The sequence below is a fragment of the Mustela erminea genome, chromosome 1 (assembly GCF_009829155.1).
Source record: "Mustela erminea isolate mMusErm1 chromosome 1, mMusErm1.Pri, whole genome shotgun sequence".
Taxonomy (NCBI): Eukaryota; Metazoa; Chordata; class Mammalia; order Carnivora; family Mustelidae; genus Mustela; species Mustela erminea.
In genome coordinates, this window is record NC_045614.1 from 15,483,441 (window position 1) to 15,750,521 (window position 267,081).

Here is a 267,081-nt window from a genome sequence, read left to right on the forward strand (position 1 = left end):
TAAAAAAATAAATAATAAAAATAACCAAAATCCATCAGGGAAATGCTTTGCTGTTTAGCAGAAACTTCTGCAGGGCCAAAAAGCCTTAGCCATCCAATCTGCAAATCAGGGTTCTATGCTACCAGAGACTGGGAGGCTGGAACTGCCTTCAGGCTTGGGGATGAGCCTCTCAGGAATGCTGGGAATTCAAGGAGGGCCTGTCCAAGGAAGGTAGGTTCATCCAGCTGGTAAAAATGGTACTACTATGTGTTTTAGTCTTTGAAGACTTAAAAATAATAATTTAGGGTCGCCTGGGTGGCTCAGTGGGTTAAGCCTCTGCCTTCGGCTGGGGTCATGATCCCAGGGTACTGGGATCAAGCCCCACATCGGGCTCTCTGCTTGACGGGGACTCTGCTTCTCCTTCTCTCTCTGCCTGCTGCTCTGTCTACTTGTGATCTGTGTCTGTGTGTGTGTGTGTCAAATAAATAAAATCTTTAAAAAAAATAATACATTTAATTTCTTGGGGCACCTGGGTGCTCAGTGGGTTAAAGCCTCTGCCTTCGACTCAGGTCATGATCTCAGGGTCCCGGGATCGAGCCCCGCATAGGGCCTTCTGCTCAGCAGGGAACCTGCTTCCTCCTCTCTCTCTGCCTGACTCTGCCTACTTGTGATCTCTGTCTGTCAAATAAATAAATAAAGTTTTAAAAATAATACATTTAATTTCCTGAAATTTCTGAAGAGTTTATAATACATATGCATGGCACACCAACTCCCCTCTTTGCCCAGGACCTCCTCCCCTTCGTATTAGCCACTGTGTTTGGTTTCCTGGGTACCCTTCCAGAATGTTGTATGTATATGCAAGCAGGTATGATATATTTTCTATATCATATATATGTGCGTGTATACATATACACATATATACACACATGTATATTTTAAGATATATTAGTCTGTAGTTTTTTTTAAAATTTTATTTACTTACTTAACAGATCACAAGTAGGGAGAGAGGCAGGCAGAGAGATGGGAGAGGGAAGCAGGCTCCCTGCTGAGCAGAGAGTCCAATGTGGGACTTGATCCCAGGACTCTGAGATCATGACCTGAGCCGAAGTCAGAGGCTTAACCCACTGAGCCACCTAGGCGCCCCTATATACATATATTTTTATATATTATATATTATATCTCTCTATATATATGTCCTTCACCCCCTCCCATTTAAAGGTACAAATGGTAGTATACTAGGCACAGTTTTTTAAAATCTTGCTTCTATTCATTTGATAATATCTTGTAAATCATTCTTTCAGCACATAGTTTCTTTATCATTTTCTAAGGCTGCATGGCAGCCCACTGAATACATTTACTATAATTCATTTAGCAGCTCACATTGGAATAAACACTCATACTCAATAGCCTTTTGATATTACAAACAATGCTGCAAGGTATAACCTTGGATTATATTATTCCACTGCTGGCAAATCTTTTTTTTTTTAATGATTTTATTTAATAACTTTTTTTCACAAAATCTTTTTTTTTTTTTTTTTTACAAATTTTATTTATTTACTTGAGAGAGAGAGAGAGACGGCGTGAGCATGAGCAGGAGGGGAGGGACCAAGGGAGAGGGAGAAGCAGACTCCCTGCTGAGCAAGGAGCCCGATGTGGGGCTTGATCCCAGAGCCCCAGGATCATGCCCTGAGCTGAAGGCAGATGCTTAACTGACAGCCACCCAAGTGCCCCTTAAAAATTGCTTTTAAATTTTTACATTTATTTAACTAATCTCTACACCCAACATGGGGTTTAAACTCATCACCCCGAAATGAAGACTCACACTCTTCAGACTGAGCCAGCTAGCCACCCCTCTATATGAAAAAGTTCTAAAAGATTTGTAACTTGGGGTATTTCTAAATAAACGAGTAGTTGATATTACCAGTAAGATATGCTGATCCTGGCCAGATAACTTCTTGAACCTAGGATAATAGATCATAGATTATTCTGGCCCATTGAACCTGTGTACCCAGGAGTGGGGGGGATCCACAGGGGAGTTTGAAGTAGCTGGTGGAGGTGGAGAGGGAGAGAAGTATGCTTTTATCCATGATGGCCATTCAGACAAAGATGATACAGAGCCCAGATGTGAAGGCTGCAGAAATCAGGGTTGGAAGATAAGTATTTGGGGGTTGGGGCCTAGAGATAATGGTTGAATTGAAAGGTAGGACCTTCACGGGTGCTAATACTTTTCTGTCCTCTAGAATGTTCTGATTCTAGGTCAATCACAACTCCTACACCCATTCCGTGTATAACATTTGGCCTGAAGCCTGATCTCCAGGAACCCATTTCTTCATCCGGGAAGTGTGAAAACTCTACCCATCTTATGAGGTCTCCAAGGACTTAGTGTCAATGTACCATCATCATTGTTATCGCCCTTTCCTCTCCATGTGGAGCAGAGGAGAAAACTCAGCACATTTCTTTCCTCCCTTGAGCCTCATCTCCACTCTGTGAGGTCTGGTCAATGGACATTATCTATTTTCCATATGAAGAGACAGAGGCCCCAACAGGGGCAGTCTTGTTCAGGGGCCCAAAGTGCAGAGGCCACTTGCCCCTCCCTGCCAGAGACCATGCCCCAGATACCTTCACCCTATCCCCAGCCCTACCACGGATGACAGTCCTGTTGATTGAGCTCTTTATGTGTGTCCTGAGCCAAGCTGTGGATGGAGTGAGATGGGGTGTCTTGGCAGGCTGGTTGAGTGGCACCTGCTTACCCCATCCCCACTGGAGTCTCTGGCCCCCAGACTGGAACTGAGGCTATGTCAAAGTCTTCACTTCCCTGGAGAACCCCTTAAGCCATGCTCTGCCCTGTGGAGTGCCTCAATTCACTCCAGAAAATTTCCAGATGAGTAGGTCTCTCTCTGTAAAAGAACCAGAGTGGATGGGGAAGAAATTCTTGAAGATTTGGCACTCCTGAGTTTGGGAAGAGAATGAGCTGTGTGCTGGGGAGCTGGAGCCTTATTTGTCCTAGCTTCAGTCCCCCTCAATTTAAATCATCTCTCCTGGATGCCCAGGGAGTCCCAGAAGGGCCTATTCAGGACCCAAAGAATAACACTCTCAGGCAGAAGGATTTATCTCATGCCAAGGAAGGAGTCAAGTAGGAAGTGACCATCCCACTGCTGGGACATGCGAAGTCAAGATCAGGATGTCCCTGGAAGGAAGAGCCTAGAAACAGTGCAGGGGCTTAGACAAGAAGCTTAAATCTCAAGAGCTAATAAAGGAGAAGGGGGAAATTCCCAAGCCAACTGAAAGCAACTTGGCTAGGTCTTCCGTAACATACCCTGGTCACCTTTATCCAGTGCTCCATTGCCTTGGCGCTACCCTTGCTTGGGTTGCCAAGGCAATTGGCCACACTGTTGAACTGAACTATGGGTTCCAGGTGTTCATTGCCAGGCTTATTCTTCTGGGATCAGATGGGGCCCAGGCACTGATGTGGGCACCACCTAGAACAGAACCTGGGGAACAAGGGGAATGTCACTCAGCTCTGCCACACCCCAGGGTAGTGTTCCAGGCAGGGGTCACAGGTCAAAGCTGGAACTCAGGAAGCTGAAGATGTAGCCTGGCCTTTTGGGAGTGTCTGGGTTTAGCTGTCTTTTCACGGTAAGCACCCACTACAGGACAATCCAGGACCCATTGCTGGCAAGGAAGGAAGAAAGAAATTCGTATCCTGGCCATCCTACTTTTTTTTTTATTAAGATTTTATTTGTTTATTTGACAGACAGAGATCACAAGTAGACAGAGAGGCAGGCAGAGAGAGAGAGAAGGAAGCAGGCTCCCTGCTGAGCAGAGAGCCCGATGCGGGACTCGATCCCAGGACCCTGAGACCGTGACCGGAGCCGAAGGCAGAGGCTTAACCCACTGAGACACCCAGGTGCCCATCTGGCCATCCTCACTAACCCCAAGCTCCAGAAGGTGGTTTCAAGTCAACTCTTCCCAAAGGGGCATCTCCCATTCCTCCTGATCACCTCTCTGGTCCTACCCCCCATTCAGATGCATATTCCAGGGTGGCTGCTACAATCCTGTTTTTTTTTTTTTTTTAAGGTCTTCTTGTAGTTAGGTACACATCAGATGCCTAATAAGTACTAAGGCTGTTGAGCAGGCAGATGCATGGGTGACCCTATGGATCTGGCCGGGCGCAGTGAGTTCCCCTCCCCCACCCAGCTTTCTATTTGTTCTTCCTCATTAAATCTGCACAGCCACTCTGTACAGTAGATTCTATGAGTGTCCATCTCTCCTGTCTGCAGGCAGACAGTAAAGGCTTCAGGGTTAAGAATGTTGCCCAGGTCACAAGTGGTGGAGCTGAGATTTGGACCCAGATCATAAGAGTCTAGATCAGGGAGAGACAGGTCTGGGTCAGCTTATAGCAGAAGGAAATCCTGCCCCAGCCCCTTCCTGAGAGCCCAGCTGCTCACTGCATCCATCAAGTCGACTACTCTGTCAACAGATTGGGAGGGAAATCCATGAGGTCAGAATTCCCTTTTAGCTGGTTCTACCTGGCAACAAGCCCAGGGCAGGGAGGCCCTGGGGCTGCAGCTGGCTCTGTCTCTATTTTTGGAGCTAGAGATGGAATTCTCACTACAGCTGATATTTGAGCTGACTCCATCTCAGGACCTGACACGTACGTGCCGAAGAAGATGTTAGCACTTGCCCCAGTTCTAGAGAGCCTGATGGAGTTGACACTAGCCTGACACTTGGGAGTTATGGTAGAAACAGGTCTTGAGCTGCTTCTGGCTCTACAGTAAGCCCTGTTTCTCGCTCTACATCTGGAAGGAGCCCCAGACCTAGTGCTGGAGAAGAATAAAGAGAAAAGTTTAGGGGCGCCTGGGTGGCTCAGTGGGTTAAGCTGCTGCCTTCGGCTCAGGTCATGATCTCAGGGTCCTGGGATTGAGTCCCGCATTGGGCTCTCTGCTCAGCAGGGAGCCTGCTTCCTCCTCTCTCTCTCTCTCTGCCTGCCGCTCTGCCTACTTGTGATCTCTCTCTGTCAAATGGATGAATAAAATCTTTAAAAAAAAAGAGGGAGAGAAAAGTTTACCTACATAACTGACTTTCTATGTGCCTTTCCCTAAACAGGAATGATCCTACTCCCTTGAAAGGAATACCCACCCCGTGAACCCCACCCCAGGTGGCCTCTCCAGTTCACAATTCTCTTTACCCTGTGACTCTGCCTCAGTGGGCTCTAGAGGTTCCGTAAAAGGAGAATGGTTCTTCAGGTCTTAGTTACACAAATTGATATGCACAGGGGCCACCTTTTGCTTGAAACATGGATGGTGCAGGGACTGCTAGATATCCTGCAAATTCTGGTCAGGCCAGGTACTCAAGATGGGAGTGAAAGGCACTGAAGAGAGTCATGTGTAGGGCAGAGTCAGAGGTCTGGCCTGGCCCTCCTCACTAGGCTCTTTTAGCACATTTTTATCAGTATGGGTCCCCGAGGACAGAGTCAGCACACTTCCAACCCCTCTGAGGCTGTCCTTGTGATGGAAGTCTTGGTCATTCATCAGACCTGACAGAGAACCTGTGGACATCTGGTCTTCCCTGTGACATTCTTCTCCCCATGGCCATGGAAGAACCTGCCCATTCTCCATGCAAGCAGACAACAAGACAAAGGTTTGAGGCAGTTTTGTGAGCAGATCACTCACCATACCTCTGTTCTGGGCCCCAGTTGTGGAGGCTAGGTGATGGAGAGAGGCAGCCAGAGCAAGATGGAACTATGGAAGGGATGGGTCTCTCAGGAACCAATTCATCCCACCCTGCACTGTGCTTCCTGGGGTGGGGAGTTGGAACTACATTCATAGCTCCTTTTTTTTTTAAGATTTTATTTATTTATTTGACAGAGAGAGAAATCACAAGTAGATGGAGAGGCAGGCGGGGGGGGGGGAAGCAGGCTCCCTGCCGAGCAGAGAGCCCGATGCGGGACTCGATCCCAGGACCCTGAGATCATGACCTGAGCCGAAGGCAGCAGCTTAGCCCACTGAGCCACCCAGGCGCCCCTCATAGCTCCTTTTAATTCATTTCCTCATGCAGGGAAAGGCCCCAGACTTCAGCCCTCCCATGGAAATCAATGAGATTTGATCCATGATATCCAAGGTTCTGCCAGTTCCTCCCCAACTAGAACCCCTATACTCTCCCATCCTTCTCTGTGGAGACAGGGGGTCCCCTCTTGTTTTATTTTGTCCTGTCATCCATCACTGTGGTCAGAATATGAAAGAATTCACCCATATCTAACGAAGCCTCAAGGGGGTCACATCTAATGTATTGCAGACATGACTACTTATAATGCCCAGAGTAATTGTCTGACTCAGACTTTAACTGAGCCCCAGAGATTGTGTTGAATTATCTGTGTCTAGGAAAGTGTCTTCATGTATTAAGTGCTGATTGCCACCTTTGTATGAAAAATTAACACGTGATGCTATAGTGATTATGTTGTGCATTATATCCCCAGTACTGCTTTAACTTACAACTGGAAATTTGTACCTTTTGACTATCTTCCTCCAATTCCTCCTCCCCTAGGTGTGGTTATTACTTTTTAATTGTGTGTTGAGTTTGGGGATATCTCACCATATCTTTTAATACTTAGTGCCTCAGAAGATCTAAAATCTAGCACTGACTATATTCTGTGTTGTTCTCTTGGGAAGAAGACCTGAGTTACTAGCATGGGTATCTCACTTAGATTTTACATATATGTATATAGTGTGTTGTTCATATTACTTGCTTTGATGATAACCAAAAACAACCCCCACCGAGTTTTGAGTCATTGTATCCTACAGAGAAATTCCTCTCTGTGGGCTATATGCTTCCTGTATCCTGGCTGGGTTGAAAAGCTCAATTACAAGTAGTTTCATCTTTTCTAGAGAAAAAACTTTTAGGTGAACAGACCATAACTTTTTATATATTCTCCTTGTGGAAGTGAATCAGTTGGGAAAGTATTTGGTGGTATATAAAGAAAAGTCAACTAGGGCAGATGGTCTAAAATAGGTTAATTTTTTATCACTCAGTAGGGTGTCCAGGAGAGGCAGTCTGTGGCTGGTGTAGTAATTAAAAGACCATGCTCTTCCTTTCCTTCAGTCAGCCCATTCTTAAAATGCGATTAACATCTTCATATTTGCATATCATGGTTACAAGATGGTTGCTGCGTCATCAGCCTCAAAACTGTGTCCCAAGAAGGGAAAAGTGAAGGAAAAACAATTTCCAACTCAGTCTGTTCTTTTTAATTAGGAAAACAGTGGGGGCGCCTGGGTGGCTCAGTGGGTTGGGGCCTCTGTCTTCGGCTCTGGTCATGATCCCAGGATGCTGGGATCAAGCCCCACATCGGGCTCTCTGCTCTGCAGGGAGCCTGCTTCCTCCTCTCTCTCTCTCTCTGCCTCTCTGCCTACTTGTGATATCTGTCTGGTCTGTCAAATAAATAAATAAAATCTTAAAAAAAAATAGGAAAACAGTGGTGTTCTGGAAGCTCCACCCATAAGCCCATATATTTATCTCTTAGGCCAGAACTTTGTCATATGGCCAGCTCTAGCTGAGAAGAAACTTGAAAAATTTGGGCACAGTGCTACTCTGAATAAAAATTTGGGTTGGTTAGTAAGGAGCATTATGAGAACGGATACTTTATGAGCAACATGTAGTGTTTGCCATGGTATCCTTGCTAAAATGGTGATCATTGGATCTAAAATTTTTGTACATAGTTCTGGCCCCTTTAGAGATGGTATAAGGAAAAAGGAGAAGATCTAGACAAGGACAACTTAAATCATGGAAAGGGAAAGGGAATTGTCTGCTGTAACCTGCAAAGGGCATTGGATTTGGAGTTAGAAGTTCTAACCTTCTGATCTTATTCTTTAACTTAAATCTGTGTGATATTGGTTGCATCCACCTCTCTTAGCCTTTTTTCCTTGATGGTAAATTGGGCAGAGTGTTAGAGAGAGAGAAATAGATATTGGGTAAGCAACTGTGAATGTTACTGGTGGTTGCATCTTGCATAGAAAAACAAGATTTATCTTCATGGCATATTCTTCATGTAATCTCTTTTGAAGGGTGGTTAAATATGATTTACCAGGAGTTTCTATTTCCCAAAGGGGAGTGACATTCAACTATTTAGAGTATGTGCCTTAGGCAATATGGGGGAAGAAAGATGATATTTCCAGCAGTTTTCTCTCCCATGTACAAGAAATACTACTTCATGTAACTTGTTAGAACATAGACTGTAATCAGCTATCATATCTCCTATGAATCTGGTAATGATGCATTTGAAACTCTTTCTCATGTATTGTTGGTGTTCCTAAAAAATTTCATGATTTTAGTGACCTACTTATGTTTAGGGATGAAACTCTAGATGGATCAATATCAGTAATGGGATTGTAATTCCTCAGCTCAAGGACAAATTCTAATTTTGGTGGTTTAGTCAGTCATTCACGAAATATCTACTGAGCGCCTACTATATGTCAGCCACTGTTCTAGATGTGGTCATTGTGAATAAGAGAAAGAAGGTCCCCACCTTCATAAAGCTTATATTGTACTGAAGGATACAGCAGATGTATAAACAGGTGAGCTAGATGGCCCTTCCTTTTGGATGTTCAGAAACTTGTTTCCTGGATGGTATTAATGACATATTTTTCAATTTCTCAAAAATGCAAATATCTGAACTTTACTTTTGTATTAATCTGATTAACAGATTCAACACTTTGCCCGACACTGCTAAACCTGGGATATGTATCTGCTTAGAGTTGTATAGAGATAAATTGGGTCCTTTACAGTCACCCTTGGGTGGAATATTACACGTATTGCTCTCTAATAATGTTTGAAAGTGGACAAGTGTGTGTATTTAGGAGACCAGCTAGAGCTGGAATTACTTGTAGGGGTGACAGTGAGAGTAAACACTAGCGAAGGTCAAGTAAAGATTGGCCCTGGGTCTTGAAGAACCAGTATGACCTGAATGGCCAGCGTGGCAGACAGTAGGTAGAAGGGAGGGAGAATATTCCAGAAGGGCAAATCCTGGAAAGAAGATCCAGTGTCAAGAACAAACAAGAGATTTCAGGGGACCAATGGGAATTCACTTAGGATGGAATGTGAGTAATAGCAGAATAAGAGCTATTGCCCGGTAAGGTCAGTGTGTGGGGCCCTAGAACGGGAATTTGCCCATTATTCCCACTAAATAGTGGATCCCTCAAGATTCTTAATCAGCGGCTATCCTTTAGCAGATGGAATACACTAGTGCCTTGATGAGAGCCGATTCCGACTCCTACTCAGCAGTCTCTCCAACCCTAACGCCCACCCCAACTACAGTTTTCCTTAGGGATGAGGTGGTCACCGAGTTCCGAGCCAAGGTAGTGTTTAATGGGCCCTCAGGCCCTTGGCTGGGTGGGTTTGGAGGGAAACCAGGTCCCCCGGCATCGACCTTCCTTGAGGACCCCAACGAGACTCTCCACCCGCTTCCTAGAGAAGCGGCGGAAGGATGCGCGAGACGAGAGGCGAGGAGCCGCTGGTGACGCACTACCGGCCGCGCCACTGCTTTTCCGGCGTGGGGGGAGGGTAAGCCCGTGCCCTGGGCCTGCGCGCACCTGTGGGACCATAGTCGCCACCCCGCGGGGAGCCCCCGGACCTCACGGTGAGCGGGCGGGGCCTCAGGGAGGGGAAAGGAGTGGCTCCGGGCGCCTTCGGCTGGGACGGCTGGCGGGAGGCTTCTGTAGGAAGCCTGCCCCGGCCCCGCGCTCCCTCGGAGTGCTGTCTGCGCGTGCGGCCCAGAACTCCCAGCGGCTGCCGCATAGGGCCCGGCACAGAGCTGGCCTTTAAGAAGATGGTGGCGGGAATGAACGAATGAGTGATGACTGAGTGATGGATAGATGACCAAGAGCCAGGACCCGTGTTCGGAAACGAAGTCTCGGGGCTCAGAGTTCTCGGTTTGGATACCACCTGCTCCCCCGCCATTAGTCCTGCTGCTCAAAAACTTTTTTAGGGACCGTCGTACTAGGACCCGGCAGTAGTGTAGAGCGCACTAGGCGGCGAGTCTCGAGTCTCTTGAGTTATAGAATTCCTGAGGACACAGAGGCTGTTGCTTCATTTCTAAAGTTGGACTGTCTAGTCCTGCCTTTCTTTACAAAGTTCAGTTGACAGCATGTCTGGGATAGCACGTACGGAAACGTGATTGTTTTGCAACGGAATTTTACTATGCGAAACTTGCCAAAGAGTACTCAGAGCTCGGGGGCGGGGCTACAGAATGAATGACGTTGGAGCCTGCCAAATGGGAAGATGCGTCCAGTGTAGCAATGGAAGAAGATAGATATGTATGTAAGAAGATTTTTGTGATAATTTAAACTTAGTGCAAAAGAGCCCTGTTCGAAGCAGTTGGGCTCATCTATTTAACCCGCACCACTATTATCTGTAGTTTTTAATGAGGATATTGAGGTACGGAGAGAATGGATGACTGTCTAAGGAGGCATGGCCACTTAGTGACCCAAGGCTGCAGAAGAGGGAGATCTAGTGCGCTGCTGCGGCCTGGATGAGTATGTACTTTTGGCCAACCCACAAACCCAAGAAGGGCTTCAGAGAAGTGCACGTTTGAGGGTGGTCTTATTGAAGGAATTGTGTTATCACATTGTGAAATATCCCACGTGGCTTGTCTACAATTCTTTAGCTCATTATCGAGAGGTGAGGAGGTGGCAGGGAGGAGAAAGCGTTTACAAGGTAAGAGGACAGAGCTAGGTCCCTGTTAATCTTAACAGGATTAAGCTATTAAAAAGTTTCGTTTTTTCCTTTTACCCTTCACCATAATACCTATCTCTCTCCTAAACCTGGATTCGGACAGATCCTTTTATCATCTTAAAATCACTGACAATCAGATTATTCTACACTAGGCATTGGTGGAAAAACCTTCCTCTATGCCTTTCTCTTTGGGGAATTTATAGACTAAGAGTCAGTACACTATGGTCCACAGGCCAAATTTGGTCTGTCACCTGTTTTTGTTTAAAAAAAAAAAAGTCTTAATAAAACGCAGCCAAGTTCATTTGTGTACGTATTGTCTAGTTGTTTTCAAACTACAAAGGCAAAGTTGAATTGTTGTGACAGAGACCATGAAGCCTAAATTATTTATTTTTTAGCCCATTACAGAAAAAGTTTCCAGTTTGACATAAACTGCTAACAGCTCAGATAATTCACAGTTGGAGGAGAGGGTTGTCACCAATATGTCTTTTCTTCTCCATAGATTTTAGTATCAAACATAATAATGCCTGACCCTGTGGAATTCCTGCCACGGGACAGATATCTTTATAAATGCTTTACATGAATTAACTCATTAGTTAAGGAGTCAACAGAATGTTAAAGCTGAAAGGACTCATGGATACTCTCTCCACCCCAATTAGGATATTTTTAAATTTGTCAGCTTTTTGAGCCAGATAGCTAGTCATGTACATGGTCCATTCACATGGGCTGTGGCAGAGCAGTTTCCTGACTCCCATTTTAGTCCACTTTAATCTTACTTGAATAAGCTCTTACTTAATTAAGATCCATGTCCATTTGATCTAGCGTATTTTGTTGTATTTGTTTTTGTTTCTTTTTTTTTGTTGTTGTTGTTGTTGCTGAAACTCATGAGCAAGGACTGTCATTTTTTACATGTTTATGTCTTTAATTATAAAAGTAATGTTTATTTTTAGGGAAAGTGAAATATATAGACAAGTATAAAGGACAAAGGAAAGTAACCCATTAAATGTTCTAGTCATCCATATGTTAGCATTTTGGTGGATTTCTTCTGTTCTTTGTGTCTTGTATATATCCATGTATTTTTTTTTCAAAGATTTTATTTATTTGGCAGACAGAGATCACAAGTAGGCAGAGAGGCAGGCAGAGAGAGAGGAGGAACAGGCTCCCTGTGCAGCAGAGAGCCCTATGTGGGGCTTGATCCCAGACCCTGGGATCATGACATGAGCTGAAGGCAGAGGCTTTAACCCATTGAACCTCCCAGGCACCCCAATATATCCATGTATTAATAATAGTTCCTGTTTATTGAATGTTTGCTTAGTGCTGATGTGTGTATGCATATTTTTTATTTTAGTGTTTTATATTCTGTTTTAACATCCTGTATTTTCTCATCGATATTCTTTGAAAGCATTTTTTTTTTTTTAAAGCTACGGAACTCTAAGAGAAGGAAAAGGTGTAATTCATTCATTAAAAGGATGTTTAAAGAAGCAAATCCTCCCACAAAACTACCTCTTGTATTAAGGATGTAAAAGATCCCAAGATATACATTCATCCTCTTGCCTTACACTGCAAGGCTGAGGGTTAATTGTGCAGCTCACCAAAATGATCTTTTTAAGGTCTGTTTTTCCAGAGTATAGCTCTTATATTAACAACCATTACATCTACATATTAAGACATATTGTTCCAGTTAGTTAGTGAGGTCCAAGTTGTTTTTTTTTTTTTTAAAGATTTTATTTATTTATTTGACAGACAAAGATCACAAGTAGGCAGAGAGGCAGGCAGAGAGAGGAGGAAGCAGGCTCCCGGAGGAGCAGAGAGCCCGATGGGCTCGATCCCAGGACCCTGGGATCATGACCTGAGCTGAAGGCAGAGGCTTTAACCCACTGAGCCACCCAGGCGCCCCAAGGTCCAAGTTTTTGAGGGCTCTTAATATGCACGTGAGCCATCACTGTAGCAGAGTTAAAAGGTGTGCCTTTGGGAACTTTAGATTATTAGTTTCATTCACAAACTAAGGCAGAAGCCCTGAGAATTACGTGCTTCCTTTCTCTGCACATTCATTGACTAGAAGGTCTTCCAGTGCCCATACACAAAAGTTTTGTGAAAATTCCAGATTTTCCTCTCTGCTCCAGCCTCATCCCGTCCCAGAGCAGTAATCATTAAGAATCAGTCTTCCTCTGTAAGCATTGAGAACCAGACATTTTGATAGCATTGGAAATTTTGCAAACAAGACGTACAGGAGACCAGGAGAGTGAGTCTCAACCAGAATTTACATCAAAACCAAGCAGGCATTTAAATAAATTTTCCAATATCAAATTTACATAATTTTCACTTGTTCCTTTTTATTTATGATTCTGGTATTAGCATTCAGTATTATATTCGTTTCAGGTGTACGATATAGTGATTCAGCAATTCTCTGCATGACTCAGTGATCATCGCAAGTGTACACTATAATTCCCCTCACCTCTTTTACCCATTCCCCCCCATCCCCTCCCCTCTGGTAACCATCAGTTCTCTGTAGTTAAGAGTCTGTTTCTTGCTTTAGCGCTCTCTCTCTCTCTCTCTTTTTTTGCTTGTTCCTTTTTTCTTAATCCCACATTGATTTCTTAAATCCCACATCTGAGTGAAATCATATGGTGTTTGTCTTTCCCTGACTTATTTCACTTAACATTATACTTTCTAGCTCCATCCGTGTTTTTACAAATGGTAAGGTTTCATTCATTTTTATGGCTGAATAATATTTCATTGTGTGTGTATATCACATCTACTTTATCCATTCATCTGTTGATGGACACAGGCTGTTTCCACAATTTGGTTATTGTAAATAATGCTGTAGTAAACGGGTGCATGTATCCCTTTGAATCAGTGTTTTTGTGTTTTTTGGGTAAATACACAGTAATGTGATTATCAGGTGGTAAGGTAGTTCTATTTTTAACATTTTGAGGAACCTCCACACTGTTTCTACAGTGACTGCATCAGTTGGCATTCCCATCAACAGTGCACAAGTGTTCCTTTTCCTCCACATAGTCTTCAACATTTGTGTCTTGTGTTTTTGATTTTTGATTTTGTATTCTCCTGCTTTAACATACTGTATTTTCTAATGAATATTTTCTGAAAACATGATTTTTAATAGTTATAAAAGCTATCATATTTCTGTGCTATCAATATTTATTTGCTTATTTTACAATTATAGTAACAGTGTGATCTTTGTACATACATTTCTGTGTTCATCTCTGATCATATTTTTTCACTTTTTAAAAAAAAATCTGATTACAGAAGCTGTTTATTCCTACAGGAAAACTTTGAAACATTACACAAAGATAGGCCCTAACATAAAAGTTTGCCATAATCCTTTTCTTCAGAGATGGTCATGGTCAACAATTTGATACATATTCTTGAGATTAGAGTTAGTTTTTAAAAAAGAAAGCATGCTTTAACAAACATATATATGATGTACTTGAAGTCCTTCATTTTCTTTTCATTTACATAGAGATAAGTATTTTTCCAAATGATCACCTATTTTCATTTTTAGTTATCTTAATGCCTGTATAATTTCCACCAAGAGGAAGTACCATAATTTCCTAAGCCTCAGTGTCCGCTGGTAGGAAGATTGTGTTTTCCAGCAACATGCAGGGTAATTTTTTTTACAGGTAACAAAGGAGTTCAGCTTTTTTCTTCTGTGGGAAATGACTTCTTCTTTTCTTTCTTTTTTTTTTTTAAGTAGACTCCACAGTCAGCATGGAGCCCAGTCTGTGGTTTGTACTCAGGGCCTTGAGATCAAGATTCAAGCTGAGATCAAAAGTCAGACACTTAACTGACTGAGCCACCCAGATACCCTGGGAAGTTGCTTCTTTATGAAAAAGTTCTAATAGTAGAATTACTAGATCAAAGAATATAGGCATTTTATAGGCATCCTGATGATTTTGAGAATCTTCTGAGATACATCTAGGTGTTGTATATACTTAGTATTCTTTTCTGAGTTCCTATACTTACAAAATGATGATCCCAGGATTCCAACTACAACTCAACCTATAATTTTAAAACCTGATGTATATTGCCAAATTATCTCTAGAAGGATGGTACTAGTTTACATTCCCACTGCTTGTGTATGAGAAGCTCTCTTTCCCCATACCTTTGTCAGTGTTGACTTTTAACACTTAAAAGAAAATTTCTAATTTGATATAAAAATAGATTCTTTATTCTTTTGGTTTCCATTTCTTTGATTACCACCAAGATGGAACTTTGTTTTTATGTTTATTGGCCTTTTGTAATTTTGCTGTATACATTGTATGTCTCATTCTTTTATGAGTTTTTCTTTTTTCCTTACTCTTCATTTTATTTTTCAAAGATTTTATTTATTTATTTATTTGAGAGAGAGAGTGAGTGAGTACACAAGCAGGTGGAGCAGCAGGCAGAGAAAGAGGGAGAAGCAGACTCCCCACTGAGCAGGGAGCCTGACGTGGGGCTCCATCCCAGGACTCTGGCATCATGACCTGAGCCAAAGGCAGACAGTTAACTGATTAAGCCACCCAGGTGCCCCTTTCCTTACTCTTTAATAAGAAGTCTTTTATCCATTAGGTGCATCTACTTACTCCTTGATGTATAAATCAAAAATACTTTTCCTAGATTGTATGTCATTTAATTTTATTTGTATTTTGGATAGAGAGATTGTTGTCTTTCTGTGACCAGATTTATCCAGTTTTGTCCTTTGTGGTTTGTGTTTTTTTATATGTTGCTTAGAAAAGCCTATCCTATCCCTAAAGTCAATTATTTATTAGTATTTTATTTTGTGATTTCATTTTTTATATTTAAACCTTTAACTAGTTTAGATTTATTTTGGTATGTGGTGTGAGGTAGGACTCTCACTAAGTGTTTTTTCCAGGTAGTTAAGCAACAGTTCCAACATAATTTATAAATACTTAATATTTTATAACTAGGGATGCCAATTTTATCACATATTAAATTCTTTTATTTCTCTCAGGGGATTAGGAATCTCTAAAATCAAAAGCCAGAATTAAATTTCCTTTTAATATCTAAAGTTGTTGTTGAGGTTTTCCTAGCCACACTCCTTTGATGTTTTTATCTGTTCCTTCCAGATGGTAGTTACTCTCTTCATGACACTTCTGTCTTCTATTCCAGATGTGTATGCCTACTTTCTCTTTGGATATTTGAAAACTAAATGTATCTTCTTTCTCCCTCAACCAGTGTTCCCATTCTCTCTAAAGGTTGCTGTCATCACTCAAGCCCCAAACCAGCAAATTATCTTGACTTCTCCCATTCCCTCACACCTCTACCCAATATTCATCCAATCCTGTGGATTCTGTCTCTTAGTTGGTCCAGTCTGCTTACTGCACTGCTGAAACAACCTCCCAGCGAGGCCTTCTAGCCTTCACCTTGCCTCCCCACCTTCCACTGTTCATACACAGTTTCCCTCTTTGCTATGGGCAGAAGGATGTGTTTTTTTGTTAACAGCAGATGCGCTCATGTCTCTTTTTCTCCCAAACCTTTTCATATTCCTTTTGTGGCTTTCTACTCACTTAAAATAGTTCACAGGTTGTATTTGATCTGGCTTTTGCTTGCTTCAGTCTCCATGTCTTATTTTTGGTGCTTAATACTTTGTCTAACTGGATCTTTTTCATTTTTCCAAAGTACTGAGCTTGTTTTCTTTTGTATATTGTTTCGTATCTCTGCTCTATTCTTTTCTATCTTCACCTGTTTCCTATTTACCTTTTTTTCCAGGAAGGCTTTTTTGCTGAGACTACATTAGGTCCCCTTTTCTTTACAGTCCCGCATCCCATATTTCCACTTTTATAATTTCCATAATTGTAACTACACTTTAATGTCATTGTCCAACTGTAATGTAAGTTCTAGGCAGGTGGGGGCGTGTCTGACTTTGTCCGCTAACTCTGATTATACTGAAACCCTACTCTACTAAATGGTTTTCTGTAGGATTGTGTGATGGGTTCTTTTTATGCTTAGAGGTGGGGGAGGGGCAAAGGGAGACAGAGACAGAGGATTTTTTTTTTCTAAGATTTTATTTATTTATTTGACAGAGATCACAAGTAGGCAGAGAGGCAGACAGAGAGAGGAAGGGAAGCAGGCTCCCCGCTGAGCAAATAGCCGGATGTGGGGCTCGATCCCGGGACCCTAGGATCATGACCTGAGCCAAAGGCAGAGGCTTTAATCCACCGAGCCACCCAGGCGCCCCAGAGACAGAGGATCTTAAGCAGCCTCCACTTGGGGCTGGATGCGGGACTCCATCCCACACCCCTGAGATCATGATCTGAATTGAAATGGAGTTGGATGCTTAACCCATTCAGCCACCCGGGAGCCTCCCAGATAGGATCCTCCTAAACCTTTAAAACTCAACACAGAGGTGCAGACTTTGATGAGAAGCCCATAGTAACAGCCTTATTACGTATGTACTTCAGCAGACTCATGCCATTCTAACTGCCTTCTGAGCTCTTAATTTTGGTAAAATCATCTTTCTGTCTTCCTTTTTCCTTGAAATAATGCTGCTGATTCTGCTTCTCAATTCAGGGTTATATGGAGAGACATTTTTGGATGAACAGTTGTGATTTCACATTCCAAACTTCAGAAACTCTGTACTATTTTTTGTAACTTTCTTGTAAGTCAAAAATTACTTCACAGTATAAGTGTTTTTTTTTTGTTTTGTTTTTAAAGGAGGTTCCACACCTAGCATGGAGCCCAATGTGGGGCTTGAACTCATGACCCTGAGATCAAGACCTGAGCTGAGATCAGGATTCGGATGCTTAACTGCCTGGACCACCCGGGCACCTCCTTTTTCTTTTTTAAACTGCAGCCTACACTTTTAATGTTGAGCTGTGCTTGAAGAAAAATTGTTTAGTTGATCTGACATCTAGAAGAATGGGCAGTCAGTGTATCTCTAAGTTGTACAAATAGAGTTCCCTAACTACTGTCCAGCTCCTTGGCAGATAGTGAAGATGGGTGGACCAAACTTACTGCATTAGCCTTGCTATGAGTCCACTTCCCCATGCAACTTCTTTTTTTTTTTTTTTAAGATTTTATTTATTTGAGAGAGAGAGAGAGTAAAAATGGGAGGGGCAGAGGGAGAGGGAGACGCAGATTCCATGCTTAGCAGGGAGCCTGATGCAGGGCTTGATCCCAGGACCCAAGGACCATGACCTGAGCCAAAACCAAGAGGCGGATGCTTAACCAACTGAGCCACCCATATATCCCTACCAATGCAACTTTTGATTATGTTCATTGGCCTTTCATACTGATTGTTGTATAAAGACATGAATACTGGGTGCCTGGGTGGCTCAGCGGGTTAAAGCCTCTGCCTTCGGCTCAGGTCATGGTCCCAGGGTCCTGGGATCAGGCCCCACATCGGGCTCTCTGCTCATCAGGGAGCCTGCTTCCTCCTCCCTCTCTCTCTGCCTGCCTCTCTGCCTACTTGTGATCTTTGTCTGTTAAATAAATAAATAAAATCTTAAAAAAAAAAAAAGACATGAATACTTCTGTCTACTTGATAGGTAGCTTTATCTTTATAAATAGCATTCTGATTTATCCATCCAGCACTTGAGTGTTTGCTGATGTATCACTCTGGCTATCACTTTTTACACAGCTGACAAATGGAATTTGTGAAGCTAGAAGGCTGGAAGCCAACCGTGTGGTCACACTGCTATCTGAACAGATTTTGTGTGAATTATTAGATAGTATCCCTAGGCAACAATTCTTTGTCCTTTTCCTGTTTACTGGGACAGTGATATCCCCTTCCCCACCTTTTTTCCCCCCTATGAGCAGGGCTCCCAGTTTTCCAACTCTGAAGTGTTTTCCAGTCAAAACAAAGAGAAGGTTTGTGGATGTTGAATATGCAAGGAGCTGAAGAGAGAGCAGTTGGAAGAGAGGTTTGTCCAGGTGAGTGAGTAAGGAAAAACCAGTGGGAGAAATAGCAGGGCTTTGGAAATTTTATAAGAGAAACTGATTGAAACTCAGGAAATAGAATTATTCTCCTTTTAGGGATGTTGGAGGGCATATGTGGGTGAGCATCTCTGGGGGCCAACTTTTCCCCAATATTCATTTTGTCTCATTTCCAAAATTTGCTTTTACATTCATTCTCCCACTGTCCACTCTGAATACAAACAACCCATGTTTCTTCTTTTGACCTAATCCTAGCTTTCTGCTGTTTGTTATTTTCCCTTTATTTGTATTGTCTCTGGTTCTGTGGCTTCCTAAATGTCTGTAAGTGCCCATTCCATGGGGTTTCTTATTAATGGAGAACTCCACCCTGATACAGATCTCTTCTAGCACTTGTAATTGAGTTATGTGCTCTGCTTACTTTTATTGGGCCTTGTTTATATGCCAGTATTGACATATGTTAGAGTTAGGCCCCTGCAACCTCAGGGGCTTCCATTCTGTCCTATTTAATAAATACCCACTCTGATGTTTTCTTTCAGGTTTGATGGAAAAATCTGTTCAAGAGGAGGATGTCTCTGAAATTGATTCATCAGGGAGAGCAGCAAAGAGATTACCAGAGGATGCAAACCAGGATTCTGTATTTGAAAAAAAATACACATGCGAAAGCATGAAGGAAAGCACTTCTGGAGAGGTTCCCAGACCATGCCTTTTCCAGGAAGGAGGTTTTGGGGAAATAACTTTCATCCACAAGGAAGCATCTCCTGAAACAATTAGCCAAGAATATGATTTTGAGAGAAGCTTGCTCTTGACCTCCAGCTTTGTTACACATCTCAGGGTTTCTACAGAAGAGAGCCTACATCAGTGGGAGACAAGTAGTATACACACTGATGAGATTTCAGACCAAAGTAAATGCCCAGCTCTCTCTACCCAGAAAAAGTCTTGGGAATGTAATGAATGTGGAAAAACTTTTACTCAGAGCTCATCCCTTACCCAGCATCAGAGGACTCATACTGGAGAGAGACCCTATGCATGTGAGGAATGTGGGAAAGCCTTTAGTCGCAGTTCCTTCCTCGTTCAGCATCAAAGAATTCACACCGGAGTAAAACCATATGGGTGTGAGCAGTGTGGGAAAACATTTCGATGTCGATCATTTCTTACTCAGCATCAGAGAATCCATACTGGAGAGAAACCTTATAAATGTAACGAATGTGGGAATTCCTTCCGCAATCATTCACATCTCACTGAACATCAGAGAATTCACACTGGAGAGAAACCGTACAAATGTAATAGATGTGGGAAGGCATTCAATCAGAACACACACCTCATTCATCATCAGAGGATTCACACTGGTGAGAAACCTTATTTATGCAATGAATGTGGCTCTTCTTTTCGCAAACATTCAAATCTCACACAACATCAGAGAATTCACACTGGGGAAAAACCCCATAAATGTGATGAATGTGGGAAAACTTTCCAAACAAAGGCAAACCTCTCTCAGCATCAGAGAATTCATACTGGAGAGAAACCTTATAAATGTAAGGAGTGTGGCAAAGCCTTTTGTCAGAGCCCATCCCTTATCAAACACCAGAGAATTCATACTGGAGAAAAACCCTATAAATGTAAGGAATGTGGCAAAGCTTTTACTCAGAGTACCCCACTCACTAAGCATCAGAGAATTCATACAGGGGAGAGACCCTACAAATGCAGTGAATGTGGTAAGGCCTTCATTCAGAGCATTTGCCTTATTCGGCATCAGAGAAGTCACACTGGAGAAAAACCCTATAAATGCAATGAATGTGGGAAGGGCTTTAATCAGAATACCTGCCTCACTCAGCATATGAGAATTCATACTGGAGAGAAACCCTATAAATGTAAAGAATGTGGGAAGGCCTTTGCCCATAGTTCATCTCTTACCGAACATCACAGAACTCACACTGGTGAGAAGCTCTATAAATGTAGTGAATGTGAGAAAACTTTCCGCAAGTATGCACACCTTAGTGAACATTACAGGATTCATACTGGTGAGAAGCCTTACGAATGCATTGAATGTGGAAAATTCTTCAGACATAGTTCAGTCCTTTTCAGACACCAGAAACTTCACAATGGTGAATAACCCTGGCATTCAGGTTGTGAGAGCTTCTCTAGAAAGAGTCACTGGGAATCTGGCTGGGGGCAGTGGGGCAGGCAGAGTTCCTGGAGGGAAGGATGAAGGAACACCGACTGTTACACTCGGAAGAGTATTTCCACTTATGGAGGCAGGAGCTTGGAGAATGCAGAGCCTACTCCAGCTGGGCATCTGGGAATATAGGGTAGAAAGGAAGTTCTTGCTTTTTGGATAAATCCTGGCTACCTACCACTCCTCCTTCCCCTTGTGACTCTCATTACTTTAGGGGCCATTTGTTAAGTTAGCAACTGTGTTTCCCTTACTGCATTCCTGCCTCACCCTCCCAACTTGTGACCTGTGTTCTCTGACCAGTAGGCTGAGGTGCTTTTCCAAATATTTAGTGTGCATGTGGAAGCAATTCAGAGGTAGTGCTAAGTAGCCTTCTGATATCTGAGAACATGCCATCTCTTAGAAGCAGTCTCATGAAGGGGCATTGGAAATAAGGGAAAATGAAGAATCCTTATTCATTCAACAAATAAGGAGATATGTGGCAGAACTGGGCTGATGTCTACAGATAGTTCATGAAGAAGGCTTTTTATCAGGGTAAGAGAGATCTTTCCTGATCCTTTCAAGCTGGAAGGCAATTTGGGGCTAAAAAGGAAGTAGGAGGTCAAGAGAAACTTAACCTTAAATGATGCCAGTTTGTGGGAAGAGAGTCAGATCTGCTCAGAGGGCCAGGAAGAGGAAGGGCCAACCTTTGTCCCAGATGAACACTTACCCATGAAGAAAATGGTTTGCGCTAGACTGCTGGTGCCGAGGCTCAGAGCAGGAAGTCTGTGTTTGAGCAGGTTACCTACATATCCCAGCCCTGGACTAAGGTGTACACCTGTCTCATAAGTTTGCCTGGGCCACTGGTTTGTAGGGTCCAGGGGAGAGAGACCCACCAGGGTTAACTATGTCCAAACAACTGTTAATTGATGTTTAGGGAGGAGAAACCATTAGTGAAGAGAGCAATCCGCTTTTTATGTTGGATGGAGTTGAGGCTGCTGTACTAGTCTCTAAGAGAGTGTTGGTCATTGTAGCAGAGAGGGCTAGGTTTCATGTAATTATGCCATTGGAGGCTATTAAACAGATTTGTTAGATTTCAGATATTCCTGTTTTTATTGGAACTATCTTACTCTTGTATATTTACCCTTTCCTGAAGGTTAGGAGTATCTAGGGAAAGACTTTCATGGAATAGATTTGGAAAGTATTCTACCTCTTTTTCAAGTCCCTGAGTATTGAGCTAGTACAGTTTGCCACTATGATGGTGTTTTATTCTTTTAAGAAAAAGGACATGGTTTTCCCCTTATTTCCTTACTCCCTTTCATGTTCTTTACTGCTACCCAAAGTTTGAGCTCTGAGAGATTAGGTGAGGATTACCTTTCACTGCTATTTGGAATAGTTTCTATGCCCTGAAACTTATATCATTTTTAAAATAATGACTGTTAAAAAAACAAAGTCAGTTGATTCTGGAATGGTTGGTTATTTAGAACTCAGCATTAATTTTTTTCCAGAACAGCTATCTTGTAAGCAGTGGTTTGAGCTATTAATTACTGTTAATAGGAACATGGCTGAAACAGCACTCTCTCCCTCTGCAGCTGTGAAGATTCTATTCCCAAAACCGGCCACAGGGCAGTTCATAACTGAGTAAATTAATACCTATGGACAAAGATAACCCTGTTAGAATTTTATTTTCGTGAAAAAATTATAATACTCAAAGGAGATACTGATGTATTTGTACTTTCTTTTTTTTTTTTTTAAAGATTTTATTTATTTATTTGAGAGAGAACATGAGAAGGGAGAGGGTCAGAGGGAGAAGCAGACTCCCTGCCAAGCAGGGAGCCCGATGCGGGACTCAATCCCGGAACTCCAGGATCATGACCTGAGCCGAAGGCAGTCGCTTAACCAACTGAGCCACCCAAGCACCCATATTTGTACTTTCTAAATGAAAATGACACTAGAGAATTCATTGCTGGCACACAGGAAATATTCAGTAGATATTTGTTGAATTAATATATTTTAATCAACCTGTGCCCACCAGAAACTTTAGCAACTTCCTGATATGTAGGTATTTAGTGTAATAATTATACAGTACTGTCTTTAGAGTTCTTGATTTGAGATTAGAGAGAGTTGGGAGAGTTTTCTTAAGGAAGAAATGGGACCTCTACGGATGAACGATATCTCCAAGGTCTTTTTAGGAGATTTTCTAAAAATCCAAAAATGTTTTAATCCTCAGGTTAAGAGTCTGATACCATTTTTACTTCCTGGGAAAACAGGAAGGAAGAGAATTTGTCATCTTGCTACTGTCCTCATCCCGTAGTCTCACACTGACAAATATTTGTTCTCAGTTTTCTCTCAGTTACTGGACAGCCAAGTGCCCAGTCACTCTGGTGCCAAATCTTGGAATTGTTCTTGGTCAGTCTTTTACACAGTCCTCGTATCCAAGCAACCACTGTATCCTGCTTATATCTCCCAAGTCTGGAAGCCATGTCCACCACTGTTGCTTTAGTCCACATCCTAGTTTATTTCCTAGACCATTTTCCTACTTTCCCAGTCTTCCATTTGCCTGCCCCATGAGGCCATCTTCCACCTTTCTTCTGGATGGTCTTTGCAAAGAACAACTGGCAGCTCTGTTATCTCAGAATATCTGAGCCCCTTAGAAGGCATCTAAAGCTCCTCCACATGCACAAAAAATAAAAATAAATAAATAAATAGAGCTCTTCCAGGGCCCATACCTACATCATCCCTCTCAGCTGCCTTCCCTGCGTTGCACACTTCCATAGTGTTAATTCCTGTGACTCTGTATCATTGCTGACCTCAATTTTGGTGACTTTTGCACAGCCTCTTCCTGTGGCCTCGATTGCCTGCCTGCCTTCTGCTTGCCCGGAAAGCTCCCATGAGTCGCTTAGGAATATGTTCATGCAACACCTGCTTTGAAGCTGTCTCTGACCTCACATGTTTTTTATTTCAGTATTTTGACACCTTCATTTTACTTATGTTCCATTGTAGTGGCTAGTTTCCAAATCTTTCTCTTCCCACTGAACTGTCAGCTCTGTCAAAGCAGGGGCCCTGTGATATTTATTCATTGTTCTATCCACAGTCCCTAGCACTTCAAATTTGCTCAGTAAATATTTGTTGAGCTCAACTAAAATACCCAAGTCAGACACTTCTCCATGCCTGCTTGCAGGTTGTGACTTTAGGTCCACAGTTGCCAGCAGAAGGGAGGTATGGAGAGGATATGAGTGTGTCCATGAAGTGTTTGCCAGGTACAAGCATTCCGAATCTTTCCTCAAGATACAGATTGTGTGGTTATATTAAGCAGAGGGTTCCTTAGGAAAAAGTAATACTTTGTACAAAACAAAACCCTTGTGTTAAAAATGAGCTGTTGAAATGTTGCATCACAGTTTAACAAAGTGCTTTCAGATATGTTGATGTCCACATCACCAGGAGGAGGAAAATGCTTGCATCTGTAGAAGCAGAACCATGTCAACTGGAATATCTCTGAAATAAGGAAAGCAGAAGCTGAATACGGATGCTGGTGTAGCAGGAGAGCTTTTGAGTTTAGCAGTCCCAGTGTGGAAGCACTACCTGAGCTCACAGCTTTCCTTGGCTCCAGATGATAAAGAACTGGAATGTGGTGCTCATTCTCAGTGTGCTGAAACTTAACTTGTGATTTCACAAGGACATGGCATGAGGCCAAATCAGATCCTCAGAACAACAGTAGAGAAAACAAGTGGTTGTACTTGCCCAAAGTCACGCTGCTAGGAAGTGACATGTGAAATTTAAATTCCCATGTCCTTTCTCACTTTTCCTTCAGATTTCTCTTTATCGGTCATACCTCTGCTCCATGATTCCTCTTTAGTTGTGTTTATTATATAGATTTGACTGCATAGGGCTGCAATCTTGCCCGGCTTGTGAGGATGGGAGGAGCTCATTTTAAGATTTTATTTTTAAGTAATTTCTACACTCAACATGAGGCTTGAACTCAAAACCCTTAAATCAAGAGTCCTGTGCTGTACCAACTGAGCCAGCCAGGCAAGCCTGGGAGCTCATTTTAAATCAAAGAGCTTTTTTGCCCTCAGACTTTCCAGTGTTGAGTGTGAAAAATAAGTTGGTTTCACATTTTCATTTCACCTTTCTGCCTACTTAATGCAGAAGTCTAGCTTTGACTCCAGGTGGCTTCAGTTTCACTCCCCTTTAGCTACTGGCCACTGCAGGGCTAAGGTCACTTTAGTTTTGTGGAATGTTTTTGGTGTCCACTCTTCCCCTGCCTGTCTCCCCACCCATTTCCCACCTCAGTGATAGAAGCTCAGCCCAAATTGTGTTAAGTCCCAGACTAATGTTTCTAGTAAATTGCTCTACTTAGGGTACCCCACTCTAGAGTTAGTTCCTACACAGAAGAGCCTGCTGATTTGGATTCTTTGAAGCTTAAAAGTTAGGTAAAAAATGATTAGGCCTAGGCTCTTTGGCCTGTGAGATGTTAGGGCTTGGTGGGGGTGGGGTGCATTGGACAGGACGAACTTGCTATCTGACTCCAAAGAAGTGCTGAGAATGTGACTCTTGGTAAAAAGCAAGGTGAGCTCAACATTACTGTTTCTTGTCATGTCAGCTGACAGTTCTACGAAGGGTCCTCTTTTAGCTGAACAGGGTTAATAATGGCCTTAGTCTGGAGCATCTACACTCCTAATTTCAGCCTCCTAAAGGGACTTCATTGTGTTAACCAGCCAGTCTGGAAGTTTAAGCAGATAACTTCTCTGCTGCATCTCATTCATTTTTTTTTTTAAGGGCTTGCTGAGGGCTCCTTATGAATTGTACAGTAGGGATATGGTAAGCAGACCACCGTATTTCCTACAGCGTGCACATCCATAAGAATGCCTGGAAGTGGATCAGGTACCCTGCTACCCATGCTTTCATCCCAGGAACACACTGTCAAAAGGAGCCTGTATGTGCAAGTATTCCCTGTGCGAGTCTCAGCAAGATCTGAAGTTTTGCAGCAGTGGGGACGAGGGCCTTGAGGGCTGGCAAGGTCCCTTGAAGCCAATGCAGAGGACTGGAGCTGGAATTTGCGGAGCGTGACAGAACAAACATTTACTGAACTTTTTTAAAGATGTTGGAACGTCTTAGTAATTACACACATTAAGCCCATTAATCTTTATGATAACCTTTGAAATTCGGTACCATTATTTATTTATGTTCTCTAAATCAGGAAACAGGCACAGAGAAATTACTTGCCCAAGTTTACACGCTGATAATCTGGGACTTAAGCTGAAAACAGAGCTCTTCTGTTCTCAGGGGCAGTTGTCGAACAAAACCTAAAGCAGAGGGTGTTGAGGTTCCTGTGAAGAAACCAGCTTTCTGGCACGTGAGAATGTAAGGAAGGTTAAGCCAGCTTTGTGAAACCTTTGGGAAGACCTCCAAAAGGCAGTGACGTGGAAGAGTTTTTAGAAAGATCAGTGTGGCCAGGTTGCAGAATGAGTAGTGAGAGCGACTTGTAGTCTGCCAGGAGTCTCCAGTTCGGTTTCCTTACTCTGGGAAGGAGCGCGGTGAGGTGGGTTTGCGGGCTGTTTCTGCAGCAGCGTCTGCGGCGTCGGGCTGAACCCCCAGCTCTGGGCGGGGAAGGAAGCACCGAGATGAAGCCGCTCCCGCCTTCCTAGAGAGGAGACCATAGTGTTCCGCCCGCGGCGCGAGCTGCTGACGTCACGCCGGCTCGGCGGGGACTGGCTCCGAGCAGCCCGGGGTCTCCGACGCCCGAGTGCCGCTCTGTGTGGCGGAAGGCCTGCGGGCAGCGCTCTGTGTGTCGAGGCGCCGTGCTAGAGTGCGACAGTCTGGTCTCGCAGCCCGGTTTGGTCTCGGAGCCCGGGCTGGCCTGCGGCTGCTCCTCTTCCCGGCGCGCGAGAATCTTTGGAGCGAGGGGTCGGAGCCACCTGGCCCTGAAGAGGGAAGGGAGAAGCTTGTTGGAGAACCCTGTTCTGGGAGTCGGGAGACCTGGGTTCCGTTTGTATGTACTTAAGGGAGGAAGTGAACTTCTGATTGCTTCAGTTGTCAGATTTCCAGAAGCCAATGCTATTCCTTGCTTTGCCACTTGACAAAGTTGCGCGGGTTGAATGACTATATGTGACAGTTATCAACTTCCTTTAAGCTCTTGTCTAATAGCAACAGAACAGGTAATGTATGAAGACGTAGACTCAGTACTGTAATAACAGATACTATTTATTGACGGCATTTTTCTAAATACTTCCCATGTATTATTTATGCATCATCACACCCGTATGAAATAGTTATTATCTACTCCATATAATATTTGAAAAAGAGCCTCAGGAAGGTTAGGTAACTTACCCAAGATCACTTGGAAAATAAATCTAGAACAGCGATTCAAACCCAGGGAGTTCTGGTCCCAGAGCCCATGCCATACTTTAAGTTTACCGGAGGAAGACATGTAATCAGAGCATCAAAACAATGGGAAGGATGGAACTGGAGGGTTTTACGCTGAGCGAAATAAATCAATTAGAGAAAGACAATTATCATACAATCTCTCTGATATGAGGAATTTGAAAGGTAGGGCGGGGGTCGTTTAGGGGGCAAGGAAGGAAAAAATGGAACAAGATGGGATCGGGAGGGAGATAAACCCTAAGAGACAATCTCACAAAACAAACTGAGGGTTGCTGGGGGGTGGGGGGGTAGGGATAGGGTGGTTGGGTTATGGACATAGGGAAGGGTGAGTGCTGTGTAATGTGTAAGCCTGATGATTCACAGATCTGTATCCTGAGGCAAATAATACAATATATGTTAATTTTAAAAAATGGGAAGTGCTATGGTAGAGCCACGTAAAATTCTTTGAGACTACGGAGGAGAAAGGGCCTTGGAAGTGAAGAATTATCCACCTATAAGATGTGTAGTGGTTCACATTTGAGCTGAATATTAAAGTTGAGTATAAGTTTGAAAAGAAGTAGTTTTTTCAGTGAAAAACAGAGGGATGCTAGTGGATTGGGATGCATTAGACTGGTTACCAGCCTTTTACTAGTGTTCAGAGGGAGTTCTTAAAAGCTTTCCTCCTGGGAGGGGTCCTTAACATCTTCCAAAATATTCCCTCATCCTTTCTTGGAGATTCTGCTTCACATAGATGTGGTCTTATTTTCCTGAAATTCCTCTACCTCTGGTTGTGGTAAGATTACTGTAGGGGAGTTTCCTTGATGTTGATTCAACCTATTATCAGAAGAGCTAACTAACCTTGTTTGACACATAGTACCTGACCAGTTAGTATTTTTAAAATAAATGAATAACCATCCTCAATCAAAGATGAACTGAAGTTTTTGCTCTTTTCCCATTTTTTTTTTAAAGATTTCATTTATTTGACAGAGATCACAAGTAGGCAGAGAGGCAGGTGGGGTGCGGGGTGGGGGAAGAAGGCTCCCTGCTGACCAGAGAGCCCGATGTGGGGCTCGATCCCAGGACCCTGGGATCATGACCTGATCTGAAGGCAGAGGCTTTCACCCACTGAGCCACCCAGGTACCCCTCCCATGTGTTTTTAGAATCAAAGGATCACAGAATGTTGGTACTAGTTTTCCACTTTCATTTCACAGATACGAAAACAAATCACAGATAAGACCAAGTGACTAGCTTTACGTCACTGAACACATTCAGAGCCCAGACTCAAACCTAGACTTCTTGACTCAGGCCAATTCTTGTTCTAATGCCCTCTACCATAACCCCGGTTTTTGACTTTTGAAGTCAATGGCTTTTCCAGTAGTTTTTTTTGGGGGGGGGGGCTTTGTCTCCAACTTTCTCTCTTGTGGAGGATATTTTACCCCAGGATAGTCCTTAGGAGCACCTGCCCCTTTTCTTTGTGCATTGTCAGGTCTCTTGGAAGACAACCCACTTACTGACTTTTGTCATTGGTGATACTTTTTTTTTTTCTTTCAGATTTACTTATTTGGAGAGTGCCTGTTGGGGGGGGGAAAGGGAGAGGGATTGAGAATCTTAAGCAGATGCCACACTGAGCTTGGAGGCCAGTGCAGGGCCTCACCACCCTGAAATCACAACCTGAGCTGAAACCCAAGTCGACCACTCACCTGACTGTGCCACCTAGGCACCCCATGGGTGATAGTCTTTTAAGAGAATAATGATATTCTTCACTCAGACTTAAAATAGTTATTTCGTTAGGGATTGGCTATTCCTGAGTTCCTCTGAATTCAGATTAGGAAGGAAGTAGGCTGACAATTTATGGGTGCTTTTTTCTCCTCCCTCCGTGCCTCAGATTTCTGCCCTTCCTCAAAAGAAGGCCCCAGGAGACAAACTAGTGTCGCTTGTGTTCCTCACAGCTTATCTCTGGGTAAGTGAAATCTAACTAGAGAGCCCAGGATGGGTTGTTACAGGGGTGCTCATTCCAAAGTGGTGGCAGACCTGTAGTGGGACCCACCAGTGGCCACTACACCTAAACCCTGCAGACTGAAAATGCAGAACCGCTGGAAATGCCCCCCCCTTATTAAAATCAGAGTGAGTGTGGCCCATTGTGGAAGCAGGCAATGGAGTAATTGGTTATAGGACAGATCAGAGAATGTACTAATTTTATATCACATGTACTTAAATTGTAGCAAGAATAGCTCCCCCTGTGCAGTTACCTGGTAGCTACTCACTGAACTGCTAAGGGTATGCTTTAATGGGGTAGCAGTAAGACGTGGGAAACCTGGTAGTAAATTACTATAAGACTTATAGCAAAGGTGATTTAAATATTTCCTCAGAGAATATGAATGGGCTCCTGGCTCTGTTTGGAATAAAAGCCTAAGTATTAGCAACTTACTGGAGATCAGAAGGCAACATGGAGCCTGTGGATCTGTCTAATTCAGTAAGAATAGTACTTTATGAACTGGATTCTTAGGCTATGGGAATTCTATGAATAGATTGTGACTATTTGTGACCTGAAGAATTCAGTCTAGTTTAATATGTACGCATAATATATGTACATATGTGTCTGTGAATGTGTATATGCACTGGGAGATGCTTAGAAGAAAAGATTGTCACAAAACTAACTGTATTTTCATGCGGTGGTAGGATTTTAAGTAATCTCCGTTGTGGACTGTTTTTTAGAATGAGTATGCATTTTTTCTATGGCAATAAAACCCCAAACATACCAAAAAACAATTTTGAGACACTAAAAATAAAGGAAATAAAAGCATGGTTAGATTTTTGGTTTTATGTTTAGCTATTTAAACCACCTGGCATTAACTTTTGCATATACTGTATCTACACTGGAAGTTTATACAGAAGATAAAGATAGATACGTTCTGGAAAAATACTCAATATATTTAACAATCAGTGCAGTACAGTACTGCCTAATCAGATTGGTCTCTGACTGTAAACAATTTGTGCAGAAATACCAATATGTACCAACTAAGTCTTAGCCAGGGTAGATCAGTATGTACCAACAAGAAATCATCTTGAGGCGCCTGGGTGGCTCAGTGGGTTAAGCCGCTGCCTTCAGCTCGGGTCATGATCTCAGGATCCTGGGATCGAGTCCCGCATCGGGCTCTCTGCTCAGCGGAGAGCCTGCTTCCTCCTCTCTCTCTCTCTCTGCCTGCCTCTCTGCCTACTTGTGATCTCTGTCTGTCAAATAAATAAATAAAATCTTAAAAAAAAAAAAAAAAAGAAATCATCTTGAAGGCACATTCTTTAGTTGGGGGAAATAAAAGCAAGTAGCACAGAAGAACCTATAGAATAATTTTATTTATGTAGAGAGAATCAAATGGTGTGTGTATAAAAATATGTAGAAAGATGAAAAAGGGGCATCGGGGTGGCTCTGCCTTTGGCTCAGGTCATGATCCCAGGGTCCTGGGATCGAGCCCCACATCGGGCTTTCTGCTCATCGGTGAGCCTGCTTCCCCCTCTCTGCCTACTTGTGATCTCTCTCTGTCAAATAAATAAATAAAATCTTAAAAAAAATAAAAAAAAAGAGGGACGCCTGGGTGGCTCAGTTGGTTAAGCAGCTGCCTTAGGCTCAGGTCATGATCCCAGCGTCCTGGGATCGAGTCCCGCATCGGGCTCCTTGCTCGGCAGGGAGCCTGCTTCTCCCTCTGCCTCTGCCTGCCATTCTGTCTGCCTGTGCTTGCTCTCTCGCCCTCTCTCTCTGATAAATAAAATCTTTAAAAAAAAAAAAAAAGAAAGAAAAGAAAAAAGACTGAATGAATATACTCTAAACTTAATGATAACCTCTGGGAGGGAAATGGGCTTTGTTTTGTTGGGGTGGGATGGTGATAAAAAATGACTAAATTTATCCTATATCCTCTGTAGTATCTATTATAAAGTGAGGTTATATTTATGCATAACTTATATTAAAAAACTAAAATTAAAAGGGGCCTCAGAGAATCAGAATGTGTCAGTGTCTCTAGCACCATCCAAGGAAGACGTTGGTGATGTTTGGCACCTGAATATCTGTTCTCAGATTGTGTGCCCTTTCTCAGAGCATCAGGGTTTCAAAGTCTGATGCCATTAAGATCATCTAAGTATTTCTCTTTCTCAAGTTCTAAGGAGTATCCTGATGACAGTGATTTGGTTCCTAATAGTTTTTTTTTTTTTTTTTTTTTTTTTTGTAGTGGAGAGAGTGTGTCAAGGAGCTGGACCTTGAGCATATAAATTTTTCATCGTAGATCAGTAAAGTAACTGTTTTCTACATCATTTTGAGAATTTGATTAGTGTGTATCAGATTCTGAAGCATTTCATTAATATCAAAGGTGAGGGCCAGATTCTGGGAATCTCTTCCTCAAGGACCAACCCAATCCTACTTTTCCTGTAAATAAAACAATGATATCTTACTTTCTTTCAGTAAGCAGGGCTCTAGTTTTCAAACCTAAAGATCTTCCAGTTGGACATAGCGGGAGAGCTACAGATGCGGTATGTTTTGGAGAGAGAGGTCCAAAGAGACACCTATCAAGGCGAGTGAATAGGAAGGACTGGTGTGATGGACCTAGTACAAGTTACAGCCTGAATAGCCTTTAAAATTTTTTATTTATTTTTAGAGAGAGGAGAGGGGAAAGGGGCAGAGGGAAAGAGGATCTGAAGCAGATTCCCCACTGAGTGCAGAGCCCGATCCCAGGACCCTGAGCCAAAACCAAGAGTCAGACACTTAATCGACTGAGCCTCCCAAGTGCCCCACCTTTGAAATCTTAAAGAGAAACTTTAATTGTCACTAGACAATGATGTAAATCTGTACTTTCTCAAAAAGCATGAGCAAGATACTGCTTACAGGCAACCTAAGGAAATGTAATTACTTTTCACCTATTCTTTGAATAGACTGTAGATAGGTAGTATTTTCCCATTAAAACTAATTTACCCAAGATTAGTGTACTTATCTTTTTTTTTAAAAAAAAAATTTATTTATTTATTTGACAGAGATCACAACTAGGCAGAGAGGCAGTCAGAGAGGAGGAAGTAGGGTCCCTGCTGAGCAGAGAGGCTGATGCAGGGCTCAATCCCAGGACCCTGGGACCACGACCTGTGCCAAAGGCAGAGGCTTTAACCCACTGAGCCACCCAGGTGCCCCAGTATACTTACCCCTTTCACATTCTACTATTTATCACTCTGGATGATCCTAAATTACCTGGATCCGTTTTTAGTACTTAAGTATTCCAGAATCAATCATAATAGGGAATTTTATAGATTTCCCAACATTTGTCACTACTTAAATCTCTTCTCTCTATTATCTATTTTTTTCTCCAGGTCACTGTGATCTATCTCAATTATTGAGAAGAGGATAAAGTAAAGATTCCACAATGCAGGTCCCCCGTTTTGCACAGAGGACATTTTCCTTCGTGATATTTTTTTCAAACAAGAAGATGAAGTCTGATGCAAGTGTTAAGTGACTTTTGGAAGACATGCAGGGTCAGAAAACCTGGTTGTCCAGGGTTTGTATTTGGAGAAGGAAACATCCTGAAGAAGGAAGAGAGGTATCCTGTAGGAATGCCTGAAGGGACAATACATGCACACATAAACACCCAGAGCTTTCCCAGGACAGTGTTACTGTAACCATAGCCATCTTTGAGAAAGTTCCTTGTGTCATGAATTTGAGAGACAGTTTCCTCTAAACCTGCACCTACTGGACAGACATCCCTTGTGTCACAAGCAGCATGAGTTCTAGCCAGATTTCACTGCAAATGAACCCTCAGAGACTTAACATGCAGAAGAAACTTTCAAAGTGTAGTGAATGTGGAAAATTCTTTACTCAGAGATCATCTCTTACCCAGCATCAGAGGATTCACACGGGAGAGAAGCCCTATGTGTGTAGTGAATGTGGAACTTGTTTCCGTAAACAGTCAAATCTCACTCAACATTTGAGGATTCACACAGGAGAGAAACCGTATAAATGTAATGAATGTGAGAAAGCCTTTCAAACGAAAGCAATCCTTGTCCAGCATCTGAGAATTCATACTGGAGAGAAACCCTATAAATGCACAGAATGTGGCAAAGCCTTTTGTCAGAGTCCATCCCTTATCAAACACCTGCGAATTCATACTGGAGAGAAACCCTATAAATGCACCGAATGTGGCAAAGCCTTTAGTCAAAGCATTTGCCTTACCCGTCACCAGAGAAGTCACTCTGGAGATAAACCTTATAAGTGTAATGAATGTGGGAAAGCCTTTAACCAGAGTGCATGCCTCATGCAGCATCAGAGAATTCATTCAGGAGAGAAGCCTTATGCATGCGCGGAATGCGGTAAAGCCTTCACTCAGAACTCCTCCCTTGTTGAACATGAGAGAACTCACACTGGAGAGAAACTTTACAAGTGTAGCGAGTGTGAAAAAACTTTCCGCAAACAGGCACACCTTAGTGAACATTACAGAATTCATACCGGAGAAAAACCTTACGAATGTGCTGAATGTGGGAAATCCTTCAGGCACAGCTCGGCGCTTGTTCGACATCAGAGGCTTCATGCTGGAGAATAAAACCTGGCGTATAACCAGTGCGGAAAGAGTCTATGAAAATGCCATTCCTACCCGCCCCCAAATTCTTAGGACTTTAAGGCTCAGTCTTCAGCGAGGATGAACGTTCTGTACGTTGAACAAGACACAAGCTGTCCTGAAAGTTAAGAAAGTAGACTCAGAACTAGACAGTCTTGAGTTTGATGACTTCTTTGCCACTTAATGGGTGTAAGACTGGATCCTTCTGAGCCTGTTTTTCCCATCCTCCTCAGAAGAATAATGAGGATACTTACTAGGGTTGTCTTGAGAATAAAATGAGTTGTATGTAATAAATAACTACCATTCATTGGTTTTGAGCCATAGATGTTCCCAAGGTATATAAATCTGGCTACTGAAAACAAGCAAAGTACAGCATTAGTTTTTGGTTCTTAATGTGTTTATTAAGAACTTTTTTTTTTTTTTAAAGATTTTATTTATTTGACAGAGAGACACACAGTGAGAGAGGGAACACAAGCAGGGGGAGTGGGAGAAGGAGAAGAAGGCCTCCCGCAGAGCAAGGAGCCCAATGTGGGGCTCGATCCCAGGACTCTGGGATCATGACCTTAGTCAAAGGCAGACACTTAACGACTGAGCTACCCAGGCGCCCCAAAACTTTTCTTTTTTAAGAACATTCTTGAAATTGGGCTAGGACTTCATGCTTACTCTACAGAAAGTTATTTAAACTATGTTGATTTAAATAGAATACAATTTAAGACCAGTTTATCCTCAAGAAAATGAAGATTTAATCAGAGAAAAAAAATTATTGGAATTTGATTGGACACTGAAGTGTACTTTTGGGTACCCAGAAGAGCTTGCTAAGATTTGGATACCTCTGCTGTTGGATCTTAGTTCACGTCAAGCTCTAGACCTCTCTTTCCCATGAACAGGGAAGGCTTGATGACACTAACTAAATAAAAACTTGCGTTGTAGGACTTTTGTGTGTTTGTGGTGGAGGCAGGGAGAGTTGGTAAGGAGAAGTCATATGTGAATAAAGGGGTGGAAATGGAAGAAAACATAAGCATGTTGATTACTATGTGGCTGTATTTGTTTCGAATATGTGAAACTTTTTTTTTTAATTTTTTTTTATTTTTATTTTATTTTATTTTTATTTATTTATTTATTTATTTTTAAAGATTTTATTTATTCGACAGAGAGAAATCACAAGTAGGCAGAGAGGCAGAGAGAGAGAGAGAGAGAGAGATAGAGAGAGGAGGAAGCAGGCTCCCCGCAGAGCAGAGAACCCGACATGGGGCTCGATCCCAGGACCCTGGGATCATGACCCGAGCGGAAGGCAGAGGCTTTAACCCACTGAGCCACCCAGGCGCCCCTGAATATGTGAAACTAAATAAAGAAAATGTCACTTAAAATCGAGCTGGGAGGCCAGAAGGGGGAGCTTACACATATCATACCTTGCAGCCCTTTGCAGAACTAACAGAAAGAGCCACACCTTGCATTCCTAACAAGAAGCCTACTTTACTAACCCCAAGCAGGAAGAAGGAAGATTATCTCCTTGCCTGACAATAGCCTAGCCAATGAGACGGCCACAGCTCAGCCAATGAAAAGCCATTACGTTTCAAACCCCCAGTGTACTCCAAAGGACATTTTGTCTGTAACAACTCCTCCAATTCCCCCTTCCCTCTATAAAAGAGCAGTTCCCTCCTTTGTTTTTCTGACTTGCCTACAGTTTTGTTGTAGCCTGTATGTCCTGAATTGCAATCATCCACTATTCTCAAATAAGCCCATAATGCTGGTAAAATAATTGGCTTTTATTTTTGAGGCTGACAGATTCTTGGAGCACAACACTAAAGGGGGCCTCTTAAGGGAATAGGAGGGCAGGAGACATTGAATTCTCAGGTGTCAGCAAGCAATATTACTGACTACAGTTTTTCATTTATTCTCATGTATAAAGTCCTGAGGTTGGCAGTCCATGGATGGTGCAGTAGCTCCTTGAAACATGCTATCAGGATCCAAGTGCCTTGAGTCTTTCCACTAAACCAGCCACAGAAAGGATCTGCCTTCCTTAGGCCAAAAAAAATGGCTCCAGTACTCCTAGGTTTCATGTATGTGCTCCTGGATGTAGCAGGATGTAGAGAGAAGGACAAAGGTTCAAGCTTGCCAGATCTGCTTTCTTGTATCAAACACTTTGTAGCTTTATAAAGCCGACTTCTACTTGTATCTCTCTTTTCTACAGTGTATTAACTACAGTCTCCATGTTATACATTAGATTCTCTCTTCTGTCAAGATCACTTGTGTTAGAAGCTCACTTGTACAAGATCCATTTTTATTTCTCAAATTGCCAGAGCTGTGATATAGCTACCTTTAGCAGGAGCTGGGGAGGTATTCTTTTTTTTTTTTTTTTTTAAGACTTCACTTATTTATTTGACAGAGAGAGATCACAAGTAGGCAGAGAGAGAGGAAGGGAAGCAGGCCCCCTGCTAAGCAGAGAGCCCGATGTAGGACTCGATCCCAGGACCCTGAGATCATGACCCGAGCCGAAGGCAGCGGCTTAACCCACTGAGCCACCCAGGCGCCCCTGGGGAGGTATTCTTAACTAGGCATATTATCATCTTCCTCGAAAGTGGGCTTCTGCTAATGAAGATGCAATAGGTGCTCTGTTCAATGACAAAATCCTCTATAGCAATTAAGTTTCTGAATTTTACCGGTCTGGAAAAATGCTCAGAATATAATGTCATGTGAGAAGCAGGACAGAAAACATACACAAAATAATCTCAATTTTGTTTAAAAAATATAATTTACATACATACATACCCCACATGTGGGAGTTCCAAAATGTTAATAATAGTTAATATCTACAGAGTTAGCCTCATGTCAAAGGGGTATTGATAGACAAAATTTTTATCATACTCATTTTTTTCTGAATTTTCTTTTCTTTTTTTTTAAAGATTTTATTTATTTACTTGACAGACAGAGATCACAAGTAGGCAGAGAGGCAGGCAGAGAGAGAGGAGGAAGCAGGCTCCGATGCGGGGCTCAATCCCAGGACCCCGGGATCACGACCCGAGCCGAAAGCAGAGGCTTCAACCCACTGCGCCACCCAGGTGCCCCTGTGAATTTTCTATAATGAATTTGTGTCATCTTTAAATAGAAATAAAAAAGTGTCACTTTAGAAAACACCCTATATACTCTTAAGGAAGACTAAGTCCAAAATATTTACACTTATTGAGTTTCATCCTCATTGTCAAAAGAAAGGAGACAACTGTTTTTGACTTGCTTTTGTGAGTTCTTTTTAACTGAGTCCTGCTTATTTATTTCATCTTCATTTGCCTTCTTCTTTTTCGAGCTTGCTGTTAGACCTGAATATTTTTCATCCGAGGAACGCTTGACCGGTTTTCGATACATAATTCTTCCATCGACTACAGCCGGTTCTTCATCTGCAGCAAAAACAAAGTTAAGGAACTTTCTTCTCTCATTATTTTGTCTTTATTAGAGACTCCAATGGCAAGAAGATCTCAGATGGCATATTAAGGGATGTTCTGAGTCAGTTCAGTCCAGTCTTCTCCACTGTTTCTAGTTTCTAGCTACACCCACAAGACATGCAGTCCCTTAATAAAAATTCATTTCCTAAAGTAGTCCATCATATTGCCAGTCCCCAATGAATGACAATCAGGCTGTATTTTTATGTATTATGAAAAATGATTGTTTGGAACTCCAGCATTTTTCCTTAAAGCAATGTAATAAGTATTTAGGAAACATGAAAACTATACCATATAGCATAGTTCACCTCAGGCACTTATTAAATACACCTCTGTTGACTAATGTGTAAACCTAACCATCTATTTTTTTTTTTAAGAAAACAGGATATTTAAATTTAAATTTGCACTTAATCCTCATAACAACCCAGTAAGATAGGTACCATTGTAAGTCCCCATTTTACTGATGAGGTACCTGAGGTTGGGAAGCGAAATAACTCGTTGAGGATCACACACCTGGTGTGAGTTAAAGCCAAAGTTTGAACCTAGGACTCTCTCCTTCGAACATACCATACTATTACATATGACAATTTCATATTCCAGGCTCTCTACAATGTTAGAAAAACCAGATTACTTTCGGACATACCTGCTTTGGCAGCCTTTATTTCTGCTTTAATCTTCATGACTTCTTCAACTGACAGGTCTCCCTTTTTTAAAACCACCACTTGGGGCTGTTCATCTTCTTTGTCACTGTGATCACCATCTTCCTCTGGGAGCTGAGGCTGGATTCTCTAGGAGAAAACACAAACAGAAATATGGAGGCTGCTGACCTTGAACCGAATACAACTGTTATCTCCGTGACACACTGTGATGATTAACTGACAAGGGTAACTTGAATCAATAAATATATTTGGCAAAGAATTTTCAAGTAACTCTTAAGGGCCTAACCTTGCCACTCTCGGAAAGAGGTCTACTGGCCAGTTACCCTGCAGTGCCTGCCCAAAGGGATTAATTTCCTTCTCAGCAGGACCCCAGCACGCAGTTCCCAGCGGCAGGAGCCTTGGTTTCATGGACTGCCAGCATTCCCAGCCTCCTCAGGGCCTGCTGAACCACAACTGTTCTCTCTGCTCTCATCAACTGCTTTCACTTCCATCTCTTCTCAAAGCCTGACAAAAAAAAAATAACCTCAAAGTAGAGAAAGCAGCAAGTAAAAGGTTGTCTCTCCCCCACCTCTGATGATCTCTCTTCCCTTCCAAGGGCTTCAGTTTGGTGGGCATCCTATCAGCTGTTTTCTAAGTGTATAAAGAATGAGAAAGTATAGAAAACATTCTGTATACAAACAGAACACTGTACATAGTACTATGTGACTTGCTTTCTTTTCTTTATGAAATTTCCCCAACATAAAAAAGCACAGAGAATACCAATAGAAACCATGTATTCAGTATATATATGTAACAAGGGTTAACTTTTGGCCAGTTGATTCAGAATTTCGAAAAATGACAGATACCATAAAAGGCCCCTCCAACTTTTTTACTCAAAAATATTTGTATAATGCCTAGGAATTATCTATTAACATGGAATTACCTATTTTAAATACTTTTTAAAAAGATTTTATTTATCTGTCAGAGGGCGAGCGAGCGAGTGTACAAGCAGGGGGAGCGGCAGGCAGAGGGAGCAGCAAGCTTCCTGTTGAGCAAGGAGTTCGACGCAGGGCTTGATCCCAGGTCCTGGGATCATGACCTGAGCCAAAGGCAGATCTTAACCGACTGAGCCACCCAGGAACCCCTAAAAATAGAATCTTTAAAAAAAAAAATTCTCGGGCGCCTGGGTGGCTCAGTGGGTTAAGCCGCTGCCTTCGGCTCAGGTCATGATCTCAGGTCCTGGGATCGAGTCCCACATCGGGCTCTCTGCTCAGCAGGGAACCTGCTTCCTCCTCTCTCTCTGCCTGCCTCTCTGCCTCCTTGTGATCTCTCTCTCTGTCAAATAAATAAATAAAAATAAAATCTTAAAAAAAAAAAAATTCTCGGGTTCATTAGCTTGAGAATCACTAATTCTGCTCCTCTCTTTTTGTTTCTATGACTGGCCAGAAAATAAGAGAAATGGTCAAAGAAACAGTGACTGTTCAAAGCCACTCTTGAATTAACGCTCAAGAACATGAATAAGGACATTTAATTCAATTATATAATCATTTCCCATGAAACTCTTCTTTTTGTTAGCACATCACTAGAACGCTGGTTTCTCAAACACAGAAACAGGGTTTAACCATCTATGCAAAAGTCTCTTAATTAAGTCAGTCAGTCTAAATCACTGATATGAATTGGAAAGTGCCCCCACCCCAAGTTCTTCTAAAATAGCATTCCAAGCTAGAATCTTCAGGGTGTTAACTATGTACACATGATCATCACAAGGACCTCAAGCAAACGATAAAAAGGTCTCATATTCTCCTCATTGCTAAATCCATGTCTCTTTCCTCAAACCTCATCCTCTTAGTCATTCTCACTGTTTTGGGGCCTGAGGAATCAGTTACTCCCTGATCATGTTATCTCTACCCAAAAATGGCTCCTTGTCGGCTACTGAATAGGCCATGTGGTCTCCCCCTCCAACAGTTCCTCAATCACCTCTATACACAGTCCAAGACTGACCATCATTTTTTCTTTTTAAGATTTTAGTTTTAAGCAATCTCTAACACCCAATGTATGGCTCCAACCTACAACCCTGAGATCAAGAGTCACATGCTCCACTGACTGAGCCAGCCAGGTACCCCACGGACTCACTATCTCTACACTTTCATCCATCCTTCCTCCCATCTCTACCTGCTGTCTTACCCATTCTCAAAAGTCAATCTAAGTAGCCCTTCCTCCGTGAGGTCTTGCCTGATAAGCACAGTCAATACAAATGGTCACCTACTACCTGGTGCCAGGCACTGTGCCAGGTGCTGGGAAAATACAGAAAGATTAAGATACTAACTTCGAGAGTTAAGTTTAGTGTTGGAGATACCCAGGAAAGCAAGTAGTTGCACTGCAAAATGATGAATACCCCAGATATGGGCAAAGTGAAGAGAAACACAGAGGAAAAGTAACCGTTTGGAGGGGTTTTGAAGAGGTTCACAGAAGTGTAACCTGTGAAGGCAGAGAGGAGGCAGGAAGGAAGGTTTTAAAAGAATACAGTATTTTGGAGATCAATCTCTTTGTCCTTTCAGAGCTCGGCACAAAGTCCGGATTTAGCACATACTCACTGGCTTGAGTAATTTCACCCAAGTCCATCTTGTTTCCTTTACTAAGCTCTAAGTGACTTGGGGAGTGGGTATTAGTGAAAGTACTAGACACAGAGTGCTAAATAATTCTTTATTTAGCCACACAATCCCTAAGCCTAACAGTCTCTTCCCATTAAAAGAAGTAGGGCAGGTTTTGGTGTGAACCAGTTGGACCCTGGGAGGGCTCGGAAGTTGATTTCCACGGATCCTCATCCCTAAACTGTCCAGGTGTTGCTCTTTCCTGAAGCTCCTATTCTTAGATCCAGGATATTCTTTTTTTTTTTTTTTTTTTTTAAAGATTTTATTTGACAGAGAGAGAGATCACAAGTAGGCGGGGAGAGAGAGAGAGAGAGAGAGAGAGAGATGCAGGCTCCCTGCTGAGCAGAAGGACCCCAGGACTCTGAGATCATGATCGGAGCCAAAGGCAGTAGCTTAACCCACTGAGCCACCCAGGCGCCCCTAGATCCAGGAATTCTTGAATATGCTTTTTTTTTGGGGGGGGGGCGGTAAAAAGCAAAGCATAAAAATGGATCCAAGGCACTCTCCCAAAGATGCTTAGGACATCAGATCATTTGATCGAGTGGCCTCTGTTTCTTTATCTGGAACACAGGACTAAGTTACCACTCACCCTGCTAACTATAGGTTTTGGGGTTAGCAAATAATACGAGAGAGAAAAGTGATCCTTTAATCATCTCCCAGGGACAAAGCGCTCTATCGGGGTGAAGTCATTTCCAAGAACACAACAGCACTAAGATAAACGACAAACATCTTCCTGGGCATACCAAACTATAGCTGTTTGAAGACCAGCCTGGGGACTGAGGCCCATCCGGATTCAGGGCTGGGCACAGGTTGAGAGGAGGGATCCCTCACTGCCCGGCCTCCAAGTCAAGACAGAAGCCGGAAGTGGAAGGGCGTTTCTGAGATAACGCGACTGGCCTGGACTCACCTTGGTTTCCACGGTAGGGCCCTCCCTGTAGCCGACCCGTTCCTTGAAGCGAGCCAGGAACGCCGGTTCGGCTGGCCGCACGTACGAAACCTGGTTCCGCTTGCTCATAGCGGCTCGGGGGAAAACAGGTTCCCGGAGCCACCTGGTGACGGTACATTGGCGACGGCGCCTACTCGTGACGTCACGTCATCCACGCCCCCTGGCCAGAGGCCGGGCAACATGGCGGCCTCCTTTCTGGCGTCAACGTTCGACCCGAGCGCCAAATTCAAATTTGCGGCCATCTTGAGCGGGCGAAATCTCGGCGCCTCGCGCGGTTGGAAGTGAGGGTATCCGGTGCGCTGGTCTCGGGATTCACGGGTAAGGGCGCCATGGCGCCCGGCTGCAAAAGTAAGTAAAGACCCCCGGGCTTCATGACCCCGTCTCGGACCCTAGATAGAGCAGTGAAGGGCGGCCCTCCCCGCCCAGGGTTCCCGGCTGGGCGTGAAGGGCAGGAGCGGACTGAGCGGCGCAGGGCGTTTGGGATCTCTGTGTCCCCCAGACAGTGTTTGGCTGGAACACTTGTCCTCCCTTCCATCTGTGTATTGGGCCCGTGTCACGAGCCAGGCACAGTGGTAGACGCTTGGGCTGAGCGGTGAACCAGAGAGCCCTCCTGCAGGAGCTTGCGCCCGGGACCTGCAGGTTTCTTCCTTCCCGTTCTCGGTTCTGCTCTTTCGTCGCTGCCCTATTCCGGTGTCCCGAGTGGGGCTGCCTGTACTTACCCCTGCCTGAGGTTCTCCGCTCCTTCTGGCTCTCACCACCTTCTTCGTATTTCCACACTATTGACTATCCTGAAGGGGAGAACTTACTCCTGTTCCAAGCACATCTTTCTTCTGGAGGGCTTGCTGTCGAATCTCTTTAGATAAGCCCAGGGTTATCACAAATCCCTATTTTCTTTTCAAGGGGACCCGTCGGTTTCTTCCTGTTTTCTTGGAGGGGAGCACTGCCAGTTTTCGCTTTTGATAAAGCCTCACTAAATTTAAACCCTTAATTTTCACTAAAATCTTAGTCTTTTGCCGTTCTTGTTTACGTGGTCCGTCTCTTACGTTTCCTAATCCTTTAAGGAATCTTGCTTTTTAAAGCCGATTTTGAGCTAATTCGGTGGATCTCGGTGAATGGTAATATTTGGTAATGAGGAGAGGCCTATGTTAGGTTGGAGAAACTGAATTTGGGGGTTCTAAGGAGACTTTCGACAATGTTAATGCTTCAAGCAGTCATTTGTAATTGTGTTCCGATGTCTTTGTTGTTTCATTAACTGTCTAGGTCATCACACTACTCACTGCCTACTCACCGTGCTCTCTTTTTCCGCCTAAAATGTTTCTCTTGTCGTCATTTTCAGTATGCAGGGAATAGTAGCACAAAAATTTTTAAGTTTTTGGACTGAAATGTGCACCGGGGTTCCTGCACAACCACAGTATTTGTTCTGCAAATCTGGACTCAAACAAGAGAATTTGATATCTGTGATATAATTAGAGCATCTGCTTACATAATGGAAAGTGATGTTTGTATGTCACTGTCTATTAAAGAACTCTGTCTGGCCTGTGTACATCACTTTCTGGGAAGTGATGAGAACAAGGGTATTGATAACTCCCATGTGTGAAAATGATCGTTTCCATGGGGGAACTCTTCTGTTCTTGCAGTCTATAAGCAATGTTGAGGTTGATGACATCCCATCGTGCTGCGAATGTTGCGTGAATGTTCGTGCGTGAATGTTTGTGCTGCGTGCTTTCCCAGCAGTCCAGAGATCTGGAGCCTGCATTGGGGAGCTCAGCTGGTGCTGTCCACAACTTTTACTTTTGTGCCGGTGACGCCATTGGCACCATGGGTGGCTGACTGTGAAATCAGAGAAATGAGAATGTGAAGTACAATCCTAATGAAATTAAGTTTAAGGTTCTGTTTCTGAACTTAATCATATTTGGTCAAATGTTCCATAGGTATTTATCTAGACTGCAGAGTAGAACATTATGGTTTTTTTTTTTTTTTTTTAACAGCAGGAAGACTTTAAAAAAAAAATGCTTTTTGAGGATTAATATACATACAGCAAAGGACACAAATCGTAAGAATACCATGTGATAAATTTTTTTTTAAGGTTTTTTTTTTTAATTTGTCAGAGAGAGAGAGCGCGCACAAGCAGGGGGAGGAACAGGCAGAGGGAGAAGTATCCTCCTGCTGAGAAAGCGGTTCCATCCCAGGACCCTGGGATCCTGACCTGAGCAGAAGGCAGCCGCTTAACTGAGCCACCCAGATGTCCTATGCGATGAATTTTACATATGAATACACACTCTTGTCACTGCCACCAAGAATAAGAAATAGAATGATCTCTGTGGGGCACCTGGTGGCTCAATAGGTTAAAGCCTTCTGCTCAGGTCATGATCCCAGGGTCCTGGGATCGAGCCCTGTAACGGGCTCTGCTTGGTGGGGAATGTGCTTCCCTTCCTCTCTCTCTGTCTGCCTCTCTGCCTACCTGTGATCTCTGTCAAATAAATAAATAAATAAAATCTTAAAAAAAAAATGATTTCTGTGCCCAGAAAGTTCCTGGGATCCTTCCTAGTTAGCAACTATACTGATTTCCATCACTGTTGACTAGTTTTGCCTATCATGTAAATGGTACAGTATTTATCTTTTTGTTTTGGCTTTCTACTGAAGCTTACATCTGAGCACTGCTTATATGTCATCTGCAGCAGGTAATTCTTTTACATTGCTGCTGAGTGTTCCATCCTGGTAATATGCCACAATTTGTTTATTCTTTGGTGTACTTTTGGGTTTCTAGATGGATGATTATGAATAAAGCTGCTGTAAATATTCCTCAACATATTTTAAGGTAGTTGCATTGAAGACCTCAGAGCTAAAAGAATTTTACAATGAAGGACCCTTTTGTCAACCTTTGGCAGCAGCCACATGATGAATTTTTATATTCTGTTTATCCTTTGCTTAAGATACAGCATACTGAGGGGGTTAAAAGTATGAGCTCTGGGGGCGCCTGTGTGGCTCAGTGGGTTAAGCCTCTGCCTTTGGCTCAGGTCATGGTCTCAGGGTCATGGGATCGAGCCCCCTATCAGGCTCTTTGCTCAGCAGGGAGTCTGCTTCCCCCACCCTTTCTGCCTGCCTCTCTGCCTACTTGTGATCTCTCTCTCTCTCTCTGTCAAATAAATACATAAATAAATCTTAAAAAAAAAAAAAGAGTATGAGCTCTGGATCCTGAATGCCTGGGGTGCAAACGGCAGCATTTCTCGGTGACAGCATTGCCTCAGAACTCAATTAGGCTTAATGCTAGAACTATCTACCTCTGTGTAATTTTGGTTTCATTTTATCTCACTATTGGCTTACTAACTTGGCTTTTTTCTTTTCTTTAGTAAACATTTCATTTTGGAGTAATTTAGGTTTACAGAAAAGTTGTAACACATGTTCATCCGGTATCTTCTCGACTTGACTAGACCACCATGTGCTGTACGGACTCCTTTCCCTCCACTTCAGACTGGAATCTCTAGGCAGTTGAGCTGGGGCAACTGGAAGGGCTCACTGCCTTTGTTTCCCACTCTCAGGGCCACTTTACTGTGCTGTCTGTTGTCCAGTGTCTGAAACTTACTGTGTGTTTTTTCCCAGTTTCCTAGTTACTTAAGACAGGGCAGTCAATCCAGTCTGTTACTCCATCATGGCCTTAAGCAGAAGTCTGGGTCTCAGTGGGTTTTATTTATTTATTTGACAGACAGAGATCACAATTAGGCAGAGAGGCAGGCAGAGAGAGAGGAGGAAGCAGGCTCCCCAGTGAGCGGAGAGCCCGATGCAGGGCTTGATCCCAGGACTCTGGGATCATGACCTGAGCCGAAGGCAGAGGCTTTAACCCACGGAGCCACCCAGGCGCCCCATAAACTGGTGGCTTTTAAACAGTGGACATTTATTTCTCACAGTTCTGGAGTCTGGGAAGTCTCAGATCATGGTGTCTGCGTATTTGGTGCCTAGTGAGGGCTTACTTCCTTACCGATGCTCTCTTTTTCGTATAATCTCACATGGTGGAAGGGAGGAGCTACCTAGAGTGTCAATCATGAGGGCCTTGACTTCAAGACCTAATCACTTTCCAGGGGTCCCCACCTCCTAATACCACAACCTGGGGTTTAGGCTATCACCATATGAATTTTGGGGAGATACATTTATACCACAGCAGTGATAAAGAGATGACTTATTCATCATTTGTATAGAATTAAAGGTTGACTGCTTTTAGGGTGGTACAATGCCTTTATTTTTCTTTAATATTTAAAGATCTTTCATTTATTATAGAGCGAGCATGAGCTGGGGAAAAGGGCAGAGGCAGAGGGAGAAGCAGACTCCACGCTGAGCAGGGAGCCCAATTCAGGGCTCGATCCCAGGACCCTGAGATCATGATCTGAGCCAAAGGAAGACGCTTAGCCAACTGAACTACCCAGGTGCCCCATAGCGTGGTACACTGCCTTTAGATAGCTGAGGTGTAGAAGTGTGTTTTGAACTTCTTCCCCCTACAACCTTTGGAACTATGTGAATACTTGTCTGACTCAAGCCTTTGTATTTTTTGCTTACCTTTTCTGCTGTCAGGATATGTGACCCCTGCTCACATCATCTGTTCTAATCTGTTTTCCTCTTTCCCCAACTCTTCATAAGGATCAGACTTAAGCTTTCCTAACACGAAAGCCTTCCTTTCGTATTCTGGCATTCTTATTTGTTTTTATTTTTGCTAAAAGTACAGAGGGACTGTTTCTTTGCTGCCAACTCTTGTAGACACTCTGAAGGGCAGGTGGGGAATTGGACAATCTGATCTATTTCACTTCACAGACGTTCATTTGCTTGAGGGTATAGCTGCAAAGGGTGGTTTTCAGAGCAGTTGTTCAGTGGCGAAAATTTACTTTGAGGCTCTCTGCTATGAAATGAAGAATAGAAATAAACAATAGAAAGAATAGAAATTAAGGGTTTTTTTCTGATCTCTTAGTATTCATTCATTCAAAGATTTACTGACTGTTCACTGTGTGTCAGGCACTGCTCTAGACAATGCTTTACAGTTAATTTGGAAGAGAAAGAGAGTAGACTAATATATATTATGGTGGCAGTCAGTCCTTTGAGGGAAAATAGGGCCAGGGAAAGGAGTTAGGGTGATAGGTGGGTGGGTGGGTAGGGAGATAAGCTGGTGTTTCCCATAATGCAAGGTCATGGAATGCCCTATTGAGAAGACAATACTTAAGTAAATGGCGGAGGAAGTGTTCCAGGCAGAAGCGTGCGTGGATGCCTTTATGGCATGCATGAAGGTCCCAAAGTGTGACTTGTTCTAGAAACAACAAGAAATCTAGTTTGGTTGAAGTGCAACAAGGAGTGTAATAGGAAATTACTCTACACTCCAAGGAGTTGTGGAGGTGGTCATAGGGGAGGCAGGTGCACTAGATCATGTAGGCTCCTTTAGGCGGTTCTAAGAACTTTGCCTTTTGGGGCACCTGAGTGGGTTAAGCCTCTGCCTTTGGCTCAGGTCATGATCTCAGAGTCCTGGGATCGAGCCCCACATTGGGCTTTCTGCTCAGTGGGGAGCCTGCTTCCCCTCTCTCTCTGCCTGCCTCTCTGCCTACTTGTGATCTCACTCTGTCAAATAAATAAATAAAATCTTAAAAAAAAAAAAAAAAGAACTTTGCCTTTTAACTCTGATTGAGATGGACAACCTCTGTGGAGTTTTGAACAGAGGACTAACTTGTTATGATATGTACATATCCTTATTTATTTTAATAGCTTTTCATTTTGCTATAATTTAAAGTTACAGAAAAATTGTGAGAGTAGTACAAAGAATCAATGCATAATACTGTTTACCCATATTAACCATTTTGTATTTTGCCACATCCGCTTTATCATTCTCTCTCCCTCCTCCCTCACCCTCCCTCTATACATAATTTTTATTAGCAATTTGAGAGTAAAATGGATACCTTTACCACAAAATACTTCAGTGAGTAATTTCTGTGAATAGGAGTATCCTGTTGGCTAATCACATTACAGTGATCAAGATCAAGAAATTTTACATTGGAGGGGTGCCTGGGTGGCTCAGGGGGTTAAGCCTCTGCCTTTAGCTCAGGTCATGATCTCAGGGTCCTGGGATCGATCCCCACCATCGATCTCTCTGCTCAGCAGGGAGCCTGCTTCCCTCTCTGTCTCTGCCTTCCTCTCTGCCTACTTGTGATCTTTCTCTCTCTGTCAAATAAATAAATAAATAATTAAAATCTTTAAAAAAAAAAAAAGAAAAGAAATTTTACATTGGAGTGCTTGGGTGGCTCATTGGGTTAAACCTCTGCCTTCAGCTTAGGTCATGATCTCGGGATTGATTCCCCTCATCAGGCTCTCTGCTCAGCAGGGAGCCTGCTTCCCACCGCCCCACCCACCACCCACCACCCACCCCCTGCTTGCCTCTCTGCCTACTTGTGATCTCTCTCTCTCTCTGTTAAGTAAATAAATAAAATCTTTAAAAAAAAAAAAAGAAATTTTTACATTGATATATACTGTTATCTAACAGTTATCCACAGTCCATATTTTACTTTTATGCAGGGTCCCAATAATCTATTTTATATCTATTTTATAGTTGTTTCTCTCCAGAATCAGATCTGTCATTGTATTCAGTTTTTTTTTTTTTTTTAAAGATTTTATTTATTTATTTGTCAGAGAGAGAGAGCAAGCAAGAGCGAGCACAGGCAGACAGAGTGGAAGGCAGAGTCAGGAAGAAGCAGGTTGCCTGTGGAGCAAGGAGCCCGATGTGGGACTCGATCCCAGGACGCTGGGATCATGACCTGAGCCGAAGGCAGCTGCTTAACCAACTGAGCCACCCAGGTGTCCCTGTATTCAGTTTTTTAACAGCTTGGTTGAGATGTAAGTCAGATACCATGTAATTCACCCACATAAAATGTAAAATGGTTTTTAGTATATTCACAGATATGTGCAACTATCAACATAGTCCATTAGAACATTTTCTTCACCTCAAAAGAAATGTTATACCTTCAGTCCTCTTTCTTCCCACCTCTCTACTCCCCACCAGCCCCAAGTAACAACTCCTCTCTTCATTATTCAGAGTGGCATAGTAAAGTCTCTGGCTGTTATTGTTCAATTGTCTATTTCTCCCTAATTTTCTGTCCATTTTTTCTTTGTGTATTTTGGTGAACTGGTATTGGGTGAGTATATGTTTACATCTGAATTACCATCCTGAAGGATTGCCTTTGTATCTTTATAAAATGTTCTTTTTTATCTCCTTATCAACATTTTTTTGTGGTTTTTGAAAATTTGTTTTGTCTAATACCAGTGTAGCTACTCCAGCTTTCTTGTGGTTGCCTTTTGAGTGAGATATCTTTTTTTCATTGTTTACTTCTAGTGTATTTTTATCTTTGAGTCTAAAGTGTGTTTCCTGTAGGTAGTGTATAGTTGGAACATGTTTTGTCAAGTAGTCGAGCAGTCTCTGCCTTTTAATTGGGCTATATAATCCATTCACATGTTACTGGTATAGTTAGATTTTCATGTGTCATTTTACTTTTTGTTTTCTATGTGTCTCACATCATTTATATTCCTCTATTCCTCCTTTACTGCTTTCTTTGAGATTTTTTTTATTATTATATTAATGGTTGCTCTAGGGTTTAACATGCTTGTCCTATCAAAATTAGCTTCAGATTTATTTTAGCTTAATTCCAGTGACATAAACATTACTTCTATATAGTTCTATTCCTTCTCACCCCATTTTTGATATATTGTTAAACATATTACATTTAAACATTATAAACCCAACAGTGTATTGCTATAATCATTATTTTGCCAACTTTAGTTCCTTCTTCTGGCCACCGCTTTGCTCTTACCCACCTTGTATGTATATTACATTCCCATATATTGTAGACCCAACAATATGTTATGTACATTTTATTTTATTTGTTTTCTGTAAAGATTTTATTTTTTTATTTTTTTTAAAGATTTTATTTATTTATTTGACAGATAGAGATCACAAGAAGGCAGAGAGGCAGGCAGAGAGAGAGGGAGAGGAGGAAGCAGGCTCCCTGCTGAGCAGAGAACCTGATATGGGGCTCAATCCCAGGACCCTGGGATCATGACCTGAGCCAAAGGCAGAGGCTTTAACCCACTGAGCTACCCAGCGCCCCTAAAGATTTTATTTTTTTAAGTAATCTCTACAACCAGCTTGGGGCTCAGACTCACAATTCTGAGATCATGAGTCACGTGCTGCATCGACTGAGCCAGCCGGGCATCCCCATTGTGTACATTTCAAAGCAACAATACATTATATACATTCTAAAACTTTAAAAATCAATTAAGAGAAGAAAGGAGGAAAAAATAGGCATTTGTACTGTCTTATGGGCTATTATATCTTTGAAATGTTTTCTGCTGTTTATCTTTTTTCTCCTTCTGGAGCTCCCCATTACATGTGTATTGGTGTGTTTGATGGTGTCCCACATTTTCTCTGAGGTTTGCTTTACTTCCCTTCATCCTTTTTTCTGTCTGTTCTTTGGCTTGTATAGTCTCTGTTCCTCTGTCTTTGTGTTTGCTCATTTTTTCTTCTACTGGTTTATGTATGCTTTTGAGTCCTTCTAGTGAATTTTTATTTCAGTTATTGTACTGTTTGAACTGCAGAGTTGCAATTTTTCAAAATAATGTCTATCTTTATTCTCTATTTGATGGGACATTGTCATTATACCTTCCTTTAATGCTTTAATTTAATATGATTTCCTTCAGTTCTGTGAACATGTTTATAATGGTTGCTTTGAAGTCTCCCAACATCTGGATGCTATGACAGGCAGTTTCTTTCTTTCTTTTTTTTTTTTTGACAGGCAGTTTCTGTTGCTAGCTTCTTTTCTTCTTTTCCTGCTTCATGGCTCGTACTTTCCAGTTTCTTTGAATGCCTTGCCTTTTTTTGTTGTTGTTATTGGATACTTGACATCTTAGATAATATACTGTAGCAACTTTGAATACGGGTCTCTCTGTCCTCTGGGGGGTTGTTATTTGCTTGTTTGTTTAATGACTGACTGGCTCATTTTAGTAGCATCTCTTTTCCTCTCAAAATGTTAAGCCTTTGATGTTGCTCCTCAGAGAAGCCCAGCTTCAGGTATGCCTACAGTAACCCTGACGACACTGGTTTTGGTGGGGATTTATTTCCCTCTTTCCCTGACCACATGTAGTTCTTAAACTTCAGGAATACCAGCTGATTGCCCTGTTTTGAACAATGCCCGGAACACTGCCCTACAAATTTGTCTAATTAGAGTCTTTGCCATCCCCCTTTTTTGAGGGGGAGGGAAAGGGGAGAAAAGGGAATTTTTTTTTAAATTTTTATTTATTTATTTGAGAGAGAGAGAGAAAGAAAGCACAAGCAGGGAGGCAGCAAGCGGAGGGAGAAACAGGCTCCAGGCTGAGCAAGGAGCCTGATGCAGGACTCAATCCCGGGACCCTGGGACCATGATCTGAGCGGATGGCAGATGCTTAACTGACTGAGCCACCCAGTCGTCCGGAAAAAGGAGAATCTTAAGCAGGGTCCATATTCAGCCAGGGCTTGATCTTATGGCCCTGAGATCATGACCTGAACCAAAACCAAGAATCAGACAGTTAACCAACTGAGCCACGCAAGTACCCCTGATTCTTGCCCCTTTGAAGGGAAAGTTCGTGAGGTCTGTCATGCTTGTTTTGATCCCAGTAAAGCTGCTCCCAGCTGTCTGATGCCCCAGTTCTCTCCTGTAAATTAATAGGACTGCGGTTTTGTTTGTACCTCCTAATGGCCTCTCACCACAACCTTCACTGTTCTTGAGTATGTGATGAGACTTGAACTTCTCCATGCTCTGTTGGAAATGAGGTCAGCTCCTTTGGAGCTATCTGGTTTATGATCTGTTTCTCCCCTGAGGCAAAATCTCTGAACCTAGATTCTGGAGCTAGGGGTAGGGAGAAGATAGCCTTCTTTCAGAGTGACACGTCTGCTCTAGTTGCTGAGTATTTGATGGGGAGGGGAGTGTGTGTGTGTGTGTGTGTGTGTGTGTGTGTGGCAGCTGGGGTCCCTTTGACTTGCCTTTCCTAGTGTAGAACCACTGCCTTGTGAGCCAGACCGAGGGTGATCAGGGTCCCAATGTTCTCAGTACACTATGTCCAAGGTACAGCCTCATTCCATGAGTGGAGGCTGAGTGGGAGAAGGGAACCCCCATCTCTCAACCATATTTATCTGGGATTTAGCTTCAGCAGTAGGCAGCTGGCTAGAGGCAGGATGAGGTTATCAAACCTACCTGCTCCGGGAAGAAAGCCCTGCAAATGGAAGCTGAAGGGAGGGGAGGAGGATCCTTGTGTTCTTGGCTGTGCAGTCTGGAGTAGAGCCGCCAGCGTGCTGGGCTGGAAGGGAGGGACCTTGGTTGAACTGCCATAGATTCTCACCTTCATTGTGGAATATTCGTTGATCTGCTTGGCTCAATGTTTTTTCATTTGTCTCTTTGCCTTTATGGCTGTATCTAGAGACCGTAAATGTTTTTTTGTTTTGTTTTCTGTCTTTTATTTTACCAGTTTTACTGGGCAGTGGGTCAGTGGAGTTCCTCATGCAGCCATGCTGAAAGTTGATCTCTGGGTTCTTTTTTAGCATTCATTCTGCCCTCTGGGTTGAGAATAGGTGGGAGTCTGGGGATAAGGGAATGAGGAAGAGAAGCAGGGAAACTATTGTAATAATTCAAATGAGGGATGTTGCTGGCTTGATTCCATAGCAGTATTTGACCAGAAGTTATAGGATTCTGGATGTATTTTGATGGTAGAGCCAAAGATTGGCTAACAGGTTAGATATGAAGTATGAGAAAGAAAGGGGTCAGGAATGACTCCAAGGCTTTTGGCCTGAGCAACTAGAAGGATGGAGTTTTTGGGGTGCCTGGGGTGCACAGTCAGTTAAGCATCCAGCTCTTGGTCTCAGCTCAGGTTGTGATCTCAGGGTCCTGTGATTGGACCCTATGTTGGGCTCTGTGCTCAGCGAGAAATCTGTTTAAGACTTTGTCTCCCTCTCCCTAGGTCCCTCCCCCCCGCATGCTCTTTCTTTCTCTCTTGCTCTCTCAATAAAAAAAGAAAGAAAGAAAGAAAGAAAGATGGAGTTGTCATTGAGATGAAGAGGCATGTTTGGGATGGGTGTAGGGTGATCAGGAGTTCAGTTTTGGATAAATTAAATTTGAGACATTGCCCATTGGGCATCCACCTGGAGACGTCAAGCAGGCAATTAGATGTGAGAGTCTGCTGCTTAGGAAAGTGGTCTAGAGTTGGTAATCATCAACATATACTTAGCACTTAATTTTTTTTTTTTATTAAAGATTTTTATTTATTTGTTAGAGAGAGAGAGAGAGAGATACAGAGCGCAAGCACAGGCAGACAGAGTGGCAGGCTAGAGGCAGAGGGAGAAGCAGGCTCCCTGCCGAGCAAGGAGCCCGATGTGGGACTCGATCCCAGGACGCTGGGATCATGACCTGAGCCGAAGGCAGCCGCTTAACCAACTGAGCCACCCAGGTGTCCCATACTTAGCACTTAAAACCATGACCTTGGGTGTCATCACCAATAGAGTGGATGCAGATAGAATAGAAGGAAGATCAGTCTTGGGCCCTGGAAGACCTGTTGTCAGGAAGTCGGGAAGCTGAGGAGACAGGGGAGTGTCAGCAACAGAAGACTGGGCTCAATAAGAATGAGATTTTTTTAATAGTACAATTTTAGATGCCTGTAATAACTTCTTGTCTTTTTTTCCTAGCTGAGTTACGCAATGTGGCAAATTGTCAGTCTAGCCAACCAAGGTAAGGAAAAAAATCTCGTTGATGAGACCAAAAGAATTAGGGATATAGTGTTCCTAAAACAACCATTTAGCATAGGTAGGGGTACTTGCTTCAGAATTAAGCTTGGACCTCAGCCACCTAGAAATCTGGAAACATCACACTTCCTCCCCAACCCACCCCCCTTATCCTCTCAACCTTCTGGCTAAAAGATGGAATCAGTAACATAATTCTCTCTTGGGGTGACTTATTTTATTACTGCTACTAAGAGGGAAAACAGAGACAAGCAGTGCTTGGAGCTCCATAGAATCAACTCTCTTTGAGTTGATTTCAAATAAAAGCTTATGAAGATGAGTATCGTATCATGAAACAAATCAGTGAAGGGTGTGAGTCACGTGAGACTCTTTTAGAAGAGGTAAATGTATGGGTAGATTGGGGCTTTGTTGGGGAAACTCAGTATGGAAACATTAGAGGCAATGTGAGACTCAGATCCTTTTTTAGTTTTCCCAGCAAACTTAGGCTGGTACCTTTCTTGTCTTCAGTAATGAAGGTGATGCCATCAAAGTTTTTGTGCGAATTCGTCCACCTACAGAAGGTTCTGGATCAGCTGATGGAGAGCAAAACTTATGCTTATCTGTGCTCTCCTCTACCACTCTCCGGCTTCACTCCAACCCTGAGCCCAAGACCTTCACATTTGATCATGTTGCAGACATGCACACCACTCAGGTAATGATAGTTTTGGAAACTTAACTTTCCATTTGGATAAGATTCTGTTAGTGAAGTTTTCGTTTCTGGTCTCTTTAGTTTGATAGATTTCAGATAAGGACACTCAAAGATGTAAATATTTTAGATTTAGTATATTTTAAAATATTTTAAATTTAATTATTATTTTTCTTCTTTCATCAAACTTTGTACCAGAGTGACAGGCCTGCTTTACTTTCACTCACCATCCCGTGATGGAGGTTAGTGGAGGTGTATTTTTCAGGGCCACGTGGATGGTTGATACGTCTAGTTGAACTTCCTAGTTTAGGGAGAGGATCTTAATTGTAATATCAAAAATGGGGTGGCTTAATCAGCAAACGTTAATTTCTCACTGTTCTGGAGGTTGGGAATTCTAAGATCCAGGCCAGGAGATCCAGTGTTTGGTAAGGGCATGCTTCCTGGCTTATAGACAGCTGCCTTCTCCCTGTGCAGAGAGAGAGAAAGCAAATTCTCTAGTGTCTCCTAGAAGGGCAGTCCTCCCATCACAAGTTCTCTACCCTCATGACTTAATTATCTTCCAAAAGCCCCGTCTCCAAATACCATCCCACTGGGGATTAGGGTTTCGCATAGGAATTTTGGGGGGGACACAAACATTCAGTCCATGGTAGAGAGTAACAGGACTAGGATTACTATGATGTTAGTAACTTTTTCTAATTAAGGACAATTTAGTTAAGATCTAGTCAGTACTCTCCATTAGAACTTTCTGTAACAAGACAAATGTTCTAGATCTGTGCTGTCCATTACAGTAGCCTCTATCTGCATATAGCTATTTAAGTTTGAACTTGTTAAGATTGAATAAAATCTCTCAAGTTTAGTTTCTCAGATATACTAACTGCATATGACAATGGAGCCCCTGAAATGTAGCTAGTACATCTAAGGACCGGACTTTTTTACATTTTATTTAATTTTTATTAATTTGAATTTAAATAGCCACATATAGTTAATGGCTACTGTATTGGATATCACAGATCTTGATTATTCCCTTACACACATGGATGTTTTTGGTGAGACATTCAGATATTTAGATCTTTTTTTATCTAGGACATGGCTGATCAGTGGAAATAGAAAGTTAGTCCTATATATAATTTAAAATTTTCTAGTAGCCATGTTGACAAAAAGTAAAAAAGAAACAGGTTAACTTAATTTTAATCCTATATTTTATTTAATCCAGTGTATCCAAAATATCACTTCCACATGTAATTGATATAAAGCAAATTATTAATGAAATATTTTCCATTCTTTTTATTCCTGTTCAGTCTTCCAAATCTGGTATATATTTTACACTTAAAATACATCTCAAGTTGGGCCACGTTTCCGGTGCTCAGTAGCCACATGTGGTTCATGGCTATGGTGTTTGACAAGGCAAGCTTAGCAATTCTTGCAGTATTGATAAGATTGCATCTATTTATGTACAAAAATGAAAATAAAAAGTCACATATTGATTAGTTAGTATAAGCTGGTAAGAAAAGTATCAAAGAACATATAGGGCCATGTATTTGATGCTAATAGCAGTATAATATTTGCATGCAACTTGCTGAACAAAATTCTGTATCAGTTGTAGATGTAAGCTTTAAATCTATAATTGTATATAAGGTTAATAGACATACTTGTCTAATATTTTATCATTTTAGGTGTTGTAGCCTTTTTTCTATAGCGATTGCAATTTTCATGTTTTCACAAGCATTGAAAAATCTAAACATTATTTTTATTCTGTTCTCAGATATAGTGTAGGAAAAATGTTTTCATTTCTATGAAATGTTAAAATGTTTGGTGCTTACATTTGTAGGAGTCTGTGTTCTCAGCTGTGGCCAAGGGCATTGTGGAATCTTGCATGAGCGGTTACAACGGAACCATCTTTGCCTAGTAAGTTCCTGGCTCTGTCCTTATACAAGGGTACAGCAATACGTACTTCTTACTATAGCTGCTGAAATCAATTATCACAAACTTTAGTGGCTTGAAACAATACACATTTATTATCTTTCAGTTCTGTAAGTCCAAAATCTCACTGAGCTACAATAAAAGTGTTGGCAGGACTGTGTTCCTTTCTGGAGGCTCTAGAGGACGATTCCATTTCTTTGCCTTTTCCAGCTTTTAGAGGCCACTCAAACTGCTTGGGCACAATCCCCTTTCTCTATCTTTGAAGCCAAGAACATGCAACTCTCCCACTCTTCTTCCTCAGTTACATCTCCCTCTGGCTATGACTGGGACAGTTTCCCTGCTTTTACAGATTTATGTGGTTGGATTGGCCCCACCAGGATAATCAAGGTGGAGGGGATTAAACTCCACCTCCGGGAGAGGAGAATATCTACTTAAATTATTTGGAATTCTTCTTCCTCTACTTATATTATTTGGAATTATTCTTCTTCTTCCTTTTTTTTTTTCTTTTTAAGATTTTTATTTATTTATTTATTTGACAGACAGACTTCACAAGTAGGCAGAGAGAGAGGAGGAAGCAGGCTCCCCGCTGAGCAGAGAGCCCGATGCGGGTCTCGATCCCAGGACTCTGGGGTCATGACCTGAGCTGAAGGCAAAGGCTTTAGCCCACTGAGCCACCTACATTCCTCTGGAATTCTTCTTTGAGGAATATTTGTCCCCCCCCCCCCATTTATTTAATTCTACTTGAAGTTATAATTCAATATATTGTTTTTATCTTACTGCTCATATCTTCCTAGCTTTGCCATTGGGAGCTATTTGAGGTTGGTTTCCGTGTCCCTTTGACATGTCTCATCCTTTTGCTTGAGCACTTCCTTACTTTATGATACTACAGGTTGTTCCTGGCTTATCTGTATATTCCCTGTCCTAGGCCTAGACTCAGCCATTTCACCAAGGATCCCTGGTTCCTTTTATTGGAGAATGGTATTTAGAAACCAAGATGTGGGGCACTGGGTGTGTTTGTTGCTACTGGAGTATCATTGCTTCTAGGTCTTCTCAGCAGACAACTAGGTAATAAATGTATATGTACTAAGTCACGTATATAGGCCTATCTATAATTGTTTGTTTATATCCATTTGTATATACGTTAAGCTAAACATGTCATGCTATGTCTGTAATCCAAGGGTTTAGAATCCACATGGGTTCCTTCTAACTTTTCTTTTTTGTGTATCTATAACTCCCCTTGCTGGCAGCGAGAACCGTGGCACCCACCTTCCACCATCCCTTTACTTCTTTGTTCATCCCCAGTATACACATAAAACACTTTATGAATTGTTATCCTGTCTCCCTGTGAGAAACAAATTTATTGAGTATAGTTTTGAGGTACAGTTTTTTTTTTTTTTTTAAGCCTTACAATTTCTAGTCAAAACCTCCTTTTCTAAGGTTTCTTAGGTCAGCTCCTTTACTATCCCCTCACTCCAGTGCAGGTACGTCATGCATTCGTCGTGCATTCCATCCTGGGACCACAGGCATGCGGGTTGATGTGTTTTGCTTGTTTTTTTAGTTTGCCTGCCTTAAAGTTCACCCTTCGTGATAAACAGAGGTAGAGAGTCATGTATTTACCACCCCAGTACTGAAGAGGACAGTTGTTCACCTTAAAGGTTTCCCGTTTGTCCCCCTTGTAGTTAGCCACTCCCCCTTCTCCTATCCGCTGACACCCAGGCTACACTAACATATTTTCCATTCCTAAAGTTCTGCCTTTTCCAGAGTGCCATGTGAATGGAATCATATAATATGTAATCTTTTGGATCTGGCCTCTTCCTCTTAGTAAAAATGCATTTAGATTTGCGTGTGTTGTTGCATGCATCAATAACTTACTCCTTGGGGCACCTGGTTGGCTCAGTCGGTTGAGACCTCTGCCTTCGGCTTGGGTCATGATCCCAGGGTCCTGGGATCGAGCACCGAATCGGGCTCTCTGCTCAGTGGGGAGCCTGCTTCCTCCTCTCTCTGCCTGCCTCTCTGCCTACTTGTGATCTCTGTCTGTCTAATAAATAAAATCTTTAAAAAAAATTTAAAAAAAAACTCCTTTTTTTTGTCAATAGTATTTTATTATATGGATGAATCACGATTTGTTTACCTATTTCCTTATGAAGGGATAGCTTAGTTGCTTCTAGTTTTTAGTGATTATGAATAAATTGCTACAAATATTTGAATATTGATTTTTGTGTGAACATAAGTTTTCAAATCGTTTGAGTAAATCCCTAGGAATGCAATTGCCGGACCATATGGTAAGTCTATGATTAACCTTATGAGAAACTGCCAAATTGTTTTCCAAATGTATGTTTCAAGTGATTCATGATCCTGAATTTCTAAATGTTGGCAGACTTAAAATATCGCTGTAGATTTAATTGGAATGTAAGATGGCGGTCCAGAAAACATTGTGACCTTGGCAATTATACAAGATGAATTTTAGTATCATTTCAGATTTATTTCATAAATAGGAATATAACTTGTAATCTTTTTTCTTAGCAGTAGACTTTTAAATTTATTTAGAAGTAGAGCTTTTTAACACCGTGGTGATTTATATGAGACATTTGAGCAGCTGCTGCTTTGTGTGCATGTGACCTTGTTCGTCTGTAATTGGTTCAATGCACAAGAAAATAGAAAGCACATTAAAAAGTATAAGTTTTAGGGGCACCTGGGTGGCTCAGTGGTTTAAGCCTCTGCCTTCAGCTCGGGTCATGATCTCAGGATCCTGGGATCGAGCCCCGCATCGGGCTCTCTGCTCAGCAGGGATCCTGCTTTCCCCTCTCTCTCTGCCTGCCTCTCTGCCTACTTGTGATCTCTGTCTGTCTATCAAATAAATAAATAAAAATCTTAAAAAAAAAAAAAGTATAAGTTTTAGACTCATATTGCATATACTTCATTGAAAATTCAGCTTTGCTTTTCATGCTTACTTTTCAGTTGTGTTCAGGAAAACTGAATATTGTCTCATTAGCAGTGAGACAGATACTTATTTTCTCATCTGTCTTCCCAAGAGAAAAAATATTTTTTTTTCATAGAATATCTTGAGTGGTAAAGTTCAAGAATGAATTTGAAAGAAGAGTCACAGTTGCAGAGATTTTATTATATATAGAACTGTTATTTCTTATGACCTTGTAGGCATACTAATTATGTTTAATTTGTAACGTATTAATAACTTAATGAAAATTGCTTTTGCTATAAGGTAGAAATGGAAACAGTTGGATAGAATTGAATGTTTGATTTATTGGTTGGGGAGCGTACTTTTTGGTTTACCTATGACAGTCCCAATTCTAGGGTAGTTACTATTTTTTCTTTAAAGATTTTTATTTATTTGAGAGAGATCACAAGTAGGCAGAGAGGCAGGCAGAGATCGAGAGAGACGGGGAAGCAGGCTCCCTGGTGAGCAGAGAACCTGATGTGGGACTCGATCCCAGGACTCTGGGATCCTGACCTGAGCTGAAGGCAGAGGCTTTAACCCACTGAGCCACCCAGGAGCCCGTCTTTTGGGGCATTTAAACAAAAAATGAATTTAAAAAAATTTTTTTGAAAGATTTTTATTTATTCACTTGACAGAGAGAGAGTGTGTACAAGTTGGGGGAGGGGTAGAGGGAGAAGAAGAAGCAGACTCCTGGCTGAGCAGGGAGCCCGATGCGGGGCTCAATCCGAGGACCGTGGGATCATGACCTGAGCTGAAGGCAGATGCTTAACATACTGAGGTACCCAGGGGCACCTCAAATTTTTTTAATATTTGTGCAGTGAATCCAAGCTAAAGACAGTTGACATCTATCTTTAACATAAGCATTTTTAGTTTTAGTTTTTGTTACTCTTGTTTTTTGGGGTAATGGAGAAAATAAGACACTACATACAAAAGAAGGCCTATAATATAAGGAATTTTAAAATTGCTATATTTTTAAAAGAAGACATTTTAACATCTTTAAAGGCAGAATTTAGGAAAGGAATTGCTATCTTAGAATAGAAAAAGTTGGAAACAGAAGTCCAGTATCTGGTTAAATCAATTATATATGCATAGAATATACAATGTAGCTATTAAAAATAATGAGGTAGGTTGCTATTTACTGGCTTAGAAACATCTGAGATAAAATTAAAAGACAAAATATTACAGAGCAGTATGCGGAGCATTTCAGTTTTGTAAATAAAAATTTACTGAAAATTCTGATGTCTGTGTTTGTATAATCCTGAAGCATTACCAGATAATGAACAGTGTATTTCCTAGTGGTAGAATAGGAAAGAAAGAAAATGAATCATTCACTTGTCAACTAGTATATATATATTTTGTATTAAAGATTTTATCTGGGGCACCTGGGTGGCTCAGTGGGTTAAAGCCTCTGCCTTCGACTCAGGTCATGATCCCAGAGTTCTGGGATCGAGCCCTGCGTGGGGCTCTCTGCTCAGCGGGGAGCCTGCTTCCTGCTCACTCTCTCTCTCTCTCTCTCTCTGCCTGCCTCTCCGCCTACTTGTAATCTCTGTCAAATAAATAAATAAAATCTTAAAAAAAAAAAAAGATTTTATCTATTTGGGAGAGACAGAGCAAGAGCAAGAGAAGGGGCAGAGGGGAGAGTGAGAGGCAGACTCCTCACTGAGCATGGAACCTGACATGAGGCTCAATCCCAGAACCCTGAGACCATGACCCGAGCCAAAGTCCAGTACTTAACCGATTGAGCCACCCAGGTGGCCCCAATTTTTTTAAAAAAATTTTTTATAGTTTTTTTTTTTAATTTTATTTATTTATTTGACAGATATCACAAGTAGGCAGAGAGGCAGGCAGAGAGAGAGGGAGGAAGCAGGCTCCCTGCTGAGCAGAGAGCCTGATGCGGGGCTCGATCCTAGGACCCTGGAATCATGACCTGAGCCGAAGGCAGAGGCTTTAACCCACTGAGCCACTTAGGCGCCCCCTTTTTTAAAAAATTTTTAAGATTTTATTTATTTATTTGTCAGAGAGAGAGAGTGCACACAAGGAGGGGGGAGCAGCAGGCAGAGGGAGAAGCAGGCTTCTGAAGGAGCAGCAAGCCCAATGTGGGACTTGATCCCAGGAGCCTGGGATCATGACCTGGGCTGAAGATGGGCGCTTAACTGGCTGAGCCACCCAGCCGTCCCCCCAGTTTATTATTATTATTTTTTTTAAGTAAGGTCTGTGCTCAACGTGGACCTTGAACTCACAACACCAAGATCAAGAGTTGCATGATCTACCAACAGCCTGGCAGGCTCCTCTACCTAATATACTTTTAAAAAAGAAATAAAATAAGTTTTTGTGGGAAAAATGTATAAACTAGTAGACCATATTAAAGTAGGAGGGTAGTCTTTTAAGTTTCATGTGTAAAAATAATATGTAAAACATTTATTTTTACAGTGGACAGACGGGCTCAGGAAAAACATTTACGATGATGGGTAAGTGAGTTAAGATGATCATTTCCTGACTTAATCCACACGTTCTCCGATGACAGCACCGAAGCACCTAGTACATTCTGGGGGAAGGCATACTTTCTATATACGATGTTGATCTCATAAAGGTAGGGCTGTTTCCCAGGCTTCTGTCAGATTGTGATAGCAAAGTCTGTGTTTGCAGCTCTGTTCCTGGTCAATGCTCAGCGCAGAGTAGGTGCTCCATGGACAGTTTTTGAATTGGGTTTGCTTTTGATTTTTATTTTTTAAGATTTTATTTATTTATTTGAGAGAGAGAGAATGAGCGAGAGAGCCTGGGAAGGGTCAGAGGGAGAAGTAGACTCCCTGCTGAGCAGGGAGCCCTTAATCCCAGGGGGCCAGGATCATGCCCTGAGCCGAATGCAATCATTGAACCAACTGAGCCACCCAGGTGCCCCGAACTGGGTTTAGTGACTTTATATATTTATAAATCTATGCAATCACCACCCAGATCAAGATTCCCAATCAGTAACTACCTCACTCCTTCCCCTGAAATATGTATTATGCCGACTTCTCTGTCACCATCAGTTTTGCTTGTTTTTAAGCTTCTACAGATGAAATTTTACTATGTGTCCTCTTATGTCTGGCTTCTTCGCAGCATTAAGTTTCTAAGATTCACCCATGTTGTTGGCTATCCTAGTAGTTTATTCCATTGCTCTGTAGTGTATCATTGCACGGGTATGCCACCTTTTCCATTCTAGTGCTGATGGACGTTTGGATTATTTCCAACTTTAGACTATATGTATAATGTGGCCGTGACTGCTTTTTCCTATATGTGTTTTTTATTTTTATTTTTAAGATCTTATTTATTTGACAGAGATCACAAGTAGGCAGAGAGGCAGGCAGAGGGGTGGGGGGCAGCAGGCTCCCTGCTGAGCAGAGAGCCCGATGCCAGGTTCGATCCCAGGACTTCAGGACCATGACCTGAGCCAAAGGCAGAGGCTTTAACACATTGAGCCACCCAAGCACCCTTGTATGTGTTTTTTAAGGTTCATTTCTAGGAGTGGAATTGCTGGGTCATAGTTACATGTTTATCAGCTCCAGTAGATATGGTCATGATAGATATGAAAGTTCTAGGAACTCCATATCCTTGTCTATATGTGGTATTGTCAGTTTTTTAAATTTTAGCCATTCTAGAGTATGCATAGTGTTATCTCATTGTGTTTTTGCTTACGGTTCCCTGGTGTCTGTAAACAGCTAAATACCTTTCACGTGTTTATTGGACATTTGAACAGCCTCTCTGTAAAATGCCCATTTAAGCTTTTTTCCCATTTAAAAAATCAGCTTGTCTTTTTCCTCTCATTTGTGGGGATTTTTGTAAAAAAAGGTTAGTCCTTTGTCTACAATATAGGTAGCAGATTTTCTCTAGGTTTCTCATTTGTTTTTGCAGTTAAGGTTTTTTCCTTTGGTCAAGTTTTTTATTTTCTTGTGGTTGAATTTTGGTTGTGGGTTTTGTTGTTGTTGGTTTTTTTTTTTTTTTAATGGTTTCTGAACTGTGAGTTGTAGTAAGAAAGAGAATTACTGAGTGAAATGAAAAGGAACCATGAGACCTCTGGGAGAAGCACCTTTCAGACATTAGCCTCTGAGTTGGAAGCATGTTCAAAAGTGTTCATAGAGGGCACCTGGGTGGTTCAGGGGGTTAAAGCCTCTGCCTTCAGCTCAGGTCATGATCTCAGGGTCCTGGGATCAAGCCCTGCATCAGGCTCCTTGCTCAGCATGGAGACTGCTTCCCCTTCTCTCTGCCTGCCTCTCTGCCTGCTTGTGATCTCTGTCAAATAAATAAACAAAATCTTTAAAAAAAAAAAAAAAAGTGTTCATAGAACAGCTGGAAGACCTATGGGGCTAGAGAGGGAGTTTTCCAGAATAAGGGGCTAGCAGGGATGGAAGTTGGAGTTGTACCCTGAGGCCAGGTCATGTAGGACATGGCGATGATTTAGGATTTTGCTGAGTGGGATGTGAAGTCATTGGAAGGTTTTTTTAAAAAGAACTACGTGATCTGATGTATAATTAAAAAGATTTCTGAGGCAGATGAATGGACTAGACTAGGAGGGGCTAGAGTGGAAGCTAAGGAGCTGAGGCATAGAAGAGGCAGGTGGTGATGAGGGTAACTAAAGAATATAAATATATATATATATATTTTTAAAGATTTTATTTATTTATTTGACAGAGAGAAAGATCACAAGTAGGCAGAGAGGCAGGCAGAGAGAAAGAGGGGGAAGCAGGCTCCCCGCTGAGCAGAGAGCCCGATGCGAGGCTCGATCCCAGGACCCTGAGATCATGACCTGAGCCAAAGGCAGCGGCTTAACCCACTGAGCCACCTAGGTGCCCCACTAAAGAATATATTGATTATCTTTGTTTATTATTTAACAGGAAAGGGTTATAAAATTATCTGCGCACATATTATTTGTCCTTTTTGATTACTTACTTGCACTTTTCTACCTCCTATATGTTTGTGTGTATATATACACATACACACATACACGGTACAGTTTACAAGGGCCATTTATTTTTTGAAAGCTTTTATTTATTTTAGAGAGAGTGCAGGGGTGAGGGGTTTGGGCAGAGGGAGAGAATCTCGAGCAGCCTCACCACTGAGTGGCTGGGCTCCGTCTCAAGAGCCTGAGATCATGACCTGAGCTGAAACCAAGTGTTGGATGCTTACGTGACTGCATCACCAGGTGCCCCTACAAGGGCCATTTAAAATACCCCAGGTTAGGAGCGCCCACGTGGCTCAGTGGGTTAAGCCTCTGCCTTCAGCTCAGTCATGATCTCAGGGTCCTGGGATTGAATGCTGCATCGGGTTCTCCGCTCGGTGGGGAGCCTGCTTCCCCCTTTCTCTCTGCCTGCCTCTCTGCCTACTTGTGATCTCCCTCTCTCTATCAAATAAAGAAATAAAATCTTTTAAAAAAATATTCTGGGTTATAGCAACCAAGACAGTGTTAGTGGCTATCATGGGCCCTTCCTTCAGGCCCATTAATGGGCAAGTACTATTCAGTCTCTCAAACTAAAATTTAACTTGTGTGGGGCACAAAGAAGGAACTGATTATACAGTGTGTCATCTTATTTCTGTATAAATTTCCTTTCAGTATTGTCATTTTGAAGGACTACTGTAGAATTAAGATGAATAGCTACTTAAGGTTTTTTTTACATTTCTTTAGGACCATCTGAATCTGATCATTTTTCTCATAACCTGAGAGGAGTAATCCCACGAAGTTTCGAATATTTGTTTTCCTTAATTGATCGTGAAAAAGAGAAGGTAAAACTTGTAAAAATAAAGTGGTTCTATGAAATTCTGGTTTCAAGCAGTTAGCTACTAATAATTAGCTCATAACACATGGAAGGTCATAGGTGGTACTCTACAATGTGGATAAGCTAGTGTGGCATAGAAAAACCTCTCAGTTCTTAAGAAAAAATGAAGGATTCTGAGTTTTTAATTTTTTAAAAATTTTTGGTTTTTAAGCCATGCGTCCTCCGTGAACTCAGGATAAACGAAAGAAAAATGTACTGCTTCTTAGGCTCTCAGGTTTTTGCAAGAGCGAAAGTGTAAAGAAAATCTTAACTGAGGAAAACAGATTTATTAAGCCCCATCACTTCCCTGCACATAGGCTCACAGTTGAATGCAGGTATCTCTAGACCCTCAGTATGCCCTGGAGCGATGGGCCCATCCTTGCCTCCTTTGTGGCACCTTCTGCCACCTGATCATAATTTAGTTTTCATATGTGGTGTGACTCCATCATCCTGGCGAAGTGAGCTTCTTTCTTCCGCTGGCTCTCAGGGTGGGCATTTCTCGTGATTGTGCTTCATTAGCTTGATGAATTCCATGTTTAGGAGCCCTTAGTGGAACATTTTCTATCACATGCATACCAAGGAGGCGGATGCACAACATTGGCTTACCATTTGTTCCTTTGCAGAAATGATCCCTAACCTTTACAGTTAGCCCTGTACCTTGGGTGCCAGTGAAAGAACTTCAGCACTCCACATTCCTGTGGTTAAAAATCCTAGAGAGAGGCTTTTGAGATCAATTATTTTCAGTCTTTTCAAGAATGTAACACTTGATGGAAGTAAAACTTTCTGAGTAAGTCCAGTATATGACAGATAAGAAAGGACTTGCTCTTTCTCATCACAAGGAAAAAAATTTGTAACTGTACAGTGATAGATTTAACTAGATTCGCTGTGGTGATTTTTTCTCAACAGATATAAATTCTGAATTAATATGTTGCACCCCTGAAGCTAACATGTTGTTTATGTCAGTGATCCCTCAGTTTAAGAAGGTGGAATTGCCCATCTGGACTGCTCAAGTCCTACCTCCCTGTCTTGCTTCTGAGTCACTTCCGGAGACCTAGGCCTCCTGGGATCACAGTTTGATGCTGCCTAAAGTTGTCACGATATGTTAAAACTAGTTACCTAGATTTGTAACTGACTTTTATATACCTTGTATTGTGTAAAGGATAGCATGGAAGGAAATGTAGGCCTTGCGACGCATGAAAGGCGGTGATGCTCATGAAGGATAGGGATGAACTCGTGAGAAGAAAATGTCTAAACGAGGCTTCACTTTCCAGGCTGGAGCTGGGAAGAGTTTCCTCTGTAAGTGCTCCTTTATTGAAATCTACAACGAGCAGATCTACGACCTACTGGACTCTGCCTCAGCCGGACTGTACTTAAGGGAGCACATCAAGAAGGGAGTCTTCGTTGTTGGTGCCGTGGAACAGGTGGTGACCTCGGCTGCTGAAGCCTATCAGGTACCCGACACCTTGAGCACTTTGATCCTTAGGCAATATCGCATGCTGTGAAAAGCACTTTCATCTCAAAAAAAGCAAGAATTGAGCTACTAAAAATAATTCCGTAAAGGCGTGACACAGAATGTTCATGAGAAGAAAAAAAAATATGACTGTTACAGATCTCCCCTTAGTTCGAATAGGACTTTGAAAGCCTCTTGATTTTGCATGATTTTAGCGCTGTTTGTTCCAGTCAGGGACCCTGCAGGGCCCACAGGGACAGTTTGTTAGTGTCGTATTTCTCCAGTGATTCTCCCTGGGAGCTGCCCCTCTGAGGAGCTTCTGGGATTGCTGCTTTTTAAACCAATGGGCTGTTCTCTTCCCTTTATTTTCTACCCTTGTTTACTTATTAGGTAAACAAGTTAGCACTTGGCTCAGGGCAAATAAACCTTTTTTATTTTAAGATTTTATTTATTTATTTGACAGAGATCACAAGTAGGCAGAGAGGCAGGCAGAGAGAGAGGAGGAAGCAGGCTCCCTGCTGAGCAGATTATAACCTGAGCGGAAGGCAGAGGCTTTAACCCACTGAGCCACCCAGGTGCCCAGGGCAAATAAACCTCTTGACAGGAATTTACAAAATACGGCATTTTTATGCCATCTGATCTGGCCAGTTGATTTTAAATGGTTTTTTATCATGTGATATTTGACACATATGAAATACTACCACATGCATAGAAGTTACTAGCTCAATGTTAAAATGAACGCAGAGGACCTTAAGAGTTCAAGACCCAGATATCATCAATACTATCATGTCAACCTGTGTGCCCTTCCCTACCTCATGTCCCTGGCTCCTTCCTAAAAATCAACACTGTGCTGAATGTCACGATCATTTCCTTCCACTTTTTTTTTTTTTTTAAGATTTTATTTATTTATTTGAGAGAGAGAGAGAGACAGTGAGAGGGAGCACGAGAGGGGAGGAGGTCAGATGGAGAAGCAGACTCCCTGCTGAACAGGGAGCCCAATGCAGGATGTGGGACTCAATCCCTGGACTCTGAGATCATGACCCGAGCCAAAGGCAGTGGCCCAACCAACTCAGCCACCCAGACGCCCTCCTTCCACTTTTCAATCACCTACATATGTATTTCTGAAAATGTTGGTTTTGCCTGTTTTTGAGTTTTAATAAATCATGTGTATGTAGCTTTCTATAACTTTTTAAAACTCAACGTTTATGAAATTTATCCATGTCGTATATCACTTATCTTCACTGCTGTGTAGTTCATTGTACGAATATTTGTGTGTCTGTGTTGTCTGTGTGTGTGTGTATGTATCACAGTTCAGTAATTTATTCTTCGATCTTCAAACTTTTTAAACTGTGACTCTCATAGGAAGCAATAGGTTTTACCTGTGACCCAGTGTGTGTGTGTGTTTTTGTGTATATATACATACCAAAAAAAATTATGTTGAGATTTTGGTTGGAATTCCATTGCAGTTTTGGCTAAAATCAACAGTAAAAATTCTGTATTAGAGCCATGCAGGCATTTTACAAACTCTTCTTGGGTCAGAAGTTTTGGGAAGTTTTTTGTTTCTAGAAAATTTCAGTTTCCTCTCAGTTTTCAAATATATTGACATAAAGCTGTTCTCAGTATTCTAATTTTTAAAATACTTCGCTGTATTTCATTTTCTTTTTTTACATAGTTGATATTATTTACGTGGCTTTGCTCTTTTAATGTTTTCTTTGTTTTTCCTTGGGTTCATCCCGCTGTCCTTGTTTCAACTAATTAAGCTGGGTGCTTAGGTTAGTAGGACCTTTCTTTTGTGGTGGAAGTGTTTAATGCTATTAAATGTTAAATGTTACTACTTATTATTGCTTAAACCTCACACAAGTTTTATAAAGCTTCTTTTTTTTAGTTTTATTTACTTATTTGAGAGAGAGAGAGAGATCACAAGTAGGCAGAGAGACAGGCAGAGAGAGAGGGGGAAGCAGGCTCCCTGCTGAGCAGAGGGCCCAATGTGAGGCTCGATCCCAGGACCCTGAGATCATGACCCGAGGCAAAGGCAGAGTCTTAACCCACTGAGCCACCCAGGTGTCCCCACACAATTTTTTAATATCTTAATTGTCTTATAGATCTAAGTATTTTTCCACTATAATTTTATTTTTTGACCCATGAATCACTTAGAAATGTGACTTGAAATTCCAGATTTATGGTAATTTAAAATTTATTTATCATATTGACTCTTAATTGTCACGGGATCAGAGAATATGGTCTTATGTGATGCTTTGAAATTTATTGAGAAATGATTTATGAATTAATACAGTGGCCAGTTTTGTTAGTTTGTGCATGAGAAGAATATATATCCTTGGGTACGGGGTTTTACACTTTTACTAATATTTTTGTCTGTATACTCTGTCAGTATGAAAATGGCTGTTGTGTCACTTATAAGTTGTAGCAATTTTCCCTTTTGCATAGGTGCTGTCTGGAGGATGGAGAAACAGACGTGTGGCTTCGACGTCAATGAATAGAGAATCTTCTCGGTCTCATGCTGTCTTTACCATTACAATAGAGTCGATGGAGAAAAGCAATGAGACTGTGAATATACGGACCTCCCTACTCAATCTGGTGGACTTAGCAGGATCTGAAAGGCAAAAAGACACCCATGCAGAAGGGATGAGGTTAAAGGTAATAGTGGAATTATGATCTTCAACTTGTGTGTGAATTAATTACTGGAAGTCAGTACCAGTGTGAGTGTGTGGAGGTTACAAAGGAATCAGAATGTGCTCTCATTCTAAAGATGGGGAAATTTTTGTTGTGGGGTAGGGACATTAAACATACGTGGGCTAGAACAAGTCTGTCGGTAGCCAGAGTATTTGAATTCATGCCAGAAAGGATGGCAGTACAAATATCAGCCAGGGCCAGAGGAAGAAGGGACAGGATTGCTTGGGGGAAGCATAGAAAAGGAGGAGTTCTTGAGTTGGGCTCTCCAAGGGGGCAGGATTTCGATTGCGAGAGAACAGGGAATACATGCCCAGCATGGGGGACACCTCAAGGGTCATTATGAATGCAGAGGGAGTATGGCATTCGGCATTTCAGCGCGGATCAATGAATGGGTTGGGTCCTAGGTGCAAGCAGGCCCAGATCACCCAGAATACTGAGGACCAGGAGGGCCAGACCAGGTTTGCATTCAGTTCTCTGAATGCTGGGAAACACTGAAAAGTTTTGAGTGATTTCATGCAAAATTCCGTTTTATAGAAGCTTAGCCATCTGGCCAATCACTACCAGACTCATGAGAGGAGGGTCTGGAGAGAAAGGAGGGCAGCTAAGGTGGTTAATATTTCAGGGGGAGAGCAAGGACCCAGTCCTAGGCTGAGGGATTGGCAGTGGGACCTGAAGTTCTCCGGATACATTTTACTGCTCTGTAAATGTGTGTGGTCTGTTTTGTCAGTAAAGGGTGTGGGATGCTGTAGGTGAAGGTGTATGAGGGCTGGGGGGTAGTGTCAGAAAGGGCTGGGGGGTAGTGTCAGAAATGGTGAAGGACCATCTACTATTTACATTGAAAGTGAGGATCTGGGACGCCTGGGTGGCTCAGTGGGTTAAGCTGCTGCCTTCGGCTCAGGTCGTGATCCCAGGGTCCTGGATTGAGTCCCGCATCGGTCTCCTCGCTCAGCAGGGAGCCTGCCTCTCTCTCCACCTCTGCCTGCCTCTCTGTGCTTTCTCTCTCTCTCTTTCTTACAAATAAATAAAATCTTTAAAAAAAAAAAAAAAGAAAAAGAAAAAGAAAAGAAAGTGAGGATCTGAGCTTCCTAAGCTCTCAGGCAGTTTCAGGTGAACTTAGGCTCATGTTTCTATGGAGACACGAAGCAGAGAGAAATAGCCAGTTTTTACAATAGGACATATGCTGGTTTTGTTTCAAGTGCTTCATGTGTATTAACTTATTTAATCTTCCCAGCATCTCTGGGAAGTAGGTACTGTGATCCTTTCAGTTTTGGAGAAAAAGGAGTGAAATTGTCCGGGGGCTCACAGCTAGGAGTAGATCGGAATTCAAGCAGAAGTAGCCCAGCTCACAGACAGTGCTGTCAACACCTTTCTGATTTACTGACTGCTAAAACAGCTGCACTTGAACTCCAAGCATCTTTTTTTTTTTTTTTTTTAAGATTTTATTTATTTATTTGACAGAGAGAAATCACAAGTAGATGGAGAGGCAGGCAGAGAGAGAGAGAGAGGGAAGCAGGCTCTCCGCCGAGCAGAGAGCCCGATGCGGGACTCGATCCCAGGACTCTGAGATCATGACCTGAGCCGAAGGCAGCGGCCTAACCCACTGAGCCACCCAGGCGCCCCGAACTCCAAGCATCTTGCTTGAGAATACGCACATTCTCTCTTCTGTACTCCGACCACTGCAGACCCAGTTATTGAAGTATGATAACTACAATAAAAATCCAGTGTAGCATATTCAACCCCAACATTTTGCCCTCCCCAAACCACTTTTTTTTTTTTTTTAAGATTTTATTTATTTATTTGACAGAGATCACAAGTAGAGAGAGGGGGGTAGCAGTCTCCCTGCTGAGCAGAGAGCCCAATTCGGGGTTTGATCCCAGGACCCTGGGATCATGACCTGAGCTGAAGGCAGAGGCTTTAACCCACTGAGCCACCCAGGCGTCCCACAAACCACTTTTTAAAAGGGTCTTATTACACTTTACAGAATTAGACTGAATAATCTCTTCTGATAAGTTCATCAGTGACTTTGTGGGTTGTGGAATGAATGGGTTATTATTCACACTCTTTTAATGTAGCAAACATTTTAACATAAAAGGATTGAAAAATACGCCTTACTAATGCACTGCTGTCGCCTTTTTTCTCTGTTCTTTCCCAGCTTTTATCCCTACCTATAGGTCAATTTAAAACTCTTAGAATTATGAGGTGGCTTTTTGTTTTCTTTACATAATTTCTGTGTTTGTCTTTGAATATGAAAATTGCAGAGTGGGTCAAATAGGAAAAGGTTAGGGAGTAGTTGAGGACATCTGGTGGAAAGTCAGTTATCCTTAGTAATATTGTCTGTGACCGGAAATAAAAAAGGTAATATTGTCCATGACTTGATGTTCCATTCAAAATTCACTGCTAGGCATATTTTAATTCAAAATACTAAAATGAAACCAGTGCATCTCGATTTTTATTCTTTTTCCCCTTAGGAGGCAGGTAATATAAACCGGTCATTAAGCTGCCTGGGCCAAGTGATTACTGCGCTTGTCGACGTAGGTAATGGAAAACAGAGGCACGTTTGCTACAGAGACTCCAAACTTACCTTCTTACTTCGGGTAAAGTAGACCATTGGCTTCCTGGGCCCTTTTTTGGGTTATGCTCACTGTGGTTGACAGTCATGTACTCTCTCAGCCTTAGTGGTAAGAATATCCATTTTCTTTGCTTAACAAAGTACTTATGGTTTCTTCCCTGAAAATGTATACCATTCATATCATTAAATAGGATTCCCTTGGAGGCAATGCCAAAACAGCCATAATCGCAAATGTTCATCCTGGATCCAGGTGTTTTGGGGAAACACTGTCAACACTTAATTTTGCTCAGAGAGCCAAGCTGATTAAAAATAAGGTAAAATACTGAGTATAATTAAGTAAATTAGAAAAATACTTAAGCTTATAATTGCCCTAATATAAACACTAACTTCTATTTATTTCTCTTTGAAAGCTTAATTCTAAGCAAGATTTGTTTCATCTTTCCTAGCTTTCGGTATTGCTCAAGGAATTTGAGATCTAGATTAGGTCTTATGGTTGGTATGGTTTGGCTTGATTTTTCTTAAAGGAAGGCAGAGTTTTTCCTTTCTAACTGGGTTGGAGACTAAATTTATTTACCCAAACCATTGCTAACAGAGGGGTGTATGTGTGTGTGTGTGCCCGCGTGCTGGGGCTTCACTATGAAGACAGTTTGATGTTGACAAGCTTTGCCTTTTACGTTGTTTGTACCTGCAAGGATTCCCCATTTTTCTTTTTCCTTTTTTTTTTTTTAAAGACTTATTTCTTTGACAAACAGAGATCACAAGTAGGCAGAGAGGCAGGCAGAGAGAGGGGGTGGTGGAAGCAGGCTCCCTGCTGAGCAGAGAGCCCAATGTGAGGCTCCATCCTAGGACTCTAAGATGATGACCTGAGCTGAAGGCAGAGGCTTTAACCCACTGAGCCACCCAGGCGCCCCTCCCCATTTTTCTTGTATATAAGAAGCTTCCTAGATATTTGTGTACACCAGTGGTCAAAGAAGCTTTTCTGTAAAGGTAAATATTTGAGGCTTCTTGGATAGCGTCTGTCCCAGCTACTCAGCTCTGCCTTGGTGGTGAGAAAGCAGCTGTCAGCAGTACGCAAACATAAGGGCATGACTGTGTTCTAGTGCAGCTCTACTTACAAAAACAGATGGCAGACATATTTGGCCCATGAGCAAGCAGTTCTTTAACAGCCCCTGGAGCAGGGGTACCCCACTTCTTTTGGAAAGGCTGGATGCCCCTTTGGTTCTAGACAAAAGAATTACAGTGCTGTGAATTGGCAGATTAATTTCCTCTTTCTTTCAGATGAGAAGTTGGTCATTTCTGTCCCCCAGGTAGACTCCGTGATCATCCTAGTGTGTAAAAGTAAAGAGGTCTATGTTGCCTCTTCTCCTGGATAAGTCAGAAGAGTATAGGTCTAGTTGTTGATTTATTTTATTGGATTATGACTCTATAGTGGGGTATTCATAATATAAGGAGGAAAAATCACTAGGGCTTCCTGACCCTGTCTCTTGGGGCTTACTAAGAGTTTTTGGAGAGTGGAGAACAGCAGGGATAATTAGGATTATGATGTCACTGATGGGGCAGTGATGTCAGAATGTACAGGGAGTGCCTTGAAATGAGACTGGCGGTAAGCATCAGAAGCAACTAGAAATGGCTGCTGAATACATCAAACGGTAAAACCAGGAGGAGCCTTAGTACTAATTATTAGCAATGGTAAGTCCTATTCTGCAGCCTGCTGGTGGGAAGTGACTAGGATATCTGGGACTCATTTAAGGATGTGCTGTTTGGATTTTTCCCAGTGGGCAGACCTGGCTTAAGACAAGAACACGGGGACCTCAGGACTGTGTCAGAAAGTTTTCCCCCCTTTTTAGGATATTGGGTATTTCACAGCTGGGTCCCTTTGAGCTGATTGGTAGTTAAACTGTTAGCTCTTATTATCACCCTCTAGGTGTTATGGGCCTTTTTGAACCTCTTAGAAGTTGTCTTAACGAGGGGCACCTGGGTGGCTCAGTTGGTTAAGCATTTGCCTTCAGCTCAGGTAGTGATCCCAGGGTCCTGGGATTGAGTCCAGCATCATCTTCTACCTGCAGCTCCCCCTGCTGGTACACTCACACGTATGCACGCGCGCTGGCTTTCTCTCAGATAAATAAAATCTTTAATAAAAAAAAAGTTTTGGGGCGCCTGGGTGGCTCAGTGGGTTAAGCCTCTGCCTTTGGCTCAGGTCATGATCTCAGGGTCCTGGGATCGAGCCCTGCATCAGGCTTTGCTTAGCGGGGAGGCTGCTTCTCCCACTCTCTCTGCCTGCCTCTCTACCTACTTGTGATCTCTGTCAAATAAATAAAATCTTTAAAAAAAAAAGTTATCTTAAAGAAGTCTTTCCTTTAAGATAATTTTTTCAAGAAACGTTTCTTTAAAATAACATTTAGTGTGGTAATAAAACAGAAATAGAGCTGTCCACCAACTCCTCTCTTCAGGAGGGCTATTAGGAAATACAGGGGTGGATTCTTTTGGAGAAGGGGGTTTCTGCTCAGCTGATGGAGCTCAGGCCAGCTCTGCTGCTCATCGTCCCCTTAGAGTGGGCCAAGACAGAGGGGAGGGGATGCTCCTTCCAGAGGGGAAGAGCTGTTTGCTCTTCTCCATGGGGTTGGGGCTCTCCCAAGAAGCAGCAGTGTTAGGTGCACACACCCAGATCCCTGGGTGGCTCAGCCCAACAGGGTGGACCCCTAAGTGGGAGCATCCAGGAGGGGTGATGAGTGGGGGAGAGCCCGTGGCTGTAGGTATGAGGCAAAGGGAAGGGAGGCTTCCTCCCCTCTCTAGCACACTGTGAATCTAGGGGCCTTGCGACCGTTTGTGGGCTGGGAGTGTGGTTTTGTTTGGTGTTTGTCACTCTAGATCCTATACCAAATAGATCCTATACCAAATAGAATCACAAGATTGTATGACTCAAGAGTATTCTTTTAATGCTTTTTAAAAAATTCCTGAACAGGCAGTGGTCAATGAAGACACCCAAGGAAATGTGAGCCAGCTCCAGGCTGAAGTGAAGAGGCTCAAAGATCAGCTGGCCCAGTTTACTTCAGGGCAGCTACTACCGGAAGGCTTTCTGACCAAAGGTGAGATGAACACAGTGTCCTTCATCCTGAGGAAGACCACATGCGGGTATTAGTTTGAGAACCCTCTGATGACAGGCACAGTACAGTAAAGCTACCCCCATTTTTGAACAAGTGTATTTGTTTTACCCACATGGGAACACGGTACAGGCATCTCTCAGGGATTCTGCAGGTTCGGTTCCAGACTGTTGTGGTAAAGCCGATACTACAGTAAAGCCAATCAGTAAATAAAACTTAGGTTTGCCCTATACTGTAGTATATTTTGTGCGGTAGTGTTATGTCTAAAAACACAATGTACATACATACTTTAAAAATACTCAGTTGCTGAAAAATGGTAGCCACCATCTGAGTCTTCAGCAACTGTAACCTCTCTGCTGCCAGAGGGTCTTGCTTGCACGATGATGGCTGCTGACTGATCGGGCCGGTGGCTGCTGAGGGCTGGGACAGCTGTAGCAATTTCTTAAAATAAGACAGCAGTGAAGTTTGCTGCATCGATTGCCTCTTTCTTTTGCAAATGATTCCTCTGTAGCATGAAATGCTGTTTGATAGCACCTTACCCACCACAGGACTTTTTTCGGAATGGGAGTCGGTCCTCTCAAGTCCTGCTGCTGCCCTGTCAGCTCAGGTCATGTGACGCCCTAAACCCTTTGTGGTCATCTCAGCAGTCTTCACAGCACTTGTCTTCTGCACGAGTAGATTCTAGCTCAGGGAACCTTATGTTCCTTGTCCCATTAGAAGCAATTCCTCATCCGTTCATGTTTTATCAGGAGCTTGGAGCAATTCAGTCCCATCGTCAGGCTCCACTTGTGGTTCTAGTTCTGGGGCTATTTTTCCCACATCTGTGGTTATTCCCTCCACTGAAAACTCGAATCCCTCAAAGTCCTCCACGAGGGCTGGAATCCACTTCTCCCAAACTCCATATTGACATTTTGACCTCTTCCTCTGAATCACGATTACTCTTAATGGCATCTAGGATGGTGAATCGTTTCCAGATTTTCAGTTGACTTTGCCCAGATCCAGTAGAGGAACATTAGCACTTGATGCTTTGCCTTGTACTTTGACATTAGGGAGACGACTTCTTTCCTTGAACCTCATGAGCCAACCTCCGCTGGCTTCAGACTTTCCTTCTGCAGCTTCCTTAGTTCTCTGAGCCTTCACAGAATTGGAGAGAGTCAGGGTTTTGCTCTGGACTAGGCTTTGGCTTAAGGGAATGTTGTGGCTGGTGTGATCTTCTATCCAGACCACTAAAAGTTCTCCCTGAGAGCAATAAGGCTGTTTTGCTTTCTTATCATTCATGGATTTGCTTGAGTAGCACTTTCCACTTCCTTCCAGAACTTTTCCTTCACATTCGCAGCCTGGCTAGTTGTTTGGAGCAAGAGGCCTCGCTTTCAGCCTGTCTTGACTTTCAGCGTGCCTTCCTCACTAAGCTTAATCATTTCTAGCTTTAGGATTACAGTGAGACATGTGCAACTTTTTTTTCACTTGAACACTTGGAGGCTATCGTAGGGTTATTACAGGGCCTAATTTCCATATTGTTGTGTCTCAGAATAGGGAGGCCTAGGAGAGGGAGAGAGATGGGAAGAGCCAGGCAGTCAAGCAGTCAAGCATTCAGAAAACACATTTATTCATTAAGTTTGCCATCTGATATGGGCATGGTTTGTGGTGCCCAAAGTAATTACAGTGGTAACATCAAAGATCACTGATCCCAGACAGATAACTGTAACAAATATAATAACAATACTGAAAAATGTTGAAACGTTGCAAGAATTACCAGAATGTGACATAGAGACGCAAAGTGAGCAAATGCTATTGGAAAAATGGTACCAGTAGGCTTGGTCGATGCAGGGTTGCCACAAACTCTCCACTGGTAAAGAATGCAGTATCTGCAAAGCATGATACAGCAACACACAGTAAAACTAGAGATGCCCATACTTTGTAATCAGATAACAGATACCATATGTCCATGATATCCCCATATCTATGGGTGTGATGGGAAGGCGGTGTAGAAATAATCTTGAATAATTCTTTCCTCACAGGTGCTGAAAAAAGATACTAATTTTGTTTAGATCCACTTCCAGGATTCAGTCATAAGTAACATGTATGTGTTTACTAAACAGGATGAAAGAACTTATTTTTCTTCAAAGAATAGCTAATATGTAGATAGGATTGATTTGAAATCTGTGATCTGGGTACAACAGTCTGATTCTTTTAGATTGAGAACAGTCAGAGGCTGTTTTAGCTCAATACTTGGTCCTAAAATTTGAGAGATAAACATTTTTTTCCATTTTCTTTTCTTTCTTACTGGATCAATTACAGACAAAGATCAGACTAATTACATGAAGTATTTTCAAGAGGCGATGTTGTTCTTTAAGAAATCTGAACAGGAAAAGAAGGTAGGAAACTGAGTCGGTTAAAGGGCATTCCGGATATTTTAGGCTTTTGCTCCATGGCACCTTTCTGAGTGAAATAAAGGGCACAAGTAAATAAAGAAAATGAAGAAAAACTGTGGAAAATTTAATTTTGCCCTTGGGATTAAGTGTCAAGTTAGTGTTTATTGCTTGGTTTGTGGAAATTCAGCCTCCCTGAATTTCAGGGAGGCTGAATTCCTTTTCATGCTTAACCAAATTATGAATTTCTTAAGTCTCTGGTAGAGAAAGTTACCCAGTTAGAAGACCTCACCCTCAAAAAAGAAAAATTTATTCAATCTAATAAAATGATTGTGAAATTCCGAGAGGATCAAATAATGCGCCTGGAGAAGCTCCTCAAGGAATCCCGGGGAAGTTTTCTGCCTGCGGAGCAGGATCGCTTGTTGTCGGAATTAAGGGATGAAATCCAAACTCTGCGGGAACAAGTGAGTGTATGACATTTGTGGTATTTCTGAAAAGAAGGGAGGTTCGGGGCAAATTTAAGTTTGCCACCAAATTCATGTTGAGTTAATATAACGGAAAAGTGTTTTTGAACGAATTTAGCTGACTTGTATGATTGCACAACTTCTTCCCCCCATTTTCCATGATGGTAAAATTAAGAAGGAGGGGAGGAACTGTGAGATGCTGCATTAGCATCCCACCCAGCAGGCAAGTGTCCCTTGTCCCTTGTCCCGGTAAGCAGTTGTCTGAATCAGCGGTCTCTGTACATTGGGATCCTTCCAACTTCTTCCCCACACCCTTTGGGGCCCTTCCAACTTCTTTTTTTTTTTTTAAAGATTTTATTTATTCATTTGACACAGAGAGATCACAAGTAGGCAGAGAGGCAGGCAGAGAGAGAGAGAGGAGGAAGCAGGCTCCCCGCGGAGCAGAGAACCCGATGCGGGACTCGATCCCAGGACCCTGAGATCATGACCTGAGCCGAAGGCAGCGGCTTAACCCACTGAGCCACCCAGGCGCCCCCCTTCCAACTTCTTGATGCTTTTTTTCCTTTTCCCTGGGGAGGATGGGTAGTTAATACAGGCACATCATTAGGAAAAAAAAAAAAAAAAATCAAATCTGTTTCTGACTTTTGTACTTTTCTGAGGCTTTTTAATGCATATACAAACTAATATGGATATTTTTACTTTTATAATCATTTTCAACACAAAAGGCAACTTTGCGTACATACTTTTATGCTGTCTCTTTCACTTAATATATTTTGGAGGAGGTGGCTTCCTGGTCGATAGAGCGTATCCTTCTTTGCTACAGTGTGTTAATGTCAACAGCCCCAGTTGCATGAAGAGTCGGCCACAGTGTACACTCTTGCACGTTTTTCCCTATGAGCCCACGCCTGGGTGAAAATTTCAAGGCACAGGCCCAGACACGGAATAATGGCGTCGTAGGCTACGCACATGCTCTCTGTGGTCACAGATGCCAGGTTGCTGTCCACAGGCCTTGCGGTAGACCACTGCCCACAGAGCATGCAGCATTCCTAACGTTTCCAAATGGCTTGGTGGCAAGATTGGTTATTGAGGAAATGTCTGTCTGTCTGTAAATCTGTAATTGTTCTATGTCACAGATAGAACACCATCCCAGAGTTGCAAAATATGCAATGGAAAACCATTCCCTCAGGGAGGAGAACAGAAGATTGAGATTATTAGAGCCTGTGAAAAGAGCCCAAGAAATGGATGCCCAGACCATTGCTGTACTAGAAAAAGCTTTCTCTGAAATATCTGGCACAGAGAAAAAGGACAAGGGTAAGAAATGATTGTTGTCTGCATGTCTTCTAGGGACGTGGTGAGGGAGATGCTGTTGAAAAAGCATTTTATTGTCTCACCGGTAGGGTCTTCCTTTTGGCCTCAAGACCTAGTATGCTAATTTCTTTCTTTCTTTTTTTTTCTTTAAGATTGTATTTATTCCTTTGACAGAAAGAGAGAGCACAAGCAGGGGGAGCAGCAGAGGGAGATGGAGAAGCAGGCTTCCTGCTGAGCAGGGAGCTGGATGCAGAGCTAGATCCCCAGACCCTGGGATCATGACCTGAACTGAAGGCAGACGCTTAACCAACTGAGTCACTCAGGACCCCCCCGAGTGTGCTAATTTCTTATGTACATACTTAGGCTTTTATGTTACCAAAAGGCGTTTTCCAAACTCTTTTCTCATAAATCTCGTAGTATTGAGTTACGCAGGCTAAGAGACGTTATCAACGAAATACTTGTTATGGTTCTTTTTGGTTGCTAAAAGTTTGATTCAGATATTTCTCTTAATTTTTATTGAAAGAAATTTTTCCTGCTTTAACTGAAATTAAAAGTGTTTAACTAATGAACACCAGTGATTGTCAAGTGGACGATGTTTACCTCTCTGGCTAAGGTCTGTACAGTGTGAGAGGTGTCTGTAGGTCAGACTCCTGATCCCAGCTCGGTGCTTGTGTCCTGAGGTGGTGGGTGCCGGCCAGACCCTGTTAGTTCTACACTGGCCAGCATGCACTGGTAGTTCTACATTATTTCTGTCTGCTTTTGCTCTGTGAAAAGTGGTTTAGTTGGCATCAAATCTCACTTAGATGTTGGGCAGCTACTGGTGTTAATGGCCTGGGACTTGGCAACAAAGTCTGTGTTTGCCCCACTCTCAGAGTGAATATTTTTGTGGGCTTTCGTCAGATTCCATCTCAGCCTGTCATTTCAGATCAAAATTGAGAACACCGTAATCTCATTCTGCAATTGCAACAAAGCCTGTTTGTGTCCATTTAAAATTTTTCATTTTTCAAGTCTTCTTCCACTCTGTTATGACTCAATAAAAGAATAAAATTTGGTTGTGAAGAGACTGATTTTAGATGCAAAGTTAAGATCAGGTTTTGCGTATTATTTCAGCTATTTTTCCCTACAGTGGTCTGTATTTTGTTGGCCATTTTGATCTCAAATAATTCCTTGACTTACTGCCTTTGAAAGATACTAACAGTCATTTCTTGATCCCATCACCTTTTTTAAAAATTAATTTATTTTTAAAATTTTATTTCAAATCAGTTAACTAACACATAATATATTATTAGTTTCAGAGGTGGAGTTCAATGATTCTTCAGTTGCATGCAATATCCAGAACCCACCATCTTCTAAACAAAGATGATTCTCTAAACAACTTTACGCGATGTTGTCCCACAGTGGAACTTGTCAGAACTCTCTTCAACATATCCATCTGGTCCTAAGCAATCCCTGAAAATATTTCCTACCAGTTAGATGACCCCAAGCTCTTTCAACGTGTAGCCTTTGCTCTTTAGTTCCTTTCCTGAGTAATTTATTGACTGTTCACTTTATCCGTTAGCACGAATTTCTGCAGTACTGGCCTGCTGACATCTCAGCGGCCTGATGCGTGCTGTACTTCATGGTTTGCCCTTTCTCCCGATGGCAAAGGTCTTGCCTTCAATATGCCCCTACATCCTGGGGCCTCTCAGCTTCTCAGAAACAACTTCCAGCACTCTTTGACACACTGCATTGTGTCTTATCTCCGGCTGAGTTACAGGCTCTTGTTCTTTGGGGTCCACTTTCCAATCCATCTCTCATTTTCCCTTCTTTGCTTCGAAATTAATACCCGGCAGAGAACTTAGAAAACAGGTTCTGTTCTTTCTCTTTCAAAGACTAAGTTGTTTCCTTATTACCAGGTCAACAAGGATTTTCTCCTAAAGCTCCAAAGGAGCCATGTTCATTAGTGAACACCGAGAAGCTGAAAGCACAACTCTTGCAAATTCAGACAGAGCTGAATAATTCGAAGCAAGAATATGAAGAATACAAAGAACTAACGAGGTAAAGTATAAATCCATGTTCATGCTTACCTGTCTTAGTATTTCTTTTTTAAGATTTTATTTATTTATTTGACAGAGATCACAAGTAGGCAGAGAGGCAGGCAGAGAGAGAGGAGGAAGCAGGCTCCCTGCTGAGCAGAGAGCCCGATGCGGGGCTCGATCCAGGATCCTGGGATCATGACCTGAGCCGAAGGCAGAGGCTTTAACCCACTGAGCCACCCAGGCGCCTCTGTCTCAGTATTTTTGAATGTGGATTTATTTTAGCGTTTAACACTGACTATTTATTTATTTATTTATTTTTAAAGGTTTTATTTATTTCTTGACAGAGACACAGCGAGAGAGGGAACACAAGCAACGGTGTGGGAGAGGGAGAAGCAGGCTTCCTGCAGAGCAGGGAGCCTGATGCGGGGCTCGATCCCAGGACGCTGGGATCTTGACCTGAGCCGAAGGCAGATGCTAAATGACTGAGCCACCGAGGCGCCCCTAACAGTGACCATTTGATTGAGCATTTTATGTTAAATATTAATTCTCATATAGCAACTACCTTGTTTTGAAATGAAGAAAAAGCTCCTTAATATATCTAATGAACTAGATGATACAGATGTTTTCTTTTTTTTTTGAGTCCTTTATTTGTAATATTTTATTTATTTATTTATTTTTTAGAAAGATTTTATTTATTTATTTGACAGAGAGAAATCACAAGTAGTCGGAGAGGCAGGCAGAGAGAGAGAGAGGGAAGCAGGCTCCCCGCTGAGCAGAGAGCTCGATGCAGGACTCGATCCCAGGACCCTGAGATCATGACCTGAGCCGAAGGCAGAGGCTTAACCCACTGAGCCACCCAGACCCCCTGATACAGATGTTTTCACGAATACACCCGTATCTGTTTACCAAATTTAAATCAATGTTGTTATGAATTGAGTCAGAATTTTTAGAAATTACAGGTTTGTTAATATTCTTAATGTTCCTTGTGTAAAAAAAACAAAGATAAGCCACATTCATAGTATAATTAAGATTATGCTATCCTAAAATAGAAAGAAGTATTTATTTTATTTTTTACATTTTTAAAAAGATTTATTTATTTTAGAGAGAGACAGAGCACACATGGGGGTAAAGGGCACAAGAAGAGAGAGAATCCTAAGCAGGCAGCATGAGCATGGAGCCCAGTTCAGGGCTCGATCTCACGACTGATTTCATGACCTGAGCTGAAAGCAAGAGTTGACACTCACTTGACTGAGACACCCAGGCACCCCAGAAAGTGTTTATTTTAAAAATAACATGCCGAGGTGCCTGGGTGGCTCAGTGGGTTAAAGCCTCTGCCTTCGGCTCAGGTCATGATCCCAGGTCCTGGGATCAAGCCCGGTATCTGGCTCTCTGCTCTGTGGGGACCCTGCTTCTCCCTCCTCCTCTGCCTGCCTCTCTACCTACTTGTGATCTCTCTCTGTCAAATAAATAAATAAAATCTTTAAAAAAAAAATAACATGCCATCTGTGGTATCATCACAGACTATTAGTGTATTTGAATTGGAGGTCTACCATTTATTAGTCAAATACTTTATACTTTAGTTAATTCTTATAGCCAAATATTACCCAAATGGAAATTGAGGGTAATAATTTGAGAATTTCTTAGATTTAGAGGGATAAATAGCAAGTTATGTGAGAGTATAAAGTGTAAAGTACTCTACAAGTGTATGACATTACTTATTACCTGAAATACTCAATTTTTAAATATCCCTTAGGAAAAAGCAGCTAGAATTGGAATCAGAGCTTCAGTCTTTGCAAAAAGCAAATCTTAATCTTGAAAACCTTTTGGAAGCAACAAAAGCCTACAAGCGACAAGAAGTTTCTCAGCTGAATAAAATTCATGCTGAAACGCTTAAGGTAGGTGGTCTGAAGCAATTCTTTTTTTTAATTTTTATTTATTTATTTTAAATATTTTATTTATCTATTTGCTTCAGAGAGATCACAAGTAGGCAGGGCAGTAGGCAGAGAGAGAGGGGGAAGCAGGCTCCCCGCTGAGCAGAGAGCCCGATGTGGGGCTCAATCCCAGGACCCTGGGCTCCTGACCTGAGCCAAAGGCAGAGGCTTAACCCACTGAGCCACCCAGGCACCCCTCTAATGCTTACTGTTCAGAAGTGGTATTTTTGGTGTCACTTTTTAGGAGACTGCTTTTTTTTAAAAGAAACTTTATTCATCCGTTGAATAGGCAATTCACTTGGCCGGAATTTTTAAAGGTACAAAGAATATACAGTGACACGTTCCTCTCTGTCTACTGTCCTTCCTGCCAACCAGCCAAGCCCCTTTTTGGAGGCAGTCACTGTCAGCAAGTCTTTCTGGGTTTTATTTTCCATCTTTTAATTTTTTTTTTTTTTTTTTTTTTTTTTTTTAATTTTAACTGAAGTACAGTCGGCACACGGTATTATTTTAGTTTCGGGTGTGCAGCATAGTGATTTGACAATTCGGTACATTGTGCAGTGCTCCCCAGGGGTGCAGACACCATCGCTCACCGCAGAGTCATCACAGTATTGTTGACTCTCATCCCTATGCTGAGCATTACCTCCCTGTGGCTTATTTATTTTATAAGTGGGAGTTCGTACCTCTTAATCCCCTTCGCCCCTCTCGCCCATCCTCCACAGCCCTCTCCCTTCTGGCAACCACCAGTTCTCTGTATTGATGAATCTGTTTCTGGTTTGTTTTGTTCTTTAGATTGTACATAGAAGTGAAATCAGATAGCATTTGTCTTTTTCTATTTGACTTACCTCGCTAGATCCATCCATGTTGTCACGAATGGCAAGACCTCGTTCTTTTTTATGGTGGAGTAATATTCCAATGTGTGTGTATGTGGGGGTGTGTCTATATACACATACACACACGTGTATAAATGTGGCACATCTTTATGCGTTCATCTGTTGATGGACGCTTGAGTTGCTTACATATCCTGGCTATTATAAATAATGCTACAAAAAACATAGGGCTGCATGTATCTTTTCAAATTAGTGTTTCCAGTTTCTTTGGGCAAATACCTAGTAGTAGAATTTTGCTGGGCCATATTATACTTCTATTTTAATTTTTCTTTTTTTTTAAGATTTTTTTTTTAATTTATTTGACAGAGAGAGAGAGGGATGACAAGTAGGCAGAGAGGCAGGCAGAGAGACAGAGGGGAAAGCAGGCTCCCTGCTTCCGAGCAGAGAGCCCGATGCGGGACCCGATCCCAGGACCCTGAGATCATGACCTGATCTGAAGGCAGAGACTTAACCCACTGAGCCACTCAGGCATCCCTTTTTTTAAGATTTTATTTATTTATTTGACAGACAGAGATCACAAGTAGGCAGAGAGGCAGGCAGAAAGAGAGAGGAAGGGAAGCAGGCTCCCTGCTGAGCAGAGACCCGATGCGGGGCTCGATCCCAGGACCCTGGGATCATGACCTGAGCCGAAGGCAGAGGCTTTAACCCACTGAGCCACCCAGGCGCCCCTTGAGGAACCTTTGTACTGTTTTCACAGTGACTGTGCCATTTACCTTCCTGCCAGTATTGCTCTGGGGTTTCCTTTTCTCCGCATCCTTGCCCATATTCATTGTCTCTTGTCTTTCTGATACCATTCTAGCAGGAATGAGGGGACATCTCATCATAGTTTGATTTGCATTTCCCCGATGATGAGTGATGTTGAGCATTTTTTCATGTGTCTGTTGGCCATCTGGATGTTTTCTTTAGAAAAATGTCTGTTCAGGTCCTCTGCCCATTTTTTATTGGATTATTTGGGGCTTTTTTGGTGTTGCATTGTAAGAATTCTTTATATATATATTTTAGATATTAAAGTCTTACTGGATGTATCATTCACAGGTATCTTCCCCTATTCAGTAAGTTTCCTTTTTATTTTGTTTATTTATCGTTTCCTTTGCTGTGCAGAAACCTTTTACTTTGGTGTAGTCCCACTTGTTTATACCTTTTTTCTTTGTTTTACACAGTGGTAGCCTGTTGTTTTTTTTTTTAAGATTTTATTTATTTATTTATTTGACAGAGATTACAAGTAGGCAGAGAGGCAGGCAGAAAGAGAGAGAGGGAAGCAGGCTCCCTGCTGAGCAGAGAGCCCCATGTGGGGCTCGATCCCAGGACCCTGAGATCATGACCTGAGCCGAAGGCATCGACTTAACCCACTGAGCCACCCAGGCGCCCACGGTGGTAGCATATTATACAAAACATTCTACACCTGGGTTTTTCTGTTTTTGTCTTTTCTAAGTTTGTCCCATGACTACAGGGGAAAAAAAAGAACTTTACCTCCTTTTTTCTTTTTTTTTCTTTTTTTTTTTCGTTTTCTGACAGCTGCACAGGAATCTGTTGTATGGATGTATTACCATTTATTTAAACTAGAAAATGCAGTTTTTTTAAATAAAAGTAGAATTTTTTTCTTTGCTCTCTAAAAATGATGGCCTTTAAAAAATCTGTGTCGGAAATTACTTTAAATTAACTGTGGAATATGGCCAAATGTTTTCTCATCCTGTATCTGTAACCCCTTAGCACAGTGGAATTGGAGAGCTTGAAGCATGTGTGGCAAGCTGGTCCTGCTGCTTTCACTTCTAGGTCAGCAAATAAGACCGAAGTGATTAAAAGTTTTACCAAGAGCAGCATAGCAGTTCAGAGCTATTGTTCATTCTCAGTTACATGAGAGTACTTTATGAATACATTTTTCTTGTTTAAAAGAGATGTACATACATATGTAAGTTTCAGTTCAAGGTCATTTTGAGCACTGCTTCCAATCTGGTTCTAATGTAGTCCTTCATGCCCCATCTGTGGTGGGTAATTTGTTCTGTTTGGGAATATTTTTACTTAGCAGGGGTTTTTTTTTAATTTTAAGATTTTATTTATTTGTCAGCGAGAGAGAGAGAACACAAGTGGGTGGGCAGCAGGCAGAGGGAGGAGCAGTAAGAGGAAGGAGCCAGCTCCCTGCTGAGCAAGGAACCCGATGCGGGATTTGATCCCAGGACCCTGGGATCGTGACCTCAGCCAACGGCAGATGTTTAACAGGCTGAACCACCCAGGCATCCTTGCTTGGCAGTTTTGTACAGTATATATGTAGGGACTGGGAAAATAATGGAGAGTTATTTCATAGATTTTTAGCTGAGCTTTTGTTTTTAAACGTAAATGGAATCATCCTACATATGTTACTCTGTAGTGGGCTTTTGTTAACTCTAGGATATGCCTCGGGTCTTCCCATATTACATAGTACGTAGAACTCTACCTCATTTTAAATCTAGGTTTCCATGTTTTGGACAACCCCTGGCTTGTATAGGTGGTTGCCAGTGTGAACGTTCTTTGGGGAGAGTCTGTGAAGGCGTGGTCGTCATCTGATGTCTCAGCACTGGGGTCCTGCCCGCCAGGTGTCTGTGCTATGTGCTCTCCCGGGAGCTATGGGAGCACTCACTGCCCAGTGCCAGCCCCCGGAACTGGTGTTGTCTCCCTCTTTAATGTATGACAGTATGATGGGTGGAAATGGTATCTTTTGAAGATTTTATTTCTCATTTCCTTTCTTTCTGATGAGGTCGCACATCTATGATCACTGTCCATTTGTGTACATCCTTTTCTGTGAGAAAAAAGAAGAGTCCGTTTTCTTACTGGTTGTTTTGTCTTCTGGTTGTAGTTTTTAACATGTTACTCTCTTGTATGTCATATACTACTGCCAACATTCTCTGCCATGCTACTGCCATAATGTTGCTTGTCTTTTATCTTTGTATGTGATACTTTTGTTATACAGAGTTTTTAAAATTTTGATATAGCCAGGTTTATTCCTCTTCTACCTTTTTTTTTAATTTTTTGGGTATAGTAGACTTCATCGATGGTACAAGATAGAGCTCCCCAAGACCCTATCCTTCTCAGTTAGTCTGGGGTGGAAATTGGGTAGAGGTTGGGAGATGCTCAGTGTGTTGGGCGATGAGTTGGGGCAAGGATTCCCCAGCAGCTGAGGGCTCTCTTCCTCTTGTCTCTCGGGCTGGTGGTCTAGATGGCTCTTACTCCTTGGAGGCCCATCTGGACCATAAGATCCACCACCCAGTTGTTGGAGCCAAATTCATTGTCATACTAGGAAATGAGCTTAACAAAGAGGTCACTGAGGACTATGCCAGCCCCAGCATTAAAGATGATAGAGTGGGTGTCACTGTTAATGTTGCAGGGCAAACCTGATCCTCAGTGGAGCCCAGGATGCCCTTGAGGGGGCCCTTTGATGCCTGCATCACCGCCTTTTTGATGTCATTGTATTTGGCAGCTTTCTCCAGGCAGCAGGTCAGATCCATGATTGACAAGTTGCGGATAGGGACATGGAAGGCCATGCCAGTGAGCTTCGTATTCTGCCCAGGGATGACCTTGCCTACAGCCTTGGCAGCGCCAGTAGAAGCAGGGATAATGTTCTGGGCAGCCCCTTGGCCATCACGCCACAGCTTGCCAGAGGGGCTATCCATAGACGTCATGGTGACAGTGTGGCATGGACTGAGGTCATGAGTTCCTCCACCATGCCATGGTTGTCATGGATGACCTTGGCCAGTGGGGCCAAGCATATGGTGGTACAGGAGGCATTGCCAACCATCTTGAGGGAGCTTTCATACTTCTCATGGTTCACATCCATCACAAACATGGGGGCATCATCAGAAGGGGCAAAGATGATGATCATCCCCCCGTCCCTACCCTCCAAGTGAACCCCAGGCTTCTCCATGGTGGTGAAGACCCCAGTGGACTCCACAACATGCTCAGCACTAGCATCACCCCTTTTGATGTTGGCGGAATCTCACTCCTGGAAGATGGAGATGGACTTTCCATTGATGACAAGTTTCCTGTTCTCAGCCTGGACTGTGCTGTGGAATTTGCCATGGGTGGAATCATACTGGAACTTGTAGACCATGTAGTTGAGGTCAATGAAGCAGTCCTTAACGGCAACAGTATCCACTATGCCAGAGTTAAAAGCAGCCCTGGTGACCAGGTGCCCAATACGCTGAATCTGTTTACTCCGACCTCCGCCATCATGTCATCATGTCTTGGGGACGCGGCTGGAACTACACCAGAGATGCAGACTGTCTGTCGAATGGGGAGAAGCAGAGAGCCTCTTTTATGTATTTTCAAAGACAATCTCAAGATCATCAATATATTCTACTTCTTTTTTTTTTTTTTAAGATTTTATTTATTTATTCAACAGGAAGAGAGAGATCACAAGTAGGCAGAGGCAGGCAGAGAGAGAGGAGGAGGCAGGCTCCCCGCTGTGTAGAGAGCCCGATGTGGGGCTCGATCCCAGGACCCTGTGATCATGACCTGAGCCGAAGGCAGAGGCTTAATTAACCCACTGAGCCACCCAGACGCCCCAATATATTCTACTTCTTAAACTACTTTTATAATTTTCTTTTTACATTGAGATGTTTAGTTCGTCTGCCTTTTTACTTTTTAAAGTATTTTATTTATTTATTAGAGAGGGAGCGAACAGAAGCAGGGGGAGTGGGAGAGGGAGAGATAAAATCCCCACCAAGCAGGGAGCCGAATGCAGGGCTCTATCCCAGGACTCTGGGATCATGACCTGAGCTGAAGGCAGAGGCTTAACGACTGAGCCACCCTGATGCCCCTGCCTTTTTATTTCTGAATGCTATTACTAGAGATTTAACTTTGAATAGTCCTTGTTTTTCTCGCTAATTTGAACTTTCCACATATAAGTCACTTTTTCTATGTATTTTCTTCGAGTGTCCTATTTAACTATTTGTATGCTGATCACTGTTTTAATGACTGTACCCTTGTAATGTATTTTTATGTGGGTCAGGGAAGTCTTCCTAAATTTTTAATTGTCTTTCCTTGAACTTTTATTCTTTGTTTGAACTTTGGAATCAGCTTATTAAGTTTCAGTTTTAACAATCTTACTAGAATTTTGCTTGAGACCACATTAAATTGCTATATTTGTTTCAACTTAGTCATTTCTCAGCTGCCTCTTGAGGATACTCTTTTGATGATTAGAATTTCAATTTTATCCTTTCCGTTCACACAGTTAGTAAATACTTTTGCTCTTTTGTTCACATGTGCTAATGCTGTTTCATAATCGCTTTTTGCTACAGATTATAACTACACCAACCAAGGCTTATCAACTTTGGTCTCGACCGGTGTCAAAATTAAGCCCTGAAGTGGGGAACTTTGGCCCTGCGGGCACTCAGAGTTCCAGTGAGTTAGATGATAATATCTTGAACGAGCCAGTTCCACCTGAGATGAATGAACAAGCTTTTGAAGCCATTTCTGAAGAGCTTAGAATGGTGCAGGTAATGTTTGTTTTTTTTGGTTTGCGAAAACATGAGTCATTAGACGTTCATTGAAAACAGACTTCCCTTACCATTTCAACTCAGTCATTTGTAGTGTTCAAAGCTATGTAGTATTAAAACTGTGTTTCTAAATATGGGCGTGTGAAAGCCCCTGGCCTCACTATCAACCTGCTTTTGCTCTCGTCATTTGCAGGATTTAGCAAGTCCCACACTATCGCCTCCTCAGGGCTATAGGGTCTCTAACATATGAAGAGACCAGTCTGCCACCAGCTTCAGGTTCCAGAACTGGTTGATATGGCACAGTACTGTATGTGCTAAAGAAAATGAAAATAATGGAGAGAATCTTTATAGATCAAATTTCCGACAGTTTTTGGTATATTTGAAAGAACATTTGAAGTGTGCTTATCCTAGAGTTCTGGTGACTTATTTATTTATTTGGTGATTTATTTATTTATTTGGATTTCTTTCTTTCTTTTTTTCTTTTTTTAAACGTTTTTCTGCTGTCTAGTGAAACTTAGAGTGAGCCAGACCACCCTCAGATTCCAAAACTTTGTCCCTTCCAAGGCCTGGAGAGCATTCTGGTGAAGTCAGTCACATGCAGCCTTAGAAGTCTCAGGATGGCTCTAGGACTGAACCCATTTAATTTTAATCACCTTTTCCCTTTGTGTTTCAAATTCTCCACTTTGACGGACCACAGTGTAATTCTGAGACATGAGAAGTCATTAGTGCAGTCTTTTGAAATTGTTTTCTGACTCCAGAGTGGCCTTTGATATCTTTGTCCATGTGAGGTTTAAATTTTTTTTTTTTTAAGATTTTATTTATTTATTTGACAGAGAGACTCAGCCAGAGAGGGAACACAAGCAGGGGGAGTGGGAGAGGGAGAAGCAGGGTTCCTGCTGAGCAGGGAGCCCAATGCAGGGCTCGATCCCAGGATCCTTAGATCATGACCTGAGCCGAAGGCAGACGCTTAACTGACTGAGCCACCCAGGCACCCCTATTTTTTCTTCTAATGCAGAAGAGACAGTGGAATGTTTGAGAGTTCCATTAAGAAGTGTTTGTGTTGCTGCAGGAGCAGATGACTGCCCTTCAAGCGAAGCTGGATGAGGAAGAGCATAAGAACGTCAAGCTTCAGCAGCACATTGACAAACTGGAACACCATTCCTTGCAGTCGCAGGAGGTGAGACCCAGAGCACGGCCCCAGGAAACACATGAGCCAAACCCTCAAAGCGACAGTATCGCGAGACGAAAGCGACTTGGCAGAGCCTTTGTCAATGCTTATTTGAGTTGTATTCTTTATTGTGTCACTTCACACACTGCTCCGAGGATGACACACACACCCCTCGTCTGAATTCTAGCTTCCCATTGTCGATAGCACAGAAGCGCCTTGTCGTTAGCTCGGAACGAGACAAGATGGACGGCCCAGGTGCTTACTTACAGTGATCCTTCCCTTTGATGGTCATCCTCACTGTAATTCATGGCAATGGCCAGTTTTCTCCTATCAGAGACCTTAAACTAGATTTTTAAAACAGAGGCATGGGTAATGATTTGGAGTGTATCTTAGCATGCCAGTGTTCCTTTTCCAGTAAATTTATCTTTTTCTCAAAGCTTTTCTCATCAGAAAGAACTGACTGGGTCAGACAGCAGCAAGAGCATCTCTCACAGTTGAATGCCCTTGAAATGCAGCTTCGGGACACTCAGACTAAGAATGACTGTAAGTTCGAACAAGTGGGAGCTTTGGGATCTGAATACCATTAACTCAGTATCTTTTGATTCCTATGAATAAATCTTGCCCCTGTGTTTTTGGTGCCCCTGTTTTTTTGTTTGCTTTTGTTTTTTATTTTTTATTTTATTTTTTTAAAAGATTTTATTTATTTGACAAAGAAAGAAATCACAAGTAGGCAGAGAGGCAGGTGGGGGGTGGGGAGTGGAGAAGCAGACTCCCTGCTGAGCAGAGAGCCTGATGCGGGGCTTGATCCCAGGATCCTGGGCTCACGAGCTGAGCCACCCAGGCACCCTAGTACTTTTGTTTGTTTTTAATTAGGTGACCAGACTTGAGTCTGCATGACAGTGGTAAGTAATTGTCATATATCATAAAGGGGAATTTGCACCAGAACAGCTCACAAACAAGTGATTGAACTGTTGGCTGAAAGTTTTAACACTGCTTTGAAAATGAAGTGTCTTGAAATCATAAGATGACTAATGTTTTGATAGTAACAAAATAGAGCATAAATTAGATATTTGTACATATCCATAAAGGTGGGAGTATCACTTGATTCCCAGTTATTTCAGTGTATTTCTTCTATCATCAGTGTTTGCAGCAGTTTATAATAGAGCCGACAAAAGACAGCTGTTGTATTTCCTTTGCTCTAAAGAGTTACCTAATTTTACCTCCAGTTGGAGTTTCCTTAGAAGACCAGAAGCATTTAACCCATTTCGAGAAGTATATTACCAAGGAGTTTTCAATAAGTAAGATCAGGTCACTTAAAATATGCTAAGTCTCTTGATTTCTTTCCCATATGTTGAGTTTTCATGCATGTGCCACGGGAGAAGCATAGAACAGTCAGGTGACCTGCAAATCAGAGACAGATGTTAACTCTTCCCTTTTTCATAGAAATGCATCAAAAATCCTAAGAGGGAGGGAAGGAAATAATCTCCATGTTCCTCGGAACCAATCACTTGGCTGTTTAACATCTTAACTTAAAATTGGTCTCTTCAGGGCACCTGGGTGGCTCAGTGGGTTAAGCCGCTGCCTTCAGCTCAGGTCATGATCTCAGGGTCCTGGGATCGAGTCCCGCATTGGGCTCTCTGCTCAGCAGGGAGCCTGCTCCCCTCTCTCTCTCTCTCTGCCTGCCTCTCCATCTACTTGTGATTTCTCTCTGTCAAATAAATAAATAAAATCTTTAAAAAAATAAAAAAAAATAAAAAAAAAAAATAAAAAAAAATTGGTCTCTTCAACTTGTTTTTGCTCTTTGTGTGAAGATACCCTTTGAACTTATTTGCCTACTCTGTTTGAAAAAAAAAATTTGTTTGATGTAAAGAAACCTGTTGAGTATTTGTTTTGTTTGTTTTTTAGTCTTGAAAAGTGAGGTGCATGACCTGCGAGTCGTTCTTCATTCTGCAGACAAGGAGCTGTCTTCTGTGAAACTGGAGTATAGTTCATTCAGAGAGAGTCAGGAGAAGGAACTGAGTAGCCTTTCTGACCGACACACGCACGCGCAGCTACAACTGGACAGTGTCAGGTAGAGTTGTTCTGTGACGGTGTCCCCTTGCCTGGTTGGCCTGCAGCCCAGGCCTGCTTGCCATGCAGATGCTGCAAACCCAACCCAAACTAGTTGAGCAAAAAAGTAAATTACTGGCGCACAATACTGAGGAGGCCTAGAGGTGATTTGGATTTCGGGAACAAACTAGATTGAGTCTCAAAAGATATTGTCAGTGCACGTTGTCTCTGTCTCTGTCTGTCTCTGTCTCTATCTCTCCCTCTCTCAGTCCCTGCTCTGCCTGCCTCAGTATGTTGCCCTTATTCTGTCCTGCTGTTGAGGGCCCGCCTTTACGTGACAGGGAACAGATTGCCTCACCCAGCAATGAAATTCTCTCGCCCAGAAGCTGTGTATCAATCCCAGGGAAAATCAGAATTGCTCTTGCTGGAGTCATCTGCTTATGGACCAGTCACTCATCAAGGGTTTGAAGTGGCGTAGGCCCAACATAGGTGATGAGCCTTTTCCAGAGGGAAAGGTACGCTCTTCCTGGAGGTAGGGGCAGTACAAGGCTGACTGGATCAGTAGCTGTCACTGTTGTCCACAGTGACTCGCCAGAGGCTGGTGGGAGTCAGGGCTGGTAACCTTGAAACAAAGGGGTGACAGATGTAAGTTGTTTGTTTTTACTGTTCTTTTTCTTGCTCATTTCAACTTTTTGTAAAACCATTTTGTGTTTTTGATGCCATCTCATGGGTCTGTGGCCATAATTTAATAGTGGACATCTGACATGTGATACCGTGAGCGTGAGATACGTGGCAAAGATTTCAATCTGCATACATAAGGAATTAAAATAGAGGAAGAAAACATGAGATCTGCAGACCACATCCATCTGTTGACATGTTTTTGCTGGGCCTGCCCGGTGTGGCTTTAAAAAGTTGAGCATAGGGGCGCCTGGGTGGCTCAGTGGGTTAAAGCCTCTGTCTTCGGCTCAGGTCATGATCCCAGGGTCCTGGGATCGGGCCCTGAGTTGGGCTCTCTGCTCAGCGGGGAGCCTTCTTCCCCCTCTCTCTGCCTGCCTCTCTGCCTACTTGTGGTCTCTGTCTGTCAAATAAATAAAATATTAAAAAAAAAAAAAAGAGTTGAATATAGCATTCTCAAAATTGAGAGCTTTCTTATAAAAATCTGTTCGCATCCTCTGAAAATCCCATCCCTGCCAATGACTCCTTCCCCATAGGACAGAGGTGTGTGCCAAGGCAGCGTGCCCTCCACTGCCCGTGCTCTTTCTCCAACACCAAGGCTCTGGCAAGTGGCCGTTTGTCATCTGTGGTGCGCTGTCATTTTTTCTGACACATGACATTTGTTTTTAACATCTGAGTCCCTGACTCTCATCTTGGCTCTGTTGTAAATTAATTTTTTGTGATTTTTTTTTTTAAAGGTCACTAATCTCACTGGATTTTCATTTCCTCATGTTTCTATGTCAGTTGAACTAGATCTAAAATGTTAAGAAGCCACTGTATCTGAACTGTGTACTTAAATTCTGTCTTAAAAATCGGGAGCATTGGGACGCCTGGGTGGCTCAGTTGGTTAAGCAGCTGCCTTCGGCTCAGGTCATGATCCCAGCGTCCTGGGATCGAGTCCCACATCGGGCTCCTTGCTCAGCAGGGAGCCTGCTTCTCCCTCAGCCTCTGCCTGCCATTCTGTCTGCCTGTGCTCGCTCTCTCTCCCTCTCTCTCTGAATAATAAATAAAAAATCTTAAAAAAAAAAAAAATCGGGAGCATTTCCACACTGTTTAAATAAGATATAACTTAATTTTTCTCAGTGTCTCAGGCTTGACACCAAGTGCATCACTCTGTGGGCGGCTTGTACTCTGTGGCTCTCCAGGCATTGAGAAGGCCTCTACATGAAATAGCACGATACCACTGTGTTTCTTGAATCATTTGGCTGCTTTATATATACAGTTTGTATCATAAACACACACATTCTCCCTCCCTCCTGTCTCTTGTCTGTATGTCTGTCTTAGCAGCTGATTTATACCACTTTGTAACTTGCTGCTTCTGCCCTGCTTCCGGTTGGTAAAGCAGATAGATCCCTGTCTAATGACCTATGTGTAAGCTGGGACATCTGTTTTGGATGGTGCAAAGTCAGGTTCATTGTTTATGAGTTCTTGGCTGAGCTCTGGCTGTTTGGGTGCGTCACAGCCTCTGCGGAGAGGAACGAGGGGGTGAGAACCTAGAAAGCAGGGAATAATATATGATTTAAGAGATTGTTCTGTCTGAGGGGGTTTACTCTCTTGCTCAAATCAAAGCCAAGTTTGCCATCTTAAAATCTTCTTAGAGTTGAGAGAATATGTGATAAATAGATGGAGATGAGCTATCAGCTTAATGGCCAGTCCCCAGCTTACATGAGGGAGGGTTCGGTCTGGAACCCCCTAAAATGAATGCGTGATCCTACCTGCCCATCAGTTCTGCTTGTCCACTTGAGACCACGGAAGGAGGAATGAGGAGGTAGACAGCTACAGGCTAACATGCCCACCCTATCTCTTCCATCCCCGTCACACTGCTCTGTGGATCCGGTGTGTCCTCTGTGTTTGTGCACTGTGGACACTCCACACAAGTTCACGAGGAATTTACACCTGTCAGGGCTTCTGTAAGTTGGGAATGGTCTGTAGATGGGAGAACTGGAACTGCTGATAATCTGACTAGCAGAGCTGCATTCACTGTTTATATTTACCATTGTAAAAATGTTTTCCTGATAAAGATTAGAAAATGAAAAGCTTCTTGAGAGCAAAGCCTGCCTACAGGATTCCTATGACAACTTACAAGAAGTAATGAAGTTTGAAATTGACCAACTTTCAAAAAACCTCCAAAACTGCAAAAAAGAAAATGAAACTCTGAAATCTGACCTGAATGTAAGTTAAGAAGGGTATTGGTTATTGGTGCTTTTGTCCTGGATGTGTGATTGTTGCCTGGAGTGCAGGGCAAGGCCTGTTTTGACCTCTTCCTAACTTCCCGTCCTGGCCCCTTGTGCCTGCCAACGTAGAAGGTACTTGATGTGTTTGTTGACTACACGTTGCTAGTAACAATTATTTAAAATCTGATATGACTGTTGTCTTTTAGAATTTGGTGGAGCTTTTTGAGGCAGAAAAAGAACGCAATAACAAATTATTATTACAATTTGAAGAAGATAAAGAGAACAGTTCTAAGTGAGTGTTATTTATCTTTTCCATTAGTTGACTGGAGTATCGTTTATTACAACATTAACTTGAGTTATTTTTTTTTTTATTGCTACTACCCTGTAAAGTTATCTTTTTAACCATTCTAAAATGAATATCAGATTCTTTTGTATAAGAGGGTATAATAGAGAAACTTACTCAGTAAGCTTGAAACAAGTAGCAGTTGGTGGTGATCAGAACTTAGGGCCTTCTCTAAATAAATCACAGTAATTTTATAAGTGGAATGGGGGGACTGATTTTTATTTCTGTCTCTACTATTCTTTTCTAGCTCTTCTGTTTCTCCTGATCTCTTAATATGAATGCCATTGTCTGTCTTCCCCTCTCTCTTCAGTTCTTCCCTTGGTGATATCTGTCAGTCTCTTGGCCTCAGCCAACAGGATGATCATTACTTGAATGAGAAGAAATTGCATTTGTTTATTCAATAGATACTTGTAGAGTTCTTAATATGACTCAGATTATCCTCTAGGCCTGGGGATACAGGGGTTTATACATCTAGTGGGCATACATCCTAGTTGGGAGACAGCTAACGTTTAGTCTTTGCTCATATACTAGGTGATCTCCCAATAAACCAGGCACTATTCTGGTAAATGCCAGAACATTTCTTTAGAGGTAAGACAGTAAGCAATATATCCCCGTCCGCATGAGTTTTACATTCTAGCAGAGAGAGATAGGTAATAAGCAAGTGCTTAGGTCCACAAGTCGTAAGTGCTCTGAAGAAAAAGAAACTCATAGCACAAAGATGGGATCTCCCTTAATAGTCGTTGAAGAAACGGGTAGATGCCTGACTCCTGCTGGAACACACCACCTCTCCCCAGGTGTGTGCCACACAGAGTTCCCTTGCAGTTCATCCAATCTCTTCTGTACAACACACGGGTTCCTGTTTCCCTTGGAAGAAGTCATGAGTAAAAAAGATCATTCTTTCCTTCCAGAGAAATCTTAGAAGTCCTTGAGGTCGTGCGTCAGGAGAAACAGAAAGAGATGGCCAAGTGTGAGCAGCAGGTGAGTGAGTTGTGCTCTAAGTCCAGCACTGGAGGTCTGTAACTTCTTCTCTTCCTGGTGTCAGAAGAGGTGTGTTAGAAACGTGATTTCAGCTGCCAGCTGTCGAAAATTGGTAATAAAAAGGACTTGTTGCTTGGTTTTATTATTTTTGAACTCTTGTTTTTCTAATTCCTAAATAGCTATAATCACACGTTGTTGGTGGTGCCCCTAGAGGGAACCCACAAAATCATCGCCTTTTAACCCAGCTTTTCCTTTTCGAGTGTTATCCTAGGGAACACTGTATAATGTGAAAAACAGATTGCATCTCCTTTTTTTTTTTTTCCCCTACGTGTGTGTGGTTAACTTTGTGATTTAATTCTTTTTCTAAAAATATAAATAATTTTTTCCCCCCACAGATGGCAAAAGTACAGAATCTGGAAGAGAGTTTATGTGCTACGGAGAAACTAATCTGTTCTCTGGAGAAGTCTAGAGATGCTGACAAGGTTGGCAGAGGCCCAAGCTGCATCCCTGTGCATCGTCTTTATGAGTGATGCCTTAATGGTCCAGACTCCTGCATCTGGGGTGACTGGCAGCTAGCTTTTCGTAGACACTTAGGCCTTGTTCATCTTCTGAGATTGCCAGAGAAGGAGGTCTTCTATTTAAGTTAATTAATTCTCTCTGTCACTGCAAGAGCAAATCGTTTTGTCCCTTCTGATGGTACTGTGTCTGAAATACATTCTTCCCCTTTTAACTAGGATGCTGTTAGTAGGACCCTTTCTTCTTGGTTCTGAGTCCCGTAATGCAAACTGTCAAATCCCTGCTGTTTATTTTCACCAGAAAAGTAAACAAAATATGTAGGTCCAAGTGTAAAGTTTGGTGTAAATTCATTATATACCTTCCTCTAATTCATTCAGAAAAACTAAAGCAAATGATTCAGTAAAATAGAATAAAGCCATTAAAATACAAAGTCATAATAATATAGGTGACATATTTTGCTAAAATAAATTTGATTTCTCTAATTGTCATTAGGAAAGACAAACTATTTGTTGTTTTAATGTCCTTAATGTTTTTGGTTATGAGGATGCTGTTTCTGTCCTTGTCAGGAAGTTGTAGCTGACCTCATGATCCAGGTCCAGGAGCTGAGAGCAGCGGTCTGTGAGAAAACCGAAACCATAGACACCCTGAAGCAAGAACTGAAGGACTTAAGTGTAAGTTCTGCCACCAACGAGATACCACACTTCACAGATTCCTCAAGAGTTTAACAAACGCTTCACCAGAAAACAGAGTTCTATGGTCAAATCGGTTCAGAGCTACTCAAGTTCCACAGGTTTTAGGCTTTGCAGCCCTTAGCAGAAAGTTTACTATGGCCCTTTGTGCCTCTGGGAGGCGCCATGGGCTGGCTATGGCCCTGCCCCGATTGCCCTGACCCAGGAGCGGTGTGTACCAGGTGGGAACCGTTCATGAGGAACAGACTGACCCTGGTCTGTGGGAGTGAAGGGTATGTGGTGTTCCTTAATTGCTTCAAGAAAAAACAATGACACATTTTAAGTTCAGAGGCGCTCATATATAGTGACTTTTTTCCACTGTTGGACTTTTTGACCCCCTTAAGTAACTACTTTTGTCAAGTAACTACTTTCCCTCCCGCATATCTAGGGGGAATGTTGGTGCTTCCTCCTCAGGTCAGGTCAAGGTGACGGGTTTTTGTCCACATTCCTCATTCGTCTGCTACAAAGGGAGCTTGCTATTCTCCACATTTGTTTGCAAAAGGCAGTGTCCTGATAAAAATGTGATAAGACAGGGTGCTGAGCTGGCTCAGTCAGTGGAGCGCGGGACTCTTGGTCCTGGGGTGGTGAGTTCGAGCTCCACGGTGGGTGTGGAGATTACCAAAAATACAAAAACAAAACCAAAAACCTGGATGTGTTTTCACGTAGCTATGGGACTTTTTGATGTCTTTTCCATCCCTTCATCCAACAAGTACTTATTGAATGATTTGTGGTAATCTCATCATCACCTTGGAGCTCTGACTCCTTCTTGTTATTATTATTATTATTTTAAGATTTTATCCATTTATTTGACAGAGAGAAAGATCACATAGGTGGAGAGGCAGGCAGAGAGAGAGAGAGGAGGAAGCAGGCTTCCCGTTGAGCAAAGAGCCCATCTCGGGGCTTGATCCCAGGACCCTGGGACCATGACCCGAGCCGAAGGCAGAGGCTTTAACCTACTGAGCCATCCAGGCGCCCTCTTCTTGTTATTTTCATCTAAAAATAAGCACAATAGGGGCGCCTGGGTGGCTCAGTCAACCATCTGCCTTCTGCCTTTGGGGGTAATCTCAGGGTCCTGGGATCGAGCCCCGTGTCTGGCTCCCTGCTCAGCCGGGAGTCAGTCTGTCCCTCTCGCTCACCTCCTCCCACTGCTTCTGCTCTTCCTTTCTCTCAAATAAATAAATAAAATCTTAGGGGGGAAATATATATATATATATATATATATATAAACATAGTAAAGCAGATAGTTCTTTGTATCATAAGTTTCTTTTTGCAGTGCAAATATAACTCTGCTTTGGCTGAAAAGGACGAGTGCAAAGTGTTGATTAAGAAACAGGAAGTGGAGATTCTGGATCTGAAAGAAGCCCTGAGACTGAGAATCCTCTCTGAGGACATAGAGGTAGATGTTGACACACCCTGACTCTTTTGCTTCTTCACTCGTTGATGTCTATATGTGCATGTGTGTGGGGAGGTTATTCGTAAAAAACTAGAGAGCTTTTTAAAGGAATAAGTCATAGAGACATTTTCCCTAGGGTTAGGCCTTTAACAGGTAACATTAAAATTGTTCTATTTTATCCAGTTGATTGATTTTCACTCATTTGTGCTGACACCTGGAACGCTCCTAGAACTGACCCTCTTCCCGAAGGGGAGCAAAGCTGTGTGTCCTTGGTAGGGGTGGCGGCAGCAGGGAGCAGCGAAAGAGCTGGGTAACAGGTTAACCTCAGGCTTGCTTCTTGTGTTTTCGTTAAAGTAGTTTTTATTTTTTGGTTGTAAGCATAAATTTTTCTTTTTTAGTATTAAACCGTACTGTCACATGGTTCAAAATTCAAATTATGTAAAGCAGCATATCTTTCATGTATGCTTCCAGAGATATTTTAGGCAAGTCTCATATACATTTAGTTTTCCTTTTTTTACATGGATGGTAACCCACTGAGTATATTGCTCTGTGGTTGCTTTGGAAATTAAGTTTTCGGGGCACCTGGGTGGTTCAGTCCTTAAGCGGCTGCCTTCAGCTCAGGTCATGATCCCAGCGTCCTGGGATCGAGCCCCGCCCACATTAGGCTCCTTGCTCAGCGGGCTGTCTTCTCCCTCTCCTTCTTTCCAGCCCCCCGGCTTGTGCTCGCTCGCTCTCTCTGTCAAATAAATAAATAACATCTTTAGAAAACAAAAAAAGAGAAGAAAAATAAAGTTTTCTTGCTAAACTATGCTATCCGTGAAAAAAACCTCACCAGATATCTATTGAGCCCACCTACCGTACATCCTTGCCGGGCATTTGGGAACAGAGGAATGACTGAAACACTGTTACCTACCTCCAAACATGCCATCTAGCTTAAGAGTTAGATGTATTTAGATGTAATCAATGACCTGGGAGCACAGGAAGGGAAGGGAGGAAGTGTTGATGCTTGGAGAATTCCAGAGCACTTCCCAGAGGAGATAAGATTTTTTGCAAAACTTGGCTGGGGGAGGGAAGCTTGGCAGCTGTGGGGGTTTGTGGAGTTGGAGCATCTCCAGTAAGGGGGGCGGTGGGGCATGTCCGGCTGGAGGCGGGGAGTCTATCACGGAGGGCCTCAAGTGTCGGCTGTATCTTTTAGGAAACTAGGGTGGCATAGAATTTAGGTCAGGCCAAAGGCGATAAGGCCCAGGCCAGGGCGGGATAGACTTTAGCCCAGACCAAAGCTGTAGGAATCGGGCCCAGAAGTGCTGGTGGGGATAGAGGGCCGAGCTAGAACTGAGCTGTGCCTTCTAAGTACTGCTGACAGTTGCTGGTGTCCGTAGGAAGGGTGCTGTGGTGGCAGGAGCTATCAGAGTGGGCACCGAGGGCTCCAGCCACGGTGGCTGAAGATGGTTCTGTGTACCTCTGGGTTGGACTAATAGAGGCCTAGGGCAAGTTAGTGAAATACATTTTGTCTACACTAGTTTTGAGCTTTGAGGACCGGTGGGGGTAGATATCCAAAGCCCATATACCCCGTAATTTGTACTTATATCCTCCTGTACCCCAAAAGGGACTTGCAGCTGCTAATGCACATACAATGCAAGGAGATTGAAACAGGCAGGTTGGGGCGCCTGAGTGGCTCAGTCTGTTAAGCCACTGCCTTCGGCTCAGGTCATGATCCCAGGGTCCTGGGATCGAGCCCCACATTGGGCTCCCTGAGCAGGGAGCCTGCTTCTCCCTCTCCCTCTGTCTCCCTACTTCTGCTCTTTCTTTCTATCTGTCAAATAAATAAATTAAATCTTTAAAAGAATAAATACAATGAAACAGGCAGGTGAAATCCAGGTCAAAGGAAGATAAGACAAGTAATAAGCTGGTGAGGGCACGGGCTGTGGAGTTGGACTGCTTGGGAGTCTGCATCCTGGCTCTGTGACCCTGTGAAAGTTACATTTCCCTCTGTGCCTCATTCATCACATCCCTGGAGCAGAGATACCAAATACTGCCTCGTGCGTAAGAGGAGAAGATGAGTCGGGGTCATACACGGAGAGCGCTGAGGCCACTGCCAGGCAGCTCGTGAGTGCTCAGTCCTCGGGAGCTGGCAGTGGTTTTAGGAGGCTAGTTGAAAAGTTCATACACAGGGTCAACTAAAAAAAGAAAGAGAGAGAAAAATTTAAAAGAAAAGAAAAGTTGGCACACAAAAGCCACACCCAAAGGTCTTGTACAGAGTAGACAATGGGGACTAAATCTTCCGTTGGCCACTGCCTGTCACCAGAGCGAGAAGGGGAGCCCGGCTGTGTGAGTGGGGGTAGCTGCATGGTGTGCGCCGCTCAGTATGACTCACCGAAAAGCCCTTCCTTACTCCCTTTGGCTCCTCGTGTCTCTCTTTCTCTTCCTTCCTTAAAGAAAGGGTGACTCTACATATTGAAGTATCTTAGACTCTAGTGGAACTCACCCCACAGTCAGTTCACATCCCCTCTTTCCGAATCTCCCGGCTTCATTAGCTGAAGTATTTACACCTGAGGACAAAGGGGTCCTTGCCTTAATCCATACAAGAGCTCTTAGGAGTCCGAAGATGCACAAAAGGATAGACACACCCCTGCGGGGAAAGGGAGATGGGAAGGTGCATGACATGCTCCCCCGGGAGGAATAAACCTTGCTAAAGTAAAAAAAAGCCTCGAATTACAGAGCTTGCAGGGGCGCCTGGGAGGCTCAGTGGGTTGAGCCGCTGCCTTCGGCTCGGGTCATGATCTCAGGGATCAGTTCCCACATCGGGCTCTCTGCTCGGTGGGAAGCCTGCTTTCCCCTCTCTACCTGCTTGTGATCTCTCTCTCTCTGTGTCAAATAAATAAAAATCTTTAAGAAAAAAAAATAGAAGAGTGAATACACAGAAAAGTGTAGTACATCAGGTGTCTGTGTATGTGCACATGTACCTGATATATCCACATTTTCCCACGTACACTTGTCATATTTACATATGTACACACATATACATTACTCTCGTATGTGACATGTATATAACATATATCCTATACATGTGTTCTCTAAGCTGTACATGTTAATTCATATACAGTTATATAAGTTAATATACATATGTACACATAACATGCACATTTGGAAAGTTAGAGTAAGCAGATCTGCTCTTAACCTGGAAGGGACTGCATGCTTTGTACATAGGGATTATGTACGCAACCCACAGGACTCCTAATTCCTCCTGCTCCTTCCCATCATGCTACTCCCCTGAAACTGCGATGGCCTATGACCATGTCTCAGTGTCTGGGGACTGCCCACGCCCTCCCCCAACTGGTGGAGGGGCAGTCATCTTTTTTTTTTTTAAGATTTTATTTTATTTTATGGTGTTTTGTTTGTTTGTTTGTTTGTTTGTTTTTGAGAGAGAGAGAATGAGAAGGAAAGGGAGAGCACGGGAATGGGGAGGGTCAGAGGGAGAAGCAGACTCCCCACTGAGCAGGGAGCCCGACTCGGGACTTGATCCCGGGACTTCAGGATCATAATCTGAGCTGAAGGCAGTCTCTCAACCAAGTGAGCCACCCAGGTACCCCTCATCTTTACAGCTCTTACCTTCCAGTGTATAAACGACTAGAGTCAGTTGATCAGACAGCAGGTAAGGTAGAGACCTGTGGAGTCCTCCTAAGGGAAGAGCGATCAGCTTTGAGATCCTGGGGGTGAGGGGAAGGGTTCAATGTCAGGGGAAAGGGGGAGAATGCAATCAAAGCCCAACAGGGATACCTGTATGAATCTCCTGTACTGTTTCTCTTCGGACCCGTTCCCGTCAATATTAACTGCTTGGTTTGCTTTGGAAAGGATTCGCACATAAGCTCCCCCACACCCGCAAAAAAGTAAAAGTTCTTAAAACTTTCTTGACCTTGTAAAATTGCCTGTTGGGGTGATTTGCAAATCCTCAGTGGAGCACCCAGTTAAGAGGGGACTCTTCCTTTGTGGGGATTGTCCCCTGACAGAGGGATATGCTCTGCGAGGACCTGGCCCACGCCACCGAGCAGCTCAACATGCTCACGGAAGCCTCAAAGAAGCACTCGGAGCTGCTGCAGTCCGCACAGGAGGAGATGAGCAGGAAGGAGGCCCTGATCCAAGAACTTCAGCACGAGGTGAGATCCGCGGCCTCAGCGCCTTGACCCGGTAAACAGAAAGGCGGGGCCCGTCGGGCGCTGAGGAGGGCCCGCTGCGCCGCGGGCTCTGAACGACGCCTGCTTCCGTGGGTCCTGACTTGCTTGGCTGCCTGTCTGGTCGCCCCCGGCCCCCTGACCTGCACCAGCCGTTCTGACCTCTGGGGCAAGGCTATGGCTGACTCTTGTCCTCTCTGCTGGCTGCTGTTTTGTATTTTATTTTCCTCGATGACCCTTGATTACCTGTGAAGCTTCAAGTATTTTTAAACACTGTGAAGTTTGTGAGAGAGCAGCAGATGAGAGGGTCAGAACAGCAACCAAGGCCCACGGCCACGAGCGGCAGGGGCAGTGTTTATAGCTGTAAACACTGCTGTGGTCTGGGTTGCTTTTAATACCTTACTGCATTTCAGATTATTACGGAAGTCCTGACAAAATAACACGACATCTGTACGCTCCTACCTCGGGCAGCTCGTCTGTTCTTAACAGGATCATGGGCCCTGTGTGATTTTCTAACACATCATCTCACCTCTGTTCAATTCTCCCAGCTGAACCAGAAGAAGGAGGAAGTAGAGCAGAAAAAGAGTGAATATAACTTCAAAATGAGACAGCTCGAACACGTGATGGATTCTGCTGCCGAGTATCCGCAGGTGCTTGTCAGAGAAAGGGTGTGTTGTGGGAAGAATGAAGTTTCGTGAGTGATAAACGTTTGGAAATTACTTCTTTTTTTTTTTTTTTTAATAGAAAGATTTTCACCAACACCTTTTCTGCTTTTTACTTAATAAAAAAGCACCGGTGTTTTTATTTGTTTTACTTAGGAATTAGGACAACGAGCTAAACAGCTGAGTGTTTTCCGTGTGCTCTGTATATACATTTACAATGAAATCTTTATCAAACCTCACTTAGTTGAGTATTTGGATGAAATTTAATTTTTTCATAGAGCCCTAAAACACCACCTCACTTTCAAACACATTTGGCAAAACTCCTGGAAACACAAGAACAAGAGATAGAAGATGGAAGAGCCTCTAAGATTTCCCTGCAACACCTTGTAACAAAGCTAAACGAAGAGAGAGAAGTCAAAAATGCTGAAATCCTCAGAATAAAGGTAACTGCGTGATTTTTTCCCCATAAACCCAATCTTTTAAATATAAACAGTATCCAAGATAAATAAGTAAAATAATCTTTGTGTTTACTGATACAAAATTCAAAAGTCGCAGAACTGAAGGGTACACAGAAAAGCCTGCCTCCCCCTGCTGCCTTGACCCTGCCTAGTTGACCGTCTCTGGCGACTGCCACTGTAGCCAGGTTCCCATGTGTCACCACGACTGGAACCATTGTCTCCCTGCCCGTTTGGTTTTTATGATGGTATCCTACCCGGGCCTTACCAGCTGCTCTGATCCCAGTGCTGCCTGAATCAGATCCTTGCCAGTTTCATGGCTAAGGCATGCTCGCTCAATAGTTTTAAATTTGTATTTTTCTTACTAGGAGTAAGATGGAGCATCTTCAGATGGCCTTTGCCCATCTTTCTACTGTCACCCTTCTCCTTAATGATTTGTAGGCATTCTTCCTGTATTAGATTTGCTTTTGTCTGTGATAGTTAAAAATACTCTCTTCTTGTTTGCCCTTCCTTTAAATTTCCTTCTGGTTTTGGTTTGGTTTGGGTTCTACCCAGGGACTTGGGGGTGTGGTGATTACATGTGGTGGGGGGGAGTGTGTTTAGAGGAGTGTTGAGGGGCGGGAGGTATGTGGAGGAGCGCCTGGGTGGGTGGTGTGTAGCTGCGGGGAGGTGTGGGTAGAGCGGATACGGTGCTTCATATGAGATCACGGTTAGCCTGTGAGGCCATTGCTCTGTAGTGAGTTTTTGTTCAGGAACAAAATTAAGCTTACTGTAACCAAGTGGCAGAATGTGCACGAAGACAGCATCTCTCTTGAGTTTTGTTCCTCATGGAGGAGATCATTCCTGGCTTTTTTATTTAGGGCCGCTCCCAGTAAGACGCTATTCCAGGAAATGTGGCTGTTGCCCAGTTGGCATGATATTAGGACTCAGAAGAAATTGGGTCAGGTTAAAAGAAATCAAATAAAAGGGGCACCTGGGTGGCTCTGTTGTTAAGTGTCTGCCTTCGGCTCAGGTCATGATTCCAGGGTCCTGGGATTGAGCCCCGCATCGGGTTCCCTGCATGTGTTCCCTCTCTTGCTGTCTCTCTCTTTCTGTCAAATAAGTAAATAAAATCTTTAAAAAAAAAAAAAAAGAGAGAGAAAAAGAAAGAAATCAAACAGTGGACAAGTAGAAGCAAAGGAGAAAATACAGTCCCTGCAGACAAGTATTTATTTCTTCGGACGGTTAATGCTCCTGATTTTCAACTGGACGTTCACTAAGGATTTTGAGTGGTGGGCTGTGGACACCTCGGTTGGACCCTCCGTACAACATAGTGATTTGACATTTGCATCCATTACGCTGTGCTCACCACGGGTGTAGCTGCCGTCTGTCGCCAGACAACGTTATTACTGTATTATTGACTATATTCCCTATATCAGTTTCTTTAAAATTAGGATTTGTTAAGTAGAATCAAGTAGAACATTTACCAAAGTAGACTAGACTTTTGAACATGTTTTCTCATTAAGGGATTTTAATGAATTATGTGATACTGATAAGAGACTATATTTAACACACCGTGGGTATGAAAATGAGTCACCATTCCAGGTCCCCAAGAGCTTGTCCCAGTCTCCTTTTCAGCCAGCGACACCCCGTGCAGTGTTCTGTGCATAGGACGAGGTTCGCTTAGGCGTTTGTGTCTCGTGTGTGGCCTTGGGGAGCAAAATCATGCCGCCTACGTGTTTTCTGAAAAGATGGGATTTGCTGTCTTCCCAGGAGCAGTTGTGTGAAATGGACAGCCTCCGCACAGAAGCCGAGCAGTTGCGAGAGAGGAACTGGCTTCTGCAGAGTCAGCTAGATGATCTGGAAAGGGAAAAGAACAGGTGAGAAAGAGCTGCTGGAACCCTGTGAGCTAAATCTTGGCCTGTCTGGGTGTGGCTAGGGGGAAGCGGCTGGGCTCGGTTTCCCGGCGGGCTCAGCATTCGCCGATAGTCCAGGGGATGCCCCGTTGGTTGAGTTGGGTCTGATGAGGGCACTGCCTTTTCCAGAATGGGAGATTAAAGCCTTCATGATCTTGCCTACTCTGTTAACCTTTGTGTTGTTGTGGAGCTATTAAAAATGAATTTCAGACATGTGAAGCTTTTGAACCCAACTGTCTACTGCTGTTTGACAGGACAGGTACATGGGGTGAGGAAGCTATGACCTCGACAGGACAAGGTTCCAGAGGTCCAGCAGGAAAAGGCAGGATTTCCTACCAGATGATTTTGCTTCATGACTCCAGGGAGTGCCCCTGTGCAGGAGGGAGCTTTCCAGAGGAGTGCTCCCTTGGGCTTGGGTATCTGTGCACGTGGTTTGCCTTTAGCTGTGGCAGTTTTCTAGTTGTATTTGCTAATGGCATGACATAGTGTCACGGGCAGTCACATCCGGGCTTTGTCCTGTCTCTGACCCTTGAAAGTCCTGTGACTTTGAACAGTTTTTAACTTCTAGTGCCTCAGTTTCCTGAGGCATAAAATGAAGAAAACGATGGCTTTCTCTCACAAGGTGTTTTGTTTTTTTTTTTTAAGATTTTATTTATTCATTTTACAGAGATCACAAGTAGGCAGAGAAGCAGGCAGAGAGAGAGAGGAGGAAGCAGGCTCCCTGCTGAGCAGAGAGCCTGATGAGGGACTCGATCCCAGGATCCTGGGATCATGACCTGAGCTGAAGGCAGAGGCTTTAACCCACTGAGCCACCCAGACACCTCTCACAAGGTGTTATAAAGACTAAAAATAACGTGGGTAAAGTGCTGGTTACAGTGCTTGGCTGAGGGGTGTTACCCAAGAAGTGGCAGATATTACGTATATGGGGTAGACTTATGATCTTGACCTTTTGTGAACTTGCCAGAGGGGTTTGAGTTGAGGGTGGTCTGGAAAATTATGCAGCAAGTTGAAGTGAATCAAGGGAGGCGGTCTCCATGTGGGATGAAGGCCCTGACTGAATTCAACTTCCCAGATTAGGGGTGTTTGCTGTTCCTACCATTGCCAGTGGTCTCAGGCAGATGCGCTCCCTTTCCCCGTCCAGAAGCAGCCCTAAGATACACTGTCCCCGCCTTCACTAAGACAGCAGATGCTGGAGGATGGTAGTGGTGGCTGTGCTGACAGGCTGCTCCTGAACACGTTTCTCCAGGTGTCCGGGGGCACTGGACATGCTCAGTTTAGTAGCCATGGCCCCTTCTAGCCCATTCTGATGTGGCCCGTCTGCGGTCTGCTCACCTGTTCACATGCTCCCGTGTGAGCTGCTCACACGCTCCCCTGTGCAGAGAACAGCCCTGTACTCGTACACTGCCTTTTGTCAAGAGCTGGTTCGAACACGGAACATAGAACGTTTCTAGCTCATTTATAAAATCACAACTAAAAATGCTCACAGAGCCATGTGTCCCTTCTGAGGAGCCATACAGAGCCTCCTTCCTGAAAGATCAGAGTGGGGGCAAACTGGCTCAGGGGTCAGATCAGGCCCGCAGCCTGTCTAATCGACAAGGTCTTACTAGAGCCGAGCCACGTGCTTTCGTTTAGCTACTGTGTTGGTGTTATGACAGCCAAGCAGAATAGCTGTGACAGGGACCCCCGTGGCTCCAAAAGCCCAGAATATTTTCTGTCTGGTTCTTGACGGAAAAAGTTTACCCACTTTTGGGTTAGAGCATAGACAACACTTCTCTAATGGTTTCAGGCATTTTCCTCACTGAGGTCTCATTACCGTTTCTATCTAGGCTGCCAGATTCATTAAGTGAAAGAAACTACTGGACCTTCTGTTTTCCTTCAAGAAACGATTTTTTGCTCATCAGTGAGAGATATTTCTAGAGGAGTCTGTGGCGTTCAGGCAGGTTCTCCTGGGGGATGTCCCCTTGGTGCAGGGGCTGCCCGCAGAAACTCAGAGTATGATCCTGCCCTGGTCAAGCTCACAGATGGTCTTCCCATTAATCAGATTCACATGACACTGATGCAACGTCCAGAATGTAATTTCCTTTATTTAGAGGAACATTCCTTTTCCATGAAAAGATCTATGTCCAGTGCCCAGGGAATCCCCTTCCTGGTGTCGGCATACACGGGATGCCAGAGTGCCATCAGAAAATTGCCAACGGACGCTGAAGTCCCAGCAAAGGGGGTGCTGGGGCTCCATGTGCGAGGCTGGCCTGAGGAACCCTTCCCACACCCAGAGATGCCCCCTCCCAGCTGATCACCAGGCTTCTGGACCGCCTGTCTCAGCTGCCTTCACTCACATTTGATCTTCATATGGTACCACTCTTGGCTCCATTTCTGCTTTACTTTCCACCAGGCCTCGATTGCATTTCCCAGCTCTGCTCATCTCAGTTTTGTATGGGAGGAGTCCTGAATTCCGGGGAGGTGCCTTATTTCATTCCCACATATCAGTCACACGTGTGACCTGTGCTAACTTGACTTAATCACCAGAGTTAGCTTTGCATTGCGTAACTTGGCATTGCTGCCTACAGCAGATAGGAAGGTGATGCTTGGATATGCCTAACCACACTTCCCCAGCCTCCCTTTCTCATCTCTGCAGTGAACAGAATCGTCCAGATCATCAACAGCTGAAGAATGAACAAGAGGAAATGATCAAAGAAAGACTTGCTAAAGTACGACTTTTTTTTTTTTTAATGTAATGTTTCTTGTCTGAGAAATGCTTTTCTACTTAGCATTTGTGGTTATAGATTCTAGAAAGCATTTTACTCTTGAAATTTCTGTCTCTTCTGTATTCTCACTATTGAGTTTGATATTTACCATCAATATTGAGACCTTGTTGATGAAATAAGAGTGAATTTGTCTTCATGTTTCAGCGAATAGCCTCCTGCCGGCATCCCCACACAGAGTTTTCTATGTAGAATAAAAGCAGGTATAGGGTGCCCATGGGAGGCCTCAGAGGGCGTGGTGCGTGAAGTCTTAAGAGACAGGCACCCCCTTTAAGGGGTACACCATTGGGATGTGGAAGAGGATATTGGGTTAAGTGATCTCATTACTATGAGGGAGAGTGGACTGCTTACTATAATTTTTTTCTTAGCAATGGTAAAAAGCCATCTTTTTCTTTTTATCTTATTACAGAATAAATTGGTTGAAGAAATGCTGAAAATGAAAGCAGAGTAAGTTCACGGTTTTGTAATTCAAGTTCTTGTAGGTCTTTAATTTCTTTTCCTCTAAGGGAAGAAATACTATATCCACAAGGTAAGTAACTCCTTTCCTTCTTCTGGTTTCCTCCAATTTAAAACCTTGGGTCTCTCTCCTATGTGTTCTGTAAAGAGGATTTTAATTTTTTCATCTAGTTCTCATATGAATTTATGGAATCTTATAAACTCACCTCATTCTTAGAAGAGGGAAATACACTCTCTTTCCTATTGAGTTCAAAATATGTACACTGGTTGGTATTAACAAATAAAATGGTAAAACATTAGGAAGAGAGTATACTCTGAATATTCATCCAGAGAAGAGGGCCTCAAACATTTTCACTTGTTAAACCTCCTAAAACAATGATTGATTGATTGATCATTGATTGATTTGGCAGAGAGAGAGACAGTGAGAGTGAGAACACAAGCGTGGGGAGAGGGAGAATCAGGCTTCCTGCTGAGCAGGGATCCCAAAGGCAGGGCTTGATCCTAGGACCCTAGGATCATGACCTGAGCTGAAGGCAGATGCCCAACAATTGAGCCACCCAAGCACCCCAAACCTCCTAAGAGAATTTTGAAACACCATGTACCCTTCTGCACATTTTTTGGAGTTGACTTTATGTCTAAAATTTCTCACTGAAACTTTAAATCGAAGCAAAGGGTAGAAGTTCTCACATACTGAAAATAGTACCATGTAGGAATAAAGTTTTTGGTGTCAGGGTGGCCAAATGGTCTTAGTCATAGACTCCAGTTCCTGCTTCTCATGGTCCGGCCTTCTGGTCTCTGCAACAAAGGTGTGGGTTCAGATTCCACTTCTGACACGTCTCCAGTTTTGTTCCAGCCATTGTCCTGTAGAGAGCCTCTCCTTGAACTGGCCATAGAAATAAAGCTCCGGTAGTGTTCTCTTCAAAGTATCCAACTGACCTGCTACTTTCTATCCATTTAATGATACAGGAACAAATTCCTAAATCAAAAATCGTACATTGTTCCTTTGTCCTTTCAAATTGAATTTCCGCTTCATACCTACACAGAATTATATCCTAATTTATTAATTGTCCTAATTAATATATTTTTGGGCAAATTTTTTGTTGATTACCCTACCATATCACTAGGCAGCAAATATATATATATAAATGGGAAGTAATTTGTTAAAGTTTCTTGTGTTGTGAAATTAATTTGTATTTGTATAGCTGGCTCTAGTGCTGTATTTTTTCTTCTGGATTGAGTTTTCATTTCAATTATTATTAATCGTGGTGTCCTTTATTTATTATAACTTTTTATAAATTATGATATGTAGTAATATTTAAATGGAAATTCATCTCCCAGTGCATTTTAGCTTCAGTTACTCATTCTGTTATACTTAATTCCGGAATGAGACAGCATTCAGGATCCCCTCTGTTCCTACTTTCTGTTTTTATAGCTGTAAGTGCTGAGAAGTCGCATTCACGTAGTAAGTAAATGGCAGCAGCTGGAATTTTGTTGAGTCCTGTCATGCAATTATTTGAACTCCATTCAAGTTAGCATGTCAAAAATTACATAATTATGTCATCAAAAATTCTTTTTTTTTTTTTATAAGATTTTATTTGACACAGAGAGAGAGAGAGTTATAAGCAAGGGGAACAGCAGACAGAGGGAGAAGCAGGCCTCCCACTGAGCAGGGAGCCCCATGTGTAGTTCGATCCCAGGACCCTGGATCATGACCTGAGCCAGAGGCAGACGCTCAACTCACTGAGCCACCCAGGCGCCCCAGTCACAAATTCTTTCTAATGATCAGCTGACAAAGACCACCCATTTTGTGTAAAGATTTGTTACCCAGTTATTGGCTTTATCGCATCAGAGGGTATTGTGGAACAGAACTCATTCCATGCTTTGCTGTACGTATGAGCAGTTCAGGGACTGGCTCCCAGACGGTCAATCATTGTAGAGCTAGGGTGGAAACGCGGCTCACTTACAGGATCTCTGAGAATCCCGCTGTGCAGTTTGTAGAATTGCAGCTCTTTCAGAAATAATAGCTATTTTAGACATTTTCGCAAAAAGAATAAAAGCTCAGTTGGCATGTAATTTATTTCATAATCTAGGAACCAAGAGTCTCCAGTGACACACTGTCCCTAGAAGATACAGGACCTCACGCTGTGGGCAAGGGAAGCACACAGTAGAAAGTGGCACACCCATTTTTATCGGTCTCAACCTACAGCAGTGATTCTCACAATAATGTTATCTATTTGTGGGCGCCTGGGTGGCTCAGTGGGTTAAGCCTCTGCTTCGGCTCAGGGTCCTGGGATGGAGTCCCACATTGGGCTCTTTGCTTGGCAGGGAGCCTGCTTCCTCCTCTCTCTCTCTCTCTCCCTCTCTCTCCGCCTGCCCCTCTGCCTACTTCTGATCTCTCTCTGTCAAATAAATAAATAAAAGCTTTTAAAAAATTATCTATTTGTGTATGTGAGGATGCTTAAAAAGCTACAAGGAACTGAATTCCACGCTAACTGGTATAGGCAGGAGAAGCTTAATTTCATATCACAAGAGGTCTGGAGGTGCATTGACTGAGTAATGCCATCGGGGACCCATACCCTTCCCATTCTTCTGCTTTGCTTGCTTGTGGCCTCTTGGCAGAGAGGCAGGCAGAGAGAGGGAGAAGTAGGCTCCCTGCCAAGCAGAGAGCCCGACGCAGGCCTTGATCCCAGGACCCTGAGATCATGGCCCGAGCCGAAGACAGATGCTTAACCTACTGAGCCAGCCAGGCACCCTAAAGCAGTGCAGTTCTATGTAATTCCATGGTAACTTTGTTCCTTGTTTTTCTTTTTAGTTGATAGTTGTATAGTGTCTGAATTCTGAATAGCACATCCTTGAAGAACTGACTGGTGCCCTATGGTTGAGAATCAGTTTTTTTAAAATCCAAAAGAATTAAGATACGGGACATTGAATAAACCATGCATACTGTAATAATACTTAAATTACATTTGCTCCAAAGGGGCCAGATCTAGAAGTTTCCATTTTAAATTTTTATGATTTAGAAAATGGTTTGGCGTGCCTGGGTGGCTCAGTGGGTTAAAGCCTCTGTCTTCGGTTCAAGGTCATGATCCCAGGGTCCTGGGATCGAGCCCTGCATTGGGCTCTCTGCTCAGCAGGGAGCCTGCTTCCTCCTCTCTCTCTCTGCCTGCCTCTGCCTACTTGTGATCTTTCTCTCTGTCAAATAAATAAATAAAATATTAAAAAAAAAAGATTATCATTAAAAAAAAAGAAGAAGAAAGAAAGAAAATGGTTTGAGGAGTTTTCCAAAATGAAAGTCTTGGGTAAGATAACCCAAAAAAGCCTATCTGCATCCCTTGTTATCTCCCCATGCCGTCACTAGGGGAGGGCTGAATATTTGTGACGCTTTCAAATCAAAATTCTGGGCTTGCATGAAACCTGTCTCATTTGAATACTGTTGCAGTTATTTGCCTTTGGAATCCCACAAACCGCTGTTTGTTGTTACAGCCTAGAAGAAGTCCAGAGTACTCTCCTGAACAAAGAGATGGACTGCCTTAGAATGGCTGAGGAAGTTGAGCGAACCCGGACTTTGGAATCTAAAGCGTTCCAAGAGAAGGAGCAACTGAGGTCAAAGCTGGAAGAGCTGTATGAGGAAAAGGAGAGAATATTCCAGGTGCATTTGTGTGTTGCTCGTTTTCATATGCTCAGGGCATGCCCGGGAGGGGGCGTCCGTGGGCGCGCAGGGATCACTGACCAGGAGAGCGGGGAACCTGGGCCCCCTGGCGCCCTGTGCTCTGGGGAGGCCCGAAACAATGTGATTGTAAAAGGAGAAATAAGAGCAGCTCATTTTCCCCCTCCCTGGATTGATTTGCCTGCAGGAGATGGAAATGTTAAGGAAGCAGGTGGAGTGTCTTGCTGAGGAGAACGGGAAGTTGGTCGGTCACCAAAACCTGCATCAGAAGATTCAGTACGTGGTGCGGCTGAAGAGGGAGAACGTCCGGCTCGCCGAGGTAAGCTCTGACAGGCCGGAAAGAGACTCAGCCTGGTCTGAGAATGATTGTTTCACTAGAGGTCAGTGTCCTCATCAAATCGCATTTATGCTTCCTTCGGGGAATTTACTGAATTAAAAAAAAAAACAGTCATTATTCCAAGCCTAATTCAGTCCGTTGTCAGACTGTTACATAATCAGGTTCTTGTGTAATGTTATAAGTAGTTTACAGATTGAAAGTCGTAGTCTTAATTTTTAATATAAGCTTAATGAATGCGAAGAATAACTTCCTGTAAGCATTTGAGTCTTAATTTTTTCTTTTCTTTTTTCCTTTTTTTTTTTTTTTAATTTACTTCTTAGGAGACAGAAAAGTTGCGTGCTGAAAATGTGTTTTTAAAAGAAAAGAAAAGGAATGAATCTTAAGGATCTTGGGCAACTACCTACCTAGGCATTACCCTTCTGGAGACTTTCCTCTTGCAAAAGTAAGCCCTACCCCAGCGCATTTAACAGCTGAACCAAGGAGTGTAATTACTAACTGAGTATGTGGCATTGGGGGCTGACCTTCAAGTTTCTGATGCGTGTTCTGCGTCCGTCCTCACCGTATGGCAATCGGCAGTCTGCTGTTTCAAAGTTACCATCCCATTTCAAAGCTTTCAATCAACTGTAAATACTGGGGAAACCTTTTGCCATTTTAAAATAAAAAGCCATAGTGAAGATTTACAGTGGTTGTTGGCCAGGTTATTTTTTCCTTAGATATACTCACCAGAATCTTCGAGTCTTGTAGTGGAAACTCTAATGGTATGTGGTGACTTCAAAACTTGCCATGATGATAATCCTGTTGCGTAGCATATCGGATAGGCAAATTTGTTAATATAGATTATTTTTGTATTCTTAACTTTTTAAGTATTCTCCTGAGCATTTTTTTATGACTGTAAATATGGGCATTTTTCAAAATGTAATAAAATCTCTTAAAAATTAACCATTTAATGAAGTGATTTATTCTCACTTGGGAGCGCCAGATTAAAGACATGTCCATTCACCATGGACTTAATGAGTACCTATTACCTGCCCTGGTCATCCGCGAACACAGCAAACAAACCCTCCTGCCCTCAAGGAACTTCTAGTGTGTCATCACTTCATTCCTTTTCATTGCAAATCATACCCTGTTGTGCGGAGATGCCGCGTTTACTGACATTTGAGCTTGTTGGCAATTTGGAGGTCTTATAAATAACGCTGCTGTAAATATTTGTGTACCCGTCTTGCTGGGGACCTGCGTTTCCTGTGGCTTGAGCAGACAGATAGCCAGGAGTGGAATTGCTGGTTCAGCTTGTCTAATTTTTATTTAAGACCCTGGCTCCCCTCTGCAGACGCCCTGTTTGCTTGCACCGCGCACTCCCACCAGTAGGGGGCTCAGTTTCTCCGCATCCTTCTCAGCTCCTGTTCCGCCAGATGTTTTACTGGGGCCATCCCGGTGCTTGCTCTTGGCCCATCGCTGACATTCTCCTAAGGCCTAATGATACTGAGCATTCTTTATAAAACAGACTTCTACGCTCAGCAGTAAAAAGAGGCAAAATGGATGAAGCTCAACAAAGAGAAAAAAGTGAAAGGTGCCAGACCCCAAAGACCACATACTGAGTGATTCCATCTATATGAAATGTCCAGGAAGGGCAGATTATAGAGAGAGGAGCTTGTGGCTGGGGATGGGAGCGACTGACTGGATGGGCACGATGGGAACGTTTTCGACGTGGTGGAAATGCACTGGCTTGTGATGATTGCACACATGTAGCTAAAAATTAAACTTCAAAATGACTTCATTTTATGGGTTGTCATTTATACCTCCCTAAAGCTGAGGAAAAACAATTTCACAAATTAACGCACAGTTGAATTCCCAAAGAGTATCAGTTAATCCCTAAGAGCCAGAAACAAACAAAAAAAGGATCTAAAAATCAGTGTAGGGGGCACCTGGTGGGCTTGACGGTGGAGCATGGGACTCTTGGGCTCAGGTTTATGAGTTCAAGCCCCATGTTGGGGGTAGAGATTACTTAAAAATAAAATTCTTAATAAAAAGAATAAAATTCAGCATAAGGTGGAAAAGAGAAACTGCGATCACTCTGGAGGTGGGAGAAGTTTGGAATACTGAAGCTGGTACTGAAGAGGCTCGGGTCTTACCCACCTATGGGGGTCTCTAGGGGCTGCTGGAGCAAATGACCCGAAACTGGGAGGCTAAAAAAAAACATTCTCTCATCGCTTCTGGAGGCCAGAAGTCCAGCCAGAACCAAAGTGGTGTTGGCAAGGCTATTCTCTCCGAGGGCTCCAGGGAGTGTCTGTCTGTTCATTGCCTTTCTTGTAGCTTGCGGTACTGATAGAAGTCCTTGAAACGTATCTTTTCGGCGGGGGGGACACAATTCAACCTATAAACTGCAGTTATCAGGGCTATCCAGGCTTTAACTTGAGCCGCAAAACCACCCCGTGAGAGAGAGTGGCGAAGAAGGACTTCTCACGAAAACTTCCTGAGTGGGAAAAAAAAAATGCTCAACAGTTCACTGTGAAATCATGCTAAACAAAAAAGCCCCATACAGATTACATAAACTATTTTTTAACGTGTGCTGTATATAAAACTATGCCTAGACAGAAAGTACTCTAATAATGATCTCCCTGGGGAGAGAAGTAGTCCTTGATACGCTCCAACATTTCTCTTCGAAAGACATGTACTACTTTTTACACACAAACATTTTAAACATTTAAGTGCACAGGAAATGGGAAATCAGGTCAGCCCCAGTTATCTGAGCGGAGTGGTTATGGGCGATTTACTCTCTTTTTTAAATCCTTCGAGGATTGCGCATCCATCTGGGCCTTCTGATTTGTCAGAGGCCCTCCCCGGAGCCCGCCTCCCCGCCGAGTGTCGAGGGCTCCAGCGCCCTCTGCCGAGGCGTCTTTCCACTTTGCGTCTCCCGAACCGGAAGGTGCCGGTGAATCCCCTGGGGCTCTTGTTGAAATGCACATTCTGATCAACGGGTCTTGGGCGGGCCCGGGACTCCGCATTTTTAACCAATTCCTGGCCCACACCCAGTGGCAAAGACTGACACTGCCGGGACCCGGAGTGTTGTTCTACAGCAGCAACCACAGCGGCTTCCGACCGCAGCCACGGACAGCTCCCGGGTCAACCTACTGAGGCCAACGGCCGCCGCACGGAGGTCCCCGGGGCTCAGTCCCGCCCCTCCGAGGCCCTCGCCGCGCCCGGAATTTGACTCCCTGCTCACGTGGGCGCCGCGTCACGTGAGGCCGCCGCCCAATCGCGGCGCGCGTTCTGTCCTGCTGGTGGCGGGCGCGGGGAGAAGTGGCGGGGGGCACCATGGCCGAGGGGCCGCAGTCCCCCGGCGGTGCCGTGTGCCCGACCGCCTACCCCGACGCCCCCGCGGAATTCCCCCCTCACCTCCAGGCCGGCGCGATGCGGCGCCGCTTCTGGGGAGTGTTCAACTGCCTGTGCGCCGGCGCGTTCGGGGCCCTGGCCGCCGCCTCCGCCAAGCTGGCCTTCGGCAGCGAGGTCGAGCCCGGGGCGCCTCTGCGGCCGGCGGGCGGGTGGGCGCGGGCGGAGGAGGGGCGCTGCAGGGCCTGCGAGGCTCCGGGGAGGGGGTTGGATTGGGGTTGGGGGCGCAGGGCGAAGCCTCACGCCCGCAGGTCTGTTCGCCCGGTCCGCAGCGGGGCGCTGCAGTCAGCTGGGGGGCGGGAGAGCATCCCTGCATTCCAAACCCGTCAAATCCTCGTCCAGTGTAGGCGGTAAGAGACCTGAGCCTCTTCCCTACCAGGGACCTGCAGTCTGTCCTCCGACTGGACTAGTTCGCGTTCCTACATCCACTCTCTGCCTCTCACTTTAAGCCCCTTGTGCCTGAACATTTCTCTCCACGTGACTCTTAGGTGAGAAGCCCGTTGCCCATCTCTTTGCTCCGTAATTAACAAGTTTTTTTTTTTTTTTTTAAGATTTTTTATTTATTTGTTAGAGAGAGCGAGCGCGCGCGAGCACAGGCAGACAGAGTGGCAGGCTAGAGGCAGAGGGAGAAGCAGGCTCCCCGCCGAGCAAGGAGCCCGATGTGGGGACTCGATCCCAGGACGCTGGGATCATGACCTGAGCCGAAGGCAGCCGCCCAACCAACTGAGCCACCCAGGCGTCCCTTAACAAGTGTTTTGACCGGTATACCCCGCTGCCAGGAAAACTGGGAGTTTGGGATACGTAGGCATAAGAGAGGACAGAGGAGCATTCTGGACACCACCTTCCTCAACCTACCGCTTTCCTGAGAACCCCTAAACTGCCTCCCCACGTCTGCGGTAGTGGACCTCTGCCCCTCCCATCCTGAGTGGTAGGCCAGTGTCTGCTGCTGGAGGGGTTTCTCTGCCTCAGCGCCCCACGGTTAGGTCCTGACCTGGACAGAGGACAGACTGGCCCATGCCAGTCAGCCTGTGTAGGGCAGAACCACCATGCTTGAGGTTAGTGTCCTGTTGGGTATAATTCCGGAAGCCCAAAGGGGATGAGTACCTGGACTAGGATGAGGTTTCCTAGTCTGTTTAGTTGTGCTCCAGGTCTCAATAACTACCTAGCAGGTTGCCCTGGTGCATACAGGGCTTTTGTGAAAATTCTGCAGGCACACGCTTTCCTTTTTTAATTTTTAAAGATTTTATTTACTTGACACACAGAGATCACAAGTAGGCAGAGCAGCAGAGAGAGGGAGAGGGGGAAGCAGGCTCCCTGCTGAGGAGAAAGCCTGATGCCTTGCAGGGCCTGATCCCAGAACGCCGGGATCACTACCAGAGCTGAAGGCAGACACTGAACGGACTGAGCCACTCAGGCGCCCCAAGACATCCTTTCCTTAAGACACTAATAGAGTCAACAGCTAGAAAACTGTTACAAGAAATAAGAGTATGAGGGTCCCCTGGATGGCTCAGTCAGTAGAGCATGCACTGCTTGGTCTTGGGGTTGTGAGTTTGAGTCCCACGTTGGGTGTAGAGATTACTCAAAAATAAAATCCTTTTTAAAAAGAAAGAAACAATAGTATGATATTTAGATGAGCACCCCAGAGGAGGCAGCTCTGTCTACAAGCAGTTTTTTTTTTTTTTTAATATTTTATCCATTCATTTGACAGACCGAGATCACAAATAGAGAGGCAGGCAAAGGGAGAGGGAGAAGCAGGCTTCCCGCTGAGCAGCGAGCCCGATGTGGGGCTCGGATTCGAGGACCCCAAGAGCACAACCCAAGCCGAAGGCAGAGGCTTAACCCACTGAGCCACGCAGGCGCCCCTGCAAGAGGTTTCTAATCGAAAACTAAGCAAGGGGTCTTCATGTTCTTTGTGCAGGAGGCTTAAGATCCTTTCCTTTCCAGGCTCTCACCTTTAAAAAAGGAAAAGGCTGCAAGGACTCGAAGTGATGTCTGGGATCGCTAGTTGAGTAGCGGGGGTTTTCCCTGAGCAGGGCTGTGTCCTGGTTAAGAGCATGGAGCCACTGCCTGGTTTTCAATCCTGGAGGCTTCCACGGGCTAGAGGCACTTGAGGCAAGTTACTAATGCCTTAGGTTCCTTATCTGTAAAGTGAAGTTAAGGAATAAATGAGAATGCACTTAAGACACTGGCCACAGGGCCTGGCCCAGAGTGAAAGCTCCCGAATGCCCAGAAGGACTGGCCTGAGTGTCCTGTAGCCTGCACGGGGTGGGGGTGGGGGGCATGGTGAATTCATGCTTTATCTGATGCCGGGAATTGAGGACTCTGCCCCCCGATTTGCTCTCACTATATATGGACTAATAACTGCTTGCCCTCTGCTCCAGTCCCCAACACCAACAAGGGACTTGTGTTCAAAACAAAGTACTGGTTACCGATTAGCTTTTTGCTCTGCCCCAGGGCACCTGGCTGGCAAGACGGCCAGGTAAGTCTCAGTTTATTTCAGCTACAAAATGGGTACGCTGAGCCCAGCGTTAGGTGGAGTGCTGTGCAGGAAAGCTCTGAGGACCGCCTACCCTGGCCATGGCAGGATCTCAGCAGGGCCCAGCTGCGCGTAATCAGGCCCCTGGGAGTGCTGTGGCTGGGCGTGGCCGCAGTGACACTTTATCCCGCAGGTGAACATGGCCTTCTGCATCTTAGGCGTCATCATGATGGCGACCACCAATTCTCTGATGTGGACGTTCTTTAGCCGGGGCCTCAGTTTCTCCATGTCTTCGGCCATTGCGTCTGTCACGGTGACATTTTCAAACATCCTCAGCTCGGTGAGTAGCCCTGGGGATGCAGTCCCCCTGTCCCAAAGCTGGGTTCCGGGGAAGTTGGGGGAACTCCCTCCCTCCTAGACAGGAGCCAACTTGAGTTTGGGCTGTGGCTTGACCCGTGATGGCTGCTCCTCCCATCTCAAACCCTGGCCGAATTCTCAAGCTAGCTGAGTACGAAGTCCAACTTTTTAAAAAGGCCCCCCCTGCGTGCTGCCCTTCCAGGCTGCAGCCCTCATTCTCAAGTCTCGGCCGCCTCTGGGCAAACGGATGCGTAGGGCTCTGTGAACTTGAGCATGAGATGGGGAGGGTGGAAGCTCTTTCCTCTGATAGCCTGATGTCAGCCAGGTGGGTCTGAGCCCCGTCAGTCCTGCCGTTGAGGGAGGGAGGACTTGGCCTGCCGGTTTAGATCAGCAAACACCCGGCGCCAGCTCTGTGCTGGGCCTTAGCGGCTGGCCTCTTGCTGGTCTTTCTTGTGCACTTGGCTTGGGGGCCGGGGCTGGGAGGAGGGCACCCTCCCCCGCCCCCGCGGGTGAGCCAACCATGAATAGTGACTTGTGAAAGGTGACAGCTGGGCTTCAAGCCCCCGACTTCCAGCTCCAGACCTTTCCTCCTGCCCCAGGAGGGCATTCGGCCCCAGAGGGAGTGAGGCGGTGCCTACTCACCACGGTCAAGTCCTGCGGGCACATGTGGCCGTGACCTCACTGTGGTCTCTGTCTCACAGGCCTTCCTGGGCTTTGTGTTGTATGGAGAGTGCCAGGAGGTCTTGTGGTGGGGAGGCGTGTTCCTCATCCTCTGCGGACTCAGCCTGATCCACAGGAAGCTGCCCCCCAGCGGGAAGGCCGCCGAACGCAAGCAGCAGTAACAGCAGGTGCCGGGGGGACCCGCCAGAGAGACAGCACAGCGGCCCGGGTGCGGGATGGCGTGTGGGGACCACCTCCCGGGCCTTCTGACCATCGGCCAGGTGGAGATGTTCCTGAGGGAAATGGGCCCCTGACCCAGCAGGCTCGAGGGTGGCCCGCCGCAGCTTCTGGAAGGGGAAGGACAGGCGCACGCGTGTTCGGCCTGAAGCCTTCTCGATACACATGGGTGGTGCTTTCAATGCTCACAACCCTGACCCCCACCCCAGCGCCCCGTGGCAGACGCTGGAGACCCCGGGGTCGGTCTGTGGGGTGTCGGGCCTCGAGACCGCGCTGTAATTGCAATCCTGTGGCCGGACGGAGGGTCGGCAGGTGACACTGGGGTGCGTTCCGGGGGAGCTTTCCGACACCTCCACGCGGCTGGACCGGGGTACCTGCGTCATGCTTCTGCAGTTCAGCGAGGGAAGGGAAGCTGGATTAATAAATCTTTTGGTTTGTAAGTGAAAAGTAGCCGGTGTGGAATCTTAATGCTTTCCTATGCGCCCTCCCCTTTTCTTTCTTTTCCTGATATTTTGGAATAAGAGGAAGCAACCTGGGTGAGCCTCAGCCCTTGGAGTTGGGAGCTGCCCTCGCCCCCTGGAGCCTGGGGCTCAGCTGCCCGCCCAGCTCGAGCTCGAGCACATGGTCCCTTCCTGATGCCACCCAGGCTGGATAGCGCTCTTCAGTTTCAGCAGCATCTGCCGGTTTTCTTGGTGCGCCAAGAGGAAGGCCTGACCTCACTTTGGGGACCTAGTTTTCTCCCTGTAACCCTCTCTGCCCTTTGATTGTTTTTCTCGGATCCCTGTGACTTTATCGTATCTGATGCAGTGTGAGTGTAATTCCTAGCCCCAGATGGTCTGTATGCTGCTTGTTCCCTCGTGTGGAGCTTCAGGTTCGTTGTGTGGGGTGGGGAGGCTTCCCCGGGATGTCCCAGGGCCCTCGCAGCTCTCTCCAAGGCTGCCTGCCTCCATGTCTGTTTCAGACACTCCCTGCAGGAGGGAGGGACTTGGTGGCCAGGAGGCAGTGGGGGAGGGGGGGGGACAAGGGACATGTCCAGGCTGCCCCTCCTCCCCACCCAGGGAAGGCCCTGTAGGCCCTCCTCGGCCCTCCTTGGCCCTCCTTGGCCCTCTAGGACTCATCGGACAGCTGACAGATGAGCTTCCAAAAACCGTCCTGTGGCTCCTAGTGAGTGGGATTCGGCCTTAGTGCACCTCTCCAGCCTTCACACCCCCGCTCACCACGCTTGAGTTACCCCCCCACACTTGTATCTCAACAGTTCTCGAGTCTAGCGTGTCCAATCCCACCTCCGTGCTTGTTTTTTTTTTTTTTTCAGGAATAGGAAAGCCCATCCTAAGAGTCATAGGCGTCTTTAAGGGGCCCCTGAATAGCCAAAACAATCTTGAGAAAGAAAAACAGTGTCGGAGGACTTACCCACCCTGATTCCAAACCTTAATGCAAAGCTACATAATGAAAACGGTATAGTACCAACATCTAGACATGAACCAGGGGTACGGAGTCGAGAATCCAAGCCCGTTGAGAAGGGCATCAAGACCCTTCAGTGGGAAAGGGCAGTCTTGTAGCAGCTGGTGCTGGAGAAACTGGATATCTGTATGCAAAAGAAAGAACTTCGACCCTTTCATCATATAGAAAATGGAACTCAAAATGAATGGAAGACCTAAAATTAAGATTTATTTATTTATTTGTTTGTCAGAGAGAGAAAAAAGAGAGAGAGAGGGCAAGCAGGCAGAGTGGCAGGCAGAGGCAGAGGGAGAAGCAGGCTCCGCACTGAGCAGGGAGCCCAGTTCAGGACTTGATACCAGGATCCTGGGATCATGACCTGAGCCAAAGGCAGTGGCTTCACTGACTGAGCCACCCAGGCATCCCTTGAAGACCTAAAATTACAAGAACTAAAACTACGAGCTCTTAGAAGAAAACCAAGGAAAAGCTTCATGACATTGGGTTTGGCAATGATTTTTTGACACCTAAGGCACAGGCAGCACAAAAGAGAAATAAATTAGACCTCGTCAAAATTGAGAATTTTTGTACATCACAGGACACCATCAAGAGAGTGAATACAGGGGCGCCTGGGTGGCTCAGTGGGTTAAGCATCGGTCTTCAGCTCAGGTCATGATCTTAGGGTCCTGGGATCAAGCCCCACATTGGGCTCTCTGCTCAGCATGGAACCTGTTTCCCCTTCTCTCTCTGCCTGCCTCTCTGCCTACTTGTGATCTCTCTCTCTGTCAAATAAATAAAACCTTTGAAGAAAAAATAATAAAATCCACTCTTGAAAAAAAAAAAAGAAGAGTGAACACATAACCTACAGAATGTGAGATATTTTGCAAATTATAGATCTGAAAAGGGATTAATATCCAGAATATATAAAGAACTTTTACAATTCGTCAACAACAACAAAAAAATTCAACTTCAAAGCAGGCAAAGGACATGAACACACATTTCTCCAAAGAAGATACATAGATAGCCAAGAAGCCCATGGAAGGGGTTTCTTGGCCATCTGTGTATGACCAAGTCTCTAGTCACCATGAAAATGCCAATCTAAACCACAATGAGATAGCGTCTCATGCCGATTAGGAAGGCTATCATCAGAACAAAACAAACCACAAAAGATGACAAGTCTTGGTGAGAGTGGAGAATGTGGAGCCCTTGTGCATTGCTGGTGGGAATGTAAAATGGTACCATGGTGGGGGGATAGTTTGGCAGATGCACAAAAAGAATTGAAAGCAGAGACTCACACAGATACTTGTGTTCATAATATGTTAATTACAATGACCAGAAGGTGGAAACATTCTGGATAAACAATGTGGTAATATACATACAATAGGCTGTTCAGCTATAAAAAGGAATGAAGATCTAACACGCGGGCTGCAGAGATGAACCTTGTAAAGTTTGCTAAGCTAAATAAGCCAGACACCAAGTGACAAATATTGTCTGATCCCACTTACACGAGAGGCCAAGGAGAGGCAACTTCACAGAGACAGAGAGTAGGAAGGGGGTTGCTCTGGGACAGAGAGGAGAGGAATGGGGAGTTAGTGTTCAATGGAGACGGAGTTCCACTTTGGGGCAAAAACGTTCTGGAGATGGTAAGTAGTGACTGTTGCACGACATAGTGTTTTGTTTTGTTTTGTTTTTTAAGATTTTATTTATTTGTCAGAGAGAGGGAGAGAGAGCGAACACAGGCAGACAGAATGGCAGGCAGAGGCAGAGGGAGAAGCAGGCTCCCCGCCGAGCAAGGAGCCCAATGTGGGACTCGATCCCAGGACGCTGGGACCATGACCCGAGCCGAAGGCAGCTGCTTAACCAACTGAGCCACCCAGGCGTCCCACGACATAGTGTTTTTAACACCACTGAATTGTCATTTACTTAAAAAAAAAAAAGGTTTTATTTATTTATTTGACAGACAGAGATCACAAGTAGGCAGAGAGGCAGGCAGAGAGGAGGAAGCAGGCTCCCTGCTGAGCAGAGAGCCCGATGTGAGACTCGATCCCAGGACCCTGAGATCATGACCTGAGCTGAAGGCAGAGGCTTTAACCCACTGAGCCACCCAGGGGCCCGTAAATTTTAAGTCTTGATTGTATTTGAATTGAAATTGAATTCAATTTCAATTGAAAACCAAACCAAACTGAGAAAAGAGGGAATGGCAGGTGTAAAGTTTTTCCGGCGAGATAAAACACAACACCAGGCAAAGTGGGTGCAAGGCAAGATTTATTAAAAACACTCTCCGGCGAAGTTTCAGGGCTAGGAGAAGGGGAGCCAGGACAGTTGCGCCGGGAGGAGGTGGGCACCCTCGGGCGCGAGGTTCCTGGACTCTGTAAAGCAGAGTGGTGGAAGTCGTGCCCAAGGCAGGGAGAAGGGGGCTTTTAAGGGGCCTCAAGGGGAGTTCAGGGGTCTTTTGGCAAGTTTCCCTTATTTGGATATTTCGCCTGCTCGTCGGGGTCCCATTGGTCCACGGGAGCCCGGGGCGGGAGGGTTTTCAGATTCCTGCTTGGGTCTTTGTTCTCCTGTCCGAGCTCAGGCTTTGTGGCAGGGACTTTGGCCATCTTAAGTAGCCCTTTCTTTCTGCCAGCCCAACAGCGGGAAGAGGGATTGGAGACAGCCAGCGGTGAAGTCACTTTCAATGAGATTTCCTACGAAATCTCCCTGCTTGAGCAGAGAGCCTGATGCGGGGCTCAATCCCAGGACCCTGAGATCATGACCTGAGCTGAAGGCAGAGGCTTTAACCCACTGAGCCACCCAGGGGCCCCTCAATTTTATGTCAGTAGGTGGCAGAGAAGATGGGGACAAAAGGGGCAGTGAACTATCAGTGGGGAGACTGAAGGAAAAAGGAAGCCCTGAGCTGGGGTCTGGTGCACACTCAACGTCTCACTTGAGCAAGGTGTGCCGACATCTCACTCTCGTCTCGCAGAGGTCAGGACTTAAATGTCCGTGGGCAGAGCCCCAGATAAGGTGGCTGGATGTGGTCGGAGGGGCCCGTAGAAGTTCTTTTCTCAAAGTTCCTTAACATTTCAAATCATGAAGAAAAGACAATACACCTCAAAAGAAAATTGGGCAAAGTGCATGAGTTGATCATTCACAGAAGAGGAAGCTTGAACAGCTGAACATTAAAAAAAAAAAAAAAAAAAAAAGATTTATTTTTAGAGAGAGACAGCATGCAGAGAGAGGGGAGGGACAGAGGGAGTCTTAAGCAGCCTCTGCGTTGGGCCTGGAGCCGGATGCGGGGCTTGACCTCTCCTTCCTGAGATCAGGACCTGAGTGAAAACGGGAAATCAGGTACTTAACTGCCTGGGTCACCCAAGCTTCTGGGGAAACCGAGAACAGGTAATAAACATTTGAAAAGCTTCAATCTCACTAGAGATGGGGAAATGCAAATTAAGACCACAGCGAGGAGAGAAGACACAAGACAGGCCTTACAGAGGCTGAAAATCCTTGCAAACATCTCTTGGATAATGAACTTGTTTCCAGGGTGCCTGGGAGGCTCAGTGGGTTAAGTAAGCCTCTGCCTTTGGCCCAGGTCATAATCTCAGGGTCTTGGGATTGAGACCCGGGTGGGGCTTTCTGTTCACCGGGGAGCCTGCTTCCTCCTCTCTCTCTGCCTGTCTCTCTGCTTACTTGTGATCTCTCTCTCTGTCAGATAAATAAATAAGATCTTAAAAACTTAAAAAAAATAAAATAAAATAAGATCTTTAAAAACAAAACAAAACAAAACAAAACACTTGTCTCCAGCAGATGTCCCACCAGTGCTGGGTGCTGGTGGCAGCGGGTTGGTGCTGCTGGGCTCACCCAGGTAACATCACCACCTGCCTTGCGGTGGCTCCGTGTGTCACGCTGCCTACACTGTGGTCCCATGAGCCGCCCTGCATTTATTCTCGAAACGCCTCCAGGACATCAGGACATTTCAGGGACCCAGGCAATCGTGGGAGGTGTTGTTAAAGGTTCATAAAAGGGAGATCGTGCCATTCGCCACGCTGAGAGCACCTGTTGGCTTTTAGAGAGAAGTAAGCCTGGTTCGCTACCTCATGCCGCTGTCCATGATAAATTCCAGAAAAAGGCCAAAGATGAAACTGTAAAGCAGAGAAGAAAACGAAGGCAGTGTGAAGAACCATCTTGGAGGGAAGATGTTTCCCAGGAAACTGGAAACCTAGAAACAAAGGGGAAGATAGAGAAACCAAATGCATAAAAGTTAAAAAAATGTGTAGCAGAACTCGGAGGGGGAAGGTAATGAATAAATAGAAGCTACTCTGAAGCCTAAGAAGAGCTCCTGTGGGGCGCCTGGGTGGCTCAGTTGGTTAAGTCATTGCCTTCGGCTCAGGTCACGATTCTGGAGTCCTGAGATGGAGTCCCGCATCCGGCTCCCAGCTCCATGGGGCGTCTGCTTCTCCCTCTGACCTTCTCCCCTCTCATGCTCTCCCTCACTGTCTATCAAAGAAATTAAAAAAAAGAAAAAAAAAAAAAAAGGCGCTCCTGTGGGTCCAAAGAAAATGACCCATATCCCAGGCGGTGAGTGGGCAGTATTCTGTAGCCGAGAGTGGCAAGATACTCAGTCTTACTTGTAATAGGGGTTGTCATGAAATAACATCAAAACAGTAACGAGAGAGCCTCCCCCCGCATCAGATTGGCTGAGATGAACAGTTTAATAGGAGCAGAGTTTGGTTGGTTGGCTGGCTGGCTGGTTGGTTTTGAAAGGCATCTTCCCTTCTTTCTATGGGAATCCATAGAAACAAAACAGATCTATACAAGAGGATATATTTTGCCCCTGCCTGGGAGAGAACTCCTTTCGCTCCTTCTAGGAGGGAGGCGTAGGGTCTCCTGCAAGGTGCAGGTGGAGATTACAGTTGGAAGCATCTCCCTTCCCTGTGGCCACGATGAAGCAAGCACCTGCTGTGTGCCGTGCCGGGGGCCACCTGCTCAGCCCAGAGCCCCAGGACATCACTGCTCCTGACTTCAGGGGCTGTACAGTGTCCCCAGTTACAGTGCATTCCGCCCGTAAATATTTACTGAGCACCTACTATGTAACCTTGTATCACTCACTCATCAAACACCTGCTGTCTGTCTACTGCATCCTGGGAACCCCCCGGGCTCTGGGAACACGTCCCTGCTTTCCTCCACTTGCCTGTTCTAACAGAGGGAGTGGGACCGCAAGCCAACGAGAGTACAAGCCAATTTCAGACAAGGACTCATGCCCCGAAGAGACCAAAGCCCGAGGGTCCCCAGGTGGGAGAGACTGAATCAGCCGGGGTGGGGAAGGCTTCTCTGGAGCCACTCCCCTGCCCCGCCCCAGCCCCGGCAGACCTGAGAGCCCGGGTCCTGGCCGGGAACGAAGCGAGTGCAAAGGCCCCCAGGGAGGGGACGCCAGCCACCCAGTGGTGTCCTCTGAGGACCAGAGACCTGGTCGTTGCTGGGAGGTGGGGGGAGGGTGGGCAGGCTGGAGACGCCCACGGAGGGCCCTACGCGGGCAATAGGAAGGGGGTGGATCTGATTCTAGGAGCAACAAGGAGTCCCCGGAGGTCATGATAGAGCCAAATGAATTTTTTTTTTTTTTTTTTTAAGATTTTAAGTGATCTCCATACCCAAAGTGGGCTTGAACTCACAACCCCGAGATCAAGTCTCATGCTCTACCAACTGAGCTGGCCAGGCACCCCGAACCAATGGTTTTAAAAAGGGCCTCCAAGGGGCACCTGGGTGGCTCAGTCGGTTAAAAGCGTCTGCCTTTGGCTCAGGTCATGATCTCCAGATCCTGGGAGCAAGTCCCGTGTCGGGTTTCCCACTCTGCAGGGAGTCTGCTTCTCCCTCTCCCTCCGACGCCCCAACCATACTCTCTCTTTCAAATAAATAAAACCTTAAAAATTAAAAAATAATTAAAAAGGGGCTCTGAGAGCTGGCAGGGTTGGCCGAGGCGTCACTCAGGGCGGAGGTCACAGGCGCCTTGTAACCTAATCTCAGAAGTGACATCGCAGCACTTTTCCTGCTTTCTTTTCTGGAAATGAGTCCCCAGGCACAGCCCACACTCTAGGAGAGGGGGTTCCACAAGGCAGGAGGCGGCCATCACGGGAGCCCATGTGAGAGGCTGCCCAGCACACCTGAAGAGGAATTAGCTTTGTTCCCTAGGACCTAGAATTGCCCATTAGGATTTTTGCAGGTTTCCTTGGGGCTCAGTGTCTGTCCGCCTTCCCTTCCCCCAATTGCTCTCAAGTCAGCATGGGTCCCGAAGGCACAAGCACGAACAGGCTGGAGCCAGGAGGCGGGACAGGAGGACACCTGCAGCCTGGGGTGTGGGGGGCAGGGTTACGATGGTGTAAGCCAGACCTTTCCCCCTGTCTCTTGTGATCTCTCTGTCAAAAAAATAAATAAAATCTTTTAAAATATTTTATTTATTTATTTGACTGACAGAGATCACAAGTAGGCAGAGAGGCAGGCAGAGAGAGAGGAGGAAGCAGGTTCCCCGCCGAGCAGAGAGCCCAATGCAGGACTCGATCCCAGGACCCTGAGATCATGACCTGAGCCGAAGGCAGAGGCTTCAACCCATTGAACCACCCAGGCGCCCCAGGAGCATTTCAAATAAGGGTGCCCTTTCCTGACCTTTGGAGTAATGACGACACCCCCCAGGGCCCCACTTGAAGCCTCCCACCTTGCCCACCACCTCATGTCACCAGCGCTAGTGGCCCCTATGGGCACAGGACCAGGGGGCTGCATAGGAAATCCCCACCCCCACCCCAAGACGTGTCCCTGGCCTGGAGACACTCTGGCAGGGACGCAGGCTGCCCCAGGGTAAAGGCCGGCCCAGCCTGGGAGGGACAGCTTCCCATGCGCGGCAGTCCTGGGCAGGCGCAGGGGAGGGAGACCCCAAGGCCTGCAGCTCCCCACTCCCTTGAGCAGGGGTCTCTTGCGGGGGGTGGCCTTCCCGGGGGGAGGTTCCTCCTCACGTCCACTGAAAGCCCTGCTTTGTGAACTGAAGCTGTTCCTTCTTGCTCTGCCCTCCAGAGGCTTGCTCCAGTGATCGATATGCTTTTAATTAAACTCCAACTGCTTCAAAAGGACTGCCTGGTCCCCTGTCATTGCTTTTTCTTTCTGAAAACAAGCTTCTTCTGGTATCGTGCTGGGGAACACGTGGGCCCTGGGGGAGCCATCCGCCCTCTGAACTTCCCAGGTCAAGGGCCTCTCTTGACAGGTGGGCCTTCTTCCTTGGGCCCTACTCAGGATGCCGAGGGTGGGGGTTGGGGGGTGGGGGATGGGCTCTTCTCAAAGGCAGTAACCCCAGCCAGACCCACCCTGGCAGAGGCCTGGGTTGAAGGGGAGTTATTCGGTGTGTAACGTGCATGACATTTGGGGGCGATGGCCTGTTTTCTAAAGTCAAAACCCCTCAATACCTGGCCCTCTTGCCCCCAGTGCCCAGCGCCCTGGCATACAGTAGGTGTTCAATAAATGTTCATTGCCTGAAAGGTGAGTTTTCCTTCTGCTAGAAATCACCCCCTGGAGGGATGACCCAAAGAAGTTGGGTGAGTAACTCTCCATCCACAGCTCCTCCCTGTGTGGGATCACTTGTCTCCGGCGTGGGGATTGGAGGAGAGAGACTTTCTCAGAGGTCCCCTCGAGGTGACTAAGAGGAAGGGCTACGCCGCCCAGGGGTCCAGCTGGGTATCTCCTGCTAAAGACAGGAGACTCCAGCCACTGAGGTCAAGCAAAAAGCTTTTTATTCAGAGCATAAGGTGGGGGTTTGCACCCAGCCTCCCCCGCTGTGGCCCTCGTCGTTTTGACAACAGCTGCGATCCTGTCAGTTCGAAGCAAGCACAGTGTTAGGCTGTCGGCAGCTGCCGCGCCTGGAGGGAAGGCCACTGTGTCAGTGGTGACGGGAGGACAGTGAGGACAGGAAGCTCGGGGTTGGGCGGGTCACAGCTCCCACGTGGCCCCGTCTGGGCCCCCCGAACCGGGACTCCTGCTGCCGAGCTCCAGCTCGAGATGAGCTCTGTGGGCAGGGGGCCCGTCTGACCGCGGGTGACAGGCCTCCTGTAGCCATCAGGCACTCGGAGCTGGTTCCGGGGCCGCTGGAATCTCAGCAGCCCTCTGACCACCGGCCTTAAGTCAGTGGAGACCGACGCTGCCCCCGGTGACCAGGGGACCCCCTTCCCTTATTGTAATGGCCACCTCCTTGAGGGCTCCCAGGGTAGCATTGCCTTTCTCCATGGGGTACAGTCTTTGGTATCCAATCGGCTGTGTGCCCCCCACCCCTCAACCCCAGGCTGCCTTCCAGGTTAGGACAACAAAGGACAGGCCTCCGTGATGGGACAATGGCTCTCCCAGAGTGGCTAGTGGGCTTAGCCTTCCCACATGGCAAGGGCATGGCCTTTGGAGCTGACCAGGTCTCTCGGCATCGTCATAAGTAAATAAAGCTGATGCGGACCAGGAAGACAGGCCCGCGGCCTGGGGGCTCTGGAGGTCTGCCATCACCCCTTATGGGATGTCTTCCGAGGGCCCTGCGCCGGGATCAGGACAGGTGACTCTGGGAACACCAGCCCCTCTGAGTAGGTAACCCTGGGCTTCAATCAGGCTCATCCTGACAAAGTGGGGTGGGTGTGTGTGTGTGTGTGTGTGTGTGTCCGTCTGTCTGTCTTCCTGGTTCATCGGTCTGTAGTCTGTGGTCACCACCCATCCCCCTCAGAGAGATGAAATGGACCCTATCTTGTGAGCAGTGGCTTAAAACCCAGGCCCGAGAGATTTCTGGTCAGTTCTGCCCGTGTGGGTTGTGAGACTCTGTCCAGGCGGAGGTCAGTCCCCCTCTCCACAGGGCCTCTCCCCGACCCTGACCGCTGGGTGGCTCCCCGCTGTCCGCCTCCGTGCCGAGTCTAATGTCTGTGGAACGGAATGGGGGCTGAGTGTGGCACTGCTGTCAGGACACAGTTACTGTCCTCGCCCACTTGGGTGCGGCCTGCATGTGTGTGTGTGTGTGTGTGACTAGCCCGGTGCGGGGTCCTCCTCAGACTGAGCCGGACCCGCGCAGCCGCACCCGTCTCCTAGTTTTCACAGGCTCGGGGGAGCCTCTCCGGGGAGCAGCTGGGACGCAGCACCCTTTCCGGGCTGGTCTGCTCGGATGTTGGTGTCCTGCCCCGGGTCCCCAAGGCCAGCCCTGCTCTGTCCTTCCATCCTAACATCGTTCTCAAAAGCCAGGAGCCAGGGCTCCGTCCATCCCCAAAATCAGACAGACATCCCGAGAAAAGCCAAAGGCAAGTTCTTTTCCGCCCCTGCGCTGCTCCGTGCAGAGCTTTCATTGCTGGTGGGGCTGTGGCAGGTGCGGGGGGGCGCCCCGTCTCGGAAGGACACCCAGTCCCACGCCGGGCAGACTCTTCTTGGATGGCCTCCGGGACTCTCTCCTCCTCCTGCTGCCCCCGTCCGCCCCTCACCAAGACCTGGCCCAACTTGGGGAGAGGAGGAGGGTGTACAGGGGATGGCCGTGGCCGCAAGCAGCCTGCAGGGATGGGTGGGGGGGCTGGGGTGCAGGGCGGCGCGTCCCAGCCACGCCGGGGCCACGACGCCCGCGTCCAGGTTGCCAGCGGCTTTCCAGTTTCTGGCCCCCCCGCCACGGCAGCTTCACTCATCTGTCACCTCCACGGAGTCCTCGTCCTTCCTCTCCTCCGACTGCTCCTCTGTGGTCTCCGTGTTGTCTGTTTCGGACAGCGAGGCCGCCTGCCGCACCCAGTCCCTGTCACTGAGAGGCTCTGGGTCGCAGGGTCCGGAGAAGGGGTTGAACCAGTTCAGGGAGAAGTCCCCACCAAAGGTCTCTTTCACTGACTTCCAGCTGCCCCTGCGCTCCCTGGGCTGGTGCTTTCGCTTGAGGCGCTCGATGCCCTGGGGGGACAACGGGATACAGAAGGTCAGCAGGGGTGAGGGGGGCGCGGTAGGGACACAGCCGGACTGGGCCAGGTCAGGGCTGCGAAGCCCTGAGGGCTGGTGGGGCACGGGCAGGGTTGGAGGGAGCGGTGGGGAGCGGCACAGCAAGCGGGGGCCGGGGTCTGCCCAGCCTTGCCAAATCAGGCCAGGCTGCTGCGGGGCCCAGGGCCGAGGACTAACCGCCCCTGAGAACACTAAGAAGACGAGCCCTCCCTGGGCATTTCTGGGCCACGCCCCCCAGCAGGTGCAGCAGACTCGGCATGAAGAAGGGGTGCAGGCAGTCAGGGGAGAGCGCAGGGTACAAACACAGGGGCCACGGAAGCAGACTGTGTGCCCAGCATGCGGGGCGGGCAGCCGAGGGGGGCGCAGGGTCGCTGTGGGGGGGGCCCTGCTCCGGCGGCAGATGTGCCCCTGCTCCCAAGCTGCCCACTCACCTGTCTCTGGGCGTCTCAGCTGCCAGGCCACAGAAAGAGGGTGAGGGGAAAGGGGAGAAGCCCGCAGGAGTGAAAGGCATAGTCAGGTCAGCTCTCCAGACCACAGCCCCCTCCACAAAGGCTTCCAGCCCCACCCGGGCCTCTGCCTTCTTCTGCCTCTGCTGGAAGCCAGAAGCCAGAAGCCAGAAGCCAAGGGTTTGCGAGGCACGGCCACTGCTCATGCACACGACCCATTCCACCTCAGAACGACCTCTGAGGATCTCGTTCTGGGTTCTCTCTTCTTTGCCACACAAGAGCCTCCTGTAACTGGTACGATCCCTTCTGTTATGCAGAAAGAGAAACTGAGGCACACCCACAGACTGAGGCCTGCCCCAACCTCCGGGCCAGTTCCTCTCCAGCACTCTCTCTTCCCACCTCATCTCAGAGATTTAAGTTTCTCGGTTCTTGAAAAAACCTGTCGTTTGACGAAGCTGATCTCAGGGTATCTCCTTGGAAGACACTAGTGACACAGGGCAGACCAGGGATGGAACCGGGCGGGTGTCACCTGAGCCGAATCACAGGTAACATCACCTCCGTGCTTTTCTCGCCCCGAACGCACACTCTTGATCTAATCGTTAGACCGGATACCTGGCCTCTGATCTTCGAGAGGGTCAAAGTCTGACCAACATGCTTCAGAAGCAGACACAGGCGATGGCTGTAGGCCAACGGCACGTGCTAAAGGGGTTGATTTTATGTTGTGTGAATTTCATCTCAATTAAAAAAAAGGGAGGGTGAAGTTCATGAAAGACAAAGACGGAGGATTCACAGATTGGAGCAGATGACACGGATAGGACAAGCGAGGCAACGGGACAGACAAGGGTCTCGGTGGGGCACGTGGAGAAGCCCGAATGAAGCCCGTAGGTCTGTTAAGGGTCTCGCATCCATAGTTTCCCAGGTTTTTGTGTTTGTATTGTGTGTATAGGAAACGGTTCCATGTTGAAAGGCTGACGGAGGCATACGCAGGAGCTCTCTGCGATTTCTGCCACTTTTTTTGTTAAGTTGGAAATTATGTCACAATAACAGGTAAAAAAAAATAATCAGAGACACACAGATGTGAGCAAGAGAGTCTTGAAGACTGAAGGACAACATGACAAGTTGGGAACAGTCGAGACACCCGCTCAGGATGACTGAGTCTGCCATTCTACAAAGTGTAACACAACTCAGCTCCGAGAAACGGTGTTGATACGGTTCTACGTCACCCTGGAAAAACCTGTCCACTGGCGACAAGGCGAGGAAGCCAGGGTAGTTGGACAGGACATCACGGGACCTGCGGGTACCTTTGGGGATGGGGTCAGAGGTGATTTGTACTAATTTCTGTGGACTTCTCGCACGTCTCAAGCTTTCACCAATGAGCGGGTGTTACTGCCATGGTCAGAAGAGAAGAGCTGTTTCAGAAAACAGACCTTGCTGGCAACTCCTGAGGGAGCCTCTCCTAGGTCAAGGGCACCCGATGCTGTTGATGCCCATGGACCGGCCGCTCTCCAGGCCTCCCTGCTGAGCGGAAGCCACCGGGACCACTGGAGACACTTGCTTTGGGGGATGTTGCGTTCTCCTCCCAGGCAATGCTTTGCAGCCTGTCCGGAGAGGCTTCTGAAGCATGATTTCAGGGAAGCTGGGACATCCTCAGGAAGCAGGGCAGGCGACAGAGGGGACACCCAGATTGACTGTGTGCACGCTGGCTCAAAGGCATGATTGTGGGGTCCTCACAACCACCCTGAGTGGAGGTGGCTGTTGGTACCCACAACTTGGCAAGCGGGAAAACAGAAGGGTCTGAGAGGCCACTATGGTGGCCGGAACTTGTTCTGCTGTTTGTTGGAACCCAGGTGAGAACCGGTCTCTGCCTTCTTTCTGCCCAGGGCGTTTTCAGTCCTCCTACGAATGCTCAGTCTACCCGTGCTGATCACCAAGGCAGAGGGAAAAACCGGAGAGGGAGATGAAGCAGAAGAGCCCTCAGGACGACAGTGCTCCATGGCGAGCACTCATCGCGACACGCAGCCTCTTCACCAAACTCGTAAGAACATTCTAGATCAGAGCCCGGCCCGTCCACCAGATGAAGCTCCTGAGCAGGTTAAGTGGACAAACATCCAGGTCAACTCTGAGTCTGGACGAAGACAATATTCCAAACGCAAAGTCCTTCGGCGGGAGGTTTGCGGGGACAATAGTTAATACCCACGGCAGGCCCAAGCGAGCAGAATGGTTGACTCCTGGGGAGGACGGCATGGCCGAGCCAACAGCTCTTGCAAGGGACGGTGTGGCTGGGGGCTTCTGGGCCTCCCTCTGCCACAATGACACATGAGCTGTCATTTGCATGGGAACACACCAGAGTCCCCAGAATGAACGTACCAGGACGAGAGCTCCCGAGGGAGGCAGAGACCCCGAGCATAGGCTTTGTAAGGCCTCCTCTGAGACCCACGGAGCAAGAGCTCATTGTCCCCCCTGCCCCTTCGACTCCCCACATCATCGGAGGGCGAAAGTCAGAGACGCTGCTGCCCATGCCGTGTCCCTCCTCCTTGGACAGCCAGAGAACATTCTCTCTTCATCTGCGTTTCACATCCTTTTACTCGACCCACAGCAGGCAACACTTTTCCGTACAACTGTGCACCACAGCACAGTCTCATGAAATGATACTCTACAACTGTCACGCATTTCTATTAATTAATTAATTAATTTATTTTAAAGGTCACTTCTCACCAACGAGCTGGTCCCATGGATCAGAAGCTGTTGTGACCGTGGTTTGAAGAGCAGAGGTCTGGCAGCGCTAATGTTCATGGAAGCCACGCCGGGTGCCAGATGGCTTTGTCACAGCTACAGTCACGACTTTCATTTGACCCTCGCTATGACCTTGTGATTCAGACGGCCTCCCTGGTTTGACACGTGAGATCACGGAGGCTTAAGTCAGCTACTGTGCCAAGTCACACGTGAAGGAAGTCGCTGAGCAGGGATTTGAACCCGAGTCTGAGGGGGTCCAGAGCCTTGATGCCCGGTCGCCAGGCTGCATAAGGTCAGTAGCAGAGTTTTGGGGCATCCTATGTCCACATGTCGGAGCATGGGGCAAACACCCCTTCCTCCTTAGCTCCTGTGTGTGTGTGGATGGACCCCTGGAGTGACTGACTTGCTGGGGTGCTCACGGAGGTCGTGCCATCGAGAAGTTGTTTTCTGAGGGAGAGGGCAGGGGAACGAAGCCTCCACCTGGGGACACAGCAGACTGGCCTGGGGCTGGCTTCCGTGTCACGGTGGAAGGTGGCTTGTGACTTTCTTGGCTGCTGAGCCCGGATGAGCAAAACTGGTCATTCCAGGCGTGTCACTTTGGTTCTTTGGAGACGAAGTATTCCCGAGAGGAAATGGAGTGACTAACAGGAGATGGGGCACCCGCATTGCTACCCAAACTCACTCAGGGGGCACGAAGTCACCAAGCCTGGGCACAGAGGCAGACATCTGCCCGGAGGGAGCGGCCTTTTGCATGTTCGGCCCGGTTGCTAGAAGCACCGCCTGAAGTCGATGGCTGGGAAGGAGTCACCTAATCCGGCTTGTCATGTCGCCTTCCTTCCTCTTTCCCTTCCACGCTCCAGGGCCCACGCTCTGAAAGACCATGGCTGGCATGGGCTCATTGCCCAGAGGTGTACCCCCAGCACCACCGGAGCCCCTGTGCCAAAGCCAAAAGCCTGGGCCACCCTTGTGCAGAGACACGTCCTCTCTCCTCAGCCGTCTGGGAAGACTGGCGACTGCCGACAACAGCCCCATCCCTGGTCCCTGAGCTCCCCCAAAATGTCTCCCGTTCCAGTGAGAGGGAGCGAGGAAAGCCACAGGGAACCCCGGGGTTTTCCCATCTTCCGAGGGCATTTCCCTCTGGCTGAACAGAGGGAGAACCAAACAGGATGTCTAAAGCAGCCTTGTTCTCGGGGGGACAGGCCTAGGACCCCAGGTTTAAATGATGCATTTCCAGGTTTAAATGATGAATTTCTATGTTTAGGACTCAATAGAAATAAAAAAAAAATCAATACATTTTCAGCACCATCTACTGCCTTCCTCAGACATCCCATGGGGAAAAGAACTAACCTGGATCACTTAAAAAAAGAAAAATGCCTTGAGGATGGGAGTGTTTGGAGGGCATCCCAAATATATAAAATATACCCCCCCCCCATCAGGAGGACCCAAGGGACGGCTTCCTGGGGGCGGGAGCAGGCCAGAGCCTTCGAAACCGCGCTAGTCACTGTACAGCCACACTTCACACGCCTCCGCGAACTGTAAAAAGTGTGTGTTGGGGGGAGCCTGTGGGAAACAAACACTGTCAACTCTATTTAAATACAGCATTAAAACAAAACAAAACACCAAACGGACGCTCCAGACCTCAGCCTTGACTTAGGGCGTCAAGAGCACAGGAGAGGCAAGTCGGGGCTGACTGCCTTGGGGAGGGTCGTGGAGGTCTCTGGTGACATGGGAAGGATGAGGACCAGCTCCTCACAGCGCTGGGACGGTCTGTGGAGGTTTCCAGTGCCTTCCTCCAGCTAGACACCACTTTCTGCTGGGTCTGCAGAAGGAAAACGGGTCCCTCCCTCCCGGGGCCCCAAGCTCCAGCAAACTCTGTGGACTGGAAGGCTTTTCTGTAACTGGGGATTCAGGCAGCAGAGGCCAGCGCGAGGCCGGGGGTGGCTGGGGTAGGCTCGGTCAAGGGCGGGCAGCTAACAGGTTCTTTAAAGACAGCGCAGCGGACGCCTCGGATACCTCGTTCAAGAGGAGGAGCAGAAACAAATAGGCTTTAGGAGCTCCGGAACAGAGGCCCCACGGCAGCCAGCACGGCTCGGCCTGAAGGCAGCGCTGTGAGAGAACACGGCTCAGTGACAACAGGTTTTGGAAAAATTTTATTGCATTTTGTTTCCATGTGGAAGCACGGACAGAAGTGAAAAGAGGCAGCATGTTCCACTGAACGGTTCATGGAAAACCACACGGCGGCTCGATGAGCTTCCTCCCTGTCCCGGACTGGGTTTCGTACACCTTACCCCCGCCACCGCCCCCAGCACAAGCTCAAAAAGGAGGTTTGTGGTGATCACTTACAAAAAACCAAATCCACGTGTACAGAGTCACAGATGGTCAGTCCTCCGACATCTGGGATTGCCGCCCTGGCCGGGCCCTCCCTGTTCCTGGGCCCCCTCAGCTCCCGCCTCTCTTCCGGCTTTCCTCTTGGAAGTGGGATTTCATTCGGGAAGTGCCGGGGGGACGGGGCAAGGCCACTCAGTCCCGCTAGTTCGGGCGGGGGGGGCCCATCTGCTAGCTTTCAGAAATCTGGGGGCCGTGAGGTGACCCCTCACATCCCCGTCAGCCCCCAAGGCAGGGACGGCGGCCTCCCAGGTTAAAATACAGAGAAGATGTGGCTACGTGTGCATTCAGGTGTCCAAGACATCAGAGGGAACCCAATTGAGGGATTTACAAAAGGGGGCGGAGGGGGTTGAGGACAGGACGGCTGTGCGCTGGGGGCGGTGAGCGGTGTCACTCAGCATCAGCGCAGCGCACAGGCCACCAGCGAGCGGGAGGGAGGGAGCGGAGGGGAGGTGGTGCCAAGAGGAAGCAGACCTGACAAAGGAAACCTGAAACCACACCATTTGTTTTCTCCTTTTGACTGTGTAAGGCATTTTGAGCTGGAAAAATGTCTCTCCTTCATACTCTTCCAAATAATCCGCGGGAATATAATTGGTGATTCAGAATACAAATAAGACCCCCTTGATCCCACCCTCCCAAAAGTCACTCTGCACACCCCAAGCCCATGGAGTACAAGGAGGCAAACCGTGTCCACACTGGGGGATGAGGCCGCTGTGCCAAGGGCCTTTCTTAGGGCTCTGGCCCATCCTGCCCGTCTCGGCCACAAAGGGTAAGCATCCGTCTTCGGTGAAAACGTTTTAAGTCCTGTGGGGGCGCCTGCCACCGCCTCCTGGGCAGCGGGAGGTGGGGGGCCCCCTGCCTCTCCTAAGTATCCCCCACCAGGCGTCGGGGCCGGTGGTCCGTCCATGCCCCAGCCCACGGCTCCCTCAGTTAGTAGAGGCGGGCCACCCGGAGACAGCGCCCTCCACGTTAGTCAGGCCAGACAGACAGCAGAGAGGAAACCAGAGGCCAGAGAAGTAATTTAAAAAAAAAAAAAAAAAAAAAAAAAAAAAGAAGAGCAGCTTCGGTCACCAAAAAAATAGAAAGGATGATCTCTTAAAAATAAAAACATGGGGACATTTTTTTTTTCTCTGCAATGCTCAGCCATTTTACTTGAGACATAAAAAAAAAGTTTTAGAGTAGTTGCTCTGCTTTTTTTCGATTTAAACATTCATGAGAACGGAGGGGGCGGTAGTGCTGTGATGTGGTTTGTGTCTGGGTGGCAATGCTGGTCAGGGTCCTTCAGACCACATACTGGTACGGGTCTGCCTTCCCTTGGTCTGGCGTGGCAAAGGGGCTGGCCCAGCCTAGAGAGAAGGGGTGGCCAAAAACGGCTTTCATGTTCATCCATTTTGTTTTTTTAGCCCATCTTCTCTCTTCCTTTTTCAATTGTTCTATTCCCTGAAAACAAGAACAATCATACTTTCAGTCAAGCTCTTTATTGCTGTGGTTTTTGGGGAAGGGCTGTCCATTAGCCTGAGGTGAATGGTGTCAGTGCTCCCTTTTAAAGCCGCAAACCTACCTACATCGTACATTTTCCTTCTCTTTCTCTCATAAAAAGTGTCAAAGGAAAAAAAATTTCATTTTTTGGGGGGGGGTGGTGGGGGTGGGGGTATGTGGGCATGTATTTACAAAGCCCCTCCAGGGAGAGAGGGGCAAAATGAGCAAATCCAGAGGCCGCCGAGCCTGGATTCCCACAGGCGTGTCGGGGTGTCTTGCTAAGTTTGAAGGCGCAACATGTGCGCACGCGGGGCGGTACAGAGGCGCTCTGGGCCTGGCGCTGGGCCTGGCTATGGTCCGGGGATGCTGTGAGGGCTTTGGTGCCAGAAGCCTCAGAGCCGGCAGGGGCTTGTGATCGTGAGAGCCAATGCTGGCCTTTAATTTGGGTACGTTCAAGTTTGACACGACTATGACCACTTTGCAGACAAAAAAAAAAAAGGAACAAATGAAAGGACCCGCTCGGGCGCTGTTAGTCCCCCCAGCCTGGGAGGTCAAGAAGCACCCGGCTCAGCGGGGTGGGCGAGGCCGACCTGAGAAGGTCCAACAGGAGTCAGAGACTGTGGGGGAGGAGAGAAGCCACCACAGAGGAGAAGGAAAGGGATTAGTATAGGTTAGAGGGGCTGCCTGGACAGAGAGCCAGCCCCGGGCATGGCAACGGTCTTCCTAGTGCTTCTCTGGGAAAAAGAGGGCCCAGAAGCCACACTGGTGGGTGCCCAGAGCCTGGGCTGCTCCCCACGCTGGGGCTCACAGGAAAGGAGGCTGGTGAGGAAGCCTGTTCCTGCCTGTTCCCTCCCTTCTCCCTCTTCTGATGGAGCTGGACAATGGGCAGGGCCCGAGGATGTGTCTTTGCTGGGAGAACAGGAGAGACGTGGCCTGGCAGGCGCCTGGCCGGGGGTCTGACTGCCCTGGTGTCTGGGGAGGAGGAGGAACGGGGAGGAGTAGGAGGGCTCAGCCTAACTCAAATCTCTGTTCAGGCCAGGGAGCTGGGAGGGTCCAGGCGGAGGGGAAGACGCGCTTTCTCCAGACGCACCCTTCCTTCTTTGCTTTCCTTTCCAACACAACTCCCTTTAGGAAGGGGCTGGAAGGGGAAGAAGAGCCAGGGCCAAGGGTGTGGGAGCTGTCCTTCTGGCTCCCCCAGACTGCAGGCTGTGTGGGGGCGCCACAGGCAACAGTGGGGGGGGCTGGGAGGGGGGAATGACAGTCACCTTTGGGTTCCCTGTGGGTCTTAGGCAGAGAAGCTGGTCACACTTCCTGCTTGGACACACAGCCGGGTCTATACCATTGGCTACTGTTTTTATAGAAACTCTTATGATGTTATTTCTTCTAGAAGATAAAGGTGCTGAGAGCCCCCCGAAACATTCTAAACCACTGGGAATTCCCACAGATCCAAGAGATGATGTCCCAACAGCAGTGGCAAGGAGTCTGTCTCCCTACGAGCCTCCATCTGATGCGGACTGACCAGCAGCCCCTTTGATGCTGCTACCTGCCACCAGAGGGGAGCTTGGGAAGCCAGGAGGAGTGCCGGGAAGGGCCTGGGACCTCATGCCTCTGCTCCCCACAGGAGCTCAGTGCTGCCCCTTCCTCCTGGGGCCCCTCACCTGGAACCCAGAGCCAAAAAGGAAGAAAGGTCCATGTCACAGCAACAGACTGACCACCTGGAGGCTTTTGGACACTTAGGACAGACAGGTGGCCATGGCACCAGGGGCGTGGGCTCCAGTCCTGCCCCCGCCAGCAGCCTCGAAGTTCCCAGAGAAGGAGCTATGGGGAGGGTGAAGGTAGGGCTGGGGGGGAGGGGGAGGAAATGGACGAGAACCAGAGCAGGACCAAGCGGCAGTACCTAGTGGGCAGGTGAGCGCCAGGGGCCCAGAGCTCGGGGATGCTTGAGGCAGACTCTCCTGACTCTGCCCTTGGGACCTACTCACAGAGTCACCTCCTCCAGGAAGCTGACCCTGCCCACTCCAGCTGGATTCAGGCACCGTTTGTCCATCATCCCCTCCCTAGGGCTGTAGTTCTCAGATGGGAAGCGTGGCCCTGTGCCCAGCAGAGCGCCTGACACAGCAGAGTGTGTCACATGGAGCCATCATGGGAGGACAGAAGGACTTTTGGCAAAGGGCACTTCACCGAGGCTGCTAGGCCCCGTTCCTAGTGTGACTTGCTATGCCCGCCCCAAGGAAAGACTCGTGTGTGTGTGTGTGTGTGTAAGTCCAGAGTTACTGCAAATGGGGGGACGCGGCCGGCACACCTCCCTCCTGGGCCCGGCTGGCTGGGCTCCCAGGTCTGGCCTGCACGCAGCCCTCCCCGCAGCATCCGCCCTGGGACCCCCCAAGCCGCAGAGTGGAGGCGAGGGACAGGCCGCCCGCTTACCGTTTCGTCTGTGCAGATGGAGTGCACCTGCGTCCCGAACATCACGGAGGTGAAGATGAGGAAGAGCAGCCCCTCGAAACACAGCAGGATGAGGAGGATCACTGTCGTCGGTGGCGAGAAGGAGCTGCACTCTGCAAGAAGGGTTGTGTGGGACTTGGGGCTGTTGCCCCCTGCCCGCCGCTCGACGTCCCCAGGGCCCCACTTGGCCTCCGGCCCTGCAGGACCTGGTTCCTCCCACATGTGCCACGTGTCCTTGGCCCTGGCCCCGGCCAGCACCATCCGGCTGCGCCAGCACTCCCTCGGGGAGGCCCTTCTCCACAGGACAGGCCCTTGGGGCTTCCCCTCCTGACACCCCTTCACCCCTGCTCCTTCCCCGGCCAGTGTCTGTGCCCTGCTGCCAAGTACGGTGCCTGCACATGGAAGGACCCAGAAAGGCTGCACCGCATGAAGGCGTGAAGACAGGGAGAGCCCCCTCCCCTCAGAGAGCACAACACAGGCTGCAAGGTGGGGCGGCCTCAGGCTGGTTCTGGTTCAGCCACGAATTTTCTGCACATTCCTGCAGCTCTGTCTGCTTCTGGGGGACAGGAAAGGGCAGATCTGGAGGCACACTCAGGGGTTTTGGGATTCGAAGTCTACGAGGGGGCAGTCTGGCTGCCGGGCCTGGCCCCGAGCTAGGGGTCAAACAAGCCCCTGGGGAACACCCCCCCGCCCCCAGGAGTGGCTGCTTTTGCTCTCCCCACCTCTCTCTGAGCCCAGGCTGCCAGGGTTGTGTGTGTGAGACCTCAGACAAGTCCTTGTCCCCGTCCAGGCCTCCGCCCCCTCCTCACAGGGCAGCGAGGTTTGACCAGATAGGTGCTTCTACTTTCAGCAGCAGCAGAAGCCTCTGTCTGGACCAAGTCTAAATTAGAAGGGCCCACGACGGGAGAGGAAAACTGAGGTGCCGCGGGAGACAGTGGGGGTGGGGGTGCCTGTGGGAATGGGGACGACACTGGGAGACGGGGGGCCCGGCCCGGCTTGTGGTGCATGTTTCTCGCTGCCCCAGGGCCCAGGCCTGCTGCCCTGGCCAGAGGGGTCCAATCTGGGAGGGCAGGCCCGGGCTTTCCTGGGCTTTGGGAACTTGGGGAATCTGGGGCTTCCTTGCTGCTTCCCTCGCGGGACCTTCAGAACCAGCCGGAGACACAGCGCTGCCACCATCCGGGTGGCGGGGGGAGCGACAGCCCATCCAGACGCCTTTATCTCCTCACGCTGCGCTCAGGGCTCAACATCGTCCACAGCGCTGTCCCTTCTGGCTTCTTGGGGGCAGGGCCTGGCTGGGCTGGCCCCCTGGAGGCTCAGGGTGTGGCAGTCGCCTGCCTGGGCGTGGGGCCGGTAGCGGGCAGGATGAGGGTTCCAGTCAGGCAGACACAGCAAGGTGAGGATCCCGAAGCCAACTCCCCACCACGAGCTCTTGCTAAGATGCCCCCACTAATCTTCCGCGGCCCCTGCATCTTTCCCGCGCCGCACCCCGTGGCGTCCCATTTGCTCCTGTCCTGGCTTGCTGTCTGCCTTGCCCACCACACCTCTAGCCCTGGGAGGCCGGGGCTTTGCTCCCTGCTGTACAAGCCGTCTTGGAGCAGAGCCAGACAGCACGGGAGCGTGGGCACACGGCCGGGGCTCTCCGAGCTGTAGTGTTCCCTTTCGCTGGGAGGCGCGGTTGACAAAGCGTGAGTACATCCGCACAGGCTGGCCTGGGCCCAGCATAAGCGCGCAGGGGGTGCCCATGGGATGGGGGTGCCCATGGGATGGAGGCGCCTTGCTCCTTCCTTCCCCACCTCGGCTGCCCCGGGGCTGGCGCGGGAGGCAGAGCCTGGCACCGGCGCCCACTCTCCGTCCTCATCCAGCCACTCGGATCCTTCCCGTCCTGGGCCGGCCCCGGGAGCTACGAATGGAGGTCGGGAGGCAGGAACCCGACCCAGGGAACATAAACGAGCTAACTCCACCCTTCGTTACATCCCAACTCAAAGTGCCCTCATTCCATGGACACCCCTTCCTCTTCTTACACGAGCTGGATGCGAGGCCGCGCGTCCACGGCTGAGGAGTGATGGTGGTCACTGTCGCACTGGGCCAATCTCAGGCTTCTGTGCTGGGGACTGTCCTCCTAGCCTAGCGGCCACAGGCACTACTCCCTCAAGCCTCTTCCCTCAGGAATCTTGACTGAAGACAACCAACTGTCCTCAGGGAGGACCCTAGGCCCTGGGGTCATTGAGGCAGGGCTGGACGAGCCCACTCCAGACTGGGTCTTGAATCACAGCCCTCTTCTTAGACATGTGAGCTTGGGGACTGGCTGAACCCCTATGCGCCCCAGCTGGCTCTCAGCGAGCAGTAATGACACGGCCCCTGACAGCTGCGCTCCAAAGACAGACACTTCTGCCTCATAGGGGGTCCAGAGCATTCTCGTCACTGCCTGAGTCTGTTAACCTGACAGCGGCGGGTGGAGGGAGCGACGGGCTTAGTAAACGTCCCGGTCAGACTGTGTTGCCAAGTTGCCAAGGTCCCATCTGGAGTTGGACTGGATCCCGGGGCCCTAGCAGGGTGTGTGCCCTCGCAGAACTGTCCCCAAGGAACGTGCTGGAGCCCCGCCCATCTCTGCAGAATGGTCCGAATGCAGAAATCCACCAGCCCCTCCTCTTCTTCCCTACTCCCTGCCAGCTTGACCCTCCCCCTGGCTGGCTCCGTCCAGAACTGCCGGAGTCACGAAACCTGGGAAACACAGTGACACCGACTGAACTATGCAAAATTCATATGTGGGAGCCCCACCCACCGTGTGATGTTATTTGGAGATGGGGCCTTTGGGTGGCGATGAGGGTTCTGTGAGGTCAGGAGCTGGTGGGGGAGGGGTGGCCCATGATGTGGTGAGTGCCACATGAGCACACTGAGAAGCTGGCCGTCTGCGAGCCAGGCTGAGAGGCGGTCCCAGGGACCGAATCGGCTGGCACCATGTTCCTGAATCTCCAGGCCTCCGGAACTGTGGCATTCCGACACGGCAGCGCAGGCTGACTGAGACTCATGGGGTTCTCCTCCTTTGGTGGTGGCCCACCGAGGGAGGAGAGGCTGGTGGTGGCCAGCCTCTCCAGGCCCAGCCAGGGGCTAAAGACCCCAAGCTTCCCACGGCCTCCCCAGTTCTGGGGAACAAGAACAGCAAGCTGGTGCCCGAGAAGACATGAGGCACGGGAAGAGTGAAGTTCTGGAAGATGGTGCGATGGAGAAGGGGACCCATCTGACGCTTTGGCTCAAGACACTTGTCTCACGGACGGAGTTTGTGTGCGAGATTCTCGTCTGGCCCGTGGCCTCTCTTAATTCCTCCAGCTTCTGTTAAGAGCTTTTTTTCTTCCTTCTTATTTTTTTTCTTCTTTAAAATCATAAGACAGCATCGGTTTTCCCAGCATCTGTGTTTTCCCCCAGGATTCGTGTGGCCTCCTGGCCAGAGTTCCTTCCTCAGTGTTTGCGCACGAAAGGGATAGCACGGAAGCAGAAAGGGCTACTCTGCGATCTTAACATGGATTGGTAGTGAAGCAGTTAAAAAACACCCACAGAAAAGGAAAGTTCAGAATGGATTTCTGTGAGATTGGAATGAAATGACTTTTGATTAAATGCCTCCTCCTCCTGTTCTTTTTTTTTTTTTTTTTAAAGTAGGCTCTGTGCCCAGCATGGAACCCAACGTAGGGCTTGAACTCACGACCCTGAAATCAAGACCTGAGCTGAAATCAAGAGCCAGACACTCAACCGGATGAGCCGCCCAGACGCCCCTAAAGTGCCTTTTCTTAAAGACCAGAGACAAAGGTTCTCTCCCTGACAAGGCTCCCGTGCCTGCAGGAAGAATGCACTCCCTGTGGGGGCCTGCCTTTCCCCTGGGCACGCTCAGGCTAGAGGGCCTGTCCAACTCACGACTTTACCTGTGGAACTGACTTTAGGGGGCTGCTTTTTTTCATGAAGAGAGATTTGGGCCTCTGCTGTCCCTTCCCTGGTCAGTCCGTAGGCTTGCAGCAGATCTAATAAAATGGGGTTGGCCCCTGGCACCATGACACCAACCAAGAGCCCGGCCCGCCTGGGTCGCACACCACCCCCGGGAGCAGGAGGGGGGGCCCTGGCACATACTCACTTGTCCAGTCTTCTTCAAAGCAGTGCAGAAAGTGGAATCCCACCATGATGAGGGCGTGCAGGGAAATGAGAGCTATGTACATCTGAAAGAGGAAAGCAGTGCAGACACCACTGTTGTGAGTACCTTCTGACCCTGCAGGCTCCCGAGACAGGGGTGTCAGGAACCCCCTGCCGGAACACTCACACAGGCTGAGGGCTGACTGGGAGAGCCAGATTCTCCTACCTGTCTCCCTGCCACCGGCTTGAGGACCGAGGTGAGAGCACGTGGCAGAAGACACAAGACAGAAACAAGCGCCTGTCGCCAGGTGCGATCTGGGCTCTAGGTGGGCTGGGCGTGCTCCGGGCCGGTGGCTTCCCGGCACCTGACAACTCAGGATGCTGACTGCCAAGGGCTCTTGCGGCTCTCTAACTAAATCTTCCTACCTACCCGCAGCTGAGGGAGGGCTTGGGGTCACCACCAAAATTGGCTCCTGGAACTGCTTATACCGGACACTTGGGGTGGGAGCCCCGCACATGGCCCTAGCTTAGAGCCGATGGACTTGAGCTGGTTTCCAGATGCTCAAGCGGAGGGCTTAGGAACAGCTGCTTGTTGAGCCCAGGGGCTCAATGGCAGGAAGGCGGAGGTCTCCACAGCCAGGCAGGATTCCGAACCGCAGCACAAAACACTGAGGGCCGAGAATTTCTGAAGGACGGAAGCACTCGGCTACTCCACAGAGGGCAGGGCAGGACTAGGACGAGGACTTACTGTAAACAGGACGAAGTACTTCTGGTTGTTCTCGCCGACACAGTTATTGACCCAGGGACAGTGGTGGTCCATCTTCCGAATACACCGCTTACAAACGCTGAAAGGCCCACAAGGCAGACCCTTAGGGGCTGTCCTCAGGGCAGCAGGGGCCCAGCCGAGCAGAGAACCCAGCCCCCCGCTCGGTCGGCTCCACGCTTGGGGCCTCCTTGGGCACTGCCCCACAATGGCTAGGGGTGTGGCAAGGGGCTTGGAAGGCAGGGTCAGGACCCCCAGGGTCCCACTCATTCCCAACAGGGGACAGTCACAAGGCCCCTTCTCTTGTTTGACGGGAAACAAGGTGGCACCGAGGGGCTGAACAGGAGGCTGGTCTCTGGCGGGGACGGTAAGCACCGAGCTGGTTTACTGCGAGGACAGAGCGCAGGGGCAGTTTACAGAGAACAGGTGCTCCCAGCTTCCTCCAAACACCCAGAACCCAAGGATGGGTGCCCAGTGGAAGGGCGGGGCTGACCACGGAGGGTGCTGGGAGAGGCGGAGAGGGCTCAAGGGCAGGATGTCCCGGGGGCAAGACTTTTCAGCTGGAAGGTAACAGCCACTTAGCTGCCAAAGCAGAATGTATTTAAGTGTTGACCAGAAATCCCATGAACTTGCAGACTGCTAACTTGTAATTGGGCTCCTTTTGGGACTGAGGCTGTTTCAAGTTTACCTGACAGCAAACATCCCTGTTTGAAAGAAATAATCTGTAACAGCAGTGCAGACTCCTGGGGGCTTGAAAGCACCTACTCCCAGAACTTGGGTTTAGAAACACCCCTTTGCCAACCGATGGGCTCCCCGGAAATGGGTCCTGTCTCCATCTGTTAACACAGGCTCCTTGACATGATCTTGGGGCGTCAGTTGTTCAAAACAGTTCGAAATACCGTAAATAAGGCGTTTTCTGTTTTGAAAGCACCTTCGCTCACACCAGGTTTTCTTTCCACTAGTTCCCACAGCTAACTTTATCCCAGGTTCTGGGCCCCGGTGGGGGGACCCTGGCGGAAAGGGCTGTGTCGCGTTCCCGCATGGGGAGCTCACGCCTGCGGAGCTCTGGCAGGCCGCCTGTCTGGGCAGGGAAGGTGCGGGAGGAGCTCTTCCGGGAGTGGAGGCGAGCTGCTCCCCAGACCGCAGGCCAGGAAGCACAGACCACTGTGCAGGGGGGCCCCGCGGTGAGGCCACGGACGACTCAAAGCTGCGGGCTCATCTGCACCCCAAGGAGGGCGTGAGCTTAAGTGACAAGGTCGGCCTGGGCCTGCTGAGCTATCTTGGTCAGACTGGCCAGACTCGGGGCCTCGGGTTCCCCGTCCACAGCAAGTAAGTGTTTAAGGACAAGGGGAGAACCGATTGTGGGGGCCTGGCCAGTCTCCACCCTGGTTCTCCTCTACAACTCTGAAGGTCCTCACTAGCATGGGGGGGGAATGGGCACATCTCAGAGAGGCTGGCCCCGCTTTAGGATCTCCTGGGGGAGCCAGGAGGGCAGGGGAGGAAAGAGGCATGAAAGGGACACAGAGGGCTATAAAGACAAAGTCGGGTATCTGTGTGCATGTGTTACTAATTAAAAACGTACATATTATGTAGAATAGAGCTCTCAACTGATAACACTTGTTCCCAGGATACAATTTTCAGAGTACAGAGCAGAGAGTGGAGACGGGGCCACTCCCTGCATCCTGGGCCTCAGCCCCCAGACCCCATGTTCCCACGACAGAGCCGCCTTTCATGGGCTACCTCTGCTCTGGTGTCTTTGTTCCCTCCCAACCAGGGGACCAAACTCCCAGGGGTAACACCCTCCCTGCCCCCAGTCCCTGAGCCCTTTCTCCTCCATCTGTGCCTCCTCTGCGCGGGATTCCTAGTGGGTGCCCTGAGGCAGAGGGCTCAGCAGCAGAGAGCACTCGGAGCCTCGGAAAGCCGCCTGACTTTCAAATTCTCAGGCAAATCCATCCTTTGGTCTCCTCCCAGCCTCTGAAGAGCCCCGGCGTGCACCCCAGGAAGAAAGTCTCACGACGGGCTACATTCTGCTGGGCGGCCACATCAGGACAAGCCTCCTCCTCTTCCTCCAGGGAGCAGGGACAAGTGAGCACAGCTGCTGAGAGTGGCCAAAGTTGGCCCACTGTGCCCGGCTCCGAGTTTCCTGTCTGCAAAGACACGGAATGCCGAGGCCAACCCTCTTCCCCGGCACGCAGGATTGTTCAGAAGCCCCAGGGCCAGGAGCTCCAGCTCCAGGGCCAGGCGGGGGTGCATGTGGGTGCAGAGTCCACCCATGAAGCGTGGCAAGAGGCCCTGATCTGAGGGGTCTTGCCCACGACTCACAAAACCACCAGCCTGAAAGGTTCGGCATTGGGGTTTGGAGAACACCAAGGGTAAGGCCTGCCCAATGTCCCGCCCAGCTTCTTCGCCTTGGGCCCTATCCATCCCTAGGAAGGAAAAATGTGGGCCTCCAACAACCCCGGATACCCCAGAGGAGTTCTTAGTCACCTCAGAGGCAGCCCTCTTCCCATTGCCCATGGCTGGGGACACAGCAGGCAGAGGGAGGGCCCTTTCGTTCTCTCCTCTCTGGGGCTCCTTGCTGCTCTTTCCCTCCTGTGCGCGCCAGCCCTTTCCCGGGACTCCTCTTGGGCACCCCTCGCTGCCCCTTGTGCGAGCCGCTGTGCGCAGATGCACTCCTGGGGTGTAGGCACCTGTGGACCTGGCAGTGCGTCCCAAGCCTGTGGGAACAGTCACTGCAAAGACGGAACGTCTTCCATGTAAGCATCTTTTGATGTCCCTGCCTTAGGGTTTCCTGAGCCCCTTCTGTGTTTTTAAATCAATGCTCGAGAGGAAGGCAATGCCCCTTTTCTCTATTCCTCCAGGTTCCCTGCCATTTCTCAGGCCCCAAAGCACTTCCTTCAAAAGCCTGGTAGAGCCCAAGAAGCTCCTCGGCTCACATGCCCTGAGGCTCCTGGTTCTCAGCCCCAAAGTCGCTGGCGGAGGCCCTTGCGCAAGCGTGGGCGATAGCTCACCTTGGAAATACAGCTGTGTCCCTGAGGGCCAGCATCTCCCCCTACAGAGGCACTTACCAAACCGTATCGGGGTGGAAAGGTACATCTGCCCTGCCTCAGTGGAAGGCCCCAGGGTCAGGGTCAATGTCTAATCCACTGCTATGGCCCAGGACCAGGCCCAAGACCTCCTTAGCAAGATGGGGGCCAAGTGCAGGCCCTGAAGCTACAGATGGGGAAAGAGCAGGCCTGGGCTGTGGCTCCAGCATATCAGACTGGGACGCCTGGCAGGGCGCAAGCGGACAACAAAGCAGGAGGACACTAGGTGGACCACGTCCAGGTTTTCACCCCACACCTCCTGCAAAAAGGGTCTACCACATCCTGGGCCCAGCTCAGCAAGAATGCTGGGTAAGGAAGTCCAGTGTGGCAGAAAGAACACTGTTCTTGGATCCCCACGTTGGGCCCTGGGCAAAGCAACTTAGCTTCTCCGAACTATCCTCTGCAGAACTGGTCCGCATTTCCCAATTAGAGATGATGTAGGTAAAATGCTTTCAAAACAATATTAGCGCTACATAAATTTTATTGGTGGTCATGACCATGAAAGAGAAAACGCAAGAATTGGGCAGGGGCCCTAAGCAGTCTGTGATGGTCTCAGCCTCCATATGCATGTGTTTGCGGGGGCAGGCAGCAAGGGGAGGGGCGTGAGGCTTTGCCAGGAGCACAGGTCTCCACCTTCTTGTGCAAGAGGAACCTAACTCTTAAGCCTAACACCTTCGCTGTCCACTTCAGCATGAATGGCTCCCTCTCTAGTGTTTCCACAGGCCTCCATGGTCCTGAACTGCCAAGATGAAAGCAGCCCGGGGTTCTGGAATGCCTCTCTATGGGGAGAAGACCCACGACACACCACTGGGCTGGAAGGAATACCCACGCGTCCAGGGTCAGGGAGCATCTGCGGTACCCATCAGAGCTCAGGGAGTGGGTCTGATTAAATTCCATGGGGCTAAATTCCATGGGGCTCCGTCGGGAGGACAGGATCCCAAGAGCCGGGGGCATGCTCACGCACACAGACACGCGCCTTCACTCGAGCAGGGACAGGGACACCGACTCTCTCGAGCCAGTCTGCTCAAGCAGTCATCAACTTGGCTCTGTCTGCTGTGCTGGGAACTGTGCTTATCCCAAACTGTGGGTCCCCAGATGGCCTGGGCGGCCGCGAGCCCTCACAGAGGAGCAGTTGTCAGCACACACTTCCTGACGCGGAAGCAGGCGACACACAGGCATCCTCACTCGACTTCGTCTGAATCAGCAGCTCTTGTTTTGCTCAAACTGATTTGTTTACTAGCACTCAAGAATACCTCCCTCGGATCATCCCGGGGAGAAAGTCGAAGAGGAGGCGGTGAGCAAAATGCCAGGCAGTGGAGGCAGCCGAGGGCTCAGGGAGGGAAGAGAAAGAACCACTGTGGTCACCCAAAAGTTCTTTCCTGCAAAACTCGCGCCTCCCTGTTGCTGTTCCAGCCTCTAAACCCAATGCGCCCTGCCGCTCTCACATGCCTCCACTAACCAGTGGCTTCTGCTGGGGGAGCCAGCGATTCCCGTTGTTTAATGCTCACGGCAAGCCGCCGGGCAACAACCGCCTTTGCAGAGGACAGAGCTGAGCGCAGAGAGACGTGCTGCTGCCTGGTCTGAGGTCCCACAGTGTGGTGGGGTCCCTGCTGGCCTTCTAATGCTGCCGAACTCTCCAACTTCAAGGCAGGAGCCCATTCAGCATACTGGGCTGCCCAGAGTCGGGGAATGGGGAACCATATAAGGAAACGGGGCCTCTTCACGTAGGCGATGAAAACGGGTGGCAGAAAAGGCTAGACAGGTGGCTCCACCCCAGGCATGAGTAGCAAGCCCTGAATTCATCTGTAACCCAGATCTCAGAAGTGAACTGGCCCCACGCTGGGCTGAGCTTCTCTAAACTGCTGGAAACCCCGCAGGAGACCGCAATTAGCACAGGCCCTGCTCAAGCCTCCTCAGGCCCTGTCCAAGGCTCCTCAGCTGTCACCCTCAAGAGAGGTCAGCTAGTTGGGGAGGTTGCCATCTCTTTCTGACAGAAAGACATACAATTCCATCAGGACACAAGTCACCCCCAAACTGGAGTTCTAGTAGAGAGAGCCCTGGACTGGAGCCTCAAACACTGGGCCCCACGCCTGTCTGTGGCACTCACCAGCTGTGTGAGCTCAGTGTGGCCCTCCTAGCTGCCCTCCCACCGCCAGAGTCTGAGCAAAGGACCAAGGAGCACCAAGGATAATTTAGCATTTAAAGTCCCCTTTAGAGTGATAAAATGCAGTTTTTAGCTAGATGTCTTCTCGCTGAGAAGACTCAAAACAATGAGGAAATCTGAAAATCAAAGGGAAAAGTCACCAGAGATGAGAGGAGGAAAAGCCTTTTTTGGCTGAACCCACAACTGTCACAACCTCTAGAAGTTCTATTTTAAAGAAACATTGCCCTTTAGGCACAGCCCCTTTCGTTTCCCTCTGAAAGTCGAGTGAGTAGGGCCCACCTCTTAAATGGGTCAAGTGCCGGACATTCAGAACGATTTTCCAAAGCTCTGTCTCCTGTGCCCTTAAAAAGTAATAAAGCTTTGAGGCAGGATGACAGGAACCCCTCAATTTTACAGACAGACGGAGAGAGTCCAGGGCCTGGCAGGGTCCGTCGTGAGGGGCGGCAGAGTCAAGTCTTAGGACAGGTGTCCTGAGCCCAAACCAAATGCCCTTTCCAATCTGGGGAGCTCACGGAGATCGAGAGGGAGTCACAGTGGTCAGGTGCCCAGAGCAGGGGTGGGCACTGCTCCAGAGCATGTGAGAGGTGGGGGTTGGGGGGGGACATGGGTACCTGCAGTGGTGGGCTCGGTCGGGCTTGATGCTGCAGCATTTGGGACACTTGTACACCACCTGTCCGGGCTTCAGCTGTAAACTCTCGATGAATTCTTTAGTGGCATTTCCTTTGGGCACTGCTCCCTGTCAGAAAGAGGAAAGGCGTTCAGGGCTGGCCTAGGGCTTCCGGGAGTTCTGATGCTCCATGGTGGGGATGGTCACTTGGAAGCAACAACTACACACACGGACAGGACATTTTCACCCCAACGACAGGTGTGTTCAGGATTACGCCAACACTAAGGGACACTTATGGACCAAAAAATTTCCCTGAGGAAAATTAGTGTTTAAACTAGAATCAAGTTTTATTTATTTATTTATTTATTTAAACCAATCCTATTGTTGTGAAGCATTGGTAATCTGTATTTGGTTCTTAAGAATCCAAAAGCAGCTGTGAGCCACCGCCCTCAGATTTCTGACTTGCTTTTTGACCAGAACTGCCCTCCAATTCGCTATCCCGTCCTTTCCGTACTTTTTTTTAAAAAAAGATTTTATTTATGTGACACGGAAAGACACAGCGAGAGAGGGAACACAGGCAGTGGCAGAGGGAGAGGGAGAAGCAGGATTCCCACTGAGCAGGGAGCCTGACTCGGGGCTCGATCCCAGGACCCTGGGATCATGACCTGAGCCGAAGGCAGATGCTTAACCGACTGAGCCACCCAGGTGCCCCTCCTTTTCATATGGTTGTGAATACTCAACACCTTCGCGTGTCAGACCCCAAATGCCACGAGACTCTACTGGGGCTGTGTGCCCATCCGCGCAGACGGAAAACGGGCCGCGTTTGGGCCTAAGCCAGGATGCAATAACCCATCTTCACCAGGAACCTACTTGGTGCTCAGCCTGTGCTCCTGTGCTCACTGCTGTGGATTCAGAAATTGAACAAGGTCTCTGTCCCAGGAGGCTCCCGGTCTTTTGGGGAGTAACAAGAGTTCTAGAAGACAGCTGTGCTGCAGAAGCACAGAGGAGCAGCTGCCAATTAGCCAACACAACCACAGAAGTTTTAAGAGGTGAGCGCTTTTTTTCATTTGTTCTTTTTAAAGTAGGCTCCATGCCCAGCGTGGAGCCCGACGCGGGACTTGAACTCACAACCCCGAGATGAAGACCTGAGGTAAGATCAAGAGTTAGACACTTAACTGACTGAGCCACCCAGACACCCCTCAAGAGGAAGGTCCTGAGGCATGCAGAGAGGTTTAAGAAGTGGACCTGAGGGAGAAAAGGGATTGTGGCCGGTGGAGGGGCGCAGAGAAAGACGAGAAGGTGAGAGCACGGCACATCTGGGGGACAGTGAGAAAATCGACACAGTGGAGCCCGGGTATGCAGTGGCAGCAGAGAGGCAGGGCTGATGGGCAAGGGCCGGCTTGAGTAGAACGAACGCCAGGCCTAAAGGCTGGGACAGGAGTCCTCTTCGTGGGTCACCTAGAGCCCTCAGGGAGCATCTTGAGGACAAGAACTCAGTTGCCTATGCTGCGTGGATCAGGTAAGAAGACGGAGAGAAGAAAATCCCACAGACCAGTTAGGAGGTTACTGTCAATGACCCCGGAAGTGAACACCGAGGGACGAGGGTGGGGGAGAAACATGGGGGAAATTCAGATCTAAACAAAAGGGGCAGGGAACCAGATGAATCCTGCGGTGGTGGAGAGGGTGTGAGGAGAGATGGCGAATGCGAACAGGTCTCCAGCTAGGATGGCTGGTCCATGGCAGTGCCTGTGAGGGTCTGACCAGACGCAGGTGCAGGTAACCTGCAGAAAGGGCTCAGGTCATGCTCGCCACAGAACCGGTGCTCAGCACAGGGCAGGGCAGTGGACTGAACGTTTGCGTCTCCCCCAGATTCACAGGCTAAATACCCTAGTGTGTGGTATTAGGGAGGTGGGGCCTCCGGGAGGTGATGCTCTGGGAGGGGTTCCACAAGGTGATTAGGTCACGGCTTAGCACCTTATAACCAGTCCTCTGAGAGCTCCCTCCTGCTTTCTGCCCCCTGAGGACAGAAGAAGACGGCTGTTTATGACCCAGGAAGTGGGCCCAGGCCAGACACGGACCAGGACCTTGATCTCGGACTTCCCAGCCTCCAGAGCTGCAGGAAATAAATTCCTGCTGGTGAAAAGCCAGCCCGTCTCTGGCTGTCCCGAACAGACCGAGCCAGGTAGCTGTATCCTTGGCCGTGCGCGGGAGACAATGTGCAGCTTTAACAAGCTGTGGGTGCCCAGACTCTGAGGCAGAGCTGCCCTACAAGAACCGTCAGCCGTGGGGCCTGCATTTTCAAAAAAGCTCTTAGCAGGGCTGAGAACTACTATGACCAGAAGCTCCACGACTGGCTCTGCCTGGCTCAGCACCAGAGCCCGTAGCCTAGAAAAAGTCTATTGGGGGGCACCTGGGTGGCTCAGTGGGTTAAAGCCTCTGCCTTCGGCTCGGGTCGTGATCTGGGGTCCTGGGATTGAGCCCCACATCGGGCTCTCTGTTCCGTGGGGAGCCTGCTTCCTCCTTTCTCTCTCTCTGCCTGTCTCTCTGCCTACTTGTGATCTCTGTTTGTCAAATAAATAAATATATTTTTTTAAAAAAAGATCTTATTTATTATTATTTTTTTAAAAGATTTTATTTATTTGACAGACAGAGATCACAAGTAGGCAGAGAGGCAGGCAGAGAGAGAGAGGGGAGAAAGCAGGCTCCCTGCTGAGCAGAGAGCCGGATCTGGGGCTCGATCCCAGGACCCTGGGATCATGACCTGAGCCGAAGGCAGAGGCTTTAACCCACTGAGCCACCCAGGCGCCCCTATTTATTTATTTGACAGACAGAGATCACAAGCAGGCAGAGAGGCAGGCAGAGAAAGAGAGGAGGAAGCAGGCTCCCCGCGGAGCAGAGAACCTGATGTGGGGCTCGAGCCCGATGTGGGGCTCGATCCCAGGATCCCAGGATCATGACCTGAGCCGAAGGAAGAGGCTTTAACCCACTGAGCCACCCAGGCGCCCTAAATAAAAAATCTTTTTTTAAAAAAAAAAAGGTCTAGGGGCGCCTGGGTGGCTCCGTGGGTTGGGCCACTGCCTTCGGCTCGGGTCATGATCTCAGGGATCTGGGATCGAGTCCCACATCGGGCTCTTTGCTCGGCGGGGAGCCTGCTTTCTCCCCTCTCTCTCTCTGCCTGCCTCTCCATCTACTTGCGATCTCTCTCTGTCAAATAGATAAATAAAATCTTAAAAAAAAAAAAAAAAAAAAAAGGTCTATCGGTTTCCAGCACGGGGTGAAAGCAGCAAAACAAGGAAGAAGGGAGCCAAGGGTGCCCGCTGCGTGGCCCAGCTCCCTAGCGAGAACTCGGCCTAACTCTGGGTCAAGTCACAGTGTGGCATGGGACTGTTCCAGATCTCCACCCAAGGTTGAGGTGACACCAGGCTGCTCTCCTCAGTGGCAGCCATGAGCCACCACCATCGGCGAAGTTGATTTAACAGCCAAACGATAGAACTGGGCCCACGCCCAGGTCCCGAAGGGGCCCCAGAGGGGTGGTTGGGGGGACAGTGTCGCCACGTCAGGACTGACGGAGCATCTCCGGCCTTCCCAGAGTGGGGCTGATGGACTAGAACATGCCAAGGGAGGAGTTCCCAGGGTAGAAGAGATGAAAACTGAGTGGCAGAACCTTTCCTGCAAAGGAGAAATTCTGGGATAGGAGGAGCCACTGAAGAAACAGCGAGAACTCGAAATGCTAACAATACAAGGGAGCTGGAGTTTCATCTTTTGCTAAGAAAATGACTCACAGGGGACAAAGATTCTAGCTATGGAAACTGTGAAGACAAATCAATGAACAACCCTTGCTGAGAATCTACACCACACCGTGCGCTGTGCAAGTGTGAGGAAGTGACGGGGGCCTGGGTCACAAACAGCGGGTGGGGCGGGCCCCCAGGCACCCCGACACAGCAAGGAGGCTGAGCACCTAGTGGAAGCCATGGCCGCCGGTGCAACAGGAGCTGGGGGAGGCAGGAGGGCTGTGGGGACCCGGGAAGGCCAGGAGGATCCCGGCGGCTGCAGCAGGAGAGAGGCAGCTGGGAAGGACACAGTCCAAGCAGTGGCCAGAGGTGGCCTGTGCAGGGGGTGCCGGGTAGCACAGGAGAGCCGCAGCAAGAGGGCATGGGGGAGGGGGTGTCTTCCTGGCAGGGGAAAAAAGATTCAGTATCCCAGTTCGATTATGGGAAGATTTTCAATTTGTCTCAAAGTGGCCCTGGGGTGCCTCTCTGGGGAGGCAACGAGTGCTTCCCTTTTCTCCCCGTCACCCCATCCCTCCTGTGGCTCTCTGCTGGGCTCCCCAACTTTCCCCTGCTGACCCCTGTCACCAGCTCTTTATCTGCTGTCACCTGCACTTTCCTGTCTCATCAAAGACCTGCTCACGCCCGAGACGGGCAGCACGTGGCTGACTTCACTAGGAACAGTGCTGCGCTTCTCCACTGGTCCCCCTGCGGGCGACGGGGCAACAAACAGGACACGAGAAAATCCAAAGGACTGCTCGTCCACAGGAATGCTCTTCTCATTGGTGGAGGCTCAGGATTTTGAGTGGGACAGAGATGCGGTGCTGAGAGGAAACGTCTAGAAACGTGGATCCTGGCACCTGGACACTGTGGGCACCAAAGATGGTGAAAACTACACATGATTCAGGGTAACCATCCCTTCCGTGGTGGCGGGGAGGCTGACAGGGAATGAAGTGGAGCGGGGGTGGGGGAGATACAAAGAGGTTAAACTGTCTTTATGATGTTTTATTTATGACGTTGGAGGGGAGTGAAGACACTGTATCATCATATCATCGTGTTATCTTTTATACCCTTTAACCATCATTAACATTTTTTCTAAACATTCAAAAAAGTAGAAAAAAAATCTGGTCTGCAAAATGCAGTCAGGTACCGGAAAAGCCTAAGATAAAAATTTTCTTTCTTTCTTTTTTAAAGATTTTATTTATTTATTGGAGCGGGGAGAGCACAAGCAGGGGGCAGGGCACAGGGAGAAGCAGGCTCCCCGCTGAGCAGGGAGGCCAACTCGGGGCTCCCAAGACCCTGGGATCGTGACCTGAAATGAAGGCAGACGCTTAACCGACTGAGCTACCCAGGTGTCCCTAAGATAAAAAATTTTAAAAGCAAACGAACTTTGGTAGGCAAGGACTCTGTGGTATGTATAACGCCTTTCAGGATACACCTCCTGACATTAAACATGCTGTAAAAGTATACAGCTATTAATGTGGAGAACGTCTGTGACAGATCGTTGAAGGCAAATGTAGATTTCTAAACGGTATATGGCATGTTAAGACATGCTGGTACAGAGTTGACACATAGACACTTGAGCAATGGAGGTGTTGGGGCCCTTGCAGACACAACCACATTTAGCTCCTGACTCCCCCCAAACTAAACTACTAATAGCCCACCGCTGACCAGAATATCAATAATGTAAGTAGTCCATTCACACATATGCGGTATGTTATACGTATGATATACCGTATGATAACGTACTGACTTACAATAAAGTAAGCTAGAGGAAAGAAAATATTAAGAAAATCATAAGGAAAACAAACTTATAGTACTGAACTACATTTATCAAAAAAAAAATATTCATGTATGCATGGACCTGTGCAACTCAAACTCACATTGTTCAAGGGTCAACAGTGTGTATGAAACACAAAGACCCCTGCAAAATTATTAATAGTTTTCTCACAGAGTAGGATCACAGGTAATATGTACTTTCTGAACCATATTTCTTTTTCCTTTTTTTTTTTTTTAAAAGATTTTATTTATTTGACAGAGAGAGAGATCACAAGTAGGCAGAGAGGCAGGCAGAGAGAGAGGGGGAAGCAGGCTCCCCGCTGAGCAGAGAGCCCGATGCGGGGCTCGATCCCAGGACCCTGAGATCATGACCTGGGCCGAAGGCAGAGGCTTAACTCACTGAGCCACCCAGGCGCCCCATGAACCATATTTCTTAAAATGTCCTAATAAGAACACATGGCATTTGCAGTTAGAAACTCACTAAAAATGCGAGCGAAAAAATACAACCCAGGAACGAGCTACCCAAAGCAGAAATATGACCAGCTTTCCTGAGTTTTATAATTAGGCGGCTATCACCATCTCATCTGGGGATATCTGGGGCCCTGCCCAGAGGCACCAGAGAAGGGCAGGGTCTGGAAGTCTTTCCAAAGGCAAGGCAGGGCTCTGACCACCCAGAGGAGCAGATTTTAAAGGGGGACTGGGAAGGGTATTGGCCCAGGCAGAGAAGGCCCCACAGAAGCCCAGAGGGCCACATTAATTCCTTTTAATGTAAAAAGTCACTGAGTTTGGACAATCGTGTGACCTTTTATACATCCTTAGGTCATAAAACCACAGCTGGACGTCACTCTTGTCTTATCTACAAAGGCAAAACTGGCCCAAGGAGAACATCACTGGCCCAAGGAGATAAACTGGCCCTGAGGAACATCACTGGCCCAAGAAGATAAAGCAAGGGGGCCGAGTTATCCTAAATGAAGGTCCACGTTGTCCCCCCTCCACATCCAATTTTTAAGGTCCCAGCCACCAGAACTTGCTATAAACCTTGGGAGGCCGCACATAAAGGGCTACAAGAGGGAATCCCAACACTGCAAAGGGCCACTGGAACCCTCATTTCGTATCCGCATTATTGCCTGCTGTTCCAGACCACGAGGGAAGACATCATACAACGATGTACCCATCCGCCTCCTGAATCCGTCGCTCAGAGCAGAGACCAGCTGGGCCAGTCCCTGAGACCGACCAGACTGTGACACGGGCCCTTCCCTGCCTCTGGTTCAAACGTCTGTTGTCTCTTTCCTTCCTCCTCTTTCTAAAAAGCATATTCTCTTCTCTGCTTATCTCCAAAGATTTCAGAATTTCCTGTTATTAGTTCACGGTCAGGAATTTTGTTCGGTACAGCTCTGGACAGACGGCAGGGATCGGAAGCCCTGCTGAGACGTTCCTGCTAGTGCTGTCGCATTGGCACCACTGAGAACCGCCTACCCCCCATTCTTACGCATCTTGCGAGGAGGCCTTGAAGCTTCTGTGTCACTGTAGCCCCGCAGACCACAACGTCGCAATGCTTCTTTCCTCATTGCCACGGTAATCCTTGCTCGTGACTTACAAAAATATAGAGATGAGGAAATTGAAAAGAAAAACCCATCCTTTGACTTCACCACCCGTAGATCCGTGTAATTAACATGCTGGAGGATATTCTTCCAGTGTTTTCTCTGTGCACAGCAAGCTGAAAACACTAAAGAATTTGTAAGTGCATAATGCTTCTATGTTTCTAAAATATGCATTTGGCCCCATAGCGGCATCTGTTTTAAATCTGGGGCAGCGAGGTGTGATACGGTTCTGGCAACCATTCCCCTCAGTGGCTAGCCCAAACTTCCAGTACCTTCCTTGACCCCTACCCAGTTCCTTTCCTATTTCAGAGAAACCAAGTCTGCTTGGGTAAACCACCAGCTGGGAAGGTGAGGGTCCCAGCTAATCCTGGTCTTCAGGGGCCGCAGACTTTTACCGCAAAGCTTCTCGCCTGTGTTGTGTGCACACTCGGGGCTCTCCCTCCCCTCACACCTGAGACTCCCGAGGTCAGGCGCACTTCCGTCTCTGCTACCTCTCCCTTACTATAGTTCACTGCTCTCCAGCACTGGGCATCTCCACACCAGGGATGCCTCTCGCCAGGTCACTGTGCAATTCCCCGCGACCAACCCCAAAGGTCAGTTCTAAGTCCTCATTTCCCTCGGATCTCCTGTGACCATCCAGTCCCTTCTGTCATTCTTTCCTGTGGCTTCTCTGCTCCCTCTGGGTGTCCACCTGCCTCTGGGCCTGGGCCCCTTGCCTTCCCTTGGGATGCTGCCCACCTTGGACCCCAGTGCTCCTCAGGGATCCCTTCCGGCCCTCTCCCTGCTCATTCTGCACCTCCCCCATGCCCTGCCACCGACAGTCCTCCCTGTCACCCCCAGTGGTGATGCTCAAGCCCGGGCTCTAACTCAGGCCTCTTTTCAAGCTGCAGACATCTCCACCTGGTTGTTCAAGAGGCTTTAAAGCCAAAAACCCCCCCAATCCTCCAAAATCACCATGTAAGAACTGAATCTGTTCCTTTCTCCCTGAACCCCTGCTTCTACTCTCCCTTCCCTGGCCCATGGGACATCTGGTTACCATGCATTCAGTGTAGAAATCCGGCAGCCATCCCCAGCTCTCTGAGCCCTCTGCCCTACATACTGGCCCCAAACTCTGCCTCAAATCCCACGTCCTCCCCTCCACGCTGCTGTCATGGTCTTCATTCTGACCCATCCTCACACGCCCCAGATGTTAGAGCATCTCCTACCTCTGTCCATTCTTCTTTACTATTTCCCAGAGTAAACTTTCTAAAGTGGGAATCTGGCCATGTTATTCTCCCTGCCTGGGCACCTTCCCAGGCTTCGCAGAGCCTCCTCTGGGCCCAGCATCCGAGCTCCTGGGTGAGGCCTGTGCAGGGCTGCCTCAAGCCAGCCCTGGACCACTGATCCAGTGCTGCCCACCCCCCCATCCCTGCGGACTACCTGCAGTTTCCCAAAGGCACTGTGCCCTCCAAGTCTTCCTCCTGGGCCCCCAGGGACCCCATGTCAGCCCCAAAGGCACCTGCTTGCTTCTTGTGCTGGAACCAAAACTCACCCTGGGATCTTCCTCTGCTTTTTCCTCACGGTCCTGGGCCGCACCCAAGACAGAAGCCCTCACTTGGCCTTTGCTGCCTGGGCCTGTTTTTGTCTTGTAACACCTATAATTTAAGTACACACTGATCGTGCACAGCTGTAAATTCCTGGATGACAGAGACAATGTCTTTCAATTTGCAGCCCAGCGCATGGCCCAGGGCCTGGCAAGGAGTGTGTTTTCAATAAACCCAAGCTGAAGGATAACGATGATACAACAGACATCTGAGTGCTCCTATGCCAGGCATAGTTCCAAGCGCTTTATTGCATCCTCTTGGTTAATTCTGCCAATAAACCTATGAGGCAGAGACTATGTTATTCCCCATTTTACGGATGAGGTAACTAAAGCAGAGAAATCAAGTGACTTCCCAAGATTATATGGCTAACAGGTGGCGAACCAGGATTTGGACCCAGAAAATCCCAGTCTAGAACCCTTGTCTCTATCAGAAGACAACTTACATATTTATGAGATGCTGAGTAAAGAGGTTTTTTATAGTTGCCTTGATGTGACAATATCATTCTCCTGCCAGCAACTGTATCAGCACGCTAACATTAAGACTGAAACGGGGGGTGCCTGGGTGGCTCAGCCATTAAGCGTCTGCCTTTGGCTCGTGTCATGATCCCAGGGTCCTAGGATCAAGCCCAGCATCGGGCTCTCTGCTCTTGGGATTGAGGAATGAGTGGAGCGCACCTGCTGTCTGGGCAGAAACCCTCCCTTAATCAGCTCTCTCCAGGGACACAGCGACCAGCCCCAGGCCTGTGTCATAGGCCACCTGTCTCCTCTGCAGAAAGGTGGGAAGTAGGTAATCCCCAAATGGGTCACTCTCCTCTCTCTGGAGCCAGAATGATTTTTCAGCTGGTGTTTCTAAGTTGCTCAGTGGCAGGTATGAGAAGCTGCCTGGCACGAGGGAGAATGACCCCCGAGGCAACTGACCTGACCTGGGGGAACAGGTTAGGACCTCTGGCTGCACCCAGCACTGGCCTCTCGCTCGGCATCCTGCGGGAGGCCCCAGGGCCATCCCGCCTCTGTGTTCTGGGGGCCTGCTGCCATGCTGCCATGCTGCCGGCCCCAGTAAATACTTGCTAACCGACTCTGCACAGCGTGTAATCGATGAGGTCACGGCGGCTCCAGAAGGGAATGCCAGCTGCACGTGGATGAGTTTTGGCAGGAAAAACTGAGACGGAGGCCTGCAGTGGTCTGAGACCGTCGTGTGAAGTCCATGTAGGGCAAGGTGTTCACAAGATGGAGAGGGAGTGGGGGCAGGCAGACAGATGGATTTTCTTTTCCTTAACAATGTGGTTAAATTGATTTATATGCCTCCTTTTGTCAAATCTCAGATTTGGGATCATTTCCAGTCATGAGTTAGTAAGTGACTGGTCAGTAAGTGATCAGAAGGGTTTATACGATTATTACGACTGCACAGCGGCTTGGCTTTGAGCTTCCTGGCAGCCAGGGCAAAACGGGATAAGCTAGGCCTCTCAGCTTTAAGCAGCTTCCGGGAGACAGAGAGATGTCCCAGATCTAAATTTTAGATTCAAAATTTCAGATTTAAATTTTAAATTCCTGAGGAAGCTCACAGGATGAGGAATTAAAATGTGTCTGTAAAGGGAAAGGAAGAAGTGGTGACGCCGGGGTGGGGGTGGGAGGGAGATGGGTACCAAGATAAGAGTCTTCAAGCCTGGTGTGTTTTCAAGAGGCTGCCTCCTCTGGGCGGTCAGAGCCCCCTCCAGAGCTCTGGGGTGTTTCGGGAATACAGAGAACTCCCTGACATGACACACCCTCAGGGTAAGCAAGGCGAGTGCACCGGAGACCTGACCACGGTCTGCCTTGGGGTCTGCCCACGCCATGCCGCCTCTAGGCCAGCCCTCTGCCCCCCAAGTGAGGCCCTTTTGGCTCCCTTCCCTCTCCTTCCAGGCCCATCCCTTTGACCCCACTTCCCATGGGAGCTTCATCTCCATTTGTGAGCCATTTCCCTCTTGCCTCTCCTGCTCAAGCTCTGCACAGACCGGTTTCCCACTGCAGTGGGGGAATGACTGCTAACTGGTCCAGAAAGCTGTGGGCAATTACAGTTGTTCTGATGGTCCAACCGCGGTAAGATTTCAAAGCTGGAAGGGGTCTAGCAACTGTGTGGGGGAGAGTAGGAGAGATTCTTTTTTTTTTTTTTAAATATAGCCTAGGAATACTAACAAACCCAAATGACAAACAATGCATACACTGTTATATGTTGTTTATAACCCACGGAGATAGTTTGAGAAGAACTATAGGCAACATGAATTCCTGAGATATAAAACATTACAATCCTGCTAGGGATCTCCTTAGGACCCTCAGTTGGCACCTTCCTAAAAACACACCCATCCTGCACTGTTAATAAGGAACCCCCAATTTGATCTGTTTTCAGTGTCAGTCCGAGGCTCCCTATGCTGCCCCAGGGCCTCCCACCTCTCTCTGGACGGGCTTGGTTTTGCATAGAACTGGATTTTGCATAACACATCAGTGTGCTGGGAAAGAGGAAAAACAGGTAGCTGGAGAGCCCGAGGAGGGGCACGCCTTTAGGACAGGTCTGGAGTTGCTCCCCTTACTAGTAACGCTAGATATCTGCAGATGCTTCATTTGGGGGCCCAGTTTTCTTTGGGGCCACCAGCAAAACACACTGATGGGAAGCTGGCTGGTGTCTGGGGTAGAGTCTATGGTTTACTCACTAGCGATGGTAAGCTGTGAGAATCATCCAAATCATCCAAATGCAGGAGACCCCAGAGAGGCCACTCGAGTCAACATGGGGAAAAGGACGCGCGGTGCAAGGCAGCTGGAATGGCATGCCAGAGCCTTCCCACCGTCGTCCTCCTGACATCCAGTTCCCGGACTCACGCGCCTTCTAGACGCCAATGATGCTGCACGAAGCTGTCTGATCCTGACCCTCCACCAGCCCTAAACCTGCCTCTCTACTGCCCACCCGTCATCTCGGCTTACGTGTAATACAGACAGTCGGCCTGAACAGAAGCCTTGATTTCCCTCCAAAATCCGTTCTCCTTGACTCTCCCGTTTAATAAACGGCACAAGCAATGCCCTAGCTGCTCAGGCCAAGACGCTGGAAGGCACACCCTCCAGTCCCTCTCCGTTCTGTCAGCCCTTCGCAAGAGTGGTTCTCAGACCTTGCTGAACACAGAGGACGCCTGGGAGTTTAGAACACCCCAATACCCAGGGCCCTGCCCCAAACTAATCAGAGCAGAATCTCTGGGGATGGGGCCCAGACATCTGTACTACTTCAAAGCTCCCTAAGGGATTCTAGTGTGCAGCCAGGTTTGAGAATTAGTGGCTTAAAATACACTCCAAATCCAACAGCTCTGTCTAGCTTCACTGCTCCCACTTTGGTCTTAGCCGCCAACCACGCCGTGTGCGCACCACCGCCATCCCTCCAGTCCTGGGTCTCTGCTCCACCTCAAACCCTCATTGCAAGCACAAGGCACTGTCTTTTTAAAAATCAGGTCATGGGGGCGCCTGCGTGGCTCAGTGGGTTGAGCCTCTGCCTTCGGCTCAGGTCATGATCTCAGGGTCCTGGGATCAAGCCCCACATCGGGCTCTCTGCTCGGCGGGAAGCCTGCTTTCCCTCCTCTCTCTCTGCCTGTCTCTCTGCCTACTTGCGATCTCTGTCAGATAAATAAATTTAAAAAAAAAGAAAAAAGATCAGGTCATGTCATGCCTCTTCAATGGCTTCCCACTGCGTGAGAATGAAGAGCCAAGCTCTCATGAGGCCCTCGAGGCCCTGCCCGATCCGGCTTCTGCCGTCCTAGCTACCTCTTCCAGCTCCTCTTGCTCCCGCTCACCATGTGGCAATCACCCTGGTTTTAGTCTTGTTCCCCAAAGATGCCAAGTGGGTGCCCACCTCTGGGCCTTTGCATCTACTCTCTCCCCCTCCCGGAAGGCTGTGCCTTCAGGGCTTCACTGGCCTGACTCACAGCTCCAGGCCATTTAGGCCTCAACTTCAAGGGCTCCACTCATTGTCCTTCTCAGATCCCTAAGATAGGCCTCCCCTACACCCCAGAAAAGTCACCACCATATCACCTGATCATACTCTTCGACTGTCCTTAAAAATACTTATTGATGTTTGAAATCACCTCGTTCATTGGCTCACGTCTTTGCTGTCTGACCCTCTGTGCTAAGGCGTGAGCTCTGAGGAGGCAGGGATTCTGGTCTGTCCTGCTCACAGCTGTCGCGATTGTCCGGAAAGGCCCTCTCATGGTGAAGGCCGTCAATGAACACACCATTCACTTTGTCCCACCCATCAGGGCCCACAGGGCTCTTCCTCAGGACCGACAGCATGATCCCCATAAAATGACACTCTTTTACTCAAAATCCTTGGGGACTCTAGACCGCCTCTCCTCATCCAAGTGCCACCCAAACCCATTCTCCTCCTTAGGTCCCACCATTCCACGCAGCTCCCGGGTGCCTCGAGGGGCCACATGCCTGTGTGCCCACCACTCTCTCCGCCTGGCCCACCGTCAGTGTCTTCCTGGCCCACCACCCGCCACTTCCTCTGCCAACAGACGCTGCTGTCGCAACAACGGGCCGGCCGTGCCAGCCAGCAGCCGTCCTCGTCGTCTACACGGTCGTGCCCCCTCCCTTGTTTTGCCCCAGCAACCCGGGCTTGCCCCTGCCACAGCCTCTGTTGCACTGGGCTGGCCTCACCTGTCTTCTCCAGACAGAGGGCACACTGGTTGGAACCATGTATGGTCCCCCTTGTCCCTGACGTTCACGTTACATCACTTTGCTTTGATGAAAGACCCACTTCAGTATCTGTTTCAGCCAACAGAAAGACATCTGAAGAGGATGTTTGCTTTTACAAAATGTGAATTGCTTCTTTGCTTGTTGCCGTTTATGGCTTAGGAAAGGCTCTCCTTTTCAGATAGTCGGCGGGGGGCTGTACACCTGGCCCTTCAGGGCCCGGCTGATTGGGGACCCCATTAATGGTGCCAGCACGTGCAGGAGAAGAGGTACTATCTGGACTGGCTGCTGAGGTGGACTCAAGCCAGGAAAGCGGCTCTCTCTCGGGATGGATTAACAAATCACTGCCTGAACTGGCAGGAAATGGAGCCCGTCGAGGAGGGAATGAGCAGGACCCAGAGTCTCTGTTTTGCTCTCCCTGGGGCTCACAGAAACAGGGTCTGGGTGGCCAATGCCATGGCCAGTAGTGGGACTTTCCCCCTCTTAATTTAAACATACTTGTCCTACGCACTCAAACAAATAGAGCCACAGGAGGTCTTCATCAAATCACGCCCTCTCACTTCTCCCGTGGGAGACAATGACCAGGAACGGAGAGCTTACTACTGGGGTGCATGACCCCCAACAGCCCCTGGCACAGCCTGCTATATTTATCTAAGGCATCAGGCAGAACACCACCGCTTTACCCACAGATATGCACCAAGAGGCACTTGCTGCCGCCTGAAACAGGCTGGTCCAGCTTTTCCGGAAAAGATGAGCCTTGCCCAAAGTGAAGGCCGTTTCTGTGCAGGTTCCTGGAATTGGATATGGCTTTAATTTCCAGAGTACCTCGCTGCAATCCTGGCTTCCCTGGGAAGTCCTGCCGTGACCCACTGCCCCCTCACCCCCACCATGCTTTCCACTCTGCTAATCTGTCCCCAGTCTCCACGGTTATCTGACTGTGCCTTTTGAACCAACGAGAGGCTAGGTATCCCCGTGGGCCAAATCCCTCCTGTAGCAGGCTCCAATGCATGCATACACCAATGTACATACAGGATCCTCCTACCAAGACGGAGAGGGTGTGGCACAGATGGTGTCCCCTCGGGGGGCCTGAGTTCACTCTCCCACCCCAGCCCTGGCCCTCCTGTTCTCGACACTCCCAAGGTCCGGGGGAACATGCAGGCTGTGGCCATGCCAGGGCCAGAGGAGGAGAGTGTGGGCTGGTTAAAACAGGCCCAGACATACTCACGGGGTCCGTCAGCATGGCCCGGCAGTGGGAAGCCAGGGCCAAGAAGGCCAGCAAGTTGAACACGATTCCGTTGATGATGCTGTACACGTAGTCTCGGGATGGAATCAGCATGACAAAGAGGACCACAAACTCCGCATAGAGGACCAGAAACCAGGTGACAATGGCACAGGCAATGCCACAGCCGTCGCGGATAAACCACATGGTTCCCACAGGACCGGGGTGGGGAGGTGGGACACACTTCTCTGGCTGGAGGTATTCTGGCTTCCGCTCAATGTCTCGGAAGTGGTGGGTGGGGAGAAGCATCATAAGCTATTCTGTCCATACTGGCATCTGGAAGAGAGAAGAAAAGACCCAGAAAATTGGTGGTGTCTTGTTATCAAGGAGACTTGATAAAATCACCTTTCTAAAGTAAGCCATGAGGGACACCTGGGTGGCTCAGTAGGGTAGGCGTCCGCCTTCGGCTCAGGTCATGATCCCAGGGTCCTGGGATCAAGACCCGCATCGGGCTTCCTGCTCAGTGAGTGGGGAGCCTGCTTCTTCCTCTCCCTCTGCCCCTTCCCCCCAACTCAAGCTTGCTTTCTCTCAAATAAAGAAATAATAAAAAATAAAATGTGAGCTCTTGGGACACCTGGCTGGCTTAGTTGGAAGAACACATGACACTTGATCTTGGGGTCATGAGTTCGAGCCCCACACTGGGTGTAGAGTTTACTTAAAAAAAAAAAAGAAAAGGAAAGAAAAGTAAGTTCCCTTCCTTCCTTCCTTCCTTCCGAGAGTTAACTTAGCCTTTGCGAAATAGGGCCACCTTGCCCAAAGCCCTCACATGACAGATATGTAAAGGGAGCCTTCCAAGGGCAAATGCCTCCCCCAAGGTCAGCTGGAGCTGTAGCTGCACACACAAGACACCAACTCAGAAGTGGGGCTAGAATTCACGTCTCTCTGTTTACAAGGGATCGGATCTACTGGGTTAGGACAGTGTCAAAAAACATGTTCCAGTTGAGACTTAAAAGACAAGACGGGGCACAGAGCACCAAACCCTCTGGGAAAACTCTCTTCAGTGTGAACACTGCTGCCTCTGTGCCAAGGACAAACCCAGAGGCTGGTGTTGAAGGCTGTCTGGGGTTAACAGGGATGAGGAGGAGGAAAGGACCTGGTGACCTAGGACCAGGGCTCAGCAGCAACCATGAAGACGTTCTCACTTACTACGCATTAGCTAATGGTAAAGGCAAAACAATCACCGGGAGAGGGAAGGTTCTTGAAACCAACCAGGTTTTTCAGTCCTATGACCCAAAGAGCGGATTTTCCAGCAATCAGAGACTCCCTGAGTCCTGCCCTCCTCGCAGGTGATGGGGTCAAGAGCAGAACGTTGGACAATGCGTCTCAAGGTGTTCCTCCACCTGACTGTGAGGCATCGTGAGCCTTCGTGTCCTCACCTGCGGAGACACCCCCTTGCAGCCCTAGCACCCCCGCCCCCCCGGGCTGGTGTTAGGCCCAAGGGAGCTGCAGGTGCTCCTGACGAACGCCACAGACCGTAAGGGCCCACACACCACGGGCCCCACACACGTGGCACATTCTCTCTAGGAAAGAGAGCCGTTCCTTCCAAAACAAGGGCTGAGCAACACGCCCCTTCTTCCCAACAGCTGCAGCCCGCGTCTCTGGAGACATTATTTAATGAAATAACTCAGGATCGATAATAAAGTCGATCTGTCCACAGCGTGTGCCGCAAGACGCAGCAAGTACACATTTCTCTCCTCTGATTCCTTATGGCGTGTGTGGCGGCCTGTTGCATCACCAGGCCGGTTTCTCACTCAGAAACTGCGCCAGTGGCAGGCTCGCCCCAGATGCCGGTGCCACGGAGAGGCCACCGGCACGGTCTATGGCACCGCAAGTGACATCTTTGGGCCCGAGACTCCAGGCACTTCGTAGCAGCGGAAACCATTCACAGGAGGCACTGGCTCTGTGTCTTTTTCTGGAGGCTGGGGCTCTACAGGGCACGAGCAAACCTTCAGTGGTTGTGCCGGGCTTTCCTCACCCTTTGGCCTTCTTCCTCCCCTGCCCTCAGCCCCAGCACGGAGCGAGCCTCTGGACTGAATATGCTGTAATCACGACGAGGCAGGACGTGTCCAGAAAGCTGAGTGGGCAAAGCAGTCACCGCTCCTCAAAATGACGGGACACTTGGGGTCCACAGTTGCAGAGGCTAATAATGAAAGAACAAGGCCGGGGCCTCCCCTCCCCAGGATGGCAGAGAATGAATGGCTGAAAGGCAGTATGACTCCACAAAGAGCGTGACTATCACACGCTGGGTACACTGTGCTGGGAGCCAAGGGACGGGGAGTCATGACGTATGGAATAACCACCCCAAGTAGAGGAAAAGCAGTGGTTTCCCACAGGCTGTCAACCAGAGTCTTCGAATAAAGCAATTTTGTGCTCGCCACAAGACAACGGCAATTGGTGCCGCTGGCAACAACCTAGAGGCCTGAAGGATACACGGGTACCCTTGTGAGGCACCGAATGGAAGGACAGCAGGAGCCTGCAGACAAGGGTGTCTGCGACTGGACCCGGGCCCAGCAGAGTCTAACATCCTAAGCTCTGTTCAACCAAAAGCCAACAAATGAAAAGCTGAAATCCCATGAAATCCTACAATGATTCCAGAGCTGATGAAAGCTCAGCATTTCAACAACTTCCACAGGCAAGCATTCTTGTAGGTTCTCCTGCTGCCATACAGGTCTGTGAGTACCAACCACATAGTTTCCCTGGACCACAGTCATGAGATTCAAAGACGTATGGGCTCTGTCTGCTTTTTGCATTACAATGGCACAGCTGAGCTGTTCTGCTGAGGCCCTACGACCAGCAAGCCTAAAAAGCCTACTTAGTCTCTAGTGTTTTTTCCTTTAAGATTTATTTTTTTTAATTGAAGTAATCTCTACACCCAACGTGGGGTTCAAACTCATGACCCTGAGATCAGGAGTCGCCTGCTCTACTGACTGAGCCAGCCAGGCGCCCCCACTCTCTAGCTTTATACAGAAGTTCGCTGACCCACAGTTCGAGGTGGCTGTTATCCACCAGGTAAGTGAGATCTGTCTTGGCTCCAGCTTTCCCTCCAGAACAGCTCAGTGCGACAGAGATGGGTAGTTACAACTCACCCCGCCCCACCCATGTCTGTGGCAGCATAACCTCCTGTCACCTACAGCCCAACGGTCATCTCCCTGAAACCTGGGTACTCCATCAAAGGGTTCTGTGTGGTTTTCTGAAATGGATCATCGCTGAAAAGAAATTTCAGAGCACTGCTCCTGCGTAGGTATTTCCAGTGATTTCATTAGGCTCGTAGTATATTCAGACCAGCTGACTGTATCCTCTCGTCAATTACTCATTCTTGATTGTACACATGGCAATAACTTGAGGAACAGACCCTTCCACGTAAGTAAATTTCCCAGTAACTGTGGCTTGTTCCTGAGCAGATTCACATTTTAACCATTAGGATGGTTAAGGTGGAAATGAAAAACAAAACATGGAAGTAAAATAAAAACAGACCAAAGAAAAAGATACTATACCTGCTCCTGTCTTAAGTACAATAGCCATTCATTTCTTTGGAATGATTTAGTTATTACCAGAACACCAGTTACTGGAGTGGGTCAGGGAATGATGTCCTCAGGAGTCGTGGAGACTCACTGAGCTCTTGGCCTCACACCAGCTGGCCTGTTCACACTACTAGAATTCCTATTGCAACATCTCCTTTGTCTGGTTCTTTGTCTTCCTCTTCCATTCCTGGCTACTATCATTTCTGTGTCTACAGTTACCAATCCCCCCAACAAACTCTCCATTTATGACCACTAATTGGCTGTGGGCTGGAAAACAAATAAAACTAAACCTGGTTCAGTTTTATTTGTTTGTAAAAGAAGGGTACTCATTTTAGGTAATAGGCCTTTAGGGAACACCTGCTATGCTCTCCCAGTACAAGGTTCCTGTGGGCTGGAAGCCCTGTCTTTTCATTAGCCCAGGGCCTGGCACACAGGAGCTATTTACTGTGCGGTCGTTACACAAATGCTTGAGTACAACGCCAGAGCGTTGTGATTCCAGGCCCACCTTTGGAGGCCCTGTCTGCTTCCTTTCATGGGTATGGACATATCCCAGATGGTGGAGGAAGCACCAAGTAGGACTGTGAAGTAAGTGGACTGTGACTCTTATTTAAGCAACCAGAATGTTCCATCTTCAAACAATGTGGGACCAAAGAGTGTATAGAGGAGCTCTGTTCTCCCCTCACTGGTGAGGGAGAACCTGTGATCCGGGCCAACACTCAGACAAGGGCACCCTCGGCAGAGTCAGACACCAAGTACTGAACTCAAGTTCACATTCCAACCCACACTTCAGAGTTTCAAAATATCCTGCTCAAAACCAATCAAGGCACACTGTGATAAAGAGTTTGCTTAACTCCAAGGCCACTCGAGCAATGGAAGTAGCTTTCCAATAAGGATCTATTCCTTAAATTAGCTAACTGGAAATCTGACAAGTATGGGGAAAACCTCACCTTGAACAAACAGTGCACCTTCCCTTCACTCTGCCCCTAATGACCACATTAGGAGAAGCAAATGTTGACCTTTTTTCCCTTTTCTATTTTGAATTAGGGAAAGTCCAATCACTGGGGTTGAGGAGTGGCTCTTTGCCTATGTCCGACTCCCCACGAGTCCCTTGCCTGAAGCGTTGGGCAGTACTGTTTGCTCAGGCCTCTGGGTTGTGCATACAAGGAGGCTGGTGGGTCCGGGGACCTTTAATTCTGCCCACCAGCTCACACCCTGAGAGGGGCAGCCTTCTCCAGTCCTCCCTGCGTCCCACACCTCTTACCCCATTCCCTTGCCCTGTTGACCCTCTAAATTCTCCCGTGTTCAGTTCAGTTCAATTCAAAAACATACTTCCGGAGCACCCACTCAGTGTAAGGAACTGTGCGGGGGGGCTCTCTCACAAGGAAATGTGTGTGCGCTGCCCAGTACAGGCCCTGTTGTTCCCCTCTGCCAGCTCCCAATCTGCTCAGACTAGTCTTACTCGCTTTGTTCTACTAACCGGCAAGTCCCATTTTGTTTGGCCTTGGAGCCTGGTATCTGGCAGGAGTATGTGCTCACATCTTTATTTCTTGAGTGAATGGATGCAGAAATCAGACCTATCCCACAATGATCCTAACATATAGGTTTCTAATGAACAGCACAAAGGAGAGACAAACAGTAACGCCCCCCCCCAACCAAAAAAACCCCCCAAAGTCCAGAAGTGAGATCAATAGACTTCCTAATGGCCAGGGCATTTAAAGGGAGAGGATCTGAGCAGGGCATAGAGCGAGGTGAAGTGTTCCACTCAAAGGCAGGGAGAGTGGTAACACAGTTTGTGGGGGCTGGATGCCCAGGGCTGTGTGCATGAGTACGCGCATATACAGGTTGTGTTGGGAACAAGAGGTGGGGGGGGCTGCTAAGTGGAAATGAAGTTTAAGGTAGGGTTATGTTATGAAGGCTATGTTTTACAAGGCCTTGAGCTTCGAGGTGAGTTGGGACTTCACCCTGGAGGTACCAGGGAGGCACCCCAGTCTCTGAGGAAACTAGTTGGGCCGTAGTCATGCTATGGTATGATTGCTCTGGCACTGACAGACAGGACAAGATGAGACACACGGGAGGGCCTGGAGTCCACCAGAGGCCAACAAGCTGGGGAGACACTGAGACACTGAGGCAACAGGCCAGAGTTCCAGCTGGGTGGAACTGGGTTTTCTGTTCCTCTTCCGTTTTGTTTCCAAAGAAAGATCAAAAACAGTGATCGCTCGGCAAATTTAATTACAGTTATCTATGTCGTACTGTTTTGGCCAACAGTTCTAGAGCATTAAGAAGAGTTGGCTTTGGGATGTCTGGTTGGCTCAGTCCTTAAGTGTCTGCCTCCGGCTCAGGTCATGATCCCAAGGTTCTGGGATCGAGTCCCACATTGGGCTCCCTGCTCAGTGGGAAGCCAGCTTCTCCCTCTCCCACTCCCTGTGCTTGTTTTCCCTCTCTCACTGTCTATCTCTGTCAAATAAATAAATAAAATCTTAAAAAAAAAAAAAAAAGGAGTTGGCTTTTTCATATGTGACTAATCCATGCCCAAAGTCATTATTCTTTTACCTGCAGAGGAGCACACTGAGGCCCACAAAGGCGAAGGGACTAAGCCCTGGGGGTAAGGAAGTCATAGGAGGATTCTTGGTACGGGAGGAGTTCTGGAGCTTGTTCTGGAGCTTGTTCTGGAGCTCTCAGCCAACCAGATGATAGGGAGCATGCAGTGTGGTGTCAGAATGACCTTCTGAGCTCTGGGCTATCCCAGCAGGTGGGAATTCTAAGGAAATCATCTAGTCCTCCCCTCTAGAGTTTCAGAAGCAAAAAACTGAGAAGTGACTGAAAGTAGTGATCATTTTCTAAAACAAAAGCAAAAACAAAACCCCCCTAGAATTGCCTCCAGATCTATAACTCACATGCTTCATCATACCTGACCACAGGTGTGCTCTTCCAGTAACCCAGACAGGTGGACACAAATGTATCTAGTGAAATGCAGTCTGTGGTCCTATAAGCCCAGGATGTGGGGTACTGGGCTGGCTCTGTGGTACGCACTCGTGACTCAATTTCCATGCTGCCTATCCACGGCTGAGCAATACAAAGGGGTCTGAAAGGGCGACGCTACCATAAAGCTCCAAGTCCCATTCCACTGTGGCCCATCAGCAGGTTGGTTAGGCTGGATGCCCAGCCAAGTGCTGGCCATTGGTGATAGCAAGGGTCCAGATGCAGTACCTATAGTTACTCATCATTTGTTGAATGAGGGGCAAATTCTTATAAATCCATCACCTGCCCTAACAAAACTGACCCAAAGCCCAGGCTTTATGCGCAAGGGTCAAAGCCATCCCATAAAACATACAAGTTCTGTATTCGATGTATCAGAACCACCCCCCCAAGCTGTCCATCCAACAAGTGTCCCAGGAACCACCGATCTTCTCAGACTGCCAACTTCACTGACTTTCATGAGATAATATGTTATCTCGAAGGCCGGGATTAGTTCAGCTAGATCTAAAATCCGTAAAAGCTTCTCAAAGTACTTTCTGAGGATTACTTTCCTGAGACACCACACCCACTCACATTCTCACATCCACACACGCATTCACACACAGCACAGAAGTAGGTTTTGGGGACTGTACAGATTAAAGTAGCATTAACACACTCAACCTGTATGAAGTATCTGTTTACAGACGGGCTGAGTAAACTCAAAACAAGCATTATTTTCCCTTGACTTAGAGAGAAGGGTCATCCAAATACTCCAAAATAATTTCTTTTAAGGATTCAACTTTCTGGGTCCCTCCCTACTAGGAAGAACGTATTGTTCAACTCAATTTCATCAACTCCTTAGCCAACGTCATGAACCTCAGCAAGGCAGTAGAAACCCTTAAATCGGAGGCTTTTAACATAGGTCACCATCAGTTTCAGGTGAGTAGTTAACCTCGTAATAAATCTAGTACTGTGTTGAATTGCTGTTAGGGGCGGGGTGGTGGGGAGGGCATCTGGTATCTTCTTGAACTTGCCCTAAACATTGAATTCTCACCTAAACTAATTTTTACTACGGTTAAAGAACTCAGTCTACCCATATACAATCACTTAAAAGGTCCCCTGAAAGAAGGCAGCATCTTTTCTGGTACTTGTATCCTTTTTCTCAATTGAAATTCATCTTAACGAGTATATCAATAACCTTCTATGGTTTAACAGAGGAGATGGGGAGATGGGGAGGAGAAGTGAGTTGGGGGAAATTGGAGGGGGAGATGAACCCTGAGAGACTGTGGGCTCTGAGAAACAAACTGAGGGTTCTGGAAGGGAGAGGGATGGGGGGTTGGGTGAGCCCGGTGGTTGGGTATTGTGGAGGGCACATATTGCATGGAGCACTGGGTGTGGTGCATAAACAATGAATTCTGGAATACTGAAAAGAAATAAAGAATAAAAGAAAAAAAAATAACCTTCTATGGTTTAAATCCTACTGTCTCAAAAATACAATGTTTGCCACTTTTAGAAGTGTACAATCACTCACACTGCAGAGTGATAGACTTAAAAGCATTCAAAAGGCAGCCCTACAACTTCAAAGATAAAGGAATGGTCCATGTCCTAGAAGCTTTAGAAAGGTATCTGAAGGAGAAAACCAATTTATCTGAGTTACAATTCTCTTAATTTAATTTGTGTAAGGATCCAAAAGGATTGTAAATTTTATACGCATTTTTAGAGGGTTCTCAGAGAAAGAAAGAATGAACCATGAATCACTATGTTTGAAATACTTCATTAAAAAAAAAAAAAGAATGAGTCACTGAACTTTCTCTTCTAAAAGGTAAGGGTGTGGTTCAAAGGAAAGGTGCCTTATCATCTGCATCACAACCGCCAGCCAAGGAAGGCGTCCAGGCAGGCAGAATGCCCTGGCCTGTTCTAGAAGATCTTTACCGACAAGTCTACACCACTCTCTGCGGGAGGATCCTGTCCTGCTCTGCCTGTCTCTTGTCTTCTGACATACTCAACCTTCAATAAAACACTAAAAAAAGGGGGCACTGGGTGGCTCAGTGGGTTAAAGCCTCTGCCTTCGGCTCAGGTCATGATCCCAGGATCCTGGGATTGAGCCCTGCATCCGGCTCTGAGCAGAGAGCCTGCTTCCTCCTCTCTCTCTGCCTGCTTCTCTGCCTACTTGTGATCTCTCTGTCAAGTAAATAAATAAACTCTTAAAACAAACAAAAAAAAAAACCACTAAAAAAAAAAGTAAAAAAGTAAAACATCACACTCCCAAACCAAACCCTATAATCAATAAGGTTCACTGAGAAGACCAGACAGGGGTCGTAAGTTAAATTTTCCTTCTGGCCTCCTAACCTTCGTATAAAATAGACGCATGTGCACGCTCAGACTTCTTAATACTCGGCCCGCATTTCAGAATGAAGTCTGGGATTTGGACAGCGAATGGATGCTAACAGTTATCTTACTTATCACAATGGAATATTGTACTACAAGTGGCCAGATCACCACCTCCTGACTTTCTAAATCTACTTAAAAAAAAAAAAATACACACTTGATGCGGGACACAAAGGCAGAATAGGAATTATTAATTCCTTACCGCTTACAGTCCCCCTGACAAGTCCTTGAAACAGGCAGAGTGACCTTCCTCCAGGGACTCAACTGCCTCAATATTGATACTCTGCGAAGCGCAAAAGGCATCTTGATCTTAGCCCAATCCCCAGCATTCTGTAAGTTTACTTTAACATAAAAATCCCCTGGGAAACTTCCTTTATCAGATACATGTTGGCAATCATCCCAAGCATATGACCCACCCATACACATCTGAAGGGTCTGGAGAGTGAGTTTCTACTAAACAGCAATAAACGACCTCTCCTAACAATAGCTAAGGCCCCCAGGAGCCTGGAAACCTTGTTTCCAAAATACCTGGGAGGTTTACACTATCCCTAACCCCCTCCCACCTTGAAAGTACATGATGGGCCACTCCTCATGACCCTGGGGCGGCTCTTTCTGCCCACCGTCTGTCCCCTTGCTTTAAATAAAACCACCTGTGGCACAAAGACGTCCTAGAACTCTCTCTTGGCCCTCGGTTTGGAACCCTAACATCTTTCCTACATCACATCCACATGGAGGATGCCATAATACCGGTCACAAATATTGGGGATCCATAGAAACTACACTTGTTTGGGTAACAGTCTATTTTCCCCTTTTATAGGTGTACTTTATGATACGTTTTAACAAGGAGGAAAATTAATGAGACTTTAAAACAGGAGCATGTGTACCATGAACTGGTTAAAAAAAAAAAATCACCATCTGGGTCAGAATTTTAGAGCTGGAAGAAACCTTCAAGACCATCTATTAGATCTGAGCCAAACTCCTTCTGTTCCATAGATGAAGAAATCCAAATCTGTCTGAGACTCTGTCTAAAAGTTTTAGACAAAATATGCAGTGCTGTCTCCAGGAATGGAGATGGGCACCAACAGGAACCAAATGCCTATGATGACTGAGGACTTAGATAATGCAGCTCATTGTAATTCTTACAAAAATCCAGCACCTCCACCTTCTTATACTTCAACCCAGTGAGATGCAGAAGTCTTGGGTAATATTCCCGAGCTCATACAGAGCAAGGGAGTGGTAAGGCCAGGACTCAAAACCAGCTCTGCCTGCCACCATAGACCACAGTCTGAGCATAGCACATGACTTTCTTTCTTTTCCCAGAGCGGGAGGGGAGGAATGACCAAGCAGGAAACACAAGTTCTGCTTCCTTCTCCCTCACACAGTTCGCGGACCCCAGGAAAAGTCACTTCAGCTTCACTCTGTTGGCTTCATCTCTAAAGTGAATGGGAAGGACTAGCTAAGATTCGTGACTTCTTTTGAAAAAAAAAAAAAACAAAAAACAAAAAAACACCAAGAAATGGACTCCAAACAGACATTCCTTCCACTAGCTCCTGGAAGCCTACTGTACCTGTTCTTTAAAAAAAATTTTTTTTTTCTTTCTTCTCTGTGCTATTTGACTGACTTCTGGCAGCTGACTCTTTAACCGATCTCAACACTGCCCAGCAGACTACCTTACACACGCAGGGCCTGAAACACTCAGCCTTTGAGAAAGAGATTAGCAAGGTTTACCTGCCCTCATCCAAACTAGATGAGTAAAGAAATGAAGCTCTAGGAGTGAGCTGAAGGTCCATAAAACGGTTAGAGAGGTGACTTACCACCACCACCACCAACCCCCCCCCGTGCCCCCCCCCCCCCAGTTTATCAGACTGTACTTGCCCCAGGCTTGTGCAGCCATCTCCCTGTATTCCAGAAGTCTGCAACCCAGCAACAAAATCTTTCCAAGGGCAACAATGTATCACAAACCCAGCCAACTTCAACAACACTGCTTGTCAATGATTGTGTTACTCTCACAGTATGTGAGCCTCTCCTAATCAGGTCCACTGGCCTCTGGCAGGGTAGATTCCCAGCTGGGCCTTCTGCCTGGCTCCTGTCACAGTGGGGGGCATGCTGAATCTAAGAGTGGGGCCCCAATTCTTCCTAGGTGTCTACTACCCCACAGACACTGGGCTGTGTGCTAGACTCGTCTTCTCTTTGCTCTTCCTTGTAGATATAAACACTGGCTTTCCCATGCCCTTTTGGAGAAAGGAAACTGAGGCATGGAGAGATTTGCCTAAGCTCATACTCTAAAGAAGCGGTGGAGAGGGTACATTCCCCAGGCTGCTCTCATTCCAGAGCCTGCTTTTTACTCCTCACTGCAACCACTAATTTTGCCCCGTAACCAGAAAACAAAGGGAAAGGTGGGCTGGTGCCTCCGCCATGACCTTGGGTTACTTACTGTTTGGCTCTCTTGCCCACACATGGTTATGTGGAGATGGTGCTAGTGGATGGGTCATGCGTGGCAGCATTCACAGGCCACAGGCCTGAACTTAAGCATTCTGTCCTCTGAGGTGGGGCCTTGGCTGAACACCAGCCAACATTTGGAAGGACTGATCCTGCCTTAACCCAGGAAGCAGGAGGTATGTGAAACTTCAGAGGGGACAGTCACCCTAGAACTGAGTCCCTAAAATCTGCTTCTATTGGAGAATGCTTCTTGGGGGGCTAAGTTCCAGCACGCTGCTTTTTCGGAGAGAGTGCCCACCCATGCTAGGCAGAGACCAACAGGCAAAGGGTCCCACCCGAGGTGCTGAAAATGGCACCTGCCCCCACATTGTGCCATGGGCAGACATGCAGCCACTGTGACATCACCCAGGCAAGCACTTGGCTTTTTTAGGGACTAAAAGCAGAAGGCCCGTGGAAGGATCGAAGATCGAGGGGAGAGCAAGAGAACCAGTTACTGCAATGGCACTGGGAGCAAGAAGGGAAGCCATACAGCTTTAGATCCCTGCTGATGCCTTTCATCCCCGGCACCCGTAGGTGCCACACCAGAGCGGAGCCTTGGGAGGACCCTGGGACCAAGGAACCGGCTGTCCACATCCATGGCCCGTGGACAGGCTCTCTCGCATCTATCGAGGGCTTTGGAGACAGAAGGGAGGCCAGTGCTAAGTTAAAATAGACTGGCTTAGGGTCAGGAGACCACAGTTCTACTCCCCTTCCTGCGGCCACTACCACCTGATTTCTGGCCAAAGAGTTGCCCTCCCTGGGCCTCGGCGGCCTCACCTCTAAAACAAGGGAAGACTGAGCTGCATGCCAAGATCCCCTGCAGGGTTAAGATTCTGAATCCTCTGTTCTCAGGAACAAATTCAATATTTTGTTAATTTCTTGGATTTTTGTATGTCTACCAAAAGCATCCCTTAACTTCCTTTCCCCGTTCTTTCTTCATATACAGAAAGAAATTCACCAATAACTGTTAGCCATTTTCCTGACATGCTCAGTGTTCTAAACAATTATCATTTCCTTTTGTTAATTCACTTAATTTTTTTTTTCAGAGTGGAAAAAGCACTACCAAAATGCATCAAATATTACAAAGTGGTAAGGGAGAGAAATCTTTAAATGTGAAGCAGGACGTGTATCTGTGACTGGTTCTGAGCTTTACCATCTTGGTAAGATACACATTTTAGGGTAAGATGAGGCTTAGAACAGTTAAGAGATTTGCTCTTAAAAAATCACAAAAAATGATCTGTGGCAAAGCCCAGATCACGGGGATAGGCACCCAGTAGTCTTTGTACCGAAAGAGCATTATCTTCCTAATCATCTTGCCTTTCTAGATTTTTCTGCTGCTATTTTTCAGTTTAGAAATGTACGCTTTGTCCACAGCCACGTCAGAAGTTGCTGCAACAGAACTGTGGCCAGAATTGCATCTGTCCCACTAGGCTTATTTTTCTAAGGTGAGATATTTATCCCACCCAAAAAAATTCTGTCCCCACAGACCTTGACCAGGAGAAATTCCTGTCTCAGGTAGCCCGGAAACATCCAGAGTTCAACTGCCAAGTTTCTACATACCAGGAAGCTTACAGTTTGGAGGAGACTATGAAAAGATGGAGTTTTCCTGGTATTTCCTGGCATTTCTTGGATGGATAACTGAATCAGGGGGGACAGGGGACTGAAGCCTTCTTACCTTCACAGTTGAGAGCCAGGAATAACCTGGCCATTTGTCTCTGGAAATCTGCTTCCAAAGAGGAAAGCAAGTGATTAAAAACATGCACACACAAGAAGAAACTAGAGGCAGCGTGGCATTTGCTTCTCCCCTTCCCCCCAAGCAGGTCAATATCCTGACTTCACTCCTCCATTTCTATCCAGATTCTGGGGCTATTAGCATGGGTATGGGTGTTTAAGTATTTCCAGACTTGCTAATCAGAATATGTAACCCCCCCCTCTTTGTTCAAACATGCCCTAATGAAAGATGTGAGAAGCACTCTGCTACCTTCTCAAAAGGAAACACACACGAAGACCATTTCTCTATATGAGAATAAGCTTTACCAATGGAGTCCTATCAGTTTTTCTGCCACTGTAATTAAGAGTTGTAATTTCTGGAAAAGCAACACAGCCACAGACCTGCCTGCATGACTGACAGGTTATTTATATCAAGTGTTTCTTCAGACACCGCACTGGCAGGACAAATCAAAATGTTTAAAGGAAACAGATCCATAGGGAAAATAAGTTACTCGCATTTGCTTTTCTGCAGTTTTGGGCTAATTGTGAAAATGCAAAGGTAAAGGTCTGGCACTTGGCTGCCTCTCTTTGAGCCTGGGAAGATGTTCCCCTGCTGGTCTTTTAAGAAATCCCTGCAACTTCAGCACCACGGACTCTGCGTTGCCCCAAGCTTCTGTAACTGGCTTTTACTGCTTTAATTAACCAAGGTTAGGTGGGACAGATTTATTCTACCTCTGTAATGTCATTGTTGTCTGCTGGTGGCTAATAGCAGTTCTTTACCTCTCTCATCCTTGATGCCTGGCCTGCACAATTAGCACCTTATTACAGGTCGGCCTCCTGTCTAATTACCACACTGGCTCAATTGGGGAGTTTATTTCACTGTCTTGTTTATGCGCCAGTTCGAGTGCCTGGGCTCTCCAGCTACAGCAAATCCTCAACTCCTTTTAGGCAGGTGTGTTTTCAGCTTCCCATCTCTTTGAGTCCACAAGAACACTAGACACTCACAGGCATGCAAACAAATACTTCCTGTTTGAAGAGCTTCTAGATGTCTATTCTGGGAGTAAGACACATGGTTGGTATCCGGGTCTCCATGCCCCGCTCCATCATCCGTCCCAGATCCAACAGCCTTCTCTGTTGCTGAGGGCTCTTCTCAGCTACTCTGAGTTAAGCTCCACTTGGCTTGTATGTAACCTCTTCCCTTATCCGAAAAGGGATAAGGGAAACAGACATAGCGAGCGTCCCCTCCGCACCATGTTTGACCTTCCTTTAGAAGAAGGAGTCAAGGGATGTGAATTTATGGTTGAACAGACTCCCTGCTTTTGGAATAAAAACTAACTACAGCCTACAGAGCAGTTAACAATTCCATAACTAAACAGGCCTCCTTCACCGAATACTCGGGCAAATGAAGTATAGTCTGGTGAGGAGACCGCATAAGGGGATGGTTAGGAGTGCAGGTATGGGAGTTGTTGCCTGGTCTCAAACCCCAGCTCGGGCACTTTTTAGTCATGTGACCTGTGACCTTGATCAAGACAATCAACATCTCTGCACCTCAGCTTCCCAATCTGTAAAATAGGGATAACGGTACTTGCCTCATAGGGCTCTTGCGAGGACTGAAATCAGTTAATCATTGTAAAGTGCTTTAGAACAGTGCTTGGCACCTAATAAGCACTACGTAAGTTAATGTTAAATAAAATTTACATAGTAAGAGGCTCAGAATGGACAGACTTAGAAAACATAGCCCCCTCCACCCCCGCCCCCAAGAATCTGACGATAGAAAAACATGCTGGTTTTATAGACTAAGGTGTTATTCTTGGCTTCTTGATTTTCTGGCTAACGTGCCTTCTTTGACTTGCTTCAATAAACCAAAAAAGAACTCCGAATTTATGAGTTTTAAAAATGTGTAATGCATTATCACAACAAACATGATAAAAAATGTTCTGCCAGCATTGATATGTAACAGTTACTGAACGTGTCATTGTTTTAATAGAGAACCAAAAATAAACATTCCGCTGTTTACACCTCTCAGACCTACTTAGCCCAACATGTCAGACATCATTCATAAAATTATTTAGCAAATACATCCAACTCTTCTCCAGCAAGGAACCTTTAGTCAGTTGTCAGGGGAATGGTTCAAGTTTGTGTTCTATATTTTCAAAGACATATTGAAAGATCTTTATAGAAAGATGATTCCACGATATCCAACTCAGACTCTTTGTCTTTTCTGATCTGTCCATTTGCTGCCACTTTTAAAATCTACAATTCTCTTAGTTATCTAGCTACTAAAACTCCATGTTCAGGGTCTTTACTTTCTGAGCAATCTCTAGAACAGAATATCATTTCTAACATCAGCAGCGCCTTATTATCTCATCACAAAGCTCACATAGAAACCAGGTGTCCGACCACACAAAGATTCCTATGTGCCCCAACAGGTGGGGCACCTGTGCTTTCATTTGGAAGAAAAGCCTTCGGGCTTCACCTCTCCCAATACCCTGGAGGGCCAAGTCCAACCCTGCAGGATGTCTTCCCTGTAGGTCGTACACCTATAAGAGAACTATGGAGACTTAAGAAGCTAGTCATGTCCAGTGATTATTTATTTTGGAACCCAGCAGTTTACAGCTTAAGAATATGGGCAGGTACTTCTTCCCTGTACCCTCCTCTGACCCACCTCCCTAATCCCACTGTATTCATGGGTGCCACCATGTTCTGTGGTTATGTTGACCCTAAAGCCTTTCCCTCTGCCTGGGGAACTACTCTGGGCAGAAGTCGTGTTTTATTTGTCTTAGTGTTCCAAAGTTGGCCCAAAGCCCATCCACAGTAAGCTCTCAGTCACCTATGAGACAGTATCGAAGCTACTAGCAAAGGAATACATTCTTCAGATGATCAAGCTGTCAAGAGTTACTGTACTTTCACTTTTCAGAACCAGGAGGCTCCTTAAAAGAGGGACATTTGGAAAAGTCATCAGACACCCTTGCTTCAGTCACTCTGGGTTAACTTTCCCCCATTTATCCACATGACCTCTTTAAAATCTGTACCATACCTTATCTTGCCTTGCTTTATTGGGTTCCTGCAGTGACCCTATATTCACCTTGTGGGTATCCCTTCTGGATATCCAAGGCCCATACTCCAACTTGGCCATGGCCAGGGCTGGGATACTCCCCCTTCCTGCCCCCCGCAGCTGTCTACAGCTCCCAGCGACCACACCATCAAGCCCAGGCTTCCAGTCATCGCTGGGAAGCACTGGGGACGCCTAGACACTGTGCCCCTGGCCAGCACCAGCTACCAAGACACTGCCCCCTCCTCTCTTTGGGATAATGCTCCAGCGACCACCTGGGGCAAGGGGGGATCCTGCAACGTTCTGGGTCAGCGTCTGGTCAGCCCGAGAGAGTGGGCAGGGGTGGAATCCTTGGGGTGGAGTGAGGACGCCCTGGGACTACTGGGCACTCACTCCCGGCGCGGACCCTCCCTACCCAGAACGAAGTAAAGAGGGCTTCACCGCCTCTTCTTTTCACGCATCCGAGGGACTACAGAAATGCGGGACGGAGGGATGGGGGTGGGGGAAGAGGGGAGGAGAGCAAGGAGACAGCCCCTCAGGCCAATCATGACATCTGCCTCCCCTCGCTCAGGGTCGGTCGGTCTCTCTTTCAGGTCCTTTCTCTCTCTCTCTGGTCTCTCCTCTCTCTCTCTCTCTCTCTCTCACATACACACACACACACACTCGCTCTGCTACTTCAACTCCGGCTCTGAGCAAACTGCGACGCGCGCCTCTCCCACTATAAGTCCTAAGCTCCGGCCCCGGCCCGCGCCTCTGGCCTCACCCCATCCTTTTCACTCAACCCCAGTTCCCCCTCCCAACTGACCGTGAAGCCGGAGGCAGTTCCCCAGTCCCAGGCCCCCGGTGGGGCTCCCGCCGCCGCCGCCGTCGCCTCCCCTTGCAGCCCCCGACCCGGGACCCGGCCTCGGGCTGCAGCGATGGCTCCCCGGCACGAGGCGCCGCGGCTTCCTGGACTCGTCCAGACACGGGGCGGCGCGCAGGAGAAGCCCATCGAGCTGCCGGCGGTGGCGGCAGCGGCGGTGGCTGCAGGAGCGGCCGCCGCGCAGGTTGATGACGCAAGGCGCGTGGGGGGGGGGCGCTGTCCGCGCCGGGGCGACGCGAGCAGATGACGTGCGACGAGCGAAGCGGCTCGGCAGCATGGCGTCCGTGTCGCTGAGCGAGGCTGAGAAGGTTTATATCGTGCACGGCGTTCAGGTAGCTGAGCCGCGGCGTCAGCCATCGGGTCCCCCTGGCATTGCGGGTGGCGGCGCGCCCTCGTTTCCCTCGGGAGGAGGCGGCCAGGCGGCGTGCTGGGTTTACCTGGTCATTAGACAGCTCTGCGGCCGGCGTTTGCAGCCCGAAGCCGGCAACGGGAGTCTCTTGAGGATCCCACGGGCGAGGGTGCACTTAGGGCTGTGTGCGTACTTGAAACCTGCCGCGTCTACAAGGTTCCAAACCTGGGTGGGAAGGCGGTCTCTGAGGCCTTTTCTTAGCGAGGGAGCACCGCCCCCAGGGCCGTCTTTTCAGCTTTAGTCAGTCGCATCACTGGGCCGAGCCTCACTTTTCCCTGCTAGGAAACGGGGGTTGGCGGGAGGCTTCTGGCCGGTTGTTCCTTAACCTCGTGGTTGGGAAGCACAGGGAGAGAAGGCAGTGAGGGGACAGCGCTTTGGAAATATAAATAAATATATTACATATATTCCCTCTTACAAATAAAGGGGGAAGAATGTTTAAAAAGCAGCTCTACAGCCAGTGGCACTTAGTTTTGCAGTGGATTATTAAGATCCTTAGAGGCAGCTGTAACTATATTCAGATCTTCTGTGTTCAGTTTTCAGCCCTTTGAGCCAAGACCACTCCTGAGCGAGATTGGAGAATGTTGGGTGTAATGAGCTACCAAGGAAAGCCAAGTGTGTCTTTCTTGTTCGTAACCTACCCAGGTTAGAGACATCCCCAGATGTCCTGGTGAAGCCTGACCAGAATCCTGTTCTTGCCCGTAGAGGCCTAATCATTTTGTGTTTTACTTTTCACATACAGTGGAGTATGGTCAAATTCAACTTCTGGCATCCCTTTTCCCTCAGCCATTGATTTCTTTATTTCAAAGATGAATAAAGTAAAGGCAATGGAATGTAACATATATGCTAAGGGAGTGGTATAGTTAGTGGAGGTCAAAGGAGCTATACAATATTGGGGACTGTGATGCTCTGAAGTCTTCCCTAAGGAGGTGGAATTGCTCCCTTAAATCCATGTCAAGTGTCCCTCCTTTGTGTTTTCAGGACTCTGTATTCGTTCATTCGACCTAGAACTAAGCTCTACTCAAGGAATGAGAAGGATCCTGCCCTTATATAGTTCCCATGCTAGAAGGAGGAGACAGAAATTGTAGATCTATTTGTCTGCTTGTATGTAAAATTGTACTGATGGCTGTGAACGAAGAAGTAGTCAGGGACCTGATCTAGTCCAGGAAGTCAGGGGAATCGTCCCTAAGGAAATAACATTTGAAATGAGCTCTCAGCACGCTTAAGCATTAAATAAGCTTGAGCCTTCCTGGGGGAAGAGTTGCTGAATCTGCAGGCTTTCAGGTGGAGGAGGTGTGAAGCCCTGGGTAGGCTAGGGGTGGTGGTGGTAGATCAGGTCGTTGAGGTGGCTAGATGCCTGATCCTAGTGGGTTTGGAGGTTTGGAGGCTCAGTCACTCCTTCCTCATGGATCTTCGAGGAAGTAATCTGTCATTTGGTCCCTTTAAAACCTAGCCAGTGTCCAGTGATTAGTAGGTACTCAGTGAGATTGATTAAGGCAGGTCTTAAAAGGGAGGTCAGTTGGGCACTCTTTTTATTTTTAAAGTTAAATCTCTATCTAATCCGTACCATGAACCTAATAGGGCCACAGTTGTTGGTAAATGCTCTGCTCTGTGTATCATGGAGCCATGCAGAATACCTGACTTTTTTTTTTTTTTTAAGATTTTATTTATTTATCTGACAGAGAAAGAGAGAGAGCACAAGCATAGGAGCAGCAGGCAGAGAGAGAAGGAGAAGCAGGCTTCCCACCGAGCAGGGAGCCTGATGCGGGATTCATTCCCAGGACCCTGGGATCATGGCATGAGCCCAGGGCAGACACTTAACCAACTGAGCTACCCAGGAAACCCCAGAGTAACTGACTTTAAAGAAATCTCTTTGTAAGGACTATTAGTGTTGGCTACAAATTTGCTGTATTTATGGAGGAGGGAAATAGCATTGACACCATCTGAATAAAGGTCAGAAGGCAGGTGATTAAGCTTCCCATGGGGTTTCCACTGACAAAGTTCTAAAATCACTTCAACTTTTGTTTTGTTGGACTTTGAGTGCTGGCTGTGCACCTTACATGATACCTCCCCAGAATTCTGTTCTTTCTTGGGTCTGTAGACCTACTTGTGTTTTTGCTTGTTTGGTTTACTTTTCACCTTTGTGCAGTATGGTCAGTTTTAGCTTCTGTCATCCCTTTCCTTTCAGCCTTTGGTTCCTTTACTATTTCGGGGATATTTCATCTTGGTTTGGTGGTCATTAGAAGCAGTTGAAATTATTATTATTTTTTAAAGATTTTATTTATTTGTAATGGAGAGAGCAAGAGAGAGAGTGTGCATGCACAAGCAGGGGGAGCGGCAGGCAGAGGGAGAAGCAGGCTCTCTGCTGAGCAAGGAGCCTGACTTGGGCCTTGTAAGGCAGGTCTTAAAAGGGATCATGACCTGAGCCAAAGGCAGACGCTTAACCAATTGAGCCACAGAGGTGACCCGGAAGCAGTTGAAATTAACCTCACAGTGTGTGTTGAGGACTCAGTTGCCAGTAATGGTAACCAACAAACTCACTCAAGCAGAAAAAACATGCTTTAGAAGGTTGTGAGTGTTATTCTAGGGATTCAGGGTCATCTTCAGGCTCTCCCTTGCTCATCTCTGCTGCTTTTTATGGCTCTGCTTTTTCTTACCTCTCTTCAGACTGGCCTGAGGTTTCTCAGGCCATGTGGTAGGAGGAATGTGGTTACCTCTCAGCTCCTGGGATTATGGTTCCTCTGTATATAAGAAGCCATCCCTTCTAGGTCAGTCCCAACGTCATCAGGAGAAAAATGTCTTTGCTTCAGCTTGGGTCAGATGAAAGGACGGACAGAATCATTAGGCTCAAAAATGGCCACTGGGGGGCGCCTGGGTGGCTCAGTGGGTTAAGCCACTGCCTTCCTCTCTGGTCATGATCTCAGGGTCCTGGGATCGAGTCCCGCATCGGGCTCCCTGCTCAGCAGGGAGCCTGCTTCCCTCTATCTCTCTCTCTGCCTGCCTCTCTGTCTACTTGTGATCTCTCTCTCTGTCAAATAAATAAATAAATAAAATCTTTTAAAAAAAAAAGGCCACTGGAAGCATGGGGCACACTTGAGAGAAAGCAGTTTGTCAGCAAGGAGGATGAATCATATTAGGTTCTGGCAGAATATGGAATCCCATTCAGATAATTCAGGAGACTTGTATGATTCCACTATTTATAGTGGTGTGGGTGGATTTCAGGTAATTGACAAGAGATACTGAGGAGCCCAGAGATGAGCAACCGCACGGAGGAGCTGTTACCCCTAGGCTGAAGGGTCGAGGGAGGCAGTTGTGTTACTAGATGCCAGTGATAGCTACAACTGTGGAGGAAGAGCTGCTCAACAGACACTGTAGGCTTGGCCAGATGAAAACGCTGTCAGAAATTTGGCCCCGGTTAGGGGTGGTGGGGAGGGGGGACAGGAAGCATTGTCTCATCTCCTTTTGGACCTTTCATTGGCCAGACCGAACCACAAGACAGTGAAGGGAGTGCAGGTGAAGTAGTTGAGAAGGAGATAACCTGGTGCACAGATGAGGCCAGAGAAGGGTGGAGAATGGATCCAAGGGAGCGGATCGAAGGGATCCGTGGACAGGATAAATGGAAAGGTTGATCCATCAGTATTCTTAGTATATGATTGGATTGGCTTCTGTTAGGTTCCCTGTCACCCTTTGAAGGCTGAGGTGTCCCACCCTTGGTTAGGCACGTACTATAATTTTTATGTCATCGAATCTTTGAAACTGGCTCGAAGGTGAGTATTAATTACCTCTATATTACAGATGAAGGACTGAGCTCAGACAGGGTCCAAGGTCACACACAGAGTACGTGGTGGAGCGGGGACAGAAATCCAGATCTGTGATCACAAGAGGCCGTACCTGACTTTCATGGTGCTTTCCTACTGCAGTGAAAGCCTTGGTCATGTGGTCCTTAAATAGGGTTCCCAGAGCAAGGGCCAGAGAGAATCCCTGTTTCTACTTCTCTTTCTTTCTCTTTCCATCTGGAAGCATGTGAGCAACAGGAAGGAAGAGGGGACGTTCTGGACACTGCCCCCTCCCACACTCCCATTTTTCTAGACTTTAAATAGTTCATCGTATATACTGTATTGTTATCTTTCCAAGTAGTATCTTTCGCACTTTTTTTTTTTTTAAGATTTTATTTATTTATTTGACATACAGAGATCACAAGTAGACAGAAAGGCAGGCAGGGAGCGAGGAGGAGGAGGAAGCAGGCTCCTTGCGGAGCGGAGAGCCTGATGGGGGACTCGATCCCAGGACCCTGAGATCATGACCTGAGCCGAAGGCAGAGGCTTTAACCCACTGAGCCACCCAGGCGCCCCATATCTTTCCCACTTTTGTTAAGTTCCTTTAGAATTGTATTTGCCTTTCTTTGTACAGCTTTTGTTTTACCGACTTGTATCTCAAACTGTTTTTTTCTCTATTTACAATACTCAGGGATTGTAGGGGGCAGATTTTAGAATTTGCAGAATCTAGGGTTTACCCTCTTTCAGGTTTGAGCAACTGGCTAGGTGTGCGTTTTCTTCCTGAGGAGACACAGCTGACCTCCGTCTCAGCCTGTTGATTCTGAAGTCTTGAAGTACCTTTCATTCACCTGCAAAGTGCAGATTCTCAGGCTTTGCCCAGACCTTCTGAATCTCTACCTTTGGGGTTGGAGCCTGGGAATGGACATGTTCATAAAGTGTCAGGAGATTTTGATGCCGCCAGCAGACATTGGCCTACGGGTGGACCTCTGGCCTGGTCTAGCTGAGAGTCCGCTGCCAAGTCCCTGCTCCTGCCAGCCTGAGGTCGCATGGTCTCCTACTGGGTTAGCAGAAGGACCTGGGAGCCAGACCAAGAGGAGCCCTTTTCCCAGCTGTGCCATTCACAGTGAGAGTGATTTTACCTGAGTTTCTTTTTTTTTTTTTTTTTTTTTTTAAGATTTTATTTATTTATTTGAGAGAGATTTATTGAGAGAGATCACAAGCAGGCAGAGAGGCAGGCAGAGAGAGAGGAGGAAGCAGGCTCCCTGCTGAGCAGAGAGCCTGATGTGGGGCTCGATCCCAGAACTCCGAGTTCATGACCTGAGCCGAAGGCAGCGGCTTAACCCGCTGAGCCACCCAGGCGCCCCTTACCTGAGTTTCTGAGCCAGCTTCCTCTGGTAAAATGAGACTGTATCCATTGTGGGGGGTGGGTGGGCAGAATGGGTTTGTGAGAAATGTTGAGATGGGGAAATAAAGCACGCCTGGCAGGTGGTCAACGCTGAAGAGATGTTGGGTCCTTTTCAAGTTTGTTTTTTTCGTCAGAAGTGTGGCTTTGTGCTGAACTGTGCACACTGTGTTCCCAGTCTTCACAGTGACCCCGCCAGCGGTTCATCCTGTGGCAATTGAGGGCTAGAGATTATTAAATCATCTCCAGAAAAAGCAGATTTGTGGCAAGGGCTAGAAAGTCCCAAGGCAGCTCTACCATGGACCACGTGGTCTGTGTGACTCTCCGCTCATCTTTATGTCGGTGGCGACACCTCCACTCCATTCTCCTGGAGTGCATCTCTTCTCTGCAGCACTTGCTGTCCAGCTTCCCTTCATCTTGGCAAAAAATCTGTCACCGCCTCCCCATCCCCCACCCTGGCCTTTCTTTCATGTGGTCGCTCTGGCCACCCTCCGTACCTGACCTGTCAGTTCCTCTTGAACTCTCTTCTTCTCAAGTATTTCCCGGGTCAGAGATCAGATTCCAAGGAGAGAGTCAGTTTCATGCCAGAGGAGCAGGTTGCTCTCCGGATTGTACGTGGGGTCAAACACCCCCACCACTGGCTCTGGCTGTTAGACGTGGACTGTGGCTCAGTCATATGGCCTCAGTGGAGCCAGAGGCAGGGTAGGTTTCCTACAGGCCTGCTTCTTGGTGCTGTGGCCGTGACCTGTACATGAAACTGGCCTTCAGAGCTTCAGACCAGGCCCTAGCGATGGATGAGCCCCACCAAGAGGCATTCCTCTCTGGACTTTGTCAAAGCCATCTTATGGAATTTTTGTGGCAGTTGAAGGGAGGTGTAGCTCAGCTGATGATTTTCATTTCTTTTCTGTGGCTCTAGTTTTCATTGTAAGCATCGTTGGCAGAACAGCACAAAAAAGGGGGAACAGGGCTGACATTGGGGTCCTTAGCTGTAAAGCGGAACAGTCCGTATTCAGCTGTTCAACCCGGCCATGCAAAGCTGGAGCCCCCAGGACTCTTGATTCTGAGTCCTGTGCCCTTCCCATTTGCGGGCCCACGGCATGAAAAGCCTGCACCCAGGCGCTCTGTGAAGTGAACAGAATCACATCCTGGAACTGCAGACTACTCAGTACACTCGGAAGGTGAATGAGGACTGACATCTGGTTTTGCCCGCTGTGACTTGGGCCATGGCCTGCAGAGCTGCATCTGATGTGGTCCTTCTCCTAAGTGGGGTTGCATTCTAGTAGAAGTGTTCTAGTCTCTGTTCTGTAGCAGGTCCGAGGTGTTGGACAGGTCAGAACAAGGTAATGGGGGGTTAACCTCACTGCTAAGGCCACAGTCTAAATTCTCCCGAGCATGTTAGGTTAGTAGAGCCAACTTGTCAGCCTCCTTTAACGAGTGATAGGACTGGGTTACTTGGGTCTGAGACAGTGTTTCTGGGTGGAGTCCCTTGTCCTTCCACTCTGCCATGGACAGCGAAACAGGTGCCTCAGTGACCTTCCTCATGCATAAGCTCCCTGCAGGCTTGTTTTTGAGGATTCGGTGAGCTGATAGCAGATAGGTGGGAAGCGGGAGAAGGGAACCGTGCAGGAGGCACTTGTGTGTGCTACAGTGCGCTGAGGGTCCCCGGAATGATTCCTGGCTTTTGGATTCTCACTCTGTAAGGTTGGGGTGATTCCTGCTTTCCAGATGAAGAGACGGACTCCATGCTGTTGAAGAGTTAACTTGTGCAAGGTCACAAAGCTGGTATGTGACAGGAGAGATTTAAATACAGGTTGAGGGGTGCGTGGGTGGCTCTGTCGGTTGAGGATCCAACACTTGGTTTTGGCTCAGCTCATGATCTCCGGGTCATGGGAGGGAGCCCCATGTCCGGCTCCATGCTCAGTGGGGAGTAGTCTGCTTGGGATTCTCTCTTTCTTTTCTTCTGTCCCTCTCCCTAGAATGCTCTTTTTTTCTCTCTCTCTCTGACTCAAATAAATACATAAATCTTTAAATATATATATATATAGTACATATAATATATATAAATAATATATTAAATATATATATGTGGGTGTTTATATATATATGGGTTGGAGAGGACTCCACTCCACCACACCACACCACACCCAGTCGGCAGAGATGTTGTGACTGGGTAAGAAACAACTGGAAAGTCACCGGGAGCTGTCCCAGCCCCCTTGGGCTCCAGCCCCCTCTGCGGAGAAGGGCAACCCGTTCCATCACTCCATGGCGGTGTCCAGCATTTGTTGACATTTCTGTTGGGTTTTTGGATGGAGCTTTTGCTGCGGGGCAGCCCCTGTTTAAATGGTCACACATGGATTAATTCCTTTGCTTCCGAGTACTACTCGTGAATAAACATTTTGATAGGGAGTCTGGCTCTGAGCCAGAACAAGCAGGTTTGGGTAATTTTTAAGCCTTTTATGAGGAAAGCTGGATTTAAAAAAAAATAGTCCTGAGTGCAATGATTTGTGGACTAATTTGTTTGTTGGTTTGTTTTTGGTTTGTTTTTCTCCTATTCTCTTTGGTGCTTTTTTTCTATGAAAAAATATATATACTGTGTGCATCCTTGGGAAGGAAAATTTATAGCTTTTTGTTTATCTCTTACTTGTCACCTGAGCCTTTCCCAGTGAGCCTTCCCCAGGGAGCAGAGAGTGATTTTTTAAAAATAATTTTTAATTTTTTAAATAAACATATAATGTGTTTTTAGCCCCAGGGGTACAGGTCTGTGAATCGCCAGGTTTACACACTTCACAGCACTCACCACAGCACCCCCCCCACCAAGTCCATAACCCCACCACCCTCTCCCAACCCCACCACCCTCTCCTGACCCCACTCCCTCCAGCAACCCTCAGTTTGTTATTCGAGATTAAGAGTGCAGAGAGTGATTTAAAGGCTAGAAAGGCAGTACCTGGTGAGGCCCGGTTTTCCATCCTGGAACAGGGGTGTTGTCACTACAAAGGGTAGTGACTAGATCTTTCCAGAAAAGTGATTTTTTTTTTTTCAAAAAGATTATTTATTTATTTATTTGAGAGAGAGACAGTGAGAGAGATCATGAGCGAGGAGAAGGTCAGAGAGAGAAGCAGACTCCCCGTGGAGCTGGGAGCCCGATGTGGGACTTGATCCCGGGACTCCAGGATCATTGACCTGAGCCAAAGGCAGTCGTCCAGCCAACTGAGCCACCCAGGCGTCCCCAGAAAAGTGATATTTTAAAGCCATAGTTGGAAGCCCTGTCACCTGTGTCCTCCCTGCGTTCAGAGTTGTTTTCTCCATTGTTGTGACCAACTGGTAGAGCCAACAGTTCACCCTTCGAGGGAGGCTGTCTCCTGTTGCCCAGTGGAGAGACCCTCCAGAATGCAGAGGACCATGTGGAATTGTGGATTAAGAGCTCTGGCTTGGAGTTCAAGTGCTTCTTACTGGCCATGTCACCTGAGGCTAGACGTTTTGAATCTTTCATCCTCTTTCCTTATCTGTAAAAGGGATGAAAAAAGCTATCTTACAGGGTTATTGTGAGAGTTAAATGTGTCAGCTGTGTAGCATTCCTATCGCGTTATCCCAAATATAGTAAATGCCCATTAGAGAATAGCTCCTATTAGTTTTTGCAAGTAATTGTGGCTGTTTTAATTTATGGATCTGTAGAATTAGAGAAGTACCTTTCAGGCCTTCTGATTCAATGTCCTTCTTTTAACGAAGGAGGTACTAGTCTCAAGCATCTTGTCCTAGATCAGGCAGCTAGTTATGCGAGACCAGGCCTGGAGCCCATGACTGAGAGTCCTAGTCAGTGCTCACACTTGCACCTGACTTGCAGCTCAGGTAGGGGCAGCCTTCATAAATCACGTTTCTGGGCCCATTTTCACTTTCCTCCTAGGGCACACCTGGAGGATGGGGCATCAGAGATTAACCTAGGAAGCCTTTCCTCTTCTCTGGGTGGGGTCATCAAGAGGCAGTTATTATGTAGTTTTGGGATTCTCCAGGGAAGAGGAATCACTTTATGGAATTCCTCCCTGGAGGTTCATTTCCTAGACTTGAACATCTGTTGCTTTTCAAGTACTGGTCTCCCCAGACTCACGATGGGGACTCCCTCCAGGAAGGGGATGGCCTGGAGAGCGGACGAGCCTCAGAGGGACTTCAGGCTGACTTGTGATGTGTACTTCCTCTGATTAACAGGAGGGGGATAGGGCAAGAGTAGAAACACAGTGGAAGAAGGTCAGAGCTGGGTGAGTACAGTGCTTCGCTGGATTTCAATGTCTCCAAATAAAAATGTCAGTCATATATGCAGTTAGCCAGGCAGTTTAAAGGTAAATTTGTTACCAGTTACATACTTTAGGACAGTGTTTTTAAACATTTTGAGGAGATGGGGTGCCTGGGTGGCTCAGTGGATTAAGCCTCTGCCTTTGGCTCAGGTCGTGATCTCAGAGTCCTGGGATCAAGCCCCGCATCAGGCTCTCTAATCAGCAGGGAGCCTGCTCCCACCACCCCCCACCACTCTGCTGCCTCTATGCCCACTTGTGGTGTCTCTCTCTCTCCGTCAAATAAATAAAGAAAATCTTAAAAAAATGATTTTGAGGAGCATTAACCCCTTTGAGAATCTGATGAAGCTTATGAGTCCTTTTCTGAAAGAAGAGTGCTTTCAAGAAATGTTTACAAAGAATGAGGAAGATCTCCACGAGCTGATGTGTAGTGATTGCCTGCATATGTATTATTAAATATTTTTTTAAAAAAAAGCAAAGTATAAAAGAGTGTCTGTAGCATGTCACTCTTCATATAAGGAAGAAAGGGATATAAATTCATGTATCTGCTCATTTGTGCAAAGGAGATACAGGAGCAATGAACCAGCAATTAAACAAACTGCCTGGGGTGGGTGGGAAAGAGCTAGAAAGAAGGAGGCATGAAAATAGGGCCGAGGGGAGAGCGGCCTTTCCCTGAGCACACTTGTCCTGATAATTTTGACTCCTAGAGTCGCGGTGGTAGTCCACATACCGGAAAAGTAAATGAGTAATTAAAAGTAGCCGGGATATGAGGAAGCCGCCCTGGAGCACAGTTACAGATGAACCTCATTGTGCGGGGGAGTAGCAGAGCCGCACTAAAGGATGGGGAAGACCACTGGGAAACGGGATTCCGGGTGGGCACTCTAAGGCTGGAGACAAAAAGAATGGTACTCCACGTAAATTTGGTTCTCGGGATTTAACAAATACATAAATACGTTGCGGATAATGAGAGCCAGGTTTCTCACTTTCTGAGAAATAAGTTACAGATAAGACAAGGAGGAAGGTTAGAACCAACTCCCCGCGTGAACACGTGGCCTTTCGATAGTTACGTGGATGGACTCAGAAATAAATGCAGCTGTGTGGGTTAGCATACACAGATGTCCTCTAGCTCTGGGGAGAAGTTCTGGAAGCAGTGGTACCCTGGCAGCAGTGAACTTAACTTAGCAGCCAGATCCTGGTTTATAAAGCACCGTTCCTCAGTGAAAGGAACCAGGACTCCTTGGAGAAAGGGGCTGATCCCAGGGCTGGGGCAGGGAGAAATACCAGAGGCCAGAACATCTTGTCTTGTCAGAAGTAAAGATGTGCTCGAAAACGATTTCAGGCATGTTGAAAGAATGCAGGAACCAACCCAGAGGAACCCCCAGTGGCCAAATCGGGAACACTTGGAGCAACAGCATAAGTAATGACAGTATTGGATTACAGCCGCAGCCTAGAGCAGATATCCGTGAGTTATGCTGATGGATGTAGATGGCGGAAGAAGTAAATACTTGGAGATAAGGGGTAGGCAGTACGCAGACCACTCTGAAGGCCATCTTCGGTAGCAGGGGTTGGCACACTTTTCCTATAAAGGGCTGGATAGTGAAGATTTGGGGCTCGCAGGTTAGAAGATGTGCGTCACAACCACTCAGCTCTGCTATCGTAGCGTGAAAGCAGGCGTGGCTGTGTTCCAATGCAGCGTTTCACAGAAGCAGGTGGCCCTCGGGTGGAAGCGTGCTGTCTCTGTTCTCGGCAATGCCTGCCTTAGAAGAGAAGCACTGGATGTCTTTGGCTGTCCGTGGCATAGATCTTGCTAAGTTTGGGGGGGCACAGCTGGGGCAGATGTAACTCTGACAACGTAGACTTCCTGATGCTGTTTGGGAATCTCCAGCTTATTTTGTCTCTCGTTCAGATTTTCTCTGTTCCGTCTGCCTGTTTGGAGTCGTGAGATGTAGGATGGACTTTGCCCTCGTTCGGGCCTGGATGGGAAACCCAGCTTTGCTCTCGCCAGTCGTGGGATCTCAGATACATGGCTTTACTTCTCTGAGTCTTCATTCCCTCATGTGGAAAATAGTAATATTGTTCCTCGCTATAAGGACAGACTTCTGGGTGATTTGCTAAGAGAGGGTCAATGCTGTATTGCCTAGTTCTCCTGGGGGAGATGGCATGCATGACTTTAGAGGTCTGTTGGTGGTTGGGTTGTGATTGTATTAGGGTTGTCGTTATTGCCCTTAGGAGGACCTCCGTGTGGATGGCCGTGGCTGTGAGGACTACCGATGTGTCGAAGTAGAAACCGATGTGGTGTCTAACACCAGTGGGTCTGCCAGGGTCAAGCTGGTGAGTACCCTGTGGCCACAGGCCGTGCCCCGGGGGAGGACAGGCAGGCCCTAGGGAGCCAGCTGTGGGCCCCTCTGGGCTTTGGAGTGCATATTTTTCCAGGGAATCCAAGACCCAAGCCAGATTCTGGGAGGGCATCTGTATAGATCTGAAGGACCCCTTACCTCTTCAAAGGGCCACTTCCCAAGTTCATTTGCAGTGCTCCTAAAAGAGTCCCCCAGGGGCCTAGTCTGGGAGAGGAGGTTGGCATCTGGCTACCTACCCTGAGTGAGAACGCTTCTCCCCTTCTTGCACGTGTCTACAGGGTCACACAGACATCTTGGTGGGAGTGAAAGCAGAAATGGGGACACCGAAGCTAGAGAAACCAAATGAAGGTTACTTGGAGTTCTTCGTTGACTGGTCAGTACTTTGCATTTAAAAAAAAAAATTTTATTTATTTATTTGAGAGAGAGAGACAGAGCACAAACAGAGGGAGCTGGAGGCAGAGGGAGAAACAGGCTCCCCGCTGAGCAAGGAACCTGACAAGGGACTCGATCTCAGGATCCTGGGATCATGACCTGAACCAAAGGCAGACACTCAGCGGACCGAGCCACCCAGGCGTCCCACATTTTTTTTTTTTTTTTTAAGTAGGCTTCATACTGGGTGTGGAGCACAATGTAGGGCTTGAACTCACGACCCCAAGATCAAGACCTGGGTGAGTCCAAAAGTCGGACACCTAAGCCACCCAGGTATCCTTATGTATATGTTTGGAAAGAAAAATGATGTATATTTTTAAAAAGATACATTTATTTATTAGAGAGAGAGAGAGCACATATGTGTGTATGAGCTGGGCAGGAGGGGCAGAGGGAGAGGGAGAAAAAATTCCTTGAGCAGACTCCCTGCTGAGCGTGGAGCCTGGATCAGGGCTTCATCCCACAACACCAAGAACGTGACCTGAGCGGAAATCAGGAGTCAGGCACTTAGCCAACTGAGCCTCCCACCCTCCCTAAAGGAGAAAATGGTTTAAAAGAAAATTCAGAGACGAGACCTCTGGTTTCCTGTTGAACCTACTTTTATTTTGTATTCAGTCATCATTCCTGCAGCCAGCAGGTATTTCCTGCATCCCTCCTGGGTGCCGGACACTGGGATATGTGGAAGAAGGCCTTGGCTTGAGTCCTGCCCTTGTCCTAGTCACCTGGTCTGTGCTGGGCCTCATTGTCCCCGTCCGAGAAAGGAGGGCATTGCCCGGCAGCCCGGCACATGGTGGTTCTGAGAGTCAAGTAAAATGATGGGTTTTGTGATGCTTTGAAAAATATCAAACGTAGATGATAAGGGTCATTTGGTCTCAGATGCCCTGTTTCTCTTCCTGCTTTAGTTTTGCAAAAAAACATTTCATGACTTGCTTGGCAGAGAAAGGACGAGGGCCGGCCAAACAGCCCAATGGTGGGAGTGGCATCGAGGCAGGCAGTGTGGGCGCTGGGAAGAGCCAGGACTCTGCACTTTCTGCAGCCAGCCAGACTCTTCTGGCCAGCTTTGTGACCTCAGGCTAGTTACTCAGTCTCTCTATGCCTGAATTTCTTTATCTAAAAAATAGGAATAATGATACTATTGCAATGATGAAGAAAGGAAATTAGGAAGACAGAGTGGGCACCACCACAATGATTGGCTCCTAGCGGGCTTTCAGGAAATGTTCCCTGCCCCCTCCTCCCCCATTTATTGCCTCCCCTTTCTTGGGCTTGGGGCCCAGTCCCATCTTCCGTCTGTAACTTCACTTCTAATTGTGTGGTGACAGTAGCCTTTCTTGAGTTGGTAAAGATCTCTGTTAGCTCATGCTAGGTACATGGGCTAATCTAATACAGATTCTGTATTAGAGTCCCCAAGACCACCCCCATATTTGGAGATTAGCTGGAAGGGCCCACAGGACCCAGCATATAGTTGAACTCATGGCTGAGATTTATCATAGCAACGGAAACGCAGCAACTTGTGTGTGATGATTCTGCCCAAGAAAGCCCATTAGAGACTCAGCACCCAAGATTTTTATCGGGGCCGGTCACATGGGCACCCTCTGCTTAACACGTACCAAAATTCCAGACTCCTGGAAGGAAAGCACATATTCACCTTATCACATTATTTGCACCAATAGTCCAGCGACAGAGGACCACAGTTCACTGTTGACTGGGAAAGGTCTTATTGTCAAGTTCCCAGATGGCAAATGAGGGCCCACCTTGCGAGCAGGCGCTTCTAAAGATGGCAGCCCTGGGCCTGCTGCGTGCACCTTTTCGGCATAGATGCTGACCCCCCATTTATATAATGAGTTCGAGTCTTCTGGTCTTTCACACTCAAAGGTTGGTCCTTGGGTGGCTGAGTTGGTTGAGTGTCTACTCTTGATTTCAGCTCAGGTCATGATCTCAGGATCGTGGGATCAAGTGTCGAATTGGGCTCCACACTGGGCGTGCAAACTGCTTAAGATTCACTCCCTCTCCCTCCCCCCACAAATAAATAAATTAAATTAAATTAAATGAAAAAGAAGTTGGTCTTCACAACATTGCTATTAGAAAGATGATCAGTTTGAGAGGGTCAGGAATTCCCCAGGGTGGTAGAGCTGGTCATGCCAGCTCAGGCTTCTCCCAGTCTGGGCCTTGGCTTGTTCTACTTCATGGAGCCCGCAGAAGCCAACTTTCCAGGGATGTTGTGCTCAGAGTTCTGAGAACATATCTGCAGTCAGCTTTCTGTCCAGTTTTCTTTCTAGTCCTTTCCTGCACCCTGCCCTGAGCGACCCCCCCATCCCCCACCCCCTGAGGCAGTCTCCTCCCCTTGGTTGGACTCAGGCTCTCACCAGCCTGAGTCATCCAGTGGGACTGGCCCATCCTTTAAGTCGCAGTGACCTCGTTCATGTCTCCAACTTACCCCTTTGCTCCTGGTGGAAGAAAATGCCTCTCCTGGCCTTGATCTGCCTGATTCAGTGCAGCGAACAGTCACTGAGGAGCAGGCACCATGTGCAAAGGACTGTAATTTGCTTTTCTTTTTCACCTGTTTATTATCTTGTACCTCCTTCATCTTTGGCTGACCAAAGACAGTCATCTTTCCCACACCAAAGGGAAGGTGTTGCCCTCGGATGCTTGGCATAGGGGACATATTTCACTGTGGCTCTGTGTCTGAACATGACTCCAGGTTAGCCTGCTGCTCTTGTCCCTTTCTTGTCCCAGCTGTACAGGGAGGGTGACTCCAGGGTGGGAGGACTCTTGGACCCAGCTCTTCCCAAGATCCGGGTTCTAGGAGGAGCCTCTCCCTCCTGGCCAAGCAGGGCTGCCTGCTCCTCTCCTTTCTCCCTTTGTAAGGCTCAGGAGACCCTCCGCAGGCCCGGAAGCTCCAGTTCCCAGGGAGTTCTCTGGACTCTATCAAGATGGATAATCACAAGGTGGCACACTGTAGCGTCTTCATGTGGCTGGGTTAGTGATCAGTTTAGCAGGTGGAGTCACCGTGAGACATTTGCAAAACCTTGCAAAACCTCTCCTCCAGAGAAGGGAGACGCTGATTTACCAAGCTCCGTCGGTTTGGAACCTCACCTGGATCTTCAAAGACAACTCGTAATCGCGTATACGAACCCCTTTATTCCCCAGCAATAGGAATGGTTCCTGGACGTCTGTGGCTGTGCCCAGCACCAAGGGTGCCCCCACCGAGCCCTCTGCTGAGAGCCCCAGGCTTCAGACCGAAGCAGAGGTGTTGTTCCGGAGCTTGGGGTCAGGCAGGCTGTCAGTCTGAGCCCAGCTTGACTTGACTGATCAACAACTTCCAGGGTTTCATTATTTAAATTCCCAGTGGTTTGAGAAGTCTCAGAAAACTACTTTTCTGCTACCTCATTCTACTTCAGTTTTGTCTACTTGGAAGAATACGTGGCACCTGAGGCAGACATTGCCTCCCACCCCATAATTTCCCCTGTGTCTTGGGAATGCTGCCCTTTGGGGAGGGTACCTGGCTGCACTGACTCTGACCCCATCCCCATAGAGTAGCAAAGACTTGGGGTTCCTGAGCACTGTGCCGGAGACGCCTGGCATCACTAAAACTGGGAGCACACTCAGACCTCCTGATTCCTGTCTCATGTCTTTGGTGTGTTAGCTGTAACTTGAGAACAGCCTGTTTTATTTTTTATTTATTTATTTTTTTAAAAGATTTTATTTATTTATTTGACAGAGAGAGATTACAAGTAGGCAGAGAGAGAGAGGAGGAAGCAGGCTCCCCGCTGAGCAGAGCCCGATGCGGGACTCGATCCCAGGACCCTGAGATCATGACCTGAGCCGAAGGCAGCGGCTTAACCCACTGAGCCACCCAGGTGCCCCGAGAACAGCCTGTTTTAAATCAGAGCTTGGAAACTTTGGGAGAGGATGGTGTCCCTCTATCTGAAGCCCAGAGGAGGGTTAAGAATTTAGGGAGCTCTGGTATGTGACTCCGGGCTACCACTAGGTGGCGGTCCATCTAGTCTCTTCGTAGCTCTGACACCATGTTGATAGGGGGTATCTGGAAGCCTGGTTTAGCCTTTCAGAGAGGCTTCGGTCATTCATCGACATTTCAGTGTGCCTAACACCTGCTACTACCCTGTGAGATCGTAACTATTCATTGTGATCACTCGTATTCATCACTAATGTCGAACCGGAAGCTTCGGCCCTGAATTGGTGGATGGATCCACTTGATCTCAGCTCCTCACTGCTTAGTGCTGCTTGAAGGAGGTCACTGTTAGTGCCTGATTGGGGTGGGGGGAGGAGGACAAAGCAGACAGGCAACCTGCAAAGAAAGTAAGTCGAAGCTAGCTGTATTCTGGAAGTCTCCAGAGCTGATAACTCTCCCAGAAACCTCAGTCAGGGGCTTACCATGAAAAGCTCCGAATGTGCTCATGCCCCCGTTCCCACTCATGGGGAAGCTTCTGCAGGTTCGGGAATGAGCACCTGTGCACACAGGGGAATGGGAGGAATTGGGGCCTGCCACAGGGCTGGACGGGTAAGGGCCAGAGTTGGCCCTGCCCCGCGGACCCACTAAATCGCTTTCTTCTGCCTGGCTGTAAGATTCCATTGATTTGCAGGCCAGATTGATCACCAGGGAAACAATGGGTCTAATGTCTGAAGTCCTGTCTCAGGTAGACATGGCCTTGATCTCACCCTACCCCAGTTAAACCAGAGATGGCCCAAGCAGGGGGAGCAGAGCAGAGGTGATGAGTCAGGAGGGGTGGAGAACGGGGAGCGGCAGCGTTCCCAGGAATTTTATTAGTTTATTGGCTTGGTAAGCAGTTTCCCCACAGCGCGGGAAGAGGGGCTAGGTCACGCTCTATGAAGGATCTGAGTTGGTTTTGGCAGCTGTAGCCGCAGAAAGCGCTTGGTTTTATGCCCCAAGCCCCAAGTGTATACTCGGCTACTGAAAGAATGTATTGTGATACCTCCGAGCTGGGGGTGAGGGTTAACAGCCTGCGCACTCTCTCTCCCTTTTAACTTTGCACTTAATAGGGAAGCTTTTTATCTAGGACTCCTTTAGCCTGCATTCCTTGATTCCAGTATTTGTGGTCTAGTAATAAGTCCCAAGACCAGAGCATCCATTCATGACCTTGACTCACGTTAGGCTACACGCCAGGCGCGGCAGACAACGCATTCAGCGGGAGTCCGGTGCCGCCTAGCAGGTAAGGGCCAGGCTGCCTGGGTTGGAATCTTCGCTCCCCAGTCACGAGTTGTGTGAGCTTGGACAAATTATGTAACCTTTCTGGGACTCAGTTCCATTTTCTCTAAAATGGGGTCAGAAATAGTGCCTAGCTCGTCCGCCGGGTTGTGAGAATACAGTGAGCTGGTACATCTGACGTACTCACAGTGGTTTCCAGTGGTTCCAAAAGAACATTCAAGTTTTCCTCGTGGTGAAATGAGAGAGTCGGCCCATCTGAGGTCTTGCCGGGCCCACCCGTGAGATTTTGGTTTCACTATCGGAGTTTGTTTTCAAAGCTGAGTTAAAATGCCTTTAGATGGGCTGGAAGGTTTGTCAGAGTCTCCATCACTGCCTGCGGGTCACCGGTAGCTCTTTGTTCTCGGGGTTACCTGGCCAGTCGCTGTGGGCATCCTTGTCCTCTGACAGGGTCTCTGAGGGTCCTTTTCTGGGTCTGTATCACTGTCTACCTGTACCAAGAAGTGTCCTGGTGCTAGGAGCACCCCTGGTGATGAGAGGGGACCCTCCGTTCTCTATCCCAACCCAACCCTCCTCTTCATCCTTTGTTAGAATATGGGTTCTCTGGCTTTTCTCACGTCACCTGAAGTATTATTGTGTCCCCACCCCTGCCCCAACAATTTCCTTCCGTTTTTCTAGCCTCTTCCCCCAAGTCCCTTCAGGGCCTAGGCACCAGCCAGACAGAGGAGCTTTCTGTGGTCTCATAAGCTTCTAAACCTTCTTCTCTGCCTGGCTACCAGCTGTGCTGAAAGAATAATGTGTTTAAAGAAAATGGGGGGGGGGAGGCTTTTAGAATAGGAAAAGTTCCCACTTTAAATTAGTTCAGTGTCAAAAAAAACCCCAGTGGGGCGTGGTTTTGTGGGTGGGTTAGTTCAGCCAGTTGGACCTGGGAAGATTTGTAAGCCATCCCTTAGGGTCATAAAAGAACAGATGCCTCAAAACCTGAGTAATTAATCCCCCCCCAGGGTGTGGCCCACTGTAGTCAGGAAAGTGCACATTTTAAGCACAAGTGCCTCTGGCTGGATTTGTCTGCTCAGATCTGTATGGATGTGTTTTACTTAAACGATGGATTTTAATATTGATTGCTTAGTGTGTAAATTAGAAACAGCTTTTGTTTTGCTGGCTGTACAAAATTATTCAGTTGGTCCCTGGGAACTTGATTATTTCACGGTAAATGAGCTGCTTTTCATGGCTCAGTGCCTATGTCCAGCAGAAGCAGTGAGGGAACAGCAAGGCTGATGGAAGTTTCTCTTGGAGACTTTCAGCTGGGGCTCTGCTGGCTCGTAGTGGAAGGGGAAGGCTGTAGAGTCCGAGAAGCACAGTTACTGTATGGTGATATACTCTCATTGTTTCAGGGTCATTCTTCTGCCTATATTCGAATGGACTATTTAAATATATCAGGTGAGATTTCTTTTTTTTTTTTTTTTTTTTAAGATTTTATTTATTTATTTGGCAGACAGAGATCACAAGTAGGCAGAGAGGCAGGCAGAGAGAGAGGAGGAAGCAGGTTCTTCCTCTGAGCAGAAAGCCAGATGTGGGGCTCGATCCCAGGACTCTGGGATCATGACCTTAGCCGAAGGCAGAGGCTATAACCCACTGAGCCACCCAGGCGCCCCAGGTGAGACTTCTTTTAGCATTGCACGGATGGGGTGGGCACGGCCTTGAGCCTTCACATGGGTGTCGCTTTGCCCGGAATGCCCCCCCCCCCAACCTGTCTGCAGCCTGACTGACTGCTGCCCACGTTCTGGTGTGAGGTCGCCTGTGACCCCCAGCACTGGTCAGCATCCTCCCCGGCCCCACTCCTGCTGTTTGCTTCCTATCATGAAGTTTCTCCTGACTTCGTGAGATTGCCGCCCTGGGGCCTTCATCCGCCTTGCTCACACTCTCCCTCCAGTGCCCAGCGGGGAGCTGGTACTTTCTAGATGGAGGAGTGCATGGACTAGAAAAAGCTTCAGTATGTGATTTTGTAGAGACCATTGTGAAGCAGCTGGGTCTTCCCTTTCTGGACCCTGTTCAATACAGTAAAATGATTCCTGGAATGTTTACTTACTGCACTGATTTTTTTTTTAAAAGATTTTCTTTATTTATTGAGAGAGAGAGAGTGGGAGAGAACACAAGAGGGGAGAAGGTCAGAGGGAGAAGCAGACTCCCCATGGAGCTGGGAGCCCGACGCAGGACTCAATTCCGGGACTCCTGGATCATGACCTGAGCCAAAGGCTGGTCCAACCAGCTGAGCCACCCAGGCGCCCTGATGTTTTGAGGGTTTGTTTTTATTAAGCCAAAACCCTCAGAAATTGCCCATTTAACACTTCTAAGTGATGCTTGGGGCAGCAAATGTTGATGCCTGTTCCTTCTTCATTGAGGTCATTGGGCGTAAGGTTCAGGAGGCCGAAGTGGAAAAGTTTTCCTCATGAAAAAATAGCAGATCAAGTAAAGGGCCAATCTGATATTGAATCAGCCTCCAGTCTTTCTCTCTCCCTTTCCTGCTGTTCAGTACAGTGATAAGCGATGTAGTGTGACCTGCTGTCACACAGACCTGAGCCATCCCAGGAAGGTCCCTCACTGTACTTGCGTTGTGGGTTCTGCTCTGAGAGTTTCATGGTGCATTCCAGGCCATGGAAACTCGGGATGGTGTCTGTGAAATGACCCCTCTGTGACCAGACTGCTTGAGGCCCCAGGCCTCCTGGCTTCCTGGGCCTGCCTGAGGGCCGTACTCCACTCTTCAGAGTTAATTATGACTGGCCAAGGTTCACTTTACTATTGTTCTCTTGTTTCTCTTTGGATAAAGATGGCTTCTGTTGGGGGCGGGGGGGTGGGCACGCCTGTCATGCTCCCTGACAGACAGAGCGTGGTACCCATCTGGCTCCCTGCGTACACGTCTGAAGGCCAGAGGCAGGTGCTGTCCTTTCCCACTGTGGTGACTTTTCCTGATAGCGCTTGTCCTTCCAGCATTCCACAGAGCAACTGGAACAAAGCCCCGTGCCTTTGCTTTTTGTTTCTGAAAAGACTCACTCAGCTTTTCTGTTACCTCTCTTTGTAGTTCAGCCAATGCTACCCCTGAATTTGAAGGTCGAGGGGGTGATGACCTTGGCACAGAGATCGCTAACACCCTCTACCGGATATTTAACAACAAGAGCAGCGTCGACCTGAAGTCCCTCTGCATCAGCCCCCGGGAGCACTGCTGGATCCTCTACGTGGACGTACTGGTACGTGTCACGTGGTGTACTGGCCGCACCGTCTGCGTCTGCTGGAGACCAGTCGGCCTGCTCTCCTGCCGGTGCTGTGTCCCTCTTTAAGTGGCTGCTTTCAACTTTCAGGGTGAGACTAGGTGGAAAAAGCATGATGTCCTATCATAAGTTTTTTTCATTAAATACAACGCATGTGTCATAGCATGCAGAGAGTACCGTCCTACAGGAAAAGTCACACAACAGTCCTATCATGGTAGCACCCAAAATTAACTACCTGTCGGGGAAGTAGACACAAAACCAGAGATGCTCTGGAGGTGGCATCCCATGGAAGTGATGGGCAGAAGTTGGACAAGTTGGCGCATCTGCATGGGATGAGGATGAGCTTGCTTTTTAAAAAAAAAAAAAAAAAAGATTTATTGATATATTTGAGAGAGAGCGAGCACACAGGGAGATGGAGGGGCAGAGGGAGAGAGAAACTCAAGCATGTCCCTTGCCTAGCCTGGGACCCAGTGCGGGGCCTGATCTCACGACCCTGAGATCATGACCCGAGCCGAAACCAGGAGTTGGGTGCCACCCAGGCACCTGGAGGATGAGCTCTTGCCATCCTATGGCTCTGGCAAGCAGTCACTGCTGTCGTCCCCATTTACAGGTGACGTAAGGCTCGGAGAGGTGCAGCACCCAGCCCCAGAGTCAGCTTGTGAGGAGTGGGGTTGGGCCTCAACATTGCCTCTCTTTAGTGCAGGCACCAGCTCTTGACCTCACTAAGCCATTGGGTGTCTGTATCGCACCTGCTGTCCCCTGCCTCCTGGGCGTCCCACTGTGTGTCGCAGAAAGATTCTTACTAAGCTGCACCTGCTTGGCCACAAGAGAGGAGGCTAGGGTCTCTGAGCCCCGGTTACATGCCAGGAATGGTAAGGGTGTGATCTCATGTCATCCTACAGAGGAGCAGGGCTTTGCTGTACCGAGCGGGATCCTGGCGCTCAGAGGACAAGGCCAGCAAGCGGCAGAGGAGAGCGTCAGACCTGCACTGCCTGACCTGGGTTACCCCGTGGTGTGGCGCACAGAGAGGAGCCTGAGCAGGCGGCCCTGAGGCCTGGAGTGGGCTTATCCTCTGCACCACAGGGAGGAGGGCGGGCAGGCTGGTACCTGCCCTTCGGGGGACCCCCGGGCCGATTGGGTTTAACATTCTGCCCTCTTGATTTCCTCTCTTGCTGATGAGCCAGAGTTTGTGGCAGGCCACTGTGACATGAGCGGGAAGGCTTCTGTGTCCCCAACTGCCAAGGAGGTGGGGGGCGGGGGTGATGTGCTCCCTAGGGTCCTTCCAGCAGGGAGATCCCACAGCCACTAGAGTGGATGTCAGTATTTCCCTAGCGCCTTCTTGGCATGAGGCGGGCACAGGGATATCGGAGTGGGAGACGGTGGTCTTCAGCCCTGGCTGCTCGTCAGGACCGCCTGGGGTCTGGAGTGGAACGCACACGCCAGCGTGTCACCCTGTGCTTTGCTGAGCTCCCCAGGTGCTTGTGACCCACAAGCTCAGAGCGCGCAGTGCAGACGGACCTGCAGCACACGTGCTCTGTCTGCGAGGCCGGCTGCGGGGAGACCAAGGCGCAGAGCAGTGTTCTCTAGAAGCACTTAGCTCACGCTTACTGTGTGCTGGACACGCTTCTGAGGGCTCTCCAAACATGAGCTCATTGAGCCTGTGGAACAGCTCTGTGGGACCTTTGGGACTTTCAGCCTCCGCGAGGCCTGGAGATGTGAAGTGGCCACCCAGCTGAGTGGCAGAGGCAGGAGTCCTAGCCGATGGTCTGACTCAGGAGTCCCGCTGGAGCTCTTCCCTGGGGGGCGGCGGTCTGTGTCTGAGCCACGAGGGGGAAGAGCTAGTCCACTGCTGGGCCCAGAGCCGGGCGCTGACGATGGTGGGGCGGAGGGGGTTCAGGAAGCAGTAATCCTGCCGTGCTGCGGGCAGGCCGGCGTCCACCCTGGAGGTGGAGGTCTGATGAGTAGGTACAGACTCGCCTCCCCTTCCTTTCTTGGGGCCTCAGGCCAAGGTGTCACTGAAATGAGGACAGAAGGATGTGTTGCCTTCCACCGAATAGTGTGCTCTACCTTCCCGGCGGAGTGAGCACCCGGAAGCGTGGTTGGTGCTCTCGGGCAGGAACTTAGTCTTTGTGGCACCGAATGTGCAGCATGGTGTGTTTGCCCCATGTTCGGGCAGCAGCTATACGATGGTGATTACATACAGGAAGCAACCACTCTGCTAACTGCGAACCTGGTGGTGGCTGCTGCATCAGTGGCCACCATAATGTACCTGTTTGGAGGCCGGGTTTATGTGGGCACAGAGGCGAGTCACACTCGGGAGCCACTGGGGACAAAACAAAGGTGATCATTTCCGCCTTGAGTGCAGACCCAGATGGCTCGGGGGCCAGTTAGAGGAAACCCGCCAACAAGCCGGGCCCGAGTGGTGGCCCCATAGTTGGGGCCAGCAGTGACCTTACCTGTGGGGTGCAGGCTGGCGTGGTCACCAAGGAGCCTCTGGCAATGAGGGAGAATGTGCCCGGCATCCGCCAGGAGAGCGTCCACACGTGCTTCTCTTTATCTTGTGAACAGGGAGCGCTTTGTGGGCACCAGTGTCCTTTAACTGGTATGGTACTTAGAGCAAGAAATGATGTTTGCTTTTCCTCCCCCCCCCCCCCCCCCCCCCCCCCCCCCCCCCCCCCCCGCTCCCTGCCTCCCTTAGCTGCTGGAATGTGACGGGAATCTGTTCGACACCATCTGCATTGCTGTGAAGGCTGCTCTCTTCAATACAAGGTGAGTCTTCCTGGAAACAGCCCCAAGAGCCTGCGCAGAGCCTGAGCAGACACTGGCGGTGGGCCACTTAGGACGTTTCTACCAAAGCTGACAGGGGAAGGTGACCACAAGGGCCTTTAGCATTAAACATGGTGACACTTCATGACAAGCCCCAGATTTCACAAGGTAAAGCTCAATATATATGTATATTTCTGTATTTGTTCTTTATGCTGTTTTTCATAAGTAGGCATGTCCCATGTAGAAAAATACTAGAAAACCACAAAGAAGCAAAAAGAGTGGAAAACAACCACAGGTCAACTGTCTAAACACCGTTACTGGATAAAGCTGCTCCGGAGCCTGGGTTTGGCCTGTCATGTGCTCTGCTCTGTCCCCAGCACTACGAGCAATGCCGGCCACATAGTGGGTGCACACAGATTCCTTGACTGGACCCAGGAATGTTCTAAAAGCAGGGTGGCAGCCTGCCCTGGGGTTCAAGAGCAAGAAGTGGTTCTGCCACCATGGATCAGCTTCCCAGCCAGCTGTGCAGCAAGGGACACAGCACCGAGCCCTCTTGGAGCTGCCACTTCCTCTGAATGATCCCACAGCTTTCTCCCCCGCCGTTGCCGGGTTCTTGCGGGAAGGTTTGTGGCATCTGAAAACAAACACGTGGGTAGGGATGTTCATGCCGTGAGAACTTCCATTAAGGGACTGGGGGATCCTGGGGCAGAGAACATGAGGGTTAGAGACTTCTAGGGATATAGGCTAAGGAATTACTTGGATAAATGAGCAAGGGTGTTATTCTAGAATGTTCATCGCAGCTTCTTGGTAATGGTGAGACGCCAGGGGAGTGACCCAGTGCAGTGGGTGGCAGTCGGCTCAGCGGCCTGTTGAGAGGTTTGTTAACACAGAAAACCAGGCACTAAACACAGTCCTCTCATCTCGCTTGTTTTGTTGTATTTTACTTTTGGTAACTCATATATTGTGACTATGTCTGGGGAGAGAGAGAGAGGTGTATATCCTAAAACGGGCATTGTGATGATCTTCCAATGCTCCTCTTATCAGCAACTTAACACTTTTCTGTGTTTTAGAGGTTTTCTATGGTGAATTTAGACTCCCTGTGTAATTCAGAAGAAAACAGAAGGCTAAATAAATTTCTGTTAGCCATTGCAGGATGGAATATTTGCTGACATCAAAAGCTGTAGAGTGTCCCAGCCCGAGCTGTGCCACTAGGCTCCTGGCTGCGATCAGGCAAGAGGTCAAGAGGACCCTGGCCCTGGTGGCCACAGAGGGGTCCGAGGACCACTGCCATTGTAGCAGCCTGTGCTGGGGCTCTCTTGGAGAAGAAAGAAAGTCACCATCTGTTGTACCTTGAGCTTCAGAAATAACTACCCATCTGCCAGCTGGTTTCCATGGGCACCAGGGCAAAAAGAGAGAGGAGAACCAGACGAGGCTGTTCGGCTGTGGGGGAAGTGTTGGGCAAACTGTACATCGGGATGGTGAAACCCAGCTGCTCAGATTGGCGAGGACACCTGTCGTGGCCATAGCCCTAAGTCTTGTCCCCTAGAATAGAGAACAGCCCAGCGGGTAGCAAGGAATGTGGACTGTGTCAGGCATCAGGTCCCCGGTGCATGGAAAAACCTTTTGTAGAGTCCACATCCTTTAGAAAGAGAGAGGCCATTCTCTAGCCCTTCAGCTCACCCAGCTTGTGGCCTGAGTGTGGGGAAGATACGTGCGGGTGCGCGCATGATGTGTGTTTGCACAGGCTCATTTAACATACCAATCAGACTTCAAACTGGTTACCTGCCTTGCTCAAATAAGATGTTACTGAGTACATCTTGGGGGAAAAAAAATACTTCCATCTTGGGTGCCCCGACATGGAGGCTTTGAGCAGACCCCAGCAGGACCCCTTGGTTCCTGCAGACATGTTCCTCGCTGCAGCTCATCTGCTGTGGGTGTGTGGCCTTGTGTCGGGATGGCCCGCCGGCACGGAATCATAGAGGGCTTTTGTTACAGCGGGGCAGAGCACCAGTGCAGTTTCCGTCATGTAGCTGAATGGACCACCTCTTCCTTCCTGGCTTCTCCACCCCAGATGGGAATGGATGGACCCCATGGGTTAAATGTGTTTCCCGGCACCCAGCTCAAGAAACAATGTTGCCGGCCGCCCCCAGAAGCCCTCTTCATCCTCCACCCCCGTGCGATCCCTACAGCCACTGAGGGTGACCACTGTCCTGCAGCAGTAGACCGGTTTTGTACTTGATGTAAATGAAATCACACAGTATTGTTTTCTTGCGTGTCTGTTTCATTCCCTGAGCATTGTATCTTGAGACATCTGGATTGTGGCCTGTAGTCGTGGTCCACTTGCTGCTGTGTGGTGGCCTCCGTGCGGCTGTGTCCAGTTTATTTAGGCATTCTGCTGGTGATGAGCATCTGGGTAGTTTCTAGGTTTGGGCTATCCCAAACATGAACGTTTTTGTCTTTTCCTTGCACATATTTACCCACTCCTGTTGGGTACGGGTGAAAATTTTGGGTCATAAGGCATGGCTATGTTTGGTTTTAGTAAATACCGCAAAACCGTTTTCCAAAGAGCTTTTACTAGATGATAAAGATGATACTCCCACCAGCGTGGTGTAAAGCGTTTCTGGGTTGCTTCGCATCTTTGCCAATTTGTTGTTGTTGTTGTCTTTTTAATATCTGCCATTCTGGCGTGTGTTTTGGTATCATATTGTAGTTTTAATTTGCATTTCCTTAATGGATATTTAAGTTGAATACCTCTTTGTGTGTTTGTTGGCTATTTGAATAGCCTCTTTTTTTTTTTTTTTAAAGATTTTATTTATTTGACAGAGAGAGACACAGCAAGAGAGGGAACGTAAGCAGCAGGTGTGGGAGAGGGAGAAGCAGGCCCCCTGCCGAGCAGGGATTCCCGATGCGGGGCTCGACCCCAGGACCCAGGAATCATGACCCAAGCTGAAGGCAGATGCTTAACGACTGAGCCACCCAGGCGCCCCTTGAATAGCCTCTTTTATGAAGTCCGTTCAAGTCTTTTGCCTATTTTTCTATTAGGTGGTCAGTCTTCTATGTTTGGTGGGGATTTTTTTTTTTTTAAGCTGCAGTAGGAATTCTTTATGTAATATGTCAGCTCATATGTACACACACATGCGCACACACACACACACACATTTACAAATATTTTCTGCGTTCCGGAATATCTAGCTTTTTTTTTTTTTTTTTTTTTGAGGTTTTTTATTTGTTTATTTGAGAGGGACAAAGCGAGCGAGAGCACAAGTGGGGGGAGGGTCAGAGGAAGAGGGAGACGCATTCTCCCCACTGAGCAGGGAGCCCCATATGGAGCTGCATCCCAGGACCACAAGATCATGACCTGGGCTGAATGCAGAAACTTAACTGACTGAGCCACCCAGGCATCCCATCTTTTAGACTTATTTTTTTATTTTTTTATTTTTTTAAGATTTTATTTATTTATTTGACAGACAGAGATCACAAGGGACCCTGGGATCATGACCTGAGCCGAAGGCAGAGGGTTTAACCCACTGAGCTACCCAGGCGCCCCTAGACATCTAAGTGATATTTTTTGACAAAAAGTTCATATTTTTTAAAAAATTTTGAAACATTTGGTGCACGTGGGTGGCTCAGTCATTAAGCGTCTGCCTTTGGCTCAGGCCATGACCCAGGGTCCTGGAATCAAGCCCCATATCAGGCTCCCTGCTCAGTGGGGGGCCTGCTTCTTCCTCTCCCACTCCCCCTACTTATCCTCTCCCACTCCCCCTGCTTGTGTTCCCTTTCTTGCTGTCTCTCTCTCTGTCAAATAAATAAAATCTTAAAAACAATTTTTTTTGGAAACATTGTACAGAGGGCCATTGAGAAAACGTTTTATTCTGCCTAATGATGATTATACTCTTCTGAAAGTATAGAACATCCGCCTGACACGGGAGGATCATTCCATTTCTAAAATCCATTTGATCAAGATGAAAAACAGTAAGTGTAGCTTGTGTTCTGAGGCCCCGGCCAGGGAAATTACACAGGTCAGGTTTATCCCTTTAGACCACGCTGGAGAACTTGCTGCTCTGGGAGCTCCTCGACGAGCATAAGCCGCTCTTTACAGAATAAAGAAACATTAGCTCTTCCTGTTCTCTTCGCCCTGAGGCTTTCTCATCAGCCTTCAGCAGCACTTTCTAATACCTTCCAGAACATATTCTTCACTTATGTCGGTCTTAATACGTTAATTTTGACAAATGTGTATGTAAATATGGAGCAGATGGACACCTTGGCAGTATTCAGGGGCTGGGACTTCTCTTGGCTTCCCATATTTTAGTATATGTGCTGCCGAAGCGAGCACTTGGCTTCCCATATTTTATCTTCGTCATCTGTTTACCTGCCAACACGTCGAAAGTGGAAAGGTTGGTGGGTTTGGAAGAAGATACACACACACACACGTCCATTCTTCTCTGGGTTTCTGGCTTCTCTGCCCTCCTATAGGCGGGTGCCATTGGGCTAGCAAGTGGTGCGAAGCCAACACTGCTGCAGGGGCCAGGGCCTGTGTCCTGTCATTGCTCCAACAGTCGTTAGTGTCGTGACCTTGAACAAGTAATTAAATCTCGTTCCACAAACGAGTTCCTCCTTGTGTCAGATGGTGTGTTAGACTCGAACAATGGGGACATGAGTACAACATTGACCGTAGTTTCATTCGTCTTTTCTGTCTTTTGGGGGACATAACTGAGTAAGAGGCAATTAAAATGTACAACTCTATTTCATTGCTTTTTTCCCCCAGTGAAATAATAAACAGGAAAGTATCTCAGTAAACACTAGAGGGTTATCCAACTGTATGGTAGTATTTTACGATAGTGGATTCCACAGGCATGCTTAATTTTCCAAAAGCAGAGTATCTCGGATACAAAGGCTTCAGATGTCAAATCTGATGAACAAATGAGTTTCTGCATGAAAGTAACAAAGACCAAAAAGAATCTCGTGTAATAACTCATCGCATTCACTAAGAAGTCCCTCATCGCCTGTGTAATTTTAGCATGAAGGGATTCACTTTTAGGTTAAGATTCATTGCTTTATTCACGAATGGCACCATATAAAAATTTGTGCAGTAGATTTCATAATTCTTTGTAATCCTCAATGCAGTTGAATCTATTGTTTTTTTCTCCCTGTATGGCAAGACTTTTTTGGGGTCTGTTCAAGAAATCTTTGTTCACACCAAGGTCAGGAAGATGTTTTTAGTTTTTTGGTTATTTTTTAGTATTTATTTATTTGAGAGAGGGAGAGCACACATAAGAAGTAAGGAAGGGCAGTGGGAAAGGAACAAGCAGACTCCCCACTGAGCAGGGAGCCCAACATAGGGCTCGATCCCAGGACCTTGAGATCATGACCTGAGCTGAAGGCAGACGCTTAACCAACTGAGCCACCCAGGCACCCCTTAGTTTTTCTTCTAAAAGCTTTATTGTTGGGGCGCCTGGGTGGCTCAGTTGGTTAAGCGTCTGCCTTTGGCTTGGGTCATGATCCCAGGGTCCTGGGATCGAGCCCGAGTTGGGTTCCCTGCTCAGTGGGGGGTCTGCTTCTCCTTCTGCCCCTCATCTTGCTCCTGCTCATTCTCTGTCTCTCTCCCAAATAAATAAAATCTTTATTAAAAAAACAAAAGCTTTATTGTTTTATCTTTCCCCTCTATCTCTGTAGTCCATTTGGTATGGACTTTTTTTTTTTTTTTTAAGATTTTATTTATTTATTTGAGAGAGAGTGAAAGAGAGAGAGATCACGGAGCTCTGGAGAGGGAGAAGCAGACTCCCTGCTGAGCAGAGAGTCTGATGTGGGGCTCGATCATAGGACCCCCGAGATCATGACCTGAGCCAGAGGCTGTCGTTTAACTGATTGAGCCACCCAGGCGCCCTTGGTATGGACTTTTGTATATGGTGTGAGGTAGAGATCAAGATTTTTTTTTCATGTGCATATCTGATTGACCAAGCATCATTTTTGAGAAGACCCCCTTTCTTCAGTGCTCTGCAGTTTGCCTGGGCACTTCTGACAGAGACGATAGGGACGAAGATGATAAAGTACAGGTGGAGTGTGACTTTACTTGTGACGCACGGGAACTCCAACTGCTATTCTCAGTCTCGGGAGAAAGAAGTTCTTTTTTTTCCTCACAGTAAGTGGGAATTTTAATTGTGCTTCTGTTTCTAGGATACCGAGAGTTCGTGTTCTAGAGGATGAAGAGGGGTCCAAGGACATTGAGCTCTCAGATGACCCTTACGACTGCATCCGGCTAAGTGTGGAGAATGTCCCCTGCATTGTCACCCTGTGCAAGGTACATGGTGGTATCTGTCTTTTTTTTTTTTTTTTTTTAAGATTTTATTTATTTGACACAGAGAGATCACAAGTAGGCGGGGTAGTGGGGGAGGCAGGCTGCCTGCCGAGCAGAGAGCCCGATGTGGGGCTCGATCCCAGGACCCTGATATCATGACCTGAGACAAAGGCAGAGGCATAAGCCACTGAGCCACACAGGCACCCCGTATCTGATGGTTTTTGAATTCCCTGTGGGTCTCCTTCAACCCCAACTCATTAAGGTTACTTAATAGGTTGAGAAGTTAACAGTTTCTCAAACCACGTACAAGTAGCTGTAATCCAAATCTAGTCATTTGGTTATATTAGAAACTACCAACTATGAGCAGCTCTGTTTGTTTGTTTGTTTGTTTAGAAGACATGATGGGATCCCAGGAATACACATGTGGATTCACGGTGCTAGCAACCGAGTTTGTTAAGCTCCTCCCTACCAGGCGTTTCACTCAAACACCATGTGCGCACATTTCCCTTAAGTCCCTCAATTCTGTGGGTCTAGGGAGGTTAGAGGTGAACACTGTCCTCTCTGTGGGCCCCATTGTCCCCATCTATGCAATGAGGGTTTGGAGCAGCATCTGGGGATCTATTACATCATGTGTGGTTTTTTGCTTTTTTTAAAAAAGATTTTATTTATTTTGACAGAGATCACAAATAGGCAGAGAGGCAGGCAGAGAGAGAGAGGAAGGGAAGCAGGCTCCCCGCTGAGCAGAGAGCCTGATGCGGGGCTCGATCCCAATGGGATCATGACCTGAGCTGAAGGCAGAGGGTTAATCCACTGAGCCCCCCCGGGCATCCTGTCACGTGTGGTTTTTACATGTGCACAGAGACCTGTGGAACCTACAGTCCGGTCATGCTGTCATGTACCTGGCACACCCAAGGCTGTGCACCAAAGCCTGGATTGGCTGAACTGTCCCTAATTCCACACAGGATCCATAAAAATAGGACTGAGTGGGCCAGGTTTAATTTCCCTGAAATCCCTTCCTGAGGCTGGGGTATAATGCAGCACTCGGACCAACCAAGGCCACTGGCACTTGACTCATTCTTTTTTTTTTTTTTAAAGATTTTATTTATTTATTTGTCAGAGCGAGCGAGCGAGCACAGGCAGACAGAGTGGCAGAGGGAGAAGCAGGCTCCCTGCAGAGCTAGGAGCCCGATGTGGGATTCGATCCCAGGACGCTGGGATCATGACCTAAGCCAAAGGCAGCTGCTTAACCAACTGAGCCACCCAGGTGTCCCTTGACTCATTCTTGAGCATGTCTCTTGGCTTGTACCTTCTTGGTTCATCTTTGTCATCAGTGAAACGTCCATCTGGCTTCACATGTCACTTTCTCCCTGCGCCCCTCTGTTGGAGACCCTTGGTGGCCTGTGACTTGGATGGTCTCTGACTTACAGCTCTAACCCCACCCCGGTCCCCCATATTTCCTTCTCATGCTTTTGTAATTCTGCTTCCATAGTGGCCTGTGGTAGAATCATTGAACATGGCTTTAGGTGTTTTCCATTGAGCAGAATCTAAAGTAAGACCTTGGACGGACAGTGCAGGTTCTTCACTGGTGTAGCTACTCCTTCCACGAGGCTCTGAGGGGTTGGGTTCGGGAATGCGTGTTACCCACCCGTGTGCTCTGCTGCCCTGACTTTGCAGATCGGCTATCGGCATGTTGTGGACGCTACTCTTCAAGAGGAGGCCTGCTCCTTGGCCAGCTTGCTGGTGTCCGTGACCAGCACGGGAGTCGTGACGTGCATGAGAAAAGTGGGGAAAGGCAGCCTGGACCCAGAGAGCATCTTCGAGATGATGGAGGTGAGGCTCTGCCTCTGAGGCAGGTGCAGGCGCCTGACGGGAAGGCTTGCTGCCTCTTGCCCCCTTGGTCCCACTGTGGGAATTCTCCCTTTGTACCCTTGACCCCAGACTTAGCACTTGGAGGATAGCCGGTGTGAGCTGGTTGTCTACGGACCTAGCCAAGGGTAGAGGCGTTAGGGGCTGCGGATTGGGAAGTAAGGAACCGGTCAGTCATTGTCCCTCATCCTTGCCCTCTCTGATCCAATGTCTCTGGATGAAAGTGTTGGGACTGATAACGTGGAGTTGCTTGTGACTCCAAATCCCAGGCTTTTGTGATCTGATGAGGGTACTGGGTTCCTGCCTGACTACTTCCTGTCCTTTGAAAGGAATGAGGAAAGGTGGAGGCAGGGGGCTGAAAGTTGGCCGCCTCCCCATATTTTCATGGGCCTAGAAGTATTCAAATAGAGGCGACTGGGAAATCCCCTCAGCTGCCTGGGGGTGGATCGCTCCCCACTGGTCTCAGGCTCTGTGGCAGCCCCACCCAGTAGGGCGCGCTCCAGTCAGTGCTGACTGATCGAGGTGTGTGTGTCCCTGACTGGCCTGAAAGCCCCCCTGTGACAGGGACCACGTGTGTCTTCCCAGACTCACCTTCGCCAGTGTCCCCTCAACTTTCCAGAAGTCTTGGAGGACTCTGACTCAGACCATCTGAATCGCCAGGACCCGAGTGAGCCAGACCTGGGTGTTTGGCCTTGGGGAACTAGCTCAGGCCCAGGGGTCACGCTTCATCGCAGGCCAGGTGGCCATGCGTGCTTTTCCTTCATTCCTAGAAACAGCGACTTTTCACTGAAGACACGAAGTGTTCAATGTCCATTTTCTCTTCTATCGTCTTATTTGAAAGCAAAGCTGGGCAGTGTGTATGGTGTCGAGAAGTCAGTCCCCACTGTGAGCCCTGGCTATGGGCCACAGCTCGCACATCTCCAGGGGAGGATGGCAGCAGCAGCGCGCCTGGGTCTGGAGGAGCCAGTGAGGACCTGGAGGCGGGGGCGGATGGCACAGGGTCCTTCCCCAGGAGATGGCAGCCCTTCTCCGCATGCTCGCTGGGGCGCCTGGAGCTCAGTTGTCTAGCCTCACATGGCAGTGCGTATCCTTTGTGGCCCATCGGTTAGTTGGCTAGTTTTTTGTTTTTTGTTTTTAAAGATTTTATTTATTTATTTGACAGAGATCACAAGTAGGCAGAGAGGCAGGCAGAGAGAGAGGAGGAAGCAGGCTTCCTGCCGAGCAGAGAGCCTGATACGGGGCTCGATCCCAGGACCCCGGGATCATGACCCAAGCCAAAGACCGAGGCTTTAACCCACTGAGCCAATCAGGCGCCCCTTTTTTCTTTTTCTTTCTTTCTTTTTTTTTTTTAAACAAAAACACTTTAAAAACTTTTTAAGTTCTGCCAAAAATCTCTGTAGACAACTGTGGCTTGTCTTAGAGGGAACTCTTCCCCACCCCCTGGAGACTTTTATGAGAATTCTGGTAGGTAAAACAATGAAAGTAGTAAGTAATAGTGAAAATTTATTGTCCATTTACCATATGTCCAGCCCCTTGGTTTTTAGTGCTTTTAATGTATTGTGTCATTTAGTCCTCAGCCATCCTGTGAGACAGCTACTGTGGTCATCTTTCATTTTCCAGACGTGGGAACTGAGACGCGTAGCAGATAAAGTTACTCGCCTACAGGGTTCCCAGCTCATAAATGCTGGCGCTAAGATTCAGACCAGAAGGCGCTTCCAGAGCCGTCCCTGCCCCTGCAGCCCCATTGAGCTATTTTCACCTTAGACGCAGGTCTGCCGCGGCTGCCGGAGCTCCGGTTCACGGCGCTGCATCCTCCTCTGGGGCATGGCGAATGCGGTCTGCAGACCCTCCTGGGGGGACCGTGGCCCTGTGGCCCCGTCTCATTGCTTGGGTCTCACCAAGGAGGTGGCCATGGGGAAGTGCCGCTGTGACACGCAGCATGTCGGGCCGCTGCCGCCAGTCTCTGTCGTTCACATTCCAACCTCCCAAGTCCCGGCGTCCCGCCTGTCTCCTCCCACCTGTCCTCGGTTCTGCCTTCATGTATATGGACACTGAGCACCCCTGTCTGACTGACTGACATCCTTTCTTTCTCATGTTGTGGTAAAAATCTTTCCACAGTCACTTTGGACCTTAGCCCTGACTTTGCATTTCATACAATTGATCACTTCCCGCTTTTAGACTGAGATCTTCCCGTGTAAGTTTCCAGTAATCCCTGGACTCTCACCCTGTGTGACAGCGAGGGGCCGGGTTAGAAGGCCCCTGGAACCGGGAGGGTTGGCGGGGGTCTGGGCCCCAGCGGCTTTCTCCCTGATATTGCCGAGAGTGGAGCTCAGCACAGCGGAGTGGAAAAGGCTGGGGGACACCGCAGGCTCGACAAGGTGGGGGGCTGCAGGTTGGTTCCTCAGAGTCTTCAAATGATCCGTGAGTCTTTCTTTATGAAAGACTTTTGTATATGAATGGTTTTCTGAGGGGTCCCAGTGTGGCTTCTGCGTAGGGGCTCATTAGGAACTCGGTGGGTTGTTTGACCTCTTGACGTGTCCTGTTCCAACCGTTCCGTGCCTTTAGCATCTCTGCATGACACCCGAGGCTGATGCCAGGCTCAGCTCGGGCCCATCCGAACCGCTCTGCATGGAGATTTGGTGGCGGGTGAATGAGAAACTGCTTGTTCAGACATGTCCCCAGAACCATCTGTTCCTTCATTAGCCACACTCTTGATTCCCTGTGGCCTCCCTCTGCCTCCTCGCCACGCTACAGTGGGACGTGGCAGTCACGGGGACAGATCTGGTTGACAGTTTTGTGTGTTGTCACAGCAGCGGCAGTGCTCAGCTCGATTAGGCCGAGGCCGCCTGGGCTGCTTCCTGCTGACCGCCTGGGGGTTGGCTGGTTTGTTTTTTTTTCTTTGTTTTTGTTTTCAGTATGGAGATCTTTCTAGAGTGTAACTGCTCTGTTGTTGTAGGTGGGGGTTTGCTTTCCTATTGATTTGTTTCACTAAGTAAAAAGCCCTGGAAGGCAGATGGAACCCGTACAGTTTGGACCGGCCAGCAGGCAGAGAGGGGGGCTTCCCTGGTGCGGGTGCGCGCCTCACCGGCAGGTGTGTGCTGTCTTCTGTCCCGCAGACCGGCAAGCGAGTGGGCAAGGTGCTGCACGCCTCCCTGCAGAGCGTCCTACACAAGGAGGAGAGCCTGGGGCCCAAGAGACAGAAAGTCGGCTTCCTGGGATGATTTGGACATCAGTGCAAATGCGGGGTGTTTGTGGGTTTTTTTTTGCTTTTCCTTTTAAGCCACAGTTTGTATATATTTTTCTTATCTGTTATAAATTTGAGGCAACATTTGTACATGTAAAATAAAGTATATTTTCTAGTCTGGTTTGGTACGGCTGGAGTTCCTTGGCAGCAATCCAAGACGCCATTTGGTGAACCCCCCGGAAAGTCTGGCCCTGGTCCAATTGAGTGGCGACCAGATCCAGAGAGCTGCTCCCAGGGAGAATTCTCTGGTCGTGCCTCTCCAGGGAGACTGATTACCTCCTACTGCAGGAGTTCAAAACAGTAACAAAACACTAGAATAAGGACCTACCAGAAGTATGGTTTAAAGGAAATGCTTATATGTATTTTGTGAAAAAATTTTCACTTGCACAGCTTTCAAAGTAAGAAACACACACACACACAGTTCCTTCTCCTTGTGGATTTGGTGCTTCTCAGGAGGGAGGAAGGAGGCACATGCCCCAGGTATACACCATGGCTTCCACCTGGCTGGTGAACCTTCCTGAGTCCTGGGGAAGCCCACTTCGTGCTTCCTGCCCTCCACGGAATCCACGCCGGGCCCCCTAGGGTCGGGGGCTTAGCAGCCACTTCGATCCTTAGCCAAGCATTCTTATCACTCTTGTTTTGAAATTGCTCTGGATTTTATAACCACTCCCTGATGTTTTGTAAGATTTCCTTTTTTCACCAACACGAAGAAGGCTGCTTTAGAGATGTTGTCATTTGATTACTCAGCCTGCCTTCATACTCCGGGGACAAAGGGAAGGCCATTATCGATGGCCCCAGAAGGGTCCTCATAAGCCTGTATTCTACTCTGAGTGCAGTGTGTTGGAATGAAGTCTCTTCACAGGTTGAGCAATCTTTAGTTTTTTCCAAACGGAAACTCCCCAGTCAATCTTAAAGAGCCCCAGGGAAGGAGCTGACTCATGAAGGGTGAGTATCTCAGCCCCAGCATTAGCTCTCTGCATTTCAGCTAGACGGATAGAGTGAGTGCAGAATGCATTGCCGAATGGAAGGAACATAATGTGAGTTGAAGCTTCGTTCCAGAGGTCCTGGCACCGGCACCTTCTGTTGGCATGGCCAGGCCCAGGCCTGTGGAGACAAACAGCTACCTCGACTTAGACTTGGAGCTGCTGCCCTCCTGAGAACACAACCTGGTTTTCATTTTTAAAAAATGTTTTCCCAGCAGTTGCCCCTCCAGGCGCCGTGACAGTGCTCCCAGCAAGGCCCCAGTGAGCCTGATCCCCCATCCCTCAACTCCTGGCTGACTGCCCGTGATGGGACATTGACAGTGGTCAAGATACAGCTGGAGTTTGAGTCAAGTTTAGAAGCTTTAGTCCTGGGGTGCCTGGGTGGCTCAGTCATCTCTGCCTTCGGCTCAAGTCATGATCCCAGGGTCCTGGATGGAGCCCTAAAGCAGGCTCCCTACTCGGCAGGAGGCCTTGCTTCTCTCTTTCCCCTCCCCCTGCTTGTACTCTCTCTCTCTCTCTCTCTGTCAAATAAATAAATGAAATCTTTAAAAAAAGAAGCTTCAGTCCTGATGATTAAAGACATCAGACAGATGTGTCTTTGCCAGGCTGAGTGCCTGACCGCTACCCGACGGGGCTGACCGGTGGAGCATTTACAGTGAGAATGGTGGTGAGAAATCAGTTAGCATCTGTCTCTGCCACCGCCTTTCCCAGGCCACTCATACCGGTCAGGAGTGAACATCACACGTGAAAGGGAACCCCCGATGAGCAGGCTCTGTCCGGGAGAGGCATTTATGGGCAATGTGTGACGATGGCAGCTCTCAGAATAAGGGAAGAGAAAACTGATGATGGAGACTTGGAAAATACCGTTCTGGAGAGACCCATGCTTCATCCAGCAGAAGCAGCGTTGTCTGTAGTGGCCAGTAAAACATCAGAGAATGCAATGTACAGAATATTCAAGCTGGTTCTGTTGTTTCTGTGAGTTGTTGGTCTCCTAAGTCGTGTCTATCCAAGCCTGGGAATACATCAGTTTAGGGTATTAGCTCACTCAGCCTGGGAGTGTGCGTAGCCCCGAAGTGCTGGGGACTTGGCGCTTCCTGAGGCAACCAGTGGGGGGCAGCAACCGGTGGGGAAAGGCTGCTCCACCTGATCCGTGGGTGGACAGTTCCCGGGGGTGTATGGTGCGTTCACACCATGTCGCTGGTGCCCATGACCCTGGTCAATCCTTTCCTTCCTGGTTTACCCTCCCCAGTCCTTCCTTCCTGTTCCTTGTGGGACCACTTCCCAGATAAACTAACCAAAACGTGAGTCCTTGTCTCAGGCTTTGATTTGGGGAGTGACTCCAACTAAGCATTTGGTACTAGAAGTGGCCTTAAAAAGCAGGACCTTCAAATGGGTCTTGAAAACGGGAGCAGTCATTGACCGATGGCTGCGAAGTCCCTGTTGGTGGTGGCAGGTGGTTCGGCCACAAACCAGGCCATGCTATAGCGTCATCATTACCAAGACCTGCCTGCGGGGGCGGGGTGGGATGAGGTCTAGGAGAGGTGTTGGGTCATGTGAAAGCTTTACCACACGGATGCATGGAGCCTGCAGTACTTGTAAGAGTTGTTAAGTTAACTGGCTTCTAGTAATGATGAAAGGTCTTTGAAGAAGAAAAAAAATGAAACCACCAACTTGTGATGTGCTGTAAAAACCAGAGGGCCTTCACGGAAAAGTTTCAAGAGACGGACCTGCAGTTACTGGGTAGAATGTGCTGACATTTGTCCCTTGGATTTGCTTGGGCCAGAGTGGCAAAGCCCCAGAGGAGATAAGCTGCCTCCTGGGATGGTCTCCCCTGCCAAAGTCAGGGCTTTTGTCAGGAAAGAAAAGGACTTGGACCTGGGATAAAGATGGAATCTTTATCCCCAGTATTCCCCTGAATGCTTTAAGCAGGCAGAAGTCCCAGTCCCCTCACTGAAGGAGAGTAGCCATTTCCTGAGAGAAGCACCATACTGCTTCCGTGCAGAGACTGTACATGAGGTAGAGATGATATTTGCCAACCTTTGCCCCACCTTCCCTCGATGTTTCCAGACCAGTGACTAGAGTCCTATTACAGCCCAGCCTGAGCTGGGAATTGCAGTCTCTAGTGTGGGAAGGAATAGATTCCTTATAGAAATAATTGCAAGACCTGACTTGGCATGGATCAGGGAAGTAGGAGTGGGAGGGGACCTTGGGGCCATGGACATATTGTGACTGAAAAGGACCTTAAATGTCTTGGTAAGGAGATCTGAGTTTTCCCAACTCACTGCTGGGATAGCCCCTTGAAGTTGGGACCTGGCGATCACCTGAAGTAAAAGGAGATACCAGAACTGAACACACAGAAAAAGTAGCAACTCTCAGGGCACCTACGGGGCTCAAGTGGGTTAAGTGTCTGCCTTCAGCTCAGGTCATGATCCCAGGGTCCTGGAATCGAGCCTGCTTGGTGGGGAGCCTGCTTCTCCTTCTGCCTCTGCTGCTCCCCCTGGTTGTGCTCTCTCTCTCTCTCTCAAATAAATAATCTTAAAAAAAAAAAAAGGCAACAACTCTTCTTAGCGATCCATAAGAGAAGTCAGGTCACAGAGCAACCACTACTCCCCAAATTAGAGAGACCAACAAACAAATACAGGGTGCCACAAGCTACTGGGAACCCAACTGGGGAAGGAAAACCTGAACTCTAACTGGCAAATTGCTAGAGGGTCAATGTGGACGACTGAGAGTTAACACCTCCGGGGAGACCCAGCCATCAAGGGCCCCCCACACTGCTGTGAGTTTTCTCTCTAGGAGCTCAACCTGCTTCTCAGTGAATTTCAGAGAGAAATCCTCTCATGGCTCTAGCAGGTGGCAGGAGGAGGAGGGGAGGGGCCATTTTGAAATATGCAGAGCAGCCCATTCTTCACAAGGCCTGCCCTTGGGAGAAACTACTTAACCAGAGCCTACCTGACCTGGAGAAAGGGAGATATCCACCTCAAGCCCATTCTAGCCATCCTGTCCTGCCTAGGGATGTGTGTGTGAGGTGGAGGGTGTGGTGGTGGGAGTCAGATTCGGGGAGCTGAGACGCAGTGTGAGGTTCTGGGGCACAGGTGCACTGAAAGACTTGGCCCTACTGCAGATCACTTCCCCTCCCCCACACCTCATCAGCACCTTACTAAAGGCCTATGTACAGCAGTTCCTTTTACCCAGTACATTGTATTTGGCCACAAAGTGTAACAAGTTATGAGGCACACTAAAAAGTGAAAAACACACTTTGGAGAAAAAGAGCAAGCACCAGAAACCAGACCTGGCAGGGATACTGGAATTAACAGACTGGGAATTTAAAACTCAAATTAAACTCTGGTTAATATGTAAGGGCTCTAATGGATAAATTAGACAGCATGCAAGAACAGATGGGAAATGTGTAAGCATAGAGATGGAAATCCTACAAAAGAACCAAAAAGAATTGCTAGGGAGAAAAACACTGTAACAGAAATGAAGAATGCCTACGGGTTGACCAGTGGATTGCACGTGGCAGAGGAAATCTCTGAGCGTGAGGATCTATCAATAGAAACCACCCCAAATGAAAAGCAAAGGGAACCAAGACTGATAAGCAGAACAGAATATGCAAGGATTGTGGGACAATGATAAAATGTTTACCGTATGAATGATGGAAATTCCAGAAAAGGTGAGAAAGGAACAGTAGAAATATTTGAGATGATAACGACTGAAAATTTCTCCCAAGTTAATGTCAGACACTAAATCATAAATTCATCAGTTCATTGGCTACAATGGACATCTATAGACTACTTCATTGACAGCAGGATACAAACTTTTCTCAAGCTCACATGGAACATTCACCAACATAGACCACATTCTGGGCCATAAAACACACCTTAACAAATTTAAAAGAGCAGAAATCACACAACAGTTTGCTCTCAGATCACAACAGAATTAAACTAGAAGTCAGTTACAGAAGGAGCTCTCAGATCACAACAGAATTAAACTAGAAGTCAGTTACAGAAGGATAGCTAGGAGATCCCCCAAATACTTAGAGATTAAACAACACACTTCTAAGTAACACCTAGGCCAAAGCAGATGTCTCAAGTGAAATTAGAAAATATTTTGAACTAAATACGGGTCACCTGGGTGGCTCACTGGGCTAAAGCCTCTGCCTTCGGCTCAGGTCATGATCCCAGGGTCCTGGGAGCTTGCCTCTCTTCCTTTCTCTGCCTGCCTCTCTGCCCACCTGTGATCTCTGTCTGTCAAATAAATACATAAAATCTTAAAAAAAATATTTTGAACTAAATGAAGATGAGAACACAACTTATCAAAACTTGTGGGATGCAGCTAAAGCAGTGCCTAGAGGGAAAGTTATAGCAATGGAATGTGTATATTAGAAAAGAAGAAAGACCTGAAATCAGTCTGTGAAGCTTCCACCCTAGGAAACTAGAAAAGGAAAAACAAATTAAACCCAAAATAAGCAGAAGAAGAGAGATATCAAGAATGAGAGCAGAAAGCAATGGGATTGAAAACAGGGAATCAATAGAGAAAATCAATGAAACCAAAAGCTTGTTCTTTGAAAGAATCCCACAGAAGGGAGAGATCTTCAGAAGCCAGCGGGATGTCACCAGCCATTTTCTTCCTTGGGGCCATTTGCCAATTCTAGTCATAGGCTGAGGATCAGATTTGGTGCTCCTAGAAGGATCTCATGGGGGCAAAAGAGAAACCAGCAAAATGTCTGGCAAGATGGCGCAGGGTAGGGGAATGATTTGGAAACTTCAGGATCCCTAAAGGCACGGCTGGGTTTATATTTGTTGAGTTGTTGGGCTGTCTGGGGGAGACAGGGATTTCTAATAAGGTAGATCGAAATGTTTAGTATCCTATAGAGCTAATGGGGTTTTCTGTTTCTTGTGTGAATTGTTAGAGTTGAAGACACCACGTAAGTGCAGAACTGGGCTGAGCATGCCTAGTTTATCTGTCACAAATGTACAGATCAGGTCATGTCTTGGCCCCAGAGTGGAGGGGATAGAGGGGCTGAAGGAGGCCATTGAGCTATGAAGTCCGTGTGGCTTCTCAGAGCAGTCTTCCCCCTCCTCCCACACTTTTGCATGTTGCCCAGCTTCCTCATACATAGGATCTCCATGTCTTCCTTGCAAGGATCCCATTGTGTGGGCAGGGTAGAGATTATTACTTCTCTTCATGGATGGGGAATCTGGGTCTTGAATAACTTGCTCCAAAGGATGCAAATGCCGGGTGTCTGAGCTGGGTCGGAAATCCAGGACTCCAGTTCTCTCTCCATGGGGACACTGCTCACCTTTAGGGACAGAACAAACAAGGAACGGGAACCCCAATGAGAGTCAAGAGTGGTCTCTTGCCTCTCCCGCCATCCTGTGCCCCAGGGCCTGGCACGCAAGGACAGAAGCAATTTTTGTTGAATGAATGACAGCCCCAGACCAACAAGCTTTGCAAAGGAACAAAGGACTTTCCTAATGAGGGTCACTGAGGCCAAGGTTGTGTGCCATTTGGCTTTGGATTTTATTAAGGGCTGAGACTGCCTTTGCCATATTTTTTGGAGATGTGTACCCAGGACACTCTTACTCTTGAGGAGAGTGTGGAAAGTTCTCTGCCTCCATATGTGGGCCACATTCCTGTTGACATTAGGCTAGCAGGACTAAAAGGAAACAGCTGTGCAGGGCAAGGGGACGGGGTGGGGTGTGGCTGCACATTGGGCCAGAAGTTTGCATGTCATTTGGGCTGACATGGGTGGGGTGGCCAGAGGTTGTTTTATATAACTTAGACTTCCAACAGCTTTGGAGAGAGAAAAAAAACAGAACGCGCTTAGAAACTGAAATATGCCTGTCAGAGCTCTGTTCTTATTTTTCTGCCTCTGGGCTTTGTCATCAAGACCATCTCTGTGCAGGAAAATTGGCACAAAAAGACTGACCCCTGGAACCCTCCTACTCTGTTGGTGGGAATGCAGGCTGGGGCAGCCATTCTGGAAAACAGTATGGAGATTCCTCAAAAAGTTGAAAATAGAGCTACCCTATGACCCAGCAATCACACTACTGGGTATTTACCCCAAAGATACAAATGTAGTGATCCGAAGGGGCACGTGCACCCAAATGTTTATAGCAGCAATGTCCATAACAGCCAAACTATGGAAAGAACCTAGATGTCCATCCACAGATGAATGGATAAAGAAGATGTGGTATATATACACAATGGAATACTAGGCAGCCATCAAAACCATGAAATCCTGCCGTTTGCAACAATGTGGATAGAACTAGAGGGTATCATGCTAAGCGAAATAAGTCAATCAGAGGAAAAAAATTATCATATGATCTCTCTGATATGAGGAATCTGAGAAACAAGACAGAGGATCATAGAGGAAGAGAGGGAAAAATGAAACGAGACAAAACCAGAGAAGGAGACAAACCATAAGAGACTCTTAATCTCAGGAAAGAAACTGAGGGTTGCTGGAGCAGAGGGGGTGGGAGGGATGGGGTGGCTGGGTGATGGACACTGGGGAGGGTATGTGCTGTGGTGAGCGCTGTGTATTGTGTAAGACTGATGAATCACAGACCTGTATCCCCTGAAACAAATAATATGTTAATTAAGAAAAAAAAAAGACTGGCCCCTGAGGGTGATATGTTCGTGCACAGACATGTCCAGGGTGAAGGGGGGCAGTCACTAGTGAATGTTAGCACCCCACTCCTGGTTGAAACCACCCCCTACTTGCTGCTCTTCTGGCTAGCCGAAGCCTCACGGACCGGGCCAGCAGAGGGGACTTTTCATTCCGGGAGGAGGAAATCCATGGATGCCACCAGGGCTGTGAGCAAGTGCATTGCAAGTGTCCCCAGTGGCAGTCACTGCCCGGCCAGGGACAGTGGGCGGTGGAGAATGGGGAGCTGGACATTTAATGGCTGGGAGCTCAGCATTGGTGTGGTGGCTATGAAAAGCCCAGGAATCTCCATCTTTTTGAATGGTGAGCATCCGATGGCCGGCAGACCCCTTGAGAACGTGTCTCGTTCTGGGAGCTGTACCACCATGAGGTCCATCACGAGTGGACTCCTAGCTAAAGGTGATTTTCCAGAAGGTTAAAAATGGTCCCGGAACCATGTTGTAGAGGAACACAGGAGAAAGAGGAGAAAGAAACACAGAAGGGGATCACAATGGCCAATTTCAGATGTCTGCCGGCCTCGTCCTGGGCTGCTTCCCTGCCTCTCTGCCGGGGGACTTGGCAACAGGCTGAGAGCCTCACGCGGGAGCCAGGCTACTTTGCAGAGTGATGAGTTGCTCATCCAGGAGGGGTTTAAGCAAGCACAGGGGCACGGCGGAGAGGGTCAATGGAAAGCAGCTTCCCACACTGAGGGGTGGTCATACCTGACTGCATCTTCCAACCTACTTTTTACAAAACTCAGATGCCGACAGACAGTGGGCCACACGCATTCTTCGAGGCCTCCCAAAGCCACTAAAAAATGAGATGCCAAAATTGGGTCACAAAAATAGTGATATATTTTAGAGGCTTAACGATTTATTTATTTATTTCAGAGAGGAAGAGAGAGGCAGAGGGAGAACATGAGCGGGGGAGAGGGGCAGGGGGACGGAGAGAGAGAGAGAGAGAGAGAGAGAGAGAGAGAGAATCTCAAGCAGATTCCCCACTGGGCACAGAGCCTAACTCAACAGGGGCCTCGATCTCTGGACCCTGATATGACCTGAGCCCAAACAAAGAGTCAGATGCCCAAAGGGCAACGATATTCACAGGACTGGACTCCCTTTTAAAAGGTCAGCCTGAGGATGCTGGTGATGGGTGCAAATTCGAAGTGTGTGACGAGCTTGTCCTCTCCCAGGGCTGTCGGTGTATCTCAGAGGCTGCAGAGACCCTCCTTGGGAGACGTACCAAGCTTAAACCTGAGGAGGCCCCGAGCCAAAAGACAAGCCCCACTGTGATTTTTACGCAAGTCATTTTTAAAAAAATATTTTATTTATTTGACAGTGACAGAGAGAGAGAGAGCGCAAGCAGAGGGAGTGGGAGAGGGAGAAGCAGGCTTCCTGTAGACCAGGGAGCCCAATGCAGGGCTGGATCCCAGGACCCTGGGATCATGATCTGAGCTGAAGGCAGATGCTTAACAGACTGAGCCACCCAGGGACCCCTGCATAAGTCATTTTAACAGCATGGGTGACCCCCCGTTGCTTATAGAGGAGCTCTGTGTAGTGCGTGCCCATACACATACACACACACACCCAGATGCACACATGCACACACACAGTCATACATGTACACACATGTACACAGGCACACACACGTATACACACCTACAAGTACACAGGCACACACATGTACACACACCTGGGAAAAGCTGCAGGGTAAAAAATCCAGACACTGCTCCCTACCTTCTAGAAAGCTCTCTACAAAAGCCCCCTTCCTGGACAATAGAAAGGTTACTTGCCAAGTTGAGCAGGAAAAAGTCCCGTTCCCCCAGTGAAGCTGTGATCTCACCTTGCTTGGGGGCTCATGCGGGACAGGTGCTTCATGCGTCCTCGGTACCTCCCCGGGACCCCCCGGTCCAGCCCCACTCAGCTGTCAAAACACTCTCTCCACAGGGGGGTCTGATCACAGCCCTCCCTGCTTGGTTCTTTTCTGGCCTCGATTCCCTCTGGTCTGTGTCCAGAGAGACAGTGTGAGAGTAACACAGCAGAGAGACTCTTGCTGTGTTAAGGTGGCTGGAGCGTCCCTTTGCGATCGGCCCCGTCTGCCTCTCCAGCTTTCTTTCTTTCCCATCTCCACCCCCAGTCATGTTTAGGATCGAGAATGTGGGGTGCCCATAGTTGGCTGCCCCATAGTTGAAACAAACTCCTTCCATTTCCTTGGTGCCCCAAGAGCCAAGGTGAGAAAACCAGGAAACCAAAGGAGTTAGTGAAAGAAAAATACAGCACGTTTTCTCTTGCCGTGCGCTGCCCTCCTCCGCCTGCTCCCCCACTCCCGGCACTAAAGGGCTGGGGGTGCTTGTTCTTGACCCAGATCCCTCCCCAAATCCGAGGGTGGGCTCGACAGAGAGCTCTATGGCAGGCTTCTTGGAAGAAAAGCCCAAGTTACAGAGTATTGTATTTTCTTTGCAAACAATCCTTTGCTCGGGGGAAATTGACAATTCCCATGTCGAGAGCATTAGCATCAGTGGCTCAGTCGTCTGTGTGACGTTTCTTTGGCAGGAACCTCATGGACGGATGGACAGACATGGTGGTGTGTTCCCATCAGGAGCTCGGGGGCTGCAGGCTTCCCACCTGCCCCATGAGCTGGGAGGCTTACTTGGGTCAATGGATGAAGTAGTGTCTGCCAGTCTTCCTTCCTTACTCTTTTTCTCTTTTTAAGGGAAAAAGTGTTTTGTGGACAAGTTATCTGGATCTCTGAAAATACCCCTTTCCTCGTGGGATAATCAGCGTGTCCACTTACTTACACCTGGGCGTGCTGTGGTTTCCTTCTTCACTGTTGCCACCGCAGATGCTGACAGTTGGGCCCTGGGAGCTCCCCCAAGCTGGCTCCAAGTGCTCCCAGCATGTCTCCGTCATCCCGTGAGCACTCACTTGCCTGCTTTCTGGAAAAACAACTTGTTCATTTTTTACATTCCCTGCCCGGACCCTGGAATCGGGCCTCTCGTCCAGGTGCTCTGGTTCCTTTTCGGGGGAAGCTGGGTTGAGAAGCCAGGGCTTGGAGGCTAGGGGTGCTGGGGGCCTTGGAGGGGCTGCTGCTCCACGGCACTCCCAGTGACAGCTAGGGACATTTCCATCTAAACGCATGGGCTCATCTTTATGTGTTGAAGTCCACAGTCGCACAGCGATGGCTCTAATTGTTATCCTCCACCATGGGATATCCTCCAGCATTCTAGTTACCTGCCTCTCCGAATGGGCCCCTCCCTTCTCAGATGATGAGGAAACGGGCTCCCTTGTTCTATAACAGATTTGCTGATTTGATAGATGGAGCCCTGTATGTCAGCTACCTCGTATCCCGTCCATGCCCCGCACCCGACCTCCCATGCAGGATGATCTCCTCTCCTCGCTTGGACCCCAGCTCTCCGTACAGGGTCCCTGTCCCTGCGTCACCCCCGCCCCCACCCCCCATGCCCTTCTCCATCCTGTTGGGCCAGGACGATCTTTTCTTCCTGCTCCACCCCGTCCCGCACCTTCCCCCTCTCCCCGTGTGGTCACCTCTGCTTCAGGATAGGATGGTGGAGAGACAGAAACGTGAAGCAAAGAGAGGGATTCCCTGGTATTTTGACCCAAAGATGCACCAAATGTATAAAGACGGAACCACGAAATTATCTATGCAGTCAGGCGTTGAGCCCCGGGTCACGGAGTGTACCTGTTTTGAGCTAATGCTGGGGAAGGGGGCACCTCTACTCCTGCCCAGCGAAACTGCTCAAGAGATGTGCGCTCGGACCACAACTGTGTATATTTCAGAATTCTAGAAAACAGTCAGTCTGCTTCAGAAGGCAGGGCCAGATCGCTGGGTGGGTGTTCCCCAGGCAGCCAGGCTCTCTCAGGCCTGCCTCTTTTGCAGGCTTTTCTTTCTTTCTTTCTTTCTTTTTTTTTTGGCAAGCCCGCAGCACCGTCTGGGAGGGTTTCCTGGACAGAGGTCCCCGTGGCTGCTGCCTTAAGACGTGCGGGCCCGGCGGTGGCCGCCACTCCTTTCCGGACCCAGGCCAAAGCTAGGCAGCAGCTGCAGCCCTCAGCCGGTGCAACAGCATGGAGCTTTGGGGGGCCTACCTGCTCCTCTGCCTCTTCTCGCTCCTGACCCAGGTCACCGCTGAGCAGCCAACCCCCAAGGTCAAGAAGGCTGCAAATGTCAAGAAAGGTAAGGAGGGGGACAGGGCTCCTCCCCATCTTCCAAGGGTGGTCACCCTCTTTGTCACGGCTTCGTATGTTCCTTCCCTTCATTTTCCTTCTTGATAAGTCCAGGGAACTTTTGTGAGCTACCCCTGGACCCTGGGCAAATTCTTCAGTATCAGGGGCGGTTGTCAGACTTGGAAGGATCCCTGACTCTTAGAATGAGATAGGACCTTCCAGATCTTCTAAACCGACACCCACTCTGCCCATCTCCACCCTCCTGTATGTTAAAGAAATCAAACCTGGGGTATGGCAATGCCAATGGGCTCTGCTTTGTAATCTCCAAACCTGGGGTTACTCCACTATAAAATGGGGATAGTGGCACTTGCTGAAAGAAAGCCGTCTGGTTAGGATTTAATGCTATAAAGCCCAGTGCTTGGCCCCTATGATCTACTTCATGCACAGGGAAAAATAAAGGACTCAGTTAATTCTCCATGGGATAGTGTATCACGAAGCCTTGAGAAAACAAAAATGTGGGAACCCAAACTAGGATGCCAGGAGCAGGTTTGCACTCCCTCTGTTGCCTCTGGATTTGGGGTGTCCTTGGGTTGCCTTGGCTGCAGCAGGGCCTACCCTTGGAGGCCTGCGTGCCTGTGGTGAGGTCACCCCAGGCTGTGTTGAGACAACATTAGCGAAACGCCATGGCAATGAACCGGCCTGTCACCCCCACAGGGCTCTGAGGCTCCGAGAGAGAGTTCCAGGGGATGAGAATGTGGATTTAGGCAGAGAAAGGGGCGGCCAGAGCCAAGAGCGTGGAAGAGGCAAGGCGAGGGGCTGGGGGCCGTCCTCAGGCCGCTCTCTGAGCCTCCTCTGTAGATGGACAGCTGCCCGTTGGCTGTGGACTAGCGGAATGTGGAAAGGTCCCTCGGGACAGTGGAGACGACCCCGACCCACCCACCCAGGGCTGTGACAGAGAAAGGAGCAGATGTGTGGATGACAGATAATGACCTCAAAGGTTCAGTTTATAAAGTTAAGAACAGAAAGTGCAAAACAGAATGGAAAAGTTCAAAACAGAATGGATGCCATGCCTACATTTATTTTGAAATGTGGGTTTATATACAAATACACATTTCCTTTTATTGATTTAATTTTTTAAGGTTTTATTTGTTTATCTGAAAGAGAGAGAGACAGCGAGAGAGGGAACACAAGCAGGGGGAGTGGGAGAGGCGAAGCAGGCTTCCCGCGGAGTAGGGAGCCTGATGCAAGGCTCGATCCCAGGATTCTGGGATCATGACCGGAGCCCAAGGCAGACGCTTAAGGACTGAGCCACCCAGGCGCCCCCACATTTCCTTTTATATGAATCAGATTTTTTTCTGGAAGGATCCACAAGAGTTAGTGACAGTGATTACCTCTGGGATGAAAACCTGGGGAGCTGAAGGCAATGTCAGTCAGAAAGGAGACTGTAATGTTTTGAACTGTTTGGGTTTCTAAAAAGGTATATGCAGGTATTACCTCTGCAAAATTTTCATGAAAAAGCAGAGTCACTATCACGCACGACTGTGTCCATGAGCATTAGCTAAAATTACCACCCAGGGATGGTCTTCCAAAGGAGGTGCAGTTCCAAAGGCAGATAATAGAATTTTTAAATGTGGAAAACAGTTGCTAATGTCTCAGCTCCCAGAGATGTAGTATTTAGTTATTACATCATGCAAATCATGTATCATATGAAAAAGGAGAAGTCCAGACCAGAAAACGACTTGGTCCTTTCTGGCGCCATCACATGCAAACCCGGCCCAGGGTGTCTCCACGGAGGGGGCGCCCGGAGGCCTGCAGGACCGCTGACGACATTGGTGGAATGTTCTGTCCAGCTCTGGCCTCCTTCGGGAACCCGCTTCGGTGTGCTCTGACTCACCTGGTTTGCTTCCTCCACCAGCAAATGCTTCCAGAGCGCTTTTCCACAGAGGTGCCGATATATGGGCCGAGCACCCTAGGGAAGGGTCACCACCCTGCTCGTTAAGGTGCAAATCGGCCCAGGAACTTTGATGGCTCTCACTTGGGTGCCAGCAACCATCTTGGAATCTGTTACAATCCAGGAGCCTGGGCGCGCCACCCGTGGAGATGCTGGATCTGGCGGTCGGGGGATGGGGCAGCATGTGCCTTTTCCACAAATCTCCAGTGATTCCAAGGAGCCACCAGGATTGAGAATCCCAGAAACAAACTAGCTGTAGGTGCTGTGTGCAAACGTGGGGGAGGGAGTCCAGAAGAGGAGCAAAGTGGTGCCTGGAATGGGGTTGGGGGGATGAACAGATAGGGGAGGCTGGCTGTGTGGCAAGCTCCCCCCTTCCCCGACCTCCAGGGTCAGGGGAGAGCTCTGGGTGCTTACAGGAGCTCATCTGCTCCTAGGTGGGAGGTGTCTCCCTAGCCAGCTGTATGAGGTCAGCTGGGGGTAATGCATGCCGGGAAGGCTCAGGTGACTGGAGTTCTAGTGGCCGTGTGGCCACACCTGGCAGGGAGGCTCGGGTGGGCAGGAGGGCTGCAGGGGGCTCACAGGCCCTCAGAACAGGGACTGGGGGACCTGGAGGGTGTCCATTTCAATCACACACATCAGGAATCTGAGGCTCAAAAACGGAGAGGGGTAGCACAGGGCCTCCTGATTCCTCGCCCAGAGCTGTAGACATTCCTCACTCCTACACCTTCCTTGGGTGGAGCACTGTTGGTGCCTTCCTCCTTGACCATTTCCTGGAGGGCCCCTTGCACACACGGGCACCTGGATGCAAATTACAAAGGTACCCCTCTGAGCTGCCAAATTGTAGAAAGGCACCCCTTTCTCTGATCTGACCCAGCATAGCCAGGGCAACGCTAGGGACTAGACATGAGTCCCCACTAGTTCCCTCAGCTGAGGGCCTTTGTGCAGTATCCAACTTGCACCACCTCACTTGGCACCCTGTGCTGATACATTATATGACTGGTACAGAGCTGCCATGAACTTGCCAAGACAGAGGCCCAGCACGGGGCACACATAACCCTGCCAGGCTAGTTTGCCAACCCTAAATCCTCCTCCCCCCCTTTTTTCCCCCTTGCTTATCCGGGTGCTATTTTCCTCATATTTGGTAAATTACATCACTAGTTTCTGTATATACAAGTAGGTTTCTTGCTTGCATTGGTTTCCTGAGATTCCTGAGGTGCAAAAGCATCTTATGGGTGGACAAAAGCTCTGACTTCATCGCTCATGACCTTGGACTCCATGCAGGCACAGCTAAATGGACCATGGAAGCACTTCCCCGCCTTCTACCCCAAGCCACACAGCCTTTTCTGAAGCCCCTGGGATTTCAGTAAGACAGGGGTCCACCCACAGAGCGCTCTACATACACACACACACACACACACACACACACACACAGACGCTTCCCACCTTCCTCTGCTGGCTCCCGCACAACCAGCTCCCAACAGATCTTTGTGCTCAGGATGGCTCACATTAGGACTCTGGTCCTGTCACAAGGGGGTGTGGGGGATCAAGCCCAGAACCATATGCGCCCTGGATTCAGCCAGCCCTGCCCACTGCTGGCTCTGCGCTCTTCCATCTTCATCTGGCTCTGGTTTCCTGTTTGTGAAGCAGGACTCTAAGAGATGCTTACATGGGTCACAGGGTCTGTTGTTAGCCAAGTGCTGCTCACGTGCTTTCTCACTCTTAGTCTCTATTTTCTCCAGAGTGCCCTAAAGTGGGGCCATTATCATCCCCTTTCACAGATGAGCATCTCGCCCCAGGTTACTCACATCCTCGAGACCTCAGTGCCCTTGCACATGTGCACCTGTTCCGCCACGCCACGCCCCGGGCTGGAGCGCATGCTCTGCTGGTCTGTGTCCCATTGCTCCAGTCTTGGGGGGTGAACTTGGCAGGTCTCAAGGGCATCTGGTTCTGCTTCCTTTGCTTTGCTCTCCTCTGGAGCTGGGAGGGTGGTAGGGGATGCCCCCCTCCCCGGCCCCTACCAATCCCAACTCCAAACGACCCCCAGCCACACTCGTCAACAAACCATGGGTCTCTCTTGAATCGGAGTAGGTGAAGGGTGGGTCTCCGGGCAGGTGGAGAATGACAAGCAATTCCTCAGACTACCATCAGTGGGGACTGGGAGAAAGCAGTGCAGAGTATCAAGGTCTAGGGCCCTCCTTTCCCTTGTCCCCCTTGTGGTCGATAGAGCGAGGGCTTCTCCCAGCCAGTCCTTGCCCCGCCCCCATCTCTCACTGCCTTCTTCACCGCTTTGTGATTGTGTCCATCCCAGATGCTGTGACTCCGAAGATGTTTGAGGAGCTCAAAAACCAGCTGGACAACCTGGCCCAGGAGGTGGCGCTGTTGAAGGAGCAGCAGGCCCTGCAGACAGGTGACCGTAGATGCGTGGGGCGGGTGAGGGGTGGGGAGGGGAGCGCAGACCAGAAGGGCTCAGGCAAGGGCAGCCAGGCAAGCGCCTGGAAGTCTCCAGCGAGGACCGGGGGCCCCAGCTGTCAGGATCCAGAGAGCCCCCTCCTCCACCTGCTCCTCTGGGGCCGATCCCCCGACACGTGTGCCTATGGGAATGCTCTCCGAGGACAAAAAGCCTCCCCATTACCGCGCAACGGAAGCGTGTCCCCAGGAGCGCTGTGTGGAGCAGGGACCGCAACCTTCCTCATGAGCCCCCAGAGGACCCTCCACTCAGCCCATCCTCCACAGCCCTAAGGGGCACCTTAGCGTCACTCCCCTGTGCCTCACTGCGTTTGCTGGTGCTGACACTCTTCATCATCCTAAGTATGTCAAGGCGGGGTTTATCCTACCCATTTGAAATGGGGGAAACCGAGGCACAGAGAGGTCACGTTCCTCGCCCACGCTCACCTGGCTGGTGAGTAGGTGAGGATCTGGATGGGAGCAGCCTGCCCAGTACGCCCTGGGTGTGAGGAAAGGTGGGTTTGGGGCTTCCTGGCTCTGCGCTCGCCAGACAAGCAAGGGTGGACACAGGCACACAGCTGCAGAGCCTGGGGGCAAGGTCGGGCCCCCTCCCCGGCCAGCTCATCTTTCTCTCTCCGTGCCACCCCCCCCCATCATGTTCCTTTCATAGCTTCTCTATCCCACCTTCTCCTTTGTAAGTGTGCCCTGGGGAGCACAGAGAATACAAACAGTAGTAGGTAACACTCACAGGTGAGCATCCTGAGGGCTTGGCACTGCTCCAAGTGCTTTATGTGCAGAATACCTCTGCTGGGGCTTATTACTATAACCCGCCTCTATTTCCCACTAAGACGTGGAGTGTCTTGCTAAAGCTGGAAGGAACAGTCTTGCTCTTAGCTCTGCTATGCTGCCTTTCCAGTTATCACCTGGACTGCCCCTTCTTGGGCAATCTACAAATCTCCCTGTGGTCACAGCTACCCTCTCACCTGATGCTTCTCTGACAGCATGTCCCGAACCTTGGGTCCTCTGCTCCTCTCGTGCCTTCTCAGAGACCTCCAGATCCTTCTCACTGGGCAGTTTGCACCCACTTCCTCCCACCCAGGTCTCTCCTTTCAGCATGCACAGTGACCAGCTTTCCGTCCCTCTAAAGTGCCACAATCTGCCCTTCCCACCACGGGGCCTTTGTACCTGCTGTTCCAGCAGCCTGAATTGCTCCCCGCGAGATCCACCTACTATATGGCATCCCTGTCTGAGAACCTTGTAATCCCTCGCCTCAGTCAGGCTCCTTAGTTATAACTCTCACAAAATGATGTTCCTTCCTTCATCGTATTTATTGCAGTTTGTAATGATCTATTCGTTTGCTTATTTAAGTCTGCCTCCCCCACTAGATGGTAAGCCCCAGGAACAAAGGGGCCATGTTTGATTGCCTTGTCTCTTCCACCACATAGCCCACCATAGTACCTGCCACATATCAACACTCAGGAAATTGTTGAAGGGTGGACAAACATGTGATTTTGTACAGCCTGCTTAACATAGCAGGTAGGGTGAAGGGGCTCTAGAAGGGAAGAGTCTAGCATGCTTTGGCTTCCAGTAAACAGAACACCTAACAGTAGCTTAAACAAAAATTGAGTCTGAGAGTGGGTAGCTGTAAGTTTTTGCTCAGAAGCTTTGCCTCATGGTGCCAAAATGGCTGCCCCAGCTCCAGGCATCCTGCCGGTATTCAAGGCAAGATGTAGGAGAAAAGGTGGCCCAGCTATTTCTCAGGACAGTGAAGGTCTTCCATTCCCACCTTATTGATCAGATCTCTATCATATGACCACCTGTAGCTTCGATGCAAGAAGGAAGCTTTCCCAGCCTCTGTAGTGGAGGCAGACAAGGGAGAAGGGGATGGACAATGTCTGTTGGTTGGATTGACCAACAGTATCTGCCCCAGAGGGAAAGTTTAGAAGCACGGTGCCATTCTGGGTGACAGTCTCCTCATCAGTAGAGTGGAAGGTGTAGGGGGAGATCACTGGAGGAGCTCTAACATCTCTCTCCAGTCTAACCTTTGTGCTTGGCCAAAGTCCATATAACCTAGCCGGCACTATCCCCCGAGGTGAGGTGATGAGGTGGGGACTTCCTGGCACAAAGTTCATGACAAAAGGCAGTTCTTCCCTCCCACCCCTCCCCCAAGTCTGCCGATTCCTTGGAGGTTCACAGCCTCCCACGCTGACAGGGCTCCTCAGAATTCCACCCCTGTGACCAGAGCTGATCCTGTCTCTACACTGGCACACCCTCCCAGGCACTGGATGTGGTGCCCAGGGAAGGGCGGTGACCTTGAGCTAGGGGCTCTCCTCTAGTACGGGGATCCCGGCTCTTCCTTAGTGTCCGTCACAGCCCTAGCCTGGGTGGGGGTGGGCTGTCCAGGGCCGGGGTCGCAGAAGCGGGGACTACAGGAGGGTGGACGGGGCCCTGGGCGTTGGCCTGGGGCTAGGGACCCTGGAGACCTTGGCTGATTGTCGTCTCTTCCCCGTCTCTTCCCCCCTCGCAGTCTGTCTGAAGGGTACCAAGGTGCACAAGAAATGCTTTCTGGCCTTCCCCCAGGCCAAGACCTTCCACGAGGCGAGCGAGGACTGCATCTCGCGCGGGGGCACGCTGGGCACCCCGCAGACGGGCTCCGAGAACGACGCCCTGTACGAGTACCTGCGCCAGAGCGTGGGCGCCGAGGCCGAGATCTGGCTGGGCCTCAACGACATGGCGTCCGAGGGTGTCTGGGTGGACATGACCGGCGGCCACATCGCCTACAAGAACTGGGAGACGGAGATCACCGCGCAGCCCGACGGCGGCAAGGCCGAGAACTGCGCCGCCCTGGCCGGCGCGGCCAACGGCAAGTGGTTCGACAAGCGCTGCCGCGACAAGCTGCCCTACATCTGCCAGTTCGCCATCGTGTAGCCGCCCCGCCGGCGGGGGAGGGGGAGGGGGCGGGGGCGGGGGTGCTTGGGGGCGCGCAGCCCCGATCCCCGCTCGGCCCGCACCGCGCTCGCGCTCGCGCAAATAAAGCTGGTGCCGCTGGGCCGCGAGTGGCTGCGCCTGTGCTGGGCCGGCGGGGCCCAGAGCTCGGGGGAGGAGGAAGGGAGGAGGGGGAGGAGGGGAGGAGGGGCTGAGGGAAGCGGGGGTAGGAGAGAGTGGAGGAGGGGATGGAAGGAGAAGGGGGAGGGGGAGGAGGTGGAGGGGAGCATAGGGAGGGGAAATGAAAGAGTTGAAGAGTGGAGGAAGGGGGAAGGGAGGAGGAGGAGAGGGAAAGCGAGCTGGACACACACACTTCACAGCACCAACGGATTCTCAGCAGGACAGAAAAGAGTAAGGGGAAACAGAACCCCTGACAGCTGCTGTCTTTTTTCTTTGTATAACTTCTTATCATCGTAGAATTTCCAACTTACAGAAAAGTTGCAAGAATTCCTGGATACTTTTCACCCAGATCTTCCAAATATGAACATTTCCCCATATTTGCTTTATCCTTTTATTCCACCCCCCACCCCCGCCATTTGACAGTAAATTGCAGACATGATTCCCCCTTTACCCTGAAATGCTTCAGTGTATTTACTTAGAGAGCAAGGGCATTTTCTTCCATGGCACTATTATCGAAGTGGGGAAATTGACATGGACACAGTAATTGTCAAAGTCACAGCGCTGATTCCCATGTCCAGGTTTCCTTTTGTAAACTCCACTTCCACGTGCTGGAATCCAGTATTTCCTCCCCAACTCCAGGGAAGGGGTGACACCATCCCCAACCCCTCCTGTTGTGTGGATCCATTTCTGGGATGCAGTGATATCTGAGTCCTGCTGGGGGCTGAGGGGTGGGGATAGGAGCAGAGACCATCTGTGGGAGAATTTGCATCCCCATCCTCCCCCAGCACGCCCTGGGGGCTGGTCTAGGAGCCCCATAGGACCATTGCCAACACTTCCCACTCCTTACAAAGAGCTCCGTGCTAGCAATAGCTACCTCTCGTTGAGCTTACCAGAGCGCAGGAACTTCCAGTATGTTGTTTTATTAAAATCTTATCCACCCAGGACAAGATGTGTCATTATCCCCATTTTGTAGGAAAGGAAGCTGAGACTCAAGGAGGTTAAGCGACTTCCCTCAAGGTCACACAGCTAGTAAGTGACAGAGCCTCGATTTTACCCCAGGGCTGATCCCAAGGGCCTTGGGTTTTCCACCACCACTGTGATGCTTGCCTCACGTACTGGAGCTTTCCTGAAATAAAACATTGGAAAAGTGGCCTGGTGACCCCAGGAGGCTCCTGGCCATCTTGTGGCGTGTCCTGGCTAGTGACACCTTGTACGGGAAGTCTTCCTTGTCCCATCAGCTGTGGTATCATCCACTATCTGCACCTTCTTCTCCCTGGTCTTTTTTTAGTGTGCCTTGCCTTCAGTAATAAATTGATGACTGTTTGATTCGATCCGTGGCCATGAGGTGGGCTCGGGGAGGTCGCTTACCGTGAAATGTGTCAGGTAGTCTGCTGGGCTTTGTCCCAGAAAGCCTCTCATGTAATCCAATAATTATGGGAAGAAGTAGAAAGATCCACGTGAGTTGCAGAAACAGGCTCAGAGGGAGCCTGGGTGGCTCAGTTGGCTGAGCGACTGCCTTTGGTTCAGGTCATGATCCCCGAGTCCTGGGATGGACTTCCACATCAAGCTCCCAGCCCCTTGGGGAGTCTGCTTTTCCCTTGACCTTCTCCCCTCTCTTGCTCTCTAAGTAAATAAATAAAATCTTAAAGAAAGAAAGAAGCTCAGAAGGCTGATGCAATTTGTTTAAGACAACTCAGAGGCAAAGCTGAGACAAATCTAGGTCTTGCCACCCTCAGTTTGGGTACACACACCACCCCTCCCCACCCCGCGCTATAATCTAGATGGATGCAGACCACGGCCTTTTGAAAGTTCCTGAAGTGGGCGGCTTCCCGCAAGAGGGCACCATGCCTCTGTGGGAGAGCAAAGGTCCCCGGCGGAGAAGTGCCACGGCGGCGGATCGCGGGCAGGCAGCGAGCACTTCCCGCTTCCAGCAGCAGGGGGCAGTATGGGCCAGAGAATCGTTAGGCATCGCTAATGGGCCACAGACCCTCTTGCACTTCCGTTTGGAATAGAGACCCATAGCTTGCAAACCTGGGTACACCCTGTCCTGGGAACTTGTTTTTATTTTAGCCTTTGACACTTTGTTCCTCATGGATTTACTTGCACTCATTTTTATTTTTAAACATCTCACGTTCAATTATTTATCATGATTACTGAGATTGTTTTCATTTTTGTATTTTTAAATTTTTTTTCATGCTTCCTTAAATTTTGTAGCCCAGGCAAGTGCTTCACACAGTGCTTCACTCATCTCACTGGTCCTGGTTCTGGCTCCGAGATACAAACCTTGGAGAAGTTTCCAAACCAATGTAAGCAATGATAGGAAGCCGGATTCTAAGAGGTTCAACTTCTCCTGGAAAGATGGTCTCTTCATATTCTCCTGGAACTAATGTTGAGGCCTCTTTCATAATCATTACCCTTTTTTCTCTTTCCCATGGTGTGTTGCCTGGTGTGTCAAAAGCTTTGGAGATGCCAATCAAAGGGAAATTTTGAAATATCGGTGTAGGAGTTGAGGTTAGGTCTGTCATTCTCAACTTTGGGCAGACATTAGAATCACCTGAGGTGCTTGAAAAGCCCAATGCCCAGGCTGCACACTAGACCAATTAAATTGAATATCTGGGGAGAGGGACTGGGCACTGAGAGGGTTTGAAGCTCTCTAGGTGATTCCAAGCAATAGTGGCTGAGAACCACTGGGCTACGGGGTTAGGATTTTTGAAGAAACCTATCAGCCCCAGAATATCTTCCTCATTGGTCTGCCTCAGTCTGAATTTCCTACTATTCTAAGCCTTGAGCAGTGATACCATGCCCACTAATCAGGATTGGCCAAAATAAGTTTGGTTACTGTTTTATATTGATTTTGACAAGAAGTAGAGGCTCAACTTGAAGCACTTGTTGTAAGTTAATTTCAGTAGGAGATAGGCATGTTTATCCAGTTAGAATTAGCTTTGGTTGCATATAATGAAAAATCCCAAATAACAAGGCCTTAAGAAAGAAATCTGAAGGTAGATAGTCCAATGCTGATATGGCATCTTTATGGTCTTAGGGGGTTCAAGTTCCTTTAACATTCTCATTCTACCATTCTAGTGTGTGTTTCCTGTCTTTGAGGTCACCTCATGGCCCATTATAGCTGCTGGAGCACCAGCCATTATAATTTGCTTACCAGGCATGAAGCAAAAGAAAATGGGAGAATGGGCAAGAAAGTTCCAGTTGGCTTCCTTTAAGGAGCCTTCTCTTTTCTTTATATTTCATAGACCAGAACTTTGTCAAATGCCTATATGCATGGAAGGTTTTGGTAGGTACCTTTGCTCCCCAAATAAAAATCAAACCTCTTTAAAGAAGAAGGGGCAGGGGTGCCTGGGTGGCTCAGTGGATTAAAGCCTCTGCCTTCAGCTCAGGTCATGATCCCAGGGTCCTGGGATCGAGCCCCACATCAGGCTCTCTGCTCAGTGCGGAGCCTACTTCCCCCTCTCTCTGCCTCTGCTGCCTCTCTGCCTACTTGTGATCTCTGTCTGTCAAATAAATAAAATCTTAAAAAGAAGAAGAAGAGGAAGAAGGGGCAAATGGTAGGTAACTAGCAGTTTGTAGTTGTAGCATGGAGCTACTACAGACCCAAAGCTTGACCGTGGGAGGGAACAAAGGCTTGGAAGCAGAATTAAGTCATATTGAAGAAGAAATGATGATTCATTCATCTAGTTCCCCAAAACTTGCTCCTGTGGGTCTTTAATGGGAGAAGCATGTTTTCAACTGAGCAGCTGGGTCAGGCCCTTTTTCTTGTTTCAGTAAATTCCTAGTTTCTAAGTACAGTGGTCTCAGCCTTATTTTTGGGTCAGTCGTCTCCCAGGGCAGCCCTCTTCTTCAAGTGCCCAGATCTAGAAGGTTGTGACACCCCAGGTACTTTCTGCCTGCCCTCGTCTGGATGGTAGAATAAGTCATTGCTAGGCTGGAGGCAGAAGACAGAGGGCGTATCTTGGTGGACCCTGGCTGCATTCTGTGAAGCTTCCTTTTTCACTCCCTTGGAGAGTTAGTCACACACTGTATCAGTTATGGTCTTAGCAGGAAGCGGACTCTAACTCGGTTCAAAGGGCTCTAAGGACTATAGGCAGCCCTCATTTTGCACGGTTCTGATATAGATGAATTTCAATTATTGTTAATTTCAATGGTTTTAAATGATGCCAGACCCCAACAAGATGGTTACAATTTCAGTGACACTGGTATATTAACTGCAAGAAAGTGTGTACAGCCTCAGTTGCAAAGGTACAATTGGATGGCTAGCTCTTCTGTCCAGAAATCACTAGGTAAACAGCAGACATGCAATGTGATCGGTGGCCAGCCACGTACCTCTTTCCAAGACGGTGGGTGACTGGCCTCTGCACATGGGTTACTCCATTCATGCACAGACAGCAAAGCCAGCAGTGTGGTGCCTCCTGGTCTCCCACCGATGAACTCGGGGGACATTTTGCAAAGAAGGGTAACAAACAGGGAACTGGCCAATAACGACGAAAATGTGGCAAATCAATGAAACTTGAAATTCGAATATAGGTGGGGAGTTAGGAACAGGCAAGGCGCTGTTCCAACTCCTCCTGGCTAGACTTTTCCAAGAAATACTTTCTCAATGTCTGCAATGTTTCAAATTAGTGTATTTAGTATTGGTACTACTTTTCCTTTTATCAGCATTAAGAGGGTTTTAATGTTTTCACAAACCTTTTGAAAGGCCAGTCGTAATTTTCCCCATGGATCGTTAAGGCTATTTTGCATAGTTGCGGCTTGCTTGGTCCTTTTTACAGTCCCCCAAACCATGGTGAGGACCCCTATATTTAGAGAGATATGAGGGCACCTGTGTGGCTCAGGTGGTTAAGCGTGTGCCTTCGGCTCAGGTTGTGATCCCGGTGGCCCTGGGATGGAGCACCCGTATGGGCTCCTTGCTCCGTGGGGAGCCAGCTCCTTTTCTCCCTCTGCCTCTCTCCCTGCTTGGACTCTCTTGTTCTCTCTCAGATAAAATCTTTTAACAAAAGATATGGGCGTTCTCAGCAAGTGAGCAAGGGATATCGGGCATTCAGAAGCTCACCACAGCAGGGAGCACTCTGTAGGGCAGGACTGTCGGCGGGGTGGGGAGCGCAAATGGTGCTAGGGGAGCCTCACAGCAGAAACACATGAGAGAGCTCTGTGCAGAGGGACACAGCCACAGACAGAAAATGCAGCCCAGCGCACAAAGGGGGACTGGGAGAAATACCCAAACACCTGCGTCTTTGCCCCCCTCCCCCAGCTTGGCAGGTGCTTCCTTCCCAGTGGGTGAACCCAGCTGAAAGGCAGCTAGCGGTGGGTATGGGTCTGGGCCATGCAGTCTGGTCAGACTCCCGCTGCAACTGACAGGGCAGCCTGGATGGGGGCTGAAGTACACTAACACATGTTGACATTTTTATGTCCATGCCCTGCTGTCGGAGGGCAAAGTCACCTGGATCTCTGGGGCTAAGTGCTAGCACATTCCCTTAATAAAGACTAAGTGAACACACATGGGAATGTGGGGTTCCATTCTCCCAATGGCAAGGTTCCTAAGAACTGCTGACCCCGGAGTTTCCCTGGTGCTGCTTGTCCTATTGGCTGGGACAAAAAACACAAACACTTGGGGTCAACCCGAAGGAGAAAAAGCGATCTCCATGTTTTCCAGCTAGTGTTTACAGGAAAAATTTCTAGTGAGAGTCCCCCAGACTCAGTTGATTTTCAGCAAGATGGGCTGGGCAAGTTGCAAATTCCATTCTAAATGCAACTGACAGAATGTCAGGGTGGGCGTGGGTATGTCTCAGATGACAGCATATAAAACATATTGTTTGGGATCAAGGGCTCAGGCATTTTACTTTCTGCCATGAGTTTCCATAACTTATATAAGGCGTCTCACATGCTTTAGTTACACCTTTGGAAATCTTTTAAGGGTTTGGGAACTTCATTAAACAAAACTTATTGAAATAGCAAGCGCTGGTTAGCCTTCTGCGGGTTGCTCTAGCTCTGTTGCCCAGTCTGCTGGTAGGTCTCTGGCTGTCTGCAGCTTTATTGACTGAGCCTGATTCAGGGGGCGGGGTGGTGGTGGGACACCTCCATCCAGGAGGTCCTGGACCCTGGGGTCTCCCCACGAAGCTCATGTTGCTGGCTTCCTTGCCAGAGGGTGAAGAGGACTGGCAGGGCAGTTTCTCAGCCTTAGCACTACTGACATCTGGGGCCGGATAACCCTTTGCTGTGGGGGCTGTTCTGTGCATTGCCGAACATCAGCATCCCTGACACCCACCCACTAGATGCCCGCAGGGCCGGTTCCAGCTGTGACAGCCCAGATGGCCACAGACATTGCTGTGTGTCCTTTGCGGGGGCAAAATCACCCTCTCCCCACCATGGAGAGACGGGGATGCAGTGAGAGAAGAGGGTCCCAGCAAAGCCCTCACAGAAAAGAACCATGCAAAAGATAGTTGAGCTGTATCCTATTTGTCTGATGCTCCAAATTCAGGGTCTTAAAAAGCGTATTTCCCAAGCCCATATTCAGCACACATGACTTCACGGAGTTTTTTTGTTTTGTTTTGTTTTTTGTTTTTTTACAGAGGGTTTTAAAGGAAACACTCTTCTGTGAGTTTATTTCTTCACCTGGCAATTCACCAGTAGTGCACAGGTTGTGTCACATTTGCTTTGGTTCCCCCCCCCACCCCTTGCCCCCTTTTATCCTCACGGCATCTCCCTCAATAAAGCTGTTGCCTGTCTAATCCCATCTTGGCCCCTGCTTCTAGGAGGATTTAAACTGGGTTGCGTTTTGACTTGGGGGTGCTGCCAACTGAAGCCTCGTGTGCCCCCCCTCCCCAGGGTGTGGCTCCGATGGCGACAAGAGAGCAAGTGGCAAGAAGCAGAGCAGACTGACAGCCTCAACTGCCACACCCCGCCCTCCCAAGGGACAGGAGGCCAGGCACCCCCCTGGCCGCCTCTGGGCAATGACTGAGCACGGCAGGAGCACGGCAGGGGCACAGCAGGGGTACAGCAGGGGTCCCCGGTGCCACACGGTTCCCACCCAATGATGACTTGGGGACTCTTCTAATGGGGAAGTTCAGTCTCGGGAGAGCCCAGCGGCCTGGCCAAGATTTTCTCAGAACTGCCCTGCAGCCTGTGGCCTGTGCTTCTTCCCCTCCGTCCTCCTCTCCCTCTCTGCTTCAGCAGGAGGGCTGGGCTGATAGGTCGGAAGGCTCCCCCTGCCTGTTCCTGCTCCCTCGAACCCTTGCTTCCTCACAGGTGTTTCCCCAAATAACCCTCTTGCAGGTCTAATCCCATTTTGCTGTCTGTTCCTCAGAGGATCAGACAAGTAATGGATTCCCTTCACTACAAAAATTGATTTGTATAAACCCAGATCGTTTGTAGCAAAACTATATCCCAGGTAATCGAATAGTTACAACAAAGGTATTATAACTGGATGTACCAGAAAATTGGGTTGTATGATCACACTACCTCGGTTTCCTAAGGGAGTGGATTGTATTTCTAAGTGAGGATTATCTGTGCTAAGAATGACCACTTCTTATTGCCTTCCCCACCCCTTTACTGGGACCTTCTTTCAGTAATTCAGAAATCACCTGCTCAGCAATCATATCCTAATCCCTCCCACCCTGCTTCCTGCCCCACCCCTGCCAACATGGCTCTGGAATCCCATTCTATCCTGAGAGAGGAAGGGAACCCTGGATCTGTACAGGTGACAGAGATATGGATATTTTAAGCTAAGCTGCTATTCCCTCCCTAGTCTACCTCCCACAAATCTCTCTCCTTATTCTCAACCATCCGTTCTTCCTCTTCCAGTGGGATGATCGTTATCCCACCATGAAGATATGAGACTAGGAGAGAAGGTTGCAAGTTGAGGGTCAAGGCTTTGCCTTTGCAGTGAGAAAGAGAAAATAGTCCATGGCAGCAGGCTCAGACCAGCCAGGGGCTCACAGCTAGACTGTGAAGTTCTGCTGTGGAACTAAGCCAGTCTCACAGATCCCAAAGTCTGACAATACAGGACCATTCCATGGTCATGTCTGAGGGCAGACAATATCATGGCCACTGTGTAAACCATAAAAACCAACGTTCCCCACCCCAAGCTAACACAAGTGAAGGCTGTCTCTTTACCAACCACAGCTTAAGCTCTGCTGCTTTTGTTTCACGTTCTATATAAAAATTGAGATACCCGATCATAGAATTGATCCTGCTTCCTTGAAACTGCCCCCACGGTACCTCACACAAGTTCTACTGTAAGTCCTTTGTAACACCTTTGGACTGAGATGTCCCTGGACTCATAGAGACAGGTATGCAGTCTCCCTCATTGCAACAAATCAGTAAATCCAACTTTGTTCCTGGTGGTCTTTGCCTATGGACAGAGACAGGTGGTCCACATGTGGCCAGGTTCTGGCCTGTCCTGGGACTTCAGCTCCCGGGCCTGTTTCCAAGGTGCTGGATCCATCCTATGAGAGAGAGAGAGAAGAAACTGAAGTCAAGACAATGACCAAAAAAAAAAAAAAAAAAAAAAAAAAGAAAGAAAAAAAAAGGTTTCATACACATAGCAGAGGTATAGATGAATTTCCTGACTCCAGTTCTCATTCTAACTAGTGGCTCTGTGGCCTTGAACAATTCATACAAAACTGGAGCTCCATGTGTCCCTCACAGACCTGCAAAGTAAGTCTTAAACAAGTCAAGGATGAGAACAAGCTGAGACCAATGGCCAACATACAAAAAGTGCTTGCTTGTGGATGGGAGAAACTGGCAGGGTGAGGGGAAGGTGGAAGGTACCGAGAACATGATGGGGAAAGTCGGATCATCTCAGGGAGAGAGAATAGTTAAGAACATCAGAGGGAAACAAAGCTGCACATGGAACCTTGGAGGCAGGCCAAGTTCATCCCCGCTGGGAATCCTCTGCCCTTGAAGTATCACTCAGCCAAGGGAAAATAGATGTGGGGAGGAAATGGTGTGAGGCTGGCAAGATTGGGCAGAGAAGCACCCAGGGAGGGGTCAGGGAGAAGAGGAGAGGGACATCTGTCCCTGGGAATGGAGTTCAAAATCCACCTCTGAATGCCAGCTGAAGCGGGAGCCCCAGATGGGCAAGCGTTCCCCTTACCTTTATGTGTCAGAAGGAAGCTAGACTCCAGAGCAGATGCCTGCGGCCCAGCCTCAACAGCAGCCTTTATCATATTCTCTCCAAGACTCCACCTTGGGTTCTCCAAGCAGCCACCAATTTAGAAAATACACAGGCCTTTCAAGAGAAACAACAGATCAGTAATGAGGGTGGCCTTCCAGAGACTCAAGAGGCCAAAATCAACAGCCCAACTTCCAACGAGTGAGGGGAAGCCTTTAGGAAAACACGCTTTTTTTTTTTTTTTTAAGATTTTATTTATTTATTTGACAGACAGAGATCACAAGTAGGCAGAGAGGCAGGCAGAGAGAGAGAGGAGGAAGCAGGCTCCCCGCCGAGCACAGAGCCCGATGTGGGGGTCGATCCCAGGACCCTGAGATCACGACCTGAGCCGAAGGCAGAGGCTTTAACCCTCTGAGCCACCCAGGTGCCCCGGAAAACACGCTTTTAAGGAGGAAGGAGATGAAAGGGGCCATGAGCTCGAGGAACGACAGGTGCCTGAAGGGATTCCGCACTTCCCACCTGGGCCCCGTGGGAGGAGCGGCAGGTGCCGCGGCAGGAGGGCCCGAAGCCTCGCCATCCTTGCACACTGCCATCCTTCCGAGCTGCGGACTTCAACTGTGGCAGGATGTCGGGTCCCAACGGGGGAGATGCATGCTCACCCCCCCCCGCCCCCGTAAAGGCGGGCCCAAACCCTGGATGGGGTGTCTGCTAGAGCAAACCTCTTCTGTCCTCGGCGGTGAATACGTTTACCAGAAACTCACCCGGCCAGCCCGTGGCAGTTTCATGGATAAAGGAGCTCGTTCTCCATCCGCCCACGTCCTCGACTGGGGGTCCTGGCAGTTTCCTCCCTCGCACGCCGCTGTGGCCTCAGCCCTGCCTTCGACGGGCTTCTGCGCGCCGATCGGTGCCCTCTCCCTGGAAACCCACGTGCAAGGCCCCTTTGCGGGCCGGGCCGGGTCGGGCCGGAGCCCACCGCCTTCGCGGTGCTGTCCCACCCTCACCGGAGGGCCGTTCTCTGCAGTGTGCTGAGCAGGCCAGCGTGCGGAGGGAAGAGAACCGACTCGACTTCGCGAGACCAACGGCGCCAACCGCCTGCAGAGACCCAGCCAACGGCCACCTGGCCCCGCCCCGCCCCACGCCCCGCCCCACGCCCCAATGGCTCCGCCCCCACGTCCCCGCCCCCCGCCCCCGTCAGGCTCCGCCCCAACCCGGCTCCGCTTGGCCCCGCCCTGCCAGGCCCCGCCCCCGCCCCATCTCGCTCCTCTCCGCTCCCGCCCCTCCCCTCTCCAGCAGGTACCCCCCTACACCACGCCCCTGCCTCGTCCGTTTCCCAATCCTCACAAGTCCAGCCCCACCCGCCCCCGCCACGCCCTCGCTCCGCCTTGGCCTCCCGCTCCCTCCCCTCCCTTAAGCATCGCCCACGGGGTCTCCTCCTCCAAACCTCAGGGTCCCTCTCACTCTCTGGGCCTGTGCGGCCCAGGCCCCAGGTATCTTTTGCGCCAACTGTCCACATCCTGGTCCGTTTCAAACATAATTTAAAATCACGACTTGGAAGGGGGCGGCAGGATGGAGAGCAGGGACAGCTGGTTTGGATACACGTCTCAAGATCTGCCTTATTCTACCCTGGGAGGCGAGAAGGAAGAAAGGATCTGCGTTGTCTTTCCTCAGGGCTCTGCTCTTGCCTCCCAGCCCCAGGATGAGAGCTTTCCCTCAGGACGTAGGGAGATCTGGAAAGATGAGGATCTTTGCATGGGGATTTTTGTTGTTGTTGGTATTTTGGGGGCAGCTCTTGGAGATGTCTGGGAGGAAGATGTCCCCTGAACACCAGCAGTCCTATGTGTAGTGGTCCTCTTATGGCAAGAGCTCTTTCATTGGGATTTGCTGGAAGAATTTGACCAGCCAAGGGGATGAAGCTCGTGATTCCCTTCCGCTCTCCGCACGTTATCGCTTGTGCAGCATCTCAGGGCATCTGTTCAGAGAAGGGTCAAGGATGGAGTCTGTTCTGTAGAAGCTCATCCCTAGTGTAGCCATTATCTTCAAAACCTTCTTCCTGATTGTTTGGGTCCCTTAAAGAACCAGGGAAAGAGAACTTGAGGAAATGTCAACTGAGAAACTTGAGAAGGGACTAAAACATTGTAGAAGTGTCTACACTCCAGAGTGCCACCCTCTCCAGCGAGCCTTTGGGTATTTTTATTTTTTACTTTTTTCTATTTGGCCTGAATATGGGTTTCCTCTCCCCTTCAGGTGAGAACAATATTAGCTTGCTATTAAAGAAACAGTAGTTCTCTCTGCAAAGGTTTGGAATTAAGATTAAAGCTTGAGGTGAGCCTGTTTCTTACAGGTGCAGAATCTACCACCTTCTAGCTGCTCTGGTCGTCGTGAGGGCCATGATAGAGTGCATGATTTCTTTTTATAGCATCCAAAATGCAAGTTATTAGTAAAAGGATATTGCTAGGAAATCATTGCAATATGCTTTAATTGGTTTTTAGATTAATGTAGCTTGTTTGCTAATGTAAGTAACTTGCAATGCATTTTCTGTTACCTTGGGAGGAATGCTAGAAAAAAAAAGCTCCAAATTGGGAAAACTGAATGAAAACGGGCAGAGTCCTGATCACATTTTCTTACTGCCCCTGCAGCCTCAGCCTAACGTTCCTCTTCTAGTTTAGAATTGTCTTAGTAGCTCAAGAGAGCATGCCCCACTCCTTGAATGAATGGATGAATGCAATCACCTAAGGTTTGTAATCTCCTCCCCCAGCCCCCTTCCGCATCCCATCTGCCTCGAGTGGGAACCTTTCCTTCTAGCACTTCACGTGGCAGCTGCTTTTCCACCCACGCTAAGCCTTCGCTCCATGTCTTCCACACCGTATGTATTCGATAGGAGTGAATCAAAATGACTGAATTGAGTTGGATACCTAGCAGAACAGATAGCATGCAGTTCAGTGCCACCTGTTCTAAAATTCTTCATGCAGACCAAAGCAGATGTGATTCCATGTTCAATTACTGCTCAACTCTTGGCAAGGATCTGAAGACAGATAGAAACATCTTGATCTCTTTGTGCAAGAAGTCGGCTTGCAGCATCTGTAGCAAGTGTAAATTTTTATCTCAAAAATCGATGTCTCTGGCCTAGAGAAAATAAATTAGATTGATTTTTTTTTTTTAACACCAAAGACAGAGACTTCATTATCTCGAAAGGGGTTTGTTATCCATGTTATTTAAGGAAAACATAATTGAAGATACAACTTCATCCTGGGTATCCTGGACTGATTTGGCACTAGACGTTTCTTTAAAAGGTATAGGGCACTTTTGTCTTCGTTACTGGAAGTATCTCTGTAGCCAGTGCCTCTCAGAGAGACTATCTGCCGAAATATCACTGGGTTGCCATTTAGGAGGAATTGAGAAAGATTTCTGGAAAGATCTAATCCCTGACTGGAAGGATCTCCTCTGAAGAACGTTATTTTTCCCATTGTCTTTCCTTCAGCAGGGCCTCAGTTTCTGCATCTGTAAAATGAATGGGCTGGTCGCCGCATAATCTTGACCATTCATCCTAATTATAACTTTCACAATTCTTTTTTGTTTGTTTGTTTGTTTGTTTTTATTTTTGCCAGCAGAAATGAAGGGCAATTATTCAGCTAATACCAAATGATAAATGTTAGGTGTTTTTTTTTTGTTGTTGTTGTTCTTTTTTTTTTTTTTTTTTAAGATTTTATTTATTTATCTGACAGAGAGAGAAATCACAAGTAGGCAGAGGCAGGCAGAGAGAGAGAGGGGGAAGCAGGCTTCCCACTGAGTGGGGAGCCCAATGTGGGGCTCGATCCTAGGACCCCGAGATCATGACCTAACCTGAAGGTAGAGGCCCAACCCACTGAGCACCCCTTTTGCTGTTGTTCCTAAAAGTGATTCTGTGGGCAGCTGGGTGGCTCAGTTGGTTAAGCCTCTGCCTTCAGCTTGGGTCATGATCCCAGGATCCTGGGGTTGAGTCCCACATCAGGCTCAGTGCTTGGCGGGGAGCCTGCTTCTTCCTCTTCCTCTGCCTGCCGGTCACCCTGCTTGTGCAGTCTCTCTCTCCATCAGATAAATAAATAAAATCTTAAAAAAAAAAAAAAGTGATTCTGTAAGGAAAGACTTCTGCTGTCACTAGGTCACCCAAAGTGTTTGTGTCCATAGGTAAGTCTTTGCATTTCAAATAGAAGCTCTGAAAATAGCAAGAGAATAAAGTCTGGCCTCTGTAGACCAGGCATTGCTTAGCATGAGTCACAGACTGTCTTAAAAATACTGGAAATCTTAATTAGTGTTTTTTCTTCCTAAGTCAATTTTATTGAGATGTAATTGACCTACCTTTAAACGTACACAGTCGAAGTGTACTGCTGATCAGTTTTGACAAACAATTGCTCCCAGAGAAACCGCCACCCCTATCATCCCTAAATGTTCCCTCATGTCCTTTTGTCCACAGTCCTCATCAGACTGGGTCTTCAGTGTACATACATCATCCCTTCACATCTCCCCCCTCCCTTTTTAAAAAGAGATTTTATTTATTTCTTTGACAGAGATATATTGAGAGGGAACACAAGCAGGAGGAGTGGCAGAGGGAGAAGCCGGCTTCCTGCCGAGCGGGGAGCCCCATGCAGGACTCGATCCCAGGACCCTGGGATCATGACCTGGGCTGAAGGCAGATGCTTAATGACTGAGCCACCCAGATGCTCCATCGCATCCCATTTTTTGACTTTCCTAGCGACACAGAGGTGAACAAAGACCATATACCTGCGCTCAGGAGTCTTACACTCTAGCACTGTAGCGTGAACCTAAGTCCCAGCTTAACCCATTCAGTCTCTCTTACTGGGTAAGGAGACAAGACTCTGTTTAGACCTTTGGAGGTTGCCCCATGAGGGGGATCCCCTTACACTTAAAATAAATCGCTTTTTCCCTTGGGGGTGCCCGGGTGGCTCAGTGTGTAAAGCATCTGTCTTTGGCTCACGTCATGATTCCACGGTCCTGGGATTGAGCCCTATGTTGGGTTCCTGCTGTGTGAGGAGTCTGCTTCTTCCTCTCCCTGTGTGTGCTCTCTCTCTCTCTCTCAAATAAATAAATAAAATCTTAAAAATACCAAAACAAAACAAAAGGTGACTGGGTGGCTCAGTTGATTAAGCGTTTGCCTTTGGCTTGGGTCATTGTCCCTGGGTCCTGAAATCGAGCCCTGGGTCTGATTGGGCTCCCTGCTCAGTGGGAAGTCTGGTTCTCCCTCTCCCTTTGCCACTCCCAACTGCTCCCAAAGGTTCTTTCACTTTCAAATAAATACATAAAATCTTTAAACAAACAAACAATCAAACAAAAAGAAAATTGTTGGGGCGCCTGGGTGGCTCAGGGAAGCCTCTGCTTTCGGCTCAGGTCATGATCCTGGGGTCCTGGGATCGAGCCCCGCATGGGGCTCTCTGCTTGGCGGAGAGTCTGCTTCCCTTCCTCTCTCCCTTCCTCTCTCTCTGCCTTCCTCTCTCTCTGCATGCCTCTTGGCCTACTTGTGACCTCTTTCTGCCAAATACATAAATAAATAAATAAAATCTTAAAAAAAAAGAAAGAAAGAAAGAAAATTGCCCCCCCCCATGAGGAAGTTCTTACTGTGTCTTTTACAGCTGAACACCAATGGAATCTTCTCTTCTGTGCCCCGCCCCCCTTTTTTTGGCAAGAGCTCTGGAAGCCCGTCCCAGAGCTCTGAGTGGGTAATAGAGGGGAGCAGAATTGCTGGATTCTTCAGATGCATTTTGTTCTCCTTTTCTTGAAGGTGGTAGCTTATTTTAGAAAAACACTCAGCCCACAAGAATTATTTATTTTTCTGAAGAATCATGATGTAATAGCAAATGGGACAAACAATGTAGAATAAGATGGCAAAGTTAGATACAGGGCTGGTTAATATCCTACAGAGGCATGAAATCATAACCTCTGAGGTTTTCTTTCCTGCTGGACAGAGTTCATTTACATCTCTACCTGACAAAAATCATTCCCAACTTACCAATTTTCTGCATATGAACATACACTCTTAACAGAGTCTAGGTCCCAATCAATAGTAAGTCAACCACAAATTTCATTTCCTTATAGCACTGGATGATCTTTAGCTGAACTTGTTAGACAATGCTCTGGGAGACGTTCAGTTCATCCTTTTGCATAATTTTCAAGTTTTGGATAATCTATCTTTACACGATTGACAATACTCCTGCAAAATAATAGCCAAGCCTCATTAGACCAAAGGGACAAGTGCCTCTTCCATGACCTGTTGAGATGTTGCAGCTTTATATCAGATGTCTTTCTCCCCAGATCTCTCCTCTATCACCCGGGGGAGTTGTTAGTGTCTCAGTACAACCTGATAAATGAGTTGCTTCTTGCAGCTTCGTGTTTGGTGTCTTCCTGTAATGGGAAAGGCCATTGCCTAAGAGTGTTTGGCTTTCTTGAGAAAAAGTGGGACTCTGAGTAAAAAGACTGATTCATTCTTCTTTGGCAACTTTATTATTTTATTTATTTATTTTTAAAGATTTTATTCACTTATTTGAGAGAGAATGAGAGAGAGTATGAGCAAGAGAGGGGGCAGGGCGAGAAGCAGACTCCTCGCCGAGCAGGGAGCTGGATGTGGGGCTCAATCCCAGGACTCTGGGATCATGCCCTGAGCAGAAGGCAGACGCTTAACCGACTGAGCACCCAGGCACCACTTCTTCAGGAATTTTAAAACTGAGCTTTTTGTGACTTTATTTATAGAAAGACATCTAAGAAAAAGAAGGGAAATAGGCTGATCCTGAGTCATCGTAATCCCTATGCCAAAGGTCCCTGAGAAGACCTGCCCTAAAGCCCCACAGGTCTATGTCGTTTGGAGCATCAAAATACTGAGTGAAGACATCAACAGCCACTAAAAACTTTTACAAATACATTTTAAAAAATTGAATAATGGTTGACCTGCAATATTAATATTGTATGAGTTTCAGACACTCACTGTGGGAAGTGCAGTCACTGCACAAAGTTATTACAGTATTATTTGATGTGGTTTGAAGTGGTGGGGTTTGGAGTCCATGGCGAAGAAAGAATTTTTGAGACCTCTTTTGAGACCTATTTGTTCTGTTTTTAAGATTTTATTTATTGGAGAGAGACAGAGATAGCAAGAGAGAGCACAAGCAGGGGAGGAGAGGGAGGAGACTCCCTGCTGAGCAGGGACCCCCCCCCCCCCACCACCACCACAGGGCTCAATCCCAGGGTCCTGGGAGCATGTTCTGAGTTGAAGGAAGATGCTTAATCGACTTGAGCCACCCAGGTGCACCCCACCCACCCCCGCCAAAAGGTGGTTTTATTTAAGCACAAGGATAGGACCCATGGGTAGAAAGAGCTGTTCTGGGATTGTGAGGAGCAATTGATTATATACTATGGAGTTGGGGGAATTAAAAGAAGAGAGAATTTTCCAGAAGGACTTTCATCTGGTAAAGAAGACTCACAGTGGCCTGGCTGTTGTCAAACTCAGGTTGCTTTTCCCTCTGGCAAGGCACTAACAGAAGACAGTCGGGAGTTTCCTGATGCAATGTTATACTTTGCCTGCCTCAAGTATTTGTCAATGGACTGCAGGTCATAAGGAGGTTTAATTTTATCTACATTTCCTGCTGCCCTTGTTCCCCACATCATTATTATTATTATTTTTTAAATTTGTGACAGAGATCACAAGTAGTCAGAGAGGCAGGCAGAGAGAGAGAGGAAGCAGGCTCCCTGCTGAGTAGAGAGCCCAAGGCGGGGCTTGATCCCAGGACTCCCAGATCATGGCTGGAGCCAAATACAGAGAGGCTTAATCCACTGAGCCACTCAGCTGCTCCTCCCCACATCGTTATTGACTGTATTCCCTATGCTGTATTTTCTATCCCTGTGACTTATTTATTTTATAAATGTTAGTTTGTACCTCTTCATTCCCTCTACCTCTTTTGCCAACCCCCTTCCCCCACCGACCTCCCTTCTGGCAACCACCAGTTTGTTTTATTTATGAAGGTATTTCTGTTTTTTTTTTTTCCCATTTGTTTTGTTTTTAAGATTCCACCTATAAGTGAAATCCTGTGGTATTTGTCTTTCTCTGACTTATTTCACTTAGCATTGTACCTTCTAGATCCATCCATGTTGTTGTGAACATAGATGCATTTTAGAGTGCCACCTGGCGTCTTGGAGGACCCTCCCTTGTGCCTCCCTAAACAGGAGGCTGGAGTCCACCGCTAGGTCTGTCACTTTCTTGGAGGTGACATTAGGTAAAAGTCACACATTCTTTGTATGTCTTCATTTAAACTTAAAAAAAGAAAGAAGAGGAAGAAGGCAGTTAGCCCTCCAGGACTCAGCAGGGTGGTTATTAAGAACCAATTCAGAGTTTATTGAGCTGTTAAGTGCCAGGCACCCAGTGCCGCACGTGGAATAAAGCTGAAGTGATGTTTGTGAGGGTACTTTGCACATCAAAAGAGAAGGTGTCATTAGTCAAGATCAAAGGCCCATGACAGCTTGCAGGCTGGGCCTCCCGGGTGGTTGCAGGGATCAGGGGCAAGATGGGAGTGATAGTGGGAGGAGACTTAGCCTGGTGGGATGTCCCATGATCCCGACCGTGTTCAGCCTGTAAATGAGCCCAGGTAACACTGCGGGTGGCTGGCAACCAAGCAATTAGTGTCTCTTGAAAAGAAAGGGATCAAGAATGGAACTCGTCCCTACTAGTCTCCTGAGCCCCACGGAGCCCACACAGGGTTCAAAGTACACACTGAGTGCAGGTCTGAGGCTGTGCGAGTGGCTCTTTGATTCACTCCCCCAGGCCTGTGGACTTGGATTTAGGCTTTCCTAAAATTACAGAGCAGTCACAAAACGAATTTCTGAGTAGCCCTTCCCATAAAAGCAGGCTGCTTTCCCTGAGCTCCGAGGAGCCGCCTGACCCCCTAGCAGTCCTAGTCCCAAGGCTGGGTTCTGAACAGATTTTAGTCCCTCCAGCCTGGGTCTGATATGAACGTCTTGGGCCACAGGAAGAACAGATGAAGGGCTTTGAAGTCACCTCAGTAGCTGGTGCTGGGACTCCTCTTTCCAAGGGGGAGACCAACAGTGCCCCTCCCAGGGTTGGTTGTCAGCACCCTGGAGACATCTTGGCTTGGGAGGATCATCAGTTGAAGAGTGTATTGAGCATGGAGTTCTGAGTCACTGGAGGTGTGTAGAAGAAGCTTCCAGAAGGGTGTGAGCAGCATTTCTGCTGCTACACCTTCTAGTCTTTTCCAGCCAGTAGCCTCTCAGGGAGTAACCTGGGATCTCTGACCAGAAGGGGGTGAAATCTGGCCAAACCAGTTTGAGGACCTGGGGGTGGGGAGTGGGGAAGGGAGGCTCAAAGTCTTAAATGATGGACTTAATAGAGGCTTGCAGGTGTGTAATACTCTTTTGAGACATTTAACAGCCACAGAATCCTGAGTTTTAACAAATTTTAAATATATATATATATATATATATATATGTATATATATTTTTAAAGATTTTATTTATTTATTTGTCATAGAGAGAGAAGCGAGAGCAAGCACAGGCAGACAGAGTGGCAGGCAGAGGCAGAGGGAGAAGCAGGCTCCCCGCCAAGCAAGGAGCCCGATGCGGGACTCGATCCCAGGACCCTGAGATCATGAGCTGAGCCGAAGGCAGCTGCTTAACCAACTGAGCCACCCAGGCGTCCCAAATATATATATTTTTAAAGTTTATTTATTTAAGTAATCTCTACACCCAACATGGGGTCTGAACCCAGGACCCAGAGATTACGAGTCACATCTTCTTCCAACCCAGCCAGCCAGGTGCCCCAAGTTTTAACATGTTTTAAAAAGGAAATTTTCATTTTATTGTAATTTATTTGTTTGTTTATTTATTTATTTATTAATTATTTAAAAAAATTTTTAAATTTACTCATTTAAATAATCTCCATACCCAACCCGGGGTTCAAACTTATGACCTCGAGATCAAGAGCAGCATGATCTTCTGACTGAACCAGCCAGGTGCCCCCATTTTATTGTGGTTCAAGATTAGAGGTGCATTCTCTAGGTTCAAATTCAAAACTTACACAGGGGTATTGTGGTGAGAAGATTCCCAGTCCCACAGTTTCCTTCTATGAAGGCAAACACTTCACAGCTCCTATTTAAGAAGATTTTTTAAGAAACTGCTTTTAAAACTTCTCAAATGCTTAAAGGCTATTCAGAGGCACAGACTGAACTCCACATTGGAGAAGAACTGATGTGGTTTCCGACATTGTAGGGGTTCAAAGCAAGTTGCAAACTAATCAAAGCTCAAAGACTGGGGAAGAAACTTTGATCTTCCCCCAACTGTCTGAAAGGATTTAAATGAAGAACCTGTTCTTAGACAAGGGATACATTAAATCACTGCATGTTAACGGGAACCAGGGTGGTGGACAGGAAGGGATTTACCAAGTCTCTTTGTTAAAATTCCTCCCGATGTTCATTGTTTCCCCAGCAAACACTTGTTTACCAAACATTTACTTTTTCATCTTCCTGAGAATTTCCTTCCCTTTGAAGTCTCACACTCCTACTCCCCTCTCTTTAGTTCAGGATGACATATAAACCTCATTTCGCCTGACTGTCTTTGGAAACTCATGTGTATGTGGATTCCCCATATGTGTAAGTTTTTTTTTTTTTTTTTTAAAGATTTTATTTATTTATTTGACAGAGAGAAATTACAAGTACACTGAGAGGCAGGCAGAGAGAGAGAGAGAAGGAAGCAGGCTCCCTGCTGAGCAGAGAGCCCGATGCGGGACTCGATCCCAGGACCCTGAGATCATGACCTGAGCCGAAGGCAGCGGCTTAACCCACTGAGCCACCCAGGCGCCCCCCATATGTGTAAGTTTAAATTAGATTTTCTCCTGTGAATCAGTCTCATGTCAATTTAATTCTTAGACCAGGTAGAAGAAACTTGGAGGATAGAGAAAAATGTTTCCTTCCCAGCATCACCTTTAGAAGAATGGGGTTGTTCATCCATCCCCTTGTCATTGAGGATTGGTGTCCATTGGGGAGTGAGATGGAGCAGGGAGAAAAGATTGGATGGTTGCTATGGTTACTGCAAAGCCACAGAGCTTTGAGTGCTGCTTTACCTCCCCCCACATGTCCCTACTGGGGTCTGTTTCTGACCCTGGTGCCCTGGGCAGGCAGGCCCAAATGCCCAGGGCTGCCTCAGACACAGGCAGGCAAATATCTCATCTCATTGCTCTCGCATCACAAAATGAGACCCTGCACTTTCCTCTTGCCTGGCTGTTGAGCCCCCACAGCTCATGCTGTGATGCTTCTTCCAGGAACTTCTCTTTCTAGGGCTGCACAAAAGCTGTAGGAGCACATGACTTGCTGGAGCTGACAGCTAAATGAGTTTGGAGAGGATGAGGAGAACCGTATCGTCAAATTTGACACAGTTAGCTAGAGAACTGTCAACTCACAGGAAAAGGCAACCAGCTTGCTGAAGATGAGACCAAGCCAAAATAAGCCGACTGTTGGCACGGTTTTCCTTTTCAGTGCAGATTTAAGGAAGAGTGGCTACTAAATTCAGACATTGTCACATATATCCCCTCTCCCACCCTCGCAATCACCTTATTAAGTTGGTGTCAGGATTCATATTTTATAGTTGAGGATATCTTGGCTCAAAAGGGCTAAGTTGCTTGCTTGGATTACATGGCTAGACTTCAGAGTTGCCTCTCAGTAATTCTGAGGTCTTTGTCACCCTGAGGACAAATGTTTCCCAAAAACAAGGTAGGTTGGGTTTAATATACATACCCATGTACACAAATTGATAGATCTGCCCCATCTCCTTGACACATGGTGGACGAGTGGTCTATGGTCTCTTCAGTGGGTTTGCTGCTGGAGCACTCTTCAGTGATGGGCTCTAGCAGCAGTGACTCCCTCAAAGACTAGCCCACTCCCCAAATGGTCCTCCAAGACCTCTCAAGGAGCAGCAGACAGTGACACAGGTGGACTAGAAAGTGAGCCCCAGTATCCTCATCTGAGTCTCCTTTCTGAAGAAAAGTCTTGGTCAATTGGCCAAAGACTGGGAAGCTGGTTGAAAACGTCAGAACTCCAGTCCCAGAGATCCTGACTGTGTAGTTACATAGGAGCCTGGGAATTTGCATTTGATTTAGGGACTCCAGGCAATTTGGACACAGGTTCCAGAAATCACACTGAGACACCCTGGGCCCTGGAATGGGACATTAGTTGGAGCAGGGCAGAAAACATCCGGAAGCTTTCCTTTCCATTGAGGCCACAGGGGCAAATATTGTACCCAAAGAAGGTTTTCAGAGGCTTTGAGTTTCAACAGACTCAGACCCTGCTTGGAATTGGGGAAAATAAAAATGAACTATAATATGATGAAAGTTTCCAAATGGATGAACAGCCCCAATTAGCTTGTTCATTGGCCAGCTCAGCTCACTTGGGCCTCCTTGGTGACCATTGCTCTATGTCCTATGCATAGACTTTAGTGGCTAATTGTACTTTGAAGTTAGTTAATGCCCATTATGGAAACAAAACAAATAGAACAAAACATCATCATTTACAGCTAGATTCAAGATCTTTCTACAGTGTTACAATGGGCTGTATTTGTATTACACGATAGCCCTCTATTGAAGCCTGCCAAAAAAAAGCTCATTTTCATTTTTGAAAAAAAATTTTAAATGCCAAATGACACGATATTTTTAATGGAGACATTTCTCTAGTCCATAAGGACAGGCTAAAACTATTTAGAACACACTGTGACTTTTAGTGTGGTCTCTGATCAGCTAAGGAAAGGGATAGGCTAGGGGGATGTCTCTTTAGAGGTTCTTAAATCACTATGGCAAGAAACAGAAAAGAAATGAGCTGTATGCATAAATGTCTGAGTGAGGAGAATCTAGCCAATGGTCAGATGTGACTGTTACATTACGCTGGAAGCAAACACTGCCTGTTTTTGAGAGATTTACAACCATATTCAAATATAAACAAATACATAAAAAACCAGAACTGAAGCAAAGTTGCCAAGTTGCCTAACAAGTATCTTTTTTCTCATTTCTCCCCTGTAACAGACCTCTACATTACCAGAATCATCAATGTGCCTAGCTAATTTTCCAGTCATCTTTGCAGAGAGAGGTGAGATATAATAAAAAGTTAAGCGGAGCTCCCAGGAAAGTTCTTTACTCCCCATCTCTCTGCTTCCTGCCTGGAATGTATATGCGGCTTCTGGAACTCCAGCAGCCATAATGAGATGATGAAGCAAAGTTGATGATTAGAAACCACAGCCAGAATGATGAAGGAGAAAGATGGAGAATGTCCTCTACGGAAGAAAATAGGCCTTTGTCTTGTTTAGGGTACTATTTTTTGTTATATAAACTTGAACCTATCCTGTGCCAGGTACTGTTTCAGTAGTAGGGTTGAGGAAGAGTAGAACATACTAACAGTTCCTGCCTCATGGAGCTTGTAATTTTTTTTAAAGCCCAATGTAGGGCTTGAACTCACAACCCTGAGATCAAGACCTAAACTGAGATCAAGAATCAGATGCTTAACCAACTGAGTCACCGAGGAGCCCCATGAAGTTTATAATTTAGTCGGAAGAGCAACAATAAACAAGATAAAGAAATAAAACATATAATTTGTTAGATAGTAACAATGACTAAGGAGTAAATAAATAAGGCAGGGAAGCGGGTATGAAGTGTGGAGGTTGGGGGAAGCCTGACATTTTAGAGTGTAGCCACGGACCCCATCGGATTTGATCAAGGTAGTGACTGAGGTGCCGTTTGTATAAGGACCTAAAGGAAGTAAGGGAGAGAGCAGAGGGAATTCTGGTGGAAGAACATTCTAGTTGGAAAGAACAACAAGCACAAAAGCTGTGAGGCCAGAATTTTCCAGAATTAACAAGGGCTTGGCATGGGTGGAGTGGGGGTGATTGAGGGGGAAGGTATTAAGAGCTGGATGTTCAAGAAGTGATGGGGCCAGGTCCAGCAGGCCCTCACAGGCAGTAGGAGAGATTTTGGCTTCTTCTGTGAATGAGATGGGGTGACACGGAGGGTTCTGAGCAGGGGAGTCATGAGATCTGCCTTGTAGAGGAACAGAACCACTGTGGTTACTGGGTTGAGACGAGGCAGCAGAGGGCCAAAGTGGAGGTTCAGAGACTGATGAGAAGGTGACAGAATCACCGAGGGGAGGGGTGATGGTGGCCTGGGTCCCAGTGAAAGCAGGGGAGGTAGGAGGGTGGGAGATCCTGGATACTAGGGACAGCCATTACAATTACTGGTGGCTGGGACACCTGGGTGGCTCTGTTGGTTGGGTGTCTGCCTTCTGCTCAGGTCATGATCCTGGGGTCCTGGGATCAAGTCCCAAGTCTGTTTCTCCCTCTGGCTGCTGCTCCCTCTGCTTGTGCTCTCTCTCTCAATCTCTGACAAATAAATAGAATCTTTAGAAAAAAAAAAAATCCCGGTGGCCCAGTAGGGCTGGCATGGTCAGTAGAACATGCAACTCTTGATCTCAAGGTGATGAATTCAAGCCTCGTATTAGGGGTAGAGTTTACTTAAATAGAAAAAGGATTACTGATGAACCACATACATGTAAGAGAGTCGAGGGGGACTCTGAGCAATTGTAGGGATGACGGTGCCATCAACTGATTGGAGCAAACTGTTTCCTCCACCCTCATCCTTAGTGAGAGGAGCAGATTCGGAGGGGGAATAGCAGCAGGTCAGTTTTGGGTGTCTGGTTTTTCCTTTTTACGATTTTTTTTGGGGAGGGGGAACACTTGGGAGGCTCAGTCAGTTGAGTGTCTGCCTTCAGCCCAGGTTGTGATCCTGGGGTCCTGGGATCGCATCCTGCATTGGGCTCCTTGCTTGGCAGGGAGCCTGCTTTTCCCTCTGCCTGTCGTTCCCCCTGCTTGTTCTTACACACACACACTCTCTCTCCCTGACAAATAAATAAATAAAATCTTAAAAAGAAATGTTTTTGAAAGTAATCTCTACACCCAATGTAGGGCTCAAACTCACGACCCTGAGATCAAGAGCTGTACACTTTATAGACTGATCCAGCCAGGCACCCCGGTTTTGGATGTTTTGAACTTGAGATGCCCATTAGATGCCAAGTGGAGATGTTGAGCAGAGATGGGCACAGAAGTCGGACTTCAGGGGAGAGGTTGTCTTGGATGCCATCAGGATGTAGATGGTATTCAGTCTACTCGGAGGGGGTCACCGAGTGAGTGAGTGCGGAGGAAAAACGGGATCTGAACCCTGAACCACAGGCCCCTCTGCTGTTTAGAGATGAGGAGGCAAGGTGTGGCCAGTAAAGAGGGCTGAAGAGAAAACTAGAGCCGAAGGAGGAAAACCAGCAAGCCCAAGGCCATCATGGACAAGAGAAAAAAAATACTGGGGAGAGAGTGAGAGATGGTGTTCATTGCTCATCAAACCGGCCATAGAAACACTTCTGAAGCATTCTTGGTACATAGTAAGCAAGAATCCAGTTCCTGGAAGGTGTTACTGTAGAACACACACACACACACACACACACACACACACACACACACTGCATTAGTGCTGTGCAGCAGAATTTTCCATGATGATGAAAATGTTGTCCACATGTGCCGTCCCATACTGAGCACTTGAACATGTGCCTGGTGTAGAAACTACACCGTGGGAGGGAGTGAAGCACTGTAGGCAGAGTGAAACCCAGTTCAGACAAAACAAGATGCCCGTTTGTACCTTATTCATACAAACACCAAACACCCTTGGGGCACATTCATGCCAGATGTGACACTCCATATCCCTTTCCCTAATTCCCCCACCCCCAGACCCTAGCATCCACTCCACACACAACTGTGTACCCTTCATTTGAAAAAGGAAGCCCTAATGTATTAATTAGTACCCCATTTAATTAAAATTAATTGAATGTTAAAATTTAAGAAGCCACACGTGGCTAGTGGCTACTGTATTGGACAGAACGGATCTCTCGTCTATCCTGTGACTTGTTATAGATATTCTCTTTTCAAATTATCAGCCTAATCGTTATGTGTTTTAACCACTTAGTAAGTGAGGGGTACAGAGACTCCCTTCGGTAGAGTTTCAGAAGTCAGGTGCAGCGAAGAAGACAATGCATAAGCAAGCAAAGAACCTTCAGAACCCTGAAGAAAGTGGGCTAGACCTTCAGACACCCCAGGACTCAAATCTTGGTTCTGTCACTTAGCTGCGGGCCCCCTAGTGAATTTCTGAATCTCTCCAAGCCAGCTTCATCCTCTGATAACAGCCCTGACCTCCAGGCAGCGACGGCTAACTCATATGCAGGGTCTGGTGCAAACTAAAAGTGGGGATATAAATGTTGGACAATTATTGAGAATCTCAAACCGGCGCCAGGGGAGCACAGAGCTAGGAGCAGGCCCTCCTGAGCGTGTGGCCCGTGTGGCTGCAAGGGGGCACACCCGTGAAGCTGTCGCTAGGGTCTGAGAAGGGGTGCTGGGTGGTCCAAGGGTTGAAAACAGTAGTGGGTTCTGGGGGCTGAGCCAAGACTAGAGTGTTCACGGCTGCTGCTGCTGGGCTGGGCTGGGCTGGGCTGGGCTGAGGGATGCGGAAGGCGGGGGGTGGGGCGGGGGTTGTGGGGAGCGGGGGCGGTCTTTCCCGGCATCCAATCTGGATTTTCTCTCTTTCCATGTCCTTAGGCTACTTTACAGCAAATCTTTTTCTAGGCCTATTTGTTATCTGGGTCTCAAATGACCAGTCTAGCTCCAGGTAATTTACCTCCATCAAAGGTTGGCCTAGAGGCCGTAGGGGCTCAGCTCTGTGGCTCATGGATCAGCAACAGGGTCTTAAGAGGCCAAAGAAAAGGAGGGAGGGGGGAGGTTAGATTGAGTTCCGTGTCTTCCCGTGTTCTCATAGGCACCTTTTTTTTTTTTTTTTTAAACTTTGAGAGATTCTATTTTATTTTATTATTAGTTTTAAAGATTTTATTAATTTGAGTGGGGGCTGGGGGGAGAGCACAAGCAGGGGGAAGGGGCAGTGGGAGAAGCATGTGCTGAGCAGGGAGCCTGATGCGGGACTTGATCCCAGCATGATCTGAGCTGAAGACAGACGCTTAACCGACTGAGCAACCCAGGCGTCCCCTTGTAAGCAACCTTTAAAGCCAAAAAGCAGCCCCATGAACTCCCAAACAGAGAATAGCGAGTCCTAGGGTCGGGAATTGATCGTTTCCCTCTGGAGTAAAGCTCGGGCGGAGGGACCTCTGTCTGGTGCTTTCTGGCGGCAATCTTGGAAACCACGCAGCGGGTGTGACTGGGGGTAGGGCTGAGTGGTGGGAGCTGGATTTGGCAGGATTTGGAGGGCTGCAGGTGTCGTGTTCTGTGGCTCTAACACCAGATTCCCTGACGGGGAGGAGCTGTCGACTCTAAGCCCAGAGAGAGCCTATGGATGTCCCTGAGGCTGCTTCCCCCCAAGTTCATGGCCTCCTGGAGGAAGGAAAGAAAGGATCCCATGGGAGCCCTGAGCCACTTTGGCGGCCCCTTACCTCATCCCTGGATCCCAGGAGCCTGAGAAGGGGTCCGAACGGAGCCACAGAGCAGGTGGAAAGGCTGCACATTTGCCGTCCCACCTCTCCTGTGTTGCGTCCTTGGGCCAGTGACTCCATTTCACCGGCTCTCCTTTCCACACCAGTAACTGGAGATGGAACATTGCCGCTGCAATCATCAGAGGCTGCCGCAGAGAAGGCTTGGAAGCTTCTAGCATACAGTATTTGGCTGGCATCAAATTCCTTCCCTCCGTCTGGCTGTCTCCTGTAGGATACCTGCCTGAGGTCCCCGCCGGGGTACAGTTATGTCTCTATTCTGATCGTGAACGTAGCAGATGTTACTGCTGGGCACCTGCTGCGCTGGGCAGTGCGAGGAGGGTGAACCAAGTGTAAAAACATGGACTCCTACCTCCGAGAGAAGTACAGCCGTGCTGAGCAAGACGCAGGCAAATACAAACTTCCAACTAATCAAACTGATGTACCTCAGTGCCAAGTATCAGGCATCCTAAGGATGACTGCCATTTAGAGGGAGAGCTTGGTGAGGCTGGAGGGCTTCCTGGAGGAAGTGGTAGGTAGGAGTTTCTGAAATGCTGGAAGGATTTTCATAGGGAAGGGTGGGGGTTAGGTAGCGCAACTTCTGGTGGAGGGTTATCCAGGAACAGTGGCATGAGCCAATAATCGGGCAGGTCTGCCCATGATGCCCCCTGAAGGTATTGAGTACCATTGGGATGGAGCTCTGAGGTCGTGGGTTCAAGGGAGGAAGAGGTCCGGAGAGCTCAGGAGGACCGGGTGGGAAACTGTAGGTGCCCAAACTGCAGCAGGAGATCCAGGACTTTTTTCCAAGGGACAAACCTGGAGGCACAGATGTCACAACGGAATTACATGATGAGGTATGGCAGGACAGAGTGGGAATGTCAAGGAGAAGGATCTAAAGCAATCAAGGTGAGTGACAGGGGTGAACCAAAGTTTGATTTAATATCTGGGCCTGGGTAGGACTGGAAGAGTCCAAGCGTTTTGGAGATGGACATGACCTTGGATGATTTACTCTTGTGTAGACATTTGAGAAACAGAACCCAACTCAAGGCCACCCAGCTAGTAGGGACAGAGTCAGGAAATGAACTCACGTTAAAGGTTTAGTGCAAGAGGATGAGGAAAGAATGACTCTGCCTCTGGAGGGGTCAGGTTTGGGGCACATGGGGACATGTGACCTGATGAATCCAGCAGGCTGCTGAAGATGTGGGTCTGGTGCCTGGGGAGGTATCAGCTAGGGTTTGGGAATGATCTCATCCTAGAATAGAGGACACGGTTAGAACCCCAAGAGGCAGTGTGCTGAAAGAAAAGGCCAGAAGCCCAAAGACTGAATCTTGCAGTCCAGGAGAAAGGGTAACCACAGAGGTTGGAAGTGGCCCAGATGTGAATGTGGTGATCAAGAAAACAAACGTTGGTTAGTGCCATCCAGGAGCTTGGACACTTGACTCCGATCCTCCCCAGCCCCTCAGGCAGATGGCGGCAAACTCTTTGACCCCTCTCCCACTGAGACGCAGGGTCTTTGTTTCCTCCCCTTAAAAGTTGGTGCGCGGGCGCCTGGGTGGCTCAGTGGGTTAAGCCGCTGCCTTCGGCTCAGGTCATGACCTCAGGGTCCTGGGATGGAGTCCCACATCAGGCTTTCTGCTCAGCAGGGGGCCTTCTTCCCTTCCTCTCTCTCTGCCTACTTGTGAGCTCTCTCTGTCAAATAAATAAATAAAATCTTAAAAAAAAAAAAAAAAAAAGTTGGTGCGCTCTGTGATGAATGTGCCCAGAGACTAGGATGGAAGGGACGCCATGCCGGTTTCTGCTCTGAGAACACTCTCTTGGAACACAGCCACTGTGTTGTGAAAAAGACCCTGAAGTCCTAGAAGATGGTCCAAGGGAGGAGGAATCCAAGCTCCTGGTTGGTGGCCAGGAGACTCACCAGCTGTGTGATGCCACCATCTTGAAAGGAGAATCTAGTTGAGTTGCCCAGGGAGGTAAGCCATTCCTGATGAGTTCTGCTCTGATTTTCGAGCAAAATAAAGATCGTTCCTAAGTTACTAAAGTGTGGGGTGTTTGTTATGCAACAATATCTTGTCTCCTCAGTACAACTGGGTCTCTTCTCCAAGGGCAAGGTTAATGGTGGGGCACCCATTGGAGCTTCCCTTTCCCTCCAGCCTCCCTTTGCTTCTGTTCTGGTGGTTGGTGACCCACATGGGACTCAGGGCTCCATTTCAGTCAATGGCAAGGATGGCCCAAGACCTCTAGGGGGGTGTCAG

General features: G+C 47.6%; 8 protein-coding genes, 1 long non-coding RNA gene and 1 pseudogene across 25 annotated transcripts; 6 read left to right on the top strand and 4 right to left on the bottom strand.

Moving 5' to 3' along the window:
* The first annotated feature begins 9,518 nt into the window (after positions 1-9,518).
* ZNF502 (zinc finger protein 502) lies at positions 9,519-22,517 on the top strand. Of its 4 annotated transcripts, none has more exons than XM_032317064.1 (3): positions 9,519-9,607; positions 18,478-18,591; positions 19,131-22,516. In XM_032317064.1, exons 2-3 carry the CDS (start codon positions 18,537-18,539, stop codon positions 20,702-20,704), a joined length of 1,629 nt encoding a protein of 542 aa, XP_032172955.1. In that variant the 5' UTR covers positions 9,519-9,607; positions 18,478-18,536; the 3' UTR covers positions 20,705-22,516. The 4 variants fall into 4 exon arrangements, with proteins under 4 accessions (XP_032172955.1, XP_032172981.1, XP_032172962.1 ...); XM_032317071.1 differs by lacking the exon at positions 9,519-9,607 and adding an exon at positions 10,196-10,283 and having other exon boundaries at positions 19,131-22,517; XM_032317090.1 differs by lacking the exon at positions 18,478-18,591 and having other exon boundaries at positions 9,531-9,607; positions 19,131-22,517.
* On the top strand, positions 9,536-34,125 carry ZNF501 (zinc finger protein 501). Of its 7 annotated transcripts, none has more exons than XM_032317110.1 (3): positions 22,606-26,901; positions 28,993-29,067; positions 32,448-34,125. In XM_032317110.1, exon 3 carries the CDS (start codon positions 32,855-32,857, stop codon positions 33,668-33,670), a length of 816 nt encoding a protein of 271 aa, XP_032173001.1. In that variant the 5' UTR covers positions 22,606-26,901; positions 28,993-29,067; positions 32,448-32,854; the 3' UTR covers positions 33,671-34,125. The 7 variants fall into 7 exon arrangements, with proteins under 7 accessions (XP_032173030.1, XP_032172994.1, XP_032173001.1 ...); XM_032317131.1 differs by having other exon boundaries at positions 22,606-26,735; XM_032317139.1 differs by lacking the exons at positions 22,606-26,901; positions 28,993-29,067 and adding an exon at positions 9,536-9,607.
* A 2,616-nt stretch (positions 34,126-36,741) lies between these two features.
* On the bottom strand, positions 36,742-41,492 carry KIAA1143 (KIAA1143 ortholog). Of its 2 annotated transcripts, XM_032317190.1 has the most exons (4): positions 41,316-41,492; positions 38,347-38,408; positions 37,763-37,905; positions 36,742-37,077 (listed from the first exon to the last, which is right to left on the bottom strand). In XM_032317190.1, the coding sequence occupies exons 1-4, from the start codon at positions 41,421-41,423 to the stop codon at positions 36,863-36,865; spliced, it is 528 nt and encodes a 175-aa protein (XP_032173081.1). In that variant the 5' UTR covers positions 41,424-41,492; the 3' UTR covers positions 36,742-36,862. The 2 variants fall into 2 exon arrangements, with proteins under 2 accessions (XP_032173081.1, XP_032173086.1); XM_032317195.1 differs by lacking the exon at positions 38,347-38,408 and having other exon boundaries at positions 37,763-37,907; positions 41,316-41,490.
* Positions 41,493-41,504: 12 nt separating this feature from the next.
* KIF15 (kinesin family member 15) lies at positions 41,505-114,136 on the top strand. Of its 2 annotated transcripts, XM_032317160.1 has the most exons (35): positions 41,505-41,702; positions 53,080-53,122; positions 53,641-53,824; positions 55,647-55,723; positions 61,125-61,162; positions 64,354-64,451; positions 65,755-65,934; positions 68,379-68,588; positions 71,093-71,218; positions 71,385-71,507; positions 74,156-74,279; positions 76,593-76,669; positions 76,918-77,127; positions 78,261-78,438; positions 80,331-80,472; positions 82,207-82,348; positions 88,542-88,739; positions 89,809-89,916; positions 90,345-90,450; positions 91,813-91,978; positions 94,692-94,842; positions 95,051-95,136; positions 96,096-96,165; positions 96,561-96,647; positions 97,248-97,352; positions 98,683-98,805; positions 102,810-102,956; positions 103,520-103,621; positions 103,912-104,076; positions 105,841-105,947; positions 108,619-108,691; positions 109,155-109,192; positions 112,685-112,850; positions 113,056-113,187; positions 113,526-114,136. In XM_032317160.1, the coding sequence occupies exons 1-35, from the start codon at positions 41,684-41,686 to the stop codon at positions 113,586-113,588; spliced, it is 4,164 nt and encodes a 1,387-aa protein (XP_032173051.1). In that variant the 5' UTR covers positions 41,505-41,683; the 3' UTR covers positions 113,589-114,136. The 2 variants fall into 2 exon arrangements, with proteins under 2 accessions (XP_032173051.1, XP_032173060.1); XM_032317169.1 differs by lacking the exons at positions 41,505-41,702; positions 53,080-53,122; positions 53,641-53,824 and adding an exon at positions 56,664-56,803 and having other exon boundaries at positions 55,645-55,723; positions 103,520-103,639.
* On the bottom strand, positions 86,338-87,544 carry LOC116575742 (annotated as a pseudogene).
* Positions 114,137-116,126: 1,990 nt separating the features above from the next.
* TMEM42 (transmembrane protein 42) lies at positions 116,127-120,769 on the top strand. The gene is made up of 3 exons (XM_032317208.1): positions 116,127-116,709; positions 119,262-119,408; positions 120,127-120,769. Exons 1-3 carry the CDS (start codon positions 116,518-116,520, stop codon positions 120,265-120,267), a joined length of 480 nt encoding a protein of 159 aa, XP_032173099.1. The 5' UTR covers positions 116,127-116,517; the 3' UTR covers positions 120,268-120,769.
* An 8,718-nt stretch (positions 120,770-129,487) lies between these two features.
* Positions 129,488-183,655, bottom strand: ZDHHC3 (zinc finger DHHC-type palmitoyltransferase 3). Of its 5 annotated transcripts, none has more exons than XM_032317222.1 (8): positions 183,541-183,655; positions 166,578-166,907; positions 151,924-152,048; positions 146,048-146,144; positions 145,304-145,385; positions 145,098-145,193; positions 141,166-141,296; positions 129,488-131,653 (listed from the first exon to the last, which is right to left on the bottom strand). In XM_032317222.1, the coding sequence occupies exons 2-8, from the start codon at positions 166,881-166,883 to the stop codon at positions 131,396-131,398; spliced, it is 1,095 nt and encodes a 364-aa protein (XP_032173113.1). In that variant the 5' UTR covers positions 166,884-166,907; positions 183,541-183,655; the 3' UTR covers positions 129,488-131,395. The 5 variants fall into 5 exon arrangements, with proteins under 5 accessions (XP_032173113.1, XP_032173115.1, XP_032173122.1 ...); XM_032317224.1 differs by lacking the exon at positions 183,541-183,655 and adding an exon at positions 177,930-178,269; XM_032317243.1 differs by lacking the exon at positions 129,488-131,653 and adding an exon at positions 138,451-138,702.
* Positions 183,656-183,769: 114 nt separating this feature from the next.
* EXOSC7 (exosome component 7) lies at positions 183,770-218,987 on the top strand. 2 transcript variants are annotated; one of them, XM_032317265.1, is made up of 8 exons: positions 183,770-183,929; positions 195,694-195,795; positions 196,100-196,194; positions 204,509-204,674; positions 207,394-207,464; positions 213,636-213,759; positions 215,431-215,586; positions 218,739-218,987. In XM_032317265.1, exons 1-8 carry the CDS (start codon positions 183,786-183,788, stop codon positions 218,841-218,843), a joined length of 963 nt encoding a protein of 320 aa, XP_032173156.1. In that variant the 5' UTR covers positions 183,770-183,785; the 3' UTR covers positions 218,844-218,987. The 2 variants fall into 2 exon arrangements, with proteins under 2 accessions (XP_032173156.1, XP_032173167.1); XM_032317276.1 differs by lacking the exon at positions 183,770-183,929 and adding an exon at positions 194,831-194,926.
* An 11,416-nt stretch (positions 218,988-230,403) lies between these two features.
* Positions 230,404-238,128, top strand: CLEC3B (C-type lectin domain family 3 member B). Its single transcript, XM_032317287.1, has 3 exons — positions 230,404-230,686; positions 234,936-235,034; positions 237,600-238,128. Exons 1-3 carry the CDS (start codon positions 230,578-230,580, stop codon positions 237,998-238,000), a joined length of 609 nt encoding a protein of 202 aa, XP_032173178.1. The 5' UTR covers positions 230,404-230,577; the 3' UTR covers positions 238,001-238,128.
* Positions 238,129-244,740: 6,612 nt separating this feature from the next.
* LOC116575787 lies at positions 244,741-248,431 on the bottom strand. The gene is made up of 3 exons (XR_004279953.1): positions 248,060-248,431; positions 247,281-247,415; positions 244,741-246,630 (listed from the first exon to the last, which is right to left on the bottom strand). It is a non-coding gene; the product is annotated as an uncharacterized LOC116575787 (long non-coding RNA).
* Positions 248,432-267,081: the final 18,650 nt, after the last annotated feature.

Bases quoted from the DNA above. Each gene is read 5' to 3' on its own strand.
- ZNF502 (XM_032317064.1), top strand. From the start codon at position 18,537: ATGTTGAATATGCAAGGAGCTGAAGAGAGAGCAGTTGGAAGAGAGGTT. The intron at 18,592-19,130 runs GTGAGTGAGTAA...GTTTTCTTTCAG, and splicing joins TGGAAGAGAGGTTTGTCCAG to GTTTGATGGAAAAATCTGTT.
- ZNF501 (XM_032317139.1), top strand. From the start codon at position 32,855: ATGAGTTCTAGCCAGATTTCACTGCAAATGAACCCTCAGAGACTTAAC.
- KIAA1143 (XM_032317190.1), bottom strand. From the start codon at position 41,423: ATGAGCAAGCGGAACCAGGTTTCGTACGTGCGGCCAGCCGAACCGGCG. The intron at 37,906-38,346 runs GTGGGGGAGAGA...TTTCTCCTAGAG, and splicing joins GGGAAGAGAGATCATCAGAG to AATCCAGCCTCAGCTCCCAG. The intron at 37,078-37,762 runs GTATGTCCGAAA...TTTTTGCTGCAG, and splicing joins AATAAAGGCTGCCAAAGCAG to ATGAAGAACCGGCTGTAGTC.
- KIF15 (XM_032317160.1), top strand. The intron at 88,740-89,808 runs GTAATGTTTGTT...GTGTTGCTGCAG, and splicing joins AAGAGCTTAGAATGGTGCAG to GAGCAGATGACTGCCCTTCA. The intron at 96,648-97,247 runs GTTGGCAGAGGC...TGTCCTTGTCAG, and splicing joins AGTCTAGAGATGCTGACAAG to GAAGTTGTAGCTGACCTCAT.
- TMEM42 (XM_032317208.1), top strand. From the start codon at position 116,518: ATGGCCGAGGGGCCGCAGTCCCCCGGCGGTGCCGTGTGCCCGACCGCC. The intron at 116,710-119,261 runs GTCGAGCCCGGG...TTTATCCCGCAG, and splicing joins AGCTGGCCTTCGGCAGCGAG to GTGAACATGGCCTTCTGCAT. The intron at 119,409-120,126 runs GTGAGTAGCCCT...TCTGTCTCACAG, and splicing joins TTTCAAACATCCTCAGCTCG to GCCTTCCTGGGCTTTGTGTT.
- ZDHHC3 (XM_032317222.1), bottom strand. From the start codon at position 166,883: ATGATGCTTCTCCCCACCCACCACTTCCGAGACATTGAGCGGAAGCCA. The intron at 146,145-151,923 runs GTACCCATGTCC...TGGGCCTTTCAG, and splicing joins GACCGAGCCCACCACTGCAG to CGTTTGTAAGCGGTGTATTC. The intron at 141,297-145,097 runs GTAAAGTCGTGA...CCCTTCTTGCAG, and splicing joins CCCTAAAGTCAGTTCCACAG to AGTGCAGCTCCTTCTCGCCA.
- EXOSC7 (XM_032317265.1), top strand. From the start codon at position 183,786: ATGACGCAAGGCGCGTGGGGGGGGGGCGCTGTCCGCGCCGGGGCGACG. The intron at 196,195-204,508 runs GTCAGTACTTTG...CTCTCTTTGTAG, and splicing joins TTGGAGTTCTTCGTTGACTG to TTCAGCCAATGCTACCCCTG. The intron at 213,760-215,430 runs GTACATGGTGGT...CTGACTTTGCAG, and splicing joins GCATTGTCACCCTGTGCAAG to ATCGGCTATCGGCATGTTGT.
- CLEC3B (XM_032317287.1), top strand. From the start codon at position 230,578: ATGGAGCTTTGGGGGGCCTACCTGCTCCTCTGCCTCTTCTCGCTCCTG. The intron at 230,687-234,935 runs GTAAGGAGGGGG...TGTCCATCCCAG, and splicing joins GGCTGCAAATGTCAAGAAAG to ATGCTGTGACTCCGAAGATG. The intron at 235,035-237,599 runs GTGACCGTAGAT...CCCCCCTCGCAG, and splicing joins GCAGCAGGCCCTGCAGACAG to TCTGTCTGAAGGGTACCAAG.